Source organism: Semicossyphus pulcher, unplaced genomic scaffold (assembly GCF_022749685.1).
Source record: "Semicossyphus pulcher isolate SPU_LCO1_2020_fin unplaced genomic scaffold, fSemPul1.0.p SCAF_17, whole genome shotgun sequence".
Taxonomy (NCBI): Eukaryota; Metazoa; Chordata; class Actinopteri; order Labriformes; family Labridae; genus Semicossyphus; species Semicossyphus pulcher.
Window position 1 is genome coordinate 9017463 of NW_027211681.1, and position 224245 is coordinate 9241707.

At 42.6% G+C, this 224245-nt stretch overlaps 3 protein-coding genes across 3 annotated transcripts; 2 read left to right on the forward strand and 1 right to left on the reverse strand.

Annotated features, from left to right (window-relative positions):
• Positions 1-11238: 11238 nt before the first annotated feature.
• Positions 11239-16805, forward strand: tyrp1b (tyrosinase-related protein 1b). The gene is made up of 9 exons (XM_069665817.1): positions 11239-11252; positions 12018-12376; positions 12641-12749; positions 13470-13683; positions 14013-14217; positions 15588-15755; positions 16050-16229; positions 16321-16467; positions 16544-16805. The coding sequence occupies exons 1-9, from the start codon at positions 11239-11241 to the stop codon at positions 16747-16749; spliced, it is 1602 nt and encodes a 533-aa protein (XP_069521918.1). The 3' UTR covers positions 16750-16805.
• Positions 16806-21443: 4638 nt separating this feature from the next.
• LOC138594381 (multiple PDZ domain protein) lies at positions 21444-69526 on the reverse strand. The gene is given in 43 exon segments (XM_069665453.1): positions 21444-22121; positions 22663-22786; positions 23533-23636; positions 24209-24313; positions 33911-34033; positions 34309-34352; positions 34504-34643; positions 34790-34881; positions 34962-35109; positions 36680-36873; positions 37357-37440; positions 39019-39366; positions 39458-39532; positions 40514-40606; positions 41891-42020; positions 42111-42202; positions 42589-42797; positions 44317-44410; positions 44893-44964; positions 45378-45443; positions 45808-45918; positions 46924-47101; positions 47684-47878; positions 50547-50870; positions 55312-55510; positions 57507-57630; positions 59237-59413; positions 60173-60382; positions 60752-60913; positions 61089-61274; positions 62859-63005; positions 63167-63246; positions 63844-63918; positions 64240-64453; positions 64837-64928; positions 65119-65221; positions 65392-65499; positions 66064-66147; positions 66331-66453; positions 66637-66705; positions 67009-67236; positions 68564-68730; positions 69514-69526. Coding segments are annotated over 43 exon segments (5853 nt in total). The 3' UTR covers positions 21444-21974.
• Positions 69527-72821: 3295 nt separating this feature from the next.
• adgrl3.1 (adhesion G protein-coupled receptor L3.1) lies at positions 72822-200549 on the forward strand. The gene is made up of 25 exons (XM_069666737.1): positions 72822-73284; positions 102877-103042; positions 111959-112172; positions 129206-129315; positions 136650-136664; positions 137789-138577; positions 155164-155604; positions 155968-156071; positions 156802-156987; positions 158440-158478; positions 164727-164910; positions 170229-170351; positions 170585-170790; positions 173184-173360; positions 174325-174534; positions 180145-180365; positions 182862-182928; positions 184024-184115; positions 189552-189720; positions 191129-191257; positions 191807-191900; positions 195214-195342; positions 196062-196079; positions 196784-197086; positions 197915-200549. Exons 2-25 carry the CDS (start codon positions 102883-102885, stop codon positions 198556-198558), a joined length of 4824 nt encoding a protein of 1607 aa, XP_069522838.1. The 5' UTR covers positions 72822-73284; positions 102877-102882; the 3' UTR covers positions 198559-200549.
• The last annotated feature ends 23696 nt before the right edge of the window (positions 200550-224245 follow it).

Genomic DNA, 224245 nt, shown 5'->3' on the forward strand with positions numbered 1-224245 from the left:
CGTGACAAAAAAAGTTAATGGGTCATCAAAGTGAGGACATGAATCTGGCATTATGGCAATTCAAACTGTAGGGGAGATATTTCACTTGAAGCCAACAATGTCAAACTCATTATTGCGACAGTGGAAAAGTTCAAATCATATATTTATCATCAGTATTTATTGCCTGGGAATCATGTGTCATGTGTAAAATATGTTACAGCAATTCAACCAATAGTTGTTAAAACGCTTTAGACTGAACCAATGTGGTGGACTGACAGACTGGAATTTCCCAGGAGGGACAAATCAGCATAACAAACAGTATAACCTCCTCTGAGTGTCTACAGTTATACTTGTTCATTCATTTATTTCTTTACTCCTGTACTTTAAACTTGCAGCAAGAGTGTTCCGTTGCATTAAAACAAGCATCAATATCATCTCACTTCCAATGTTAATCGACATGTTTGTCATCGCAAAACACAGGTGCTCGTACTCATACCTGGCTGCCTCCACAGAGGAAATTTAAACACTTCAGTCCAAGTGTTTGTTGTGTACTCCTGGGATGTCTCAATGATGCTAACCTGGATATGAATATAAATAAACTGCTGCACGGAAACTCAACAGGGAGCTCCTCGTCGCCTCTGGCAATACACTGTGGTTGACACATTAATTGGGATCTATCTGTAAATGTACAGTAACACCCACTTCCAATTTCCGTGGATTCCTACACTAACCATGCTATCGTGAGACCGAACAGACACGCGCTAGACAACTATGTAACATAAACATTCTCGTATTACATAAGATGATAGACATGGATGTCTTTATTAGATAACCTCACTGTTGGAAACCATGAGGCATCACCTTGCTGTTTGTATCCCAGCTATGCACACAAGACGGGTGACATAGAAGTATACTGTGTAGTGTAGCAGCAGAAAAATGCCCATATCAACTAATTGATTAAAACATCCGAAATACACACAAACAAGGGAAGCCGTTTCAAAGCCGCTACGTGAAACTTACACTCAAAAGAAAACAGACTTTTGTAAGGGCATTGTGTTTTTTTTTCTCTCATTCAGATCTACTTTCTCTAACTCTATGTCGAGCCTTAATGGTAGCATCACTCACGCCCCAAACTCACAGCCCACCTATAATTGCTCCTCCAGAGTTCATTGTGTGTGTGACATGCCGCCCAAGCTTCACCACAGCCCTTGTAAGGGTCCTAAAAACATTTAACACCGAGCTACCACTTTACTGCCTCCCCCCCCACCCCCCTTCAACTCCCCAAGAGACACCTGGTGGTCCGAAGACACCTCGGGGTGGCAATATTTAACATTGCCGTGTTCGTTTTTTCACCCTCCCTCCTTTCAGCGTCACCTGCTAACATCCCTGCCCAGGCCCAATTTACTGTCCGACAACCAGGAGGCTACACACTCAGTGTACGTCTTGTGGTGGTGCGCACACTCTCAGTTGACATTTGAGCAAGATTGAAAGGACAGAAGGGAGTAAAAAAAGTGTTTTCCTGGGAGAGCCCGGGACTGTTTTGGAGAGTGTTTTTTTTTTTTATGTTTGCTCTGACAACATGGAGTACTGCTTTTTGAAAGGGTTCCTGGTGGTTTTATTGATACAACACAGCACGTCTGAAGGTAGGGTGTCATTATGCAAGTGCGTTTGATTATCTCCGTGATGATTTGTTTCTATTTTTAATTTCCTATAGCCCTGCACCTGCAAGCGATGTGCCTGTAACTATGCTCCTTCTCTGCATTTTGAATCAATACATAATGTGTGACTGCATGCATTATTGAAGGGAAAATAAGGATCCACTGTAAGGATACAGAAGGTTCCATATCTCTTAAGTGATTTGCAGTTTTTATGGCTTGGAGCTTTTCTTCGATTGATTAATGTCTCGGTCATATATTCCAGGTGTGTTCACAGTTGCTATAAAACAAATATATCTTACACTATCTCCTTAGATCTGTCTACCTCCATCCACTCCTCCACAGCAGTCACCCTCCAAGCAGGCCAGGCCTTGCCCCAGGAACAAGAGCTCCCCCCTGCAGAGGTGGTACCCGTGGTGGCCCCCCCTAGCCTGAAGGAGGTGCAGCAGGCTGTGCAGGAGGCGTCAGAGCAGGTGGAGGGTCGCGGGGCCGAGGAAGTGCTGAAGGAGCTGCTGGAGAGGGTGGTGGAGGCAGCTCTGGGGCAGGTGGAAGGAGGAGGCGAAGCAAAGACAGATGAGGCACCAGAGCAGGAAACGGTTGTGGAGGAAGCGCTGGGGGCTGAAACAGGAGAGACTGAAAATGACACGGGGGCAGAGGTGTTAGAGCAGGCGGTGGAGGAGGAGGTGGAGGGTGAGGAGAGGGAAGCTGGTGTTGAAGAAGAGCAGGATGTAACAGTGGTTAATGAATTTAAAGATGTAGCTGAGGAAGGGAAAGGAGTTACTGAGGCTGTGGCTGGATCTGAGGAGGAGATAACAGAAGGTGTAGAAACTGGAGTCAGTAAAACACAAGAGGTGGAGGTAATTGATGAGTTTCCAGATACCACAGTCAGCCAGGAGGTTGTAGAAGAGAGTGTCGCCACGATAGACGAGACAGGAGGATATTTAGTGGAGGAAGCAAGGGTGGAGGACAATACGGAGCAGGTACAGTTGTTGGAAGACAATGGAGCAGCTGAAATTGAAACACAGGAGGTGGAGGAACCTCCAGCTGTTGCAGGTGGAGAGCCAGAGCAGGAGACTGTGGTAGAGTCTGATCCAAGCCTGGCAGAGCAGACAGGTGGTGTAGGGGGAGAGGAAGCAGCCGTGGTGGAAGAAACTCAGGTAGATGAAATAGAAGGCGAGGTCATGGTACTGCCTTCTGAAAGTTATGAAATGGAGACCACACAACCTGTAGTAGGAGAGCCAGTAAAGGAGGAGGAAGAGGTAAACACAGTGAATGACACTGCGGGACCAGAGGTAGAGGACGGACAAGGCCAGTTACCGGTGGAGGAAGGAGCTGCTGAAGAGGCAGAAGCTGGAGGTGCAGAAGTGGAAGGAGCAGAGGGGGCTGAAAGTCATGGAGAGAGTTTAATCAGGGAGGAATCAATTTTGGTAAACGAGGCGGTGGGCGAGCAACAAGCAGGAGAAGAGGAGCAGATTGCTTTGGAGACGTCACACGGCAGTGAAAAAGAGGAACAAGGTGAGAAATGGTTCCAACTGGGAAATATGTTTGGGATGTTATCGTGCAACAGAATTACAACCTGGGCGTCAGTGTGGTTGAAATTGGCATTATGTTCTATAAAACCTTGTTCTAAAAAAAAAAAAAAACACCTGAAACTGCCCAATTCACTTTACTTTCAGCAAACTCCCATCTATTTACTATATGAGAAGTTGTGTAAAACCTGTTAATAATCTGGGTCACAAAAACCTTCACTGCAACAGTATTTATCTCTAAACACTCAGCAGCTTTATTTAAGCTTACATGGTTTGCAACTTAACCTACTTTAAGAGAGGAAAGCTCTTAAATGAAGATTATACACTTAACAATAACATCGGTAACAGGCTCATGTCATGAAACTAAGGGTTAAAGCTTCAACATTAGCTGCTGCGGTTGTGTCAGCTGTGCGGTTTGGTTGGGAAGGTTTTGAGATGTTTTCAACAAGCTTTTGGTAGAAAGCTCTTGAGAATAATGTTTACTCCAAATCTCTTGACATGAACATTAATCATTCATCAGTGTGAACTTCGAAAATTCTCCAAAAGCCCAATGATTTCTGTGACTCTGTCTTGCACTTAAAGACGCTGTCATGAGTAAGCTTACATGCACTCACAATGCATACAAATCATGACCCACTTGCTACTCCGAGCCGCAGCACATCTATGTGTTATTCTACATTCCATAGGTCCACTCGACAAACACTAAACCTTGGCCTCTTGGCTTCATTTTCATGTGTGTGTCACATACCAAACCCCTCTTGTAGAAGTGCCGGTGATCTCTGCCCTGGAGCCTGAAGATGGTGCTGACGTCTCCGTAGAGCAGAGCCCTGAGAACCACGCTCCCAGCCCGAGCCCATCCCTAGGCGAGGTGGAGACCGAGGAAAATACCCTCGGGGATGAGGAATCTAACCATGGCAACGAGATCATCACCCCCACCGATGAACTTCTGCCACAAGACCCTGTTGCGGTCCAACCTACAGTGGATAACTTTGCAAAGGATGTTCTAGCTGAACCCCCTCAGGCAGAAGGCGAGGAACCCGGGGAGGCCAATGAGCTGGTTGAAGATGCAGCTGAAACTACAGGTAACGAAATCTCTATTGAAATTAAATGATGATTCTAATCTGATTATTTCTTAGAGTAGATGGATAAAGACTGAAGCAGAATTGAACTTAAAAATAAACCAATATTTACTTAAGTTCTCAAGTGCAGTTTCAGAACTTCCTATCTGGCAGTTTGGGGTTTGGGTTTATATTACAGCAGACTTTCTGCAGCTTAAAACTTGGGTGGAGTAAAGAAGAAGAAAACAGATCATCATCGTAATTCTTGCCAACAAAATATGCAGATGGCCAACTTGATGTTGTTCCATGTGAATAAGCAGTGGAGCGGGCTAACTACACACTCTGGTGGGGGAAGACCGGAAAGTTTGCTCATCACAGTCAATTTAATTTGCTATTTTCTGCTTCAGTAAAACGGAGAAGCACTTAGTTAATGCTCTTAAGATGCATCACACACATTAATACATTTTAAACAGCAGTAAGGTTGATTGCGTTGAACTTTAGTGCATCAGATTTCATGTTTCTAATGAGTAAATGACTGTATCTTCAGCTCTTTATCCAATGCCTCCCTCCTCTTATACCCTCTTGTTTTTGCTCTCCGTCTCTCTGCCTTCTGTCTGTTTAGAGACGAGTGAGCTCGGCCTAGAGGCATGGAAGATTGGGGCCATTTCTGCTGCAGCTTTCCTGGTCTTGGAGACTGTCATCATCATTATCTATATCCTCAAATGTCGAAACAAAAATAGGTAGGTGGCATCAGATTCTGTGCGCTCATTAAAGCCCCACATTTTGTGGTTGACTGAAAGAACAGTCTTAATTTACTGTGCCATCCATTAATACAATTTGAGAAGACTTTCATACATCCAACAGCCTCATACAAAAATAGTTTTCCATTACAACCCTAATCTAGTCGAAGCGTGACATTTTCGTTCTGGCTGAGTCTTTGTTAAACAAGCTCTTTTCCCTGTCTTTCTTTTTCATGAATGGGAATCAAAAAAATATTTAGCCTGCACTCACACAAGCACCAACCACATCTCTGTGCGTCTTCTCTAATAGCTGAAATAAGCCATCTGATTGCTAGCTGTAGTACCAACAGCGCCACAATCACAGATGGGACTTTCCGCAGTGCTGGTACATGATTGCTTCTGATGTTGCCCAGGCTGCAGATAGCATTTTCACACTGATAGATGATGACATGAGGAGACTGCGCTCAGCATCGGTCCACTATTTCTCTCACAAAAGGAGAATTGTGTTTCATCAGTGATTTGCTGCACTAGTTTTTCATTATTTTTCCGCTTGGCCTGATGCAACATGTAGTTAATTTGTAGAAGGGCAATAGTCAGCAACAACAGTAATATCTAAGATTTTGTCTGTTTGTGTATGTGTGTGTGTGTGCAGTACCCTGGCCCTGCAGCGTGCATGTGAGGAAGGGTGTGTTGAACCAGAGGCAGCTACAGGAGGGGACTGCAGTGACGACACACTACCTGCAGGCAATGGGGACACTCAACAGTAGGTTCACATACAAACATCTTTCCAACATCAATAGTGGTTATATAGATAACTGCATGCATAAATTCATACGGATGGGTTATAAATTGAAGGAAAAGCCAGGTGTAATGGCCCACCACAGGCTGCCAGAACAGCTTCGGTGCTCCTTGACATAAATTTTCCAACTCTGCGGCAGGGGCGAACATCATTCTTCCAAAATCTATTTGCTCATTTGGCGTTTTGATGACGCTGGTGGAGAACGCTGTCCAACACATCAGTCTGAAATCTCCCATAGATCTGGTGACTGTGAAGGCCACACAGTGCCCTAAGATTCGCATCATTTAAACACTTAGATAATCCAACAAAACATGCACATACTCCTAATAAACTGAATCAAGCACAGATCTCATTGTTAGCCTTCATTACAGATTGAACACAAGGCCAACCACTGCTAAACATTAGATTTATTTGGAGCTATAAATACAGCACACAGGCCTCATTTAAACCATTTCAAGGTTGATCTCACTGAGCTCAGCGAGTGCCTCTCTGCCAAGCTCCCTCTCTCTCAGATTCCCTCCTAGAGTTTGATCTTCTGCTACCAACAAACTGACTCGTACAGTATCAGCCCCCTTGTCACTAACACTAGCCAGATGTCAGACATGTCCATTGTCAGCTGAATAAACGGGGTGCACTGACCTGAAAACTTGTGGTTCACAGGAACTACCAGGTATTTGCTTCTCAGCTGATTCCCTCCTGGCTGTTTAGTAAGCTAGGCTGCTCACTGGGTCACATGCGAGTGTGAGTCTCGTGCACCCAAAGCATTCCTGGGTAATACTTCTATTTGGGCTAATAAGACTAGCAAGCTTGGATCAATAATAAGCCAAAGGTGTGTGTACGTGCTTGGGGAATGACCATGTGAAAGCATGGGGTGAGGATGTGGGAAAAAATAAGAATAAAACGAGACAGAAGTCCAGACAGAGACTGTGAGAGTTTGAGTACAGAAAAAACACCCTTGTGTGTATGTCTGCATCTATTGCTTCTCAAAAAGAAATCTGATGCGTGCCGAGCACAGACGATAACAAAGCAACACTGAATCATTTAACAGTCGTCAGAGTCATCTTGAAATGTGTCCTTGTTAAGAGATTTTATTGCAGCTGTGACAATCCAGTTGTCATTGGAAGAGAGAATCAGTAAAAACACTGCCAACAAACCACAGAAGTCTCTAGAATACGATCCAAAAGTCACATCTATAGCAGCAATCTCATCTCAACTAAAAAAAGGCACAAACGGCTGCTCTTTCTATGTACACGGCTGCCTGAAGCCTCGGTGCAAAGCAAGCAAATTCAGTCGGCATAGATGAACCGTGGAAGCCATGAGAAAAGCTGTAGAGAGATCATGAACACCTAAGATGTTCTTTTTAAGCTTGAACATGCAAAGGTGTCAGTATTCACACCTTTAGTTTTAAAGGAGAAATTCGCCCCTGGAAAAAGCCCCTGTCAATCAAAGCTGGTGTTCTCTGTAATCGATAGAAGCAATAATATTTGAAATTGGTGCCATAGCTGTGGAGAAAGTTGTACAAACAGCTCGTAGTTTTGCTCATTCTACGTTCCTACAACACCCAGCATGCATTGTGCCCCTCCCTCTGAAAGGAACGGCCCAGCGAGAGACGCTGGAGTGAAATACTACCGTTTCACTGCAATGGTTCAGAGCGGTACAGAATCCGAAATACGACGAGAATATACCGGTGGATTGTCTAAAAAATCTTCAGGTCTGCAGTCTACATTTCAAACCTGACGGTTTTGAACGAGACATGACATCGGAGGCGGGCGTCCTAGACTGAGGAAGTGTGGTTTAGCAAGCTCCCTGGCCTCTGCCAGATATCGTATTTTACGTAGTCTGGTGGAGGTTTTCCAGGGCCCATTGGAGAAGCAGATAGCGTCCTCCAAAGGCACAGAGCGAAATTAGTATAGGAATTGATAGGAATGAGATTGAAAATGGGGAACTGGCCCTTTAATACAGTCACTTTAGAATTACAAAGAACTTAATATTCAGTAGTTACAAAGAAAAAATGATGGGTTTGCAATCACAAGAAAGGAACGTGTCCGACTACAATCCTGAAGCTACCGTTTCATAGAAGCTGCTGAACAGGTCTTCCTTCCTTTCTTTTTGCAACTTGATAATATGTGGCACTACACATCATGCATTTAGCCACTTGGGAAGCAGGGAGGGAGGTTTGAGGGGGAGCGAAGGATTTGAAATGGAAAGTACTGGTAATTAAGAAGGACTAACAACAGAAAATAAAGAAAAATGAGATCCACAAGTTAATTAACCGAAAAAGCCTGAATCTCCTAAAATAAGTAATTATACAAAATGCTTTACATAACAAAACAGCCTCAACCTGACCTAGAAAACCTCGTACTCTGGTAAGACTTACGGTAGCAGATTTTTACTCTGCACCATGTCAGATTACAGCAGAGGAAGTAATGAATGACCGCAGTGCAGTCTTGATAAAATAAAGCCCTTTATACATCTGGGATGACGCCGAGGATGACGGCTCGGATACCCTTGGGGGTAAATCAACTAGGGCACGTTAAAACGCACGCAGCACTTTTAGAGATTCTTTCATGCAGGACACCGTCACCTGCAATTAGTCAATAATGTCAAGTGATCTATTTATATCTAGTGGTGTCATTACGTCCCAGAGTATCTCCTTTGAACACAGTTTGTAAGCTTCTCCATCTGGTGTGAAAGTCGTTAAATAAACAGACCCTATTCGCATTCACTCGCAGCACCGTATTCAACAGCAGCTCCACAGCCATTATGAAGACATTAAATTGGGTTTTGTTTGAATTTTACTTTTGTGTGTGCGTGTGTTTGTGTGTGAGTGTCCCATCAGAGAGGGCCTGTCTCTGTTTTCATGTTGAGCAAAGTAGATTTAATCCTATTCCCTCAAAAATTACATATACATGAACATTTATATCACAAATATGTGAAAAGGTACGAGCCATAAGCCTGTGGTTATTTCTGCTATCAAACAGCCATGTCTTCTTTTCTGCAATGCATCAATTACACCTTTAAAAAATTGCTGCCAACCGCCCCATTGTCCTCTCTACCAGGATAGCAGCACTCGACCCATCTGATGTGGCTTCAACTCTGGCCCAAAACAAAGCGCAGCACCAAGAGGAGAACGTGATAGCCATGTCTGACCTCCCGCCCAGCTCCACAGAGGAGTCGGCCAACGCTGCAGGACCAGACTCCTCACAAGACCTGAGGACTTCCATTCTCTAGGGGGTCCAGATGTTATGTCTCTTTCCACTGTATCTAAATAACCCCCCCCCCACACACACACACACAAAATAAGCCACTCTCCATCCTTGCACCCAATCCCACATCACCAAGACACTCAATGAATTACCTGTAATTCTAAATCCCTAACCAACACAGACTGCCTTGGATTCTGGCTGTAATAACGATTGTATATGTAACACATTTGTATAAGGGGTCTTTCTGTCTGTTTTTCTGAGTGCATGTGTGAGGGTGTGTGCGTGTATGTGTGAACTGAAAGAAACAGATATTGTAACACATTTGTCATGTCTGGATGTGTTGAAGTGTAGAAGTGTGCATTAACAGGTGAGAACACCCGTGAATGAGAGAACAGGAAGAACATGTTCTAAAATAAACTGCATGTACAGTGTGTGTGTGTGTGTGCGTGTGTGTGAATGAGATAAAATATGTTGTGAGCCTAGTTTGATTTCAGCAAGCAAGGAAATTGTTAAGACATTGTTTTCATACTGTTTACCAGCAACTCAGTGTAATGAATCACAAAGTGCTTTGTGGGAATCATACACTACTTTATGCGTAACACTTGCCTACAAGAAAACAATGGATTTTTTCCATGTTTGAGATGAAGTGTAAAACTTGATTTGATTTGTATTCTACATAACTCCTGATATTTGTATCATCGTTTTTGATTTGAGCAGTTCTAAAATTAAAATGATCATGTTAAAGTTGTGCTTTGGTTCTTGACTCCCACTGTGAATGTTTGTGCACTTACTCCACAGGGCATGGTCTGAAACTGTTGATGATTTCAGCACACAGCTTAAAGTCGAGGTGAAATGAAAAACGTCATTTTAATCCTTTTAGATCCTTTTAGATTTGACAATATAGGCCAAAAAAAAATACAGAAAATCAATTTCTTAGTATTCTTATATCAAAATCCGATCATTTTTTCTTCCGTTAAAACTAAATTTCACGCGTGCTTACGTAAGCTAGGACCAACCAATTTCAACCAATCAATCTGCAGCATTTAGCCGCAGAGCACCAAGAACGCTCGGTCAGTTAGCTAGCTACTGCGCTGTGGAGAACCTCTGTCTACGCCCACTTCTCAACGATCAAATCAAATCCCTCTAATGATATGTCCCGCCTGCACGTCCTGTTTCACCGGGAAATACGTCACGATACGGAAGCTAGATACTCTCGAAATGCCGTTTCAGCTCGACTTTAAAGGAGACATACTTTAGCTATTCAATCAGTTTTCTATCATTCTAATGTGTTTGTTGTTTCGTTTAAAAAATTGTATACATATTTTAATGTAATTATTTTTTGGAGCCTCTCCTTCCTCCTGAAACCAACAAGCCATTTTGCCATTCAAAGGTTAGACCTTAGCCACGATTGGCTGACAGTATTTGGCGTGACTGCGTAGCCCCTCCCCCAGGTGAGGCAGCGGCCGCACTGCGTCACTCCAAAGTTGTAGAAAACATGTCTGCTCTGCTATGATCAGTTATTCAGCCTTATACATACAAGCCAGAATCACCAGGAGGTATTGGAATGGTAAGTTGAAATCTTGACGACTGGACTGTAAGCTAGTGCAAGAAGACAGCCTGAGCTGAATGACGGTGAATGACGATTGGTCGATTTCAGCGAAAGCAAGGTTCTACATAGAAACCTGCAGCTGTTCTGAACGGCCCATTTCAGAGGCGACCTTTTTAAAAATGTAACTCTGGACAAACACAGAATTATGCAGTTTTCACTTTTTCACTGTGAACACCCAAAAATGTGAAACCCACCAAAATATGAGAATATCCATTTAAGAGATATGTCCCAACAAGAGGGAACAAAATCTCCCCAAGACACCTGACTGAGTCGACCAGGTTGAAATTAAATAAATGAACCCAAGTATAACTTGAGCATGAATGCCACCTCACAGTTGAGTCTTTTATTGTGGACGAATACTGGCGTCATTGGGTTTTGATCACAAGGCAAATGAATGGGTGCTTGAGAAGGAGCCTCAAGTGTTTCTATGTGTATTATGTCTACTGTGTTTTGTTCATGTGTGTGTGTGTGTGTGTGTGTGTGTGTGTGTGTGTGTGTGTGTGTGTGTGTGTGTGTGTGTGTGTGTGTGTGTGTGTGTGTGTGTGTGTGTGCTTACACAAGCTCCACAAGGGTCTGGTCATGCGCTTCATAGCTATTTAAGCCAGGAGAGGGGAGAGGGCCGACTCTTGGGGGGATACAGATCTGCAGACAGAGAGGAGCAGCATGCACAGTCAGAGGTAGGGGACACACATCACACTGATGCTTTTCATAATGAACTCAAAGTGGGCATGGGACTTATACATAATTAAGCTATTAGGAAAGCTAAAAAGAGGACATAAAAAGGCCATATCGCATTGGCCGAGTTTAATAGTTGGGTAGTGAATTTAGTCATCTATGACTCTGCGAAAGATATGTGAAACACTTTTATCCAAGTTGTTTTTCCTGTGTGGTTGTAATCACTGTTTTGTAGTAAAATAATTGGTCCTGCCAAACTATTAGTCACTTCTTCATTCATTACTCATCAACAAGCTTCAAAAGACAAGCAAATCTTACAAAAAAAAAAAAAAGGTTGAAGCAAATCATCTCCTGTCGTCTATTCTGAGCCTGTACGAGTTGAAAGCTAATGGCTTTGTGAATTATGAATAATGACTGGTACTGCCTGCAGGGGCGTGTAAGAAGTGAAGTTTCAGAATAATGTTAAGACAATTGGCTTTAACAAGAGAACACAAAGCGAGCGAGTTGTTCTGGAGCTTAATTGAAGTGTATGTCTGCAGTGTATTGAATTTTTTTGTCTTCATCTTACAAAATGTGTGCTGGGGTAGACTCCGGCCCCTCACAACTTGGAACACGATAAGTGGATTAGTAAAAGATGGATGGATGGATGTAAAACAACTAGTTCGTGTTTCTAAAATTCCAACACTTCATTCCAAACCTTGTTCACTTCATTTACCGAAAGCATTCCCCCTTCTTGCATCTTCCCTCTCTCTCTGCATTTTTGGCAGCATGTGGAGAGCGGTTCTCCTGGTGGTGACCCTGTGTGCAACGCAAACGCTGGCCCAGTTCCCCCGAGTGTGCATGACCCCCGAGGTGCTCAGGAGCGGTCAGTGCTGCCCGTCTCCTACAGGGGTGGTAGGGGATGAGTGTGGCTCCCTATCAGGGAGGGGGCAGTGTGTGACCATTGCGGCGGACAACATGCGCTACGGACCGCAGTACCCCTACGCTGGACGTGATGACAGAGAGATGTGGCCGCTGAGATTTTTCAACCGCACTTGCCAGTGTAATGGGAATTTCAGTGGCTTCGACTGTGGGAAGTGTAAACACGGGCTTACTGGACCAAACTGTGATCAGAGGACCCCCGTGGGTAAGAGAATGGACTTAGACTAAACTTAGCACTGGCAACCTAAAAATTCAGTGTCTTCTTCTTTCTCCCACTGTACCACTGAAGACCTCAGTGGGAACTAAAACATGTTGAAAAATAGATAATACCGGGAAAAGGATGAAGCATTTTGTTAGGAAAAAATGTCCATTTTAATTATTTATAATATTATTCTTTCCACCTCTCTTCCTTTATTCCTCTTGAACCTCACAACCTTTCCTTCTATCCCCTCCACCCAAATAACATCAGTGAGGAAAAACATCATGGAGATGAGCCCAGTTGAGAGGCAGAATTTTGTGAATGCTTTGGACCAAGCTAAGAGGACCGTGCACCCTGACCTGGTTATCGTGATACGAAGGTACATATCTAAGCGCATTTATTACTTCTGATCGGCCTAATTACATTTAAAGTAATTTGAAATCATGATTGATATTTGTTCAGCTGGTCTGCGGTCTTTGTGTAAATATGTGAAACAGACAGCCAAGCTTTGCCCAAGGACCTGCTGGCTCAGTGCGGCTGAGTCTGGCTGAGTAATATAAATATGGGCAAACGCAGGTCTTTTTCCTTTTTTAAGTATAAAGATCAGTCAAATCATTACATTTCTCATGGCAGCTTTTGTGTTTAAGCTGCAGGTGGAAGAGCAAATTATCAGTTTAGGGCGAGAGTAAAGGGATTTATAATCTTCTAAGTAACAGTACATAAATCTGTGAATAACCTGCTTTCAAGTCAGCTGAGGATTATAGTGGATTAATTTTTGAAGCAATTCTCAGCTCCAGGTAGGAGAACCCTTTTAACCTTCCAACAAAAAAAATTGAATTTCTCCTGTTTAAACAGCCCCAACCAGGATCTTAGCTAGAGGCCTCATATTTGAAGCAGAGTCCCACGAGGAAGCTGCATGCGAAAATAAAACGTCTACCAATTTGTAGTTTAACTAGAAGAATATATTATCGCACATAACACCAACTAATATATGTGTGGAGAGCTGGAGCTGTTTCTACATTGGAAAATGAGAAGTACGCAGAGTGAGATCTGGAGGAAAAAAGGTGACATTTAACCTGCTGTTCCCCCTCCTCTCTAGATATCCGGAGGTGTTTGGGCCTGATGGCAACACCCCGCAGTTTGAGAACATCACCATTTATAACTATTTTGTTTGGAGCCACTACTACTCAGTCAGTAACACCTACCTGGGGCCGGGCCAGCCAACTTTCGAAGGCATAGACTTCTCCCACGAGGGCCCGGGTTTTGTCACCTGGCACCGTTTTCACCTGCTGCAACTGGAGAAAGACATGCAGGTGAGTAGAGGGGACGGGGGACAGAGGGACACCATGGCAGAGGAGGCCTTTGGGCTGGTGTAATGATTAAGGAAGTTAAGGACAGGAGAAGGAATGATAAGAGGAGGAAGGAAAGAGTGTGGGTATTTGAACACACAGGGCATAGAGCTTTCCTGGAGGAGGAAGAGAAAGCAGGGCTGGAGGAACAGTAGGAGGTAAAAGTGAGAAATACCAATGTGGAAAAGGGAGGTGGTGAAAAATTAGGGTGAGATACAGTGAGAAAGAAGGACATTAAACTGCATCCCAACAAAACAACAACAACAACATCCTTTACTCCATCTATGATCCAGAATATGCTGGCGAACCCCACCTTTGCCCTGCCCTACTGGAACTTCGCCATCGGAGGCAGCGAGTGTGACATCTGCACCGACGACCTGATGGGAGCCAGGAGCTCTTTCAATATCAACTCCATCAGCTCCAACTCCGTGTTCTCCCAGTGGAGGGTAGTCTGCGAGAGTGTGGAGGACTACGACACTCTGGGCACCATCTGCAACAGTAAGGACAGCGGCAGGGATAAACTCTACAGTATGCCACACATTGCAGGAGAGCCGAGTTGATATACAGCGTGCTCTCAGCTGCATCAGAAAAGAGGGCAAAGAGCTCATAAAGGGAGCATGTAGAACACAAGCCGCTATAAATAATACCTCACAGCTGTTGTGCTGCATTGGATATTGCTTGCTATTACTACAGTTTGTTTGAAACTACTCCACTTGTTTAACAGCGTCATGCTGAGTTGGTGTGTGCATCCAAACTATTGCACATTTTTTGACACAGCTTGCCTTAATTTTTCTATAGCAGGCATCAGAACAAACAGTAGTTTTTAGTTTTTTAAGATTATTTTTTGGCCATTTATGCCTTCATTGATGAAGACAGTGAGCAGTGTTGGAAACAGGGGAAGAGAGAATGAGCTAAGCCGGCGCCCATACAGTAGTTTTTTAAGGGTTAATTCCCAGTGGGGCCAAGCAGTTTAAACCAGAGTAAGCCAACTTAGTGTAACCACAGTAATAAGCTGGACCTTATGTGATCAGATTTGCAGGGATTGGATCTCAGTCCGCGCTGGCACAAGATTACAACCCCTAAATCGCCACTTTTGCTCCCAAATTCATTCATTTTTCTTCATTTTGGGAATAATCAAAGAATGTCAATCCTCTTTTATTGTGTCGCTCTACTATCAAAAAAATGAAGGCGGAAGGGCTTTAGAACAACTGAACTGGAATAAGAACAAAGCAGAGGGAATTTGGTAACAGGTGGAACATGTGAGTAGCTAACGTGTGAGTGCTCTGTCTCATTAATCCCCTTAGAGAGTCATGACAGGCCTGGTATTTCCTGCATCAACAAGCAACGTCTCCTTAACTGGGTTAGGGGGGCTGCCTCATTTGTGCATGTGCATGTGGAAGACAGGAATCTAGCAGTCTACTGGTTCCTTTGATCTGAGGGAATAATCTTCAAACAGACAGACAACTCAAGTTATGTAGCCTTCTGTTTATGTGCTCGTGCGCGTATGTGTGTGTTTGTGTACACGTGGGAGAAAAAGAACAAAAAAGAGAGAAAGAAAGAATGAGATCATGCGTGCAAGAGGGGGAGAAAACACTTCCGTTCAGTCACAGAGATCTCACTACTGTTGACTTTTAGTTAAATATTAAAAAAGAAACTGCCAACCTGTCATGTTTTCAAATGATCAAACTAGTCTAGACCCCCACATAGAATTGAAAAGCTGTTAAATAATACAACATTTCTAATCATCTTTCTTTCCGTCGAGTCTGAACTACAATCTGAGTGTCTTTTGTCTGAGTTTAGAGGTAATTATATTTCACTTGTACTAGATTATATTATCTCTGACCTTGGGTTCTGTCCGAATCACTCAGGCACAGAGACCAATCCTATCAGTAGGAATCCAGCCGGAAACACGGCCCGGCCCATGGTGCAGAAGCTGCCAGAGCCCAAGGACGTGTTGGACTGTCTGGAGCTCAAAACCTTTGACACTCCACCTTTCTACTCCACCTCCTCAGAGAGCTTCAGGAACACTATTGAAGGTCCGCAGTGATGCGTCACGGGTCAGAATCAATGCAGCACTTAACATTTAACATCCTCCAAACAACGGAAGAGTTATATTCAGGTTCAGTCATGCACAGCTTATACTACAGAGAAGTTATGTGAGACTATATATACTGCATATGTGGAAACACACACAAAGCAAGAAACAAGCACACACAAACTAGTCCCTCCACCCACATGCACATATGGTTAGCTCCTACATAGCAGTTGTTGTTGCTAATTTAAGCAAACCTGTGCTGTCATTTAATGGCCTTGATGATTTGTTTTTCTAGGCTACAGTGCCCCACAGGGTACGTATGACCCGGTGATCCGCAGCCTCCATAACCTAGCCCACCTCTTCCTCAACGGGACGGGAGGACAGACTCACCTCTCGCCCAATGATCCCATCTTTGTCCTGCTGCACACATTCACCGATGCAATCTTCGACGAATGGCTCAGCAGGCACCAACCAGGTCCACACACGCCGAACTAGATGCAGACACACAAACATTGCTCAGTGATAAGGATGAACAGATGGATAACGCTATTATTCTCATCCTGCAGGTCAAGTAGTTTATCCCGAGGAGAATGCTCCTATAGGGCACAACCGCAGATTCAACATGGTTCCTTTTTGGCCTCCTGTTACCAACGCTGAGATGTTTGTCAGCGCCCCAGCAAACCTGGGATACTCCTACGAGGTCGAGTGGCCAAGTGAGTAGCAGCAAACACTCACAAAAACAAAATACAACAACCCTTTTTGACCTCTCTCTCTCTTTTTTTCCCATAGCTCCTGGCCTCACCTTGTCTGAGATCATCACAATTGCCATTGTTGGGGCGGTGATTGTGGTGACAGTGGTGGGCGGCATCATCGCCTGTGCCTTGCGCGCCCGCTCCTACCGCTCCTCCGAGGCCCTGGAGCCACTGCTGGGGGAGACTTTCCGACGCTACTCAGAGGATGACAGGAGGTTGGACAAATCTCAGTCTGTTGTCTAAACCCACGCCTTTCTAGCCAGACCTTCATATTTTCATGCATTTTTTTTTTGTTGCTTTTTTTTATTCCCCAACTTATTTTAATAAAGTTCAACTGGCTTTTAACCTGGAGTTGTTTTCGTATTTGTATTTATCTTTCCTTTGACATAAAGTGTAGAAGAGACAAGACTGAAGTCAAGAGGTAAGACTGCCTGGAGGAGCTCATCTTGAAATAAAAAGGGAAAACTGCCTGTGGTAGACAATATAGGAGACTACTTCTTCCCTACTGTGTAATAAAATGTTGCAGATATATCCATGCAGACAAGTTAAGCAATCTGCAAGATGGACAGTAACTATTTTTTCAGGTTTTACATTTTTAGTTACCATTTCTTTCATTTCCTTTCACAGGCCTATAACTGGGGGAATGCTGCACACTTTAATCAGACCACAAACAGGTCTAAATACTAAAAGGCTATTGCTGCAGGGGCAAATTTGCTTATCTGAAGCCTGAGGCTAAGTAGCAAATCAAACCACTTAGATGTAATGTTGCTTCTCAACGATGAGTTAGATCAAGACCATGCAAATATTCATGTCTTTATACCAGCACACACACCACCCCCTAGTGGATGCAGCACATTACTGCGACAGGAGGAAACAAGTTCAATTGATAAGTCATGCACTTTTCACCTCACAATCATTGACCATTCATTCAAGTCACTTAAAAGTGAAGTCCAAAATATCTTGCTGCTTGTAGAGAATATGTCAGAACTGCCCAAGGGGACATGGACAGATTTGCAGGATCAAAAGGAAAACTGAATAATTACTACGGATGCACGATATTGGATTTTTTGCTGATATTCGATATGCCCATATTTTCCAATCATTTTTACTGATTTCGATACCAATATATTAGGCATGTTTTTTTCAACCTAATTGCAGTCTCCTCCCCTACACATGGGTAATATAAGAAAACTACTTACACTAAGGTCATGTACAAAATGTATGAAACATTTCAAACTGTAATATTCATCAAGCTTTTTTAGGGAATCATCGATCATTTAGCATGATTAAAGTGTTGTTTTTATTGCCGGAAGATATCGGCAGAAAAAATGACATATCTGCCGATATGTTATCTTCAAGCCATAATCAGCAGATACCGATAATTTGGCGATAATATCGTGCATCCCTAATTATAACTAATGATTAGGATAATCCCTCCATCAATGCGCTTCTATCTCTCCTGTAGGCTAAACGCTTAACAAAATGTAGGAATACAGTGTTAACGCAGCAGCAAATTAGACAGTTCACTACAACAATGCCACCGAGAAGCTGTTCATACCTTGGGCGCACTGTCCAAATTTACTTAAGAGATTCAAAGATGAAGCAGGGTTGAAAGACTAGCACACACCTGCCAGTGATGAGTGTCGAGGTGTTTTCCCTGCGTTTACCTTTGCGGAATTTTGTTCTAGGCAAATGTCCAATCAGAGCTGATTGTAAATGTAGCCAATCCAAGCAGTACCTTTGCCAAATTTAACATATGCTGAGTTAGCATTAGCAGGCCGCTAGCAAACTACTTTCGACTTTCCCGGCCCAGAGATACGCTAATACCGACCTAACAGCAAGACTGTGTCACTATCTCATTCTGGAAAAACAAGAGAGAGCAACCCTTGTGTTTTCAGCTCTTGTCAGCGTGGGAACCCTTGTTATTTCCCTCCATGCTCGCTTTCGACCCCGTTTGCGGCTTTGAGTTTGGTGCCAGCGCGAGCGCACGTCGAGATACGACGCAAAACGTCTTATCCTGGAAACCACGCCCACCGACGGTAGCTACAGTCAGGTCTTGAACGAAATGTCTGCATTTCGCCTAAATCACAAGTAAATAGCATGTTTAAAGAATATTTTAGAGTCCCATGTCTACTAGAGAGGAAAGGTACTTTGATCCAGTCTATCTCAATGTCCCATTCTATTTACCTTGTTTTTTTTGATGGCAAAAATACTGAGTGTCAGGATCCCACACTCTTTTCCTATTCTTCCTGCTGATGCCTCAAATATTACTGCCTACAGCTACTATTTTCATTTTAAGGCTCTTTCAATTGTACATCATTGTCTTTCTTTATTTTCATGAGCTCGGACTTATATTATTTCAATGTTTGCTTTCTATTATTGCACCGAACAAGTATGAATTTTGCATACAATTAGAAGATAGCCTACTGCTTTGTCATGACATTATGACTACCAGAATTCTTATTCATTTCTTTTTACCAATCTTGCATCAGCATTGAAGAGTTTACTTGCAGATTCTTGTTTTTAATAAGACGGAGCGATTGTAAAACTCATAAGTACAATGTGTAATATCATGGTGTGCTTCACTACTAAAACTGCATAAATTGTCCAATTATTTCTTGCTTAAAGCTTCGCCACGGAATAAAAAGCCTATACATGAATTCATTCTCTTCCGTGCCAAAATTTTAGTCCAGCTCTTTTGCTTGTGACAGACTCAGTATTGACGTGGAACTGGCAACATCTGAAATGACAACTGTAATCTACTTTAATTCAACCCACAGTATGTACAGTAGCTATAGTAGATCTCCCTGTAGGGATATTTTTTATTAAGCTTTAAGTAGAGAGGATTTTTAAGACTCAGCACTGGACTGAATTACCCGGGATTGGCATTTTTGCATTGCAGGCTGGTACCTTGAAAAGGATTCTCACGGGAATGGATGGGGAAGAAAAAGGGATATTTTTGGATCCACCATCAGTTGACTGTTCTCTCTGTACCAGCGGGTTACAATGACAGCAGAAAGACAGTCTTGTGGATTTATTAATATGGATAGAACAATCATTTGGCCACTGTTACTCTCCCAGGAGAGAGGATAGTTAGCGCCTTTCATGTCAAGTGTTCTCTCATGAAAGTCATCTCACTGCCACCTGCAGAAGCATGCATGACAGGGTTGCAGCCACGGTAGACAGGAGCCACTGTTGGTTTTGAAGGAAGGAAGGACAGGCCGTGCGGATGGTGGAAAAAGTCTGATGGCCTGCTGGAATGTTCCTCATTAATGTTTGAGGTGGGGGGAAATGGAGCCTTGTTGTGAAAGAGAAGAAATGGAGATTTCAATGCATCTGCCCCCTTCTACTCCCACAAGATCTGTATAGAAGTCCATGATTAGATTAAGCATAAAAATAAATCAATTGGTGAAAAATAAGACTCTAATATGTAATGCTTGTTTGGCATCTAAAAACAATTATATTGCAGGAAACATTCTGGTTAAAGGCACAAAAAAGCCTTAAAATCCTCCTCATGCCAGCCTGTAGGCAAGGCAGTCGTTCATCTGGAGAAGGATAAACCGGTATGAGATGGCTGGGTTTCAATAAAGCTTGCAATGTGAACAGATGGCTTTGATTAATGCGGAGGCTCCAGACAGGATCTCCCTAGATGCCTCCTATTTTCATAAATGAGACATTTGTGTGCAAATGTATTGTTTGTCAAGTTGTCAGCGGTAAATCCAGTAATTAAAGTGGAAGTTTTGTGTATTTTGACAACAAATGGCACAGGTGTATGCTCCTTTAGCATGTCTGTGACTCTGGTTAAACACAGCTTTGTCCTAACTTTGACTCATTCCTGCAGCTTTCTCTACCATGATGTACTTCTCCAACTAATCCTCCCCTCCTCTCCTCTCCTCTTCTCTTCTGTCATCACTCTAATCCCCAGTCTGTGATTTATTGCTGCCCTGTCATTCCCTGATATACTGTATGTCACACACTTCATCCTGGCACCTTGACTAAACCTGAGTGATCCCATAAATGTATTCATGTTTGACAAAGACAGAGAGAAAGAGCGAGACAAAGAGTGTAAGCGCGACAATAAAACATCTTCAAGGCAAAATTCAGTTCACTGGTTTGGAACGAGATGCAAAAATATGCAAAAATGCAAAAAGAAATTCTTGCGTCTATCTTTAAAAACATATCTGCAGGCACAGACGTCCTTGCTTAACAGTTGAGGAATCTCAGATTTTCTAAAGTTCTTCTTTCTTGCCTGCATCTGTGGGCTTTGAAAGTCAAACAATGTGATATCCACTGGCTTATCGTACTCAGTATTATCCCAGGGAGGCTTCACAAAGCAACAGAACGATTTCTGGGTTGTTATCCAGCATTCAAAGATGTCCATAGTTAAGGTCAATGCTTTGTCTCACCCTGAAATAATACACAGATTTATATAAAGTGAGCTGAATAATCCTGAACGGTAAAAGTTGTAAACAGAAAACTCTACCAAATGAACATTTAATAAGATCACTTACAGTACATTCAGTTATAAAGCTTTACACATTGCCAAACAGCCAGGTATTGTTCTGAGGACTATATATATGACAGTATAAATAATTTCATATAAAACAGGTATGAGAAGCCTTCTAAATAAAACACATTAAACTATAACAATACTTACTTGCAATTCTAAAAATACATCAGATGAAATTCAAGAGTAAAACAGTGATAAATAATATGAAATAAATAAAATATCTGTTGCTACAATTAAATGTGTAATCAGCTGCTTTTAACAGATGTAATAAAATGTTTTTCCAGTTCTACCTGCTAAACATAAGGAGTTTATCATTGCTGATTAACATCAATAACTCAAGCAACTATGACACACTCTTAATTATAAGAACATGAGAACTAAGAATAAAAGTGAAATAGTCCAAACTTAATGCCACACAAAAGATTGGCAGGAGCACTTGGCATGTTTTGGGTCTCAGGAGTTTAACACAGTAGCTGACTCCAAATTAAACACGTGACGTTGTGTCTTTAAAGATGTTTTTCTGGTGGTAGAGGGTGGTTATTTATTTATGACTGTGTTTACAGGAGCAATGATGCATATTAATGCATAACTGTTTGAGAAATGCCTCGAAGGAATAACTAAGACTCACTATATCATTGGTTAGGACACTGTGGTATTGGCTTATTTAATATCTGCTTTAGGTTTTAGAAACATCCTGGGTGTTTGGATAAAGAGATATTCTTGACTGGGATTTGAAGATTCATATAAAATATACAGATTGAGTTTAAATCAGGAATACGGCGTGTGCGTAAACACACCCAGGCTGTGTTTAGAAATAGAGGTAGCTTCCCCAAACTATATACAGATACATCACCAAATATAGTCTTCTTAAACTATATCACTTAACTATCCACATTCCTCTTCTTAGATATGTGTGAAGCAGGAGGCAGCTAAGACTTTGCACACAGTGGGGTGTGTCTCAGGAGAGTACAGTGAGGACTACAGTTCCCTTTGTCTTCTTCAGGATGTCCACGGCTTCAGCGTGGGTCACGCCCTCCAGACAGTGTCCGTTCACAGCGATGATCTGATCTCCACGTTTCAGCCTGCCGTCCTCTACGGCCGCCCCCTGCAGAGTACAAAGACTGGTCCGTCAGCGTGTGCAGATCAGAGATCACAGACTGTTTACACCATTATTACAACAGTAAGAGATGCAGATAAAGGCAAGCAAAAAATGCAACAACACACAGAAATAAAAAGGCCTTTCTAAATAGAATTATGGCAAGACTTTTATATTAAACCTAACAAGTAGCGCTGTTGATTTTTCATATAAGTTAGAGTATATTAACATTATTAATATTCCCTGAAAGGTGTTTTATTCCAATAAAAATCATCAAAGTCCCAAAAATGGTTTTAACACATTATGTAGTAATCATTCTAAATAGTGAAGAACCTTTTTATAATCATTTACAGCATATTAACACCGAAATAATCACTCACAAGCTGTTTGAAACTTAAAGCATTTTGCAGTTGATCATTTTTGCTTCCAATCTTTGTGTTCTCGTCTGTTTGTATGAATCCACACTTGTGTAACTGAACCTCATTCTGTGCCGAGTTTAGATTTCCCAAAATCCCCCTGACAGATTTCTCCCCCGGGAACGTTCTCTCACCTTGTTGAAGACGGTTTTGATGTAGATAGGCAGATCTCCGTGTGGGCTGCCAAACCCTCCGACGATGCTGAAGCCCAGGCCCGACGAGCCCCTCTCCAGAGTGATGGTCTTATACATGCGGGCACTGTGGGAGCAGCATGAAAAACAGAACGGGTGAGTTTGTGGGCATGCTGGTGTGCATGTTTTGGAGAGGAAGTGTTTGTACGAGTTTGATGCTGTGTGTTTGTGTGTGTCTCGTCTCACCAGGACAGACACAAAAGGTGAGAACAGAGAGGAGAATTTATAGTGTGTTGAATGGTTAAATGTTACAAATCCAATAATTATTATTAAGTTTTGTTTTCCTAAAGTGCAATATTCAAAAGGCAGTTTTGGGGTTGTGTTGGCTGTTTTGCATAAAGGGCTGAAGCAGATGTAAGTCTGATAATGATGTCTCTCAAATGAAAACTAATGTAGTGTTAGAAGTAGTTTGTGCAAGGAATTACTTTATCTTTTTGGTCAGTTGAAATTGATTAAAATATCAGCTGGTGACACTTTACAAGTTTTAATGCCTCATTAAGTTTAATAAGCTGCCAAAAACACTAATGTGGCAATTTTCACAATGAAATTAAACTAAGAAATTGTTCTCAGGTAATTTAAGCTGAAAAATAAATTGAAATCACAGCAACATACAAACGCATACACACAAGCAAAAACAACACTGCACCTCATTCTGGCCAAATACCCATCCGTTCCAATGCTTCTCGCACAGCGGCTGCACTTCCTCATTATTGTCAAGGAGACCAGACTCTGCCTTTGTCCTGATTCAGTGAATACACCAGGAGAGAACCAAATAGAACAACAGCAGGAGACTGTCAGGAAGCTGATTCTTACCAGAGATTGTTGTGGGAGCAGGGCAGGCTGCTGGGCTGGCCTGACGACTGGGCATGCACATCATTGTGCTCCTTTGTGCTGCACACACCAGAGCCCGCTGTCACCTATTCATACACACACACTCAACTGATTAAAAAATGTGCAAATATGGAGATACACACACATATTACTGAAACCCCTTATGAGCTTAACAATGAACTAATTCAACAATAATCTAATACTCTGCTGTTGTAATAACATTGTCATGCTTTTCCTAATGTTAATACAGCAGAAGTAATAAAGAGGTGTTTTTTGCTTTTTACACACAATGCACTCGTCAGACCATCTGACATCCTGTTCCTAACAGATTCCTTTTTCTCTTTGAACAAAAATCTTTCCAGAGACTTATTAACATGATAAGACATAATGCGAAGTCAGTGTCAGACACACTGCTATCTTAAAATTACAGTGTAGTGTTCACATGCGAAAAACTAGAAACGTCATCCTTTTTATTCCTTGTTAAGAAATTGATGTTTAAGTTGTTTTTATGCAAAAGAACGAAGTAATAACGAGATAGAGGAGGAGGCAGCTAATGGTGGTTACTGCTGTTCTCTGACAGCACTGAACAAAAAACTTGCTGACATTATCATAACTTAGAGCCTCACAGGCACTAAAGTTTGTCTCAGAGTGACATTACCTGCAGAGTGATGGTTCCGGTAGCGTTTTTTAGCAGGATTCCAGCATGGACGTGAGTCATTCCCTCCGTGGACACATCATTGATGCTGAGGATCCGGTCTCCTGTCTGATTGACACACACAAAAACAAACTAACCTGTACTTCTTCATTTGTGAGGACATTTATCTACAGAACATTAAATCACTGGAGACGTGCACTAACCTTAACCCTTAAATGGTTTCTGTATCCTGGGGGATACAGTCATTTGACAGGCTGTGGGGGGAGGGGCATTAAGTGGGTTCACTTTATTTCATGAGAAACACTGAAGTGGGGATGGGTCAAGTACTCAGGTCATGTGACTTCATGCCGACATTCAAAAATAAACTTATCATTTGTATCAAAATCCAAGATGGTAGAATGAATGTCTGTATCCTGGAGGATACATTGCCCAGATAAGGATATAAAACAGGGATAATCACTCACAGATATACTTATGTTTTGAGGCCTACACTCTACAGATAATCAATAATATAAGGGTGTGAAATATTGATTACTCTTTATTTTACTCTTAAGGTGGCTAAATACAGTATAGGGACTAATAAACCCTTACCCTGTTTTAGTTTTTAAGGTTTTTTGGAGTCAATCCCATTAATGGATGGGGTGACGCTATGCATATCATTAAGTGCAACCTACGGCAACCACTTCGGCGATGTGCGAGCCAGCTGTAACCGTCATCGCAATCTAGGATCCCATCATCTATAGTATGAGGCAATCTAGCCTCTGGGGACACCAGTGAACATGCCGGGCAGTAAGCAATAAATGACTTCCCGTCTTCCGCGTGCTGCACTGTTACAGAAAGAGGAACTATTTTCTTGGGATTTACTTGTTATTAACGGGTCTTACCTTTGCCGAAATGATGCAGATTTGTAAAAAGTAAAAATTTGTCAGGTCTGTCCTCAAGAGGAAAAGAAAACTTTAAACATGGTGGTTTGTTAAACAGAGGTCGGATCGTTCTGATGCATTCGTGGAAGTCGGGTAATCTGAACACTGAACGGCTTTCTTCAAGGAAATTCTCAAGTTGAATATGTAGTTAAATTTTAGATCTAGCACAGATTGTTAGCTGTTAGCATGCAGATGTCTGTTTATTGACATTAATAAGAAGCTAAATCGTCGTCAGATCACGCTGATGGGAGCTGGGATGTCAATACGTCGCATTATGTTCGGCATGCTTTTGCTCTCCTCACAGACTGTTTTTCTTGCATTTGCTGCAGCCTGCTGATACATGATTGGTCAATATTATTTGGACTACAAGCGTAGTTCAAACGGAAACCAGAATACTTGCCTTCCTGGAAATCCACGTCCCTGCCTAAAGATTCTACTATGTAGAGGAGTAGCGTTGAGAATAAACTCAGTCTATCCAATAACATACTATTCCCAATTAACTCCAAAGCTCAACAAAGCACAAATACCTTGACCCTTGACCTCCATTTGCAATTTCAAAGCAGTTTAAATACCTTGTTATGAATATTACTCAAGACTTTCTGATTGATGGGCTAATTTTCCAGTTTATTAGCGGGACAAATTAATATTGTTAGAATGCATATTTTACCTACACTTTATTCTTATTTCAGAGCATTCCTATCCTCATCAATAAGGCTTTTTTAAACAAACTAGAATCCTAAATATCTCATTGTATCTGGAATAAGAAGACCCCAAGAATTAAGAAGGCTTTTTTGCAAAGCCCTAAAGGGGGCTTGGGATTGCCTTGCTTTCGTCTCCATTACTGGTCTCTTAACATTCGCTCTCTGTCATTTGGTGTTACATGCAGGGGGCTGATTGGTCAAGGATGGAAAATCAATGTCATCAATCAGTGATTGACAATGTTGAGATGTTTGGACAATAAAAGAAAGTCATAATGAAGCTGAAGGATAACATGTAAAATCAGACCAATTGTACTGAAACCTGGAGGTTTTTTTAAATTTGAGTGATTAAAAAAACAGCCCTTGCAAATGTTTATAAAATTAGTATTTTAGGTTTTTAAATGTAAAACTTTACTTTCAGTTTTGTCACCTTTATTTTGCATACAAATAGTTTAATATTAGTTGTAGGTGTGTTGACTGAATGTCCACAAAGTAAAGAAAGTATGGTCAAATGAGTGAACTCTTAAAACACCTTATGGTCAAAGTGCACTTTGCTCTGTTCAATATTACAATGCATTAAAAGTTAAAACAATTGATACTCAGCAAACAGAGTATTTCATTCTATCAAACCATAATACTTTTACTACATTCAACACTATGAGAAATACTTGACAACACTCTACAGAAATCCAAATATACATAAAGAAAATATATTTTAAGAATTTATTTAAGTTTTGCCGAATTTATTTTATTTTATTTCAAATTGTTTTTAATCCAATTTTTGGTGTGGGATGAAACCGGAGCGCCCGGGGGAAAACCCACAAAGGGATGGGGTGTGTGTGTGTGTGTGAAGGGGGTGGGGGTGGGGGATGTTTTGGGAGGCTGGGGTGTTATTCTTGGTCCAGCTTCTGCCGCTTGTATTTGCGGCGGCGGTGTGGAGTGACAAACTTCTTAAATCTCCTCCAAAGAGAGATTGTGTCTGCCTCCATTGATGCCTGGACCACTTCAGGTGTTTCTTCGCCCATTTCCGGTGTCTCCTTGGCTATCTCAGGTGTCTCCTGGGGTATCACAGGTGTTAGCTGGACCATTTCCGGAGTTGCCTGGATCAGCTCAGGTGTTTCCTGGATGATCTCAGGTGTTCCCTGGACGGTCTCAGGTGTTTCCTGGACCAGCTCAGGTTCTTCCTGGACCAGCTCAGGTGTTTCCTGGATGGTCTCAGGAGATTCCTGGACCATCTCAGGTACTTCCTGGACCAGCTCAGGTGTTTCCTGGATGATCTCAGGAGATTCCTGGACGGTCTCAGGAGATTCCTGGATAGTCTCAGGTGTTTCCTGGACCAGCTCAGGTGTTTCCTGGGCCATGCTTGGAGAGCCGTCCTTGCTGGTTACCTCTGTATTGTCCTTTGGGAGGGAGTGCTCGACGATCTGCTTTCGAAGCTCCTCCACCTCCATCTGCAGCACCTGACTGACTTCCTCCTGGGCTTTCAGTTTGGAGGCCAGGTCGAGGCCACTGCTCGTCTTTTCTTGCAGCTGATTCGTTAAGTTCTCCAGCTGCTCGGTGTTTAAAATGTCTCTGTTGAAGACCTCTTCCTTGAGGACCTTCATCTCCTGCACAAGGGATTCTTTTTGACTCTCAACGAGCTTCAGGTCACTTGTGCTTTTGAGAAATAGATGCCTTCCTTCCAACAGTTCTTTTTGTAGGTTGTCAGATCTCAACATCTCAGCCTGCAGCTGTCCAGCTTGATCTGCAAGAAGATTTTGGAGCTTGACCTTGTAATCATCATTGGACTTGCGTAGGTCCTCCACAATCTTCTGCAGTGCCTGGCTGGTGTCCTCCTGAGCTTCAAGTTGAGAGGCCAGCCAAAGGCTGCTGCTGGTCTTTTCTTGCAGCTGTTTGTTTAAATTCTCAAACTGCAAGGCGGTCATGATTTCTTTGTTTAAGGCCTCTTGCTGCAGGGCCTTAATCTCCTTCTCAAGGGCTGCTTTTTCAGCTGTTAGGGTTTCATCCACCTTAGGGCCACTTGAGGGTGTTTCAAAGAGCATTACAGTTTGAGCTGCAATAACACCTATGAGCTCATCTTGTAATTTATCATTAAAAAACGTCATGTCCGTTATCAGTTTGAAGGAAGGATTCAGGTGCTTCAGCTGTTCTTTGAGCATCCTGGTCTCCTTTTCAACCTGAAGTCTCTCTTCACGCTCCACCCTAAACTTTTCACGGGCCACTTCCATCTTGCCCATGTTGATGGCATTGTTGTCTTCGGCCGCACGCCTCAAGCTCCTCTCCTGGTGCAGATCAAAACTTAGGTGCCTCAGCTGATTCCTGAGACCTTCTTCAACCTGCCATCGGGGAGGGGGTGGGCGTCTCTGATCAGTCTGGGTGGGGGGCTTACGCTGGGTTGTGCGCTCAGACTGGTTCGGGGGCTTACGCTGGTTCGGGGGCTTACGCTGGGAGGTGGGTGGCGCAGGCCGGGCAGGGCTGCTGGCCACCACATTGGCCCAGGTCTTGGGATTTAATTTGGCGTGTTGTTCCATTAATGTCCTTAGTAGAATCTTTGTAGAATCCGTGTCTCGTGGTTCAGTAGTCTGAGAATGACTAGTTTGTTGAAGGAACTTACTAGCAAATGCGTTGTGTCTCAGATTGTAACTGGTGAGTGTTTGTGGCTTGTCAGTATTTATAAACTTCTGGTTCACATCATTATGACATCATTGTAAATGGCTTTGATGTGGGACCAGGGTTCTGGAATTCCTTTGATGTAGGAATTCCTTTGGCTCATCAGAACCATGAGGTGGCAAACAGTTGAAAAAGGAAGAATTACAACTGTAACTGTAAGGAGGGTGAATTTTTTTTAACACACCCATTTTAATTATATTACGCCTTAAATCATAGGGGCCGGATCACTTGATTGACAGGTGGATCCTGCTGGCTGTCTGCTGGACGTCAACACAGACACTGAGTTTAACTTCACCTGTTTGTGTTGTTGGAGACTTTTGGGGATTTTTTCATTCAAAGTTCGGACAAATAATCTGTCTCTGTGGGATTTATGGAACTTTATGGCTGTGCAAGAAGTCTGAGCTCCAGCTTTTCGGTGAGTTAAATGTTAGTGTTACTGTATTGGAATATTTTTAGCACTAAGTAGCAGGTATACTGTGCTCGCTTGCTTGTTAGCCTGTGCAGTGTTTATCAAACATTTATTTAATCGTCGGCCAGTGAATAGGAGTCAGGAGTTTAAGAGATTACAGCGGACTGCAGCTCATTCATTATTTATACAGTCTATGGCTAATAACTGCTAGCTATGCTGAGGAGCATATAGCCTAGCTTCATAGCCGTAGCTGGCTGATTCATGTGGCCCGCCCATAGGATCCCATCATCTATAGTCTGAGACAATCTAGCCTCTGGGGACACCGGTGAACGTGCCGGGCAGTAAGCGATAAATGGCTTCCCGTCAAGACTTCCTCTTCCGCGTGCTGCACTGTTACAGAAAGAGGAACTATTTTCTTGTGATTTACTTGTTATTAACGGGTCTTACCTTTGCCGAAATGATGCAGATTTGTAAAAAGTAAAAATTAAATCTTTGTCAGGTCTGTCCTCAACAGGAAAAGAAAACTTTAAACATGGTGGTTTGTTAAACAGAGGTCGGATCGACCTGATGCATTCATGGAAGTCGGGTAATCTGAACACTGAATGGCTTTCGTCAAGGAAATTCTCAAGTTGAATATGTAGTTAAATTTTAGATCTAGCAAAGATTGTTAGCTGTTAGCATGCAGATGTCTGTTTATTGACATTAATAAGAAGCTAAATCGTCGTCAGATCACGCTGATGGGAGCTGGGATGTCATTACATCGCATTATGTTCGGCATGCTTTTGCTCTCCTCACATACTGTTTTTCTTGCATATGCCTGCTGATACGTGATTGGTCAATATTATTTGGACTACAAGCGTAGTTCAAACGGAAACCAGAACACTTGCCTTCCTGGAAATCCACGTCCCTGCCTAAAGATTCTACTATGTAGAGGAGTAGCGTCGAGAATAAACTCAGTCTATCCAATAACATACTATTCCCAATTAAATCCAAAGCTCAACAAAGCACAAATACCTTGACCCTTGACCTCCATTTGCAATTTCAAAGCAGTTTAAATACCTTGTTATGAATATTACTCAAGACTTTCTGATTGATGGGCTAATTTTCCAGTTTATTAGCGGGACAAATTAATATTGTTAGAATGCATATTTTACCTACACTTTATTCTTATTTCAGAGCATTCCTATCCTCATCAATAAGGCTTTTTTAAACAAACTAGAATCCTAAATATCTCATTGTATCTGGAATAAGAAGACCCCAAGAATTAAGAAGGCTTTTTTGCAAAGCCCTAAAGGGGGCTTGGGATTGCCTTGCTTTCATCTCCATTACTGGTCTCTTAACATTCGCTCTCTGTCATTTGGTGTTACATGCAGGGGGCTGATTGGTCAAGGATGGAAAATCAATGTCATCAATCAGTGATTGACAATGTTGAGATGTTTGGACAATAAAAGAAAGTCATAATGAAGCTGAAGGATAACATGTAAAATCAGACCAATTGTACTGAACCCGGAGGTTTTTTAAATTTGAGTGATTAAAAAAACAGCCCTTGCAAATGTTTATAAAATTATATTTTTAGGTTTTTAAATTTAAAACTTTACTTTCAGTTTTGTCACCTTTATTTTGCATACAAAAAATAGTTTAATATTAGTTGTAGGTGTGTTGACCGAATGTCCACAAAGTAAAGAAAGTATGGTCAAATGAGTGAACTCTTAAAACACCTTATGGTCAAAGTGCACTTTGCTCTGTTCAATATTACAATGCATTAAAAGTTAAAACAATTGATACTCAGCAAACAGAGTATTTCATTCTATCAAACCATAATACTTTTACTACATTCAACACTATGAGAAATACTTGACAACACTCTACAGAAATCCAAATATACATAAAGAAAATATATTTTAAGAATTTATTTAAGTTTTGCTGAATTTATTTTATTTTATTTCAAATTGTTTTTAATCCAATTTTTGGTGTGGGATGAAACCGGAGCGCCCGGGGGAAAACCCACAAAGGGATGGGGGGTGCGTGTGTGTGTGTGTGTGTGTGTGTGTGTGTGTGTGTGTGTGTGTGTGTGAAGGGGGTGGGGGTGGGGGATGTTTTGGGAGGCTGGGGTGTTATTCTTGGTCCAGCTTCTGCCGCTTGTATTTGCGGCGGCGGTGTGGAGTGACAAACTTCTTAAATCTCCTCCAAAGAGAGATTGTGTCTGCCTCCATTGATGCCTGGACCACTTCAGGTGTTTCTTCGCCCATTTCCGGTGTCTCCTTGGCTATCTCAGGTGTCTCCTGGGGTATCACAGGTGTTAGCTGGACCATTTCCGGAGTTGCCTGGATCATTTCAGGTGTTTCCTGGATGATCTCAGGTGTTCCCTTGACGGTCTCAGGTGTTTCCTGGACCAGCTCAGGTTCTTCCTGGACCAGCTCAGGTGTTTCCTGGATGATCTCAGGTGTTTCTTGGACGGTCTCAGGAGATTCCTGGACCAGCTCAGGTACTTCTTGGACCAGCTCAGGTACTTCCTGGACCAGCTCAGGTGTTTCCTGGATAGTCTCAGGTGTTTCCTGGACCAGCTCAGGTATTTCCTGGACCAGCTCAGGTGTTTCCTTGGCCATGCTTGGAGAGTCGTCCTTGCTGGTTACCTCTGCATTGTCCTTTGGGAGGGAGTGCTCGACGATCTGCTTTCGAAGCTCCTCCACCTCCATCTGCAGCACCTGACTGACCTCCTCCTGGGCTTTCAGTTTGGAGGCCAGGTCGAGCCCACTGCTCGTCTTTTCTTGCAGCTGATTCGTTAAGTTCTCCAGCTGCTTGGTGTTTAAAATGTCTCTGTTGAAGACCTCTTCCTTGAGGACCTTCATCTCCTGCACAAGGGATTCATTTTGACTCTCAACGAGCTTCAGGTCACTTGTGCTTTTGAGAAACAGATGCCTTCCTTCCAACAGTTCTTTTTGTAGGTTGTCAGACCTCAACATCTCAGCCTGCAGCTGTCCAGCTTGATCTGCAAGAAGATTTTGGAGCTTGACCTTGTAATCATCATTGGACTTGCGTAGGTCCTCCACAATCTTCTGCAGTGCCTGGCTGGTGTCCTCCTGAGCTTCAAGTTGAGTGGCCAGCCAAAGGCTGCTGCTGGTCTTTTCTTGCAGCTGTTTGTTTAAATTCTCAAACTGCAAGGCGGTCATGATTTCTTTGTTTAAGGCCTCTTGCTGCAGGGCCTTAATCTCCTTCTCAAGGGCTGCTTTTTCAGCTGTTAGAGTTTCATCCACCTTAGGGCCACTTGAGGGTGTTTCAAAGAGCATTACAGTTTGAGCTGCAATAACACCTATGAGCTCATCTTGTAATTTATCATTAAAAAACGTCATGTCCGTTATCAGTTTGAAGGAAGGATTCAGGTGCTTCAGCTGTTCTTTGAGCATCCTGGTCTCCTTTTCGACCTGAAGTCTCTCTTCACGCTCCACCCTAAACTTTTCACGGGCCACTTCCATCTTGCCCATGTTGATGGCATTGTTGTCTTCGGCCGCACGCCTCAAGCTCCTCTCCTGGTGCAGATCAAAACTTAGGTGCCTCAGCTGATTCCTGAGACCTTCTTCAACCTGCCATCGGGGAGGGGGTGGGCGTCTCTGATCAGTCTGGGTGGGGGGCTTACGCTGGGTTGTGCGCTCAGACTGGTTCGGGGGCTTACGCTGGTTCGGGGGCTTACGCTGGGAGGTGGGTGGCGCAGGCCGGGCAGGGCTGCTGGCCACCACATTGGCCCAGGTCTTGGGATTTAATTTGGCGTGTTGTTCCATTAATGTCCTTAGTAGAATCTTTGTAGAATCCGTGTCTCGTGGTTCAGTAGTCTGAGAATGACTAGTTTGTTGAAGGAACTTACTAACAAATGTGCTGTGTCTCAGATTGTAACTGGTGAGTGTTTGTGGCTTGTCAGTATTTATAAACTTCTGGTTCACATCATTATGACATCATTGTAAATGGCTTTGATGTGGGACCAGGGTTCTGGAATTCCTTTGATGTAGGAATTCCTTTGGCTCATCAGAACCATGAGGTGGCAAACAGTCGAAAAAGGAAGAATTACAACTGTAACTGTACGGAGGGTGAATTTTTTTTAACACACCCATTTTAATTATATTACGCCTTAAATCATAGGGGCCGGATCACTTGATTGACAGGTGGATCCTGCTGGCTGTCTGCTGGACGTCAACACAGACACTGAGCTTAACTTCACCTGTTTGTGTTGTTGGAGACTTTTGGGGATTTTTTCATTCAAAGTTCGGACAGATAATCTGTCTCTGTGGGATTTATGGAACATTATGGCTGTGCAAGAAGTCTGAGCTCCAGCTTTTCGGTGAGTTAAATGTTAGTGTTACTGTATTGGAATATTTTTAGCACTAAGTAGCAGGTATACTGTGCTCGCTTGCTTGTTAGCCTGTGCAGTGTTTATCAAACATTTATTTAATCGTCGGCCAGTGAATAGGAGTCAGGAGTTTAAGAGATTACAGCGGACTGCAGTGATGAGAAGATCGGTTATGTTCAGTTTCCCGTTACGTGTCGGCTCGCCGCTCTCTCACCGGGCGAGCGAGCAGCGAGTCCGCTACTTCTTCAGTCTGAAAACTGCACCTGCAGTCAGTCACCGACAGAATCTTTTCCTGGCAAAGTCAAACTAGCTCATTCATTATTTATACAGTCTATGGCTAATAACTGCTAGCTATGCTGAGGAGCATATAGCCTAGCTTCATAGCCGGCGGCGCAATTCGTGCTTCAAAACGCTGCTTCAGAAACCAATGGGTGACGTCACTGAGACTACGTCCATTATTTATACAGTCTATGGTTTTACCTTAATACAATCATATTTCAAATCTTAACCAAAAAAGGTCATTACACTCAACTGAATGTTTAAGCTTATATCACTGACAGGAGGTGAGTCCTTACAATGTGATGACTGTAATAGGTCTGTCCTCATTACTTGATGAATACATAACACAGGCACACATACACATATATATATATATGCATTCCCCACCTGTAATTGCTGTGTTTTGGCAGCCAGTCCATTTGAATCCATGGTAGCAATAAATAGAGGTGCGTTGTCATGGGGACTGCCCACTCCTCCTGCTACAGTAATGCCCAAGGAGTCAAATGGACGCTGCGGGGATACCGTGCAAACGTTAGAAACATGTTAGACAATACATGGCAGATTCTGCTCATGACATAAATAGCTAACAATACGTGAGGCCCTGGTCTAATCAGGAGAGGAGCTTTTATTTAACTCTTATTTTGACGTTTTCAATTGAGGTAAAAGAACAAAAGCTCTAAGGACTTCTTTAAAATTACATCATAGTATTGAAAGGCAGTTATCCTAGACAGTATGGCACACACATCAAAACAATTATTGATCATTTTCAAGATTGTATGCCTTACCTTTTGTATTATTACTTTTTTGATGCCAGAGCAGTCTTGAAATGCTGTGGGAGGGGAAGACATATAATTACACAGTCAATTGTTAACTCTTTACTGTAACTCAGCTGCAATGATTTAAGTCTTAATGATAAGTCTTTGTATACACTGTATGTGTTTTGCTGCAAGACAACACTCCTCAACATGAGGGCGACTCACAGTAGCTCCCACCTCTGTTATCTGTCTCCCTCTGGTGGCCGAGGGAAGCATCGCATCCACTCGAGGGGGTCAGGGTGGAACAGTCAGAGTCTTCGCTCTGGATAAAACACAACTTAAAGTATTCCTAAGTTCAAAAAGTACTATTGTTAAATAAGTGCAAAAGAGTAGAAGATAAACTATAGAAAATATTAAATGACTGAGCTGATTTAAGACAGTCAATACAATAGAAATTAAAGCTCAGTAGAAAAAGGTCAAGTTCTCTGATTGCCTGTCACAGGTAAGATACAGCCATGGGAAACAGTTTACCTGGCTCCGCTTTGAGTACTGCAGACCGGCTTTAAATCTTGCCACCTCGAGGTGGACCGCTCCACCGCAGCTCTGAGAGCAGAGCGACACATCTCACATTAGAGTAATCCATAAAAAACTTTATAGTGTTTGTGTGTCTTAACGTATCAAACCTGTAATAGCGTCTGTGCATGTTCCTGTGATGCTGCGCGGACATCCTCCCCGTTAATTGACAGAATCTGGTCACCTAGCAACAACCTGCCATCCGAATCCGCTACGCCTCCTCTGATGATATCTGACACAAAGATGCCCGTGTCATTACTGTTGGAGGAAAACAGAGGTCAAAAACGGTGTCTGCTCCACGCTTATTGAAGGAATTATGTGACCTGCGTATGTACGCATGCTGTTTAGCATAACGTCACACCTGATTGTCTAAATACATGGAGCTGCATGAAAATCTGCGCCATAACTCTTTAGAAATAATGTCTTCCCTACATGGTGACCCTGTGGCCTGGGCCTCCAACCTTTATGGTGATTATATGATTCTGTAATGGTGTGTTTTCATTATGTATCTTTCACCGATTTTTACAATAATGATCTCTGCTGATAAAAGTCTCTGACCTCTAACTGGGCGACGACCTCAGAACTCAAGCTTGTTAAAGTAAGTTTACCTTCACAAATGTGATTTATTATGAAAGACATTTTACTAGCCAGTTCCCTAAAAGTGAAGCTAAAACATTTTGAGCGCCCCCTGCTGACTGGTTGTAGTATAGGTCAGAAAGCCTGCCTCCTCCATGTTACCAGATGGGACATGAGTCAAACTATAAAAAAAAAAAACACACCAAATAATTTTTCTCAAACACGGTTTCTGTCATTATAGTTAGTTATTATCATGCCGATTTAGGTCCAAGTGTTTATTTTTCTGACAAGTTTAGTTTTAATTGGTTATTTGATGCTGTAAAAAGGATGATTGACAGCTCTGTTGACAAATACTGTTTTGGATCAGCAGACCAGAGGAGGATCGGTGAGAGGAGCCGTAACTAAAACACTCACGACAGTCATTGAAGTTTCCATATCTGTGAACATCTGCTTCAGACAAATACAAAAAGCTGTTCTGCTGTTAAATACGCCAACATGAGGGATCCTTGCTGTTTTTTTTCCGGAAATTTAAGTGTGTGTTTTGGTTAGCGGAAGCAGCTACGGCGGCTCCACCCGGAACAAGAACATTTGTGGGTTTTTTTGAAGGAATAATCAGAAGTCATTTTTGGCCATTTTTGACAGCGCTAATAGAGGCATATATTTTGTATGCACAAATAACTGCATTACTTATTTTGAAAAAAATAAAAATGGAATGTTCTATCTATATCTATCCATCAATCCATACATACATCCATCCCTGAGATCCAGCCATGGCAGTGGACAATATTTAAATTATGATGCAAAGATTCCTACGTTCTGGCATCAAATATGGCCAGAAAATTGTTTTTGCAGAACATTAAAAGTAAGTAAAGAAGATGTCAAAAGTAAAGTTGACCTTTGACCTCTTGTTAATGTGCTTTAAGTTTTGTCACATTAGTGCATGTCTTCTTCAGTTATAGCCATAAACATGTTTTGTGAGGTCACAGTTACCTTGACCTTTGACTACCAAATCCTTCAGTTCAAGTGGATGTTTGTGGGGGGGCTGGTTTAGCTCAGTTGGTAGAGCAGGCGCCGATAGATATAGAGGCTACACTCCACATCGCACTCATCGCAGGCTTGACTCCCGGTCTGCCCATCATTTGGTGCAAGACATCCCCCATTCTCTCCTTCCTGTCTCTCTTCAGCTATCCTATAAATAAAGCCCAAAAAATAATCTTTAAAAAAAAAAAGTGGTTGTTTGTGCAGATTATACCTCTTCCCCACAGTGCTGAACCCGAGCCCCTCTCCAGGACGAGGCCTGAGCTCCAGGCCGAACACGTCCCACAGGTCCTCCTCCTTGTAGGCCTCCTGGTGTCTGAAGACACACAGGCGAACACGCTGGGTGGTGAGCCGCAGCACGCCGATGGCCTCATCGTGAGTGGCCTGACGCAGGTCTATACCATTTACCTTGGAGGAAAGTCAGAGAGATAGAGACAGTATACTCTATGAATCAATCACAGCAGAGGGATTTTTAAATAACTAAAACAAGGGAAACTTTATAACCATTAATGGCTGCATTAAGGATCATAGCATTAATCTACAAGCATGTATTTGCATTTAACTGTCAATGTTTTGCTGCTTCCTGTTGCTCAGCATGATTTGTGTACTGTCTTGTTCATGCTAAATTTGTTGCTTTCTCATTATTTCTGCATTTTATTGTCTAATGTTTGAATTTCCAAACCCTTCACCACATTGGATTTAGAACAGCTTGCCAAAGGAGTGCAGCTTAAAATAAACAGAAACAAGCACATTTACAGAACTGTTGACTAATGTGGGTTGAATGCCATCTGATCACAATATATATGTGGATGGGTACTAAAAAACTATGACTAAGACTAAAATCGATTAATATAAAATGTGTGTGTGTGTGTGTGTGTGTACCCTTTATACCTCTAATATCTGATCTCCAGCCTGCAGCCTTCCATCCCTCTGTGCAGCTCCTCCATCATTTACTTCATGGACGATTACTGCCCCCTGGTGGAGATATCAGAAAACACTTATTATTAGAGAGAACCCTATCCAGCTGAACAACAACATTTTACCACTTAATAAAACATCATGGACTCAAACATCCAAGCTCATACAACATTTCCACAATACAGAATCACCCCTTTACTGACAATGTCTGTGCATATTCATTTCATTTTGAAAACAACATACACAAACCCATTTTGCCTAATTTGTTTGGGGTACATCTTAATTTATTTTTTCATTGTTAAGTATTGATAGTATGGAAGCGTACTGCTGCAGTATCATGTTATAACGTGTAAAGTTTGTTATAACGTGATCAATATTGTTATAATATAAAACTTATTATGTTATAATGTGATTAATTATATTGTTATAACAATATAATTAATCACACTATAACATGATAAGACACAGAAACAGCTTCTTCCCACAGGCTGTCACTCTGATGAACGCTTAACAGTCACGGAGCGTCAGAACAATCAGTGGTGAAAAACCCTGTCACATGTAAATAAGACTCATTGTATGGACACACATTTTATTCATGTTAATATCACCCGTCATCGGGCATGAATCTATGCACACTGTTTTTTTACTGGAAATCTACCTCATGTAAATTAACCCACCTGTTATATAATTAACACATATTTAAATAAAATCATATATATTTCAGCATTGTTGCACTCCTTATATTTTTTCTAGGCTTTCGTAGGCTTGTAGATACTAGTTTAATATTTATTGTTGAATGTAGGCTTATACATATTAGTTTAATATTTAATGTTTCATGCTTGTACATAGAGAACTAATTTAAACTGGAGTCAAACTCCTTGTTTGTGTACATACCTGGCCGATAAAGCTGATTATGATAAATGATATTTTTATAACATGAAACGTATCAGTTTATAACGAGATAAATGATATTGTTATAACATGAAACTTATCAGGTAATGTGATAAATTATATTGTTATAACATGAAACTTATCAGGTAATAATGTGATAAATTATATTGTTATAACATGAAACTTATCAGTTTATAATGAGATAAATTATATTGTTATAACATGAAACTTATCAGGTAATAATGTGATAGATTATATTGTTATAACATGAAACTTATGCGGAGTTAGGAAACTTGTGTGGATGGACAAATTGAAAAAAATGGCTCATATTACATAGTACAATTTGATTATGTTCTACTTCCTTCTTGGGTTGAGACATGAAGAGATTCTGCTGTTATTGAACACGGTGGATGATAAGTCTGCTTATATTTAGAAGGATTTTAAAATGCCTGTGGCTTCACAGAAGGAAGAATGAGTCCGACCCCCTGGAGGTTGCAACGTTTCTCACTGATCAGCTGGAGGTGCACGGGAGCCTCCATGGATGCCACGTGCCAGCTTACTACCTCTCACAGGGAGTCCAACTCTGCCAACTTATCACAGAGACCAACTTATCACATTGAAATGTATCACGTATCATGTAACATGTTATGAGGTGAAACGTTTCACCTTCTAACATGTTACTGATCCTTTTTATTTTTTTCTCAAACCATGTTTTGATGTGAAATATAAATGTGTTGCTCTCACCAGTAGAGTGTCAGATCCCCCTACGATGCTGAGGCCCAGGCCAACGTTTCCTTTACAAATCTCTATGGTGGTTTCCCTTCCAGCCACAACCGGGCAACTCAGAGGGTCTGAAGTTGTAGGAGCAGCTCCTTGCACATCAGTCTGCCCCATGGGAGAAGTCTGCATGGTAGTGAGTGATGAAGACGTGGAGGAGTGGACAGGGAGGGTTAGAGAGGAAGCCGGAGAGAGAGAGGGGGGATTTGAAAGAGATGTCGGGAGGGGTAGAGAAGAAGAAGAGGAAGAGAGACTCTCGGCGCAGCTGATGGAGAGCTTGACAGTGACCCTGTGTTTGAGAATCAAACTGGACACCTGCACACAGAGAAGACAGGTGAGGTGAGTCATGAATGATTAAATCAGCTTGACCTTGGCGAAGGAATAGCGTGTTTGTGTGCGCTCATACCTTGTCCACTGACAATGCTGCCACAGGTTCATCACCCACTGCTATGATTCTGTCTCCTTCCTTTATCCTGCCGTCCTGCATACACACAGAAACATGAATAATATGTATGAAGAGCAAAAAGTGTGTGCGCCAGAAGGATGGAAAGGATTGAGATAAAAAAAATCAAACACACCCTCTGGACATATATCAGCATCGCTGTTGCCTGGGGCCTTACATAAAAAAATTATTAATACATGACGACATTACTTTAAAACCTGGCAACTATCATCTGAAGGTTAATGTGGTTTAAATATTGTCAGAAATACTGAGAGACGAAGGCCGTCACATCAGGGTTTACTGCTGCTTTTATTGTACAGTAAAGTGGGGCTCATTTGCACCTCTTTATGCTGATAGATTATTGATTGCAAAAGTTACAGGCAACTTGGTAGATCTGAAAATCTGATGAAATTGTGTGCAACCTGTGTTCTGAAATAATTCTAAAGTTATGGCTAGGAAGAGGTCTAGTGTGATGAAGGCTAAGATCCTTGAGATGACACTCTTTATCAGAAAAATAGAAAGTATATAGAGAACAATCTTTGACTTAAAAAAGGCGAGGTTATACTGTATATTTCAGACAGTGTTTTGAGATACGTAGACAAAATTAAGGTTGAGATAAAATGCTTCCATATTTAAAATGCTAATGCTGTACTTTTTCTTCTACGACACATCACAATTTTTTTATCATAAATATTGGATCCTCTTATAAAATAAGATGCATTGTAATAGAATTAACTTCCTTACATTAGATCAAGTAGTTACACTTCAAGTGGCATAAAAATTAAAGGCTGCTTACGCCTACGTGCCTCCATTATAATAATACAATAAAACACTCTGACAGGGAAAACTCTATTTCTGTCAAGTACATTTAAATAGTAAAACTATGACAGCATATTCCTTATAAATGAACAAGTAATGATGTTTACACATTGTATTAATTCCTCAATAGAATTTCTTACGAAAGAAAACATATTAATGTAACTGATGAAGATGTGGAGGAGGCTTCTGATGATATCACACCTTAATGGCAGTGCCGTGCGGGATTAGGGAACTGACCACTACTCCTTCCCTGGACTCGTCCTCTGTCAGGCAGAGGCCCAGATTGACGCGGTCCTGGAGGGAGATGAAGAAAAATAGAGAAACTATAGATTTAGCAAACCTAATAGTATTATATAAGATCTATATCTGATATCACGTAGGCTGCATTCATACTGCAGCTAAAAGTGTCCCAAATCCCCCTATGTGACACAGATCTGATTGTTCATCAGTGTTAACAGCAAAAAGTTACATGATGTCGCATTTTTTAAATTTGGGACTTGGCTACTTGGATATGTGGTACTAAATCGATCCAAAACCAAATTGGAATTAGTCCGCGTTGCCATGGTAATATGCACATTTCCAGGGGTGATTCTAAAGAAGACGACGACAACGACACGCAGCAGTGGAGAGACGGTGAAATAGCAGATTTAATCGCTATTTGGGAGATGCCTCTATTTAATCAAATCTAGAAGGCTCATATGTCATGGTTTGCCCCTCTTCCCTGTGTTTCTCCTGTGTTCCCTTCCCTTGTGTTTCTTGTTGTTTCTCTCTGTCTGTCTCTGGGCGTGTTCATCCTCAGAGCTCCTCACCTGCTCTGCCAATCAACTACTCTGTACCGCTTCAGCCTGCTCACCTGTTCCTCATTAAGCCATCAGCCTGCAGTCTATAAATACCCTGGTTCTTCAGTCATTCATCGCCAGATCGTTCAGTCTACCTCTGTGGTACTACGTCAAGGCCAGGCAGTATTTTCAGTGCTGTATATGTTGTTTCCTGTGAAAGCTTTAAAGTAATCTTTTTCTCCTTTGCTTCAGGATCACCTCTGAAACCAGACAGCCCTCCTCATCTTTCCAGCCACTCACCGCCTGCCCACCTCTCATTCCCCAGCTCAACCACCATCTCAAGTCAACTGTTTGTAACCAAATCCTTATTAAAACCTTTTCAAATTACAAACTGCATCCTGGTTCTGCACTTTGGGTCAAAGAACACTGCAACTCATTATAACATCATACTGCAACCGAAGTGTTGCAGATAAGGCAAGGACTAATGCCTCTTGACCTTTTTGTCCGTCTCTGACGGAGATATCGCTTACTTGCGCAGAAGTTTATGCACAACCAAAGTCCCAACGCCCGAGAGCAATCCATGTTTTACGAAAAAACTGAGTGAATGAGACATGAATTGAGCATGAAGGCCTGCAGTATGAATGCAGCCCCATTTACTATAACATGGAAGGTGTTCTTTATATCCTTTTGCATTCAGACTATTTTTGCTAAAGTAAGAGCATGCTACCACTCAACCAGTTACTGGAGCTGTCAGATACCAGCTGGAGGCCTGACAATGGTTAATGCCAAGATATAGCACCTGAGGTAGGATGATGTGCTGGATGTCTCTTGATAATCCTCCACGCTCTGCAGAGTCTTTTTGGGAGTCGACTGCATCCTCGAGCTCAGTTGTGGATCCCTGGGTTGTTTGACCCGGAGCTGCTTTATTCCTGGTAAAACAAAAGCACATCTGATAAAGTTCCTGAGCTGGTCATCCGCATCCTCTTTGGTAAAAGTTTAAAAGCATATAAACTTGCTACCTGATGAGGATTATCTTGACTTTTGACGGAGCGTTGTTGATGAGGGTGGAGGCATTTTGGTGACTCCGGCCGTACAAGATCTGACCATTGATCTGAAAGAGAAATCAGGTCATGTACTCCTCACAGATATCTCGCTCATCCAGATCCACTTTTTTCTTCTTTTCAGCCGCATGTCTTCTGACTCCCCTCCCCCTCTCAGCTGCCAGCGGCTCCTCGATTTTTCTCATCATCTCTATTACATGGTTGCTCGTTGTAAGATTTCAGCTCAGCACCAGCCATCTTTCAAATGGTAATTTGTCTGATAAATCTACTGTTCTGGTGCTTGACGCTGTCTACTCATCCATGCCTCCTACCCACAACCCACTGCTCTGTTTTCTCTGCTCTCAATTTTGACTGTGATATTTTCTCTCTCTCTCTCTGGAATTCCATCCCTTCTTGTCCCCTGAAAAACCTTCCCATCTGTTAATCTCCCCCTTACCTCCAGTAGCTCGTCTCCAACCCATATCCTCCCGTCTAAACCAGCAGGTCCTTGAGGGTCTATATCCGCCACATAGACACTCATGCGGGCCCTGGAACCCTCCTTGTTCCCTGTGAGGCTGATTCCCAGGCCGTGTGCCGCAGGGTCCTTCTCCAGCTCAATCATATGGAGCTTCCCAGACAGGCTGCCATAACGCTGCAGCATCTTTTCTAGGAGAGGCAGAGTTAACAAACAGGAGGCTGTTAGGAGGAAGATGTGATGGGTGAGTCAAAATAAAAAGTGTGGAATGCTGCACGTAATGACTGACACTTCATGTGGAGAGGAAGCATTACAGCCCAGAGGAGCTTGTGTGAGTGTGTGTTGCTGCAATTTGTCTGGAAGGGATGATGTCAGTCATGTTGAGGGATAGGTGAAGGATGTCTGTGTTTTTGTATATTGCACACGTACAGATGGATGTGGATTGTGTGTGCATGCTTGTGCCAAAAGAAGAGGTATGTGTGCATGTGTGTGAGTGTGCATGCATGTACTGTATCATTAAAACAGATGATAAAACTGTAGATCTGCGTGAGCGTGGGTTTCTGAGTGCTTGCTAATGTATCTATGTATGCAGGCCTATATGCATGTCTGTTTGCTTTTGCATATTAGAACACATCTGCATGACTTTAAGGTTTTAGACCTTTAGAAGCACTATGGATCACTTGTTTTATGAGTGGCTCCCTTTTTGTTTTTCCGTGTGCACGTGCACAAGAACACATGTAGATAAATGGATGAAAGTTGATTAAAGGTGCTTTTTGACCAAAAGTACCAGGAACTTTTAGTTTCAGGAACTAAATGGTTCCTGTGGCCCATTGTTGTCTGCGTTTCCACAGCGGCCTGAAGTGCCGATCCGTATGGAGAAGCAATACACGTAACTGCACTACACCGCCAGTCCAGTAGGTGGCGGTAAGAAGAAGATGAAGGCCATACAACAAAAATGCCGCCATAAAACGTGACGAACAAGCCGGTATCATAATTTGTGCAACACTACAGTTAGCCTGTTAGCATGGAGGAGATTCAACTTGTGCTGTTTATAAACACGGTGATAAACAATCTCCAAGCACGATGATAACAGTGAACTTGCAGCTGCAGTCTTTTAAACGTGGCGGGTAAAATATAACGCTGCGAGTAATCGACCAATCAGAAACGATCAGCACTGCAGGCCCCGCCCCGAAAGTTCCTGGACCTTTGAAAAGTGCTTTTCAGTGGGTAAATAAATTATCCCGGAACTAAATTTAGACCCTGGTTCCTGCTATCGAAATGCTCAAAAGGTTCCTAGTTCCTCGGGAAAGTTCCTGCTGTCGAAAAGCGCCTTAAGTTTCAACAACAGTTCTTTTTTTTTATGACAAAGAAAAGACAAGAAAATTGAAAGTCATTCACGCAAATGGCTCACCAGGAACATATTAAAGTCTGGTCTGTGCATGAAAATGATTTGCTCATATAACTCTTGGTGGCTTTCAGTAGCAAATTATTAAATACTTTTCCTAAATGTGTTTGAGCTGGTGACATTTTCATTTCAGTAATACAGCTCGGTCTTTTGTCAACTTTTGTCAGTCTTTCAGGGCCAGAGGGCTTCACCCGCACAGCGTGAGGGTGGACCCTACACTTAAATTGCAACACATCTCCTGTTGCTGGGGGGCTTTGAAGCGTCCCTGTGTGTGTCTGTTTGACGTCTTTATGGCGCAGACTTACTCCTGCCGGTGTTGTCCTCATCTTCAGCTGTGATTGGAGTTGTGACCATAATGGGGCTCCTCCGGTGCTTTCTATCTAATGTCGGCGACAGTACCTTTGGGAGGAGTTTTGCATTATTGAACAGGCAGAGTTGGAGATGCCTCAGGGGTCCTTCAGGCATGAGTTGGACTACCCCTGAGGCTTGTTCAGTGTGCTTGATGTAGCAGTCGGAAAACTGACGAACAGGATGAATTAATGAACACGGTTTTTAATGCCGGCTAAAAATAACATAAAAGATGACCGGATTCATGCATTATTTTGTAACCAACTTACAAGTGGATGGAAAAATAACATCAAACGAATTGTGCTGTCTATTTAGAGAGTCAGGCATCTCCACCAAAGAGAAAAACAAAGGGTTTAAACAAACAAGGTAGCTGCAAGGGACTTTGAACTACAAGGGTTGTATCTACAAATATGCACGTTAATTAAGTTTTTGGAAGTTGGCTTAGTGCAAATGCTAATGCGAGGCTTCTTTTTAAGATGCTGCATACCCTTGATAACACACACACACATATACACACACAGTGATGTACTAACCTTAAAGGGGGTGGGAGTGAAGGGGTTTGTAGGGGAGAGACTAAGGAACAGACCACTGAGCTTCTCTGATTCCTACAATCATGAGGGGAAACACAGAGTCCTAAACACAGCAGCACAAAAACTGAACCCTCTAAAGCTTTCTTTTTGGGAGACCATGTGGGTGTTAATGACTCATCCCTCTATATATAATATAGTGTATACATAACATTCTCCATACACTACAGGGTACACAGCCAAACATCAGTAAGTGTGTGGGTACAGAAACTGACAAAAATGATTTCATAGCTTGTCATCTTTTTTCACCAAACGGTTACGACCTTTAAAACACAAAAAACTGTGACAGTATGCGATATACATTTCACTGCATAAGAGTTTCTATACTACCAGCATCTTCTTAAGGATCGGGTGAATTTTACACCACTTTTATCCCATTAAAACAGAAAGCAGAAGTGTGACGCTCAAAGTATCTGGTCGAGCAGTGTTACCTTGCTGCTGTGGGAGTTGGACTGCGTTGTTGGAGTTAGTCTCTCATGGTTGGTGAGCATAGGGGACTGTGGGCGAAACACAAGATGCAGAGTAGGCAGATGAATATCTATATGACTGTGAAACAAAAATGCTTCAAATGGTACATCCAATACGTTATGTTATATGCTTTGTGTCCAGAGGACATTATATTGTGTTGCTCCAGACTCCCACGTATAACCTTAGTGAAACTTCTGACAGAGTTGTCCAATAGAACATAAACTGCACCTTCTGTTAGCAGTTGTTGAGTATTGTAACCCGGTGTGAAAGAATCGAGAGCCTCAAGAGATTTCAATGCTACAATTTTCAATGTTTACATACCCTAAAATACATTTCAAAATGGAATCTAGGCCAGTCAATGTGCTATTTTGGCTGTTTTATGAAATGCAGTACCCGAGATCTGTGTTGTCCCGACTGGACCAGGAAGACCAGAGAGTATCCGGCCCTGCGGATGGCCTCCACCGCCTGCTCGTGGCTGGCGTCTCTGAGGTCCACACCACTCACCTTGGACAAGTTGACACACAAATACTTGACAAAACACTTTGATAATTGTCATGATGTGGAATATTAATAAGATCTTCCACATATTTTAGGGAGGAAAAACTCTCACCATTAAATACAATAGACAACAAACAAGCACAAGATTACTGAATAGCCACAAAACACACGCAGTATATGTTAGGGCTGCACGATTCATCATAATAAAATCACGATCTTGATTCATACTTCTACGCAATCTCATTTCTAAATGACAACGATTCTGCCGCATTTTCATTCAGCTGCATCAAAACAAGCCCGCCGACATTATCTGTGATGTCAAGTGAGAGTATTCCCGTTAACAGCGTAGCGGTGCTGGTTAACGCTGGGGCTACAGAAATGGACAGCTCACGGAGCGGACGGGCTGTTTACCGTTAGCGCCTGCAGCACACACACCGCCTGAGGTTGTGTGTGCCGACAGGAAGCGGGAGACGTGATTTTTCGTTTCATAAAGTGACTGTCACGGGGCTGATCACGCTGATTAGACATACATTTGATCATCATTAGCAATGGTTGATGACATACGAACGTGTCGCTTCAGCTTTACTCTCTACTTTTTCATGCGGGTGTCAGAGTCTGAACTAAGAGTGATACAAGTAGGAGAGGTTTTTGTTTTGGTAAAAACAAATAGACTTAAAAGTCCCAAATAATAAAAGTATGATTGTTAATTGTTTATATAAACATGAAAACACACTGTGTGTATCTGGTATAATTTCCAGTAGTTTTAAAAATATTAAAAATAATAATAAAGAAATTTAAGAAGAATTGTGATCTCAATTCTAAGCAAGAAAATCGTGATTCTCATTTCATCCAGAATCGTGCAGCCTTTCTGCCACTCGCAGGCGTCAATACAGCATGTAAAGAGAAAAACACACATTCTTGTTCCCTGCGGTGTCCAATAGGAGCACCACTCCTCTGTCTCTGTAATACACACACACACACACACACACACACATACACACACACACATACCTCTAGTATCCTGTCTCCAGTCCGGAGGGTGCCATTATGTGCAGCTGGGCTGTCGGGGCTGATGTGCTTGATGAAGACTCCCCTCATCATCTCTCCACTGCTCAGTCTGCGGCCCATGCCTCTGCCTCCCATTATGCTGATACCCAGGGACTGACCTGGTGCTCGAGTCAGCTGCACACTGCAACACAGCAGGATACAGGGAACATCCACGCATAATGCAGAGCCCTTCTTACAGTATGGGTACACTGATGATGAATGTATGTTTTATGTACGCCTCATGAGGCACTACGCGGTTTGAAACATTACTGCAAAAATGCACAAGAAGGAGAATTAATCTAGTGGTTGAGCTTTTTTTCTTGCTGCTGAGGGCTGCGGATAGAGTTTCAGAGATTAAGTCAAAACAATAGAATATTATACCTGCCAGGGAGACACACACAAAAGCTGATCTTTGCATGCAGTGCAGCTTATGCGATTTATCCAAGCGGGATGCAGTCATAAATGCGATAAATACAGTTTGTGAAAGTAGTCCCCTTCTCCAGGCCAGAGAAATATGAGCGTGCCGAGTGTGCCTTGTGCTACCCTCATGTGAATATAACCTGAGCACACGAGGATTTCGCTAAGCCCTCTCGGGCAGTGAGAGGATAAAGGACATCACGGGCAGAGTTTTGATAAAGCAGCAGAAAATGAGAAATCCGGAAAAAAAAATCGAATGACAAAAAAAAAATCTTTGTACTTAATACTACATCACGGATTCACTAACCTTCTTGGTTGATCCCAGGATACTGCAGTATGAGAATAAAGCTCCTTCTCTGCCTCGAATTGACCGTCCACCTTTACCTCCAGCTTTGGTAATTTCCTATCTGCACTGCTCTTGTCCTTTTTCTCCCCCACAATCTCTCCATATTCTTTTGCTTCCTCGTTTTTCTTGTGAGGGAGAGATTTTGGAATCTGCCAGCTGAGGGTCAAAAAACAGGCAAACAGAAATAATACTAAAATCATTTGTTATATGAAAAATGTGGTGATAATAGTATGATAACAGTATGATAATGATAACAATCAAGGGAAAGAAAGCAAAGTGAGCTGGGTATCGGTCCTTATTGATTGTAAATCTTGCTGTAAAGGAAAGTTTTGAGCTGTTTTTTAAATGAATGAATGGTTGTTGCGTTGTGGATCTCAATAGGGAGAGACTTCTAGAGGGTGGGGGGCTGCCACGCTGAAGGCTCTCTCCCAAAAAGTCTGCAGGCGGGTCTGGGGAATGGTGAGCAGGCCCGTGTCTGAGGACCGCAGATTCTGGGACGGGGTATAAGGGTGGAGGAGGTCAGAAAGGTGCTGTGTGGGCAGGGCATGGAGGGATTTGTAGGTGAGAAGGAGGATTTTATAAGGAGATGCGGGACCTGACAGGGAGCCAGTGAAGGTGGACGAGGGTAGAGGTGATGTGTCCAGGGATATGCTGGGCATCCCAGGCAGTAGATACCAAATAAATAATATGATAGATGCTAAATGGTAACAGTTTACTCTTCGAACAAATCTGCATACAGTTAATAATACTACTGATCAAATAGTATTTTGTTTAAAGTAATACAGTAGATTTTCATTTTAAATGTCTGTTAAGTCACTATCTATCGCCGAATGAGGTAACAGCCTGTGGCCCACTGATACTGCAGTATTATGGACTGGGTGTCTGGTGTGACTTTTGCGGAAAAAATCACAAGCGGCGCCCAGTTAGCGACGCGTTTTCCATCACCCAGCAGTGGTTGGTCTGCCAGAGAGGGTAGGCGGAGCTAAGCGGCTGCTTTTCCGGTCTCTGCAAGTGTTGCGAGTAAACAGTAATCTACTATGGCTAAACAAACAAAGAACAGATCGATGACTACAGATACAACTTCAAGAATAAGTGAAAATCCAAAGAAACGGAAGCAAATTCGACGCTCAGATGAAGGAAAACAGTCTAAAAAGGAAAGCGACCGTCAGCGAGGAAAATCAGGAGTTAGCCAACCGTGGACGTCACACATGCCACACTGTCTGGATATCTGGGACGTGTGTTTCGGCAAATACCATTTATCAACATAGGTGCCGCCAAAGACAACAAAACTGAGATTTTCGAGATTACCACTTTAAGCTGCAACAATGACTTGAATCGATTAGTTTATTGAAAGAAAACTTTCTCTAATTCCAGCTTCCCAGATGTGAGCGTTTGCTGCTGTCAAATGAATTTGGGTTTTATACTGTTGGTGGGGAAAAAACGAGACACCTGAAGACACTCATTCTTTATGATCCAAAAATAATGTACATATATTTTCATTCATGAAAATAATTGTTAGTTGCAGCCCTCTCTCCGTGAGTTAAGTGGCATTCAACTGGATCACACAGGCAGAATTTCTGTGGATAACACGGTATCTTGGTGTACTTTGTTATTTTTTCATGTCCTGACACGCTGTGACACACGGCCAATAGCGACTTATATTGGCGGGCCTTGAGAAGATTCACTGCTTTGGGTGCAAAAAGCCCTGAAAAGACACATTTCTGCCAGTGAGGTCACATTAAGGTAGTGTCTTTGTGTGTGTGTGTGTGTGTGAGCGTTAACGCACATATATATATATATATATATATATATACAGTATCTCTGTATATATACAGTGTATGTGTGTGTGCGTGTGTGTGTGAAAGTGTGGAAGAAAGAGGTAGAGAAGGGGAGAATTTTTCATGAATATATTTAACGGTGGAGGGCTGTAATAAGCCCATGGAGGTGAGTGATAGTGGTGCTATCTGCGCAGCAGGAGCCTATAGCCAGTTAAGTTACAGAAGAGGCCAGAACAAATGGTTCCACCAGGGCTGAAAAAGAACGTCCAGGAGAGGGGGATAGGACCGAGGCAGGGAGGAGGGAGGAAAATGAGGTAAAGAGAAAAAGACCAGAGCGAGATGACCGAGGGAGAGAGAGATGAGAGACAGATGTAGACACAAAGAGTCAAGAGAGAAGTCTAGCATAGAAGGAGACAATGTATTGAAAGATAAGAGTGAAGAAAAGGCTGCAGAGAGAAATGGGAGTGAGTGAGGGAGGAGAAAGGCAGAGGCAGGAAGATGGAGCGAAAGCAGCGACAGACAGAAGCGAAACAATTCATTTTCGCTGACAGTCAGCACTGAGATCCATAAGCGAACAGCTAAATATAACTCAGAGATTCAACATTCAGAGAAGCTTGTGCCTTTACAACGGAGAAGAATGGAGAAGGGAAATTACGGACTGGAAGTGGCTCGCGCTGAGCTGGTGGCACACACGCTGGGACACATTGTTTCCTCATGGATACGGTTCATTAAAGTGTCAGATAATAACTCAGATCATTAGAGTGACTTAATCTGCTGGGTAATTGAAATATGTGATGTGTTACACTCATAAAACTCCGGCTGCTATAAAAATCAAAAGCCTCAGGTGAACACATTAAAAGAACTCCCATCAGGCAGAATGTATAGCTATTTTTCAAAGTGTGAATTCTCTGCAGCAAACAACATGGAATAAAGCTGGAGCCTTGAAGTCTAATAAACCCTGAGACAGGTTTATCTTGCACTCTGGGGCCTGAGTAGGGATTAGGTGATCATAAATAATAGGCTGAGACCTCTGGATCTTACATTACCTTGAGTCAGGGGCTGGTGTGATGGTAGGGACTACGGCTGGGCCTTTAGACGAAGCGCTGAATGAAGCAGAGGGTCGGACAGCTGCTGGGTTTGGAGCCTTAGCTTTAAATTTGACCGAGGCCGATGGTTTGAGGGTGGATGGAGCTGCAGTTGAAGCAGCTCTGACTGGACCCGGGGATCTGGCCGAGGCCGAGGAAGGCTCCGGAGAAGGGGCCGGAGGAACGGGTGAGGGTGGGTTGCTGTCTGCTGCGATGGACGCCAGAGGGGGTAAACACAAGCGGCTGCGGTGCTCATCCACCTGGTGGGCTGGGACATAGGTTAAGCTGAGGGGAGGGGATGTAGGAAAAAATGTGGGGGTTGGGGTGAAAAAATATTAATATGACTTGTGTTTCCAAAGCTACACATTTGATCAACTTTCAACACCACGACATGGGTAACATGATGACAATGACACAGACGAATGAATTGCTTCCTCTGCAAGTGAATGAGAGATTAATGGGACGGTATGGTTAAAAAGAACTGTCTGACAATCAGGAAAAACACTTTAATCTCCTGATTTAACAACAGTTTAATGAGAAGATTAATACTGCACTCGGTTCTTTTGATCAGGGTCATTTGGGTAGTTTCTGCTGTCATTATGATTTAAAAAGAGTAAACACAGTTGTTTGACAATAAAAGGCTTCACCCAACCACTAACCATGAGTGAAAGAAAAGTTTTTTCTCTTATCATTCATATTCTTTGAAAAATGGCCAAAAAAAATCACAAATCCTGCCAGGGTATGTAAACTTATGAGCACAGCTGTATATATAGATACAGCCTTGTTGCCACCATGAGATTTATTGAAAGTAGTATTGATTAAGTTAGTCCCAGAAAGCAAAACAAAAGCATGTTACCCAAAGTGTCAAAGCTTTTAACCCTATTTGTTTGTTAAAGAGGAGGCATTATGCTGTTTCACATTTTAAGACAATGTTACAACATTGGATGTCCAAACTAAACTTGGGTGAAGTTTCAAATCTGTAAGTAAGAGTATGTTGAAGTAATCCCCAGGCTTCTCAGCTCAGTCTGCAGGCTGCTGCGAACGCCAGGTTTCACACAGTTTTTTCTACACGCTGAAAGAAAGCGGTCTTGTAGGGGCGGGGTTTCTTAAAGGGTCAGACTGAGTCGTTTAAAGCAGAGGCTGTATGAGGGCCTGCAGAGAGCACCAGTGTGAGAAAGTTTTTTTTAACTGTAAATGATGCTAAGCTACTCCACAGGTATCACAGAGTGAAATATGAAGCTTGAAATTAGCATAATACTCCCCATTTTAAATAAACAGTTAGACCCAGATTTATGTTAACTTCAGGAAGTTGGACCTAACAAATTTGGTTTGTCTGTTTTCCAGATTATCATCATTATTAGACAGTTTTTTAACCATAATAATCAATCAGTACTACATAAAAGAAAGGGAAAGCTAGATACCTGAAGCAGTGGTTAATAAAGCTTAATAATTATCTCATACATGAAAAAAATAATCCACGAAAAACCTCTTACTGAGGTTGCTGTCTTACATGCTAAAGGTTTTGAAGCGCCTTAAAATTACAGATGTGCCCCACTTCTTAAACACTGCTTGTATAAGATAAAATGTGAAAAAAAACTGTATATTTTAATGTCACTTGAAGAACATTTCTGATGCAAGACGGACAAAAAAACATTTCTGATGTGAAAAAAAAGTGTTTTGCATAAACTGGGATCTATGTAAGCTATGGCGTAAACGATGTCATTTAACTGAAACGTCAAGGACATCATTAAAGCCTCCCCCTCCCTCTTCCGTTCTCGTGTGACGCTACCAGCAGACATGCTGTTTGAATCGGCTGAAAGAGCCAATTTCTCTGTTCCACTCATGGTGGCAGATTGAATATGGAGGTCCTCTACGCTAAGCTGTTGTGACTGAGCCGTGTGGACAGCCTGTCTTGTCTCAACAGAGGCAGTTTGATAGTGACAAGCCCTCACCCTTCTATGTCTGTCTTATTTCTGAGGCTGCCAAAGCAACTCATCTGCCTCCACTACTCTGTTAGTTTGTCTGCAGTGCTGTCAGGAGGAGGCAGTGTGTGCGAGAGAGTGTTTTTCTGTGTGTGCATGCGATAAAGGAAGATACAGAATGCGTGTGTGTTCACCTGCGTGTGTGTGTGCATCTACGAGAGGCTCTTTAAAAAGCTCTTTTATTCAGAAGCACACTGTTCAAGGTGAGATGAGTGATGAATTATTCAGAGATATTTCCCATCGCGGGAAAAAGGTGTTTTTGGAGGTTAGACCATTGAAAGTCTGTGTATGTGTGTGTGTTAGTATGCCTGTAAAAGCAAGAGAGAGAGAGAGGCAGAGAGAGGGAGAGGTTGAGAGAGTGAGTGGGTGTTTTGCAGGGCGGCAGGGTGGTGGAGGTGGGGCACATCTCCAATCAGCCAAACAAGCATTGTCAATGTGGAGCCATAACTGCTGATGTTAGAGCAAGTAATAATTTACCCAATTTCCCCTCGGGCGATCTTTAAAATTTCATCATCTAATCTAATTTAACATGACTGCAGAGCCTCAGTCAACTCTGACTGCAGAGTCAAAAACAAGGTGGTGATGGAAATCCAAAGTGAGATCATTTACACGAGACGATGCGGTGAAAGTCGTGTTTATGACAGCGGAGGGCACATGTTTACGTTTATGATGCACATATACTCACTCATTCGAGTCACACAGACTGTCGAGATCTGCATGGGTAGATCTAGAAAATGTGAGCAGTATTCAATTACTTTTTTGTCAGTGGTGGATTGTTCTCTGCATTCCCAGAGGAGCTCTCTTCATTCTCACTACAAGAAAAACTCTCTCGGTTTTACAGCAGAGACGTGTTTGAACTGTGGCATGAGGGGAAGTGCACATGAATGTAATATGACTAACTGACTTAATATCTGGTGGGAATCTGTGCCGCCCACAAGCCCTGCATGAATTTTGAGCCCAATACATAACCTTGGTAATCTCCCAGGGCATTTGTGTCATACGTTGTAGCCTCCAAAAGTTCTTAAGATTGCAGATTTTTATCATGTTATGTGTTAAATTTCAGCCACACACTTTCAGCTACATAATAACCCACATATTAAATTCTGCAAGGTATTAACAGCTGTTGGAAGGAGCAGTGTGGTGGATGTTGCATTTGCAGTTATGAGCATTTTCACACAATTCTATGACAAAGGGAGGTTAGAATAAATCATATAGCATAGAGCAAAGGTTAATAATATAATAATGTTATTATTTATAAACACATGTGATCCAATGATTGTGGCACAGTAAGAGGTGAGCTGGATTAGGAGGATAACAGTATCATTGGGTGTGTTAGGGTTAGAATCATCATCACAAACCAAATCTGATCTTGTAATTGCTTCTGAAAGTAGTTCATTTCCCGTATTAGCTTACTGACAGTGTCCTGGTGTTGGGTCAATTTCAAAATGGCAAATATAAATACAGGACACTGAAAACATAAACAATAGCAGGTATTTAGAACAGGAAAGATTGTTGCCTCTTTTAAAACGAATTCATGATTCTAGTAATACAGTCGTCATATCTTTGTGTAATGAGTTTTATGCTGAGGAACATTTAAAGAGGAGGTATTAAGCTGTTTCACATTTTAAGACATATAATGTTACAATGTTGGATGTCCAAACTAAACTTGGGTGAAGTTTCAAATCTGTAGGTAAAAGCATGTTGGAGTAATTCCCAGGCTTCTCAGCTCAGTCTGCAGGCTGCCAGGTTCCACACAGTTTTTTCTACACGCTGCACTTTGTGACTGCACTTTGCAGCCTCAGCAGGCTTTGGAGAGCTGGCCAATCAGAACAAAGCGGGCTTGTAGGGGCGGGGTTTCTTAAAGGAGCAGAGCTGAGGCAGAGGCTGTATGAGGGCCTGCACAGAGCACCAGTGTGACAAAAGGTTTTCTCATAGTTTTTTTAACTGTAAATTATGCTAAGCTACTCCACAGGTGTCGCGGAGTGAAATATGAAGCTTGAAATTAGCACAATACCCCTTTTAAATGTATTCCATTTAATAGGACTCAATTAAGCTCATTTCCTGTTTGTCATACATGCAGTTACCCTTATTGTGCTTGATTAGACACTCAGGCATGTATATACTGTGCAAGATGGAAATCTCTCTGACTTCTCCTAAGTTGTATCAAATGTATCAGGGTTGGAGAGCTACACAAATCATTTGGCCTGGTTATCTTGTGTAAGTCCAATAGCGCCTCTCTACTTTAGGCCGAGCAGATTTTGACATGTCAAGTTAGGAAAAGCTCAGGTGCAAACAATGTAATGATTAAATCTGAGTGCCATTTAGCTGCAAAGTGTTGACGCTGTCTTGGCTTACTGCCCATTGGTACTGTTATTACTCAAACCTGTGCTTTTACATAGCACAACATTATCTGCCGTAGCTGTACTTGATGGATTCATGCGGCGTGTCAGAGCTTTGATCTTTCTCTACTTTACAGCAATTAAGAAATGTGAAGGTTCAAGCAGCACTTGAGCCATAGCAAAGAGGATGACGCACACAGAGCTGCGCATGAGGCCACCAAGTGTGTTCTGATACGGATGAGGATTATTGAGAACAGGTGATCCTGAGGGACCTCAGAGGAGATGTTTAATAGAGTAATGTGAGCTACACCATGACATCACAGGAGGGATCCCCTGTTCATTTTTTAGCCCAGAACAAAACTCTCTACATATTGTAAAGCTGTTGGACAGCGACTGGCTCCTCACCTCATCTCTGGCCCTATGACAGAGAGTCTGCGGAGCATGGCCCTGGCCCTGGCGTTGGTCAGGTTGGAGGTAGGTTCTCCATTGATGGCCAAGATGGCATCCCCAACCCCCAGCCTGCCATCCTGGCTAACAGAGCCCCCTTGGACCACGCTGCGCACCAGCATGCCTGAGCCGTCCTTGATAGCACTCACCGACATCCCTGCCAACACGCACACACCAGACACAAACATACATACAGGAGCACAGGTGAGTGGAGGGTTGGCTTAGGCTGCTTTGAACGCATGCCAAACAGACAGTCGCCCCAAACAAACACCTGACAGTGGCATAATCAGCATAATCGAGACAGACACTAGGCAGATTAGCACACAAACATGGCTACACATGCTTGACATTTACACAGCATCATCCTTCACAGTCACACTGGCATAAGGTGCACAAACACACACACACACATACGCCCACACAGGTCACAGGGAACAGGTGACTAGAGGGGGAACACATGCCGGTCTCACAGACACCTGACTTTGGCATTATCAAATCGGACACTAGGCGGATTACACGAACACTTCATTAATGCAAACAGGCAGAAGCAGGTAAATCAGGCATCACACACACACAAACACACACACATACGTGCACAGCTAATGCACACACATACACACTGCAGTCTTTAGCGCTTGTGTACTACACTGACATCTAATGCAGGCTACACACATCCACAACACTATGGTCGTACATAATTTGAAGCTGGTCAAAAAAATGACTTTGTGCTTTTTTTGATTAAATAAATAGTTTTATTGTTTTTTAATTACATTCAAATTACAATACAATCATAGTGCATGGAATACATTCAGACTGGAGACACAGCTACTGAAGCTTGCAACACTAACAGAAGACACATTTCAAAGACATTAGAGGAAACCTGAAGTAATAATAATGGATGTCTCTTGTGTTCAAATACAATAACACAGCATCAAAATACTTTTTTTTCTCTTACAAACATTGCTGCAAAAACTTTCAATATTATTTATGGTAAAATCCCACATAAAGTGTCCATATGAAAATATATTTGTGTTGCCCTCGACTAAATTTCTTTGGGATACCACAAATGAACAATAAGTGCCAAAGGTTTCTAGAATAATAATAATATATTCTAGAATAAGTAGAAACCTCAAGATAGAAATATCCATGTTTTTAATGAGCAAGGCAAGAAAAAAAGACCTCATTTGAGTCCATCAAAACGTTCTTTAACTATCTGCTCTTAAAGCCATTCAGTCTTTACATTACAAACCGAGCATACACTGTACACACAGTACATGTTCCCATGTCTCATCTCCAAAATTGGGCATAAAGTCACCATTGCACAATATATAGAAATTTACCTGGCAGCTAAAAATTAAAGGAATTTAAAGTAGTGCAAATAAACATTGTACTATAGCTAATTAAGAAGTTACCAGTCTACTCAGGCCTTCCAGATAAAGACCACATTTCCGCCCAAGCTGAAGCTTTTGCTTCAAATTCAAATCTATTTAAATCAACCAAAACACTGAACATGTTTAAATCCTCCACATAACTATGCTACATCTCAGCAAAAAGACCTACAATATATTAAAGCAGTGAAAACCAAAGAATGCAGTGACACACAGACTGTAGGTCACGACCTTGGTTTTCTCCTCCTAAGAACATTTACATAATTCTAAACTTACACACACACGCACAAGTAGTGTGGTGTCTTATTAGAGCATGTTTCTAGAATACAAATCACTTTGGTCCCTTGTGCTTTGCAAAGTTCCCTGAGATGAAAGTGCAGGAGCGCCTTAGACCCTGTTGTTTCCTCCCTGTCATGTTTGAATAGCCCAACACTGGACCTGCTCTTAGAAAGACCATGTACTCTCAACACTAGTACTCAGTAGCATTTAAATGATTATAGACACATAAAGACTCTTAAAATATACTTCTTAATATAATTTTACATTACTTTGACCCCCATACCAGGCATTTGGACAAACACATACACACACACCCACACACACACTCACATTAATCATCTCCCCTCTCATATATAGGGAGTACATCACTTCACCACTCCTCTTCAGGGCAGTTGTCATCAACAGGGCCTATTAGCGTAGTTATCGCCATGCAAGTGACGTAAACACACCATGAAACCATCACCATGAGAAAGACGGAGAACATACCAAGGCTACGGTTGCCCCGGACAACAGTGATTGTCCTCTCAAAGCTGGTGCGGGGGGGCAGAGGTGGAGCTTGCTGCCTATCGTTGTCTCCCATGATGTTGAAACGACGAAGCAGCTGGTTTTCCTGAGTGAGACACAACAGAGGGCATCGGTGAGAAGGAGCATGGAGGTAGGATGACAGATATGTTAAGTAGTCTCCAGCTGTGCTAGCAGCTCAGTGAGGCTGAGATACATGCTAACATCAACATGCTAACATGAGCACAACGACAATGCTAACAAGATGATGTTTAGCAGTTACAATGTTCACCATGTTCCCCATCTAAGTTACACATGCTAACATCTGCTTATTAAGCATGCTAGCATCTGCTAATTAGCAATAAAAACGAGGTACAGAGCAGCTTGTTCCACTACAGACAAAGACGGAGTCAATACATTAATTTTTCCTCTAGTTTTGCGTAGAAAAAATCATGAAAATCCATGTGGTAGTTGTGGAAATAATTCATTTCGAACCTCAAATGTCAACTTCCTGCTGGCAGCAGAGCCTATTCATCCAATATTTGTCGAGATATTTCAGTCTGGATGAATGTGGAGGACCAAGCTGCCAACTGACTGACAGACAGATATTTCCATCCCTCGAGCCATACTGCTGGCAAATGCAGCAAATTGTACAACTTCCACAGCACAAAAGTGATCCATATTTCAAAGGAGACATGGCACTCAAATCCTAACCTACAATCATCAGAACCAATCAGATTTCTGATGTGACACAAAAATTATTTCAAACAGCTATTATCTCTCCGGGGCTAAGGCCTTTGGAGTAATTCTGAGATGTAAAACAAGCAGGAAGGTAGACTTCTTCGGTCCCTCGGGCACTTCCCGAGGAAAAAGGTCTCGTCTTTGAACCTTCACAGAAACGTACGAGCAGCACTGAACCTCTGAAGCTACCTCTGCTACAAGCCTGTCTTTGATGAAACACTGACACTTTGCTGTGTGTGTATGTGCAGGAGACATCGACGCAGTGCTGTATGTCCTTGTGCGAGACCAGGTGCCAATGTTGTGCGAGCTGTAAGCACTTTTCATTAAGGGGCCATTGTTGGTAATTAAGCAAAAGCGAGAACAAAAGGCGGCCTCAATAGGATTGAGCTGCGGCCACAATGGATGAACAAGTCTTTGACACTGAGCACTTTCTCTATACCTGACCCAGTGATACTGATACAGCCGGCTCTAAGCTCCCCACTCCGGAGCGTGAACACACACCGTCACAGTAATCTCCCTTAGAGGAGCTAAAATGGCTACCAACAGAATGTCAGGGTTTTTTTTATGGGAATGAGCAATGCTTCCTGTGTGAAGGACGGCAAGATTCACACTGCTGCAGTGTTACTGCAACTGACACTGAAAGGATGTTTCCTGCTGAGGCGTCAAACAAATGCTCTTTTTTAAAGACCCTATAAGATGAAACGAGTCTGTCTAATAACCAAATAGCATCTTTAATAGTTCGACAAGGACTGCAAGAGTTTTATTTAATCAATATCCTTGGTTTTTAAATGTTTATATATATTTTTTAATATATATATTGCACAATTGTACAATTAAAACAATTCTGCTGAATAATAACAAACCTACTATTTTCTTACTAAAAAAGTGATTAAAAAGTATGTACAACAAACTTTGAGGCAATTGAAATGCATGAATTAAAATGTTTACAGTTCATTTTGTGATGTATGACATACCGTTGTAGTGTAACACTGCTGGCTGATGCTGTTGTCCTCAAAGTTGTAAGTGAAGCTGTTGGTGTTGCTGTCCGCTGCCTCGGCTAGCAGGCTGACCTGAGTGTGGCTGTCAGTGTCATCGCAGGAGGCCCGCGTGCTCCTCTCAGAGATGGGAGTCAAGCCACCGCACAGTTCGAGCTGAGAATACAAAATGAAGACGTTTGAAAAAGAAAAAAACTGCCTTCGGAGTGCTTCAAAGTGAGTAAATTCACATGGAAGCAAAGGGACTAAAGAAGGTGACTGTAAATTAGACACCCTCTTCTCCTCTCCCCCTCTCTCTCCATCTGTAGTGTGGTCGAGCATTGTGTTCGTCTCTCAGCTGCATTAAATATTCAGACGGCCTGTAACTGGATTCTCTGTTCCTTGTTACTAAGCCACAGTGCACAACAAAAGGGAGAGGGAATACTGTACACTTAAGGAAAAACATACTTATGAGTAATTGTCTGGTATATCTTTGAAAAGGACAGTCTCTTTAGGTTGATATGAAATATATATTTACGGTCAAGAATTCTGTAAAATACTGAAAAATAAAACCTTCGATATTATGAGTAATTTTCACAATTTAAAAATACACAACATAATTATCATCCATTTGATAACTCATGGGTGTCTTAGGCCATTGTGAGCAGTGGTGCAAGTCAATTAAAGCAGTAGCAGATTTGTGGGTTATTTGTCTTCATTTGTTAGGTATCCCATTTCTTGCCAAAACATTTCTCTCAGGTTATACATAAAAGTTTTCTAAACTAGTTTTTAAGAAAATTCTTCCACATCTCTCTCTTCAAAATGTGCAGATAATAATGTTTTGCAAAAGGTGTAATGGCACCGAAATCAAACAAATTCCACCCACAAAAATATGAAGTTTACTCTGAGTGAGCAAGTTGTTACATCTCCACATACCGGCAGCGGTTTGGCAACTCCAATGCGGACAGGGCCGTAGCCGGTGGACTTCAGGACGTGCACGGCATAATCCAGACTGGAGCCTTCCAAGTCGGATTCATTAACAAACATGAGGCGGTCACCGGGAAGCAGGCGACCATCTCGATCTGCTACACCTCCAGGCACCAGCGAGCGGATAACTAGAACTGTTCTGGTGGCATCCTCAGGATCCTGGTGGTAGACAAAAAGGATGAAAGCGTGGTTTATTGAAGTTATATGTGGATAATGTGATTAATTAAAATAAGAAATGAATGAAGCTCCAAGATGAAGAGAACAAACTTATAATTAACTTAAAAAAGCAATTAAATCGGGTCGTCTCACAGAGGGAACCTGTCACATTTCAATTAATATTTCTTAGCGCGTCTTGAAAGCCTAAACAATGTTTGTGTTTTGAATCTGAACTGTACTTAAGATTTAAACTGCTCAGCGCACAAATAATGTCTTAGCGTTCACCTTATCTAACCCCACAGTGATAATCTTAGAACACAGCTTATTACAGACAGTTCTATTTGTAGAAAGGCTCAGGGGCACGTCTCTGACCTGGTAGTCCAGGATACTGAAGCCCAGTCCCGACTCGCCTTTCTCCAGCTCGACCACCTGCGCCTCTCTCTCCCACATGGCCAGGGGAGGCGACATGGGGGGCACGCCGCGCTTTGTGATGTCCTCAGCCGTGGGACAGGGAATGACACAGCCCTGGTCCAACTGTGACGAGCAGAGAGGAGAGAGAGGACACAGGGAAGGAGACGGCATTTCGGTGGCATAGTTAATTTTAAATCCAGATGATTTGTTACATTTCTAATATGATGTGTATTGTTTTAAGGTTTTTAAAAGGATGCCAAATCCCGACATTCCTCCTTTCAGCAGTGTGTGCCTTCACCTTGTCGTTGAACTCAGCCAGCAGCTCTTTCAGCGTGAGGCCGACCTCTTCGTCATCTTCCTCGTCGCTGTCAGGAATAACAGGGGCTACGATGCGGGAGCACACCAGGTAGACATTCACAGGAAGCTCCTTCAGGATGTTCACCACCTCCTTATGTGTCTCTCCAATCAAAGGGATCCCATTCACCTGGGAAGAGACATTATAAATGCACAATGTGTCTAAAATATGATGGCTGATATAAAACAGTGCACATTATCAGATGTTAAAGATGCAGTATATGTGTGTGTTCGTTCGTGACTACATCTGCAGACAGTCCTAAAATTAGATGTTTTAGTAGTGTTTCAGTTTTGGGTATCATGAAGCAATTAGCCGCTGGAGTACATCAACCCACAAAGAGAACAATTAAAGCTGAAAGCGGTGAATAAACCGAGTGAGGCTCGTTTAAAAAACGGCGATGAACAATGGCTTTGCCACGCTGATGCCGTCTGAAGGAGATCAAAGGGTTGAGCTGCATCACAGATGTTGGCTGTGTGCTCAAAGGTATGAAGGACACGAGCCCGTATTCAGTGTTTTCCTCACTGCAAGTAAAGCGACTGTATGTCCAACTGTTAATCAGGCTGCTAATCATGATGAGTGATACGTGTGGGTTGCGTGAACTTGCCCAGAAGAGGGGGAGGAGGGCCAGATCTCCCCCTACAGAACAAGCACAGATGCACAGAGGCACACAGACTCACACCCACCTTCCTATGACTGGTTTTGTCGCCTTAAGGGAAAAACTTGCATATTGAACTTAGATGCTGCCGTGTTCACTGAAAGCAACTAACTTTATTGTATGGTTTAAAGTTGAAGTAAACAATTGATTTCTGAATTACTGTTATACAGACTCAAACAGCAGGTTTACAGCTATCAGTGTTCATTTCGTGATGATACATTTTCGTCAATGACCTTTTATCCATGACTAAGACAAGCTTTGACAAGCTAAAAATAGGTCTTTGATAATAAAACACAGACGACACATATGTTTTGTTCTTGGTGAAGAGACGAGATGGGACTAAAACGTTAGTGATGGGCTGTCGGACATGTGAAATCCATGACATTTCCCCCCCACTGAGCGTCTAATCTGTCTGTCAAAATACAAGCGATGCAATCCTGTAACTGCCGTGCGCAGATCCCCCTGAATCCGACCCAGCCATGCAGGTGATGATATCCTAAAGCGGCAGCTTGACAACAACGTGACGGCATCCACGCAAAACAACAGATGGACACACCTTATTATTTAACGCAATGCACTGTTGAAACGGGAGACGGGGAGACGACCTGTGGCTACAAATCAGGTGGGAAGAAGTGGTGGGAGGGTCTCGGCTAGATTATCCAAGAGAAGGAATCCGGATATTACACAAGTAAAAGTGTAAAGAGAGAGAAATTGTCCTTTACAGATTCAAACACTTGGTACAAACTGTCACCAATTTCTGATACCAGGGTTAGGCTAATTGATTTAGTTTAAAGACAGACTAAAAGTAATGACTAAAATGTGACTTTTTATTGATGAAAACTACTGAAATGTTTTGAGTTTTTGTCGACTATAACTAGACTAAAACTGTAAAGAGTCAAAATGACTAAAATGTGACTAAAACGTATCAGAATTTTCATCTAAAGACTAAATCTAAAATAGCTGCCAAAGTTAACACTGGTTCATACGGTCTCTTATCTTCCTTAAAGGTGAGTTGCCGTGCATCTGACTCTACACTTGGATCAGCATCGGATGGTTACCTCAAGTATCTGATCTCCAGCGTAGATCTTCCCGCTTTGGCCTACGGGCCCCTCAGGTAAGACAGAGCACAGGTAATGATGTCCCGCCCTGGCCTCAAGACTGATGCCAAGACCACTTGTTTCAGCGAAACGCTCCAGATTACACACCTGAAAAGAGAGATGTGAAGTTAGGTGGTGGGAATCTAACGAAGAGGTCAAAGTTAATTGTGTAGGAAGGATGTTAAGAATTGTGAGGTAAGAGGGTTTAGCTACATGGAGCATTGAAAAGGGTGAAATCTAATGCTTATCTTCATTACAGAGACACCTACAATAACTTCATATCTCGGCCCGACTGCGTGCTGCCACCTCTTCCTCAGATCTTCCTTCTCAGCTGGCATCAGTTTCACACCTGTAAAATGTGCAAAGACACAATCCCTCATGTCACAAACACACACGGATATGCTCTTAGAGAGAAACACACATCCCCATCCCCATTCACATGCTTCCTATCCTCAGATGATCCAATCAATAAAGAATCGGATCTTAAATGAAAACATCACAGCGGCAGTTTTATAGAGAGAAGACGACATAATTTCCTTGTGGAAAAGCAGGATGTCAACCCTTAGCACTCAGACAGGCGCGTACACACACACACACACGCGCATATTCACACCCACCATCTTGTGATTTCTTGGCAAACTAGTGTTTTCTCGTTCATCTATTAAAGCCTCCCAGCAATCAGGGCTTATTTGGCTGTGCTCTCTAATCAAGCCCGAAAATCCTCGTCTAAATAAAGCCATATATGCAGGCGGGGCGAGAGACAAATCATCTGGAATGAGCTGAATGAGTTGGATAAACACATGACTGCACGACACTATAAATAGACTCCCATCAAAGAGCATGCTTCGCTGCCACATTGCCGTTCCCTGAGCCCAATCAGCATATCAGACTAAGTCCCGTGATCCAGTTCCAGGCTGCAGTGCAGGATGAGGAAAGGGGAGCTTACCGTGGCTGGAATCGTGTCCGGGTCGTCTGTTGGCGTACGCTGCTCGCCGGGAGATTTCACGCAGCGTGCAGATTCCTGGGAGACAGGGGAAACACGTTTGAGCAGACATGAAGGGATCCGAACGCTCATGCACACACTTGGGTTAAAAAATGTAAACATTATAAATCCCTAGCATACATTTTGGAGATGAGAACATGCACTGGGTTGCAAAGTTCTCCATCAGGTATAAGGAAATAATATATTTTAGCTTAACCAGACAGCGCAGGTAGCATGTGTGGATGAGTACCTGCAGGATAATTTCCACTGTGAATACTGTTAAATCACATGTCGTCTATCTGCTCAATTACTTTAAAAACAATCCCCTTATGATCCCACTGCTCTCTTTGCACAAAGCACCTGTCTCTTGTATCTTGTTGAGGCCCACTCTGTAGGGATTGCCCTCGTGAAAGCTGTGGGAGTGTCGGAGGGGCTGCAGGGGAGGAACCGGCGGCAGGATGTGACTCAGACGGACAGCCTTCCTCAGCAGCTTCAGCCTGACCAGGGGACCTGTCCTCCTCAGCACCTCCATGGCACGCTGCTCACTGCAGCCCTGCAGGCTCACCCCGTCCACCTGAGGGAGGAGACGAGACAGTTAAAAAAGTCGGGGAATGAAAGCTGTGATGGAGACAGAGGCAAACTTTTTGTTGATGGATTGGAATAAATGGAGGTACCTAAAGTGAAGGTAAAAAAAAAATCAATAGTAATCAAAGTAAAAATAGAGCAAGATGGAACACACAGGTAAAAAAGAGATGAAGTAAATCTACAGATATTCCTTTTCATCAGCTAAAAAAGAACCTAATTGGTGTGCATGAAACTACTTAAAGTTGCAGATGCTGCAGATTTCCAAATGCAGAAATCGTTGAGGTTCAGCAGAGAATATATTTAGGAAACAAGGTATGTCCTCAGAGAGCAAAATAAACCCCCTCGTCTTCGTGTGTTTTTAGTGGAACTCACAGCTAGAATGATGTCTCCGATGTGGATGCGTCCATCTTGATCGACCGTGCTGCCTTTCACTATGCTCTTCACAATCACACCAGCGCTGTACACTGAGGAAAGGGGTGAGAAGTTAGCATTGATTGTGTAAGTGTAGATCTACACACACATCATCAATCATGGCTTACATTAAGGCGCTGTTATTTATTTTCTTGTTTCCCTAATTTGCTCCCATTAGCCTAGCTTGGAATGATGCTAATTGGCTCATATTTCACAAAGTTAACAATTAGTATGTATTATTACCTGAGTTAAGGTCACCTATGTAGCTGGAAATGGTGAATCCCAGGCCCCGACTGTTTTTAGTGAATTGCACACTGAACTCGTAGTCATCAATCAAGTCATTAAGCTGGAAAGAAACACAGACAGAAAACCCCACTGAACATCTTTTGGAATTACAGAATATATTATGTATTTAATATGATTAATATTTAAACACTTTTTATGTAAAAACTCCAGTTTGACTTTTATTATGTGCTGCTATTCTTAACACACAGAAGCACACGCACACACACAAACCTTGTCGTCTAAGCTGCCCTGGCCAAGGGCAGGAGAGGAAAGGTGGTTGTCCTTGGTGACATCCCGGGCGATGAGCAGCTTCACCTTGCTACCAGCATTTCGCAGTACCTGAGCCAGGTGGTCATTTGTGAACAGATCAAAAAGTGGAAGTGTGTGACATGAATAAAAAAATAGCATAAATGAAAACTCTGTTTATAGAGACAGCTGCCCTGGAAGGACAGTGAATTAGCTGTGTTTGGCAAAGTCTCATCAACTGCACGGAAAAGAGTTTCAAATTGTTGCATAGAATAAATATTACATTGTGTTTTATGTCAAGGTAAGTGCAGCGTCCTATTGTGGTGCGCCATTCCTGGGCTCAGTGCGGCTCTGCTGGTCAGACCCAATGGCTGCAAGGGGCAATGATTAGCCCATTCAACACTCAAACTTAACCATGTAATGGTAATATGTGTGCCTTTTAAGTTTTACAAGAGAAAAGACTTCAAGAATGAAGACATCTTCTCCCCTGAGCTTTTCTTTGGAACTAATTATGGGCTAACAGTTGATACATACATGACTCTGTCAGTCTAAGTCAGACTTATCTGTTATTTAAACATCAACAGTTAAATAACTGTGGTGAAAAAAAAGCTCTTAAACTTTTCTTTAACTTTTGTAAATCTTTAAAAAACACCTCACCTGTGCAACCTGCTCACTGTTCATGCCGGCCAGATCTGTGTCTCCGATGCGCAAGATTTGATCTCCGCTGCGCAGGCGTTTATCCTGTAAAGCCCCATAATGACAAACACATTCAGTATGATCTGTTCTTTGTTACATTTCTAAAAACATTCTGCTTTATATTTAAGGGACAGACATATCTGTGGTATTGCTCTTTTCATCTAACTTATAAAACCGGCTTTTTACAGTATTGATTTGTGATTGTGATTGATTGGCTGGTGGATTTACCCGTCCGGCAGCTCCCCCAGGAAGGATGGTCTTGACCATGACTCCCGTGCTTCGCCCTCCAATGATGCCAAACCCGAGTCCTTTGCCGTCATTGAGCAGCTCGATCATCTCCACATGACGCCTCTAACGTGGCAGAATTAGAAGAAGAGGGAGGGAGCCAGAAAAGAGGAGAGCAAATCCATTGTAACTACACAGCATAAACAGAGTGAAGTGCTTAATGTGTTTTATCCCTCATTAATCTACATCCACAGACACACAGTAAGGCACTAGCTCTGCAGTCACACCTCGCGTGTTAGCTCACTGTACCTCATGAGCGAGAGCAGCCAGGTTTCTCCCCATCGACATGGTGCGGGTGATTCGTGGGGGAGTGCAGTACTAAAAAATAAATGTCATGTGTAAAACAAAAGCAAACTTGAAGTGACATTGAGTTAGCTGAGCAGCACGTTACGATCAAATGAAACTCTGTGACGATGTAATATCCTACCGTGCTTGAGTTTTATAATGCAATGTAATACTCTCAAATGTAAAATGTGACATTTGGAATGGTGTTATATTTTACAGCTGAAAGAAAAAATATCATTTGGTCGGTTCATGGACAGAACACTTTAAGACTAAATTGCTCCCTATTTCTCGACTCCTCTTAAAAAATCCCTGATTTATGAAGAGTATTTTACGTACCTGGGATTCAGTGTGAATGCAGTTGTCCGAGTAGATCTCTGTGAAGGACAGATCCTGCGAGTCCAGAGAGGAGATGCTGCTGTCCTTGTGGTGGGATCTGGCGGTGCTGGGCCTTCGGTTCTCCATGGCCCATGTGTAGGAGTCACTGTGGCTCAGGGTCTTCAGGCCCAGCGCAACGCCCTGGCAGGGGCCACAGTTCAAGGAGAGCGATTTGGAAAGTAGCCTCCCCTGGAAGGACTGAGAGAGCAATAAGGGATGGATGGATGGAGGCAGGAAGAAGAGGAGGGAAGTGTAAAAATCGAGAGGATGTAAGTAAAAGATTGATTGGTTGGGATGGAGAGTGAGAGAAGGGTTGAGAAGAAAAGATTGGGAGAGAAATGGATGGGGGAGATAAAGAGATGGGGAAATGGATTGATAGAGAGGTGGAGACATTAATTGAAGAAGGGCGGTATGGAGACAGAGAGGAATAGGATGAGGGTGAGAGAGTGATGGAGCAAAACAGAAAGGATAAAGAAATTGAGGAAGGAGCGAGGGCATTGTGAGACAATGAAGAAAGATGTGGGAGGGAGAGCGGGGAGGGAGGGTAAATGTGTGTTAGCCAAAAGAGGAAAAAAAAAGTACAGAGATATAGCTTTAAAACGGAGCAGAGAGGGAAAAGATAGGAGAGCAGGAACACAATGATCTGAGATAAACGCTTCTGTTCAATACCCCCAAAACCACAGAAGTGATCCCTTTTGTCTTTAAGGGTTTTTCAGTTTCAAAGTTAAAGACAGTCTCAGAAGATGCTTAGTTCTGATTTGTATGCTATTCAATTCTTACAACTTTGACACCTGTTAAAATAGCAGTAGTAGAATAAAAGACAGAACACGATCAAAATACTAATGAGTCACTTTGCAGTTCTTTCATTTGCACCAATAGTCTTCTTTTATTCTATATAAAAACCTGCAGATTTTACAACAGAAGAACTTGAACTTATAAAAACTGTGTCGACGTCTGTCCTGATAAAAGTCCAGCAGCCTTTCACATAATCCAGTGCCATGTTTCCTGGAATGCAGACATGCTAAATGACTACAGGCTCACACATTCAGCTAATGTAATAATTCAGATCTGTGATTAGCCTATCACAGTACACCACAACAAAGCCAGTGATTACAGCTGACAGACAGGTTAAATACCTTGATGGTGTCATAGTTCTCACACACCACTGTGCAGGAACACATAATGTGCATGTGTGGATTATGATGGAGCCGATAAACATTGCTTGGCAACATTCACAAGCCAATACACACACTTGGGCTGTAAACGTATGACAATGTTACTGATGACTTCTGCAAACTTCCCGACGTGATGTATAGCCACTTCTTCCTTCTCCCCCTCTCGCTCTCTCTTGCTCTTCCCCTCTCTCTCTTTTTTCTCAGGGCTTTAGTGGTAAGCTTAGGTAAGCTGATTACTCATCCAGTTTGGTTCCTGCATTCAGTATTTTGGGAATGATTCCGGCTCCTTCGCCACCATTCAATATACACCAAACACCCACGCGCTCATGCTCACGCTGTACCTTCGCCGGGGGCTTCCGCTGAGCTTGCTGTAAGCTGAGTATATGATGGAACAGGGGGCTCTGCAGGACAGTCTTCAGCAGGGAGAGTTTCTCCTGTAAGGGGGCCTCTCCTCTCTCCTTCAGTTTGGCTTGCAGCCTCTCCACAGCCTCCAAGGCACGCTGAGTATCTGCAGAGAAAGTGTATATCATTTTTGGACATTCAGAATCAGCATTTCTCCCGATTGGCTTTGTGTTTGTTTCCACGTGTTGTAGCAGCTGCTGTGCGACCCTGACACAATCCCAGACCTTTCAAAATAAGTTTTTAAACATCAATACTTAATTGGGACAGGTGCATTCTGGACTACAAACAGCCCCCCCAAACATCTGCCTTTCGAATCCAATATGGCATCCTTTGTCAGAACGGATCCACAGCGTTTTTTAGATGTTTGAGTGGACAGAACTTTATTCATCAGAGAAAATATCCCTGAACCACGGCTGCTAGAGTCCTTTCAGCAGCGATATCTTTCAAACAAATTTGAACATGCAACTTTTTAGATCATTTGTGGTCAAACTCTAAGCAAAATATTCCTCTGCAAAAGTACTAAAAACTTTATCCAAAAACTTTAAGGTAGTTCTAAAGGAAGATATGCTTTCCATTTGGCATCGCTGAAAAGCAAAGGCCGCGTCAGGACATACTGCCCTTGTTTATTTAGTGGAGCAGCAGCTAATGAGCACAAGCCTCTATTGCAGTAATTGTATGTGGCAGAGGGTTACGACCTTGTAAACTCTTCACCACAAAGTTTTGCCTACCGACCAGACTGTGAGTCTTGTGCCACCTGTACATGTCGCTTTCCCCCTCCTGTCTGACTGCAGCCGCCATGCCTGACACCTTAATTGTAAGCCTCCGATAACGGCGGCGGCAGAGTCTAACTGGAACATTTTAGGCTTTTAACAGTGCTGAATACACTTACCCATGATCTCCATCATATCCTGACAGATTGTTCAGATGATTTGTTCTCTCTGTGACTTTCTGTTTCAGTTAAATGTCATTCTTCTCTGTTTGGCACCTGCAACATGGAAAACAACAAAAAATACAGGGTTTTTTTGCTTTTAACATGACCTTGTACCGGGAGGTTGTTTACATTTCTGTGACAATGTATCTGTGGAAATAGACATTTCTTTTGCAAAATAAAAGTACCAAGGTGAAGTCTCTCCTTTAACATCTCCCACCATAATAAAGAAAAAACAATTATGACAGATTGTGTACATGAATAATTTAAGCACCATATTAACATCTGTTCTGCAGCATGTATCATTTAACCTCTACATCCTCTCTTCCAAGGCCTTGGCCATGGCTGTTTGCAAGCACCTTGCTTGTGGACTAAAGCTCTTTAGCAGGATTTAAATCTCTTCCATAAGGCTTTATCAGCCACTGATGGTAATTAACAGCGACACATGGCCTCCCGACCATTCTGACTTGAGGGGAAGCCTGTAAAGCATCAAAGCATGATGCCAATGACATGATTTGATTTGCAAAACGATGGGCTGGAAATGACAACGTCTCATCTGAAATCTAATTAGGAGCCCGAGATAGGCACGAGGGGTATAGCAATACTTATATGCCCTTCACGGCAGCCTAATGAAATCTATATCTTATACCTGTTGATGTTAAAGCGATAGTGACTGCTTCGGAATAAAAATATTATTACAGATAAATGATTTACAGTAATTACACAGGCCCATTAGCAACTAATTTGATATGTAATCTAGAAGACAGATTGTTAATTTCTTTAAAAATGACCGGGGCATATTAGAGCTATTACTGTGACGAACAGACGGACATCATGGACAGCTCAGAATCGCTTGCAGAAAGCCTCATCTCACCTCCATTGCAGCGCCGGTGGGCTATCAACAGGTCCCCACTTAGCTCCAAGCACAGCACAGCCACAACCTCCAATAGTCCACAGGGAAAGTTTACGTGTACCGAATACCGAGAATGACACTTTCCTGACGGGACAAGTCATAACAGCTTATTGACGGACGGCAAGATATCAAGAAGCAAGCTGTGCGCTTTATTTTCCAGCATTGTGTCCGCGGCTTGTGAGCGCTCCGTGTAGTGCGCATGTCACACTCTGATCTTCAGGCACAGAGGGCTCATCTCCCTTGGAAAGGAACTAACCTCCAGTAATCCTGTAATACACGTTAGAGGAACACTTTTATGCTAATGAATATATTGGGATAGTAAAATAAACTCACATTTTCCTAGCCTAAACACCCACTGTCCAATACTTCATAATTTCAAAACTGTCGTTAAACCATTAAAATTTGAAAGAAAAAAAAATCTCAAAGAATAAGAATTTCATGACAATATGTCATAATAAAAATAAAAGCTGCTAATCTTACACGATAACAGTCAGGGCTATCCTTACGTTTTTTAAAAATTTTAGCAAACCTTGAAATATTTGTTTTAAATTAAAGTTTAAAGGAAAATTATCAGTCGTTTACTGTTATTTGAGGTGATTTTACCCCATTGCTTGTAGGCAGTTCTATCAAACTTTACTTTTTTGTGATATCACACTCAAAAGACCTTCATAAATAAAGAATTGTTATATCGTATGAGAAACAATTGCTGAACTGCTAGCATTTCGTCCTTTTTGGCCACTCCAAGCACCAGTACCATAACAATGGAATAGACACGCATCAAAATGATGGCCGCTAATTTCCGCAAATGACGGCACATAAACGCAGAAATGCATTGCGGTTAGGTAACATCAAGCTAGCTCCTCTTCGTTTAGCCATGTCTATAGTTTAGCTAACCTCCAAATGTTTTTCTCCGTCGACACAACTTATAAAATGAGAGCAGGTCAACATTGTCCAGATTTGTGGTTAGCTAACGTTATTTTAATACAGTGATTTAAAAAGATGCTTAAGCTAGCTTGCTAACGCCAATTACCGGGACTTGTCAGACAAGTTGTGCTGTTCTGAGCAGAAGATGCTGGACATTTACCATTTTCTCTTAGTTTTAACATACCCAGGGAAATAATTATCTCTTCAGCTGTTGACAAATGTTTGTTCTCTTTTAGACTTTCATGGTGCAGTTGTAAGCCCAAAGAAGCACCGCCGCTGGTTTTCTGAGGTAAATACTTGAACTGGGAAGGGTTCCTAGTGCTTGGGTTGCCTCCTGATTGGTCGTTCAAGGCCGTCTGAATTGGACGTTCACTATATTGTTCAATGTCCGAGTACATTAGCACTGAGTGGCTTGTGAAGATATGTATTAAAAGCCACTCATTACTTTAAACAGCTTGCTATATACATATGTATATATGTAGGCTGTATACACATATGTATGTATTGTATTGATTTTGGCGACCTCTGTGGACAAAGCGATACCTCTTATGTCTTTGCTGATTTTGACCTGTACATGTTTAAGTGACGGTTTTTAACAAAAATAAATCTAATTCTGCTTTCGTTTACAGTCATATACATCACTCACTTTAAATTGTTGCCCTGGAAAATGTGAACAAAGGCAGCGTGAAGATAATTGCTTCTTCTGACACCTACCCCCTACCAGCAGTTTCAGGCATTAAAAATAACTATATAGAAATAATCAGTCTTCTTCCTGATGGTCTGGTTTTCTTTTGCAGGTCATATAGAGTAAACTGAATTAATTTCTGTCTATTTCATAACCAGCGAAAAACTCGTCACAGGAGCTTTAAGCTAAGAAATTGAATTATAGAAATGTACACAGTTGTCACCCTAAGGCACATGTATGCCATCTTAAGCCCAACATGTCCAATAATGGAAAAAACAATCTCTAATTTAAAGGCTTTTGAGACTAAATCATATGCAATGAGGGTCTAATGTGGTCTGTGTCACTGTGTCTTGCTTTGGTAAGTTTGGGAGCCCTAGTGTGTTTTCTCACGGCAGGTGGAGCCCTAGGTCCAGAGATTTAGGAGCCAGATCCAGTTCCGTGTTTTCCACAAGACACCCCCACTTCATCTCTCCCTCTTTTCTCTCTCTGCATCCCCCAGGCTGGAATCATCACCCCCTCCCCAGCCCTTCACCCACCCTCGTCTCCCCGCCCGCCTGCAACGCAGCGCTCCTCTCGCCGGGCTGCGCTCGATCAACCGAGCATCCACCGCGCCTCCAAATTGGTTTGTCATTTCTGACCCCTCGCTCTCTCTCTCTCTCTCGCTGTGTGTGTGTGTGTTGACCACGGTCCTCTGCTCCGCTGCGCCCTGCGTCTGTGGACTTCAGCAGAAGTCAGTAAGAACATAGAGGCAGCCGACAAAGATAAAGAGAGAGAAAGGGAGGGAGGGAGAAGAGGATACAGACTGACGGATAGAGAGAGAGAGAGAGAGAGAGAGAGATACGCCTCTGTCCTCCTCCAGCACTTCACTGGACTTAGTGCATTTGGAAGGACGCGTTACATCCTCCTGTGTGAGCGCTGATCGGGATACTAAGCACGCAGCTACTGGTTTATTACACCCTCAGCTTTATCTCCATCCCCTCTTTCGCCAATTTTGTCACACGTCATTTTTTTTTTGCAGCAGCAAGAATTCACCACAGACCCGGAGTGAAGGCGCCAATCAGTGAAATTATTTATCGACTGGAAAAGATATATTTCTATCCAAGATCTACGCTGTGGGGACTGTATGAAAGAGCGCAGAAAGGGTTATTCCTGACTCCGCTGTGCGCTGGATGTGTATATATGCGCCTACATCGCTGCGACTGGTGATACGGTAAGGATCCGCTCTTTATTCCTGCACACATGATGTTGATGTTTTTGCAGACATCGCTGGTAAACCTCTTGGTTATATGTCAACCTGTGTCTGACCTGCTCTGAAAGCTCTATGGCAGCGTTGACTTTGGTTCTCACGGATGCCCATGGGAATGTGGCCTGCGATTATTGCACTTAAGGGGTGCGGAAACTGGCCCTAATGGACGAGGGGGTAAAAATGTAATACAGGTCCCGTATTTGCACGGATAATGGTCCGGCGACTTGTGGCTGGATGGGCGTCGCTCGGATGTGGGATGTCGCTCGGGCGAAGTAATAAGAAATGATACCTATTACCTCTCCGGCAAATAATCAATGCGATCACATTATCCCATAAACAAGGTGTACACATAATTATTATTCTGGAGCCGCGTATCTGCCTCACTGCAGGGCGCAATGCTTTGGCATGATGGATGACAGATAGACGAAGTGTTCACCTCAGGTTTTTTTGTGTCCTATTTCACGTAGCTGTCATTTGGGTATGTAGGAATGCAGTTAGCTTCTTGGGGGCTGTGCTGCTTTGTCAGCCGCAGTCTAAAATCCCGAGTAAATCCAGCCTCTCTGTTAGAAAAGGAGCATCCAGCAGGCCAGTGCACCCCAGGATACGTCAATCATGCGGCTCCAGGAGTGAAAGCTATGGCTCTTATTTACTGAAGAGGCGTTGCAGATGACCTTGATGTGCAACTGAAAACTACTGAAGGTTGCACAATTCTTTGATCTTGACCTTAACTGAACAGAGCTCCCTGTTTCAGCTGTGTGTGACCATGGTGTATACTCTTTCTAATCAGCAGGCACCCTTTTGAAACAGAGAATAGCCTTATCTTTTGTCTCCACATGTAGACATTGAACTGTATCGTTTATCATAGGTGGCCAGCTTGATAAATAAATGCAGGTGTCTGGCAATCAAAGCAGCCCTCGATAATCATTAGCTTTCTGTGCCTGCTGGCCCCTTTGAATCACTACATCCAAAGGGTTGTCAGCAGCAGTATTGTGTGTAACTGAGTAGTTCTCATTGTTAAGTGTGTGGTACAAAAGGAGGATGTAGGCTCTATAGGTTGGAGTAGTTGACAATATGTTGACTCATCTGTCAATGCAGCAGTTAAGAAAAATGTCTCCAAGGAATCAGTGAGCAGGTGGGAAAATGGTCAGTGTAGGCAGTTATGTGTAAGTCTATGTTGGAGAAATTTAACTTAAGTTTGCCCGGCAGCATCTGTTAAAGCACAGGCCTGTCTCCAAGGAGATTATTATGTTTGTGGATGAGATGAATATCACTGAATCATCTGTCATCAGTGCATCTGTTTGTCTCTTAAGTGATCCTGCAGTTTCCTGCCGAGTTGACTATTTGTTTTAAATGTTTGAGGAAGATGTAGCTCCAAAAAAACATCTTGTATTTTGCTGTCCAAAACCTGCAGTCTCTTTTTTTGGTTGTAGATGTCTGACAAGTTGTTTATCTGTGTTACACAGTGGAGAAAATTTAGCCAAAAAAGTATTTGTGGTTTCCAGTCCAAACTTCCAGCATCCACAGTGGATGGTTTTGGTTTACTTTTCTGACTGCCCACAGGATGTTTGTCAGACATCACACCACGAATGCAAGGCGTGTCAAAGAGCGTCTTGGGTCACGTTAAGTTATGACACCCACACAGCAGTGACGTTGCCCGAGCACCTGAAGCTGTATAATGTGCAACGGCAGCGATCAAGCATTCTGCTGACTGTAGGTCTGTCTGTCTGACTTTAATTAGGTCACTGATTCATTTCACTTGTTTATGATGCACAAGAAAGACAAAGCGTCTTGTTGGAGGGGAAACAGCATGCACATCGCGATGGTTGTGCTAATTCGGATTGTTCTGCCTGATTGGCCGAGGGCTGACTTTCTTTGCTCGGAGCTGTTCATGTAACAAAATATTTGCCTAAGATTTGGCCGGCTCCAGAAACAAAATCCAACCCTGTAATGGAAGCAGCCTGTGATTTAAATAAGAGATCATATGTTAAACATCTTGTGTGCACATTGAATTCTTGAGATAATGAAAATAAACCGTTGCAGACATCATGATCCATTGCAGACGGACGATAACAATCGCATATACAGGCTGGAATATTAAGACAAGCAGGCATATAATCAGTTGTGTAAGAAGTGTAGCTGCTCGTTAAATGAAGTCTCTATTTCCATTAGAGAATCTAACTTCAACACTTGTGTAATTAATTCTGTTTAGTAGGCACGTAGAAGTTAAGGGCTGATTCCCCCAGAACCATTTAAACAAGCGTTTCCTAAAGAATTTGCAGTTTCTGGGATCCAATCCTCTATTAAGCTAATTTATGCATAGCGAGGTAAAGGTTTGTGTCCGAGAGCCTTGTAGATAAACAGAAGGCGGTGTTTATTGTGCTCACAGAGACAACCAACCCTTCCTGCATAAATAAATTGTCACTCTTGTGGCTTATGCTGTGAGGGAAAACCAAAACAAATTATTATGCTGCAATAATAATATGAAGTTTCAGCGAAAGCAGAGCTGTTTCACTGCACTGTTCCCTATAATGCGATGATTCGCATTCCTAGTCTCAACCCCGCTTTGTGTGCTCAGTTTAACCTAATTCAAAAGCCTTTTCCTTTCCTGCGCTAGACGAACATCTCTCTCCAGTATTGAAATAATGAGGCCAGATTCTTGCCCGTCTTCCTCATCCACCTAAAGCACCCGGTCATGTGTTAACACATCCTTCCTCCTCCCTTCCCTCAAAGAATAACCCCGGCTCTCTGCCTCTTCCACCATCGACTGGAGCTATCAGTTCAGTTCACCTCTCTTAATGTGTGAAATTCGCCTCCCATATCATTCATCCCTATTAGAGGTTCAGGCCATGCGAGAGGACTGCGCAGTTACTTTGCTACCTGATTAGATGTACGCTTAGGAAAGAGGAAAAGCTGTAGTAGACGACTGGCTGTCAGATCTCAGGGCGTTCACTGACTCATTGCTCCTACAGCCTCGACTAGAATATCCCTCCAGAGATAGATGTCTTACTCTGCCTAAATATGGAACTGTTGGCTGCTCCACACCACCGCAGCCTATTATCTGTCTGTATTTTGGGGCCGATTTGGAGGAAATGTACACCGTTAGCCTGGCTGCTTGTACTGTCTGCTAACTGGGCTATTTATGCGTATCATTGAAAGAGGTGCGTGTTATAATCCTGCTCAGTGGTTCGTCTTGCATTGTTTAGCTGTAAATCGTAATCACAAACAACGTATGTGGAGCTATGATGTTTAATCAGCTGTGGTCCTGTAACCGCTGGCATTGGATTAATATTACAATTAGGGCAGAAATGCAGAAACATTACACAGCTATATAATGCTAGTTTGCTGCCTTTCCTTTTATAGTAAATTGTTTGGTAGGTAAAATGTCAAAAAAAACAGAGGAACATGCTGCTCAGAGCTCAAGGTGACGACTTCAAATTGCTTCTTTTGTCCAACCAACAGTCAAAGACACAAAGACACTTTTTCATTCATTATCATGAAGAAAAAACATATTTGCTTGACGAAGTGAAACAATTAATTGATTATCAGAACTGTTACAGCTGTAAATGGCGTATATTTGGGATGTTGATTAGACAAAAAATTCCCTTTGAAGATGCCAATAATAATTTTATTCTGATAATAATTGTAATGAACAATAGCAATATAGATACATGTCTTCAGTGTTGCCAGATATACGATAATATCGTATTTGTACGATATTTTTGCCCTCTATACGATCAATAATGTCAAAAAAAGCTGAACGTACGATCATTTTGCCCTTTCAAAGAAACCCACAATAACAGTTCAGCGATGCATCTGTCACTCATTGCATCTCTGCGCGAGCGCAGCTTGCAAGCAGCTTCCCCGAATTTGTGAAGATTTAGTAGATATGGTGCTTTTATTTTGACGGGTAATAACGGAAGGAATGATTTTGTAATGGGCTGCAGTTGACTGTTGTGTGAAGAATACAATTGCCATCTTGTTGTTACATCAATATGGTGCGCAGGGCATAGTTTTGCAATTCAGTGTGGTATTTTGACCCTTTCATTTTTTTTCACATGTACGATAAAATATGATAATTTTAAAGCTGCAGTATGATATGACTGTATATTCAGCCTGGCAACACTGCATGTCTTAAAAAACACACAAAAAAAACAGGAAGTAGCAAAAAGCTAAGCTCCCCAACAAAGTGTAACATCCTCAAACCTCCTCACAGGTTTGATTGCATCTAATTTTTAATCAAGACTTTTGTAACAGCCATATTAAACAAGCTTAAGGACCTTAGGTTGTGATCCATCTCACACGGGATAAAAATTATTGAGAAATCAATCAGAGTAAATTAATTCTCAAAGTACCCCACAGCCATTTATTAGGATCTTAAAATTGTGGTGGTGTGATAATGTCTTTGGCTCTTCCCTGCTTTACTTTCCTACCATAAAAATCCTAAAGAGAACAAATAATGAAAATTATGAACACTAAACACGCGCTGATGGCTTGCTCTTGCACTCACTCGCCATTTGTTGCTTTTCCTTTGGAGGGATCAATCTGAGAGGCCTAGGCGGGTAAAATCAATGTCACGTCACACAATACAACACAGATGTTTTTTTGTTTTTCTTTTGACCAGTCTCAGTCTTTAATTAGAATTACACGTCCAGCTTTATGCCGCCATCGATTTGGATTTATTGTGTCTCTATTAGTCGGAACATACCTTGTAATTCTGTTGGAAAATAATGGTTATTGTTGTCCCAATTTAAAGTGGACTGAGGAGGCTGTGAAAAGGTCTATTTGTGTCTTTTTTTGCAATTATTCAAGGCATAATTAAAAAAGACTGGCTTTATGTAACACTTTTGGTTTTTTAAACCTGTCATCTCAACCTCTGCATCTAATTTGGACATAAACCATGCTGTTCGCAGTTTAAAGTAGACGTTTAAATATTGCAGTTTAAAGTCTGAGCCGTGAACATTGTAAAAAGTCATACTGTTTTCATGTGTACAGGCTAACTCTGTTTCAATCTGCAGATGGCCTTTCTTATCAGCACTCCATTTGTCTTTGATATGTTTAAGCAGCTGCATTCTATGTTGGCTGTTATATCCACAGCCCATTGTTCCTTTCTACCCTCACTCACTAAGTAGTTGTTATTTTGTTCACAAAGGGGAAAAAAAACACTTGTTCCTCCAGTCAACACATCTCCTGTCCGCACTTCTCCTCTGTGCCCTTCACCTCCTCTCGCCCCACTCAAAGCTGTCACCACTCAATAAGAAGCACACACACACACACACACACATGTATGCATTTCTTCCCACAGATCACTGCGGTACACATCAATTACCACCCCTCTATCTCACCCCCACGCACACACACACACACACACACACATTAACACTTGTATGCTAGTATACATGTATATCCTCATACACCCACAGAGAGCCACACATAGACATGGCCTGCAGCTGTATATTTAGCGACACACACAGTGCCATTAGAGAGCTGAATGGAGAATCAGCATACAAGGCCAGAGTGATTGTAAGAAGCTCACTCAAAGGTCTGCCGATTATTTTGGTCTCCACAGGAAATCATTTACAATAGCACTCACCCCCTCCTCTCTTCTTCCCAGCTCGGTCCATTTGAACAGAGTGTTGTTGTGTGTGTGTGTGTGTGTGTGTGTGTGTGTGCGCGCACTGTGCATTATACGCAAGTGTTAAGTCAGAGTATCGATGGGGGAAATTCTTCGCCATGTTGTTTGCGCGGTAGAGTATAGCGTGCCGAGGAGGCCTCACTTGTTTAGAGAATAGGGTGCTTGGAAGTGAGTCATACACAATGTGATGCAACACAGCGGAGCAGATTTGAATTATGGGGCAATGAACAATGAGGTCATCACAGGGCTGGGGGCATAAATCTCCCAGTGCCGTGGTATAGCACAAGCATTTCTTATCAATGGAGGAAACTTCAGCCGGGGTTTTTGAAAATGCCGTATTGTTTAAGAGACGTAGTCAGTGTTGCAAATAAAGGATGGGGTTGGTTGACTTTAGTGACTGGGACAATGGAAGGGGAATTCAATGATATTGTTTTTTGAGAGCTGTTTACTTAACTAACAACAGTTGCATTTTGTCACTTTAAAATACACCACATTCTTGCAGATAATACAAAAGTTGCCCCAGCTTTTCAAGTATCCGCACGCCTCTTGCATCCACCATACCGCTTTCACTGATATTTTCCATATCTTTTCCCTCTTCAGCAGATTGTCCACAATCAGCGTCTGCTGTAATACCATCATCCCCAGACCCCTCTTAAATTTCCTGCTTACTGGGCTTTTACTTTAACTGCATTACATACATCTTCCACTCCCCGCTCATCTGGTTCCTTTCAGCATAAACCAGGCTGAAAGATGGATCTAACTCTAAGGGTTTGGATGCGACCGGTCGTTTGATGGTGAATTAAAAAGTAATAATAATATTGTCATTTATTGTGCCTGTTCAGTGGCACAGCTGCGATCTTGATTGATATCGAATGGTGTTCTCATTCCAAGTCTTTGAGAGTGAGAATATGTGCCAGGGAGTATTGATCTGCAGCTTAGTTGATGGTGCAGCGCGATAGGCCGAAGGAGGGTGAGGATGACTAGATGGTCATGCTTGATGGAACAAAGATATTAACAGACATAGTCGTGATCAATGGCTTGGTAATGTATGTTTACATCATTTGCGCTGTTTTGTTCCGCTCATGTTATTGAGCTGACTAGTGCACTTATGGCACCTAACTCAGCCTAAGATTAAATCCCCTTTTGACTGGCTGCTGAATACTTCTTATGTGGAAACGCCGCTCAGACCTGCTCGGCTACTTTTAGCACATTCACAGCTCCAGCCGAGGACAATTCAACTCATTTGAGATAAAAGCAGCGTGTCCCTTTGGCATGTATCAGCACCCGTCAGTTGGTCCCTGACGTATCTTTCACATTTTGCAATAAAACCATTTTACCACCTCTGTGTTTTGCAAGGGAGCCTGATAGTGTCACACCAAGACGGATGAGCAGCACTCTGGCCTGTGGGCCCGCAGCAATAACTTACACGGACCGCGTGTCTGCTTTCTAACCATGTAAGAAATTGTGTGCCTGTTGCCCTGCAGTGTGCTTACGTGTGTTTTGAACCTTCTGATCGTGTCCCTCTCAGATGGATATGTGTGATAGATGAGACGGCATCCATCACATGTATCAAGATGAGAGTGAGAGGGAATTGGACAAGACCCTTTATTGTAGCGTGAGGCTGCGCTGAGGCAAGCCTTTGATAAATGGTATTTGGTATTTTTAAAACCAATCTTTGTGTAAAACTCGTGTCAGGCAATTACTATAAGCTGTTTTTATGGCTCGTGTAGCTGATGTATGTTGGTGTGTGCGTGTGTGTGGGCATCCAGTTATTGACACATCTCATTGACCAAGAGTATAGTTGATTACAGTTCACCATCCGGACCCTTTTTTTGTTTCATCTCTACACCTTCCTTCCTCATCCCCCTCTCCATCTCCTTCTCTTTTTCATTCCCTCTCTTCCAAAGATTTATGGTGGACCTATAGACAAGAGTCTTTAATTTTACGCCTGGGTAGACCATATACACTGTTGCTCCATATTCTTCATGCTGGTATCGAATCTGCCGAAGCCCAGGGCGACCGTGTGGTTAAAACATGAAGATATAGAGGACCCCACCCTCTAACGGAAGGCACCACATTTCTTCATTTGGAAGCGCCATAAATCTTGCTCAATAGGCATCAAGACAATTTCTGGTATCTTATGGCGCTATCTGTTGTCTGCAGTATAATTACAAAGGGTAGTACACGAGAAACCATCATGAAAGCATACTGTAGAGTCATCCTAATTACATACAGCAGGCTCATGAGTAATGGGGGTGACATGGGACATCAATACAACCACTGCCTCTCATAATAGAAAATACCATTGTTTTACTGTGAGAAAATGGTCAGCATCTATCATGTGGAATCTATTCCTTTTTTTTCGCAGGACGACATTGAGCCTCGAGCCTTAAAAAAAACTCTCCTCATCACATCCATCCATTGTTCAGTCAAGCTAAGTCACTCGCCATCCAAATCCCTCTCAGCCAGCGCCCCTCCCGAGCTCTAACTGCAGCGAGTACTGTAAGCGTTCAGCATTTTCCCTGCTAAATCCCTTTGGATGTTGTCCTCCTCCCTGCTCCTCTGCTGGTTTCTCTCTGAGGAGCCCTTTCACCTTCATTTTGATCAAAGTCTTTCTTCCATCTCCTCGCATGAACTCACTGTTTAATCTTAACCCTGCTTTCCAAATGCTACTATGGTTACTGAAAATTATACTAGAGTACCTAAAATTATGCAATTGGCCTTTGCAGATTCAGGCGATTGGAAATTATGCTAACTGTTCATATCATTACAGACATTTTTCAAATGTGTGATTTCTGAAGTCCTTTTTTGCTACAATATTAGTGCATGGCAACAATGGTATGGTCAACGCTAAGCAACTTAAATATTAAAGTAAGTGAAAAATGCATTACTATTAAAATAACAGCTAAAAGTATATTCAAGTCTTTGGGAAGATGTTAGCGACAGGCTGCCGTATTAAAGATAGATGCTGTACACACCCAGGCTATCTCAACATTAATAATATGGAATCATTCAGTATGTACCGTAAATCCGGAATATAAGTCGCAGTCTGTTTTTGGGAGGTATCCCAGAGGGAAAAAGTTTTCTAGCTATTTATTACATTACATTTCAAAACACTATTTCAATTTATTTTCATTTAAAACACATTCAAAATGCACAAATTACAGCCCACCATCTGTTTGCAATCCTGCTAGCTCCCGGTGCTATAGCTAGCGGTAGCTGGCAGGCTACGGTAACGCTGATTGTTGTGAGGGTAGCGGCTGCAATGTCTGTGACGAAGGGAGGAAAACAGCACTGCGACATATTGTAAATCGGAGACGTTGTAGCGGCTTGGACCCGGAAACATTTTAATGCGGAGATGTGGAGTCACCACTTAACAACTGGATAGCAGCATCATCAGGGTAACACAATAACTCTCTCTGCATTTAATACTGGTATATTGGGCGCACCTGTGAAAGCAGCGCATTTTTTAGATGAAAAACAATGTAGTAAAAGTAGGGCTGTCAATCGATTAAAATATTTAATCTTGATTAATCGCATGGTTGTCCATACCTAACTTGCGATTAATCGCAAATTAATGGCACCTTTTTTATCTGTTGTAAATGTACCTTAAAGGGATATTTTTCTAGTTTTTAACACTCTTATCAACATGGGAATGGACAAATATGCTTCCTTTATGCAAATGTATGTTTATTATCAATATTGCAACATTCCAAAACAATGACAAATACTGAATGTTCTACAGAATAACCTCAAAGGTACTGCATGCGCAGAAAATATGCTGAAAGCATAACATGGCAAACTGCAGCCCAACAAGCAACAGCAGACGGGCGTATTGACCTCAGTGTAACATTCCTAAGTAATAAGTCATTGAGTCTGCAGTAGGAGATAAAGATAACGTCATTTTAGTCTAAATTTAATCACTTAAAGACATCTTTCAAAACCTAGGGCTCTCTGCATCAGCTGTGTGCTTGGCCAGCAGGTGGTATTTAAGACCCGGCGTACTCCGGTGGTAACTCAGTTCACATCGACAGTAAATACAAATATTTGATTAGGTTAATCCATATTGTTGTTTTTATATGTTTTACGCTTTTATTGTTTTTATTGTTTCTTCCTGCTTTTATGTAAAGCACTTTGGTTGGCCACTGGCTGTTTTTAAATGTGCTATATAAATAAAAGTGACATTGACATTGACATAACTTTTGTCTTGTTGACAGAACCATCTAGCAGGAGGCTGAACTTGACATTTTAAAGACCCTTTTCTTTATCCATATCTGCTCACGGAGGTTTGTTTCTGCTTGCTATCCACAACGTTACGGCTGCAACGCTTCCTGATTTCCCAAACTACGGGGCGGGCAGAGGGTCATGATAACAGAATGCTTGTGCGCTTAAATAAATAGTGGCGTTAAAGACAATGTGTGTTAATGCGTTATTAGCGCGTTAACTTTGACAGCCCTAATTAAAAGTGAATATACACCGAATTTTACAGTAGTTATCAGTGATACTGGGCTGGTTGACAAATTATAACAGAATGTCTGATTATTCAGTGGCAGCTTTAATGACTGTTCCCTGGAAAACTGTGAACCTGTTACTTATTACAGCAGAAAAATGAACTAAATTAGGTTTTAATGAATAATTCCTCTACAGGGATGTAACAAAGCAAAGGTGCACTGCTGATGTATATGCATGGACTTTTGCAATGGCTGCATCTTTAATCCCGTCTTTTCCTTTCTCCACTTGTTCACATAAATGAGTCCTAATGAAAAATGTTCCCCACCTAGTTCCTCTCCTTATACCGACTTGTTTCTCCACCCCATCCATACAGCAGTTTCTATTCCACTTCTCGTGCTCCATTCCTCATTCATTGATCCCTCCATTGTTGACCAGCTCAGTTTGAATAATGTATAACGTGTTCTGAGAGAGGCGAGCGAGACAGGAACGAAGGTGCCGTATAGGTGGGGGAAGCTTAGTGCTTAACTTATTTCTCGCCAATGCTCTGTTGCTTTAGGCAATTCTCCTGAATTGCAGTGCATGCATACACATATAAGATATATATAACATGCACTCATTCACATGCACACACATGAATACATGCAAACACATGCATAGACACAAACACAGTACAGTGATTCCATCTTTTGTTGCAGTCTCTGCCCACCCGACCATAGAGATATTGCTCATGGCCTCCTGTGCTGGCTAATAGACCCAATTACTGCACAGGCCTGCCTGAGAGCTCCATAGAGGTCCAGGCTCTGACATTGTGTGGATGCACTTGTTTTTGTGTGCCTATGGAAATCTTGCATGGCACGCAAATAAAGACCGAAACTTAAAAAATTCAAGGCCAAACAGATATATGCTCGTCTAATCAAAACAGCACAACACACGCACGCAAAACTACGGTTTGCATGCCAAGAGTTGCACACACACACCCACCCACATGCAATGTAAATCACACTAACTTTTGGTAAGATAAGGCTGCAAAGTTTACCCTCAAGAGAAGTAGGCAGGGAGCAGAGAGAGAGAGAAAAAAGGGCGACGGAGACAAGGGTGGGGGGACGTATTGATGGGAAAAGGGGGAAGATGCAAAAGGAGGAAGGGAAAGGAGACAAGGCCCAGATAGAGAAAGATATAAGAGGCCTTCTAACTGGGAATAACTGCCACTCTGCATTCTAGTAACAGAGCTAACAATTTCCTTTTCTGAAAAGTGTCTCTGGCATTTGGCTGTGAAATGCCACCCATATAAACCAGTTATCACGGCATGAGAGAGCTTTTTAGCTGTAAACTGCCAGCGAGCACAGAGATGGACCATTATAGACTTTGATACCCTGACACTTAAGAGGTCATTACGAGGCAGAGCACACACAGGCGCGCATGTGTACGCGCGCACACGGACACACAAACACTAAACAAGCAATCAGGGAGCGAGAGTGGCTTGTGAACTGTCTGGTTCTTATGTTTGAGTGGGTTATGGCTATTCACACAATCTGGAGGGGGCCATTATTCACATCGCACCCTACATACACTACATATTATGGCTATCTGTCTCTATTGTGAAAAATGACAGGGACTTCAGTTCACTGGGCTTGAATAACCCCCTCCCTTCTCCCCCTCTCTCTCTCCCTCTCCATGTCTCCTCTCTATCTCTGTCTCAGGACTAGGACGTCCAGCTGCCATTGAGATGTGATTCTCTGGGGTTTCATTTCACTTCGACAAAGCAAAGCACAGTACAACAGGTGAGCATGTGTGTGTCTGTGTGTGTGTGCTTACAAGTGTGAATACACAATCTCTCACCTCATAATAATTTTAGACATTTTTAACAAGGGATTTTGACTCTGATGCAGTCTCCTTTACAGCAGGCTTATTTAGGCCTGGGGCACAGTCACGCAAATATATAGACACACCTGGTGTGTTGTTTTTGCCGACTCTACAGTACGCATTATGCTTTTTTAGATCCCAAATATGACCCAAGTGTTCTCCCCGGAGATCTCAGGGTTCCATCTGTGCCAGGAAGTGCTCTAATTGGCCCGACAAATGTGTCCTCTCAAACTGCTAATCCAATCAGATATGACCCACCGAGCTTCAAAAGGAATACGCAATAGCGTGCAATATGCTCGAATGCAATAAGAGAATGGAGGAGAATAGGTAGCATGAAGACAGTGTGTGAATAGAATAAAACATACATCACATTAATTGTAATCAGCTTGCCGTTCCTTGAAGGCATCAGCAGGAGTTAAACTACAAACGCAGACCTTCATGTGCCCATGAAGCCACTCACTACAACCTATTTACAGTGTATTTACAAGCTTAGCTGGGCCTGTAAATGTTGAATTTACGAGCTCCTTTTTAATTAGGAATACTGTCTCCTACAGTCGGGCTGATGAATTGCACATTCAATTTATTGACGATAGAGGAGGGTGCAGTTTCTCGGGTATTGACAGCTAGTCAGAGTATCCCAGTTGTACATCAGTTCTTCACTAAGCGGAGAAATATGTTGCATTTTGCTGCATAAAAACCCAGAGGCCATGTTCTCATGTGGGATCCTGTTTGAATTGGCTGAGAGTAATGTGAATGAGGCTGCTTTCGCTCCCTCTCTCGATTTTCTTTGGAGATAGTTAAGCTTTATCTATTTTATGGCCAAGGTCGTTTCATTCAAGAGTCCTTCAACAGGAACAAAAATGTTAAAGGAATACTCAAGGTTCCTTGGTTTTATTTTTGAACAACAGTTTGTTATTGAATGCTTTTTGGTATAAAGTGGTAATCTCAAAGATCTCAGCTTCGTTCTCTTTGGCGCCTCTAATGGCGATAAATAAAAAAAATAAATTGCAGGAGGACACTGCCCAATTTAAACAGACATCCACGGTTGGCTCCGGTTGTAGCTCTTGATTTTCCTCACTGACAGTCACTTCCCTTTTCAGACTGTTTGCTTCATCTGAGCGTCAATTTGTTTCTTTTTCTTTGGATTTTCACTTCTTGTTGAAGTTGTATCTGTAGTCATCCATCTTTTCTTTGTTTGTTCAGCCATAGTAGATTACTGTTTACTCGCAACACTTGCAGAGACCGGAAAAGCAGCCGCTTAGCTCCGCCTACCCTCTCTGGCAGACCAACCACTGCTGGCTGATGGAAAACGCGTCACTAACTGGGCGCCACTTTTTTCCGCGAATATCGCACAAGACACCCAGTCCGTAATAATACTATATACTGCAGATGCAAAGGCTTTCATCAGTGGGCCATAGGCTCAGTCACCATTGTGTTACCTCATTCAGCGATAGATAGTTTACATGTATTTACATGGAAATCTTCAAGATTATTACTTTAAGTTATTTATTTTTTATTATAGCTTTACACTAAATCATTTTTTATCCTTTTATAACTATACCACTTTGAATTTGTTGAATGATGTAAACTAAGTGTGTGCATGCTGGTGCTTTGTGTGTGCCGGGGCGTGTTTGCATTTCCATTTTCATCCACTTCCTGTCCAGTGTGTGTCACCCAGCATGCTTTCCTTCCTCGACTCTCATATGACTCTGACTGCTTGCTTTGAAATCTAATTCTGTGATATCAAGGCTGCGTTCTGTCTTTATTTCACCGAAACAATGAGTGAAAAGAAGGAACAACAGGAAAGGGGATATATCATTCTTCATGGGGGGGATGTGGCTTTTTTGTCCGTGTGAAACAGGTGTTTCCCGCTTCGCATGCACAAACACACAACCTTCATTTACCCCATTACTAATGAGAGTGCAGATTGAAACACAGCCTGTATCAGTTTCATTTGGTTAAGCAACAATTACATGTAAAGTGAGTCGCACGGAATACACAGAACACATGTGCATGGACAGATAAGCAGAAGAAAGCTCATCTGGACGTGATGATTCATATGTAACAAATATTGCAAAAAACATGTGAAACTAACATAAAAAAATGGGGTGAAGAAATGTAAACCCTTTGTAAAATGTATATTATATTTTACATATTTTACACATTAAATAATTAAAATTTGCCTAAGCCTTACACACATTGCACATGATGTCACATGCACACACACACACACAGGCCCCCTCCTTTCCCCTGCTGTCAGCACCCCCCATGAATACAGGCTTTTGTCTTAAAATGTGACCTTTGCCTTGAGTGGAGAGGCCTTTGTCCTAAGACAATAGAGTCCATATTGTAAACCATGCCAGTCAAAGCCGTCTACACAGCTGCCAGAGAACGGGCGCAGATCGTCCAGGGTGTCCAAGTTGAAGGCTTTGAGGCAGGCACTTGTGGCGCACGTGTGTTTCTGTGTGTGTGTGCGTCTGTGCCTGTGTATTTTTGTCTGTACTGTTTGTGTCTGTAAGATGCTCGCCTGTTTTCCAGAATCAGCAGATGGGCCTGCGCAATTAGACTCAACCTTCTTCCCTAGTGTGCACACATGCACGAATGCGCAAAAAACAGACACACACAAACCCACACAGCCAAACGCATACACACACATAAAAACACACCCCTCCCAGGGCTGGGCATGAAGCAGATGTCTCTGAAACAGTAGACCTGACAGAAACTGTAATAGAGGAGGAAACTGAGGGATGAGAATAGAGGGCTACAATTAAACATCGCTCAACTACTGTCTGTCTGTCTATGTGTCTATCTACATGTCTGTCCGTCTAGCTATCTTGCTATTAAGCTATCTACTACACACCATCAGACTATCTCTGTACACCATCTCCACATTTAGCCGCATCAGTCATGTATTGACCTCCAGTAACAGATAGGCTCAGAGGAAATAAGCTCACGACTTAAAGGTCACAGTTTAGAATCGGAGTAGTACAGTAGCTGTGAAAATCCCGGGCTGTTTAAATCCCTCAACAACTACCGTCATGGGCTGCGACCTCTGGGCACTTAACCTTTAACTGTTCCAGTGGAGCAGCTCAGTGGCCAATAGTGCGAGACTGTGCGGCTGACTGTGCCGCGCAGCTCCCAGGTGTGACTGCGTTAATGTGTGAACGCGGCCCGGCCTTCACTTCCTCTCAGCTGTTCTCCCCCCCCCCCCTTCAGCCGTTCATGCAAACATGAATCTGTTTCTTTCTTAGTCAATGAGCCTCCCTTAATGAGGCTTATGACTTGATAGCTTACAAATGTGCAGCATATTCGGGTATTATTACAGCTTTGGGGGCTAGCAATTTCATTCTTAATTTGTGCTGCATCAGTGACAGTCAGGATGAATTCTGTTCATCGTATATTTGCTGTTTATCGTTGAGAGACGAGAGATGAAAGCTGAGTATCCTGTTGACTGCGCTAAAGATACCCGTCTGTCCCTGATGTGCTCTTTTTTTCCTTCCCAAGATCGGGACAGGGCAGCAGGGGAGCAAACACACACACACACACACACACACACACACACACACCTACACTCACAGTGACGTAAGTGCGTGGACAAAGACTCGCACATACACCACTTACATACACAAATACTTTGCCACCTGAGTGCGGCGGTACAATCCCCCCCACACACACTCTTGACAACAGGGAATAGCCCACAGAGATGCTCTTTGTCAACAACTTGGAAGTAAGCAGCTATTTAGGGCCACTGTATTCCTGGAAGAATAAGCCATCTTATTTGTGTGAGAAGCCTGTGTGACACAAAACAAGTTATGGCAGTTACTATCACTCTCTCTCTCCCTCTTTCATACTACTTCTCCGATTTGTGCAGTTCTGCTCATGCACCAGTGCTAATTGTGTGAACCAGAGTTTGGTATTGTGGATGTAGATTTCCAACGGGCTTGTCTCGATGATGAGCAGATGCACCCACAGATGTTTTCCCTCCGTGTGTCTGTTTACCGGTTCAATTATCCCTATCGCATACTGTAGAGATTTGTTGATCTATTTAGGGGCTTCAGCATAGATTCCTACAAAAACACTAGTTAGTGAAGTATCACAGCCTGTGTTCACACCGTTCTGATGCTGTTTTTGTGATACATAAAAACACTACAAATGTCAGTATTTAATTGTAATGTATGCCACCCTGTTGCATTATGCAACATGTTTAAGAAAAAGTGTCTGACTCAGTCAAAGATTGCAATTTAATAGCCCTGAGAGAGTACATGTGTTGCCATGCCAACTTTTATGGAAGGCTATTGGGTTCATATTTTCAATACAGAAAAATGCATCAGTTTGTTCCATCATCAGAGAAGTTTCAGTCATGTGAATGTGCTCTCTGTATGCATTTACAGTGAGTGTAAGAAAGATGCCACTGGCATCAGCATGTGACCCTCGCATTCGACTCGTGTTTTTGGAACTTGTTTCCATCCAGAATCACAATGTTGAAAGGGAATCGGCGTTCAAGACTTCCAGCTACAATCTGAATTTGAGATCTGAGCAGCATAAGATAAATTTTTGATCAAATATTTCCCACTGGCTCAATTAAGCATTGATGAAACAAGGGGTGTACACAGTGTTGCACACCCTAGTTTCTTTTGTTTGGACTTTGAGAAAAATAAACTGTTCTACTTCTCCCTCTTTTACTGTTATATAAAATCATCAAAAACGTATTAAAAGCCTGTCAAGTTGTGCCGGAAAGCAGTGGCAATGTAAAATAGAGACATGCATAAACAGTTATGAAAGCTAATAGCTTTATATAAGCAACACTAACATACACTGTGTATGAAGTTTGGCATATTGCGTGTATGTCAGGGAAACGATGCACAGCCGGAGAATCTATTACAGAATGGAGATGCACAGCAGCATTTGTGGTCCACCCACCGCTCCTTTGAATTACTGTATTTTCAATGCATCTGCCTGCTCTGGTTTGCTGATTGGAATACATCAACACACCAGGGATATGAAACTGCAATAAGATCCAGACCTCTAGCCTGCGTGATTTGAATATAAAATGATTAGATTATTGATTTTGGTTATTTGGGTCTCCCGCCCCGAGATGATATTGTGGCAGCGCAATCACCGCAGCTGACATTTAGCACTGTGTTTACCTTTGCTGTCTGCATTGATTGCTTCAAAATCACCACACATTCATCCTGCTCCAGCTCATTGTATCACCAGTTTTATGCTATTTCAGAAAAGTGATGGATGTAGCTTATCAAAAATGCAACAGTTGTGGTCTGCGCCCAGCTGAAAATAACCACATTGCCTCGCAATCACGGAACAGTGGTTTTTGCAGGCTAGCATTTCAAACACCATTGAATATCATTTTAAAGACAATGGATGCATTGCATATAGGACGGTTGAAATAGGCCTTTAGTGTGTGTTTGATAGCACAGGATATTTATAGCTTCCTCTGTGAGGCTGTGAGGCTGATGAGCGTTGGAATTTAAATCCACTGATTTAAAGCTGGAAACTGAAGCTCAGCCTCGGCCCAGCAGGGAACAGTAATAAGTCTTGATTTTTATGTATTAATGTTCCAGGTGCGTTTCTCACACCGAACATCCACCGCTGCACCTCCTCAATCCCAGTAAACTTTGAAGAAAAATCTCTTCTTCGGTTTAGATTTTCTGTTGTTCCCAGAGAAGAAGTGAAAATGTAATATCTAACAAAATGCATTTGCTGACAAATACTCCCATATCACTGTGGACATCTGTCATGAGACATTTTACACACATCATTGCTCCGAGCGGCACAGCCGGCAAAGTGACTCAAAACGATTGTAGCTTAATGTTACTCCACTATATCTGTGAGGGGAATATTTACAACTGCGCATTTTTCAAACACAGGAGTCAAGGTGAAAGTCAGCAAATGAGCACATGCTCATCTTAGCGAGATCGCTCTGTACTTCCAACGCCACGTCCTCAGCAGTTAGACAATCCAGCGTTAAGTGCCTCCTTTTATATTTATATACCAGTGTTGGTGCGCATGCATTATTAAATTATGAACAGGGCCCAGTAAGCGCCCAAGAAAGGCCCTTTTTGAATAAATATTTCAAGACTCTGGTATACACAGTTCATATCTGCTCTGTAATGCCAGAGGAAAAGGCTTGGTCTTAGTGTCTTGTGCACAAATCATCTAAATATGGACCGTTTTTAAACTTTAATTTGCTGATTCGGAGCAAATCTTTGAAAGTTTGCGTGCGTGTATTTCTGGGGATATATCCAGCATTTGGAAATGGAACAAAAAAATCGCACTGCCTGTGTAGGAAACTCATTATCTAGGTCCTGAGAAGCTTCAAAGGTGTTTTATGCGAGGTTATTTTGAAATGGAGAACAATGGTTGCAGAAGACCTGGAGACGACAAACATTTGTTATCGTCCTCGCAGATTGGCGGGGCGGGTAACGGAGGGGACAGAGGAGGCTTCACGAGAGGAAAATGGCACAAGAAGTAAGGCGAAGCAGTTAAAAGCAAACACGACTAAATGGAGGATAACAATAGGGAAAAAAACAAGAGTAGGCTACATGTGAATATTCGAGTGTGTTCTCCCGCTAACCAAGCCCCGCTCTTTCATGAGAGTTTAAATCTAGGCCACGAGTGTCGGATCCTGCCGGTTTGTCTGTCTCCTCCTTTGATGCAGCATCGTTCACTGCTGAGGTGGCTGTTCTCTTTACTGTACAGGACAACTTTCTCTCTCTCCCTCTCTCATCCTCTCTGTCTCTTCTTCTCTCTCACAAACACAATCACGCACACACAAACTTTGCCTCCCTCTGCCTCTGGCTTTAAGGCACGGCGTTGACGGATCCATTGTGACAGTACTGGGTTCAGAGCGCAGTGACAGAGAGGAAGAGGGGGAGATGGCGATGGGGGAGAGAAAAGGGTGGTATGAAGGGGAAGACAGACGAATCAAAGGGAGGAAAACAACAGTGGTGGCAGTGGAATCAACATCACTGCAACTCGGTTTGACATAACTGATTGTATCAGAGGCAGTTTTGTAAACCATTAACTTCCCCCTTATGGGTTAGTCGGCTGCACTGCCACACAGGATGGAGAGCCTGCTTGTGCATATGTATGACTAGTGTGCTAGTGTGTGTACTGCATTTTCATCGGCACATTTATGTGTTTTGCTTTGTTTTTCTTGCTTGGTCATTAGCCGAGTATTCTTGGATGAATCAACCAACTCCAGGATGATAAATATTGATCGGACAGATGAGTGATACATTAGTAATGTATGAAATGTGCTATAAGAGGATACTACAGTGCATTTTATAGACAGGCAGCAGTGATTACAGACGGAGTAACGTTGATAAGAAAGGGTCTGAAGTGCGAAACCTTGAAACAAAATGTAATAGCTAAAAGGAAAAAAGTGTCAGATGGAATCATATTGTTCTCTATACAGTATATCAGTATTTCTCAAATGGGGGTGCTAGTACTCCAGGGTGTACTTTGCAGAACTGAAGGGGGGTAGCTGGGATTCTTTTTTTTTTAATGTCAATTTAAAATGAAATCAGTCATGCATGATTCCTAAAGTGATTATAAAATAGCCTGAGTTCAATAATTTCTGTAAATGTAAGTGAGATAAAGCATGTTTTATATTTGAAGATATAATTTTTATGTTCTCAGTTTTGTTCTCTTTGGCGGCACCTTTGGCGACAAAAAGGAATTATGGGCGCATACGTTCCAATTTATCCAGACGTCCACGGTTGGCTCCCTTAGTCCCAGATGTTAATCGCTGAAGGTCGATTTCCTTTTTAGACTGTTTGCTCTTTGGAATTTCTCTTATTTTTGAAGTTGTATCTGTAGTCATCCATCTCTTCTTTGTTTGTTCAGCCTTAGTAGATTACTGTTTACTCGCAACACTTGCAGAGACCGGAAAAACAGCTGCTTAGCTTCGCCTACCCTCTCTGGCAGACCAACCACTGCTGGCTGATGGAAAACGCGTCACTAACTGGGCACCGCTTGTGATTTTTTCCACGAATGTCGCCACAGACGCCCAGTCCATAATAATACTATATACTGCAGATGCACAGGCTTTCATCAGTGGGCCATAGGCTCAGTCACCATTGTGTTACCTCATTCGGTGATAGATAGTGACTTAACAGACATTTATTTAGCAGATTTAAAGTTTGACAGCAGTAAGATGATTGGTTCACAGACGTCGTGTCTAACTCTGGTTGGTTAATGCTTAAATGGAAACGCCCATAATCAGCTGATCGCGAAACAGGAACAGAGGGGGGAAAGAGAGAGAGTGTAGTATGAATGAAGTTAATGATGAATGAATGAATGAGAACAGTCTTCCTGCTTGAAGCTACATAAAGATTCATCATTACAGTTGATATTAGAACAGCAGGAATCTGGTTGGAAAATATCTGGCTGTAAATTAGCAGTAGCTCTGACTGCGCTTCAGCTAGCCTAGACTAGAGTACAGAGTCTTTCTTTGTTATATTTTTCTTTAGAAAAAAATCAATGGCAAGATCATTTAAAAGATATAGATTCTAGCCTTAGCAAATATGTAGCTAATTCCAGCGTTGGCCTTTGCATGGAAATATAGTTCTACTGTTGCTATGTGTCATTTTAAATTAATTCATTTGGTAGTTAATGTTTTTATTATCAGGTAACATCAGGGTCTGTTTTATGATTCTTTGGGGGAAAAGATAAATGCTTCTGGTAATGAACTTGCTTTAAGGCCCTCCTCGACTCACTCTGATCCCCTCTGGCTCTCCCTCTCTCTCCTGCTGCTTCCCTCCTTCCTCTCTGCCTCATCCCTCTGTACTCCTCCTTTATCCCATCTCTCCATCTCTATCATCCTCAGCCTTTTTTTCCTTCCTGACCTCATCCTTGTATCTCCTCCTTTATCTTCTTCTTCTTTCATATCCTTCATCTTTCTCCTCTCCCCTCTCCTCCACTTCTCTCCTCCCTGCTCTGTTCTCCCCTGCACATCTCCGCCTCAGCCTGCCTGTCTCATGAGAAAGGCAGGGCGCGTAGAGTTGATTAGACTGGAGCATTAGAAAGTTCAGTGCAGAACAGAGCGCCGTGTCTAGCCGCCAGGCGGTGAGGAATCAAAACAGCAGTGCCTTACAGACGAGGTCGTCGGCGGTAGATTTTCAGGGTGGTTTTGGTGCATCGGATTTCTGGGAGCGTCCTCAGAGCAGCCAGAGGCAGCCATGCGGAAACAGCAGTGGTCCGGTCAAAGCCGGAGCCTCCCCAGACGCAATTCTCTGACGGGCATAGAATGTCTAACATGGAGGGAGAGGACGAGGTGCGCAGCCCAGAGCTTTGAACTATTTTAGTGTGGAAATGATTTTAAAGGGATAGATCTCTCTAAAATGAAAACGAGTTTTTCTCAGGATCGTGCAAAAGAGGCCCGATTTAGCCGTGACTGGTCCATCACAGCCAATTATCCTCATCCGACATGTTAAAAAAGAGTCAATGCTTTCATTATATTACAAAAACAGGCATTGAAAGCACAATGAGACATTTAAAATCAATCTACATATTACAAATGACAGACAGTCCCAAAATGCTTTCGTTCATTTTTCACTGGTGACTTTGAATTGAGACCACAATGACCAAAACATGTCACACTGATGTAGGGGTGACCTATACCTTTAAGGCTCCGGCACTCTGCACTTCTCTGCTGTGAAGCTGCACAAAGGATTTATAACCAGCGCTGGTTGAAATAAATTGCCGGCCAGGCCACTTGTCTTCGGGGCACAATGACAATGGTGCACATTCCTACAGTGAACCCACCCCTCACCCACCGCCTCACACACACATGTGCGCACTCCCCCTCTGTATGTGTGTATACTGTCCATGTTAGAATACAGCCAGTGGGAGCGGCCATACTGCATCTGGCTGCACCAGCCGACTGGATAGTTTCAAAGCGAGAGACACAAGCTGACATGACTGTTTGTCTTGTCGAGTTAAGTCTCGGCGTGCACAAACACGTGACGTTGACTCATTATTAATTGTGATTTTAATCTGGTCCGAGAGGGCTTGTATGTGAACCCCCCTCCCCCCTCCTAAAACACTCAGACACATGCAACAGTACGGATACATGTTGTTTCTGACATGTGGAGACATGTATAGTGTTGGTGGGTGACAGTATGTTTTCTCCGAGCCTTCGGTCGAACTGTCGGGCCACTCCCTGCTAATCAGTGTCTCCATCTTCATCAGCGCAGGGCAATGATGAGGGTGGACCTTCTTTCTCAAATCACTCATGGTGGTGTGAAAATGCATGTGTGTGTGTCTTCATTTGCATTTACATTTGTGTGTGTGTACACACGTGGATGTCTGTGCTTATGTCTTGTATCTCTCATTATAGGCCACAGGCCAGACTCCCACCAGGTCCTATCCTGATTAGTCATCTCTTCAGCTCCACACCGCCAAATTAGCTACCTGAGTGTGTGTTTATGTGTGCGTGTGTGCGTGTTTGTGTGCTTGGTCATTCTAATCAACATTCTCCCAGCCTGTCTACCTGCGCTGATGATAATTTGCCACACTACCCATAACCACTCACACGCTGTCACCCACACAGCCTCATTCCAGCTCTCTCCATCACACGCACACACACATACGCAAACACGCACACACAGAATGGTCCGTGGTGGTTAAACCTACCCTAGCAAGCCAACTGGAGGTAATTTACCGTAGCTTGGCGGACACATGCCATTTTAGTGAACACGGTGCATGGCCCCCTGAGCTTTGTTCCGCTCAGACTTCTCTCCAGCAGAGCAAAGAATGAACAACTGAAGAGACTAAAACGAGGGAAGAAAAGCACAGGTGAAGAAAAACTAAATGAAGAAAAATGGCGAGGGGAGAAAAAAAAAGAAGGCGTAAGCTGCTGAGCTTCTTCCTGTGCAATTACAGCCGTCTGCACAATGAAGTGGTGTGAATAAATAAATAATGATAGAACGTAGGAGATGTAGGCTTCAGTGAATTGTTATCTATTTGGACAAACACATCAATATCTTCCTCCGACTGAACAACATCAACAAAAATAACAACAAATTAGGGGTTTCATAAATGATGAGCATGTTTTCTATCAATACTGTCACAGCTGAGAAATGGTAACTTGTTTCCTTCCACTCTAATTAGAGAGAAGTTGTACATACAGTTACAGATGGACTACATAATACAGGCGTTTGTGTAATATTCTAATTCTTTATCTCCAGACTTTGGTTTGAAAATGACATATTTTTTTTCTGCAGATATTTTCCGCCAATAAGACAACGCTTTAATTATGCCTAAATGCTTAACAGTTAAACAACTTTAACAACTAGCTAACAGTTAGCTCACATTCTTGTCATTTTACCGGACTCAACAACTTCAAACACGGCGAAAATACACTTGTGTTTAAAGCCGAGGCTAACAGAGTGCAACATAAACATCAGTGCAAAACTAACTTACATATTCACGGACGCACACACGATAAAAAGAGTCCATCGGTGACCACTGATGTCTCCGTAGTAGGTGCAGTGAAGTAGTCCGGGCATGTCTCCCTCACTGCGGTGAGTGATCAGACACGTGAGATATCAGACACATGACCTTATGTACAACGGCTCTTCTGTTACCCGTGAAGAAGGGTGCAAGATGTCTGATGTGTGGCAGTTTTTGGCCACTACAATTATAGTAGGCATGATATCAATTCCACTACAGGGGAGACAAACATGGGCCTAATATATCAGTATCGAAATTGGCAAAAAGGGTTGTAAAATATCGGTATATCGGATATCGGCAAAAAATCCAATATTGTGCATCCCTAATATTTTTGTGTTCCCTTCTTTTTTCTTACACACACACACACGTCCACACGGTACAGGCAGATACACAGGATACACAACCGACACAGCATGGACACATTTGAGCCTGGAGGCTGAGGGACTAGGGCATCTGGTCTCCTAGTGATAAGCATGTGTGTCTGAGTGCGTGTGACTGCGAGGGTGCGGCGCGCAGCGTGCGTTGACAAGGTAGCCCAATCCGGTCAGCACTCATTAGTGAAAGAGAGAATCCCCGAATGAGTGTGCTGTGACAGGCAGGACTCTCGTTAGGAGACTGTACACACACACACACGCACACACATGTATTAAACCCACACATGGGGTCAGGCTTCCTTGGTGCACAGAATCAGCCCGACATTAATTAGTTCATAGATGCATGCAATATAGTGTGTGAGTGGCCGCAGCAACAGCTCTTTGAATGCCCAACCCTGTAGGAAATGAAGATTCAGGGCAGAAAAATTTAGGGCATAACTAAGTCACTAATGCATGCAACACTCCCGGGGAGTCCCAGTGATACACTAAATAACAGGTTGAGGGATAACTCATAATAATAAGGTCACACTGGTATACTGTAATTCTTTTTGTTACACAGATATTGTGAATTTTATATTCTATAAACTTAATTGGCAAAATGTTCCACGGGGAGCCTGGTGAATGGCAACTATAAAATACAACACTGTGCATCTAAATTTGGACAATTAGCCTTTTCTATAAAGGGAACACGTTACCATCCGAAACAACATTAATCCAGAATGTAAAATCCTTCACAAAAAGGTTAAGTGCTGCTTAAAGGTGAACCAGAACTGTACTCATTAGCTTATAGTTCTTTAAATTGCTTATTTGTATTGGTTTATGGAATTAGTCTTTTGTTATATTATGGTATGTGTGTTTTATTGTTGATTTCCATATCTGCAGCGTAATTTAGTTTTATGATATTGAAAGCTGTATATTTTAATTACACCTTATATATAAAGGCCCAACTAGGGATAAGAGTTAGCAAAAGCTATAAACTCTCTGTGCAGCAGTTTCCTCCTCTGTACTGGAACTGTGTTAAATTGTATCGTCACCATCAAATGTGATTGATTTCTGAAACCAAAATGACGTCTTTCAAGCAGATAAAAGTGGGGCAGAGACGGATAGAAACAGCAGGTAGAGCGAAGGATTTGGATCCAGGGACGGCTATTTGTTTGGGTCTGATCCTGCTTATTAGTCGATGTTTTGCTCACTCTCAGGCAGATGCTGCTTATCTGCCAGAGGAGGGTCTCCTGTGAGATATAACCAGCGCTGTGTAGGAAATATTGAGTTAGTTTAAAATATATGGCTCGATTATTCCATCATTTTAACAGTGAGTGGGTTCAGACGGGGCATTTGACGTTCGGCAAAACCTTCTGCGCTCGAATAACTGATGAATGCGGGGTGTAAACACATCACATATGTTCTGATAATTAGCACCATTACTGCCTGTTTATTCATAATGTATTAAGCAGTCAGCGCATTAAGATAATGAAAGGAAACAGGTTAGAGAACCAGGGCGATGCTCTGGGCGATCACTGTTGTCTGTGCGTTGTAGACATATTTTAACATCGTTACCCGAGCATATGGGAGAATGCAGCCCTGCTGAATTATGAACGCTGCTCGAGTGATTTTTGAGTTTAGATTATCCCTGGACTGCTCCAGGCTGTCACGCAACTATTGTGTCTGTGAAGGCGGCAGGAGCATGGTGGAAATGAGAGGGTTAATTAACTGATGGGTGAGATGGTGGCGCAGCATACGGGCTGATGGAATAGCTTTTGAATTATGGAACAGTGGAATGCTGTGGCTGGTGGCGTCCAGCCATATGTCAGTGTATGCCTCCTGTGTCTAGCTGGGGACAGCTGGTCAGATTGCTCATGTTCAACCGAGTTAAGGACCAATCAATCAAAATGGGGCAGCTTGTTGAGTTTTTTAAGCGGGGGCAAGAAGAAAAGCACGGGAGTCTATTGTGATTCTGTCACTTTGGTGCCATTATGGATTTGTCGGGAACTGTTAGCAGACGTGAAATCACTCTCCATCAGAGCAGTGGCACCAGCTGATCTCTAGAAAGGGGAATGTGTTACTGGCGTTCAGCACTCAAGGTTAGTTAGAAAATGGTTTAATAGAGAGCCTGAGCTGATCCAAATTGTCCTTTTTGAATCAAGGTTCTGAGCTTAATCCAAAAGGCAACAGGACTCGGTTGAAGTTCTTGAAGACGTTTCACCTCTGAAAGAACTTCGACCCAGTCCAGTTACCTTTTGGATTAAGCTTAGAATTACCATGACCCGGATGACTGAGATCCTTCACAGACTATTTTGAATCAAGGTTTAAAACCTCACTCCTCTTCATTTTGTTGGATGTATTTGGTCTGTATAACAAAAATATGCCAAAAAATTGAGTTAATATCAAAAGACGAGCTGGGTTTAATAGAATCACAAAGAAGAAATGTGGTTTTGAAGAGGAAAAGCATCTTTGTGTTATTCCTGAATGTCACTGTCAACCTATCCGATCACCAATCAATCCAAACAAATCAAACTTGTTAAAATGACAGCCTGGATACAGTTTATGACTTTTTTACTTTGGGTTGAAAGTGGAATCATTCTGACTCGCATAAAGACTCTTTAAATCAATTTTCAATTTCATAGATTTGGTTTGACATCCTTAAAAAAGACCAGAGTCCATCTGACCCCTGATGACTCCACAGCTCTTATCATGCTGCTGGACTCTGGTATGGGTCTGCTCCCAGAGATTCAGATTCTGCAGCCTACATCCGCCACTGGGTATATCTGTCTGTCCCTCCGGCGTGAGGCTTTTTGTCATTGTAGATGTTCAGAAGATGCATTATGCATATGTAGCGTGTCTCTGGTGGTTATAGAAAACTGTGCATCATTCTGACAGTTCCCAAAAATAAAACAGAATCTTGTATTCTTAAATCAGTAGTTGTAGCCGTCCAAAAATATCTTAGGGAGAGAGACTGTTGCCAAAGCAGCTATTTGCCTTCCCAGCAGGGCATGATGGAGATAGCAGGCTATTGTCTTCGTCTCTGCTGGGCCAAAATGATATGGTCACTCTGATCAATAGTCTCTGTTTCACATGATGTATTTCCCAGGGCTCCGGCTGTCTGCTCTACTCCATCTGTCCCCGGCTGTCGCAAATTTCTGCTGTCCCTTTCTGCCTCCGTCACACACACACACACACACACACACACACACACACACACACGCTACACGTCTGTTTATTTGGAGCTGGGTTCCCTTGAGAAAAACGAGCATTTACGCACTAAACAGGGGCTGCTGTTACCTTTGAACTTCTCCCATGAAAAATTATGTTTATTCGACATCAAGTAGAACGATTGCATCATGACTTCATGCTGCAGTGACCCTTCTGCAGAAAAACACATGATAAAAACACACAACTGGGAGGCTTGCGCAAAGAGAGTGGGTAAAAATGTTCATCATTAAAAAGTGAGTTTGAGCGTGTAGAATAAAGAAAATTGTTCGAACAATGCTGGTCAGCTTAGAAAAACATGGTGAAATGATGCTGATGACTGTGTCCCTGCTATAACTAATCTCACAGACCATCCTCTTATTAATTGTTTATCACTGATAGACCATGAAATGAACAATTAGATAGGAACATCAATACATTTCACACTTTGATGCTGATGTGGAATGCCAAGTGAAGTGGATCCTAATACAGACAGCAGCATCATTATGGAAACATTAAGCACTGCTTTATCCTGGTTTTTCCTACGTTTAGCATTTAGTCGTGCTTTTCTTTCACAGATTTGTTGTTTATGGATTAATAATCATATCATCGTGATGTATCATTATATGATTGTCTTACAGCCAATGGTGGACAAAGTACACAACTTCATTACTTGAGTTAAAGTATACATACTCCTGATCAAATGTTACTCCAATACAAGTCAAATTATTACTTGCATTGAAGTAGTGGAGTACTTGCTTTAAAAAATACTTAAGTATTCAAACTACTTCTTAAAAACATCTCAAGTTGTATTTTCACAATGCATGCGTGCAGTCAACAATACATGGGTGAATCGTTCTCCTTCTCTGCCGTAGCCGTCATTAGCTGAGTGATGTTTGCTCTGCGTTCAACCATGGAGACGCACGAGGTACAGGTACGGCAACACCACTTAGACAAACCACACGCAGAACTACAAGAACATAGTTTATTGTTTATATTATATTATTATATTATTATAGTATTATATTTATTGGATTTGTCATGACCTGGCTCAGAAGTCACAACAAAGAAGGGAGACCACACCATGCCAAACATCCAAACAAATCTTTATTAATTCAAATCGAACAAAATTAGACCAAATGAAATATCCAACATAAAAAATTGAGCTTTATTTAATAGATTAAATCAAATTAGGCCAAATTAGATATTTACAATATGAGGTGTGGAAATCAATAATCAGTACTGTATGATGTGCATGAGTGGAGAATGTGTATGTGGACAAGTGTTGTATAATGCAAACAAAACAAAAGGTAAACTCAAACCAACATCACCAAACGCATGTGCCTGTGGAGAGGGCCAGAGGAGAGAAAGAAAGGCTTCCTGCTGGAGCTTAAGTAACCTCAGCACACTGGGCCCAGGTGAGCTGAGTTACACTGATTAGTTACCTGCATGGGCACACCTCCAGGATGACACAGAAAACACATGATGACACAGGGGCATCACAGATTTTAGAAAAGAAAAGAAAATTCATCAGCTGACGAGAACATTTCCCCAAAAAATAATACTCAAGTTAAATACTCAAGTACAGTACTCAGGTAATTTACTTGGTTACCCCTGCTTGCAACATATCAATTATCGTAGAATCGCTGTATTGTGACATTATCGTTATTGCGGGCCACATGTCGTATTTTATCGTATTGTGAGTTACCCTGCAATTCCCACCACTACTTATAAGCATGAAAAAATATATGATTTGATAACAGCTTAATAACACAGGAACTTCTGAGTTGTATCTCAAACAAACGCCTGTGGAATCAAAAATAGTTTATCACTAAAGCAAGTCACATGATGAAAAGTGTTTGCCTTTTAGCAGTGTGTAAACATGTATGAGTTAGGGATCAGTTTGACCTTTACTTTTCACGATATTCTCCATATTCTAAAAAGTTGGTTTGTAATGTGTCACGCCGGGGCTCTTATAGGGATTTGATGAAAACCATTTGACTTCTTAATCACTCCATGCTCTCTATATTTCTCAGCATCATTTATCGATTGTGTCTGGTCCTCTGTGACATAAGGCTACAGGAAGCTGCATTGACCTTGGTAAAGTGCAGTTTGTTAAAGCATCAATCTGACATAACTAAGCAGAGTAATAGGATGTCAGGGAAATGTTTTCCTCTGTTTAATCAAAGATTGTTGTCGAAGCAGTTTGATCAGGTCAGTAATGATCAGCTCGTTTGTGGCTTATAAGAGATCTTGTACAGATGCAGTGTTTAAAAAATGCTGCTGTTGATTCACTGCTGTGAGCGCTTCATAAACTGTTAATAAATCTGTGCCCAGTCATTTTTTAAAAATTGTGAAAATTCACAGTTTACTAGCAACTGCAATCATTAGCAGCTAGTGTTTGCTGATTATATTTACAACAGCAGCTGAGTGATTTAGAGATAAAAACAATCTTTGTTATACGGGGTATGGATGGGGTAACACTCTTTATGTCCAATATATAAAATAATGTATCAGAACTTGTTTTGATATAGCATCCAAGTGAACAAATCCTCTGTGTGTGTCCATTTGCAGGCCTGTATGGTGTCAGGAACACTGAGCTGTGACAGAAACAGCTCACCACAAGACCGTCTGGGCTCAGCAGGAAGTGCCTCCATATCTACTTCCAGGTCAACCTCAGACGTCATGTGGATCAGATGCCTGCTCTTCGTCTCCACCTTGTTTGCTCCCATTGCCATTGGTAAGAAAAAAAGACTAACACACAACAAAGACATAAACACACGTATTCGTCCAGAACAGCGCACTGCAAGCCGGGCCAGGAGACTCTTTAGATGCTGTGTCACAAAGGCTGCATTTTCCAGGCTGCTGGTAGTGGTCCTGTTTTGTTGGACTGTTCATTGTAACGTTATTTTTTGTCTTGACCCTTATACTAGGAATAATTAAAATACAGATCTATAAATGAATTCAGAGAGAAAGGGAAAACATTAACTGATATTATCGCCTTTATTTTGAAATCCCCATAGCATGTCTTTGTAAATGTATCCATCCAAGAGCCAGGTAGATAATGGCAAGCAGCCAAGAAAAAGCCCAATAATATCCGCCTCTGATATTTACTCCCTTCTTTTAGAATAAATTAGCAGCATGGACATTTTGTTTTATTTCTGACAAAAGATAGGTCAACAGAAAAAACACATCCGCATGCACCAAAAGCCTTTGCTAGATAAAAGACGAGAAAGGAAACGCACAAAAACTGGCCTGGCAGCGAAAAAGGAAACGAGACGTTGACCCTCTTGAAAGCTCAAGTTTTGTACTCACACAATGTTTATAATAAACAGAAGGTCATTTTTTTATTACTTAAGAGGAATAGTTTGTTTTTATCTAAATGTCTGCACGACGTCAGTTATGAAATTGTTATATTTGTGTGAGGTGATGTAACGTATTTAATGCTCTTATATTGTCTCATGTCTCACTGAATAGAATTTAATCCAACTCCTCACCGGCCACTTCATTAGGTACCCCTGATAAAATCTAATGTAATCCAATATACCAGCTCAGCCATAAGATTTGCTTGTATGTTGCCTGTAATGTACTAAGCTGTCGTAGACGTGTTAATTCAATGATATTCAAGCGTCAAGGTCATAATTGGTGGTGGGGCTGCACTGAGCTGCATTATATTCAGAGGTGTTTCTAATACTCTGGCCCCCTCATGTATGTAAATAGAGACGACAAAACATTAGAGACACATCTCAATATAATGTAGTTCAGTACAACACCACCTTTAACTACGACCTCAGTAATAAACATTATTGAATTTACACACTTCCGACAAAAGTCAACAAAAACTAAACTTCATAAAAGCAGAAGCCATGGCAGTGCTGTTGTATTAGATTGTACAGGTGTACCTAATGAAGTGGCCAGTGAGTGTATATTATAGCAGACTTTGTGATATCAGCGTGTATTGTATCGATGTCCAAATAATCAATATATTATCGTCTTGTGATGAAACCTGTGATGTGTACGGAAGCCCTTAGTGGACATGCATCCGTACATTGTATTTACTCTGTTTTCCCTTGATAACGAGTAATTCCATATTTTTTATTTATTTATTGTATTTTATTTAAAAGGGACCATGTACAGTTTAAAGCATACATGTCACCATTTGATGCACCGTACCAGATTATAGCTTTAAGCTAAATCGCATCTGTAGTCCCTGGGCAGGTCAGCACAGAAGAAAAAACAAGACAATAACAAACAGTACAGAGTAAAGTATACAACAAAGTTACACGAGAAAGAACACACCAAAAATGCAAAGCTACACACAGAGTAGCACAGAGTAGCACATCCTAAATGCATGTTTGTCGAATAAAACAAAGATGGGAAGCAAGGTCAATGAGGACAGAGCTGAGCAGCTTTTAACAGACTTTTTAAGTTGGTTTTGAAGATGCTGATGGAGCTGCAGCTCCTCACAGCATCAGGCAGGGTGTTCCACTGATTTGTGGCTTTTACAGAGAAAGCTGAGTGCCCAAAAGCAGTCATAGCAGGCATAACGTCAGATGATTATAGCTCGTATCCCCAGAGATGTAAAAGCACAAAACAAACATAGAAACAGGCTTAACTTAACTCATTAGTGTGGGCAATGGCTGCATGGCATGTCCTGGTCTGTAATATCACAGTGACCGGCCTGTTGTTTTGTTTTCTAGATTGCCGGAAAATTCTCCTGTTATCTCGAGATAATGAGCCAACTTAATCCGCTATAAAGGGAAAACCAGCTCTGTTTTCCCATAATAAGGAAAATAAGTCGAGATCTCGAGAAAATGACCGGAAATAACTCGTTATCACGGGAAACAAAGTAAAAAAAAAAGTATGGATGCGTGTCCGCTAAGAGCTTCCGCAGATATGGAGCCCTTTTAACAACTAGCTTAATGTTAGCGCTGATACCACCTGTCCTCATGTGGAACCTGCACACAGTTCACCCTAGTTTCCCTGGAAGGCTTTCAGTCAGCCTCACTGTCCCCCCTGTCGCGGCTTCCTGGGCTTTTTACAGAACACAGCCATGTTTAATATCATTAGTAACACTCTAACATGCACACACTTGTAGGAATGTGTCCATTTACAAAACACAGTTTTACACACAGTGAGAAGTTTGGTTGCATATGTTCATATTTATTTTTATTCTCACAACTATAAATACACATATCCTTTGTCTTCTTGTAGTAAATATTTATATATTTTTCCCAGTCTTCTATATACACTGACTTATGGTTCAGATGCAGCCCCAGCTGGTTGTCTGTATCCTCTTCTCCCCTGTGACAGTGGGCTTTGAAGACTCCTACAGGGAGCTCTGGCCCACTTGGACTTAATCCTATTAATGGCTGCTGTCAATCACACTGTTGTGAAGAAAAACTGCCGCACACGTGCAGAAACACACTCGATACACACACACTGGCGCAGGGTAAAGCATGTACTTGTTCATGCTGCTGACATGTGCACAGATGAAACACTGCACACCCACATGGATGCAGGTACTCGTAAAAAACAAGCACACAGAGGAAGTGCTCACAGGCAGCTACTCAGACACACAAACACCAAGGGGCTTTGCTTTAGCACCGAGAGATGAGTTTCAGTCAAAGGTATTTGCATCAATGTCGAAAGAATAAGTCGACATATGCAAATCATGCTGTTTATACTTAGCAAGGATTAGTTGAAACAAAGACAGTTTAGCTTGAGGACACACAGCAGCAAGCACTCCATCTCTTCCACCGAGCCGTGCCTTGTCATTATTTCAGGGTTATGTGGAGACAAATAAAAGGGAATAGGAAAGCATGGATGTTTGAACCAAAGAAGAAATCACAGAAAAAATATTGCTCTCCTGCAGTTTAGAGTAAATTTCTGGCAGGAACCGGGTTCAACCTGATAGGTTGGAATTGTTGATCAAGTTGGTGCTGAGAAAACGCTTCAATTGCACAAAAGTGAAAGTCACTGCAGAGGACGTCAAACAAACTGTGGCAAATATGTGAACATTTCACAGTGTTAAAGTTATTCTGTCAACAGCCACCACGCAAAGACAACAAACAACAATATATTAGTCCCCTAGAACTTTCTGTCTGTCTGTGAAACTCAGACACTGAAACTCAGACATATATTTTCAATAACAGGTTTAGTAAGTTTTTAAAGCGGCAGAGTACTTTCAAGCAAATGTTATTTAAACAGAAATAAACAGGGCATTCCTTTGAGACAATTTTAACTGTATGACTGACAGTGCAACAGTGCAGCTCTTACAGCTTTTGTACAGCGATAAGTAAAACATTCCCAATTTCCAGTAGGTGCAGCATCTATTACTGGAATTTTTAAACCATCAGTGTTCAACTGGTCTAGCCTCAGGACCCACCACCATGTCCTTGATGACAAATCGCGACCCAAATTATTTAACCACTCAGATTTATTTGATTAAAATCTGTGCAGTTTGGAGATCTGAGATGAAACGAAACATCACAGTACGTCACAAAACACGACAGAATAAGCGTTAGGCCAAAATGACAAGCGGCTGGCAGTGCATAAGAAGACAATATTCCCTCTAAGTTTCAAGAATGTAACTGTAGCTGGGATTACCCAATCAGTGGAGCGTGACTAAACAACACTACTGCTGCACCCACGTCATGGAATACCAATGTCCTTCAAAATAAAAGCGCAGCATAGACTTTTGGCCACAACTTTTTTTTTTTATCAAGCACTCATCCACGACCCACTGAAAACAGCTCCGCGACCCACTTTTGGGTCCCGACCCACCAGTTTAGAACCAGGGTTTTAAACCTTTTTCAATTGTCCCAAGAGAAGAGGGTCCCCGACCAAAAGTTCACCCCAATGAAATAGCCCGGATTGGAGTGTGGGAATGGTTTTCCTATCATACATCAAGCTTTAGGTCCAGCACCTCCAACAAGCCCTCATTTGCTGAGCGCTGATCTTTCTATACTGGACATAAATTGTTTTTCGCACAACAATAGACCTTCACAGGTCAGAGGGAACAGCTTTAACAGGCACCAGCTACACAGGCAATAGTGTCTTTGTTTTTTCTTTGAATTTCTTGACAGTAAGAAAAACATGGAATATAGCGAGCCTTATCTTTTAAACCATCTTTTTGCACTTTAAAAATGGTCTTGTTTTCAACTCAGAAGACCCCCATTTCAGACACCAGCAGTGCCCGAACGCTTTGGCAGTTCAAGTGAGAGATCACCTTTTAAATCTCTCTCCTCTTCCCTCTCACCCTCTCCTTCTCCTTCTTTCCATCCATCCACCTCTTTCGCCACTCTCTTGTTCTTGGCCCAAATGTAAAAATCGATATCCTTTTGTTTCAGCCCCCTGAGGCAATGAGAGTGTCTGAATAAGATTGTCTGTACTGTCCGTGGGCTGCCAACTTTCTGTCACCACTTACACGACTAATGACAGACACATTAACATGCACTTGCCGGCTCTGACATTATTGCATGTGTGCAAGACGGAGAGCTAAATATTGGCGCGTGCGTGTGTATGTGGCCTGCGTCTGAATAAAATCCGGCTGCGGAGGCTTGTTTGCAAAAAGTGACAGAATTATGTGCGGAGGAAGTCCTTCGGAGGCAGGTTAAACACAGGGAAGTTTTATAGGTGAGGCAGCTGATATAAATAGATGAATTGCAGGGTGACAGACGAGACAGGGTGGTGGGTGCAAGTCAGGAGCATTAACTGCCGCTTATGAAGGCAGAGTGGCTTTTAATTGGAACACAGATAGACCCTTTATTTGAATTATGTGTGTGAGTGTGTGTGTGTGTGTGTTTGTGTCATAATGCTCCCTTTATGTCCAGCAGGGACCCTGTAAGGCAACACTGTAAGACATCTGATCCAAAGCCAGTCTAGACAGCTGCCTTACAATACCGCGTATTGATCCCCGCACGCTTCAATTAACCCTCTCTTCAGAATGTACATTTGTGCTCACGGAGGCGGACATGACTCAGCCATTGAAAAACTAATAAACCAACACTCTTATTAACACAGTAATAACCCACTGCCCTGAGCAGCCCCCCTCTCACACGCACAAAAAGGCATGAAGTCCTTCAAGTCCTCAGCCGCTGCTCAGGCACACTTCCCGTCTGAATGTGTGCTTAACGTCTCATCCTGGCCTGCAGTGATATATGTGTGTGTGTGTTCATTAAAAGGGACATTTTAAGTAAATGTCACGTATATATCAGTCTTATCTCTAAGCTAGAGCCTGCCATTATCAGTGGAGTGCCCTCAGGTAGCACCACGCAGATATTGGCTACACTTGCTATGAATTTCAGCCTCTACATGTCATCACTCAGAATATTTGCATGCGTGTGTGCGTGTGTATGTGTGTCTGTGTGATGTAGTGAAGGGCAGTATTAAGTAGAGCCCGGGCAGAGTGTCATTGAGCTCATTCAGATTCTTTGCTGCATCCGTGTAACCATGACGCTCCTCCAGCCAATGAGAGAGCCAAGGGAGGGAGGACAGGGTTGCTATGGTTATAGTGACAGGGAGAGCGAGGAAGGTGGTGCTGTGTGCGTCGCTCTTCAGGGTGGATGTGGGCCTGTGTTTAAATCGCAGGTAGTTGTAGCAGGCGTGTGTTGAGTGTATTCATGTGTGTATGTGCTTATAAGGAATGATTTAGAAGGCCGTAACTGGATTTATTTAGTCACAGTCACTGGGCCGTTAGCCACAAACTGCAGACACTATCAGATTTAATATGTTTTATTGGTTTATTCAACAGGGACAATGCATATCATATATATTGCACCAGATGCAGCTTAAACAGAAGAGATAATAAAATCTCAGATAGGGTCCTTTTGCAACGTGTAGCAGATGACACACAGTATGAAGTTGTGTGAAATAAAATCTACTTTACAATTACCGCAGTGCTAGGTGAAAACAAAACTGAACAACACAAGTGAACACCTCAGCTGATAACCCATCTATCAGGGGATGAAGGCTGAAGCACCCAGGGATCGCTGCTCTCAGGAACAGAGAATAACAACATCCAAGCTGCAGCACAACAACTGCAATCCCAGGGAGCATCCAGCCTCACACCATCGATATCACAGCAGCCGCCTGTAATCACAAGATTATATGGGGAAAGGGACGTATACAAGGGCCACATATGTGTGCGACATATTCTTTCATTAGGTTGAATATAGTCAGACATATTTGGGAGCTACAAGCCGAGTGTACAGACAGAAATTGTTTGCAAGAAACCTGCATTTTTCTTTTTGTCGATTGATATAATTTGTTTACAAAGGTAAGACATTGTAAATAAAGCATTTTTTAACACATTGATTTTCTTCAGTTTAAAAAAACAATATGTGAGCTAGAAAATAAATTGACCTTTTCTAGGTTGTTCCTGCTCCAATTTTGTTTCAATTTTGCACTGATATGACTGTACAGCAGAACATTCATTCAGGGGTAAATACACTGTCAACCAATTACAGTGTGGGCCACCATCTGCTCAGCTATGATGCTCTGTTATAAGAGCTGTAGAGAGTATTTTCCCAAGCTTTTTTTTCTTTATTATATGTTATGAGAAAAAAGTTTTCATGTAGGCACATGTTGGAAAACTTTAATGCCGATTCCAAAATATAGGTTATCAGCCGATATCAGCTGAAAAAATGTCGGCCGGACAATACATTCGTCAGAGTCTATGAAGCATAAGTACCCAGACAACAAACTTTACTTTAAACATACTTCTATATAACCTATATACCAAAATAACAGAGGTGGAAGCAAAGACTGTATAAAAAGATGGAGGACATGCCAGCTCCCTAAAAGTGAAGCCAAAACATTTCGAGCGCCCCCTGCTGACTGGCTGCAGTATAGGTCATAAAGCCCGCCTCCTCCATGTTAACAGATGGGACATGGGTCAAACTATAAAATCAAATTTGTTCAGAAAAATCTCACTTTTACTCAGTATTTTACTTTAACTTAAGTATGTTTTAAATGAAGTAGTAATTCGCTACATTTGTACGTCCGTCCTTTACTGAGTAAAATACTTATCTAAAGATATTGCGAGCTAGAAAGAAAAACTGACTTGGACCAGACACCAATCAAATGCATTGCATCAAAAACAGGCTAATCACATAAAATTGTCATGCATATCGACAAAACAGGGACAGAAGAGAGTTCGGAGGAAACACCACTTTTAACAGACGGAAGGAAGGTTTTTTGTTTAACCAGAAACAGCCGTCAGATCGCTCTCTTCAAACCCACCAGACACCATTAATTTTCAGTCATTTTTTACCTCACTGAACACTGGACCTGCTGGTCTGCCACTGCCTCCTTACACGTCATAACACGTTAGTCTGAAACCCACTAAACCAAACAAACTAATCGATCGAGGCAGCGGTAGACCATCAGCCACTTCCATGTTCTGCAAGATCAAACAGTTTTTGTTACTGCTGTTTTTGGTTAAACAAAGGATCTTACTCTTTGACAAAAGGTCCATCTCTCGTCATTTTGACACCAAAACATGTAAACGTGAGGCCGAAGTTTGAAAATAACAAAGTTTCATTTGATTTAATTTGCAGAGGATGCATGGTTAAGGTAACAATGGCAAAATTAGTTTATAATAAAAAGCAGCAACGTGGGAAAGTAACTAAGTAACTTTTACTTTAAGTACTTTTTAAGTGAGCTACTATTTACTTTACTTGAGTACAATTTCAGTCAGGTAACAGTAGAATATTTAAGTACTCCTCCACCTCTCCAACAGTCTGATCACACGAGATCTATGTCCAGTTAGTCCATTAAAAGCACAGTCAGAAGATACAAAAAAACTATTATGTTTAGGTGGACATACTTACAGGGTCCTGGTATTTTGTAGGCTTGCTCTGCCTCATTGCTTACATGGATACGTGGTGGAACTGAGCCATCCTTAACAAAGCGTTTTTTTGTGCTTTTCTTAATATGACAAGCAGAAATATCTGCTGTGGAAAATATTTCAAGTGTGATGGCAGCACCTGCTGCAAGATGAGGCATCACAGAAGAAGAGCTACAAACTCATTTTCCTGTAACTCATGCCTCTCTGCTGCACTGTTCCCCTTTCTAGAGATTTCCCTACAGTCTATGAGACTTCCACACAGTCAGCTTGGAGGATATCAAGACTTATTAAGACAATGACAACTTGATTGCTGTTGTTTCATCATCCAGGAGGCTTCGCCTTATTGGAATTAATGACATGTTTCCTATTACAGTACAACAAGAGCGGATCTATGCATCAAATTTGCAACTTCGGTGCATAATTAGGCATTGCCATCTTTAATAATCTTGCAACACCAAGTGCTTGTTGAAGTTGCCAGGCAATTACTCTCTATCTAGAATGATGTCTAAAACTGCTCACTGCAAAACAGTAATTACCAAGTGGGTTCACTTGCAACAGTGGACATGCCCTTATGAAAAATCTTCTGTGATGCTATTGTTTTCTAATAGTCTGGATAATTAGTCCATATGACAAGGATACAAATGCAGCTTTAGTTGAACACAATCTGTGCTTGTACAATTTAGGCCTCCATTGCACTTGTTTTAAAGGCAGCCTTACATTTTCTAATATTACAGTCAGTAGGAGAGACAGTTATCACAATATCAAACATGATCTTTGTGTCAATGTTTCTGTGTCTGTGTCCAGCCTACGGCCGTGCCCCCATCCCCATGGCGGTGGTGCGCAGGGAGCTGTCCTGTGAGTCCTACCCGATCGAGCTGCGCTGCCCGGGCACGGATGTCATCATGATAGAGAGCGCCAACTACGGCCGCACCGATGACAAGATCTGCGACTCGGACCCCGCCCAGATGGAAAACACACGATGCTACTTGCCTGATGCATACAAGATCATGTCACTCAGGTTAGTACGCAGCATGTGCATATGCGCTTCTCCCATTTTGAGAGAACTGTGGAACAAAATTACACAACCACCATGACAAAATTATTCTTGTTATTGCGTTTTTATGGGAAGGACACAGAAGATCGACTCATGGTCCAGAGACCTTCAGAACAAAACAAGGACACTTTGAATCTTTTTACTGATTTGTAGAGAGAAAGGAGAGACACTCATCCTTCAGTCTCAGAGATCCTAGTTACAGTAGGTGCATAGTCTCAACTAGGGCTGCACAATTGATCAGCGTCTGTGGCCGTTGGGTTGCAGCAGCTGTTGAAAACGGGAAGAGAATATGCAGCTCTCCTTGTAAACGCCTCTTTGTTGTTTTTCATTACGGGTTCAAAATATATTTCTCTGTTACATCTTTGAAGTGTTTGTGCAAACGTGTCATGAAGGCAACTAAAGCTCAGTTGCTCACTGCTTGTTGTTACACTAAAACAGGAAGAGAGCAAGTCACTCGTTAAAGCGAAACGCTGGTCCACCGAAACGGTTCATCATCTGCTTCGCTACTCGCCGTCTTTGTCCTGAGTCGAGTCAGAACAAGTCATAACAGCGTATCCTCAGGTCGTAACACCCTATCCTCCCAACTCCCAAGACAGACCGAAATTACCACTGCAATTTGCATTTTGCATCTAGAAGATTCAGGTAATTCAGTTAAAGAAGCTAACTCTAAGTTAGATGCTAAATTTGAACATGAGCCTGAATGAGGCACCGAATGGAACTGAAAGCGTTGTTTGTTTATTTAAGTGTGAAAGTATTTTTAAAAAATGTTTTTCCTAAAATGAATAAACAATCGTGATCTCAATATTGATCAAAATAGTCCTGATTTTCATTTTGGCCCGAATCGTGGAGCCCCAGTCTCAACTGTTATTTTATTATTCTCCTTGGTGAAGAATCAATGTCAGGTTCTGCATCATTCACATGTTGACCCACTTTATAAAGTCGACAGCAAACAACAACAACAGCATAAAAACAACATAATATTGCAACATACCTGGCTGACATAGTGAAATGGAAAAAGGGAGAAAGCTGTTGGCAAAAAACATCGTGAGCCCCGCCCGGCTATTATCAGAGTCTGTACGTGCAGTACAATGTCATACAACTGCAGAACCTTATCAGACAATGGAAATTACTCGGGTAGCACTTCCTCTACGGCTGGCCTGTGTGATCTCTGCTTCTTCTCCCACTGCTAATTGGAGCACGGCAACCAAAGCCACAAAAATGGTCCACAGTAAATCATTGATGATCCTTATGTTACATGCTTAGTTTTAATTTAAATTAAAACAATCCGGAGTCGTCACCTTTACTGCCGTGAGACGCCAACAAAGCTATTAAGACATCAGGACATGGATCTCCCAGATTGAGCTTGAAACTTGGTAGATACTATTTTTGTTGGCGCTTTGTTTGGATAGTTAATTAGAGCCTGATAGAAAATGTGATTTTAGGGTTGTGGATACAGGCTTTTAGAATTGTAGTGTCAAATTACAAGATGAATTTTTAACAGGAGAAAGAGCGCTGTTTAATTTACCGCTTGAGTGTTAGAAGTGTTTTGTTCCTGATGAACATTTTTAACACTTAGTTGGATGACTGTGTTTTTATGTTAAGTTTTACTGGTACTAGCAACAATGAGGAGGAAGTGCTCTTTTGTCTTTGGTTAGTCGTGTTGTTAATAGTCTTTACACCACTTATGTCTCTGTGTTAGGCAGGTATGATGATGGAAACTAACTGCGAAATTATAGCAGAAACAAAAATAGCAACCAGGGGGAAGGAAAGCTCTGTGTAATGAGAACGTCTGGATATAAATAATTCATTAAAGTCGCCATTAGTATCTCAGTTTTTCAGATCACATGTTACTCTGACTTTGAGTGCTCTTTCCTGCTGTCCCATTATTTCTCCTCTCATCTTTTTTTCTGTCTCAATATGTTTGTCATCTTCCTCCCTCTCTCTCTCTCTCTCTCTCTCGCTCTTCTGTCCCTCTATCAAACCACCTGCCCGTGTCATGCTGCGGCGCTCTGATTGCGATTGCTTCGGCCTGGCTCGGTCTCTCTGCTCGCTCTGGCAGCTGCAGCTTGTGTGGCCACTCTCCTCCTACAGCCCTTGCCATCCATAATTTATACACATGCGCACACACACACACACAGAGACACACAGACACACAGCATGTGCCACACACAGCATCCACTGCCCAGGGGCTACACCAGACTTTAAGCTCCAATTAGCAGAGCCAGAGGCCAAACTTAATCTTAAGCGATCCTCTGTGGAGGTGACTCAGACCGGAAACAACTGTTTATCACATATATATCTGTGTGTGCGTGTTGCAAGAGGCTGCGAGTGAGCCTCCGTGTGTGTGTCTGCGCACACCATACTGTATGAAGAGAGTTGTGTGTGTTTTTAAAGCACCAGTGTTACACCCAAATGCACACAGAGAATCTTCGACTGTGTGCTCATGCTCATGTGTAATGTGTGCTTTTGTGCACTAATGTGTGTTGAAGGCTGGATTGGGGATTTTTTTTCCGCACACTTCGCAGTGTGTGCTTTTGGCTCTTTCCCATCCTCACACAGCCGCTGTCTTCAGTCTGCTTCGGCTCGTCTGGTTTCCACTCTGTCACTCCCTCTATGTCTGTATCGTCTCTGGTTTTCAGGCCCAGCTCAACTGGCTGATAAAATCAGAGCATGTTCCGCCTGCCCAGTGTTTCCTCAGTATCACATTCTCTCTTTGTTTTCTTCCCTACCACTCTCCAAGGCCAGGGAATGTGTGTGTGTGTCTGTGTGTGCGTGCGTGTGCGCCCATACCACATAATTGGTCTTGATATCAAAGCCTCATATCTCCAGAGGGTCTCACAAGGCTTCTCAGGCAACCTAGAGAGGACCTGATATCGCTGCATTTCCCAGATTATCTCCCCATTGGGATACGCTGGGTTGAAGGGGAAACAAAGCCGTGGCCATGAAAGTTACGCTTAATCTGTTTTAGCGATATCCTGGCCTCCGTTCAATGACTCACTCGGCTTTATCCTGTTTTGAACTGAGAGGCCTCGTTTTCAAAATGGCTACCGAGCACACTTTGTTTCGAGGGTTGCTGCAGCTTTTTTTAATTTCATGTAGATTTCGCCCTCATTATTTAATTAAGAAAATCTACATGTGATTCCAGTTGTAATTGTTTTATTAGGCTCGCTCCACTGTGAGCATCCTCCACGGCAAACTCTGCGTTTGCCTAAAATCAGACTCAGTGATTGTATTTTTCGAGGCCGCCAAGTTGGCTACAGCCGGGGTGTGGCTCTGTTGAGTGTACATTAAAGTGTCACTGGGGAGAGTTATATCAGGACAACAGAAGCATTTGGAGCATTGGGTTGTTCGGCTCTGCACACAGGAGAGCGCTACAAGCCAAAATGGTGGAATGCCTGCAAGTTAGAGCGATCTATTGACATAAAAGTGACTTGATGGCTTCTACGGAGATGCTTCACAATGCACTCCTTGTCCCTCACTGATACTTGAGTGCTTCATGGACCGAGTACCTTTCAGCGCACTCTCCTTCATTCTCTCTCTCCATCCAGCGCGCATGCATTCGGGCACTTGAGGCTGCCAGTGTGGACACTGAAGAATGTGTAGACATCGCACAAAGGCACACAAACTCTGTTTTGCTCCCCCTGCCACAGCTACCATGTTAGAAAATTACTCCTCGACTTCCAACAGGCTCCCCCCCCCCTGACACCTCGATACCGCCTCTCCCACCTTGTCACCTTGTTTGCCCTTCCCCCTTTCTTTCTCTCTCCTCTTTTCCTCCTTCCATTCCTCTTGAAGAAGTCCCTGAACACAAAGAGAAACCACTTTGACAAGAAAGACAGGGGTAGGGAGTTGTTCCCCCTTCTCTCTTTTGCTCCCCTTCTCTCCCGTGTTTAATAACAACATACTTCATCTATTATTCTCTTATCTGTCACTCTCTGAATATCACCATTTTTGTCGCCCCTTTCCCTGTTTTTTCCTCTCACTTCTCCTTCCTTAAATTGCTTCTCACCCCCTACTTCTCACCCTTACCCCCACTGTCACTTTTCCGTTCTCCCTCGCCATCTGTTTTAGTCTTTATCGCCCTTTCCGTTTTTTTCATTCCCTGTTTTTTCTTTTCCCCATCGAAATAGAAAGGTGGGGTTCAGGCAGGAGCGCCGCACCTCATGTGGTCCATCATTTTGCCTTTATTTTACTGTATGTATTCTAGGGATGCACAATATTATCAGCATGTTATCAGTATCTGCAGATAATGGCTTGAAAATGACACATCAGCATCAGCAGATATTTGCCGATATTTTCCGCCGATAAAACTTTAATTCTGCCTAAATGCTCGATGATTCCCTAAGAAAGCTTGACGTAATGCTACGACATGCACTCGGCACGAGTGTGCGCACGAACTGCTTGCGCAAAGTTATCAACAATTAACAAATAAAGACTAGAAAGTCACAGAAACTCGAGCCAATAAATAGAAGTTAAACAACTTTCACAACAAGCTAACAGTTAGCTCACATTCTCGTCATTTTACCGGACTTAACGACATCAAACACGCCGAAAATACACTCGAGGCCACAGCCGAGTGTAACATAAACATCAGTGCAAAACTAACTTACATATTCATAGACACACAATAAAAAAGAGTCCGTCTGCAATCACTGATGTCTCCATAGTAGGTGCAGTAAACAAGTCCGGGCATGTCTCCCTCACTGCGGTGTTTCAGTGGGATGCTGCATTCAGGTGCGCTCAGAAACTTGAGTGATCAGACACGTGACCTTTTGTACAACGCCTCTTCAGTCAAGCATGAAGAAGGGTACAAGATGTTTTTGGCCACTACAGTAAGAGTAGGCATGAAATCAATCAATCAAACAGGGGAGACTTGATGTTCTCAATTAGGTGGAAAAAAACATGTGTCTAATATATCGGTATTGATATCGGCAAAAGGGATGGAAAATATCGGCATATTGGATATCGGCAAAAAAATCCAATATCATGCATCCCTAGTGTATTCTATATTGTGACCCTAATTTGATCATATGTGCAAGTCTACAGATCAAACACTCAGATGCCCGAGGGAACATAGGTGCATGCCCGCTGCAAACACACAAGAGCACCAGCCCTATGTTCACACACACCACTGAATACACGTGCATGCATTCGTGAACATTCTTACTTGCTCATGCATGCATGCTAAAACACTCTCTTGCCCACGTAAAAACACACACTCGCCGAGACTCTGAGAGAGTTGCTCATCCGCTCCAAAGCTTTGTCAACTTCTTCTGGCAGCCTGTCTCTTCAGAACCCAGCCTCAGCCTTCAAAGCACCAGGCTAGTGTGCTAGTGTGTTAGCACATTGCCTGTGTGTGCATACGGCATAGTTTAGTTGTATGCTTTTGTATGTGCGGCGCGTGCACAAGCATGTTTGATCCACTCGCGCGGGAGACTGTAAAGAAAGCTCTGAAGTTCTCTTCCTTTGACTCTCTGAATTATAGAAAACCACTTGAATCATGGACGGCAATCTGGTGCGAGCCATGTGCAGCGGTCCAGGACTGTGTAAGCAGTGAACTATGCCACACAGTCTGGCACTTTTTTTTCGGGCGTACCTGCGCTTCGTCTGTCTCCTCCATTTGAGTCTAATCAATCTCTGTAAACACAGACGGAGAAGAAGAGAAAGGCGGAATGGATTCACAGATAAATAAATGCTCTTAATGTGACTAAATCTCCCATTTTGTGATCGTTATTCCATCCTAGTGACTCTGACTACACAACAATATTATCCGCTCAATTGTAGTTTTGCACTGAAAAGAAACTGAGGCTGTGACCACTTTTTGTCCTCTGTGTGTGTGTGTGTAATGTTTGCAGCGGTTGACTCACCTGGATATTAATAACCATTATATCTCGTCATTATTTCTATCTCTGTCTGTTTTCTGTCTTTATCTGTTCACTTTCCTCTGTCCATTAACCATCCTGCATCCCACTGAATCAGGTCATATCTGGAAATGTCCTACTTAATGTGTGTGTATTGGTATGTGTGGGCGTGTGTGTGTGTTTGTGCGTGCTGCCGTCCTCACATAGTCTCCACAGTTACAGGAGATGCCCTGCGGCACCCTGGGGGCCCAACTGTCACCCTTGCTCAGTGCGGTAATTAGGCCCCACACACATACATGCTTATGAACACACACACACACACACGCACACTAACACACAGATAGATATATATCTTTATATATATAAATAGAGGGAGAACCTATAGGGGAAGATATGGAAGAAATAGACGAATTCTGGCAAGAAACAAACATACAGAAAATTCCTTCAGATATTTAACATCGCACATGTTCTTTGGTAGTCTTATTATCATATTATTCTTAGCAGCATCCTACAACTAACCACTCAGGCACTGATATCCATTCACTCTGACTGACAGCTGTGTTGCTCTCTTAAAACCTCTGTATCCCAACATGTCAAAGCCTCCGCTGTCTGACCCTCCCCTCCTGTCGCACAGCTCTGCTAACCTTAGTTACCATGCTTCACCAAGCACCTAAGCTACTCATGGCTGCATGAGGACGGTTTCAGAATGGTCTAGACACCACACACTCTGTCTTTTTCTCTCTCCGAATACACACACACACGCAAAGCCTGACACATCCCGAGACGAGCATGTGAGTCAGTGCGTCAGACACGCTGGCATGTAGACACACACTGACTTCCTGTCCGACTTGATTCTTTGACTTTGACATTGAAGCAAAAAACCAGACCAGGACAAAAAGAACAGCCCCACCCCCTCCCCCCCTGCACATGCACATCAAACATGCTTAAACACAACAGCATGCATTTTTTTGTGCATCATGAGGTGAGGCTGACTAAATCCCAAAAGACAGTGTCTCGGTGTGGCATGGCTCCGTCGTCTTGCCGGCGACGGTGTCTTACACGCTCCTCTGCGTTTCACCGACCAAGAGAGACAGCCCAGCTGTCTGAAGTGCTGCTCGTCTTTTAGCTTTTAGAAGGATTTGGAGTTTGTGCGAGCAGGTGGTCTTGGATTAAACTGTGGAGAGGGAGGTGTCATGTGGAGAGATGCACACACGCGCATCACAGATGTAAGGCGGAGAGAAACACACGGGATGTCAGCACAGGAATGTTGCTAGGTGGAATCAGGAGGAAGTATCCCCGAGTGTGTCCTGGAATCGGACGACTTGGAAGTTGCCATGGTAACCAGAGGAAGAGGAGAGCAGAGATGGCGGAGCTCAAAACTGTACTTGGCTGTCAGACTGCTAGCAAGAAAGAGGCCATGATGTGCTTTTGTTAGCATTCTTTCATGTATGATATGATAAAGCACTTCTTCCTTGTTAATCAGTTTCTTATTACAAACAGGATCATTTCCTGCGTTCCTCAAACAGGTTCCTCTTAGAGAGACTGAACATGCGTCCCACTTCTAGTTTGTTGCCAGTTATTAATTGTGCTGATTTAATTCTCAACTGGCTTTAAAACAATGTGAAATATTCAATTGCTTTTTCATTAACACATGAAGTTTCACATACTCTCTGACAAGTTTCCCCACACATTTGATATTCAATGGAATTTTTTATCAAGCGCTGTCACAGGCATTATTCAGGCTGCAGAAATGTTTGTCACTTAAAATTCATCACAGTGCGTCAGTGCAAGCGTCTGGTTTCATCGACTTCTCTGCGTTGTTTTGGATTTAGGATAAAGAAATATATCTTGACTTGACTTGGGTTGTTGACTCCTGCAGGCCTCGTGTGCATGCATGATAATGCGAGGTGTATACAGGGAGGTGGAATTCTTTGACAGAAGCTAAAGATAAGACATATACAGTATTTGTGATATACACAGTATATATCGTATGTTGTAAGTCAGAAAAGAAAGTTGACATGCTCAGAAAGAATGGAAGAGTGTGACATCCTCCAGCCAAATATTAATAATGTAACACATTTCAAAGCTTTCTCCCAGTAGGAAAAACAACATTATTTTACCTGTGGCTTGTTTGACAGGCTGCTCGAGAGCTGACAGAAATGCATTCAGGGACCCCACAGGAGTGTGTCAGTGTTTGTGTGTATGTGTGTGTGTGTGTGTGTGTGTGTGTGTGTGTGTGTGTGTGTGTGTGTGTGTGTGTGTGTGTGGGAGACAGAGAGAGACAGATCTGTCATTTCTCTATAAGTGTGTTGTGCTGTAGCCTGGCACAGAATGTGATGCTTCTCCATACCCCCATGGTAGACATATACACAGACTCACTCACACAAACACACACACGGACACCTGTCTTGTGCTCCCTTTCTCTCACCCCTGTCAATCAAAACCCCTGCATCACTCTTCAATTACTTATTACATCCCGGTTCCTCTGCATCCTTCCACAGTCTTCCACCTGTTTTACTCCTGCTGTTAGACATCCATTCTCATCCCTCCATTTGTCCATAACCGAACAGCCCTATACTGTATATATGTGTGTATAACCACATCAGGGAGCTAATAAAGCAGAAACGAGGCCAGTGGCGGTGGAATCTCATATATGACGTGCACGCGTTTGTGTGTGTGTGTGTGTGTATGTGAGAGAGAGAGAGGGAGGGAGAGTGTATGGCCAGCCTAACAGCTTTTTATCCTGTAGCAAGATACAGTAACTTCGCTCTGTCTGCTGTCAAATGGGTTTCCTGAACTCCCGCAGGACATAAAGAGCCCCGTGAAATCATCCCTCCCCACTTCCTCTTGTTATTTTCACAAACTGTCTTTTATTTTATGTTTTTCCAAATGCCCAACTCCCTCTGCTACGTTTTTTTTCCAGTATTGGGATTTTAATTGAATTCATTATCAAAATGTGTTACACGCTTGTAAAATCTATCATCTTTTTACCATGGGAAATATTTTTGGGTGTGTAACAATCCTGTATTTATTTAGGTTTTAAGGATAATATGGATTACCCATACAGTGCTATCCATATATAAATATTTGGTATCAAACAGTGAAGTAAACATAAGGGATTAATGTTATTTCCAAAAATGTATCTGAAGGTCACCATATTTCTGACACCGATGAGAACGAACAACCCATCGGCTATCGTCTGATGACGATGCAGCCTCCAGGGACAACGGTGGAAATGTCGGGCATGTAGCCAGCTGTTAGCGATAAACAACTTCCAGCCAAGACTTCCTTTTCTCTGCGCTGCATTGTTTACAGTCCAGCTGGCAACATGAGAAGCGACTGTGTATTCACATTAAAAGTTAAGTGAATTTCGCCCCTCCAACACTTCTTTGTTCATTAAATCCCCCGGATGAGCGATTGTTCATCTGTTTGTGGTCTCAGTTTCACTGTAAATAGACAGTTACACAGAGGCTGCACTCTGGCTAACTGTGGTATGAACCTGAAAAAGAAACCGTTTTTCTCTTCATATACTTGTCAATTAACGGGTCTTATGTTTGCTGAAATCACACATCCTGATGCAGATTAGTAAAAAGTAAAAATGAAGCTTTGTCAGGTCTGTCCTCAAGAGGAGAAGAAAACTACTTTTAAAATGCTCATTTGTTGAACGGAGGTCGGATCCATCATTTATGATGCATTCGAGGAAATCAGGAAATCTAAACACTGATCGGCTTTCGTGACACCACTTCAGGGAATTTATCTCAAGTTGAATTTTAGATCTAGAACCGATTGTTAGCTGTTAGCATGCAGATGTCTGTTTATAGAGATTAGTTGGTCATAGGTAGCCTGCTGGGTCTCCTAATCCTTTTGAAAGAGGTTTTCCCCACCTTGGCACCATATGTGCTCAATATAATAAACAGCAGCTTAGCTAATGGGACTTTACCTGTGAGTTTTAAGAATGCAGTGGTGACACCATACACTCCCTTTTCTCTCTAAGATTTTGGAGAAAATTGTTTATTGCAAGCTGAAGTCATTCTTAGATGAGCACAACATTCTTGAGGTGTTCCAGTCTGGGTTTAAAACCCGACACAGTACTGAGTCGGCACTGTTGAGGGTTTTTAATGACATTTTTTTAGCCACAGACTCTGGTCACTGTGTTGTCTTGGTTCTGTTGGACCTAACAGCTGCCACCATTTTTATGCCGATGATAGCCAAATTTATGTGCCACTAAAGCATGGGAATGCCAAACCATCTATTAGAGTGCCTTGCAGAAATAAAGACATGGATGTCAATTAATCTTCTGCATTTAAATGATAGAAAAGACGGAGGTCATGTTGTTTGGGCCTAGTGATGCTACCATAGTCCATGCTGATCTAGGCCCTTTAAGTCAATATTTGACACCAACAGCAACAAACCTGGGTGTAAGACTGTACAGTGATCTTAAACCTGATGCACAGATCAATTCAGTGGTCAAGTCCAGCTTTTTTCAGCTGAGACAACTGGCCAAAGTTAAGCCTTTTTTGTCCCGGCATCACTTCGAGATTTGAATCCATGCTTTTATCACAACTCGTTTAGATTACTGCAATGCACTTTATGTTGGTCTTAGCCAGAAGTCACTCACTCGACTACAGCTGGTTCAAAATGCTGCTGGCCGACTTTTAACTGGTACCAAAAAACAAGAGCACATCACCCCGGAGCCGAGATGTCAGTACGGCGGATTACGTTCCGCCTGCTTTTGCTCTTCACACGGACTGTTTTTCCTGCATACGCCGCAGCCTGCTGATACGTGATTGGTCAATATTACTCGGACTACAAGCGTAATATAAACAGAAAGTAACTGTGTAACTTGTTCTGCACCAAAACCACCAAAACAAATTCCTTGTATGTGTAAACCTACTTGGCAATAAACCCCAATTCTGATTCTGATTCTGAAACCAGAACACATCCCGTACTAAAAATCTGCATCCCTACCTATAGATTCTAAATTTTTATGTAGAATCTGTAGGACATGAACTGTCGATTAAAGAACAGATAAAACGGATGTTCAGAATCCCCAATACTTCTTCCATAGTCTGTCTCAAGACCAACTCCTAAAAGCTGATGTAAGAAAATGTTTTTCCCGTCTGTTTTCTGCAAGTTAACTCACAGTGTGCGGAACAAGCTGAGAAAAATAAAATGGTGACATTACACGCACCATTAGTCCATATCGCATGTTTTGACCAATGCTTTGCTCTCAGAGGGAGCTCTACCAGGAAATTTCTCAATATTCTGAACCATCTATGTTCCTGCTGATTTGTGAAAAGAAGCCAAACGATGCTCAGTAATGCAATAACGTAGCATGTTTAAAAGTGGATTTGAAGATGTGAAATGTAAAGATAGAATTGTAATACGACAGAAAAATTGAAATATGTGGGCTTTGTTCCAAATCCCTGTTCACTCATTCAGTCCTTCCTTTATTACTGTGTACTATGTAGTATGTAGTATAGTAGTATATTGTAGATAGGGACACATCTCAAACACAGCATTTGTTTGTTCAGTCAAAGTGTTTCAGGCATTACTCTATTGTTGGACAACATTCTTTCATTGTCATAGTGTTTGTAATAATGAAAATAATAATGTTCAATTAGCACTTACATGTTCACACTGTTATTATCACCTACATCTTACAAAATCAGAAGCATAACCAAAATCTTACATCATCATTTATTTGGTATTTCTGGGGTTTTATGTGGACAAAAAAACCCCTCAGTTTCCCATAAGCCCTAGAGAGGACTAAATGCTGTCAGCACACATTAATAGCAACTACATAGTTGACCTAATGACTTCAGCAGGCGGCTTTGGAGAGTTTTATGAAAGTGAACGAAACAAAGTTATTATGACTCAGTACCTCCCCTGCTGCGCTTCATGGGAGCTGTAGTTTTTCTTGTTCTATTATTCATGCTGGATGAGTGATTGCATTGAGTTACAGGACCTGGTGGAACAAAAGTTAGACATCAAGACCATAAAAAATTCTCTAAACTGAATTACTCATTAAGATGATGTTAAATCTTTTAAAAATTAGATCTGAGGATAATTGGGGAACATTTAAGTCGACAAAATATTATGAACTCAACATCAACTTACTTGCTTTTTGCAATGGCTTCAACTGCATTTTAAATTTATCATCAACCAGTGAAGTAAGAGTCTGCTGTGTGATTCAGAGGTACCAGCCTGATGAATGTCGATATACACGGTCTGCTGTAACGTTAATTAACAGTATTCAGAACACCTGGCTGAGGCAGAGTGATACACAGTGAAAAGTGATGTTGTACTCTATATCAGCACTCATGGAATGCCTCTTATCCAATCAGATTATTTGGTTGGAACTAACTGTTGTATAATATGTATTATTGGACACTTCCAATATACTAGTAATTTATTTCCAGAATGTTCCTGCAGTATTGTAGAAGGTGTATCTGTTTGTTATTTAGACAGGGTATACTCTGTCAGTGTTCTAGAATGTTTGTATATACAGTATGTATTATGTTCTAGTTTGTTCTAAAATATTTGCATATAATGTTCTAGTTTCTTCTAGAATGTTTGTATATATGTATTATCTTCTAGTTTGTTCTAGAATGTTTATATATATAATGTTCTAGTTTGTTCCAGAATTTTTGCATATAATGTTCTAGTTTGCGCCAGAATGTTTGTATGTATAATGTTCTAGTTTGTTCTAGAATGTTTGTATGTATAATGTTCTAGTTTGTTCTAGAATGTTTGTATGTATAATGTTCTAGTTTGTGCTAGAATGTTATATGTAAAATGTTCTAGTTTGTTCTAGAATGTTTGTATGTATAATGTTCTAGTTTGTTCTAGAATGTTTGTATGTATAATGTTCTAGTTTGTGCTAGAATGTTATATGTAAAATGTTCTAGTTTGTTCTAGAATGTTTGTATGTATAATGTTCTAGTTTCTTCTAGAATGTTTGTATCTATAATGTTCTAGTTTGTTCTAGAATGTTTGTATGTATAATGTTCTAGTTTGTTCTAGAATGTTATATGTAAAATGTTCTAGTTTGTTCTAGAATGTTTGTATGTATAATGTTGTAGTTTGTTCTAGAGTGTTTGTATGTATAATGTTCTAGTTTGTTCTAGAATGTTATATGTAAAATGTTCTAGTTTGTTCTAGAATGTTTGTATGTATAATGTTGTAGTTTGTTCTAGAATGTTTGTATGTATAATGTTCTAGTTTGCGCTAGAATGTTATATGTATAATGTTCTAGTTTGTTCTAGAATGTATGTATAATGTTCTAGTTTGTTCTGAAATGTCTATACATGTATAATGTTCTAGTTTGTTCTAGAATGTTTGTATGTATAATGTTCTAGTTTCTTCTAGAATGTTTGTATGTATAATGTTCTAGTTTGTTCTAGAATGTTTGTATGTATAATGTTCTAGTTTCTTCTAGAATGTTTGTATGTATAATGTTCTAGTTTGTTCTAGAATGTTTGTATGTATAATGTTCTAGTTTGTTCTAGAATGGTGGTATATATATGTATAATGTTTTAGTTTATCCTGAAATGTTTGTATTTTTGAAATTAGAAAAGGGCAGTACAGTCTACTGTGTGTGCTTGCGTGTTAGTGTGTGTGTGTGTGTGTGTGTGTGTGTGTGTGTGTTTACCACCCTCAGACACCATTCTGGAAAGTTTGCATGTGTTAAGGATGTTCGCACAGTGCTGCAGATGACTCAGACAGTGTTACGGAACGGTTTGACTGTATTCGAATGTTGATTCCAGAGGACTGTGCTGAGGCTTTGTGCGTCACTCACTCTCAGACACCTCTTTCAACTCATGAGGATTAGTTCCCAGCTCTCACTCTCTCTGTAATTATATACTTCTTCAACACATCTGCACTGGAGCACATAGACACATGCGGGCAGAGGCGTACACACACACATAACGCACAAATATTTATTCCTTTTTTGCATCTGCTGCACAGACACACGCATGTTCTGGCACATATGCACACGCACACACACATACCCACACACACGCTCCATCAGCCAGCGTCAGCCTCATCAAATCATCAGTCAGTCAGTTATGTTTATATGAGGGAGAGAGACGGAGAGACAGAGACGGAGTGAAGGGAGGTCTGCCAAACAAAGTGAAAAACATCAGAGACAATAACAACAGCAGCACCCGCTGCAGCATCGCAGCTTTCTCTCTCCCTGCCTGCCACAGCTCAGCTTTGTTAGTGGAGAGTTTGTTTGTGTGTTTCTGAGCGTGTATGTGCGTGTTGTGTTTGTGTGTGTTGCACGTTGCAGGGAAGAAAGCCAGCAGGCAAGGCGGTATCCAGGCCACTGCCTTGTTTTGATGTGGTCATGCTAATTAAAAAAAGGGAGCTTTTTCTGCCAACACCGAGAAAAACACAGGGAAAATCTCGAGCTGTACCGGTGTTAAATGCAGAAAAAAGGAACAGGTTTTTAAGGTTTGTGTGGGTGGGGGTATATATATGCATGTTCTGCATCTATATTCATCATAGGTCAGAATGCAGAGAGAACATGAATTGTGAGTTTTTGCTGATGTTTTTGTGTTTTGTTCTGCTGGGTGAACACATTTGCAGAAGCAGGATGAGAGTAAAAAAGAGAGGGGGGAAAAAGATGGAGATACAGGGGACATGAGGGAGTCTTTTTTGGATCTGACTCAGACTACTGGCTCAGACAGAATGGTGACGTCAGCACAGGCTTTAGGAAGGATGGAGAGATGGAGGGGAGAAACAGAGAGAGACTGGAGATGACGCCCTGGGGGAGGCAGGGATGAGAAAGATATTAAGGAAGGACAGCGAGAGAAAGGAAGTAGCCGGCAATAAGTGAGGCCTACCACATATATGTCTGGGTGTGACTTGGGAAACTGCAGCTAAGTGGGTTTAAGACAGATAAACAGACAGGGAAAAAACAGAGAGTCAGAATGAGAGACAAAGAGAGGGGGAACGCGGAGGAATAATTCCTTGGTGGGAAGGATGAAGACAAAGGCTGAGAGAGAAATTAGTTTATTATCTGGGCTTAGGGAGTGTGGGGAGAAGGAAGAGAAAGGTAGTGCAGACGAAAATAGGCAGAGAAATAGGAAGGAGTGATAGCGGAGAGATAGAGCACACAAGAGATTATGTCAGATCTTTGCTCTATACCCTCTATTTAAAATACCAGTCAATAACCTTCAGTGCTTTATGAGTCAACCGTAAAAGTCCCCAGAATTGAGGCTCTTTTCTTTTTTTTTGCAGTATCATAAAGTGAAAATAAAAGCACACATTCCCAGAGCCAGTGCACAACCCAAGTTTTCTCCCTTTTGTTCTCTTCGAACACATTTGCATCTCCTCTTCCCTCTGCCTCTGCCTGGTCCCTGCATGCAGGCTTTTTTAAATGTATTATGTTTCAGTGACTTATTTATTCTGTTGGCTTTGTGTAATGACTATTTGATGTCATGCGGTTTCACTGCCCAGTTCTCTAGACTCTTTTTGTGTCACTTGGATTTTTATTCACACCCTTCTTCTTTTTAAGCTCCCAGGGTTCCTTGGTGTTCACAGGTTTGTGTGTTGGAAATAATTAATCCTACAGAGTTTAGAGTAAAGCAGGCCTGTCCTAATCGCTCGTCTCCATCTTCTGTGTGATGACATCAAAACCATACTGGTGAGGGGTTTTTTTTCACCCACAAACACATGAGGTCATTAAATGGGTTTTGGGCTCTGATTCAGCACTGTGGGCCAGCCAGTCGTATCCAATGGTGGGTGTTGTGAGCGAAGTTGTGGCGCCGTGTCAGTTCGTGTCCCCCCAAGTCCACAACTTGCACTGATGACAGGTGACCGATGATGAAGGCACCGGGGCAAGAAATTAAAAAGCAGGGAGGCGAGAAAAAAGAAGGGAGGGAGAGAGGAGAGAAGACTGGCGGGTATTGTTATTAGAATATGACAGACATCGCCCCACATAAGAGTTTTAAACCTTTTAAACTCCAGAGAAAAAAAACCCTCACTTGACCAGACGCGACGGTCAGCGACAGACACAATATAGGTCAAAGGAAGCAGAACGTGTAGCCCGCGTTAGTCCTCTGTGTCATATGTGAATATTGAACCAAAAATTAAATTAGCTCTCATGCATATTTCATTATGCAAAGTGTTGAATGAAACAGTAAGAAAGTGACTTGAGGGGTTTGGCATGCTCATTAAAAATATCTCAATGGGAGAATCTGAATGTGTTAATGTAAATGTCACCTGGTTGACAGGTGCGCAGAGAGGGAATGAGGGAGCGACAGAGCAGTTGTACTAATTGAAAGAAAATATTCAGATTAGAGGAGGGATGGATCATCAGCCGTCTTTTCTCCGAGTGCATTCTTTGTCCGTCCCGAGCACATCCCTCATTCACCTTATTTCATTAATGTATTCAAACCAGGAGGTTCCACTGAGATAAAGTGGCACTACAGTGTGCGGGAGCATTTTATGTTATTACATGCATCAATCATGATAATATATGGGCTCCAACCATCCCACACAAATCATCTTTGCTTGTGAGGACTGGCCTCAGCATGTATAATTACAACATTTACACATAAATGTCATACAGGCATTTGTATGCAATTTTAACGCTGCACACCTACATGCATGCAAACACAAACCCTCACAGATAAACATATAGTGCGCTGACTTACATAAACTGTGTTAATAAGAGTAGAAAATACTTATTTTTTCTGTGTCAGAAGAGTGGGCCCCTTTGATAATTAGAATTAATCATCTCGAGCCTAAAAGCCTTAGGTTATTGTTCTCGCTGCTACACTCACACACTCACCCACAAACAAGTGTTTTCAGCAGCTCTTCAGTGGCCATTGTGGCCCACCTTGCTTCCATTAGTGTAATGTTCCCTCCATGTGTACCAGTAAGCACATATTGTCGGCTCTTTTGTCAAACTCGAGGGTCCTTAAACACAGATGACTCTCAAGTGTCAAGGTGAATGTAGCAAATTATGAGTAGATGTAATAAATCTCACTGTATGTAACATCACATGTGTCAGGCTCTGTGTGGCCTTCAAAGACACACGTGTGTGCATCTTTCACTGGTGATTTGTGAGCATGTATGTGTATTAGGATGTTCAGCTAACACGCCTGTCTCTCCTCCATGTAGATGCAACAACCGTACCCAGTGTGCAGTGGTGGCCGGGCCGGACGTCTTCCCTGACCCCTGTCCTGGAACGTACAAATACCTGGAAGTCCAATATGAGTGTGTCCCATACAGTGAGTACCCCTTTTAAATCTCTTCTCTCTATTACAAGTCATGTTTTAAAGTACACTGTGTCCCGTCTTAGGTAACGTCATTCGTGTGAGTGTGTGAAACATGTCTTTTACGCCTTTAAAACAGTCCATTTTTTAAGCTCCTGATACGAATTTGTTGTTTTCTAAAATTAGAATGTAAAAGGCGTTTTTAATACTAAATAACAACATGCAGATTGAAGTAAATTTCTGTGAGAAACTATGATGAACACTGCTGGGAATGTCCGAGAGAGTAAGAAGAAGAGGATGGGCTGTAGTGATGACAGATGGTGATATGACCTTTGACAATGTGATAACAGACTTGGGAGGTTGTATTCACTGGAGTGAAACATTCGCGGGACATGGTCACAAAATATCCCAACAACTGGGAAACACTTGTTTTTTTTAAGCCAGCATAGTCTTCTAGGTTACAGCTCAGTGCATAATAAGGGTTACGTGGTGGAGTCTAAGTGGATTACAGACGACTAATTGTCCTTAATGTTTCTGTCGCACACACAAGCTTACAGGGTTTGAGGAAGGAAAACTTTTTTCTCAAGGCAATGTACTTTATTTTTGCCACATGTCTGGGTGAAATTACAAGAATAGTTTATTTAAAATGCAATTATAGAGCAGACAAATAAAGACTGCATGCACTGAAGAGAGTAGCAATTACACCACATTAAAAAGGTTACCTTTTGGGGCGCTGCTTTAGCTCAGTTTGTAGAGCAGGCGGCCCATGTACAGAGGCTGCAGTCATCGACGTACTGATCGCAGGCTCCACTCCCGGTCTGCCAGTTTGGTGCATGTCATCCCCCTCTCTCGACTCCCCACATTTCCTATCTCTCTTCAGCTAACCTATGTAATAAAGACAAAAGACAAAAAAAAATCATCTTTAAAAAAGCTTATTTTTCATGAAGGAGACCTGCTGCACTTAAAGGAGCAGTTTAACCCCTGGAAAAAGCCACTATCAGTCAAAGCTGGTGTTCTTTGTAATCGATAGAAGCAATAATATTTGAAATTGGCGCCATAGCTGTGGAGAAAGTTGTACAAACAGCTCGTGGTGTCGCCCATTCTACAGTACATTCCTACAACACCCAGAATGCACTGCGCCCCTCCCTCTGTAAGGAAAGGCCCAGCGAGAGACGCTGGAGTGAAGTACTACCGTTTTGCTGCAGGCAATGGCTCAGAGACGTACAGAATCCGAAATACGATGAGAATATAACGGTGGGTCATCTAAAAAATCTTCAGTTCTGCAGTCTACATTTCAAACCTGACGATTTTGAACGAGACATGACATCAGAGGCGGGCGTCCTAGATTGAGGAAGTGCAGTTTAGCGAGCTCCCTGGCCTCCACCAGAGTATGCGTTTTACGTAGTCTGGCGGAGGTTTTCCAGGGCCTCCAAGGGCACAAAGCGAACTTGCGTTTAATTCTACCATAATGGCATTAGCTCCCCATAATAGCATGGTAGAACTGAGGTTGAAAATCGGCAAACTGGCCCTTTAAGTTATCAAGCAGGCTCCATTTTTCTCACAAATACAATGTTGAACACAAAACTTCATACTACTCTGTCTTACATGTTCTTTCTAAAGATCACATCAAAGTAGATTGAAGCAGCAGCGTGGGTGTTGTAAAACAAAAACATGTCAATTTTTGTACACAAGATGATCTGCGTGTCTCATTGTTGACATGTTTTGTTCGTTAAAAACATCTCTGCAGTGAAAAACAGGAGCATATTCAGAGTTTTTACAGTAATAAAATCCCTCTTTAAACAAACTCATATTTAGTCTGGTCTGTAAATTTTTAATTCTGCCTAAATAAAAGTTGAAAACCCTCTCTTGTTTCGAAGACAATTAAAGTGAAGTGTTCTTATGAGGAAACTGCCCACTTGTTTCAAGGTGAATTAGCTTCTCTTTGAGCAGGATGTGTGTGAGGGAAACTTCTGAGTCAGAAAATTCAACCCTTTTTGCTTTCTCCTGTCAATAAAGCGCCAGATATGACCTGAATCACTAACTTAACTTTTTAGTATTTTAATTCCGTCCGAAGAGAAAAACACAGGTACTCATTCAGAGTCTTTGTCTAACGTTGTCTCAGAGTACAGCCTTGGCACCACGCTCCATACAGACGGCCAAGGTGATCTCTCACACTGAAGCATTCAATTATGTCTGGCTAAACGGCTCTTGCCTGGCGTCTAGAATGACCAGCAGATTAAATAATAGGACTATCAGAGCCCTCTCTGGAGCAGATGGAAACACAACCTGATACCTGCTTAATGCCCCACCAAGTGCGTGTGCACGCGCTCAAAGGCCACACACATGCATGCATCAAAACAGGGTGTGTGTTTTCACTCATGCCTCATCCATTCATTTGAAACTCGTCTGCATGTTCTTCCCTTGATTGTTGTTATTGCTCAAAAATACAGCACTCGCTATTTCATAGATGAATCATTATAAAGAACTGAAGCTTGGGAACAACAGAGTGCAAGGGGGAGATGAGTTGCACGCTGATCTGATAAACAACGGGTCGGTCAGGGTAACGTTCCCTCCACCCCCTCCCGCAGCAAAAAATAGACAGCATCTGAAACCAAAGTCATTACAGAGCTCAGCTAACAGAGGGAGGGACATAGAGGGAGAGCTGGAGAGAGGAGGAGAGAGAGCCTTTGACAGTACATTAGCAGTTTCCGTGTTCTGACTAAGTGTTCAGGCTGGATCAGGTAGCGGTGTGATACACTACCTGGCTCCTGTGGGCGTGTTAGGCCAAGAGAAATGTTGCACAACGTTGTATAAAGGTGAAACACATTCTAGGATGCCATGACTCCATACGTGAAATTATTATGTCTGAGAATACCTCAAAATATACCTGAAAAGATTCAACATGTCTACCTAAAATAGAATAAGATACTCCTGTTTACAGACATCCAGGCAGGAGATCCAGACAGCTCCGATCAAGCTGGCGTGCTTGACATAGCAAATCAATGCTGTCAGCTGCGTTGCTTTGAAAGATACATTTTGTAAGACATTAAGCGGTGATATATCTCCAAAACGTTTCCATAAATCAGGACGGATCAATAAAGGAGGCTTGTTTTCTGAAATATATGACAGTGTACTCAAACTGTCGCATTCCTAAAACACTCCGAGCTTCAGCTTTAACAAATCATCATATTTACATTCGGCTTTAGTGCGCCGCTCGAACGGCTGCGACATCAAGGGACAGCCATTACTCATGTCGTCGTCCCTGGACGTTAAGTGCACTAGTAGTGGTTGTCGAGAGTGAACACCTGACCCTGAGCGATCACCTCTGAGGCCATGTGTTGCTAATCAGGATCTGATTGCACTTGGAGAAAAGAATCCGAGCACCGAAGAGACGCCGCTTCATACTGTCGGATGTTCTTTTCCCGCGCGCTGATGTTGAGCTGTTATGTTCCCCACCACATAGATATTGTAAACAAATCTCAAAGTGGGTTGTAAAACAGGTAATTAAATTATGTATGCTTGAGTTTTCAGGGAGATTTTGCCCCTCCACCTCCCTTCCCTTCTTTTTTTTCTGGAGGATTTTTTGGCTTGCGATACCTTCACAGCTCTTCATCTCTCCTCCCTGCACTGCAGGTTTCTGGCTGTTTTCCAGAGCTAAAATCAAGTGCTCTCTCGCTTTCTCTCACTCTCTCCGTCTCTCTGTGGTATGAGAGTGTGGCAGTCATGTGCCAAACTAGCCAGCTAGCTTTGGCAGTAATTAGCCACCTGTGTATACTTGCTCATAGCTCTGCAGGCGGACTATAAATATCCATACATTAGAGCACAACTGTACAAAGCACTTCTCCCAGGCAGCTCTAATACACGGATACATTTAATCTCTACAAATCTGCTTTCCTGCAGAGAGAGATGTATAATAATCTGTATTTCTTATTCATGGTCATCCTGAGAAAAGGAGAAAAGTTGGCAACACTTTGGATTATGTCTATCTGTTTCCGCATCTTCCTGCAGTAGACCCTGGCTCTCATACCGCCGTTGTGAAGCAATTAGCCTACTACCACATTTAGTGTATTAATCAGAAAAGCAGTGATACGTTATGCAATACCCATGCAGTCTATTTTAGACAAAGGAACTTGGCTCGGTAGGAAAGCTAATTAAAAGATAAAATCACCTTCTTGTTTGTCCAATTAAAGACTTCTGTCAGATTGGACCCTTGGAATAACTTCATCATGATAACATGAGAAGAGCGGTGAGCGGGAGACTCGCAGCAAGCATCCTGTCCTTGTGTGTTTGTGTGTGCACGTGCGGCTTACAGTACGTGTGCGTGTGTGTGTTTGCGTGTACACATATGCAGACGATTTTGTGTTTCCCAGAGAGAGCGAGTGGAGATGGAAGGGAACCAACGAGACAGAAGGACGGAGACGGAGCGAGGGAGCGAGGGAGCGACAGCTGAACCGGAGATAGAGAGAAATAGGTTAGACGAGGCCAGCAGACGAGGAACAGAGAGAATGAATTAACTGATAAAAAGACACAGCGTGAGAGGTGGTCAGGGGAAGTGGTGGAAAATACGTATCGTGGAGAATGAACGAGGAGAAAGGCGCCACGTGAAATGGTGAGAGAGAATGGCAGGTGGGGAGTGGAGGACTTAGAGGAAGAATAAAATGACGGAGGGAGAAAAGAAGTAAACGTCTGTGTCCATAAATGACCTTGGGCTTTAGCCGGCTGAGCTGATTGGAGATCAGAGATAATAGTGGTAAGGCTGCTGTCGCCACTCGTCTGCAGAAGCACGCACGGGAGCGTGCCCGAACCCTACATATACACAAACTCATGAGCACACACACGCACATTTTCTTCCTAGATGAATACCTCCTTAATAAACCATATGCTTTCAATAAAAATGCTAATTATCTTTACACTGCAGCACAGTCAGGTTAACACTGCGTCTATATGAGGAATAGAAATGGAAAGAGAGAGGGAATAAAGCATCCGACGTACAGAGTCAGAGCTGCTCATGTGATTAAAGAAATGTAGAGAAATTGAGAAGATACGAGCGCAGATATTAATGAATATTTAAACGATTTTTAATGAATGTGAAACTAGACAGGCGAAACATTTTCACAACAGAGCGTTGCTGTTAGTGTTTTTGTTCTGCTATTGTTTTCTAATATTCATTCAAAGCCTCGCTAGGAACAAATGAGCTGTTTTTCGGCTGCAGAAGTAACTATTCAGTAGTGCAGTCTAAGTGGTTTTGCAAATGATCAGTCAAAGATACGGGATAGATAAAAACACGGCGCACCTCTGCAGGATTCAATTATGACAAAAGATGGAGGGAAGATGCTTTCTTGTTGACGTTTTCGGGGAAACAAGGAGATTTTCTGGCAACTTGTCACAGTCCATATTTCCGCTCCTCTTCCTCTTATAGCCACCCTCTGTGCTGAACTAGCTCCAAAGGCTTCTCATCCGTTTCATCATCTTCTAACCTTGAGAAGACCTTTGAACAAAAAAAAATCTCACCGACCTACTCCGGCAAATCCTGCAAGATGAATGAGTGTGATTTGTGAAAAGCTTTCATTTCTAACCCTCGTCATGCAGAATAAAAATAGAGGTGCCTCGAAAAAATATTGCAACGAGGTCACCGACGAAGGCATCCACTAATCTAGTGAAACAACGAGCAGCAACACAAATTGAATGACATTTGTTTGACATTTTGTGCGCCAGTCGGTGCACTTGTTGCCGCCACACTTTTTCATTTTAAATCTATTAGCTGCCGGCAACCTTGAACTCTGCGTGTTTTCCTTTGTGTCTTGGAGGTTCTATAATACGCTCAGGCGGTGTGAAGCCCTTGTTGTTCGGTGTCATTAATCCTCGTCTTCTCAACCAAAATGTGTCTCTTTGTATTGTTTAAATGTGCGTGCGCGAGCCTGCGTGTGTGAGTTTGCTACATCAATATCAGTCTTTCCATCGTGCAACACCGCCCTGCACAGACACACTATCTGCTCTCTTTCCCAGCTTTTCTCACAAGGGAACTGCTTCCTTCCTTGTGGTGAACCATTTTATATCTTCAGCACACACACACACACACACTCGCACACATGCATATGTACACACTTGTTTTAGGTTTAACACGATCTCCTTCCAGAGATTGCTTATTTATCGGGAGTTGTGCTAAGCCGCACTAGTTACCATGCATTTTTCATGAGCAGAGGATTTAATGCTTTCTTGTGTGTGTATGTGTGTGCGTGCATACAACTGTGTGTTTCTGTGCCACATGTGTTTGTATACATCTTGTGGTCGGTGAGGAGTTTCTGCTTTAATGTGTTCAAGAATTTATGCATGTACTGTGCAATATGTAGTGCACTTGCGCTATATATAAACATGTGGCATCCGGAAGTCCTTCCAAATGTTTGTCCTGTGAGGATTCAGCCCGTCTCCTCTCCTCTCCTCTCCTCTCCTCTCGGGGGACCAGTTCCATTCAGCAGGTCTCTAACGGTCTCGAAAGACACAAGGGCACCGTCTGCAGGATTAGGTTTCTGCCATGTTCACATTCCACTCAGTCCCCCTGGGAGCAAGGTGGAATAGAATTCATATGTTTAAGAGTCTCCAAGCAAGTGTGCACATTTCATTGCGGGGCAACATGCGCACCCCTCCGTCGCAGCTCTGAGGATAAAGCTTTGAATATAATAGACAGAGAATTGGTGTTGGGGTTGAGGCAAACCTAGTGCATTCAGTATGCTCCCACCTCCGCACACAGATGATTGCACACTCATACACAGAGTCACACAGAGTAGGTGACGTGCACAAAGCATTTCGCTCACCCACTGTGCTTCAGAAGGCATGTTAATGTGGCGGTTTTGGCTGGTCCACTGAAATGCAATCCCGGTAATCAAATCAATTTTCTGGTTTTCATTGCTCTGTTGCTATTAGCATATATTAAAGAGCTTATTATCTCAGGTCATTTTGTAGCGCTGTATTTTGTGAGGATAAGGACCACAATAGACACTCTGTCGTATCACGTTCTGTGTTCGCTCTCCCTCCTCCTCCTCTCTCTGCCTGCATGGCACGTGTGTGTGTCTGTTCCCCCCATATGTGTGTGACATATGTGAGACGCATTACTGTCAGATAGCCTCCCCGTTGCAGCGCGGTCTCCTCAGACGCTTACGTAATGTTATTACCAATCACACATGGAGAGCATCCTGGCGCTCTCACAAGGTTAGGATGAAATATGAGAACGATTATGGAGATCTGATATTGTATTATCACGATTTCCTTATTATTGCATCATTAATCTATTTTTGTCTCTTGTCTCTTTCTCTCTCTTTTTTTTGTGCCCCCCCCTTCTATGGCCCACGCAGAAGTCGAACAAAAAGGTGAGTCTGTAAAACAAGCACGCCCTCATTCACAAATGCACACATGCGCTCCAAAAAAAATCTGGGGTTGGGTGTCACTTTTTTTGATGCCGGCGCCTGGAGCGTTTTGTACCTCGTGGCAGAATGACATCTCTTTCAAAGTCGCTGCTGCTATTTTAAGACAGCTTGATCTCAGCATATAGAGGCAATTTGGAAACACTGGTTCTCATTAGACACACTCCAGGCCCATATTATTCCATGGTATCGTGTAGAATGTCACTTAACAAACTCTCCACGGGTCGAGCACATTTTTTATGATGAGCCAATGAACAGAGAATTACATTGACATTTGATATTTCAAATGCTTCCCCATGATAGGAAAATGTTGCCAGCGCTTTGAATAGTCAATGAAAATTAAATCAATATTCCCAGCCGTGTCCGTCTGATCTGGAATTGTATTATTGGGGAGAATGGGAAAACCACAATGCACATCTGGACCCGTCTCTTTGCCTGTGTGTGACAACATTCCAGTTAAATTACAAAGGTCCCCACGACTCCGGTCGCACCGGCTTCCCAGAATTTACTACGTCTCCCACATCCCTCATAAAACATGACCCCAGTATTCCAAAATGGGAATACCGAGCGCGGGGTGGGGAATGAATTATCGTAACAATTGCAGAAACAGCAGGCGATAAAAGACGTGTTCAGTTCTACAGTTGGTTGTTCCTGACAGAGACAGAAAGGGAGAGAAGAGAAGAAAGAGCTATGAGACTAATGAGGAGCCGGGGAGGGAGGACGGGAGGGAGGAATGGGAATAGAGGGAAGGAGGGAAGTAGAACAAAATGTGCCATTTTCTCTTTTTCTCTTAGCAATGAGAGCAGGGTATTATCTGTTGAATAGAAGGCATGCTGTTGCCGTGCTTCAGAATGACAGTGACTATACAACATCCAAATCACAACACAGTAAGCCGATCATGTCATCGTCACTCACTGGCGCTTAAGGTTAAGTTAAAACACAATGAAACATTTATGAAAAGAGGCAAACATTTCACAGGCGCTGTAAGCAGATCCACAGAGAATAGTTGACATTTTACAGCCACGCATTATAATGTATCTAATGTGAAAATTGTGCCATTTGTCCCTCAGTGTTTCTCTGCCCCGGCATTCTGCGAGGAGTCTACCAAAGTGAGCATCTTTTTGAGTCCGATCACCAGTCGGGTGCCTGGTGCAAAGACCCCCTGCAGGCCTCAGACAAGATCTACTACATGCCCTGGACACCGTACCGCACAGACACGCTGACAGAGTACTCGTCCAAGGAGGATTTCATCGCAGGGCGTCCCACCACCACCTACAAGCTCCCGCATCGTGTGGATGGGACCGGTTTTGTCGTCTATGACGGCGCGCTGTTCTTCAACAAGGAGCGCACACGCAACATTGTAAAGTTCGACCTGCGCACTCGCATCAAGAGCGGCGAGGCCATCATCGCCAACGCCAACTACCACGACACCTCGCCGTACCGCTGGGGGGGCAAGTCGGACATTGACCTAGCGGTGGACGAGAATGGACTGTGGGTGATCTATGCAACAGAGCAGAACAACGGGCGCATCGTTGTAAGCCAGCTCAACCCGTACACCCTGCGCATCGAAGGCTCATGGGACACCAGCTACGACAAGCGCTCGGCCTCCAACGCTTTCATGATCTGCGGCGTCCTGTACGTGGTCAAAACCGTCTACGAAGACGACGACAACGAAGGGACGGGGAACAAAATCGACTACATGTACAACACCGATAAGAGCAAAGAGATGACGGTCAACATACCGTTCCCTAATTCGTACCAGTACATCGCAGCAGTGGATTACAACCCCAGAGACAACCTGCTGTACGTGTGGAATAACTACCACGTGGTCAAGTACTCGCTGGACTTTGGCAACAATGGTAAGTCCGAACCTCCTTCTCTTTCTCTTTCTTTTTCTTCTTCATGTGTTTTAAGTTCTACACGTTATAACACAAACAAAGATGCAGGTTTGGGCACCTTTGCCCACTAAATTAATGGGACAAGCTGTGATGTGATTTTTTTAATCCTCAGATGAACTACCTTGGCATATTTGTAGTGCTTTTAATATTCATTCATTTCAATATTCATTATGATGAAGGCTTTTTTTTGTTGTGACATAAGGAATACTTACAGCCGCTAATCTTCCTTCAATAATTAATTCTGCAAAATGACTTAAAAAGGAAGGAAAAGAAAATCACCATCTGTGCTGTCACAATTCTCAATTATGACTGTTCCCCCTCCACCACACCCCGTGGTATCTGCATGTCTTCACAATTTCAAACAAACAAACTTTGTCCTGGATAATACGCCAGTTTCATTTAATTATATTCGTGTCTTCAGAGTTGCTTTTTATTTTACGCTTTATTTAACCAAAGAATAACTCCCAAAGACGCCATAAAGCCTGCCTTGATCTCTACCTTTAGAAAAAGATCTCTAATGATGTTATACTGAGCCTTACATACAGTCAATGCCTCTCTCGCCTTTAAACCATTTGCCCGCCGTTTCTTTAGTTCCCCCAGCGTTTTAACAAATCATAATGCACTCCTGGAGATTGAAGTCAGGAGTGTGTGAAGGGAAGAAGGAAGTGATATCGCTTTCGTACAAGACTATTATGTCAATCTGAAGATACTTGAACCTGTGTTTGACTCATTCCTTATATTGTATTTGTTGATGTACCATTCATATGAGGCTGCAGCGAAAGGTTTTCATCACTCACGGAGGCTCAATGCTACAAGTATACACTAATCTGGCAAACTACCGGCAGTTGCCATTACTGCAGTGGCGTCTCCCTACAACGTCTGCGCGTTTGAACGCATGCTGTCCTCAAAAGTGTCAAAATTTTCTACATTTACTGCTACTTTCTGTGTAACTTTACTTTTGAAAACGATGTAAAGGACATCGGGAAGAACCTGTGGAGGCATCGGCTGTTTTAACAGTCGTGACAGACTTTAATTAATTTAATTTTGGGAAAAAAGAGCACAGTACACAAGCATGAACGTCCTGAACAGTCCCTCTGTATGAGACCGGACACTACATAGATTCACTGGCCGTGCAGAGGACTAAGATACTCTTCAGAAGTGAATTGAGAAGATTATAATTATTATATTATTATTACAGTAATTTCAGCTCTCTCTGACTGACCTGGAGATGCATTTTGTTGTTCGCTGCTGACAAAGAATGGATCATAGAATCGAAAGATGAACAGTGCATGGACATTGATTTATTTTCATCCCAGAACACGCATCTGAAACGTGTTCACCCGCGGCTTATTTAGATATATTGTTTATAAGTCACTACAATGATAAATGTTGGGTTATTATTTCAATAAGCTAATTCTTATTTACTGGGCTAATTCTTATTTTGTTCTTTGTGGGGTTAAAAAGAAAAAATATATATATTAGAATACTGATTTTTGCCGTTGATTACCATGGCAACGATTGACACTTTGAAACATCCGGTCAGCCTTAGAAATGATGTTTCGATACCGTTTTTACTTCCCGATACCGATTCCCATACTTAGAATTGGGCACTGGCCAACGCAGTACCCCTCCTGTGCCAGTGCAATTAAAACATAATTATATACCTTAATTGACCCTTCGCTAAGTCCCGCTCCCATTGGTTGCTGTTGCTATGCCTGTCAAGCTTTCGCACCAGCATGTAAATAGTACGGCGTTTCCAACTATAGCAGAGAGATGTTCCAAGAGAAATAATACCAAATTTATGGTAAAATAGATCCCAAATATCAAATAGAAGTAGACAGAAAGGACAACAAAACGCATTTGAAAGCTACATCCAGAATATGATTTGTCAGCGGAGTGTTGAGAAAGAAGAGGACATAAAAATCGAGGCAATGCGAGCGCCAGGCAGCCCATGTCTTACAGGAACAACAATTCTTACACAGCGGGTCAATATTTAGTTTTATTTTAAGCTAATGTTTAGTTATGACTCCCTATAACTTTCATTATCTAATATGTTTCAGCCCGTTGCTAACAAAACTAAACTATCCCACTTTTTCATTTTGTTTGAAGCGCGTCAGGATATTGCTCACACAGTGTGAGCTTGATCCATACACTGGATCTGGATTAGCTTATAATAAATATTCAACCGTCTTTGTTTGCTTATGTGCTAACCCAGCCACTTAGTTAGCGTCTTACCTTGGAGAAAACAAAGGAGTTTTTGTTGATCTTCGATGGATTAAGTTGCAATTTATAATCCATGTCCGACATCTCTCCTCTCGAGTTTTTGGCTAACGAAAGCCTAAAAATATGACACCCGCCTCTCAACATTGAGGAAATCTGTTGTCCGACTTGCAGATTCAACATGCACACCGTTATGGCATCAGAAAGCTTGACAGGCCTCCCGCCCCTAGCGGTTGCTAACGTAGGATTGGACAGCGACCGTTCAAGGGAAGGGCTTAGCGAAGGGTCAGTTTACATGAAACTAATTGATTTTTGGTGGCTAATTGGTTATGATATCCATGCATTGACTGGCATACCCGCTGCTACCCGATGTTCCATTTAAGGCCGTGTTAGAGGCATTATCGGAATAGAAATGCCGTGTTGTCTTTGCTGTGTCTGACCCATTTTTTGTTCCGAGGCGTCATGAATCAAGCTCGCAGTTTGAGTCATTTGGATCAGCCCACAGCCCATTTCTGTGTCCGTCTGTTTCAACTCTGATGTGAGGTTAGAGTCCTCCTGCCCCTCCCTTCCTCCTCTGGATGGAAGGGCTTAGGCCCCTGGAGCCTGAAGGGCTATTTGCCCAACCTAATTGCCTTTCAGCACCTTTCTATGGAGTGGTCAAGGCAGTCTGGCTGCGTGTCTTATTAAATGATGTCTGAATTAATGCATGCTCTTACACGCAGTTAGAAGCGCAGTACAAGGAATTATAGAGAGAGGCAGCGTAAAACTAAGTTTCTACCGATCAGTGTGCGTGTGTGAAGGGAGGCCACGCTGTAAAAAAAAGAGTGTGTATGCGTGTGTTCATGCATGCATAATGATGTGCCTGCCCACGTTGTAAAGTGCTAATGTAGTTACAGTATGAGTTTGTGTTTCTCTATTCATGAGTGTGCATACGTGTTTATTGGTGTTCACTCTGGAGTGTGATCACTCTCATAATGGAGCTCTGGGTGTCTCAGGAGGCTCTAAAGAGGAGATCAATGGGGATTCAATGTGGAGAATGACCTCCAGTGCACAGCAACAAGCCAGACTGCTGACCAGCGGGAGATAAATACATACAATCAATGCTGCCCCACTCCTTTACTCTCCTCCTCGCTGCGCTCCCTCACTCAATGAAGACAAGGAATAAATTAACTGGCTTAACTGCATGATTTTCTCATTCTTCGGGAAAAAGTCGATTCAGTCAAGTTTCACAATTTTTTGACCCCTTTATCTGCCTCTTCATTCCTTTAGATCTCCCTTACACAGGTGTCTTTCTGTGTAGGATCATGATACATTCAGCATATCCTGTGAGGTGACTGTGGTCAAACGTATCCAGCCCTGTTTCTTTTTGTTCCTTCTCCTAAGTCAGTCCAGGAAACAGGCCGAGGAAAGGGGCCATTCCGAGGGTTTCCACTCATTACTGATGTAGCGTAATGCTCGCCCTGCTTTTGTTTCAGCGCATATGGACTTCTCAAACTCCCAAAAAAAAATGAGACAGGAAATGGGCCGTGGAGTTAGAGAAGGCTGAGGTAGGCCACTGAGGTTTTAGTGTAATTGGAGTACAACACAGAAAGCACCAATTACTGTGTTTTGTCTCTCCAACTGGCTCATAAAGCCCGGGCTCTGTGGATGGGCTTCTGCTGCACTGTCACCGTTTGGACGGTTTAAAAGTTTAATCTTCAGTGAGCACATATATCTGTTTAGTTTTATGTTACTTTAGCAAACTCATATACTTCAATACATCATACTATCTTCTATTAATGTACAGTAAGGCTTGGTATAACAACATCAATACATTACAAGGACTCTTTAGTTTATATTTTGAGCAGATATATCTCAAATTTAAGATGTAACTTTGCCAGTTATGTACTACTACTTTTCTTCAGAGTTCTAGCTTTGGTGTTTGTGATGAGACAGGTTAAAGGAGCATTTCGCCCCTCAGTCAAAGCTGGTGTTCTCTGTAATCTATAGAAGAAATAATATTTGAAATTGGCGCCATAGCTGTGGAGAAAGTTGTACAAACAGCTCGTGGTTTCGCCCATTCTACATTCCTACATCACCCAGCGTGCATTGTGCCCCTCCCTCTGAAAGGAACGACCCAGCGAGAGGCGCTGGAGTGAAATACTACCGTTTTCACTGCAGGCAATGGCTATAGAAATACGACGAGAATATACCGGTGGATCGTCATCAGTCTACATTTCAAACCTGACGATTGTGAACGAGACATGACATCGGAGGCGGGCGTCCTAGATTGAGGAAGTGTAGTTTAGCAAGCTCCCTGGCCTCCGCCAGATGACGCGTTTTACGTCGCCTGGCGGAGGTTTTCCAGGGCTCATTGGAGAAGTGGATAGCGTCCTCCAAAGGCACAGAGCCAAATTGCATTTTTTTTCCTACCATAATGGAAACATTAGCTTCCCATGATAGCATGATAGGACTGAGGTTGAAAATTGGCGAACTGGCCCTTTAAGAAAATGGAAAGGTATGAGGAAAAGAATCCCTTAAAAAATACAGTATGGAAAGAAGTATTGAATTTATCCCAGTGTGCAAAAATGTAAATGTCTTGTCAAGCTCAATGTATAACATGAGGTTTGCTTTAAGCGGGAGGAGTAGGAGAAAAAAAGCAAGGTTTAGCTCACCTTAGGCCAAGAGATAATATATAAGATCTACTCCCATGTTTTCCATCACACCGTCGATGCAGAATGCAGCAGAAAAAGGTCTTTTTGAAATGCATATTCTCGCTCCCATGGCGTTTAAGAAGGTAAACTGCCTCCTTACATTTATTGTTTCCTCTTGTCGGTTTGTGTTTCTTCTTGTCTGTTAAATACTCATTCTTTCTCTCCTCGTCTTTCACACAAACACACACACACAATGGCAGGAATCTCATATATCTTTTCTCTTTAACATTTTGTTTTCCTCTGCCGTCCTTATCTCCCGCCTAATCTGCCCTCCTTTTCTGCGCACAATTCTTTTCCCACATCACAAAAGGCTATTTCATGAAGTGTCCTTAGATGTATATATTATAGAGGCCTAGTGCGAGAAAGCCTACACAGAGTCAGAGTCAAAGTCACTTGTCTCTGTATTACCCTTTCCTCCCACCCCACACTCCCCAAACACTCTCTCACTCTCTCTACTGTTCATGGAGTTGTTTCATCATGTCTTCTTACATGCATATTATAGAGGCCTGCCCTACGCAAGCGGCATGGCTCCGATGAAACATTTGAATAATTTATAACCTCCAGTCTGCCTTGCCACACTTTAAAAAGTTTTCCCAACAAAGTCGCAAAATTATTCATGTTATCTGCATCTTCGGGAAGGGAGGGGCGAACAGGAGTAGAAACCAACTAGTACAAACTGCTGTTCCTATATTTTTTTCACCCGTGTTTCACTTCTGTTCATTTCCTTTTCATTTTCTCCTCCTTCTCTGTACTTTCTGTTCTTTCATCTTTGGTTTAAATTCAACATGTTCTAATGTATTCTCCTCTAAGTGCTGTCCCACTTTAGCCCTTTAAGGTGATCATCTACTTAATTTCTCAGGTTCATGTGAGACAATGTGATTGCATATCCTACAGGATAGCACCAGTGCACTGAAATTAGTGCAAAAGGGAAGGTATGTAATTATAAAAGTTTCCTGCACAACCCTGGAGGTATTTTTGTTCTGTCATATAGAGAGAGTGTTAAAGATGTAAAACAGAGTGAGAAAAGAGTACACCGTTTTAAAACTGGTTAACATAATTTATAATAATGACTTACAATGATTACTTGTTAGACTGCAATGTAAGAGCTATTTCCGTAAAATCCAGAATATAAGAGGCAGTCTGTTTCTGGGGGTATACCATAGCTATTTATTGATATAAACATGTCCAAGTTATTCCAACACTATTTCACTTTATTTTCATTTAAAACACATTCAAAACACAAACAAACCTACCATCTGTTTTTTCGCCATGTTGAGTTTGCAATCCTGCTAGCTCCCGGTGCTGTAGCTAACGGTAGCTGGCAGCCTACGGTGACATTGATTGTTATGAGGGTGGCGGCTGCAATGGCGGTCATGACGGTGCATGACCGTGATGCAGCGTTAGCAACAATCAAGTTAGTTTTCCTTGTTAAAACAGCGAGGAAAACAGCACTGCGGCGTATTGTAAATAGTTTAATGCGGAGGTGTGACATCACCCCTTAAAGTTCTAATCTCGAATATTTCACTTTCGTGCTCTTGAGCGTCACTGGGGACAATCGGGAATTATGGGAGCACACATCCCGATTTGACCAGACGTCTACGGTTGGCTCCCTTTGTCTAACTCTTGATTTTCCTCGCTTTACTTTTTAGACTATTTGACGCAGATGAAGGCAAACAGTCTAAAAAGTAAAGCGAGGAAAGGACTGTTTGTTCAGCCATAGTAGATTACTGTTTACTCGCAATGCTTACCGAAACCAGAAGTACAGCCACTTAGCTCCGCCTACCCTCTCTGGCAGACCAAACACTGTTGGTGATGGAAAACGCGTCACTATCTGGACTGATTTTTTCCACGAATGTTGCCACAGACACCCAGTCTGTAATACTGCAAATGCAGCTTTCATCAGCGGGCCATAGGCTCAATCACCATTGTGTTACCTCATTCGGTGAAAGATAGTGACTTAAAAGTCATTTATTTAAATGAAAAAGTTTGAGATTGTTACTTTAACAAGCAGGTAGCTCCATCGTCTGGGTAAAATACTGTAACACAATAACATACCTCTCTCTGCATTTTATACTGGTATAATTGGTCACACAATTTTTTGCATAATTTGAAAACATCTGTCACAGCAGTTCTGTTGCTCAAAATCAGTCACCAACCTTTTGCACAGAAAACTGTGCAGCTTATTTCCCCAGCTTTTAAAATGTGCTGCACAAAACAATCACGAATAGAGAAAAAATAACTGATAACCGTGAATATGAGAAATTGAAAACGTATTCTTCAGACGTGACCTTGCTTTCGATGATTTTAAATGTGCTGAGCAAAATGCAACCATTTTACTGTTGAAAGATACAAAAAAATCCACATGAAAAACTCAATTATTCGATCCATTGTTTACTTCAGCCACATATTAAAAGTGTCAGCAGTGATATACTCAATCTTAATTAGAGAGTAATCAAACGCTGGCATTCTTTGCCAATCTACTGAATACACAGTTATAGGGATGACCTCTATTTGCCACTCTGTCAGTTTACGGAAATCTAAAGGTTGACCTTTGAACTCTTAATGGCTGGAATCACAGTGTTCCATTTCCTTAGGAAGTCAAGCATGGAGTATCTATTGTCTTAACCCCCTCTCCTCTTATTTACACCAACCTCCCCCTCCTCTTAATGGTACGCTCTTTTCCTCTCATCTTTTCTTTTCTCCTCTCTCCTCTGCTCTCCTCTCATCTGCTCTCCTCTCCTCTCCCCTTTTTCCTTCCTTGGCACCAGATTGCAATCAAGCGGCAGGGCTAAGCAGTGCAGGAAATGTTGGAATCAAACTAAAGTGGGGAAGAAAAACAAGAGTTAATGGTTGAAGTGGAGACCCTCTTTCACCAGATCGCTGATTAGGCCAACCATCAGCATTTCTGGCTTTTGTGAGTGTGTGTGTTTATTTGTGTATGTGTGAGTGTGCGTGCTCTCTGTGTGCAAAGCCCTTGACAGACCCGACTGTTCAAACCACTCGAGATAATTCAGCTGTGTAAAAAAGCAAAGCAGGTTTCCTTGTTTATGATTGTCTATAAAACAGTACATTTGAATTTAAAATGTGGTTCCCCCAGTACTTCGTAAAGTAAAGTGTTATTTTGTGTTTAGAAACTAGAATCAGAATATTTAATATTTGTTTCGTTTGATCTGATTTCTAAAATGAAAAAATGTCGAAGTCAAACTTTGCTCCAAAGAAAAAAGAACCCACAATCCTGCAAACCAGCAAGAATGTAATTCAAGCAACACAAACACAAAGTCTTTCACACCTAGTCGACACTCCTGCTGTCAATTTCAGCCTCTCTCCTCCCCGTATTTTACCTTCTGCCTTCTCCCTCCCTGCACTCACTCCCTCCTGGCCAAATAGATTACGACACAGCCGTCTCAGCAGAGACTGAACTATGCCTCGGAGAGTCTGCTGCACCTGTTCCCTGCCTGCAGTGTGTCCTTATCGATTGGATTGCCCCAGCCAGGCCCTCGGCGTGCGTTTGGCCTCCGCACCTCTTCTCTTCTGCCAAAAAGCAGATGCCAAATTAAGCAGGCCCAGCCAGGACAACAGGGTGGAAGGGAAACCCACAGCCACACAGGAAGTAAATACAGGCGAAAGCAATGGGCAGAGTGTGTCACTGTAGCCTTGACACACAGTTCAATTTTTTAAATGTCTACAGAAGTGGCCTACGGATCGGATACAATCTTAATCTCTGAATGATTGGCCATGGTGATGAATTATGGGGGGGGTAAAATATTGAATAGCCCCAGGCTACAGTTCTCATTCTAACACAGTAATAGGATTTTGCTGGATGCCTGCTATATATTCGAACTGCACCTGTCCACCTAGATGTAACATAAATTCAATGCATGTCTGGAATAGGAGAGGACAAAATCTGGATTATTATGAATATGCCGATGATGCCCTCTTTTTTAAACAGGAAAACAACCCCCCCCAACAATTGGCCCGTCCCATTAGCTTTTTGCTTTGAACAAGGGAACTTCCCCTGATGAAGAGAGCCGCATGTAATTGGCAAACTTGCTGCAGGTGTCTCGAAACTCAGCAGGGGGAAGACATGATTATGCAACTAGTAAGCCAACAGGGCTAAGCGGTGATGTGTCTGTCTGTGACACATTAGCTGTGGAACGTGGCGGTGCCTGGCGGCCATTTTGAGGGAGGCTCTATTACTTGAGGTTGTTTTCTATCTGGAAGTATCACTGCTTTGAAGTGCTCCATTCTGTCTTATCAGCATGCTCGAGCCGCTCGCCACGAGCCCTGTGTGTGTGTGTGTGAGTGAGTGTGTGTGTGTTGCATCGCAAGTGGAAAGTAAATTTCTACTTAAGTGTGTGTGTATCTAGATGCATTTGTGTGTGTGAGCTTGGCGCACAACTTAACTGAAAGTGTCTGTACAAGTGAGTGTGTTTGTGTGTGTGCACTTCAGCCATAGGGTAGTGCGTTATCGCAGTATGCAGCCCTATTCACTGTCTGTGCTGCTATCCAACCTAGAAAGCTTTGTGCCCTCCAGATTATCATTTTGCTGTTACCCCTCTGGATTCATCCCTCCCAACTGCTCAGGATGGTGCGTGTGTGTGTGTGTGTGTGTGTGTACGTGTCTGTGTGTGTGCACAAAGTGGCAAGGAGAAAGTAACTTTTCAGGGAACTACAAGAAAGTAATCATCTTGCATATTAAGAGGACGATCCCAGTATAATAGACACTTGGTCTCAGTTCTGTGAAACTTCTGTCTTAATTCAAATCCCTCTTCTCTTTTCCTCTGTTCCACTCGTCCTCTCTCTCACTCTGGCAATTTTCTGATGATGTGGGAAACTTGCCAGGGGAAGTTCATTTTCCCTCTCCTCTCTCTCCCCTCTCCTCCCTTCCTCCTACCTTTTGTGTTGTGGATTTACGATCCCTCTGTTTACCGAGCGAGAAGTCAACAAGAGCATTCTCGGCAACAGAGCAGAGGCAGAGACAGGCTGTCTTCCCCACACAGAAAAACTTCACCGCACACAGTCAAGTACACACACACACACACACACACACATGCACGACTTTCTGCATGTCAGATGATCATGTGCTAGCATCCCAGGCTGACTGACAGCCTCTCTACGACCCCATGAATGTGGTGACAGATAGACAACTCCAGGAACAAGTTTACTGCCTGCCTGCCATTGTCTCACCATCCCCTGGGCTTGCAACGGGTCATGAAAACAAACAATAGAACGGGGTTAAATACAATAGTCAAAAACACTCTCAACATTCCAGCTGCTTTCTATCATAAGTCAGGTCGACTCACTTTATTAAATTATCACATTGAAAAATGAGTTGACCCAAAGTGCTTTACAGTCAAGAAAGGTGGTTAAGAATGGCAATCTGAGGCCTGCTATTTCTCGACAACAGACAGTTGCTATGAAGAACAGACCGTTGCTAGGGATTCGGATCTAATCACACTTTCCGGAGGACTAACTGTCATATCAATCCCGAAAGAAGTCCAGTAAATTTGATGTTGGTCTGTTTACAGAGAGAAAAAAGAAAAGAGACGAAAACAGCAGAGTGAAAGCAATAGAGGTTAAAAGACGCAAAAACTTTAGGCTACGACAGAAAGATCTACAAAACTGAAGATGGCACATGACGTAAACATTAAACCAAAAACAGAATGGGATAGCTCGGTTAGCTCATTTTAATGTGAGTCATAACGGCTAGGTTAGCTCATTTTAATGTGAGTCATAACGGCTAGGTTAGCTCATTTTAATGTGAGTCATAACAGCTAGGTTAGCTCATTTTAATGTGAGTCATAACGGCTAGGTTAGCTCATTTTAATGTGAGTAATAGCAGCTAGGTTAGCTCATTTTAATGTGAGTCATAACGGCTAGGTTAGCTCATTTTAATGTGAGTAATAGCAGCTAGGTTAGCTCATTTTAATGTGAGTCATAACAGCTAGGTTAGCTCATTTTAATGTGAGTAATAGCAGCTAGGTTAGCTCATTTTAATGTGAGTCATAACGGCTAGGTTAACTCATTTTAATGTGAGTTATAACAGCTAGGTTAGCTCATTTTAATGCGAGTACTAACAGCTAGGTTAGCTCATTTTAATGTGAGTACTAACAGCTAGGTTAGCTCATTTTAATGCGAGTACTAACAGCTAGGTTAGCTCATTTTAATGTGAGTAATAGCAGCTAGGTTAGCTCATTTTAATGTGAGTCATAACGGCTAGGTTAACTCATTTTAATGTGAGTTATAACAGCTAGGTTAGCTCATTTTAATGTGAGTAATAGCAGCTAGGTTAGCTCATTTTAATGCGAGTACTAACAGCTAGGTTAGCTCATTTTAATGCGAGTACTAACAGCTAGGTTAGCTCATTTTAATGTGAGTCATAACAGCTAGGTTAGCTCATTTTAATGTGAGTCATAACAGCTAGGTTAGCTCATTTTGCTCATTTTAATGTGACTCATAACAGCTAGGATAGCTCATTTTAATGCGAGTACTAACAGCTAGGTTAGCTCATTTTAATGTGAGTCATAACAGCTAGGTTAGCTCATTTTAATGTGAGTCATAACAGCTAGGTTAGCTCATTTTGCTCATTTTAATGTGACTCATAACAGCTAGGATAGCTCATTTTAATGTGAGTAATAACAGCTAGGTTAGCTAATTTTGCTGATTTTAATGTGAGTCATAACAGCTAGGTTAGCTCATTTTAATATGAGTAATAACAGCTAGGTTAGCTCATTTTAATGTGAGTAATAACAGCTAGGTTAGCTCATTTTAATGTGAGTAACAACAGCTAGGTTAGCTAATTTAAAGAAGGCTAGAGTTAACTATGGACGCAGCTTTTAATGTGAGTGTAGCAGACTATTTCAGCTATCTATGAACGGAAAACGGAAATATGGGCTAATCATTTTTTAATGAATAAAATCATAACAACCTAGTCACTATACATTATCCCTTACTTAAAGAACACCCTACAACCTAGAATCCAGAAACCCAGAACCAAGTATTCACCTTGGCCATGATATAAAACGCAATAATACATAATAAAATACTATAATACATACTGTATTATACATACAAGACAAAACTAACAAAGTGAAATTATAAAATTAGGAATGATATCACACCACACAGTCTGCCTCAGTTTGGCAGAATTTTTCTGACAGTTTTCTTTTATGTAAGCTCATGTAAGTCTTTTTGTGACCTTGTAAAGAGCAGAGAGCATAAAAACAATCTCATCACACTGTTCGCTGATAGTTCTGGAGCTTTCACTCGTTTCATGAAATAAAAAAATGATTCGCAGCAAATTGTAATTAAAGGTACGGCCAAATGCAACAGTGGGTCGCATAAATATGTCACCCACATGCGTGTGAAGGGCAAACAAAGTGCTAAAATACAAAATGAATTTGTGACTGTATTTTCACTTTGAGTCACATGCTCGTTCCTGTGGCATCAGTCTTGGCGAAGAGCACAGCGTTTATGTTAGCTGACATCATGAAGTTGTCAGAGCGCATTTACTCAAGGCTTCCTAAGCTTAAACGCAGGAAGATATGTCAGTCCCCATGAGTACAACCTCTAGCCTTTTTCCCTATAAATGTTTCATGAAGCTGTTATGTCATGTTCTTGTAGTTCCCTACAGCGTCTTTCACAGCATCCTGAGTGATGCTGGTGATGAATTTGTCACGTTACGAGGTATTTTTTTTAAAAATCCAAATGCTGCAAACGAGCGAGGAGGGAGAATAAAATAAAGACACGGGCGAGCACACTTGAAACTGGGAGTTGGGCAAGAAAAAAAAGTGGGTCAGAAAGTGAAAGAAAGTTATGAGTGAGCAATGAAATCAGGTGGAAAATGTCAAGAAAACAGCAGAGGGAGGAAGAGATGGGTCGTGAAGTGCTGTGGCCATTTGCCTGTGATGCTCAAAGGCTTCTGTGTAACCTCACCTCAAGCTGCCAGACCCTGTGTTTTCTCCCCCTGTACTCAAATGACAGCAGACATCAACCTCACACACACACACACACACACACACCATTACTCTTCTATTGTTGTGGCAGAGGGCCCTAATGGAGCTTCCCATTTGAGTGCAGATACACACACACACTCTGTTTCCTAAGTACACACACGCAGATTGACAGCTAGTCCCTAGGCCACTGCTGCTACGCATGATTGATGGCAATGTTCCGTGGAGAATGCATGAGGCAGGGCGGCAGTGATTCAGGGACGGGGAGCTGCACAGTTTAGGTAAGGAAACACTCCATTGAGTTGTGGAGGAAGAGAACAGAACGTACAGGAGGAGCGGGATGCTACATGGCTGTCAGTCAACCAGACAGACAGACTGAGAGAAAAAGAGGGGAAGGACAGTGTCTTTAATTAAACTTAAAAAATCCACAGGAAGGGACAACTTCTGTTCACAGTAAATAAAATAAACACCCACTCTTTTCTACCACCCACATGCTCGCACACTCAGTCATTTTCAACACACTCACACCTTCCCTAACCAGCCCCCAAGGAACAAAAAAACCATCAAAAAATGACAACAATTAACAAAACGCTGCAGTGAACTAATTTTGTGCACATCACACCCCATATCAGACTTCATGGAAATCAAGTCCCTTCAGATCCAGCACCTGTTTACGACTATAACACCCTAACAGTTTACAGAGCATATACAGTAAACCCAAACGCACTTAAAAATATGTCAAAATATTCCACCTTGTGCCAAGGTCACACAATCCCGACCCCCTTTCCTGACCAGAACTAGAGCCCCATAGAGAGATGACAAACTCTCTAACCCTTCAATGTCAATGACCAGCATGCATTACACATTGTGGCCGGAGGCTCACCAACCCCTTAGAAAGAGAAACACAAGTTCAAGCCTGTGCTTTCCTCTGCTGAAAATCAGTGAATTGAGAATTTTAACTTGAAGGCCAACTAAACGCAGCAGAAGCCAATGTCACACTTTTGCTACCCCAACTGGCAGCTAAGGATGGCTGAGTTTTTGAGAGCTTGAAGGACTCATGTAGAGTGATATCCGCATTTTGAACAATCCTCAAAAAAAGGAACCTTTTTCATAGTTGCTGTTCGCCGTGGAGTATGTAAGGCCAGTTTGCAGATTTTCAACCTCAGTCCTATCATGCTATTATGGGGAGCTAATGCCATTGTGGTAGAAAAAAAATGTGGACGCCATCCGCTTATCAATGGGCCCTGGAAAACCTCCGCCAGGCGACGTAAAACGCCTCATCTGGCGGAGGCCAGGGAGCTTGCTAAACTACGCTTCCTCAATCTAGGACGCCCGCCTCCGATGTCATGTCTCGTTCAAAATCGTCAGGTTTGAAATGTAGACTGCAGACCCGAAGATATTTTCAACAATCCACCGGTATATTCTCGTCATATTTTGGATTCTGTACCGCTCTGAGCCATTGCCTGCAGCGATCAATGTCCTTGACTGGAAAACGGTAGTATTTCACTCCAGTGTCTCTTGATGGGCCGTTCCTTTCAGAGGGAGGGGTGCAATGCACGCTGGGTGTTGTAGGAATGTAGAGTGGGCGAAGCCACGAGCTGTTTGTACAACTTTCTCCACAGCTATGGCGCCAATTTCAAATATTATTGCTTCTAACGATTACAGAGAACACCAGCTTTGACTGACAGGGGCTTTTTCCAGGGGTGAATTGCTCCTATTTGGCAAGATCAGCTGTCATTGGACAGAAATTTAAATCAGTTAATGAGAAAACACCTGAGAATACGACAAATATATTCCTGTTGTAACAGTGTTTTAATGTGAAATTGTGATAATCCTTATTTGATTAGCTTTGTAAGGAGGTTTCCTTAATGTTAATGCCTGTTTTCCTCTGTTTGTTTGCTTTCCTTCATGTGTACTTTAGGAAATCCACGTAGAGTGCTTTGGGTTTTTTAATAGGAGAATCAAAAACGGTTGTTACCCATGAGCCTTTAAGCCTACTGTGTGAATTTGGCTTTAACGCTCACTTGAATCTAGAAGAATCGGTGGCAAAAGTACATGGTTTATAAAGTATTATTTTAAAGTAAAACAAAAGTGTTCACATCAACAGACAAAGCTAATCCTTTCTTTGTAAAGTAATCATGTGGCTTTTAAACAGCGGCTCCACCTGCGTGCATTAGTAAATGTGATGACACATACGTCCCAGATAGCCAATCGTCTACAGCTGGCTCCCTTTGTCACGGTTGTAACTCTTGATTTTCCTCGCTGACGGTTGCTTTCCTTTTTAGACTGTTTGCCTTCATCTGAGCGTCGAATTTGTTTCCTTTTCTTTTTTTGTTCAGCCATAGCAGATTACCGTTTCCTCGCAACGTTTACAGAAACCGGAAGTGCAGCTGCTTAGCTCCGCCTATCTTCTCTGACAGACCAACCACTGCTCAGTGATGGAAAACACGTCACTAACTGGGCGCCGCTTGAGATTTTCCAGTCCATAAAAATATGATATACTGCAAATGTAAAGACTTTCATCAGTTGGCCGTAGGCTCAATCACCATTGGTTTACCTCATTCAGTGATAGTGACTTAACAGACATTTATTTAAATGAAAAAGTTGGCGATTGTTACTTTGAACAGCGGCTCCACCTGCACACATTATTAAACATAATGACTTTCAAATTATTTAATGAAGGAAATCCAAGAAAAATGAGAGAAAACAGTAAATAATGACTTCCCTCTATCCAACTCTCAATCCTGCAATATTGATTTGTCCCACGTGCCATTGAAAGCAGCATGAGGTGAGCAGATAGAGTGAGACACACAGCTATAGTATGTCCGCAGGAGGACACCGTAACACTTCACAGACACGTGCTCCGTTCCTCTCTCATCCCCTCATCTCATCCATTCATTCTCCATTTCTGTCCCCTTAAGAGGGTCACTGTGAATAATTGAGCCTTTTTACAATGAAATATTGACAATAAAGACTGTGTCATATGCATTTAAGTGGCCTTCCTGCCTCTCGTGATGTCATGGTGTCATAAATCATGCATGACTCTGAAAGAATGTTTTTTTCTGCCAGGTTAGGCAGCAAGAGCCACGACTGTGTCCCAGTCCCTTGTGCAGGTTCGAGGGACAAAGCAATTACTTGTCTCGCTCTGAGATTTAGCAGAAATGCATTATTGCAATTATTGCACTGCTTCATCTCACACATGTTTTGTAATAACTGTTGGTGACTGAATTATTGTCCTGAAATTGGGAGCAACTAATCGAGGGAAAAACAAAGATCTGGCATGTGACTTCGTTGATGAAGGATGAAAGACTAACATTGGGAAGTCATCAGAAACATGAGCTACTCCCTTGTCAAAGCAATTTAGTGCTGTGTAAATGAATGCCCGCAAATGTGTTTGTGTCTGTCACTGTAATATTATTTATGCTTGCAGGCCTTTGCTCACATCACTCGGCGCTTAAAAAACAGACGGTTTCGCTTGATCGCAGTCCTTTTAACTACTTTTTCATCTTTGGAATAGATTTTGAACTCTTGTCCTGGCATGAGGCGCGTGTAAAAACATCCATACTGCAGTCATGTTGGGAGCCCAATCTGCACATAGCAGTTTGGGCTCTGTAGTTAGTTGACGAACCCTGCGCTGCGTTTTTTGTGAATTCAACCCGCTCTTTTTCTCTTTAATCTTCAGACTATCGCCCACCCCCCATGATGCCCCCCAACCGAGGAGGCGGAGGAGGAGGAGGAGGAGGAGGTTCAATCGGTGGTGGTGGTGGCGGTTCCTCTTCTTCATCTACCAGCCGCACCACCACCACTCGTTCTCCTCCCTACTACACCACCCCGCGACCTCTCCTAACAACCTCCCCCGGCCAGCGTTATCGAACCACCACCACGGTCCGACAGCCCGTCCTGGTTCCTGCCGGGGGCTCGTCATCCGACACCAACCAGATTCCCGACACCAACCAGAAAGCAGGAGGACGCTCCCCTCCGGTGCAGGTTCCTCCAGCGGCCCCACAGCCTCCTGCCTTGCCTCCTCAAGACTTCTGCAGTCCGAGGGTGACAGCGGACATATCATGGCCCCGGACGCAGCAGGGTCAGACAGCCAAGCAGCCGTGCCCTGTAGGGACACTGGGTAAGGAAGCTGCATGTGGAAATAACAAGGCATGGTTGACACATCCTTATACATAAAGTCCAGTAATGTTCATCATCACAGTCACAATCTGGACTAAATGTTGTAGTTGGAAGATCTGACGTGCTCCAAAGTCAGACATACTGTGTACGGTACATTACGACACACACACACACACACCTATTTTAATAAATTAGCTCACATTACAAAGGCTATTCTTCCATCCTACCATCCCCACACACACACACACACACACACACACGCACACACAAGCTGCTAAGTAAACCCCAGGCACCTCAAGGGGTCTCTGTGTCTCCCGGTGAATGTCAGCGCTGTCTCACCCTGTTTGTTTTGCCTGTCTTCCAGGCGTGGCCACATACGTGTGCGTGCCCCACGTGGGCTACTGGGATCCCCAAGGCCCCGACCTCAGCAACTGCACGTCGCCCTGGGTCAACCACATCATGCAGAAAGTAAGCCTGAATGCCGGCCCCTCGTGCTTCCCATTGAGCCCGAGTTTAAGGCTACACGCTATGGATATAGACCTTGAGCAATTTCTCACGCATGAAGACTCCTTGACCACAGGGGAAGATTTAGGCCATGCATCCATCTACATTTGTTAACCCTAACTCATGTTTGATATCTGAGGGATTTTATTCAGCTGTAGGGGGATGGTAATGTCCAATCAGGTCATTCACTCACACTGTGCTGTTATTATAATAGGATAACATTGTGGTAGGCTAATTTGCGTACAGTGCTTTTGCCGGAAAACATTATTATGTTGGGTTCTTTATGATGCTTTTATTCTGGAAAGTGCTGTTAAAGTGTTTTTTTAACGTCCTACAGTTTCAGTGTACGTCTCACATCATATCTCACAAGAGCTTTAGGGGTTTTCTTTATAAGACAAAAATGGAAAACCAACATCACAGTAGAAGTAGGAGGTTTTTCTCCTATTATTATACGTTGCACCAACACAAATAACCTCATCAATCTTGTCATAGTTATGCTCTCCATCCCATCCCTGTTCCTGCTCTCTCACTCCATCTGTGTTCACCTCTCTGCCCTTCGTCTCCTGTCCTTTTCCATCTGTCTATTCCCCTGTCTTAACTCTTTTACTGACTTTCCCTCCTCTTCTCACCTCATGTGACTCTTGTATATTTAACTTCCAATCTCTCTCCTTCTTTAACTTTATTCCTTTCCCAGCTTCGGTCGGGCGAGACGGCAGCCATCGTGGCGAGGGAGCTGGCAGAGCAAACCAAAGGGCTCCTGCGTCCCGGCGACGTGCCCTCAACAGTGCGTGCCATGGCCCAACTGGTCGAACTTCTGGATGTACAGCTGAGGAACCTCACCCCTGGGGGCAAGGACAGCGCCGCCCGCAGCCTCACCAAGGTACTGCAGCCGGGGGACAAATGGGTCAATGTTAAAGATTTTTCTTGCAGGCGCTGGGGGAAGGATTCAAAATAAAGGACAGACAGTGAAGAGAAAAAGGGATGAGGGAGGAAAAAGAGGACTAAGCTCAGCGATCAGTGTTTTTGTCTTACACTCATTCTTCAGGGGTTAGAGAAGCCTCTCTGTGCAGAGTTTGATGGAGAACTATACATAACACTGTAGAGTTTCCGATGAAATATAGCTGCTTTTAGACATATTTTATCCTCCTCTGCGTGTGTGTCTTTATAACAAGTTTTGCTCAGCATTATGGGAGATAGATAACCGCTTTTAGTCTTTGGCAGAGTTCCTCAACTCTTTTTCGGATCAGGACTGAAATTTAATAAAACTGTGCCTCGCTCTGGGAGATCTTCCCATTAAACATGCAGCACTTGGGATGAAAACTTGGGACACGTTTTTACGTCATAGCTCATTGTTTAATGAACTTCAGCCTTTGAGCTGCAGCTATGAAGATGCTGTCGACAAGCTGGCTTGAGTGCTTACTTCAGGGTTACATTATTGGAAACTTGATCCTGAGTATACAAAGGATCTGTTTTACTGCTCCGGCAGCGAAGGAAAGAATTTAGTTCTGTACTTTGTTCATGTAGGCATTCAATTAAAGTGAGTTAAATCATTGGGGAACTGCTGACTGGCTGGCTTGGCCGCCTAATGACTGACGGACGGGGTGCAGGACTGTTCTGTGATTGTCTCTGCTGTGGTCAACAGTGATAGGCGGGCTTTAGCAGCCAGATTGACAGCTAACGCCACCTCTTATACAGTCACTGCCTTTTTTTCCCCTCAGCCGTACCCTCTGAAACACTTCTCTGCCTCTTTGTGTCCCACTTTCACACTCTTTACATCTCCTGTGCTCCCTCTTTAAGTAATTCATTAACACGTGTGCAGTGAATACTGGAGAACGTGCAAGTGGGATCAATTAATCTGTGTTTTGCTGTTGACCAAATGGCCTGTTAAAGGTTGAATGTGTGGGGAGAAAAAAAAAGTCCTCCACAGAAGAGGGAAAAGGCATTCCTGCTGATTTCAATAATGGCCCAATTATATAAAACTAATTGAGTAATATGCCGGCTTGTTATGCAAATTTTTGTTAGGAAATCGAATGTGACCAATCACGCACGAGTGGCATTGTAATTAATGCCATCAATTCACTTGACGGTAGATGCAGAGAATGAGTCAAAAGGGAACGGAGGAACAGAGGAAATTATGAAAACAATCAGCAGGAATAAGGGAAGGGAGAAGTTCACAGCCGAATGAGGAGAATAACAATATATTTCAGCCACCGAATCTCTTTTTGTGCAATGTTAATAAAGTGGGTGTGACTGCGTTTGTGCTCCCAGGTGTGTGCGTGTGTGTGATCGAGAGGTGTTATATCGCTAACAAATGAATTGCTTCAATTTGCAGCTTCAGAAGAGAGAAAGGTCCTGCAGGTTTTTCACACAGGTATTTCCGCTTCCTGGTATCGTTGATTACTTTGCCACACCATAATCCCATTTTTTTTTTTTTTGGTTCACACTCAGCATGTAATCCGCATGTGCTTGTGTGATCGGAAATTGCAACGGCTCGACGTAGAATTTCAATTCTGCGCTGCAGCAGTTGTCTTATGATTTGCATCCAAACCCTTTGAGGAGGACGGCCATTTATAATCATGTCTATTCTGGTGCTGAGCTGGAGTCTGCTAACAAAGTTTGAGTCTCCTCAAAAGGTTCGCTGACATCCCTTTGTTTTCAATCTCTTTTTTTTTTAACATTCAAAATCAATGGTACTGATAAGAGGCTTTGATCAATAGCAATAATAGCTCGTCTATTTCGCAGTTTTGTCTGCAGAATTGTAAACAGACCTGCCTGCAACCAAATGACTTACAATCCATCTCCATTCGATGAAAAGCCCTCTCCGCTGCTGCATGAGAGAAAGAACTGAGCATGATGGATATTCTGTTGCATATTGCTCGGTCACGGCCTTTAAAATAATACCAGCTTGTGATCGTGCCTCAGTCTTTACTCGTTTGTCGTCCATGTTGCTCTGCTTGTGTTGGTGTTTGTTCATGTGGATGCCATGAGTACGTATGTTTCTGATCAGCTAAAACCCCCATTCAGGAACATCAAAGGACCTCACCTTCCTCATCCGTGTGCTGTAGATGGACCGCAAAGTCTCCCTTTTTCTCTCTCTGCTTCCTCCGACACACACGCACGCACACCCACACACACACGCACCCTTGATGGGCTAGCTCTTTTTCTCCTGATGCAGCCTTTTTTCCACTCTCCCCTGAAAAGTCTTAACGTCAGCACCAGTCAGCAATGTCACATCATAGAACATGGCTTAGGAATATATGCAAGCTGACACACACACACACACACACACGCATGCACGCGCTTGTGCATGCTCCAAATATATAAATATATTTTCAACAATGATCCCATGCCTTCACATCAAAACAGTCAGACATTTTGATGCGTCTCCTTAATCCAATAAAGTCTGCAGAGACGCTTCAGAGAGCGGCTGCTTTCAGACAGCTAGTTACAGGTAAAATGTTGCACCACACACCTTTGGGTGCTGCAGGGGGCTGCGAGTGATCGATTATATAATTAGCCTTAGTAATGTGAAACAAAATTATACCAACAGTCCTCTTCTTGGCCAGATAGAAATGTGTATGATTAGGGATGTGGTGTGGTGCTGCCCTCTCCTCGTTAATTATCTACAGCACTAATTGTCAAGTGAGGAGAGTGGGCAGGAGGTTTGGGTTCTTAATAGAGACAAAAAATAATTGAATTCTCTCACTCTTTCTCCTTCCCTCTCTCTCGCTCTTCAACCCTCCTCCCTTCCCTCCCTTCGTTTGGGGAGCTGGGGACTCGTTTCATGTATACTAAATTGGCAATTTATTCATGATGAAGTTGGTGGTGTGGAGAAGCTTTGATGCTGTAGGGTGGATTGATGGAGGGAGGGTTGAGTCTGCAAGGTGGAAACTGAGAAAGAGGGAGAAAGAGGGAGGAAGGGAGGGATCAGAAATTAAACGGAGAAAGAGATGGGAGTCACAGAAACAGAAATGGAGTGTGAGAGACAGAGAAAGACAATAAAGGGGGCAGTGAGGAGACAGCGATGCTCAATGACAATGTCTAATTTGCCCTCTATTTATGGATGGCGGGTCAGAGCACGGCATGCTGTGAATTTAAAGCCTGATTTAGCTGCAGACTCGTCCTGTCAGGGAAGACAAACTCCAACAACAGCTGACAGATAAGCCTGCTTCTCTGATAAAAACATTTTCAAAACATGCACTTTCTCGGAGTTCATCCGAGCGAGCGAAAGAGGGGAAAAAAAATCAATTCTTTCTTTTACTCCATACTTCCAACATCCCAACTCATGTCTCAAAGTGCGCCCTGGTGTGCGTGAGTACCCACATACTGTACGTCGTCCATGCACACGTGCTTGTGCGTGTGCCTGGATGTAGCTTGGAGTAGTAGAACAGCCCAGCTCTAGTCTGTCTTGCCGCTGCTGTTTACGCTGGATTACCCCAACGCTTCAAAGCATCTCACTTCTGCCCCATTTACTGGTGTGTGTGTGTGTATGTGTGTGCGTGCACGCTGTGGGTACTTGCACACACATGCGCGTGCCTCCCCTATAATACATAGTCACACACACACACACACACACACACACACAAATGACACCCTTATCTGTCTCTGCAGAGTCTCTACCCTCTTTGAAGACCCCTAAAAAACCTGTCTCCATTTTAGCCCTCAAGTCCTCTTACTTGCGCGGAAAGAAATGTCACCATCGGCACAAGAGCTTACAGGCACACACACACACACACACGCACACACTCAGAGACACACAAACACATTTATTCCATCTTTGAGTTTCTGATGTGGAGATGTCTGGACCTCAAGGAAATCACACCCCTTCTTCTCCTTACCTATCTCTCTCCTCCGCAGATGCAATCTCGGCGCCAGCGAATTAACTTTCAATGAAAAAATTATACGAAATTGAAAATGTTAGATAATCAAAAGTTCAATAAAAAGCAATGAAAAGTTTAATGAGAGTAGAAAAGGGGGGTTATCTGAAGCACATCAAAGTGAGTGTTGAGAGCAGCCCCACAAGCGTGATCGAATAGAAAGCAGTGCCACCGCTGTCCTATCTGTCGTGCCTACAGAGCCTCCTCTCCTCTGTCTCTCTCTCTGTTGCCTGGACCGCTACTGTAAAGCAAGTGGAGCAGAATGATGCACTGCAATGCTTCCCCCAGCCCCTTGTGCACACCCTCAAACACACACATGCACACACACACACACACACACACACATTTTAATGCCAGCACTCTGCCCAGCACAAATGCATCACATCCACCATGCAAACACACACACCTGCGCATTAAACAAATGCACTGCCACATTGTATTTATGGCATGTATATGTCAGAGCATATGGACCCAGTCAGGCACACATCCAATGCAGCACAAGGACCACAGAGAAGGTATTATTTCCACAACACAAGCAGCTGACAGGAAAAGCTAGTTTCATATAACTTGGGTCCTATTTTCATTCCTTTCTACAGTATAATAACAACCCCGGCCAAGATAATTGCAGCGTTCTTAAGATGCTGAAACTTTTCAAATGTTCAACAGGGCAAGAAACCAAAGCAGTCAGACGATCATTAATGTTTTAAACAAATCCACACTTTACAAACAGATTTCCTCGTGCAACTTTGGATGCTAGTTTTGGATGCTGCTCCCTTTCAGATTCAACTCCAAATACAGCTGTTAAGATAATCTGGATAAAATGTTGTCTTGTTGGAGGGATTCAGCTAATTACTATTTTAATTGTTGATTAAACTACAAATTATTTTTAAGATTGGTTAATCGCAACTGTTTATTTGCCACAAAAATGTCAGAATATAGCGTGAAATAGCCATAACAGTTTCCATTTGCACATCGTAATGTGTTCAAATTGCATGTTTTATCCGACCAATATTCCAAAATTATACAATTTACAATGATACAAAACAGAAGCTCGAATCATTATAAAACTGTTAATTGTGGTCTTTCAACTGTTGGGATGGTTCATTACATTTTCAATTATTGTGGTAATTATTTTCAGATTAGCCAATTGCTTGTTTTTTTAGTAAAATGTCAAAAAAAAATTGCCCAAAGCAATTTCCTCGAGCAAAAGTAACGTCTGTGTCTCATAATTTGCCCACAACTAAAATATATCCAGTATACCATCACACAATATAAGGAAAAGCAGAACATCCCAACATTTAAGAAGCTGCAACCAACCAACCAACCACAGGACTATCAGCTTGAATATTAAACAAGAACTGGCTATCAAAACAGTATCCAATTATTGTTTTGATTTACTTATTCATTGTAATTAACTCATGCTTTGCAATCAGGTTATTTGACCAGATGTCTTTACTTTGGTATAGTATTAAAAATGATGGGAAAAAACGACAAAAACATAAATTAAAATGAATCTCCTTTAAAGCAGCTCCAGTCATGCTTTAAGACATATCAAATTTGCTACTTGAAATAATAAATTGTGTCTGATATGTTTTTTTCAAAATACATCTGATTACCTTGTAAAAATCCTCCCAAGGCATCTCCTCCTTCTCCCTCATTAAAAATTCCTGAATCTGCATAGTCCCCGCCCACTAAGCAAACTTCCAATCGCCCCCTCTGTCGCAAAAACAAAACACATCTCTGCCATCATTTAGTGGCAACTTGTTAAAACTAATGATATGCATAGCGTCACCCCGTCCATTAACGGGATTGGCTCTTTAGGTTTGTGACATCACAAACCTGCCAATCTGAAAACGTGTTGTTCAGCCTGTCCTTGGTACACTGCACTTTAAAAGCAGACAGGCCCAGCCGTGGAGATGACTGCTTATGTTGTCCCTGATATGTCTTGTAGCACATGAAAAACACCACATGATGTTTACAAGGTTAAACACTGGATTTCCACTGGAGGGAGTCTTTAAAGGAGTATTGTAGCTTGTTGTCTTCTGTCCTGGGGAATGAAACGATGGATATAGAAGCAGGTTTTCTTGTGTACAGTAGATGTATGCATGTGAGTGCGTCATATCCACTCCTGCTTATTCTGGTTGTTTGCTGAAGCAGTGGATTAATTAGTTTTTGTTTACACATAGCCCTCCCAAACTCATCTGATATGCATCCCAGCTAATTAATTGCTAGCGCTAAAAGAGGACATAATATTATCATATTAGCTTGTTGGCTAAGCACCCATTTCATGTGTGATATACTGTATCTATGTGGATATCACACCCCCAAAATAAACAGGTAGGATTAGCTCTAATTCCAGGGGATAAGTGCACGTTTTGTAGCACATGCCATCAAGACTTACATGAGTCATCACCCACAGTGTTTCTCTATTGAGGACGCTTTCTCAACCCGCTGCACACATAAAGACACTGTTTACTTCTGTTGCTGTCTCCCCTCCTCCCTCCTGGTCTCCCACTTCCCTCTAACCCTGAGTGAAAGGGGCAGGGAGGAAGTCAAATGGTTGATGTGTGAATGCCAATAAACTGATGTCTCTCACTCTTCCTCCTTGCCCTTGCAATTCCCCACTGGAGACCCCCTTTGCTTGTATAATGGCACCTACGTTCCTTTTTTCCACTCCTCCATCCACCTTCCTTAAGAGCATTGAAAAAGATATGTGAGGGATAGTAGCCGAAAAGGGCGGTTTACAGTCAGAGCAAGAGAAAGAGAAAATAAAGAGACAGAAAGGAGTGTGCGATGTGTGTGTTTGATAGCACCTGTATTCGCTTTTCCGCCTGCCTTGTTCCCAGCGGACGCCTGTCACCATGGACTCACTGGACTGTTTTATCGCTCTCCCTCGGCTCTCCCCTTCTTCTTCTCCCCCTCTCTCCACCCGCTCTCTTTTCTCTCTGTTTCTTTATCTCTCCAAGGGTCTTTTAAAAGTGTGTGTGTGCGTGTGTGTGTGTGTGTATTTCTGCGAATATGTGGTGTTCATGACTGAAAATGAGGAGGTGAATTCTTAGGAGCATAAAGGAATGTGAGCCGGAGACAAAATAAGTATTGTTTCACTGAGAACATTTCATCTATGCGAGCCAACTCTTCTGCGTTCGGTAATATTTTTGGATTCAACACTGTTCTGCGCGGCTGGATATGACCCAGCAGACATTATCTGATAAAACTCTAATTTCTTCTCAATCCCTCAAGCACAAGTTTTCCAACTCCAAGATAAGACTGTTGCTTTAAAAAAAAAAAGAACCAGGTTTGGGGGTGTAGACACTTGGTGATTGCAATCAGCTAATTAGCTTAGTTTTTTTTTTCTTTCTGAACATCTGTGATGGATTTTCTATCAAAACATCCTTTATATAAGGTGCTAATGAACTTTAAAAGTGTGGCCTACAGTTTTGCAAATGCCCATTTTATTTAAGAGCTTCTGTGTTTCTGCTTTCTTTATGTCTGCATTGGAATGCTACATTTGCATCGCTAACCCTTTTTTTGTTGTCATGATTTATCAACATGATAAATGGAAAGCCATCGCATTCTGTTGCATCCCAATGACTGCTGTCTCCAGTGGTTACGGTGTGGCGATGATATTTGTACTATGAATGGATTTGCATTAATTTTCACATTAGCATCATTGACTGAGAGTGATAAAAGTGTTTGCATTGGCTTCCTCTATGTGACCTCTGTGTTTCTGCTGCTGCCCCAGGCTATGGTGGAGACTGTGAATAATTTGCTGCAGCCACGAGCCCATGCGGCGTGGAGGGAGCTGCCCACCAGCGAGCAGCTGCACTCGGCCACTCTGCTCCTTGACACCGTGGAGACCGGCGCTTTTATGTTAGCTGACAACCTCCTCAAGACGGACACTGTGCAGGAGACCACTGACAACATCCGTGAGTATTTTTTTTTGTGCCATCCAGTAGTTCCTGTCCTTCAAACTCAGTTGGACCTTAACTTTTGTTAAGTAGCCTGTTGAGATTCCCTCAAGCTAGGCACTTAACCTCCATTTGCTGTGGTGACGCTACACAGCAGCCAAGTGTTGATGGCAACAGCTGCACTGGGCAGGTTTAAGGTGTTGAATTTTTGTTTTGCGAAATATGGCTGGTCGGGAACAAAATCAATCCTACATTGATTTGACCTAACCGGAATAAAGAGTAAAAGAAGAAAGACTTTCAATCCCTTATTTGGCAGATTTGTGGTTCTTAGATTTCACCCTTTTTTATTTTACGGACCTTATAAGAAGATAAACCAGCAACGGCTGCTGTAAAGATCTAAGAATATGATGTAATATCATAGTAAGAGGCATCACTGACGGCAGGCATTACCGAACCATCCGCCTCAGATCTATGCTTTATAATACAAACGAGAAACAAGTACACTATCCAACCTCAAAGTGCGTCAAAAATAGCATCATCCTTCATGTGTGCAATGAGACACACACAGCTTCTGTACATGTGAAGGGATACTGGTAGACATGAGTGCAAGGAGGGCATGATAATGATATTTATTCAATGCATAGACAGTGAAGAGAGAAACACATAATGAATCTGAGATGTGATGTGAGCTAGACAGGGCCAGAATCCAAGTTGTGTTTGGCTAAACAACTTCCTGATTGCTTGATGAATAAATTGCAGTAGTGTCTACGAGGAGCAGAAGTAAAACACAACAAGAATACACCCTTTTTGGTAACGCTTTTTATTAAGGTCCTTTTAATAAGCGTTAGTTAATACATAATAAGACCCATATTAGTCCTTATGACATGTTTATTAACATTTGATATATGTTAATAAGACTATATTAGTGTTAATAATCTATATAAGGTTAATAAATCCTGTATTATGCAATTATTAACAGTTAACTATGCTTTTTGCAGCTTCCATTTGTAATGAGCACTACATTGTGGTCAAGGCTGATGAAATGTAAATAAATCATTACATAAAAATAAAAGGTTTTGACAAAAACATATTAACCTTCTTAACCTTATTATGGCACTGTTCTCTCTTTAGATCTAGTAGCTGCAAAAAAGCATAATTAACTGTTAATAAGCACATAGTTAATTGCTAATTACTACATAATAAAGTATGTATTAATCTTAATAAAGCAACTGTAAAGTTTATCAAAGGCAACAATGGCATAATAAGTAAGTGAGTAAGACTCAATGAATGAGTTTGTAATGCAATTAGAAACAATTATAAGTAACTTATAAGGCTTTTATTAACGCTCTTAAGCTGTCTATAAATTGTTAACAAGTGTCTTATAAGTGCTTAGAAATGTCTTATAATCTAACAATGAATGTGATTATGATAATATTATTAACACTTATATAATCTTATTAATATATCTAATGTTAATAAGCATCTTATAAGGACTTAAGGGTCTTATTAACTATAACCTAACGCTTATTACAGGGACCTTAATAAAAATGACCCATTTTTTTAATACCGAAGAAGAGTTGACATCAACTTGTTTGGGTTTGGTAGAATTATGCGTTATTATTTGTTTTATAAAAGACGGAAACTTGAGGGAGTTGTGCAAGAAGATGCAATTTATGATGTTTCACTGTTTGTTATGGCTGCTACTGGATTTTATGATATGAGATATTTTCTCAACAGGATATTCTGACTTTTTGAGTGTGCTGCTATTTTCATGGATCTCATTCTCAAATCGCTATTAAAAAAGTGAAGATTAAAGTGATAATCTCAAGATTTTCATGGAAATAAATGTGTGTTAAATCACTATCTATCGCCAAATGAGTTAACACATGGTGATTGAGCCTATGGCCCACTCATGCATTTGCATCTGCAGTATTACAGGCTGGGTGTCTGGTGGGACTTTTGCAGAAAAAATCACAAGCAGCGCCCAGTTAGTGACACGCTTCACCCAGCAATGGTTGGTCTGCCAGAAAGGGTAAGCGGAGCTAAGCGACTTCTTTTCCGGTCTCTGCAAGTGTTGCGAGTAAACAGTAATCTACTATGGCTGAACAAACAAAGAAAAGATCGATGACCACAGATACAAATTCAAAAATAAGTGAAAATCCACTCAGATGAAGGCAAACAGTCTAACAAGGAAAGCGACTGTCAGATCACTAATCAAGAGTTACAACCGGAGCCAACTACAACACACATGCGACACTGTTTGGATATCTGGGAAGTGTGCTCCCGCAATTACCATTTATCGCCATAGGTGCCGCCAATGAGCTCGAAACTGAGATCTTTGAGATTACAACTTTAAATAGCTTATTTTGATAATTAATAATTTTACAATATTTGCTGTAATGTAGCATTTTTTGTAGCTTTAAGCCAAGTTAGCAAACAAGAGGACAAAAGAAACAACACAAGCGACATCCAATTTATCAGTATTGTATGACAGAAAATAACAAGGGCTAAATGGAATGAACTCTAACATAACATAACTTTAGGAATTTGAGGGGATTTATTGAGTAATCTCACAACACTTTTACACAGCCTCATTTGGGAGTAGACTCGACACAATAACCTTTAACTCCTGCTGTTAAAAGACTTAAAGCTTATTAGCTTGTCCAGACAAATGACAAATTTGTGCTAAAATGTTATGGAGAATATTATTTTACCCTTCACACCTGTGTCGAGAGATCTGCAGAAAGATTTCATAAGTCAGCTAGCCCATGTAGAATAGACTACTTGTGTTTAAAGCTTTACAGCTTCTAAGCGGCCTTCTCCATTATGTATATACTTGTAAAGATGTGAAAGAGAGGTCATGGCGAAGAGGTCCAGGTTGTTGAGTGAGCAGCTTCGGGTCAAATCCACAGAGACCAATCCGCATCTATTACCAAACGCAGGAAAAACAAGCAGCCATGAGGCCTCTAAGGCAGGGCTGAGTTTCTTGCCGGAGACAATAATTTTTATTTATTTATTTTTCTGTGTTTTCTTCCTTCCACATGTAGGCGGAATTGACAAAGCAGAACAAAGCTAGTTATTATGGCGTTGTGCACATCACTTTCCTTTCCTCTCTCGCTTCCTTCCATCATCTCTCCTCTCATCTTCTCTCACTGATCCCCTCATCATTGGGCCGTTGAAGAAGGCAGAAATACTGGAGAGGAAAACCACTTTGCTTTTCATGCCTTTAGACGATGATACATCTGTGAGCCGTCGTTTAATCAGCGCCCAGACCAGCGAGTTGCGCTCACTTATGTTTCCTTTGATTATCCTCCTGTTTACTCCTCTTCTCATTTGATATTTCAAATTTTCCTGCACATGATATCTCCCCAGGATTCAATGGGCTTGTATGTTAGCAAGTCGGAGATGAGAAGAGGAGGAGCAGGAGGAGAAGAAGAAGACTGGATGAGTGCATGCTTAAGGGTGATGGTGGTGGTGGAATGTCAAATTATGCTCTGAGGGGTTTCTTTTGCTCACTTTCACATCAGTAAGCAATTGAATCACAGTTATTTAAGCTGCACGACGTGGAGATAACATTACGGCATGTCTACTTATCTCAGACGGTAGAGACAGGTTGCTCAGAGTTGCTTTAGACAACATGACTTGCTTTTTCTCACTTGACTTTAAGATTAACTCCACATTTGCACCTTACATAATTTGAGACTTATATCTTCAAATTTTTCCCCACCGTCTGAACGCACCTCATAAATATGGTTACATAAACAGCGATCGAGATGTAGGCTACCACATTTCTGAAGAACTTAAAACAGGAAATGATCTTTTTGTGGAAAATTTTGTCTCTGCATTCCTCTCCTTTCTGTGCCGTTAATCTTCCCTCCGAGCTAATCCAGTGGGCAGATCCACAGTGATTATCTCTTCCTTTTATTCATAACCGGCCCTATACCGCCTCTCATCTCTCTTTTTTTTCCCTTCTCCCATCCTCACTTCCCTCTCTCTCTCTCCACGTCTCCTCCCTCCTTACTTTCTTCATTGCACTTTTTAAGACCCCCCGTTGTCTTTCAGAGGAAAGTGAGCGATAGGAATAAATTGTTTGAGTGACGCATTTTTCAGAAGCCGCTGCAGCTACAGTAGGTGATATTATTGTGTTAGATTGTGTGCGCGGCTGTGTATTAGGCAGATGAATAAACAGTGTTATTATTAGCAGCAAAACAGTGATTTGAAGGGATAACACAGCGGTAACAGCGCGCGTGTGTGATAACGATAATGAACAAGTGTGTTTCTTAGGAGGAGGATTGTCATGACAAGGATGCTTTAATTAGATTAGACTCAGCGTGTTTTGATACCCCGTCGCTGTGTGTGGGTGTGGATGTGTGTGTACATGTATGTGCACGAGTGCGGGCGGGTCGGTGTCTTATTTTATGTGTGTACGCAGCTTGAGCGTTTATTTTGGCTCTTGTGCAAGTCAGGGACACTTAAGCAGTGTTTCTCTTCCTTTCGGCCAGTATTTGCATATTATCAGTGTCTGTGTTTATGTCTGCCGGCCTCACTCTGCCTCCATTTCCTCTCCCAGACCTCAGTATCTCTCGCCTTTGTGCCCTATCTATTGTACTCTGTGAGAGAACATAGTCTTCCTTCCACCTATCGCCACTCCAGCCCTTTCCTCCCAACGAATCCTCTTGTTTCCCATCTCTCATCCATTCCGCTCCTCCGACTACCCACTTTATTTTTTTCATTTACCTTTTTCGAACACTTCTCCTCGACCTCCTCAACTTCCTTTCCTTTCACCCTCTTCTCCCACTCCACCTCCTCCTCCGCTCTCATTTCCATCTGAGCATGTCCTTGTGTTGTTTATTTGATCAGGGAGCTGTTTTCTCCATGAAAGCTGTGTCTAAATCACCAAATCACTCAGAAGCGCGACATAGCGATACACCAAAGGTATAATTAGTCCTTAATTAGAAACTTTATCTAATACATTACACGGCCGTAATCGGGGATGTGCTAACGAACCTGGATGGTGAAAATTAGATTCCCACATTACAACAGAGAGCGGATTATCTACCTCGATGTGTTGGACCGGTTGCCTGGAGACATGCTTGCCTTTTTTAGTCTAAAAATCCAAGTTATTTCACTTTGATGTGTGTCAGCTTTTTCATTTTCTTTGTTAAGAGGAGGCTCGAAACCGCTGCAGGATTCATGCCTGTGTTCTGCTGCGAAGCACTTACTGAGAAAACACGGTTATTACAAGAGGCTGCAAAACCAACCTGATGCAACGTGCTATGCTAAGACTTGACATTAGGCTGTGTGTGTGTGTGTGTGTGTTTGTGTGTGTGTTCCAGAGCTGGAAGTAGCCAGGCTGAGCACGGATGGGAACCTAGCCGACCTGACATTCCCTCAGTCAGAACTACACGGAAACTCCATCCAGCTGTCAGCCAGCACTCTCAAACAGCACGGCAGAAACGGTAGAGGAGAAATCTCACATTCTCTCTCTCCCTCTCACTCTCAGTATGACGTCTCTTACCCCTCTCTCTCTCTCTCTCTCTCTATCTCTATCTCTGTCTCTATCTCTGTCTAACCCACTTGCAATATTTTCTCCCTCACTCTTCCTCCCTTCCACTGTCTATTTCTGTCATCATTGTTTAATCCAGCAATTATCAAGCGCACCTTCTCCCTGTTCCCGTGTGTCTTCTCGCAGGTGAGATCAGGATGGCCTTTGTCCTGTACAGGAACTTGGGTTCCTACTTGTCCACAGAGAATGCGAGCATCAGACCGAGCAGCGAGGCGGTCTACCCTAATTACTCTTTGATCGTCAACTCCCCGGTCATCACAGCATCAATTAACAAGGAGAGCAATAAGGTTTACCTGTCTGAACCTGTGGTCTTCACTGTCAAACACCTGCAGGTAAGAGATGTGGAAGGTGATGGCTTCTTTTTTCCAGACACAAAATAATAACTTGCTGTGAGATAATGGGGCAGAATGAGAGGTTAAAGGGACATGGCTGGTGTTGTTCTATATTCTTCTTATTAAAGCAAATCCCATGAAAAACACTAAATTTCTAAACAAACAATTATCGTCTGTGTCGCCAAAGCTTCAAACACTTTATTCCTCTGTGCCACTGACCTACATTGTCATCGTAATACTAAAGCAAAACACATTAAAGAGCCACATGCTTGTTTCCTGTAATGTGTTTGCTCATTTTAATGTATAAACGCATGAACACGCCTTTAAAAAAAAATAAAAATACATTAGACATACTGTCCTTCTGCTGTAAATAGTCCCTAGAGCACAAAGATGTGTTTTAATCCATCGCAGGAAACAGCTCCTAGCAAATGCTTTTACTCCTGTTAGAGTGTTCTCTAAAATCACACAGTGCCAGCTGTTAAAAGAAACTATTAAGCCCTTTTTTTTGTCTTTATTTGGGGGGAAAAAAACACTTAATGTTAGTGACTCATTTTTAAAGATTTTCATTCTCATTAGGAACGCTTAGGCTCCGGCTTGAGTGCAGCAGACAGGGAAGATGAGGGCTGTCTGGCCATCGCTAATTACTGCTAACAACATACTGAAGTTGGAGGGAATTGTTAAACAAATGTTATAATGCATTGTTGGTTTGGGTTTTGTATAGAAATTTGTTGATAACAAGAAAAATGTATATGCTTTATAACGACAACTGTACATGGTACAAACCAGAAACGCAAGCTCTAGTCTTGTGACTTAAAAAAGCCTCATGTTTCGACACATATATATGTATAACTTAATGGGGATAGACATGTAAGGGATGATGTACAGTGAGCAGGTCTCGTCTCACCCTGAAGGGACCTGATTGAGGTTTCCTGTCTCGTCTGTTGATATTTTCTTCTCCATGTATCCCATTCTGTGTTCTGTTTAATGTTCACTTCATGTGTCAGTTTTGTAAATGGTACATGTATAATGTACATGTACTTATATAGCGCTTTTCTAGTCTTTGCGACCACTCAAAGCTGCTTTTACACTACATATCACATTCACCCATTCATACACACATTCATACACTGATGGCAGAGTCTGCTATGTAAAGTGCCCAACTGTCAATCAGGGCAATTTTTGGAGCAATTTGGGTTCAGTGTCCAAGGACACTTCCTCATGTAGCCTAAGGGAGTTGGGGATCGAACCTCCGACCTTCCGATTGAAAGACGACCGACTCTACCACTGAGCCACAGCCGCCACTCACTTGTAGATCTCTCTGTCGTAGCGTTCAGTTTTTGCACTGTTTAACCTTTATTGCTTTCTCTCCGCTGTAAACAAACCGATGTCAAATTTACCAGACTTCTTTCGGCGGATTGACACGATTACAGTTAGTCCCCCTGATTGCGTGATTAGAGCTGCATCCCTAGCAACGGTCTATTCTTCATAGCAACGGTCTGTTATCGAGAAATAACAGACCTGCCAGTCAGAATCAAGTGCTTAACACAGCTGTGTAATAAATGTAATTAGTATTCCAAAGCACTGAAAGCTCTTTCTTGTAGTTCTGTATAAACATTCATTAACACAGCTTTTTAAAAAAGGGTTCATGTGCTGTGTTTTTTATGGTCATTGTTCTGAGATCTTAAAGTCTTTCAACTGACTTCTAATTTGCTTATCAAGATTTGGAAACAGCTTTTACTAGTTGGACTCGATTAATGTTGTCTTGCCCCAAATTGCACAAGACACACTCTGGTATTAACAATAACTCCTCATTGCTTCATACTGTGAACCGAATAGTGGTGCTCAATGCAACACTTTTATGTTGCTCATTCAACAAGCAAATGTTGATCCAGTTGGTGATCCAGCTCGTTGGCAGAAGAAAGCTCCTCACTGTCTCACTTGCTCATTTTGAGAGTAACTGCACAAACGCAACACACACAGCCTCATCAGTTTACACAACACGAGCAGCTCCTACACTTCACAATCTCACACAACAAGCACGGACACGGCGCCGCCACCTCCTGCCATGGCTCCATGTTTATTTGTTGCTGCACTCTCGCATCCTGTCCCTTCTGTTTGTTGTCTTGTTGTTGTGTGTGCTTGACTCCCTCTCGGTGTCTCTTCCTCTCCATCCTTTTCTCCACCACCTCCTCCCACCATTTTTCTCACTTTTATTTTGGCTCTCCCACCACTCCATGGTTCTACCTCCCACCTCCCCATGATGACTAAGTATCTGTTCTCTGTCTTCCTGCTCCCCCATCCCTCCTCCTTTTTGGTCCTTTTCTCTCCTCTCCCCTCTCACTCTCTCTTTCTCTTTCTTCCTCCTCCTCCTCCTCCTCCTCCCTTGCCCCCAGCATTCGGAAGAGAACTTCAATCCCAACTGTTCGTTCTGGAGCTACTCCAAGCGCACCATGACGGGATTCTGGTCGACACAGGACTGTCGTCTGCTGGCTACCAATCGCACACACACCAGCTGCTCCTGCACACACCTCACCAGCTTTGCAGTGCTCATGGCCCACGTGGAGGTCAAGGTAGGCGTTTATTCTGCCTTCTTTGACAGGGCGGGAGGGTGGGCAGGATCGAAGGGTCAGTTGTTCTTCATTTGATTAGTAGTGGCTGCCAAAGCTGGTCGACAGGCTCTAAAAACAGGGAAGGAAGAAAGAGGAGACCACAGCATCTGGAAAATAGATTTCAGCTCCCCAGACTCTCCTGCGCTGAGTAATCACACTTGGCAGGGGAAATTTTACAATTGATTCGTCAGGCTAGATGATGACATTGGGATGACAAAAAAACATGCATTTCAAACACTCAGTTAAGGAGTTTTGGATTACTTTAATTCTCCACAGGAGCTTACATCAGATATAAAGGCTGCTGGTCCTATTTGATTGTAATGGAGACATTGAATGATCAGAAAGTTAAGGTGGCTCATTTATTTTGATATCCTTGAGCCACTGTGGGCGCTGGAGAGAAAACCTCATTGTCCCGCTGTGTGTGGGATAAGTACTTTTTGTCTCCCTCTTTTGTTTCGTTAAGTTCCTTCTCACAAATCAGCTCTTGTAACTCTGGATATTGTGTGACACCCAGTTTCTCCCTCTGGGCCCGAGGATGTGTGTTACTTCGAAAGGGGTCATGGTCAGAGCTAGCTTGGCAGCCCTTTGTGAACACAGTGTGGGGGTTTGAGCAGTAGATCCATCACAGCAGTGCTGTGTTGAACATTGCTCTGCCTGCCAGGTTGCAGGACACTGATGGATAGAGCCAGCACACCTGTGCAACACAGCGTAACGCTGTGGCCCTGAACGCTCAGCGACACACAGCCAGACTTGCATAAGTCAGGGGAGGGGGGGATGTGTGTCTGCTCCTACAGTATGCTTCACGTTACAACACTGTGACTCATGTATGTTTTTTTGAACACCCAGGCTAAACAAAGCTAAGTATAGTAGCTGTTAAATAATCCACTCAAGCTTGTCTCTCTCTGTTTTCCTTCACTTCCCACAGAAGTCAGACAGCATGCACGACCTGCTCCTTGACGTTATCACATGGGTGGGGATCCTGCTGTCGCTGGTTTGCCTCCTTATCTGCATCTTCACCTTCTGCTTCTTCCGCGGACTGCAGAGTGACCGCAACACCATCCACAAGAACCTGTGTATCAGCCTCTTCATCGCTGAGTCACTGTTCCTGGTCGGGATCAACAGGGCCGATCAGCCGGTAAGAAGGGCGGGGGTTTGCTCTGTGTGTGTGTGTGCGTGTGTGAACATTATGCAGCATTTGCGTATATGCATATTCTCTGTGCTACAAGTTGCAAGTAATAGACAGTCCATCTTTCTTATAAAAGATGAAATATATTGCTCATTTCATAATGTCTTTTCGTGCCCCTGTGCCAGCGACAGCCGTGGTCGGAGGCAGTATTTTTTAGAGATGTCTTTACGTTATCAAGAACCTGAAATCTCAGCAATGCTTTGTGGGAGTTTCTTAAAATTTGACACATAGCTCAAAGATTAACTTGGTTAAATATCAAGGTCAGTGTGATCTGACAAAACAGATTTTTGGTCATAATTATGCCAAACTTTCACACAAATATTTACTAAGTTAATATGCTGGAATGATGACATATTTAACATTAGAGAGTGAGATTCAGGCTGAAGACAAGTAATGAGTATATGAGTGAACAGTGTGATGAAAAACACCAAAACATAAGAATAAGATGGGATGCGATTACCAGTAAAGGCAGTGGTGAGGATGCATGTCTGCATGGTGGTGTAGTGTGATGATGTTGAGGGGCTGCACCGCACTGTCTACTTCATTTTGGCATCGTAATGTCCTGTAGAAACACTTTTCTGGCTGTTATTTAAAGTCATAACTTGGGTACAGAAGAGCAGATCAAGACCACATTTGGTCTTTGACTGAATTGGTGACACAAGACAGTCATTCTGTAAACCCTGTGCTGTCAGGTCAAAGATGTCTGTGCAGCATTAAATCCACATTTAAAGTATTGTAATAGCTTTGGGTTCTGTCAGCATCAGCTTATGTGACATTAACTATTTTAAAGAATCTGCCTGTTTGTTGTTCCTCTCAGTGAACTTAACAGACATACAGCAGAACAGGGACAACAAACCCTAACAAAGTCAAGTCAAATTTTATTTCCACATATCGTTGCAACGCAAATAAAAAAATTGCCTCAAGGGGATTCTCAGTTTGTTCAGAAAAACACTCCTCTCTAGGGAGAGAGAGAGAGAGCGTTGGTTTCCACAAACTTGACTGGTTGGCGGCGGCATCCAACCAGGAGGCGGTAATTCCAGTTTTTCATTCTGTCTTGGCACAGGCTTGGCATAACTGTCCACTGACCAATACCACTGATCAGTCTGCATTGTTGGCAGAGTAAATTGTGAAATGTTTACTAACTTGCTGTCAGTGGTTGACCACATTTGCCGCTTCATGAATAAGAAACAGTAGATCTGGTGCGTGCAGCATTCCCGGAATAAACGGAAAACAGAAGTTTTTCTGGGTGGCTGATACACGAACCATATTTGTGTATTCAAAGCAGCCTATATTATGCAACTTTATCTCATAAATTGTGTTAGGAAAAAGTGAGTTTACTGGCGTTGTTTATACGGCAAATGTTTTCCATGATGTCATTTCTCAGATTAATTTTATTACAGTTGTGGCTAATTTTGGAAGGATTTCCAACCACGGCAGGAAGGGAGACAAAAACACAACTGTTGGCAATAAGGTGGTTTTTCTTCTTGAATGGCGAGAATATAATAAATATGTAGACCAGTTGCAACAGAGATGATTAACAATACACTTGGTGCATATTACACAGACGTGCTTATCGGCTGCGTAATGTGTTAAAGCTCATGTGTTAGCTTTGTTTTAGCTGAGGTTATGTGTATGCTGCGCTCCAGTGTTCAGTTGCTTTTGTTAGTCTTTTCCCCCCTCAGGCTACAAGAGCTGCAGTCTATCACTTCTGCCAGGGAATCCCTGTGGTTGCGAGTAGGATGTTTGTAAAATAATAAAACGTTCACAAACAAAGCCTGTATGAGGCGGGAAAGCGAACATGGGTTCCACCTGTATTTGCCAGAAGAGTGCTGTCGTGTGGCTTTAGACAAGACTGAAATCTGCACGCATCACTGCTAAACTGTTTCCAGGTGTTTTACAGTGATGTCTGTCAGATTTACGGTCTGTATTGATTGTCAAAGAAATGGCAGAGTTGCATTGATAGTTTTCTTTCTTTGGTTTTCTTTAAAGCTGTCACTATGCCATCACCTGAGAAATACTGTATACAATTCATTGTGTATATCACTGTATGCATTGGACAATCGTAATAGAATCCTTACTCTTCATGAATTCAGCATGCTCTACATCTCTATGATCATAGCAGTTATTAGTTATGGTCACACCTCTTGAAGTCCCTCCCTTTAAACCAGTGATGCCTTCTTCAGACCCGCACGGCGTCTGGCACGAGTGGATCCAAACATGTGATTCCATCAGTGGATCGGCTCTTTGCAGCTGTTGAGGCCTCTGCAAATAGGGCTTAAGAAACTCTACTAGTTAAAACCTAATTTGTCATTTTCAGTTTTTCACTCTCACTCCCCGAGCCTCACCAGATTGGGACTTTCCTTTACAGTTAATGAGGCATGACGTTTGCTGCTCATGTGGAACTGTGCCCAGCTTTTGCAGCTCACAACTGCAGGAAAGGAGGATGACTAACAAAATGTACTAGTAGCTAGGAAGAGACCTTACCTGACCTTTGCTGTGAATAACAACAAACCCATTTGTTTGCTTATTAAAGAGCTAAAATTATTGTGCATATTTTGCGCGTGGTTAGTTGAGGTTGGTTTAAATCTGCTGGACGTAAAATACAACTCACAAGCTCAAGCCAATACATTTTAAATGAATCAAATGTACTGGCATCGTATGCGCTGTTCTAGAGATACGCACCTTCAACAACCCTCGACCACAAATGCTCCTGATGAAACCCAAAAGAAATAGTTCCACCCCTGAGAGTGTGCAGGAATTTATAAATCATGTAGCTTCAATATGTGAAGTAATTCTTACAAATCAGTGGACTAAACAATACAAAGCTCCGTCCCTGATGATGCACAGTGCAGATTTGGCTCGACTATCAGTGCTGACATTGTCTGCATTCCAGTCACAGCCAATGTTGTCTAATCCATATGGTCCGCATTCAATACGCCAATCATGGATTAGGACTTGGACGCGAGCACTTACGCAAAAATCCTCTGGGTCAAATAAGACATTCTCCTATAATTCCTCTGGGCAAGGTCACCCAAATATAATCAGCATAAATTGTAGGAAGATTTGACGTGTGGAAGTACTGGCGTAGCATGATAGTACTATACACAACAGGGTTTCGAACACACATGCTCGGTAGCCTATGTTTCCTTTGTCTGTGCGCTGTTTGAGTGCATGTGCCTGTCGGGGAGGAAGTGCTCAGGGCTGCATCCTTTATCTCCTCCATAGTATTCAAGAAACCTTGTAGCAGCCACAGGCCTTTGGATCCTTTTAAGCACTCTTATTCTTATAGCAAATGAAGAGACAAAACAATTTTGATTGAATGTGTTTTGACATTGAGGCGTGCATATTTCCCTTCGTGTGCGTGTTTGTGTGGGAGGGATCATGTGTCTTTGTATGTGCGTGTGCCACTGTACTTGCGTGTGCCATTCTCCTGTTAATTACTGGTGACTATTTGTGACCTCCATTAACATCCTCGGCGTCACTTAGCTCGCTGCCGGTTAAGCCAGTAATTCCAGCAGGAAAACTAAATGACTTTGCATAAGAAGCCACCTTTTTTTTTTTTCTTTCTTTCTTTACCTGTGTGTGTGTGTGCATGCGTGTGTCTTTGTGTGTGTAGGCTACACAGTGCGATCATTAGAAATGGAAATGAGTGACTCCCTCGCCCCCTAAACTCATTGTCTCTCAGACATTAGGTAATTGTCTCTTGCTGCAAACCCCTCCATTATAAAAGTCTGTTAGCTCTCCCATTCAATGATTTAGCAGCGACTCTTTAGATTAGAACATTTCCATGAAGGACCACATCTAACCACTCATTCCTCTGTCGCCTTCTTTTCTTAAGCACCCCTCTTTTCTTCCCATCCCATTGCCTAAATTGTTAATGCAGTTTTAGGTTTGATACCCCCTCTTTCATTTCCCTCCTGCTCATCCTTTGCTGCTCTGTGTTTTACTTTTTTACATTCTGGAGACTCTCTCAAAGGGTTCTCTAAGTATTTTATCATCTGCCTCTCGTACTCTTTTACATTCCTTTCATCCGTCACTATTCACTGGCTACTAACAATGTGATTTAAAATTCCTTTCATTCACCTCCAGTGCAAATTTATAACCACTGGCAGGTACCAATGTTATACATTTTATTTTATATTAAATAATAACAATTGCAGGAGAAGCTAAATTAAAGAAATGTACTGCATTATGAATATGTGGTCCACTTAAAGAAGCAATTCGCCCCTGGTAAAAGCCTCTGTCAGTCAAAGCAGGTGTTCTCTGTAATCGATAGAAGCAATAATATTTGAAATTGGCGCCATAGCTGTGGAGAAAGTTGTACAAACAGCTTGTGGTTTCGCCCACTCTAAATTCCTACAACACCCAGCGTGCATTGCGCCCCTCCCTCTGACAGTAACGACCCAGCGAGAGACGCTGGAGTGAAATACTACCGTTTTCCAGTCAAGGACATTGATCGCTGCAGGCAATGGTTCAGAGCGGTACAAAAATCTGAAATACGTTGAGAATATACCGGTGGGTCGTCCAAAATATCTTCAGGTCTGCAGTCTACATTTCAAACCTGACGATTTTGAACGAGACATGACATCAGAGGCGGGCGTCCTAGATTGAAGTGTAGTTTAGCGAGCTCCCTGGCCTCCGCCAGATGAGGTGTTTTACGCCGCCTGGCGGAGGTTTTCCATAGCTCATTTGAAAAGCGGATAGCGTCCTCCAAAGGCACAGAGCCAAATTGCATTTTTTCTCTACCATAATGGCATTAGCTCCCCGTGATAGCATGATAACACTGAGGTGGGAAATGACCCTTTGAAACACACAGTTCAGCTCGAGTATTGGCATTAAAACCTGTAGTTTTTCCCTTCACATATTCTGTATCTAAACTGCTGTAACTGCTGGCCTTGGCTGCGCTCTAAAATGTGTCAAATTTTATGTGTGCTTTGTCTCTTTCATACTAAGCTGCTGAGTCATTTTTGCAGCAGTATCACTCATTTTTGTTCATCCTTTGCCTTGAAAAAAAAAATCATTTAGTATTTTCAAGTGTTGCCAAGTCGTCCGCCCTCCTAAACACCTCCAACCCTTTCTCTCGCTCCCCCTCAGAAGCTTTTAAATGTGCTTTGCTACTCTTTTTGTGAAATATGGTCAATCAGCAGAGGCTGCAGCACCAACTTGTCACTTGTAGTTACTCATTTATCTTTGTGGATGGCAGGTTGAGTAAAGTATGAAGGAGGTGCAACTAATATCGCTATCTTAAAGTGATTTTGAGTCATAGTGTCACCTGTAATTGCTCTTATGATGCATTATGAGTTTGAGTTCCATCTGTTTATGTATGCTTTATGTCTATCCCGGTAAAGGCAGCCCATTCTTTAAATCCTTATTTGTGTATGATAAACTGTGTTTTATTTTACTCTGACTCATACCCTTATCATTTGCACTGTTTGTATCCTTTTCCCCCTTTCTGACTCATCAGTGCAAATGTCCACAGGATTAAATGCTTCCTGATTATTACTGTGTGTAGTGCTACTGTAGTTTTAAATCCTCTCCATCTTTTCCTCTCCTCACCAGATTGCCTGTGCCGTCTTCGCCGCCTTGCTCCATTTCTTCTTCTTGGCAGCCTTCACCTGGATGTTCCTGGAAGGCGTGCAGCTCTACATCATGCTGGTAGAGGTGTTTGAGAGCGAACACTCCAGGACTAAGTATTTCTACCTGGCAGGATATGGAGTGCCGGCTGTCATAGTGGCCGTCTCCGCTGCAGTGGACTACAGGAGCTACGGCACCGACCGAGTGTAAGGATAGAGGGGTGGCGAGGAGAGAGCGTAGCGTGAAGGAAGGATGGATGATGAGGGTGAGGGAGGAAGAGGGAGAGAGGCTCGAGTGCCTGCTGTCATTTTGGCTGCGTCTGCCACAGTGGACTCTACAAGCTGTGGCACTTCTGAAGCATCAATACAGAGAGGTTGAGAGGGGAGAGAGGCAGCGAAGAAGGGAGAAGTAGGGGGACAAGCAGGGGAGGACACACCACTGAGTGCCTGCATGAGCACAGCAGCGACAATGTGTGAATATGGCAGGATTTAACTGGCGGGATGGAAAGAAGGGGGGTGCGCGGAGGAGCAGATTGAGTAGGAAAAGGAGTGCTTTAAGTGTGTGAAGGGAGGGATGGAGGAGCCAGTCCATACTGGCCTCCCTGGAGGGAGAGGAAAATAGTGAGTGGGATGAGGGTCTACATTAAGAGCACATGGTAACGTATTCATGCAAGCTTGACGCATCCAACCTGAGACACAGCCGAGAAAAGGCAGCAGGCGTCATAAGTGGACATAATAGCAGTGTGAATTGTCCACTTTCGTCATTTCTGTGCTCTGAAAAGAGGCCAATTTATTCATACAGCATATAATGTGCATATAATGCATATTGTGCACCCCCACATATGTCCGTGACCTCTCCTCCACTTTATGACTCTATGAATGACGACTTAAACAATACAGACTACTGTGTCTTTTATCGGAAACGTCTCCTCCTCCGATTGCTTATAAATGAGCGGCTCCGTATAGAAAGTGAAATATGTCAGGACACTATAGGACTGTTAAATGATTCACATGCTCAAATGCTCGTTTTATCTGCCGCTCTTGGGGCCTTTTGTAGTTCAGACCTTCCACTAACTACGCATCAGCTTATGGAGGTTTCACGACAGGGAAAAGGGTTGAAGTTAGCGACGTTTACCCGTCAGCCCACACCAGTCCTTATGCTACTTAGATCAATATTTCATTGTGGGATGATCATTAAAACATGAGAGACTGAATGCCAAGCTCTGGATGAATAATCAGAATGCATGCCATTAGCTCACAGTCTAGGAGACTCGTCCTGAGACAATAGCTTTTGTTTGACAGTGAGAAGTTATATTTTTAGCAGTAATAAAGAGTTAAGTGAAGGTGTGACAAATTCATGTAATTAGAAATCGTATTCCTTTACTTTAAAAAATAATCAGTGTTTCTGCTTTTAATGGCCTCACGGGTTTGAAAAGAAGTTCACTAAAAGAAGAATTTAATAGCAAAGTACATCTCATTAAAAGCTGAAACTTATACGACTCATTTATCAGTCCGGCCGTGAAAATGGCACCACTTATCATGTTTGACACGACCCATCGAGACAAAAACCTCTGGAAATATCATCTGCCATCCCTGCTGTGTCACCTTGTCACATAACGCACCTCCAGTCTCCCCCATACTAGCCAGTGGCACTGAGTCTCATTCACCTCCTATAATGAAGGTGGCTATGACTTAGCACAGGAGCCCTAATGGAGGATACAGTGACACAGGCAGGGACCCATAATGGAGGGCTCTCTAATGTGGTGGAAATTGAAAGATTAATAATTCAAAAGCAGCTGGTCATGAATCAGTCGGCCATTTTTGCTCCAGTGGTTTTTCTCCGGCACCTTTTTTTTTCCCTACAACCCGTCGGGTCTGACCTCAGTGGATGGCACTCTGGGACGTTCTTCCTTCCCCTGCTTGCTGCAATTGATGAGTGAAGATGTTTCGGGTGATATAATTTAGCATACAGCAGTATATCTTTTACTACCAATGCTAAGGTTGCGGTCAGAAATGATTGTGTGTGTGTGTGTGTGTGGAGGGTTATGTGTGTTCACGCATGCCTTCTACGGCTGAATGTGTGTCCGTGTCCCTCCGCTCCCCTTTGACCTCCGTGTAGCCGTTCCCAGACTCCATAAATAGCCTGGTATGAGGGGCTGCATCCATAACTCAGTATTCAAATGAACACAGTCATGTCATATTTTCCCGGCACAGGATGTGGCCATGTCATATATCTGAGCCCTAAAGGGGGGAAGTAAAGGTTTATTTATCACAGGTGCTCATCCCTCGCTGTCTTCCCCCTCTGTGTGTGATGTATGTTTGAGGTGTGCGTGTACTCGATTTCCTTCATCCTGCTACACCTTTCTCACTGTTCTTCATCTCTTTCACTTTCTCAATCCCCCCTCCTGTTCCTTTTGTCCTCCCTTTATCCCTCTATGCATTTGATATACTGTACGTCATGTAATGTACTGCCCCCGCCCCCCCTCCCTTGCCTTCTTTGTGTGTGTGTGTAACTATGATGCATGACTTGTGTCTGATGGTAAATCCTCGCTACATCCATCTGAGACCGGAGCATGTTTTTAATCCCTATGCGTCTTTTTCCTCTGCTGTTCTTTCCCCCCCTGTTTGTCATGCATGATGTCTCTCTCTCTCTCTGGCTCTCTCCCTCTCACTCACTCTGTCTCTCTATCTCTGTCTCTCTAGGTGCTGGCTGCGATTGGATACGTACTTTATCTGGAGCTTTATAGGCCCTGCTACGCTCATCATTATGGTGAGATCCGCAAACATGCATCCTCACACACACACACACACGAAATAGCATCACATGTACAGAGAAGACCGGCTGCCACATGTTAGCGCAGGAACGACGGGTTACACTAAGGTGCTCGTTAATCTCTTACAAGGTTTGTCTGAGCTCCTAAGCTGTGGAGAAGGAACTTTGTATGGCAAAGTAATAATTCCCACTCGTGGATTAACTCCAAAGGTGGCACACATTCCCAGAAGCTGGAAATCTCTGGAAGGTCACAGAGCACAAACTGCAGATTATGATAAGAACTGAACAAAGCTCTGTTGCTCTGAGGCTCTTATTTGATGATCCAGACACAGTACTTTCTCCTGGCCTTGTTACCTTAAACTAATTACACATTAGAAAGGGAAACACAGTCAATGAACACAGCCGGTGTCAATGACTGATGCTCCATCAGTCGGCGGACCGTTTTGAAGAGCAGGAACAAGCCTACCTTGAACAAGTAAACACAGACAGAAATAGTGCTAGACGACTCGGCAGGCACTCAGACGGAGAAAGGAGGAAAAAATCTAAAAAGCAGTGTTTGGGGAAAAAGAGATGTTCCCAATTAGGTGAATGTCGGCGCACACACCGATGCACTGTACTCATTTAGGAAATGTCAGGCAGGCTATCAGTGATCTAACCGAGGCTGTAAGTGGGAGTGGTGCAGGTGGGACTGCTCTGTTATGACTCTCTGCCCATTGGTAACATATACAGCCTCAGAGACCCAGCACCACCAGCCCAGACAGTCATTATTACACCACCCTGTCTGTGCATTAGCGGGCCAATAGAGAGAGCCAGCATCAGTGAGAATTGGATTTCTTTTGTAACAATGATCCTCAATGAATATAATGACTGCTGTATTTTCCCTCATGCTCAAGCTGCTGTTTTTTTGAGCACATAAAGAGATGCTGATTGTGGGCTGATACTGTGTCCCCCCCCCAAGCCAATTACTGCTGGAAGAGAAAATGAAATGATGTGCAGTGCGTATGAGTGAATTGTTGTGGTGACATTGTCTTTAATTAGGCTTGTTTGCACAGAATATTAACTTGTAAATGTGTGTGTGCCTATGTGTTCCAGCTGAATGTTATCTTCCTGGGTATCGCTCTTTATAAGATGTTCCATCACACAGCCATCCTCAAACCAGACTCTGGATGTCTGGACAACATCAAGTAAGTACATGCGTGCGTGCAGTCCAGCCGTCACACCGCGCGCCTGGTTTTTAAAGGAGGGTGTGACTCTACATGCTTGTGCACTTGGATTAAGTTAGAGGAATGATTCAGCCTTTGGGGAAATACATTTATTAGCTTCTTGCAGAAGATTGATAGCACTCTCATGTCTGTTCGGTCAATATTGCAGATGAAGCCAGAAGCCTGTCAGTTTAGCTTAGCATTAAGGCTGGAACATGGGCTGTGTATAAGAGGTGGACATAGCCTCTGCTTTCAAGTGCCGTAAACCTGCGTTCTCTCTTGTGACCCGAGGGTGGTTGCAAAAAGAAATGTGATTGTATGAAACCAGATAGAAAAATGAGCGTACTTCTCATTTGATTTATAAATGCAGTAAACATTTTCCGACTTACTTTATGATCTCCATAGCTTAAAGTCCTCTTCACTGCACTATGATATCCAATTTGTAAATTATGCCCCCATTACCGTAAAAATCGACAACAGAGTACGGTATGCTTTATGGCTTGTTAGCCTGTGATTGGAGTTTCTTCCATGGCGACCTGGACCTGGAAGGAATCATGACTGCGTATCAACTCTGTCAGCCAAATATGGTCACATCTGGTTCCGAAAAACACCAAGATAGCAATGACAAAAACTCGAGGCTTGAAAAGTCTTTATACAGTCTGTGAACTGAAAACAAGGGGAAACCGAGGAGCTACCCCGACTGGCTGAAGGTATCAATATTCTTCTACCAGCACCTCTAAAGCCAGGGATGGACTGGGACAATAAACCAGCCCTGGATTTTTTAACCCAGACCGGCCCACAACCTGTCGCTATTGATGGCACCAGGGGCGTAGGTTTCAACGTGAACATTGGTGGGTCACATATTAGGAGAGGGGTCTGGATGGCTTCCCCAGAAAAGTGCCAAATACTCAAAGTGATAATCTGGAAGATTTTCATTGAAATAAAGTCTGTTAAGTCTGTCGCTGAACGAGGTTACATAATGGAGATTGAGCCTACGGGCCCCGTACGGTCCGGTCTCTGCAAGTGTTGCGAGTAAACAGTAATCTATTATGGCCTAACAAACAAAGAAAAGATCGATGACTACAGATTCAACTTCAAAAATAAGAGAAAATCCAAAGAAACAGAAACAAATTTGACGCTCAGATGAAGGCAAACAGTCTAAAAAGGAAAGCGACCGTCAGCAAGGAAAATCATGAGTCACAACCGGAGCCAACTGTGGATGTCTCACATGCAACACTGTCTGGATATTATCACCGTTTATCGCCATAGGTGCTACCAAAGAGAACAAAACTGACATCTTCAAGATTACAACTATAATTTCCTGTATTTTGGTGATTTTTTTTGCACCAATTTGCATCAGTTTACGGTGAAAATGTCTTCATATATGTAAAGGAAAAATATAATGTCATATAATGCTGTAAGGCTCTCTGGCGTTCTGTATTGCTTTCATATATTTATTCTCCTGAGGATCAACAGTCCTTATTTAATGTTATCCTGTGAAACCTTTTTAAATATGTATCTGGCACCTATGCAGCATAATGATAAATAAAACGTTTAATTAATTCTTTGTTTAAATTCATAAACCCCTGGACTTTAAAGGTTTGTGTGTTTCAGCGCTATTTCTGCTCATGTTTAAAACATTCAGCACACTCAAAGCATATCTGTGTTAACTGTGTTATTAAAGCTGACTGAAAACAGGAAGACAACACATTTTCTAAAGCTGTCAAATAAAATGCAGTGGAGTGAAAAGTAACTTTTCTGTGAGGTGTACGTTAGAGGATAAGAATAAAGTAGCTTAAAAATGGAAATGCTCGTGTAAACCTCAGAATTATACTGAAGTAACGTCACTATAGTAAATGCACTTAGTTACTTTCCACAATTATCTATGCTGGTAGCAAGCTTTAGTTAGCAAACACTTCTAAAAGTTAACTGTCAATATGATCTATTAGCTCATTGGCTGCCATCACAATTCACAACTTACTGAGTTTTGAGCCTTTTTTAAGAGAAAATCTCCAAATATTGAACTGTCTCCTCCTTTTCTCCTCTCCCTCCTCCATGGTTGTCCTCAGCGCACAGCTGGTGTGTCAAGTGGCATTCTAGCAGCCCTTCAAAATAAAAGCCCTCCGCTATTTTTATGTTTTTATTGGGGGAGTGGGGGTGCTGGTTCAGAATTAAAGTGGGCCCACTGAGAAGCACCTTAAACGTGGGCCGATGTAAATCCCTCAAATTTGGCCGAGACTGGCCTGAAGTGGGCCGACTAAAAATGTCCTTTACTACTTAACCCTAACCCTAATCTCTATTTACAGATAGATCTGTAGGCTGGGACAAGGATTTTAGGGATGGCAAATGTTCTGGATTCTGTTTGTACTACACTAATAGTCCGAGTTATATTGACCAATCAGCAGGCTGCAGCGTATGCAGGAAAGAGAGTCCGTGAGGAGAGCAAAAGCAGGCGGAATGTAATGCGCCGTAATGACATCCTGGCTCCCATCAGCTTCACCTGACAATGATTTAGCTTCTTATTAATCTCTAAACAGACATCTGCATGCTAACAGCTAACACCCGTTCTAGATGATAAAGTCAACTTGTAATGAATTCCCTTGACGCTGTGTCACGAAAGCCGTTCAGCATTCAGATTTCCAGACTTCCTCGAATGCATCAGAAATGATTGATCCGACCTCCGTTCAACAAACGAGCCTTTTAAAAGTTTTCTTCTCCTCTTGAGGACAAAAGCTTTGACCCGTTAATTAAAGTAAATCACAAGTTTCGTTTCCTGTAAACAATGAAGCATGCGGAAAAGGAAGTCTTGACTGGAAGTCGTTTATCGCTGACCACATGGCTCAATGCATGTTCACCGTTGCTCCCAGAGGCTATATCGTCATCAGACTGTAGCCGATGGGATCCGAGATTGCCCTGACCCTGAATGTGCCATTGGTCCCGATGGTCAGGCCATCATTGTCTAAAGCTGTCTATGTGTAATTAAAACCTTATATCTTGTTTGTTCCATTCTTACAAAGTACAGTGTACACGTGTAAAAACAACAGCTTGCCGTTTGTGCCGGACTTTATCTAAGCCAGAAGAGGCTGGTTACACCAATCAAACAAACAAGACTTATCATGTTAATTGTGAGCTTTTGAATTTGTGATCTCTAAACACACCTCGGCTTGCTGTTTCCAGTCTTCATGCGAAGCTGAGCTGACGAGCTGCTGACTTCACATCTAGCTTTTACAGACATGAGGGTTGTATCGATCTTCTCATCCAACTCTGCAAGAAATGTCTAAACTATGTCTATCAGCCTTTTTTAATATGTTCGCATGTCACATGACGCACATTTCACCTTTGTCTTTGTCATTAAATTATTATTCCTAGTCGTACGATTATTACTCATATCACCTTTAGAGAATGTCACTGAATTATGACATAATTTCCACTGAGCATTGAAGCTCCGTCTGCTAAGCTAACTAATCACGGTTGTGTTATTTGTCGTTCCAGTGCAGCTCAAGACAAAAGGCTCAGAATGATTCAAACAATATGCCACGGCTCAGAGCTCGACGCCTTACTGAGGCGCAGCTCAGAATTTATAATGTAAAGCACCGAATGGCTTACTCATTTGATTTATCATTTAAACATAACCGCCGATGTATCTTTCATGACGGCAGTTTTGACGAGGACCTCAAGTGGAAAGAGTTTAAGAAATAAAGAGGAATCCAGCTGATCTTTGCTTTAGAGCAGCTCATGGAAATGTGATCAAAAAGCCAGCTGAAGGATGAGAATTAAAGAATGATTTAGAGTATGATGCTTTTGGATCTTTTTTTTTCCTTTTAAATGGCTTTCCTTCATTTCTCTGAGCACACTGAAGGCTGAATAGATTTTAATCTATTTCACTTCATTAGTCGTGTCTTATGGTGGTTCATTTACTTGTTAATCATCATCATGCCCTTTTCGTCTTATTTTTTCCTTCCTTTTGTTTTCTTTGTCTCTTTTAACTCCAAGCCATCACAAATTGTCTTTGTTGTGGATTGGCTCTGGTAAGGCCACTCTCCAATCACGATGCCTTTCGTCTTCCTGGAGACATTCTGATTGGTTTGCTTGTCGTCTTGATTTCTCCGTAGACGCTGCGTAGACTCCGTGCATACCCCCTGAATTCACCATTAACCCTCCTTGTTAAAAGTTGAATTACTTGTTGACGTGTGATTTGTGAGCTCCTGTGACCTATAGACTTTATGTGCTATTGAAATATTCTAATGGTGTGATGTGAATGAGGGCAAACAGAGCTGAGAGAAAAGCCATGACTCAAGGGAGCACTGAAGGAAGAGGTGAAAAGAAGGGATGGAAAGGAGAGGGATGAGTGTACCCTTTTATTGAAGAGGGTCGTCAGACGAGCTTTATTGGAGGTTCTGTCTCGCCTGAATGGTGCCACAGAGGGCAACATCGAATCAATCACCTCAGTCTCACTCACTTACTCTCCTCCTCTTTCTCTCTTCCTTCCTCCTGACTCTCCTAATATCCCCCCCTCCGTCTTCTTCATCTCTACATCGCCCCTCTCTCTCTCTCTCTCTTCCCCTACCTTCTTTTTTTTTGTCTCCATTCCCTCGTATGAGAGGTGATCACTGCCCGGTCAGCCTATCAAATTAGCAGGCATCTTCGCGGCCGTGGTAGACCTGAATCTGTGACCTTTTGTGGGAAATGTCATTTATAATGGCTGTAATGTCCCTCTACTTACTGCCCAGTGGAGGCACTCACATGACCGAACACACGCACACACACACACTCAGGGGACAATTTACAATGCATACGCATGCCTCGACACCATCAAATTCCTTCGACATTTGGCCTTTATGACTCACTCCTGCATAGGATTTATCTGCAAAGGAGGTTTGAAGCCTTGAAAACTTTTACTTAACTTAATTCCACAAAGTTGTTAAAGTCACAATTGCACTTCAGTGCCCACTTTCGCCTGTGAAACATCCTTTACCCTCTTCCATGCACTTGTGTACGAGCACACGCTAGAGTGACCGATCGAGTTTGGATGCAACTCAGAGAAGGTCTTGCACGCTTCACTTTCTCGATACTAGCGGCTGACGTCAGCTAACTTCTAACCTCCCCCTCCTTCTTTTGAGATGGTATCTCTCTCTATTCTCTCCCCTCTTCTTAAGAGAATAATTCTTTTAGGCAAAAACCTCCCACTGTTTTCTCCATCCAACTCCCACAGTGTTGAGACTTGGAATGAACCCTCTCTAACCCCTTTCCTCTTGCCTCGTGGTCCCACATGCAGCTAAGACGGCTAAATAGCTTTTTCTAATACAGGGAAATGTTATCCGACTTACAATATAAACTCCAGTTATAGCTTTTATATATCCATAATGTGTGGCCGAGCAAATGTTCGAGACGAGCAGTGACTTATTTCTCCCTCCGTAGGTCTTGGGTGATCGGTGCCATAGCCCTGCTGTGTCTGCTGGGCCTGACCTGGGCGTTCGGACTGATGTACATCAACGAGAGCACCGTCATCATGGCCTACCTCTTCACCATCTTCAACTCTCTGCAGGGCATGTTCATCTTCATCTTTCACTGCATACTGCAGAAGAAGGTGAGGAAGGTTCAACAAAGACAAAGCTGGACAGAAATAGACAAGACAGTGTGACAGGCGGACAACAAATATAGAGACACACACACACACACACACACACACACACACACACGCGCAGACACATGCGAGCACTGATCAGCAGGGGCGCCAGAAATATCAGCAGAGCTGTCACAGGTTTGATTGGTCAGTCAGTAACCCCCACCGGCTCCTCATTTCTCTCACTTTTTCACTCTCGCTACCTCACCGTCTCTCTCGTTCAGTGTGTTTCGCCTCGTGGCGGCAGGTAACAAACCGAGCTGCCAGTCTTACAGTGTTTCTGTCTCCCGCCGACAGAAAATAATGGCTTTCATTGTAAGGCGGGGTCATCGAGCCTGAAATAGCTTGTTAAAAACTTTGATAATAATAATAATATATATGAAGCAGCATGGTTTACGAATTCACTGTGTTGGCATCAACTTGCTCACACTGACACAGCTCCCCTCGGAAGCGTCTTTTTGAAAGGATGACCTTCTATACCCTTTTTTTTCGGGCTTTGTTTAGCCTAAAGGATTAGAGGCATTTTTGAGTACATATGTATCACTTAGTATATTTGAATCATATGTGGCTTCCAGGAGGAGCCTACACATCCTTGGATATTTTTTACAGAGTCTCCCACACACTGTCAGTGCCTGCGAGTGCAGAAGAGGGGTTGGTTATGGAAAGAAAATTCATCAAATGCTTAATACTCTTGTCTGGCAGCAGTCCCACAGAGAGTTTTTAGTTTTAAGTGTATGACCCGTAAACAAGTGCAGCGCTTTTGTGTGTGTGAGTGCGTGCGTGTTGTACTTAGGTATGTGTGAGGCCATGGGATCAGGTATCCTGAGAGATGTCCTCCGAACAGTGCTGAGGTTTTCTTTGGCTGCAGCCCAACATGGTTTCTCCCAAGATGCATGGAGCAGCTCACCACACAGCTGTTCAAACAGAGCATGTGGCAGAACACGTCTGCCGGTCCAACAAGCTTGTTAAAAAGCAATTACAGTGCTATTTGTTCTAACTTGATTGGGATCTAAATGCAGATGTTCTGTGTGTACAAGTGCATCATATGTCCCCCGAAGGAAAACGTCCGTATCCGATGGATGTGTGGCAGTAATAACATTTGGGGTGGGGTATTTACAGGGGGATTTTATGGAGTTAATCCTTTAATGTCTACATTTTCATGGAGTTAGTGTTTGCAGAAGGAGTTTAAGCAAAAATAGAAGTTACCAGGGACACTATATCAACTTAAGCCCTTCCCGTCTGTTTCTTCCCGGGTGTGTCATCTTAAAAATATGCCTCAGTTTCTGCACATTAAAAGTGAAACATCAACCGTTCCTTCTCTCCTGTCTGTGTGTAACTCTCTCCACCCCTCGTCTCCCCCCCCTCTGCCCAGGTGCGTAAAGAGTACGGCAAATGTCTGCGCACTCACTGCTGCAGCGGCAAGAGCGTGGAGACGTCCATCTCCTCCTCCAGCAAGACCACCACCTCGCGGACCCCGGGCCGCTACTCCACAGGCTCACAGGTGAGCTTACCTGCCTGCACACCTGGACGCTACAGCACAGCAGATTCTCAGGTGAGGCCGGAGGACGCCATGAGGGTTTTGGGTTATCTGACCTCACTTTCAACTACGTTCACCTTCCACTTCTCATGTGGATATTTTTTTATTAAGTAAGAGTGTCATGCATTTGTACGATTTTTCTGCTGAAAGTGAGATAGCCCAAACCCTGACGTACACCTTCAAATATTGATGCTGACACGCAGGTGGATGGAGTATAAACGGCATTGACGGGTGATTATTTTCCCCCACCTGTTTCTCTCCTGCTGGTTGTTGATTTGCTTTTTATTTTACTACCTCTCCTGCACTAATTTTCCCTTCTTTTGCACATCATGCTCCCTTATATTATGTTTCTTACCTGAATTCTTCCCCTCTTTTGTCGTCACGTCTTTTCCTCCCTTTACTTGTCCCCGTACCTTCCTTTTATTTCTCCTCCCCCCCTCCATTTTTGCTTCTCCTCCGTTACTTTATCCCTACCTCCTCCTTCTCTCTCGCTTTCTTTTCCCCCGTGTATAGAGTCGTATCAGGCGGATGTGGAACGACACAGTGAGGAAACAGGAGTCTTCCTTCATCACTGGAGACATCAACAGCTCTGCCACGCTCAACAGAGGTAACCACAGGATACCTACCATTTGCATCGTCATCACTGTCACCATATCTACTTTATTAATAGCGGGGGGCTCAGACAGCGCACGCTGTCATTTAGTAGCGTGGTAGGAGTCCAAACTTTCGAATGTTTTTAAAAGGAGGAAGATTAGCAAAGTAGAGTGTAAATATCACTCACAGCCTTTCTGCTGCTTCAAAGGATGACATTAGAGGGAGAGTTAGGAGCACACTCTTGTCTAAACTGAAACATCAACCGGTTTCTGCTTTTATTACAAATCTACAAAGTGCAAAGCCGACTGTGCTGAAGAGGGCTTCAATACTTCTTTTTCCAAGGATAGTCATCTTTGAAGCATCTACAATAAAGCGTGTGTGCAAGTCTTGAGCGAAAGCCAATGGTCCCTTTAATATAGTACTTTCAGTTATGCAGAGTTGCGTTTGATTATTATTTTATTATTGTCGTAAAATCTAGAAGTTCCTGCTTTTTAAATGTACTAAAGTAGAGCAAAGTTTTGCAGTCAATTTCACCAAAGAGTATCCATTGTGGAGGCAGTTAGCATTTCCACTGTAGTAACCCAGCCTTTAAATGAGGAGAGGGCTAAGTGATCTGTAGTCCACTGTAGTCGGAGCTGCCTATCCGCATCCCTCCGGAGTGAAGCCACTGTAAGAGCAGATTCATGAGTATGGCTGTCTGAGGGCCAGGGTAATGAGGACATAGACACCTAAACGACTGGACATTTTGATACACACACACGCGGCGGAACACACACACGCATACGCCGCCATTTGTTAGTCTCGAAGTCGAGGTGTGGCCCCTCACTTTCTTCAGGCCACTAATAAGCTGTTAGCATGACAGATTGATGCTAAAGCAGACACGGTGTGTGTCAGCGTCTGAATTATCACACACTTAGCGAAGGCAGGGCTTAAGACAGCCGCACCTCCTCCTCCTCCTTCCCTCACGCGTTAAAGTGTGCTGCAGAGAGCTACTTAGCCAGTAGATTTCAAATGACTACACACTGTGGCTTAGTGAATGCGGACGGGGGTGGAATAAATGGAGTATTCTGATAGGAGATTGACTCTTTGAAATAAGAGGAGAGAGAAATGGAGAAGGAATTTGTCCGTTCTAACTCTGGAGTGAATTTTAATACGTATTTGTTATTTCTGTACGCTGGTTTTTGTGTTTTTGGGACCATGGCTGCAAAATAACTGTTTAGTGAGATTGACATATTAGCCTTGATTTTTTTTACAATGCCATTATTGATTAATGTGCATTGTCCCCTATCGATAAACAGAGGTATATACAAAGGTGATGATGAGATAGTTACATTTTTTAAACTCAGTACTGTTGCATTTCCCCTCTCCCTTCTTTCTAATGTATTCTACCTGGACCTGTGTTGTGTCGGCCAACTTGAAGGGGAAGTATTATTAAAGTTTCACAAGAATGAACTTACCTGGAAGCCACTTCAGCTCAGCGGTTAAATCGGCGACCATGTACCGAGGCTACAGTCCGTTTAACTCCCACCCTCGGCCCTTTGCCGCGTGTCATCCCCTCTCTCTCTTCCCCTGTCCCTGACACTATCCACTCTCCTCTCTGTCAATAAAGGCATTAAAGGCCAAAAAAAATAATCTAATGAGAACTTAAAGTGGTAATCTCGAAGATCTCAGTTTCATTCTCTTTGGCGGCACCTATGGTGATAAACAGTCACTGCGGGAGCACACTTTCAAGATATACAGGCAGTGTTGCATCTGTGACATCTACGGTTGGCTCCGTATCTCATCGATCTGTTCTTTGTTTGTTCAGCCATAGTAGATTACTGTTTACTTGCAACACTTGCAGAGAGCGGAAAAGCAGCCGCCTAGCTCCGCCTACCCTCTCTGGCAGACCAACCACTGCTGGCTGATGGAAAACGCGTCACTAACTGGGCGCCGCTTGTGATTTTTTTTCCGCGAAAGTCGCACCCAGGCCGTAATAATACTCTATACTGCAAATGCAGAGATTTTCATCAGTGAGCCACAGGCTCAAGCACCATTGTGTTCCTCATTCGGTGACAGATAGAGACTTAACAACATTTATTTACATGGAAATCTTCGGGATTATCACTTTAAATGATTCAGTACTTTCTCAAGTTAAATACCTCGTTACACATCTCCTTATAATTGTCCCTAAGACTGTATTCTTAGGTAAACATATTAACCATTGACTAGTTTCTGATTAGCATGCATATTAGTGGCACACTGGGTCTTTATTAGTCATTAAAAAGGTTCAATTAAAGCTTCATTCTGCATGACCGTATTCTACAACTACCAGGCTGGAGCTTTCCCTCTTACTTGTTGATGGTACGTGAAGAAGTTAGTGAACAGAAGGTTTGATCAGTGTTTTGGTAGCATCACATAATTAGCCACATACTGAGCAAAGCATATTAAGACCCTGGTTCATGTACGATTTCTAAAAAGGAAGTTACGAAGGGAAAACTTGTGGTTAATGGCCAGGTAGTCGTGCAGAATACAGCATTAATAGGTGCTTTATAATGGCTCATAAAAAACAATGATGCTGCTAATACTGGTGCTAACAAGCTACAGTGAGCATTACCTGAGATGTGTTTTAGTTTTTGCCTCTTACCCGTGTTTTAAAGCTATACTGCATGACGCACAAACGCCCTTATGACTAGTGTCTGAGGTGTGTTTGATACAGAATGCATCATGAGGCTGAGCCACAGGAGCTGCCATTAGTCTTCCGTTTCTCTGCAGTGTCTTTATGTTTTCATTATCTGTCTCCCACCTGGGAGAAAGACGCACTGAGAACACTTTTTTTGTGGCCCCCTCGTCCAATAACTACCCTGTAGTCATGCTACTCCGCTCAAGCGTATTGAACTGCAGCACAATCTTCTCCAGGCTTTGCTCCTCTCTCTCTCTCTCTGTCTCTCTGTCCCCCTCTCTCTCTCTCTCTGTCTCTCGTCCCCCTCTCTCTCTCTCTCTCTCTCGTCCCCTCCCTCGGCCTGTATGCAGCGGCTGCAAGAATGACTTGTAAAAGCTTTTTTCTTGGCTTTCACCTCAAACTATGTTTGCTTGTTTGATTTACTTGTCCCCTTCTCTCCCTCTTTCTTCCACACACTCACTCTCCATCTTTTCTTGATTCCTTCTCGCTTACTTCCACTCTGCGATGTCTACACACTCTCTTCTCCAACCTCTATCTCTCCCTCTTTTTTTTTCCTCGAGTGCCTCTTTCTTTTTTTCTCTTGACTTGGCTGTTGCTTTTCCTCTCCTTCTCTCTCGACTTGGCTGTCGCTCTTCCTCTCCCTTTCTCTATCTGCCTGTACCAGGAGCCATGGCTAATCATCTTATAACTAATGCTCTCCTTCGTCCCCATGGTACTAACAATCCTTATAACACTCTCCTGGGGGATTCGGCAGTCTATAACAACCCAGCCGTGGGCATGTACAACACTCAAGGTGTGCCTGATGTTCCTATTATAAACATCCATCCCACTGTTTGGAAAGTTAGCTAAGAGTTTCACTTTATTATGTTTATTTTGCACGCTTATTTCATTGTAAAGTGTTTGCTGCTGTGATACTCTTGTGGCTGCATATCTGATCTAGCCTTATTATGGCTCCCAAGTGAGGCGATCAATCATACCGCAATAATATTTCACAAAGGACACCCACTGGGCAGTCCTCAAAGCACGTAAATGCATAGAGGAAATTCTGTTGATGATTTATCGAAAGATTGTAACAAGTTCACATTCTGATTTATTGGATGCTGTAGACGCACGCTGTATGATTCTCTGTATTATAAGCTACTTGGGAGCCATGAAATGCTTGTACAATTTTGTGTTATTGTTCTATTTTGTGCTTCATTTTGAATGTCACTTCCTATGTGTCAGACGGGACTTGTATTGCTTGTCTTAGTGCACGTCGACTGTATACACGCTGTGTTTTAAATGCATTCAGTGAGGTATGTTTTTCTCTGTGTTACAATAGCTGCCAGTTAACAATGACGTCCTGCAAAACAGACTTTGATTTTGAGAATCAGACAGTCTTTGTTAAACATTTTTCCTCATGCCTCCAATTACTGTGCAAATGTTTATTTTGTAGCTTCTGAAAGGTGTTTCTCTCGATGTATGAACTCACTTCTGTCTCCTTTCTCTCTCCTCCCTCATGCTGTCCATTAGCACCTTACCGAGACACAAGTATGGGCTAAATTAATCCTCAACTACTTCAATAACATCGACTTTTTTCTCTCTTCTTGCCTCAGAAGCACTCTGCTTCACACTTTCACTCCAATCTCCATCCAAACAGTTGTTTTGTTTGGCTGTCAGCCATGCGGAAGCTTTTTTTCCCCCCCAAATCATTAGTCAGTCTGTGAAATATAGTGTTTTATTTGGTTTTTCACACTACATTTATTTTCATGGGAAATGCTGTTTAAAAGTTATTTTCCCATGAAAGGTCTTTTATTTCCTGAGGGGAATATTTCTGTAATAATAAAATCATTAGCAATGAATCTCATTGATTCGAAATATTGTGGATCAATTGACATTTGGGTTTGTAATTGAGATGCAGAAGGTTTGACCCTAAAATTGCTTGCGAATCAATAACTTTAAGTGTCACTTTAAAAACATTTCTCTTACTCTGCAGTGAAAGCCTCATTCTTCTTTGTGTGTTGCTGTAGTGCTGGCAAAAATGGAGAGAAGGAAGTGCTTCTGAGGTTGCTCTTAAATGAATTCTGGACGCTTAGAGTGTTTTTCGTTCCAAGAAAAATTGCTACTTTTTAATCCTCAATTCACAGCACAGGCTATGATATCAAACAATAATTAAAATCTCTCTTCGGAGGAATCCACTTAGTTTATTTAAGAATCCTAATCATTATTACTTCTGTTAATGATTTGTTTCTCAGAGGGCATCCTGAACAACGCAAGAGACACCAGTGTTATGGACACACTCCCTCTAAACGGTAACCATGCCAACAACTACAGCATGGCCAGCAGCGAGTACTTGAGCGACTGCGTCCAGATTCTGGACCGGAGTGGCGGCTACAGCACCCACGGCAACCACAAGGAGACGACCCTGGAGAAGAAGATCCTCAAGGAGCTCACCTCCAACTACATCCCGTCCTATCTCAACAACCACGAGAGAGCCACCACGGAGCGCAATCACAACCTGATGAACAAGCTGGTCAACAGCAGCATGGCCAATGGAGGTGACTGGTTTTATTTCTACACTTTTCTGGACAGAAACACTTTTTATAAAGCCTATAAGTAAGAAGTTCTGCTTCTGCCTTCCTTAAAAGTGTAGTTAAACAACTCTTTTGCCTTAAAACAAAGCAGGCCCTGTTTATTCTATTTTTAAACATATACATATGTTGTAAATTAACATGTTAAAGCTGCAGTAACAGATTATGTTGTCCACTCATGGTTCCATCAGCTTTGAAGTTTCTATAGCATCCCAGTTAGCGCACAGTCGCTTATTTACAATCCAGCAGACACTGAAAAACATTCACATGGAGTTCTGTCTTTGGCCACCTGGCACATGCAAATCCAATACTTACTCTCTTTTTCGCTGTACCTGGTCTCCACCAACTCCAAAGAAAATATTTGCCTCTTAAGCTTCCAAATGCTCCACTGTACTCGCCAGCTAGTTGCTAGTCTGCCACTTGGTTCCGGGCAGGCAGCGCAGAGTGTGTTTTTTTAGGTCTTTTTCCTCGAAAACAGTAACCTGCTGCGAGCAAACACATCTCTTACAAAAGCGGTGAGCTGAACCAAAACAATTAACATGCATTTTGAAAAGCAGAAAATTGCTAAAACCTTCATTAAAGCTGTGGGGAACAGTGGAGTCAGGTAATAATTCTCTGTGGATTTCTCTCCACTGTGTTACTGTTGAAATATTGATTATAGCCTCTTTCTTCTCAATATTACAAACCTGGAGTGCTAAAATCTTCCCCACATGTCCCCCGTACTGGCGATATCACTGATCCTTGTTGTAATGAGCAGAACAATGCTCTAACTATTACTCCTGCCTGGTGTTTCAGGGAGCATGGCGGGAGGCAGCAGCAGCAGCAGCAGCAGTGGAGTGAGTGGATGCGTGGGCAGCGGTAAAGAGGACAACGGTCCCATGGTGCTGGACAACCCTTCAGCCTTCCCGCATGAGGAGAACTTGGGTTTGGAGATCATCAGAGAGGAGTCGAACGCTCCTCTCCTGCCGCCGCGGCCTCCTCCACCTGACAGCCACCCCCCGCCTCCGCCGCCACCCCACAGCTTCTCCCGGCCACGGCGCATTCCCCAGGAGACCAGCGAGAGCTTCTTTCCCCTGCTTACCAACGAGCACACCGACGAGCACACGCATTCACCCAACCACAGAGACTCGCTGTACACCAGCATGCCCGTGCTGACAGACCTCCCAGACGGGCAGATGAACGGTTTAACGGACGGAGAGGAGGACAGCTCCGGGGAGCTGCAGCCATGTAAGAGCGCCACCGCTCCAGAGCTGGATGACGTCTATTATAAGAGCATGCCAAACCTGGGCTCCAGGAATCACCTTCACGAGCTGCAGAGCTACTACCACATGGGCCGGGGTGGCAGCGATGGATACATGGTGTCCGGCAGCAAGGACGAGTCTGATTCGTCGCCCGAGGAGCCGCCCATAGACCCTTCCCACCTGGTTACCAGTCTATAGAGCCACTCAAGAGACTTCTATCCCTCCCCCAGCCCACTCTCGCACCTCCAACTCTCCAATGAAAACATTCTGTGTTGCTGACTGACAGACTGAGCTGGCCCACCCTGGACTGATGTATTGTTTGAGACATTAATAAGGTTCATGACAATATGGCTGAGTTATCGCTGGTCAAATGGAAGCTGGAGCTGAATGTATTGTCATAAATGGTGCAGAGTGAAAGGGCGGTTCTGAGAGAAATGGAACTTTTAATCTGAAAGGAGAGGAAGGGGGAGGGATTCTGTAATTTTACCCTACCTGTTACTTTGATTTGGAATCTTGGATTGAGAGAAGCCCTACAAGTTCCCCAATATGGACCTCTAGCAGATCATAGCATATAGCCTCCACTACCACCACTACAGGGGCCCGGGCCCCCGGCCCTGGTACAGGAGCTGCCTGTTTGTCTGTCTGTCCGTCTCTCTGTCTCACTCTTAAAGACACCTACTGGGATAATGTTTCCGACTCTCCAAAGGGTAGAGCAGGAAATTAAACTCTGGTGTTCACAACATAAACTGGCCTTAAAGAGGCCCCGCCCCCACTACCTGCCAATCAAGTGGAGGATGTATGATATATGCCCTCACTACCGATCATCCCAAAAACTATTTTATTGGGCAACCGAACTGTAACCATATCACGCTGATGTTCTGAATTCTCTTCCTGTTCGTATCTGCTAAACTGGAGTTGTGTCTGGGCTGGTGTAACATTCCTGCGAGTTGTAGTGACTGCGGCTACTGTGTATTTCACTGAAAACAAAGAAGGAAGATCATATTCAAACAGACTGAATTTAAAAAAAAAAAAAAGAATGGGTTCCGTTTTTTCTCCTTTCTTCTGTAAAAGTTTTCGGTTCTCAAATGATTCTAAAGAAATCACAAACTGTTTCTATGTATTGTACAGAATACAGATACAGATACAAATGTTGCATATGACCAAGTCTTTTATTTTTTAAGTTTTGATTTGCAAACCTTTTGTCTGTGGAACTGTTCTGACACGTCATGATATGTTCTGGTCACGTGTAGACCACAGAACGAGCAAGGAACAATCTTTCATGTCACTCTTTCGTACATACAGAGACAGTAAAGCACTCCTTCATTTACACACATTTACCCTACGCACACTTCATCCTGGTCCTTTTATAGCAACGTCACTGGCACTTACATTTTGCAAATCAATTGTTACTATATACTTTACCACTGTGTAGATTTCAAAATAAAGGGAAATTAAGTGGCAACGCTCTGAAGGAGACGGTTACCGTGGAAATGCTACGTCTAGGCTGGAAGTGGGTCTCATCTCATTTGTCGTTGAAATAAGCGTTTCCTTCTTTTAGGCACAAGTAGGAAAATAATCTACAAATACCAGATATTTGTATCCTCTCTATTGCCAAATATTGTACCAATTGACATTTCCTTGCTGTGCTGAGATCTTATTGTACAGAAAAAAAGAAAAGGTGATAATAATAAATATCAGTCTCGAAACTTAAAAAAAAAATCTTCTATTAAAAAAAGGTGGGTTTCTCTCGCGAAATGCCATGAACACACCGTTTATGTGTACTGAAGATGTGAAAACTCCGCACACGGCAGCATTGTCCAATGTGGAAAGCCAATGTTTACTTATTTAGGAGGAAAATTTCATAAGTGTATGAAGTGTAGCTTGCACATGTATCCCACAAGCCCCCTCCATGTCCCCAAGAGAGAAATTATTTATTTATCTGTTTATTGGTTTAAAGACAGCAAAAACAAGCGTAGAAGAAAGAAAGCTGGCTTTGGGCAGGAGTAAATAAAGTGGCACTGGGTTTGTTTTATGGTTCTTTTTTTAAATTATTATGATCATGATTATTATTACAATATTATTGCTAATTATTTATTCTTTTTGTATGGGTTCCAAGTTGAATGATCTCATAACTAATATTTGTTGTAACAGTGAAAGTTGTTTGCCAACAAATAAATTACTGACATAGCGTTGCGGTTTTGCGCCTCTTGAGTGTTATCAGTTATTACATCAAATTAAACGCAAACACGGAGTTAACCAAACAGTGTTCTCACTTCAAATATGCATTTCCAACCATTTAGGGAGATCAAAGCAGGTATGCCAACATTCCGCTCAATGGATTTCTGTTTCATTTTGGGATGAATTTCAGCCTACTAATGTACGATAAAGGTTTACAGTTTCCTGACAGTTCCTCATTGTATTTAGACAAACTGCACACCCATTCACTTGTTCCACATGTGTGGAGGACAGGTAGCTTTTTAGGTTAACCACCTGTGAAGTGACAAGCCCAACAAGCAGCCATTCACTGCACCTTAAACAGTCTCTCTAAGGGTTGGAGCAGGTTGGTGATGTATGGTTGAGTAAGAGGACAATCTTTATTACATAGGTCACATACCTGTTCCATCGTCCTCATCTTAATCAATTTACAATGCCAAATGTTATCTGTACCTTGATGCCATAACAGTAGGAAATTAGGTACATACAGTGGGTATCGCAACTCAAGTTCAGTTCATTTGCCTTTACATCATGGTTGTTTAATCCTAAAGTGTGTTTGTTCATCTGTCTTTTTTCTTCTCACCCAATGGTTTGAAAGTCAGTACAGGATAAGCTTTGGGCACCAGTATCGTCCAGTCCCCAAGGTTCAAATCTGCAGCTCTCAGTTTGGCAAACATAATTGGCAATGTTCGTGGATGGGTACTAGCTGCTAAGGGATCGTGTCCTTTCACTAGATCTAGTGAATTAGGCTTGTTGGTCTGTCCACAGCAATGATGTGGCCAAGAATGGAAGTTAGCAGCAACAATTTCTGAGAGAATTGGCCCCTCCAAATATGGAGGAAAAGTAAAGAAAGCAGTAGATGGGTCTTCTAGATGTCGCCAAATTATTACTCATTTGCTATTATGCCGAATAAGAAATGCTGACTTAATGCTCCCTGCTTGGAGTTTGCATGTTCCCCCTGTTTTTACGTGGGTTTCCTTTGGGTGCAAAGGATTCAGCAGGCATCAAAACCATGTATGTAGGATTAATTCTCCTGTCAGGACCCTTGGCTCAGGCAAGAGTAAGAACTGGAATTGGTCCCAGTGCGTTGCACAGTGCCCAATGCTATGCTAAGGATGGGTTTAAGGCAGAGAACGCATTTCCCACAGGGGATCAATAAAGTATAACTTTAGCTTGACTTACAGCCCCAGGGACACAGTTGTGTATTCTGCCCTCTGCAAGTTCCTACTGTGTCTTCAAGGCCAACACAGTATGTTCAGGACGTTGATGATGATTGCTGTATCTTACATCAACAAGCAGGTTGTTGAGGTTCCCCCTGTGCTTCTGCAAAATGGCCCAAAGTTTGGGTAGTATCTCTGAGGGTGGTCCGTGTGCAAGGACGATCTAGCTGTCCTTGAAGAATCTCCACCCAGGATAGTGAAAGCAGAGAGTTTTGTATTGGCCACAGATTGTTCTCAGAAATCCTGAGGATGTTGGATTAGACCACCTGGGACCCTCTTGCTTGGCACGTCTTTGTACAGACCAAGGCCAAGTTGTGCTTGAATTCTGACCCTGGCCCGGCCTCAAGGAGGTGGTGTAGCCCTTGCAGGTCCATGGGCACAGTAATCAAGATTTATCTGCACAAATTGTTTTCTGCAAAATGATGAACACCCAATGAAATACTGGCTACAAATAAAGATGCAAATATGGGAACATATCTCTCCTGCCGATAATGGCTTTTTTAAAATTTAAGGCACAAGCACAGGCTGCTGCATCATCTCCGTTATGTCAGAGCTGTGAAAGTGTTCCCGCTGGATTACAGATCCCAGGCATCATGGGGATTGTGGCGTTGGTCTGCCCTGCTGAGATGTGTGCTTCTTCCACTTAGCCTGTCCCTTCTATATTTACACAGTACTACCTGCTTAATGTATTGTAGTGGCAGGAACCTCCTTTGAGGAGAAAGTGCTTAGAGTTCCCCAGCAATAAACCTTAATGATTCCCTGGGTGGACTGTGGTAAATCCCAGATGAGGGATGCCTGGTTAATTTTACCAGTCACTTTTACCTCTAGGGGAAAGCACATGTGCTCCTTCCATTTAGCTTGCAAGACTTTGGTTGTTTTGGAGAGGGGGTATAACCCCTCGATCCCACAGGATCCGTCTCTGGCGCGTTCCATCTGCACGGCGATTCTGGTCCGTCAACGGCGCGAGCCCTCGCCCACAGGAAACGTGTCTGGTCCGCAGCGCAGCAGAGCGCTGGCCCAAGCAGCTGGATTCGCGAGATCACAAGATCGCGGGAGAACTACATTATCGCGCGAGAATTGAGAAATTACGCGATATCAATGTTTGCAGAGCAACACACAAACAACAGTTCAGTTTGCATATCCGAGGTTGATTATCTGCTCATTTGGAAATCATTTCGTGATTTTTGTGCTTCTACCATGGCTGAGTACACTTCTTATAAAAATTGTTATTTTTTCAAGATTTCAGTGTGTTGATCTTAAAATAAACAAAAAAAAAACGGTAGTCTGTACCGGTCTGAACATGGTGTTTTATTTTGAACTGACCGGATGCTGTATGCTGCTTTCGTGTGTGACTTCCTGTTTGGAACGATCTGCTCTGTTCAGCTTGACGCGTGTTTGAAGCGGCCTCCGTCAAAAATAGAACCGGCGCGTATCTTTAGCGGAGCAGAGCTGAGACACGCTTCTGGGATGCGCTGGAGACACGCTTCTTGGATGCGCTGGAGACGGAACGCGGCGCGTGCTGTGGAATCAGTATCATTGACCTGAATGGGCGCGATCGATTCCGGAGGTTGCGACGCACACGGAACACGGCGGAGACGGATCCTGTGGAATCGAAGGGTCATGCTGTTTCACACTTTAAGACATAATGTTACAGCGTTGGATGTCCAGACTAAACGTGGGTGAAGTTTCAAATCTGTAGGTAAAAGTGTGTTGGAGTAATCCCCAGGCTTCTCAGCTCAGTCTGCAGGCTGCTGTGAACGCCAGGTTTCACACAGTTTTTTCTACACGCAGCCTCAGCAGGCTTCAGAGAGCTGGCCAATCAGAAGAAAGCAGGCTTGTAGGGGCGGGGTTTCTTAAAGGGACAGAGCTGAGTGAGTTGTTTTAGGCAGAGTCTGATTGAGGGCCTGCACAGAGCACCAGTGTGAGAAAAAAGATTTTTTTTAACTGTAAATTATGCTAAGCTACTCCACAGGTATCACAGAGTGAAATATGACGAGTGAAATGAGCATAATACCCCCCTTTAAGTTGTCGTTGTTGTGACTGGTAGTATTTGCAGACCTAAGGGTGTGTATGTAGTGTTTTGGTCTTCTATCATGATTCTTATGCTGGACTGGGCAGCAGTGCTCTGAATCCTTGCAGTTTGCAGATCCACGGTACATACATTATGTCATTGAGTAGAGAGATGTCTGAGGTGTCACAAAGTGTCAGGCCATTTTACACACTTTACATTATGCCAGTCGTGAAGGTAAGGGCTGTAAAAGTTCTGCTTTTCTGAAGAGAAGACATCTGTCTGCATTTAAAAATAGAACAATTGCATGTCCAGGCACCTTGATGCATGAACTCACAGGTGGTTTGACATTATCTATAAGAGATATCGAAGCCACTTTAGCCCTTTTGGTCAGTCTCCCAATACATATAGCTACTAGTAAACACTGTCTTCATTCAGTGGACTATTTCTTTAAGCAGGGCACTAATGATGCTCATGCTTTCCATTCATTGGTATCAAGGCTTGGTGTAAAGAGCTCAATATTTTTAAATCATCAAATAAGCTGAATTTATACTGTTCAAAATTACAAATAACATTAAGCTCCAGGGACGACAATCTCTCACGACAGGTCTCAATTTCGATAAATTAAAAAAATTCCCAAAATACCATTTGATGGGAAAGATGGATGAAACCTTCAGGAGGAGCAGCGGATGAGCGGTCCCTCTTAAAGACGGACACACATGCAATAGAGGTCGTGTACAGAATAGGCCAACAAATAAATTGCAGTATATACGAGTGTTGATGACAAAATGACTGATATTTGTTCAGATGTAGGTTGTTGAACATGTTTTTTGCAATGACATTGCAACCTAAACTCTCAACTTTTCCTCAATTCACTTTGCTGTAGCTGTAGATTTGATGAACAACATTTATGTTCATGATTTTGGTCATAAAACATCTCAGAGTTAATTTCCAGTATAAATGTGTAAAAACAGAATAAAAAACATTTTATTTGGCTTAGGATAAAATCCAGAAGCTTATCAAAATAATTATATGCGCTACAAATGATGGCGCTACAACAAATATTTGTTAGGTACTATCTCAGCACTGTGTTTTTTTGAGGACTTTCAACACGTCTGATCTACTTTGATCAAAGATTCAGTTTATGAAAGGGAAGGAATCGGAAATGAAAGTGTAAGGAGAGTTGAAACATAATGAGACAAGGCTTTGAGACCGGTGTAAATTCGGGTGCAAAAAGGAATGCGAGTGAGAGGGAAGCAGAAAGAAGGAATGTTGAAAGAAAGTGCATTTTTTTATACATGTATTTTAGCTTTCTTTAAAAACCAAGCGGGGCCACCTCCCCCTGTCCCTCCCTCTCCCTCCCTCCCCGCCACGCTGCCAGTAGCAGGCTGATTAAACGAGCATCGGTCTATGTGGGTCATATCTCTGCTGGAGTGCTCTGATCGGTTAGTGCTGCCTGGCTGTGTTATCTTCCCACTCTCTCTGTTTCCCTCCTTCAAGGGGAGGCATTCAGTGTGTCTTACAAGGTGACACGTCTCTCAGACTCTGCTCACAAAGCAAACGCAGACGACTGCGAGGATGAGCAAGAGTATAAATTAAAGGGAATCAATCTGTTTATTGTATATGATTAATTAATGACTGTGGCAGGCTGAGGGAATCTAAATTTGGTGACGGGAATGCAGGGGCGCGGAGCGAGAAGTGCACAGTGACTTCCTGGAAAGGCGAAAAATAGTTAGGTGTTGAAAATTACATGTTCATAAATGTTCCATTAGGACTGTGAGGAGAGAGCGATGAGGGAATTCAAATCAACAACACAAAGACATTCCTACTGACACGGAAATGCAACCAACGGCTAATTATTTAGAGCTTTAGCTTTAATGCATTTTAGGAACATTTTTGATCATGTTTATTTTACATCATTGTGTACCACCTTTCTAACATTATGACACATTTCAATCTAAATGGGATGGGACAATAACACAGAAAATATGAATCCTTAGCGTAGCCATCTGTGCATATCACACGCAACAGACTTCACAATGTGGTAACTTAAAAGTTAAAGTTAACGTTGGAGAAGAGACGTCCAAAGGAAAGCTAATGTTCGTTATTTTTAGTATATTGTTTAATTTTCCTTAAAGTTAAAATAATTAGAGGTTAATAGTCTCCCAATTTGGATCAATTTGGCAAATCAAAGCCTGAACCCTTGCTTCACTTTAACTTCAGATGTTGAATCAGTACTTCTACTTTTACAGGAGTCTTTTTTTTACAGAAGTATTTGAAGTTCTTCTTGAGTTAGTAATGTGTATTTTTGCCACCTCGGTTTAGGACACAGTATAGAGGTTTTTACAAATAACTCTAGTCCACTGCTTCTTTTCTTTTCACCACACGTCACAGTCTCCATCAGCCAAAAGTGCTCACATTTCATACAGATGTTTAAATTGTATTCACACACTTAGTTTTGAGTCAGTCCCTAAACACTTTGTGATGCATCCAACCTGGTATGCAAGTGAAATTCAGCGTTAAGACTGAATGCGAATGAGCGGCGCGGTAACAAGCAGCCCCCCCTTGTGAAACTGATATTACATTGTGGTCTCTGTTAATTAAGGCAACGATGACATTTGGAGCTGAGCTCCAATTTGATTAAAGGCGGAAAATCAGCCCATCCATATACTGTATGACATTTCAAGATTTCCATCCCATTTCCTTCTTCTGCACTGTTGAGCATTAGAAAGCACAAGAGGCGTACTTCGCAGCCGTTGTGTTCTGGTATCTAGTTTAGCTTCTGATGGAGGAGAATGAAACACATGACCTCGCATTCTACAATTCCCGGGCTGTCATAGGAATTTATGGTAATAAATTACACAATTTTAATTGTGTTTACGTGGAATTTCCTCTATCACTCTGCAGCTATTCCTTAGCTGATTAGACGTTTGCTGTGAGAGGAAGCTAATTAGTCTTTCCCTAAGCCACATCATGTTAGCTTATGAAAGCTAGCCTTGCCCTGACCTCGGGAAACACATCAAAATGCACAGGGTTCCTCCACTGACCTATGTGTGTGTGTTTGTGTGCTGGTGTATGAATGCATAGGCATGTCTACGCTAGCTCATCTGCCAAGCCTGTGTTGCCACAGCATAGACACTCTATCTCATCATCTTCCTACCTCTATTTTCCATGAGTGTGCTCATTGGAAGAAAAACACTTAATAGGAACACACAGGCGACCCTGAATAATTCACTCTAATTGGCAAAAAGGGGGAGAAGAAAGGTCTGAGCAGAAGAGTGATGGAGGGGGAGAGTAGCCATCCATCTATCCATCCATCCACAGGCTTTTTTTGAGGTCACACCCACCCCCATGCATGTTTAATTGGCTTTGGGAGGGCTTGGTGTTTCTGCTGCCTCTGCTGTGAGTCAGACTCACAGTGCCTTTTCTGGAGCGTGCCTTTTCACCCAGCCTCAGCAATGAAGATACTATTTTAGGAACGCATTAGGAGCCCAGAAAACACTGACATTTAGACGATCGCCGCAATGGCTGGGAGAGGGAGAGGGACAGTCACTACTGTATGTGACGGAGAGACACTGGGTTACAGCCAGTGTGCTTCTGAGGAGAGACGGTACAGTAGGCCAGACTCATGTCAAACTACTTTCTGAAAAGGATTCATTGACTTCTTTTAAATTGATGGAGTTTCACAAGCAGAAGAACTGAATGGATTGTCCCAAATATGCAAGGCACACAAAGGTCGAACTACATAACAGAGCAACAGTTGAAAAACACTGAAACACGTTTAAGTAGAGGGAAAATCGGTGCAAATTATGACATGTACAGTCAACCATTATGACAATCGTGAACATTTTACTGTTACAAGGTATTGAAGTTTATTTTTTATCATTCTACACAGCGCAATTTTTGTCAAGACATAATATCTTACGAAAGTAGGATTTAACTCGCTCAACCTCAGCTATAGTCCGTGCAAAAGCTGAACCACAGGACCAACAAACGTATGTTATGGTGCTTCACAGGTGTTCCTGTCTTGGTAAATATTCTATCAACCAAATATATAAAGAATTGCAATGACATTTTTATAACATCAGCCCTCTTTTGATACAGAGAAAAAGGAAGCCAAGAAATATTTCCTTCCACAGTTTCATCATTTCTTCTGGATGTTAAATGGAACCAGTGTCTCTGGCTGTACTCTCGCTTTTTCACCTTGCTCTTGATCTGCAAAACCAGCCTGGAATTAAATTACACATAATATGTATAATTTAATTTAATGTGCACCAAATCTGTAATAAGGTTTGCAGTTGACAACATAAGTGTTAGGTCTGGTCTAGAGTTAATTCAATAGAACTGTAGTGGACAGGGAAGTTGCTCCGGTTTTAACATGAAAGCATAATAGGACATGCTGTTCCCAAACTAATAATTATGAAAGGCTATTTGTCTTGCAAAAGAAAGGGAAATATGTTTCCATCCAGCTCCTCTCTTTTATAGTGTAGAGAAGCAGCATGCACAAGCACCACGCATTGTCTCCCAGATAACCTCTGCTTTAGTTTCCTAACCTATTTGCTTTATCGTTCACAGTCATCATTTGGAAATCTTTTTACGAGCAATGTTAGTTTGTTGTTGTAAGTTATCTTTGTATATAATTCCACCTTTGACCTTCCTGGTATGGTTTTACTTTTGTTACCACACTCCACAAGCCCGATTAGCCACCCCGGCCAGCTTCGAACCCGGAACCTTGTACCTTAAAGTCAGTGGTGCTAACCATTACACCACCCTGTCGTTTGTTTGGCCCAGGGTTGGATTTGAACCAGGGGTTTGTTCAGAGTTTTCAAATCCTTATAGTGTCCCATAATGGGGAACTTGTTCGATGTTTTGGCAGAGGTTGATTTGAATCAACGTTTAGGGTACTCTGTCCATTGAGCTAACTTCCTTAAGGGGCTTGATTGGAGTGTTGAGCTCCTGCGGTTTTAAGCGTTAATGACAGTAGTGGAATGAGGCATTCGAACTTTCCCCAGGAACTAGGAACCTTTTGAGGAACTCTGTGTGTTTCGATAGCAGGAACCAGGGTCTAAATGTCGTTCCGGGTAATTGAACTACCCCCTGAAAAGTCCCTGCTCGGGGGATAGTACTTTCCAAAGGTCCAGGAACTTTCAGGGCGGGGCCTGCAGTGCTGATCGTTTCTGACTGGTCGATACTTGCAGAGTTTTATTTCACCCGCCATGTTTAAAAGACTGCAGCTGCAAGCTCATCGTGCTTGGAGATTGTTTATCACCGTGTTTAGCACAAGTTGAACCCCTACTCTCCCTACTTGCAACTGTCCTGAACCATCTTATGTACATTGAGGACAACCAAGCTCCACTCAGTAAGTCCCATGCCAGCCTTGATCCCAGGACTTTCTTGCTGCGAGTCAACCGTGACAACCACTGTCCCACCATGCCGCTGTGGAGTACTTTCCTGTTTTCCATTACATTAGGATAATTTAAAGAAAGGTCCGTTTAAGGGGTTTGTTTGTTTCGCCAGGGGTTGGACTCAAACCAGCTTTGAACTGCTCTTTCTGACACACAGGACAGGCGTCCACTGAGCTAAGTCCATGACCTGTCTTCGGGGGACCTGCAGTATAGGTCATAAAGCCCGCCTCCTCCATGTTAACAGATGGGACATGAGTCAAACTATAAAATCAAAACACACTTCAAATACATTTTTCTCAAACATGGTTTCTGTCATTATAGTTAGTTCTTATCCTGCTGATTTGCGTCCAAGTGTTAATTTTTCTGACAAGTTTAGTTTTAATTAGTTATTTGATGCTGTCAGAATGATGATTGACAGCTCTGTTGACAAATACGGCTCCTGCAGCCGCTCAGTTCTGGATTAGCAGAGTGGAGGACGAACGGTGAGAGGAAACGTACCTAAAACAATCACTACAGTCATTGAAGTTTCCATATCTGTGAACGTTAACCTCAGACCAACACAAAGAAGCTGTTCTGCTGTTAAACACGCCGGCGTGCGGGATCCTTGCTGTTTTTTCGGTTAGTTAAGTGTGTGTTTTGGTAAGTGGACGTGGTGGCGGCGCCACCCACCGATCTCTACTGCGCAGACTCTGGCTCCATCGCAAGATGACAGCGCCTATCACAGGGGCTATTTTGGGGTATTCGTCGTCCATCTATATATACAGTCATTGGTCCCATCCATCATATACCCTATTTATCTTTGATGGCTCTTCCCACATGAAGGCCCTGTGTACTCCGAATGCAGAAGATAATTTAAAGAGAAAAAGACAGACAGAAATAGAAATTTGACCAAGGTAGAGAGACACAGAGATGATGGAGATGTAACCCTCCTTTGATTCTTGATTTTTAAAGTCTGAGATGCCACTGGAACCTGCAAATATGCCTCCTCTGTTCTGAGCATGTTACACGATACAGCACTATCATTCTGCAACATTTATTCTTTAAAGTAACTGTAATGTCCGACGTGGAGCAGACATAAGTGGCTATGGCAGACCGATTTTTAGGGAAACCAAATCTGAGGATGCAAAAAAGTATCAGGACGTAATTTAGAAACGAAGAAAGCTAACAATGAGAAGAAAAGAAAGCAGCAAGCGACGGAGCAGCACAACGAGTAAGGTGTGAAGGACACGCAGACGCAGAAAACATGAGAGTGAAAGAAGCATCTTCTCCGCACAGCACCGCAGTCCAAACTGGTGTCTCCCAGGGGCCCCGTCTCCCTTTTTGCTCTGATTGGTAATGAGGCACAGCTGCCTTATAGTGGGCCCAGCAGGCAAGGCCCTGATTGCTGCTGCTTACTTGAGCAGGCTAAGCCGACTGGATTGTAATGTAAGTACGAGAATGGGGGGAGACTTCTGGTAATGAAGAGATCCCAATCTGAGTTGTTATGAGTCAGAGCGGTATTCTTAGCTCTACCAATACTGTTCACAAGTAGTTCCTTTTTATTTCAAATTTTTGTGAAGGCTGTAAACCTGTCCGTTGTTTCTGGATGATGGTTTTATGAGCAAACAGAGAAAGTTGCGCCGATGCAAACTTCAAATTGGAACAGCTGTAAGTGCATGCTGCTTTTGCATGTTAATTGTGTACGAGAATATAAAACTACGGCTCTGATTTAAAACACACCATCCTCTCTTTAAATACCCATTTCCTTGTCTGGTGATGTCTTCATGTGTATCCACAGGAGCTGACTCACCAGCCAAGCTGCCAGTCTTACTTTAATCTATCCTGCTGGCATGACAAACTTATTACTTCTAACCATCATGCAGTTTGTCAGTACAAGTCAACATGGCTGAGATCACAAGAGACAAAAAAAACAATGACCACGAGAGATGTAGCCGGGAATAAGCACACGGAGGACGAATGTGATCATTTTTGTTTATTTGTTTTGTGCTTGGCCCCGCCCCCTCACAGCTGTCAGCCTGACTGTCTGGGGGTGGCAGTTTACCTCCGTATATTTGGATTCTCAGGCTGTTGTTGTTTGGATATGAATCATGAATCCTTTTTCGCATTCCCTTCAGGAGATGCTGGGTGCCTGTTGCTATGGCTACAGTACATGGTGGCACAGAGAGACACCTTGTGAGATTAATTTGACCGGTGCGACTTATTTTATTTTTTTTCCGTCTGACTTCAGCTGATGTTAAGTTAAGTTAAGAATGCGCTGAAAGGATGAAAGGTTCAAGTGCATGTTTGAGTGGGTCATTTTCAAGGTTTTCCTTTTTATTGATTTATTTGTTATTTCAATGTTGGAGGTCCGAAACTTTTAAATGCTGCCTTTACAAAACTATATAGAAATCTGTTGAGACGGAGCATGTTGGTATGTCGTTTTATGCAAGTATGGCTCACTTTTCTTTTTAATATATGCAGCACCGTGGCTCTAAATCTCAAACTCCAGTCAGGTTTCAGGAGATTTATGTGAGCTATAGTTAGCTCACATAAATCAGCAGATGCAGGAATACTGAGCACCTACACACAACTCCTGAAAACAAAGTGCTTGGCTTTGGGAGCGCTGCTTGCGGAGTATACGGGCAGACGATGGGGTGCAAACATTACCAGGCTCATATCTCCAGCCTGCGTGTACCTGCATTATTTGGATAGATCATAGGTGTTTGCTTAGAGTCAGAGGCTTAGCTGGTTAGGTACAGTAGATTATTGACAATAACCAATAGGTGTTTTGCCTGAGGAGGGGCTGAGTAAATGTCGGAGTTTACAGAAGAAATTGCAGAAGCATCATCAAACATTCAATTTGATTAAATTTCTGCTAGCATGATTACTCGCTATAATGGATGTGCCTGATTGAAAGACTGGTAATTAATTTCCACAGCCCAAAAACACACACACACACACACACACACACACACACACACACACACACACACACACACACAAAGACACTGACACTCAAACCCGATCATCAAACCCTGACATGGGTGTGGTGTGCAAAGATGAAGTGTCGTGCATTTTGATTGGCCCGTATAGGAACTAGAAGCCGCCGCGGCCCCCCCCCTCCCTCGGCGACCGGGACAACACATTTGTCAGCTAACTGAAACAGCTCATCTAAATTTAAAATGTAATTTAAGAACCATTCAGATGTATAAGCTGCAATGCACCGCACAATATTAACAATTTACCAACACGCTCCCAGCATGAATGCCGCTCACCTGGGAAGATGCGTGTGTGTGTGTGTGTGTGTGCACTCCATACGTTTGTGTGATTGTTGATGAGCTGCAGCCTTCTTTCTCACTTGTGAGATTAGGCCAAACTCGCACACTGACGCTACTTTTTGTTGGTGGATATTCAACCTTCACAGGGAGGGATAAGGATTAAAAAGCTAGCTGTTTGCTGTGGCATTCAAGGACTCTTCATTATGTATCCGCTGCCTCTTTTCAAATCACTGATGCAAGAAGTGCGCTCTCATATGACACAGAGATAGAGAGAGGGTGGGGCGGGGGCATATATGTGTGTTGTGTGGTGGAATGAAGATCCTTGTACTGTTATGTTCAATCAAAGGTTTCCACGACAACCACATGCACCATTAGTCCCCTTATCAAAACTCAGGGATGAATCGCCTCAATTACCCCTCACCCGCATGCCCGCAGACACGTATGCGCACACACGCGCCCCTGGCCCTCAGATCTGTAAGGGTATCTCAACCTTTGATTGAGGATCGCTTTGTGCGAATGGTACCTCCGCATGTCGAGGGACGATATGAAGGGGTTTTGATCTCTTGGCTGTTTGACTGAAGAAGAGACTTTCAAGGACGGCCGCCAATGGTTGATTTGGTGGAAAACAATGTTGCAAGAAAATAAAAAGGGACTCTCTTGTGACGAGGACGAGCGCTCTGCATTTCAAAAGAAGCATCAACCTTATTATACTGATGAGATTTTATTCTTCTCGAGTTGCTTCCTCACAATGGGGACGACTGCTTCGATTGAACTTGAAATGGTTTTGACAAACAAGCAATGCTTTACTTGAAGGTTTATTTAAGTCTCGTCTGCAGCAAGTAGAGGAAACAGAGCTGGTGAAAGAATCGGCAGAATCAGAGAGAGGAGTTTAACTTAGGAGGAAGAAATTACAGGTGAATTTAAAGCAAAACTGCATCGCTTCCAACAACAGGCCTCAAGGTATGCAGTCTGGTTTTCAGCTGTGCTTTTGCTATTTTGTAAGACACTAGATTTTATCTTATGATCAAAGGCTTACAGAAGCTTACAGTGAGGGAAACTTAGTGATGCACTTCATTAAGTGATTTGAATTTGTATGTTGTTTAAAAGAACATTTTCAGTCATTTAACTCAGCAAGAGCTGAGCCGCTCAAAGAATGAGGAATTAAATGATTTCCTTTTAATTAACTTGCTTAATCTCCTTATGTAATAATGACGTATATAGTCATTATATTCCACCGCAAAATTACGTCAGCATTTGTCTTTGTGTTATTAATCAATTACTCCTTACCCCTCTGGTTTTAGCTCTTCTTCAAACTCTACCTACAAGCTTCATTTCCCAGCAAAAATCCAAAGTACGATTCAAAACTCAGAGCTCACAATTCTGTTGTAATTCCAAGGCGACCTTTTCTATTCTATTGTATTCTTTATTTCTTTATTGCTACCACGTGTCAAGGCTATCTTTGGAAATATACAAGAATGACAGAAAACAGTTTCACAGCAAAAGAGAGAAGAAAGAACGAGAAACAGCGGTGGGAGTATGAGGGTCAAAGTTTTTATTCTGTGGTCATAAACACACACACACACACACACACACACAGTTTCTCTTCCATGCCTGCTGTTCCAATCATGCACCTGGCACAAGGTGACAATCTGGGGATTGCTCCATCATCAGAACAAATCTAAGCAAAGGATCCCGGCTCTCATGGAAACAGACAGCCGTCTCCGCCCTTCAGGTCAGGGACTGGGCACTGCTGGCCTGAGACCAATACTCTGAATATAGACTGCTGTGCTGAATACCGATAGTCATGTGGTTCTATCTGTCTGAGCAGAATAACAAGAACAGGATCCTTTTTGTGTCCTATCAATGTGTTAATGGGTTAAATATATGCTTAAATAAGATAATGTCACAGCTTTATGTTATTTTTTCCCTCATTATTACTTATTGATCCCAGGCTCTAAGGAGGGAAGTGTTAGTCTGTCAAATAGCCAGTGGGTTGCTCTCAAATTTATGAGATTATGGACGCAAATGCAGACAAGGGACACAAAACTCTACTGGAGGCAGCGTTCCATCCACAGAAGATTAGAAGGCAAAGGTATCCAAATCATTAGGCTAGGGCTGAGTCAAATAAACACTGAAAGAGGGTCTAATCTGCTCGCTAAATAGACTGACATACATCTATCAGCCATAACATTATGACCACCTGCCTAATATTGTGTAGGTTCCCCTTTCGTCGCCCAAAACAGCCCTGACCCGTCGAGGCATGGACTCCAGTAGACCTCTGAATTTGTGCAGAGGTATCTGGCGCCAAGATGTCAGCAGCAGATCCTTTAAGTCCTGTAAGTTGCGAGGTGGGGACTCCATTGCTCAGACTTGTTTGTCCAGCACATCCCACAAATGCTTGATGCAATTTAAAGGCCGAGTCAACACCTTGAACTCATTGTCGTGTTCCTCAAACCATTCCTGAATGGCAGGACCCAAGGTTTCCCAGCAGAACACTGCCTCTGCCAGCTTGCCTTCTTCCCATCCTGGTGCCATGTCTTTTCCAGGCATGCACTCACACCTGGCCATTCACATAATGTAAAGGGAAACATGCTTCATCAGACCAGGCTGCCTTCTTCCATTGCTCCTTTGTCCAGTTCGGATGCTCATGTGCCAATTGTAGGTGTTTTTCGGCGGTGGACAGGGGTCAGCATGGGCACCCTGACCGGTCTGCGGCTACGCAGCCCCATACGCAAGAAACTGTGATGCACTGTGTGGTCTAACACCTTTGTATCAGAACAAGCATTACCTTTCTCAGCAATTTGAGCTTCAGTAGCTCTAGATCTGTTGGACCGGACCACACGGGCCAGCCTTCGCTCCCCAGCCTCCCCAGCCATGAACCTGTCGTCGGTTCACTGGTTTTCCTTCCTTGGACCACTTTTGATAGGTGGTGGCCACTGCAGACCGGGAACACCCCACAGTTTTGGAGACAAAAGAACTAAATACGGAAGGAAGCATGATGAGGGAAACTAACTACATAGGTGACGCTGATAAATGAATGGGCAGTGGGAAACCCAGGAGGGCAGGAAACAGGATGAGAGGTGAGTAAAACAAGGCCAAGGACTGCCATGGACTGCTGACCAACATTCATGGTCCCCAAAGGAAGAAGCCTACAGACCTTGGTGATCCCCTGATGTATTTTTTGATTCAGTAAAATATTGTAAGAACAACTAGACGATTAGCTGTGATCTTTGGTATCCACGGTGCCCAGGTGACTAATCTTTAAGACTCTGTCTTTTCTTGAATCTACACCAGCAGGTTGATGTTTTTTTTAGCCTGAATACTTAGACAGTGCTGGATTAGTTCCCATGAAATTGCACATTTTCCAGACATTTGCAGGACTTCACCTTTCACACGATGTCATGGTTGCATACTAATGTTAGCATGTGCTGCTAAGCCTGTAAGTACAGCTCACAGAGCATGATCGTAGACTCTTGGTCATGATTACCTTTTACTCCCCGTTGCTTCTATTGCCGTCTGAAGGGCGTCTTTGTCTTCCCGAAGGTCCATTTTTTATCCTTAAGTGCAATTGTTTTCTTAAGAGTAGCAGCAGAGCAGAGCAGGAAACCTTGCTTGAGTGGGTGTAACCGCTGTATAGAGAATATTAGAATCTATCAATTACCTGACTTCACTTTTGAATGGTGACAGATATAACAATGAAAACAAGCTAATCACCTTGGAACAGCATGTAAAGTAGCCATTGTTCGCTCTGTGAATCCAGTTTTCCGCTTGTGTCTGTAATGAGCGAGTGTAGGTGGACACTAGCCTGAAGGGAAGAGCTCACAAAAGCAGCCTACACAGCGCAGTGATCGAGCGGCGTGACCTGTTGACCTAAAGACACTGTTGACCTTCCTTTCAAGATCTGCAATTCTTCAAAGTGGCCTTTTGTATAACAACACAAAGGCAGTAAGAAAGTGAGTAAAAGAAGCAAAGGATGCTAAATAGTTTGGAATTAAAGGCTAAATTTGAGTGGCACATCACCACCCATCATATCTGACATGCACATGCACACGCAACAACAACACACGCCAGCAGCCTCACAAACACATGGCATCACCATGGAAGCTGCAGATTGATTGATGGCTTACAGCTTTGCTGCGCTAAGCTTCAAATATTTATCATACACTCTTGTGGCCTCTCATCCACTGCCACATGTTCATCGACCCAGTGCCCCTGCTGTCATTCATGTGTGTGTGTGTGTGCGCGTGTGTGTCAACTTTTGTCATCCTCATGGATTTAAATCTAGAGGTCAGAGTTGCTGCTTGTCTTTACATGTGAAGTCCCGTTAGCAATATCTTTTTATTAAAATAATTTTATTTAAGCTTCAGTTCAATAATTATCGATTCTGAGACCAGCCACAAGTGAATGAGCTCATCAGCAAGAATGAGAGCCTCACTGTGTCCCATGCGACTGGATTTTATGTCATGGATTGGGCAGCGTGGTGGTGCAGTGGTAGCGCCGTCGCCTCAGCTAGAAGGCTCCTGGTTGGAATCGGACGTATGTGCGCCTTTCTGTGTGGAGTTTGCACGTTCCCCCCAGTGCATGCGTGGGTTTTCTCTAGGTACTCTGGCGTCCTCCCATAATTAGGTGAATTGGTGATTGCAATTGTGAATTTGAGCATGCGTGGTTGTCCGTCTCTATGTGTCAGCCCCGTGATTGACTCGCGATCAGTTCAGGGTGCACCATGCATCCGGGCTCTCGCCCAATGAAAGCTGGGATAAGCTCCAGTCCCTCTGCGACCCTGAACGGGATAATGGATTTCATTTGGAAGATGTAACATGTTTTTGCTTTGTAATTAAAGCAGGATATGATTATGAGCCTTGTAGTTTCCTCGTTAGTGAATCCATATTTACTCCTGTAAAAGCCAGGGGACGAAGACACAAACAAAAAATAGTGGGGCAAAACAATTTGACATTGCTGTCATCACCTCACGGGACAAATCACCCAACTCCATGACCTTTTGACAGTTTACAGTGGGATAAAGAAATGGTCCAGTGCTCTGGTGTGTGTGTACGCACATGTATAAGTGTGACTGTAGTGTACATGTGTATTCGTAGTGTTTGCCTTAGGTGCTACATGCTGTTGGAGGCCTGTGGGTCCAACATCTGCTCACTGCTGGAGACACACAGAAAAACCTCCAGCCCACTCCTCTCATCTTCCTCGGCACCACCTTCTCCCTTCATCCCGCCTCCTCTTTTAATCCCGGATCCCCTCTTCCTTTCTTTATCAAACACTTTCCCTTCATGTTCTTACTTCTCCTCTTTATCCCCCCTTTGCCCACCAGCTCTCAAACTGCACAGAGGCATATTATTTCTAATGACTCCACGGAGAAAAAGAGATTGGAACATGGCATGAAAAGGTTTAAAGAATTACAGAGAGCAGGTGACCTAACAAATTAACGTAATAAGAAGCAGTGGATTGGCCTTAATGGCTCTAAATTCTCTATGAATATTAAAAAGATTTCAAAGAGCGTGCATTTAAAGAGCTATTTCATCGTAATGCTGGAAAAGTAAAGTGTTCTGGAGTTTGACTTGGTCATATGGCATGTCAATCTTGCAACTCAGTGGCTTTATTTGAAAATGATTTAGCTTCTAGGAACCAGTTTATAGGGCTGCTGTTAAAGCCAGCAGTTGTTCAGATAAACAGTAAAGGACGTCCCATCCTACGCTTCCTTGTCTGTCAGTTGGTCAGTGTTTACAGTCCAGCTAGCAACTTGAGAAATGAGAAGAAAACTGGATTGTAATCAGCACTTAAATACAGATGTATGTTTGCAGAGATGAAAAAAAAGCTTAATCATAATCAGATGACCGTCGATAGGTTCCAGGATTGCATTATAGCTGATGCTTTCCGCCTCGAGCTTTCCACTGGGACTGTTTTCCTGCTTACAAACAAGGCCAGCTGAAACGCCAGTGGACTATATTACTCTGAAAACAAGAACGCTTACCTGAACATCTTGTCTCTCGCCTACAGATTCTGCATTTATGAGCATATATCTATTTATAGAGACTATATGGTATTAAGGTGTGAATATTACTGATAAAGAGCCCTACAGAAAGCAGTAAATACTGCCAGTAAAATTAGGTGGAAAACCTATTCATGTTAAAGGTATATAATAAGGAGGATTTTGTCAACAACACATTCAAACTGTGCCCCGCACCAGAAGCTCACTCTCACTCACACCCTGCCGAGCTAACACCGACAGCATCAAGGGTACCTTTGCGCTAGCATGCTTAGCTTGTCCTAATCAGTTTGAGGCACCTACCTGTCCAACAGAAAGAAGGCCAACTCTGCATCGCTCTTTCGCCATGTACGTCGGTCTGAATGGGGCCCAGTTGCTAATTTGAACCACTCCCACACTCACTCAGGGAACCACAACAGCACCCCTCCTGAAAACATCCCATGCAAGGCTCTCACAAGGGTCTGCACACACACTCACCAACACACATTCGTCGATTGTACGTCATACTTCCCCCATCATGCATTCAGACCCGTTGCACTTAGTGTTGAGCATCCAGCAGAGTCAGTTACAAATGGTTTGTGCCAAATGTGCTTCCTTATGTGGAAAGTAAGTGCAGCAGACAGTAGCAGGAAAAAGGTAAGATTTCAGAGAGAAAACTGAAAGAAGCTACTGACAATTATTGTTGAAGGGAGGCCAAGGTCGCGATCACCAATGTGAATGTCTGAATTTCCTCTTGTTTGAACGTAAACACATCTTTGGAAAGCCACTTCTATCTATTCACTGTTTGGAAACCTCAGTGAGTTTGGCTGTAAGATCACAGATCACAACAAGTGTCAATCAAAACTGATACTAATTAGCATCCAACAATAACTTAAAAAGTCCGAGCACATGTATCACACTTCATCTTCTTGCTTACTTTACCTGCTGTGTATTTTACTATCATTGTGTTTCCTGTCTCTACCTCGGCTCCACTGACCTCCGCCCACTCTAATAAAATGTTCCACTTCATATTTGGTTACATCCTCTTAAATGATATGACCTTGGATGGCTGAGCCTCCTACCAAAAGCATGCCAAGCTAAATTTGGCGAGCTTGATTTGTCGCTGGCACCACATGCCTGAAGTGATATTTTCTAAAATAACTGGTGTGGTCTGACCACTTAATCACACTTGCCGTCATATGCCAATTTCTATCAGTAACCTTCATCATGGACCACAGGCAAACAAGACGGATACAGTTTGGGCAATACCGAGTCTAACTTGCTGGAAATTGAATTTAAAGAGTCCCCTTGACCCCTCGATGAAATAAACTAAAACTATACGATGTTATTTTTGTCTGGTGTTATAGCACTACATTTCTTTTGACTAAAAATAGCATAAACAGGCTATCAGTCCAGGTGGCAGTGCAAGGCTAACGGCATATGAATCCAGAGTTTTGCCAACACTAGACACTTTTTTTTTTTGTCTGCCCACATATTCGTTCTTTGTCACACTTTAAGTTGGACAGTCCACCAACACACATAAAACAACACCTAAAGCCTGAAAGAGTCACGCCCACATACACCGCGGATCTCAGCAGGCACTTTAAAGAAGTAACATTGAACCTCTATATACAGAGGAAGGACAGAGTGAGATACACCACAGCCACCTGCTGCTCTCAGCAGAGACACCAGAGATGAGGTTATTATAATATGTTTTACAAATTGATGACATTTTGCCATACTGGCACACAGAAAATGCTCACAAGTTGAATTGAAATTGACAATCTTTATGTCTGGGAATTATACTGGTCCTGGCTTCAACAAAGAAGTGTTTACTGCTGGTGGGAAACAGGAAATGAACAGTAATCTTCTGTTATATAAAAACACCCAATGTCAATTTTTATTCCCAACACAGGAAGAGTCATGAAACCACCAGCCCCCAGAGTGCCATGTCACTTTAACAGAAAGCATATCTTATCGGTCTTAAACTGTGAATGTGTAACATCTCTGCAGGCAACTGCTCCACAAAGGAGGTATGACTAACACTTATTAGACAGAAGTGCATAAAACAAGCACATCTCTTGCATAAACTGCTTGAACTTTGTCACAGAAGCAAAGCACATTCAAAGAGGACTTCTTATCCAATACTACTGTTTTGCTCACAACTACAGGAGCATTGGCAGAGACGGCACCATGTGACATCGACAATCTTCTTTATTTCAAGAACTATGTTGCTTTGCTTCTGTCTTTGACAAACCAGTTGTACCCAATTCATCTTCATGTCACTGCTGGTTTGACTAATATAATCATCATCTTCATACCTTAAAGCTGTGGTAGGTAACATTACTAAAGCTAACTTTTTGTCATATTTGCTTGAACTGTCACTTTAAACATGCAGTCATACATGAGAGAGATAATCATGTTCCTCTGGCTCCTCCTACTGCTCCTAATGGTATTTGCAAGAATCCAACGCTCCTGAAACACAACAACCAATCACAGCTGAGCTGTCTCTCAGGCTGCTGTCAATCACACGCTGCGCAGCACATGCTCAAACGGTCAACCTCAATTTCTTCAGTGTGCGCAGCGTCAGCCGGTTTGTGTCCATAAAGGCTTAAAAACTAGGCTTACACTACAAGGCTGTTACACTGAAGAAGAGAAATGAGGAAAAGGAAGCTAAAATGAAAGAGTTGGACCGAGACCTAAATGAAACGAGAGTAAACATTGGAGCGGCATTTCCGAGGTGGCGAGAGCTACGGGACCTGAAAGGATTAAAAAGCGAAGCTGAATTAGACAGTTCTACTCGACAGGTAATTACCCTAGCTTCATTCCTGCTGTATTTGTTTCACATGGCTAAGATGACTGTGACATGGGGGGCTTTGGAGGCAGGACTGAGCACCGCAGAGAGAAGGGGGACCTGGAGGTTGTAATCGTTAAAATTTTGAAGCAAAGTCTGCTCTCTTCTCCATCTTACCTACTGCAGCTTTAAGATCATAAAATCATAGTTTCTCTGTTTTAGCTAATGCTAACATGGATTTAATGCCATACTATATACTGTAAACTACATACTGTGTACTGCGTTTGGCGGTAGTATGTAGTACGGAGCTGTTCAAATGTATTTTGCTGTATGCAACGCCAGGTGCGTGTTTCTGGTTTTGGAAAGCGGAGGTAAACAAAAGCCAGCCAATAGCAAAAAGCTGCTTCTTTAGCTATAGCGCCCCCTTCTGCTCTTCTGCTTCCATCTGCCATTTCATCTACGTTTCAGCACTTTGCATTGTGGGATACAGTAGGTGAGGGAGACTGGTCCGATGCATATGGGAGATTTTTTCCAAATCAGCATTACATCCGGGTATTTTTGGCATTCTTAGACATTTTACATTTGTTTTCATACTACATATTATATCCTGGGCTGCAAGGTGGTGCACTGTCGCCTCACAGCGAAAAGGTCACTGGTTCAAACCCCGGTTTGGACAAAGTTGGCCTTTCTCTGTGGAGTTTGCATGTTCTCCCCGTGCATGCGTGGGTTCTCTCCGGGGTCTCTGGCTTCCTGCCACAGCCCAAAGACATGCTCGTTAGGTTCATTGGTAACTCTAAATTTCCCGTAGGTGTGAGTGTGAGCGTGAAAGGTTGTCTGTCTCTATGTGTCAGCGCTGTGATTGACTGGCCATCAGTCCAGAGTGTACCCCGCCTCTCGCCCAATGACAGCTGGGATTGGCTCCAGCCCCCCAATTCAATTTGGGAGACTGAATCTAGAGCGGCCTCTGAGCGTGTTGGCTCTTAGCACATGGAAATTTGAAAAACCACAAACTCTTCTCTACTTTTAATCTTCACCCAGATCTTCATACTAAAAACAATCATTTGTCCCCATGTGCGCCGCATTAAACTGTATGACCATGAGGAAGCCATTGTGGTTAATTCTATATAAGCTACCTTGGACCTTTATACCTCACACATTTCTGGGCTACCAAATTCTGGATATATGCATCCACAGTGGAGAACTTCTCCAGCTGAGCCAGGTGGAGAGAGTGACCATTGGAGACTTCCTGTGACTTGCCTTACACATTAACGGCGTGAGATAATTAAAGTCTACTGCTCCTTACAGCCATCGCCTTCATAATTACTGTGCGGGGTGCTGTTCTTGAGGGCTTCAGAAACGAGCTCTGCAGGAAGTCAATATGCAACGAGTTTTTTTATGCTTTGTGTAACTTAATGTAAAGGCAATAAAAGCAGCGCACAAAATTTTTGATGTAACCTGCAAGGCTCTGCACAAATGTCTCTCTTCCTCTCTGTTTTCTCCCGCTCCATCTTTTCTATCCATCCCTCTAAAACACCCACGTAGTTCCACACTCTGCAATACCCTGAGTTATCTGTACTACACTAAATACATTTACCGCACAGTCAAAGAGAGAAGGAGGGAGGACAGAACATGCAGAGAGAGAGAGAGAGAGAGAGAGAGAGAGAGAGAGAATGCAGGTATAAAGGCATGAACGCCTACATCACATGTAAACATAAAGGCACCAGCACAGGCTGAGATATTGACACCCACATCCCATCTGTCACATGAGAACCTTACACCGATAATGACATTTTTCTTTTGATATGACACTCTTCAAAATCCTTTGTACGGAAAGTTTTGTTTCACCGACACACACGCGTGCGCACACACACACACACACACACACGCGCGCACACACACTCAGGAAATGCAATAATGAAAGCTTTCTGTCTTTGTTGTTGTCGGAGCAATAAGTATTTCATAGCAGTAACTTAATCTATCTATCTATCTATCTATCTATCTATCAATCCATCTTAAATCCCACAGGCGTTTACACAGGGTGGCCTGGGGTTGGCTGTCCCCCATGAAATCTGATTGGCCACCCCAGATTCCACCCCATAATCCTAAACTATGATTGACTTTGTGCCCAGTCAGAGGCGGGACTTTAGTTCAAACTAAATTATTGGGCTATGTCGCAAAGCTGCCAGCAGCTTCTGTGATAATTCTATGTAGCACATTTCTTTTTCTTGGTACTTCATACAGTGAGTTCAGGAGGTTTCGTTCTCTTTGGCGGCACCTAATGGTGATGAACGGTAATTGCGGGAGCACACTTCCCAGATATCCAAACAGAGTTGCATGTGTGACGTCCACGGTTGGCTCCAGTTGTAACTCTTGATTTTCCTCGCTGACGGTCGCTTTCCTTTTCAGACTGTTTGCCTTCATCTGAGCGTCAAATTTGTTTCTTTGTCTTTGGATTTTCACTCATTTTTGAAGTTGTATCTGTAGTCATCGATCTTTTCTTTATTTGTTCAGCCATAGTAGATTACTGTTTACTCGCAACACTTGCAGAGAGCGGGAAAGCAGCTGCTTAGCTCCGCCTACCCTCTCTGGCAGACCAACCACTGCTGGCTGATGGAAAACGCGTCACTAACACCGCTTGTGGTTTTTCCCTGCGAAAGTCACCACAGACACTCAGTCTGTAATACTGCAGTGTCAGTGGGCCATAGGCTCAATCACCACTGTGTTACCTCATTCGGTGATAGATAGTGACTTAACAGACATTTATTTAAATGAAAATCTTGGAGATTATTACTTTAAAGAATTAGGCATGGAAGATTTGTATGCTGCCTATTAGAGCTCGGGTTTGGTCTGGACTTGCCCCTGGCTCAAGCATCAAACATGTAGCTCCGCATAAGTTCAAGCTTGAAGACTGTTTCATACTCATTCATTCATTCATTAAGTCATCATTCATTTATGTCACGTTCTCTCTCTCCCCCTCTCTGTCCTTCCTGTCTGGTGATCAGCTGATTGG

Bases quoted from the DNA above. Each gene is read 5' to 3' on its own strand.
- adgrl3.1 (XM_069666737.1), top strand. From the start codon at position 102,883: ATGGTGTCAGGAACACTGAGCTGTGACAGAAACAGCTCACCACAAGAC. The intron at 170,352-170,584 runs GTAGAGGAGAAA...GTCTTCTCGCAG, and splicing joins CAAACAGCACGGCAGAAACG to GTGAGATCAGGATGGCCTTT. The intron at 180,366-182,861 runs GTAAGGATAGAG...CTGTCTCTCTAG, and splicing joins AGCTACGGCACCGACCGAGT to GTGCTGGCTGCGATTGGATA.
- tyrp1b (XM_069665817.1), top strand. The intron at 12,750-13,469 runs GTACATATCTAA...CCTCCTCTCTAG, and splicing joins CTGGTTATCGTGATACGAAG to ATATCCGGAGGTGTTTGGGC. The intron at 16,230-16,320 runs GTCCACACACGC...CTCATCCTGCAG, and splicing joins GCTCAGCAGGCACCAACCAG to GTCAAGTAGTTTATCCCGAG.